The sequence below is a fragment of the Lygodium microphyllum genome, chromosome 14, assembly GCF_053477565.2.
Source record: "Lygodium microphyllum isolate KBCC chromosome 14, Lygodium_microphyllum_v1.1.10, whole genome shotgun sequence".
In the NCBI taxonomy this organism is placed as follows: Eukaryota; Viridiplantae; Streptophyta; class Polypodiopsida; order Schizaeales; family Lygodiaceae; genus Lygodium; species Lygodium microphyllum.
In genome coordinates, this window is record NC_141148.1 from 32753555 (window position 1) to 33041912 (window position 288358).

General features: G+C 42.0%; 2 protein-coding genes and 1 pseudogene across 9 annotated transcripts; all 3 read left to right on the forward strand.

Moving 5' to 3' along the window:
- The first annotated feature begins 88029 nt into the window (after positions 1-88029).
- Positions 88030-201301, forward strand: LOC148025472 (cytochrome c oxidase assembly factor HCC1-like). Of its 6 annotated transcripts, XM_087692615.1 has the most exons (10): positions 88036-88280; positions 99186-99283; positions 99397-99494; positions 99768-99937; positions 137917-138093; positions 165678-165765; positions 192417-192641; positions 192898-192987; positions 193592-193724; positions 193807-201294. In XM_087692615.1, exons 4-10 carry the CDS (start codon positions 99773-99775, stop codon positions 193913-193915), a joined length of 987 nt encoding a protein of 328 aa, XP_087548741.1. In that variant the 5' UTR covers positions 88036-88280; positions 99186-99283; positions 99397-99494; positions 99768-99772; the 3' UTR covers positions 193916-201294. The 6 variants fall into 6 exon arrangements, with proteins under 6 accessions (XP_087548746.1, XP_087548743.1, XP_087548744.1 ...); XM_087692617.1 differs by lacking the exon at positions 99186-99283 and having other exon boundaries at positions 88033-88280; positions 192432-192641; positions 193807-201296; XM_087692614.1 differs by lacking the exon at positions 99186-99283.
- Positions 174723-174814, forward strand: LOC148025473 (U6 spliceosomal RNA; annotated as a pseudogene).
- Positions 201302-238503: 37202 nt separating the features above from the next.
- LOC148025474 (ultraviolet-B receptor UVR8-like) lies at positions 238504-270536 on the forward strand. 3 transcript variants are annotated; one of them, XM_087692622.1, is made up of 7 exons: positions 238504-238789; positions 256956-257048; positions 267949-268107; positions 268212-268391; positions 268526-268657; positions 268906-269190; positions 269382-270536. In XM_087692622.1, the coding sequence occupies exons 1-7, from the start codon at positions 238591-238593 to the stop codon at positions 269543-269545; spliced, it is 1212 nt and encodes a 403-aa protein (XP_087548748.1). In that variant the 5' UTR covers positions 238504-238590; the 3' UTR covers positions 269546-270536. The 3 variants fall into 3 exon arrangements, with proteins under 3 accessions (XP_087548748.1, XP_087548747.1, XP_087548749.1); XM_087692621.1 differs by having other exon boundaries at positions 256956-257111; positions 269382-270535; XM_087692623.1 differs by lacking the exon at positions 256956-257048.
- Positions 270537-288358: the final 17822 nt, after the last annotated feature.

The window sequence follows — 288358 nt, forward strand, 5'->3', positions numbered from 1 at the left end:
GTTGGACACCCCAAAAGTCAGGCTGTGCCCAAATACAATGTCCAATAATGAAATATTTAAACTGAGTGCCTGTGCGCATACAAAATAATAAATATTTGTCAAGCGCTTCAATAAATAGCGCGCCTAGATAAATATTAGCGCCATGCCTTTAATGATAATGCGTGCGCCCATCAAAAATGATAATTTCTTCTAGGTAATTTGAATATATGCTATCGCCCAGTGCTTCCCAACGCCACCACTACTTGCTCTACACATCAACTGAAGCATTCACAATCGTTAAAAAATAATTAAATTAAATTAAAAAAAGTGAATACCTAGCAGTCTTCAGCTACAAAATAATAAAATAGGTTGGAACTTCGTCCTAACCTTAATTTAATACGAGTGTACTCTAAACTCATAAACGTCCATTAATTTAAATATGTACTTTGTGGAATAAGCCCCTCTGAAATCACCCACGTGCACATTAAATTAACTTGACATGTGAAAAGGACAAGCATCCCCATTAATTTCTCGCACAAGGAATCCACCTTATGTATGAGCCCCGGCAAATAAATATATTTTTACAAAATCCACTGCAAAACCTCACAGAGGCCACTGTGGAATAAAAAAACCTCACGGAATCCACCATGGAATATGCCTCCTGGCATCATATCCCCGAGGTGGGATAACAATTGTCCCCAATTGCTATTAGCTCAATGTGGAGCAAGCAGTGAGGGGGCAAGCACTTAGGTCGCGGGCGTGCATCTATTGAGCCTCTTCAATAGGATAATTTTTAAAATTAACCAAATATCTAGAGTATCTACGGCCAGTTCTAGTAGTCATAAAGTCAGTATCTAAAATCGTTTTAGGATCAAGGATTTCAGTTTCTTCTTCTAACAAAGGAGGGTTTTCATAGACAGGGTGAATAGGTAATTGGCCTCTAAAAGGTTGTAGTAAATTGATATGAAAAGTATTGTGAATTTTTCTGTGTTGGGGTAGTTCTAATTTAAATGCATTGTCATTGATTTTGTGAATGATTTTGAAAGGTCCATAAAATCTATGTGCTAATTTAACAATAGGGTGTTTCTCAACACTTTGCAATCTTCTCTTTTCAATGCGTAACCAAACATAATCATCAACTTTGAAACTCATGGCTTTTCTTCTCTTATTAGCTTGTTTAGTGTATGATTGCTGGGCTTTCGCAATCATATCTTTAACTTTAGAAAAAATAGTAGTATACGTATTGGCAATATCATCAGTAGCTTTAACTTTGTTTGACAATGATGTAACAGGTGTATGCAATCTAGATCCATAAATGATTTCAAAAGGTGCTTTATGTGTAGATGTAGGTGGTGTATTATTATATGTAAATTGAAATAAATGCAAGTGTGTATCCCACGTTTGTGGTTTTGAAATTGTGTATACATGTAAAATATCTAATATTGTACTATTCGTAGCTTCTATTTGCCCATTGGTTTCAAGATGAAATGCAAATGAGAAATCAACCTTAGTACCTAAATTAGCAAACAAAGTAGTACAAAAATTGTTATAGAATCTAGAATCATGATCAGAAATAATAACTTTTGGCAAACCATGGTTAGTGAAAACAGTCTCAAAAAATAATTGTGCAGCTTGAGATGCAAGTAAAGTTTTATTGCATTGTAGAAAATATGTGTGTTTGCTAAATCGATTTACAATAGTCTAAATCATATCATGATTAGCTTGTATGTTAGGCAAACCAGTTATAAAATCCATTGAAATATGTTCCCATGGTCGTTCAGGAATTGGTAAATGCATTAACAAACTGTATTGCTTACCATGGTGTCTCTTAAACTCGTTTACAAATTAAACATTCAGAAACAAAGTTAGAAACATCAAATTCCATTTGTGGCCAGTAAAAATCTTCAATTAATGTTCTTAAAGTAGAAATAATACCTCTATGGCCTTGATATGGGGGACAATGAATTTTGTGCAACAACACAAATGATCTAAATGGAACATTGACACACAATCTTTTCTCATAAAACATAAGTCCATCAGAACAAGATAAAGAATCAATTGGAATCCAGTTATTAGCAACTAATTTATTCTAATCAGCTTGAAAACTGGGGACTTGGTCATAGATATCTTTCATAGGGGTAAGGGAATCAAAAGATAGAACGGAAATATTATGGATATTTAGTCTTCTACTTAAGGCATCTGCAAAGTTTGCAACTAGAATAGGCTATTGGATGCGAATCTTGCATAAGGACAGCTCCTATTCCTGATCCGTTGGCATCAGTGATGACTATTAGAAAGAATGGTCGATTAAAGTCAAGTAATTGCAAAACAGGTGCATGTGTTAAATCATGTTTCAATAAATCAAAAGACTTTTGTTGATTATCAAACCAATGATATACAACATCTTTCTTTAATAAATTCGTTAAAGGTAATGCAAGCAATGAAAAATTTATCACAAATTTTTTGTAAAAGCTAGCAATACCTAAGAAAGAACGTAACTTATGCACATTTTTAGGAATTGGCGAATTCAAAATTGATTCTATCTTTTTAGGATCAACTTGAATACCATCAGATGAGACAATATGTCCTAAGTATTCAATGTGGGTTTGGAAAAATTCACTCTTTTTAGGGTAGCATATAATTGATTCTCTTTCAACCATTTGAAAACCAAAGATAGATGTTCATAATGCTCGTTCTCATTTTTACTGAAAACCAATATGTCATCAAAGAAAACAATTACACAATGTTGATATTTCAAAAATATTCAATTCATCATACGACTAAATATAGTTGGTGCATTAGTCAAACCAAAAGGCATAACAAGGGATTCATAATGACCAAACTGAGTTCTAAATGCAGTTTTGAAAATGTCAGGTGTATTCAATCGTACTTGATGATATTCAGATTTAAGATTTATCTTGCTAAAAATAGTGGCTCCTTGTAGTTTATCCATGAGATCATCTACCTTGGGGATCGAATATCTATTCTTGACAGTGATCTTGTTTAGGGCACGATAATCAATGCATATCCTATAGGTATTATTTTTCTTCTTGACTAATAGAATAGGTGCACCAAAAGGAGAACTACTGGGCCTAATGAGTCCTCGAATTAACAATTCTTCAACTTGGGCTTGGATTACTTTATGTTCAATTTGATTGTGCCTATAAGGTGCTTTACATGGTGGTTGAGAACCAAGGATTAAATCTATTTTATGATATTTGGGTCGTGTAGGTGGTAAACCAGGGGGTAAATCAGCAACAAAATGATCTTGAAATTGTAAAAGAAATTGTGCGTGCCCAGGATGCATCTGATTTTCCTTAGCTTCAATTTCATTTACCCATACTAAATATGATTTGCTACCTTTCTCAATGCATATTTAGCCTGTGTGTGACTAAGCAATGGAAAATTATCTAAGGTGTGTGTTCCATGTAATGTGATTTGTTTTCCATTAGAATAATTTTTCATTGAATGTGTGGAATAATCTATATCGAGATTATATTTGTGACGCCAAGGCATTCCTAAAATGATATCACTAGCTTGCAAAGGCACAACCAAGAAATTTTTACGCTCAACATAATCACCAATTTTAGTTTCTAAATCATGAACTTCTTGTGTACCATTGTATCTAGTGCCTAAGAATGTAGCTTTTATGTGATAATGAGTTGGAATAGTATGTAAGTTCAATTCTTTGACCAATTTTGCATAAATAAAATAATGTGCTCCCATCATCATGCAAAATAATCTTTTTGTGACCATGCATAAGACATTTCATTGTTAATAATGAATGAGAATTTGGCATACTTGGTAAAGTATCTAAAGCACACCAAAATCATCATCATATTCCGTGAAATCTGGCATATCTTGATGGTCTTTGTTTTCAGTCTCGTCTTCAGTCGCTCCCAAGTAGTTGATTTGAACAGTTGGTTTCTTGGATTGACAGTTCACTGCTAAGTGTCCAGGTCGTTGACACTTGTAGCAAACTATAGGCTTGGCTTTGGAAACATTATTGGTGATGGCTTGAAGTTTGGGTATGTTGGGATTTGGTTGAAGAGATGGTTTAGGATTTGAATTTATGTTTGATGGTAAAGCATGGGGTCGTGTCCAGGATTTACAAAAAGAAGAAGGAACAAAGCGATTTTGATTGAATCTTTGAAAGTTAGAATTGAATTGCTTTGTATCGAAGTTACCATTAGTTGGAAATTATTGTGGTCACTTTTCTCGTCCACGAATTTTGTCTTTAGCATCATGGGTCAAAGAAATCGCATCCTCCAAAGTCTTTGGCTTGAACATGTTCACTTCCACATAGAAGTGACCAAGCAAACCGAATATATACTTGCGCTTGTGGATCGCCTCATGAACATCTTCTAGCATTCAAAGTTGTAGTAAGGCATTCGGAAAACGCTTAGCGTATTGCGAAATAGGCTCATGATCTCTTTGTTGCAGAAGATCCCACTGCTTGATTGCTTTTTCATGGAATTGAGGTGAAAGAAAATTCTGCAAAATTTTCTTTTGAAAGGCCTCCCAAGGAGTAGGACAATCAATACTCTTACAAACAACAGTCCACCATAACAATGCTTTGTCCACTAAATGGTTAGTGACACATTTGAGTTTATCTTTCTCAGCATACTGCTCTTCATGGAAATAATCATCAAACTGATTGATAAAAGTGAGAACAGTTTTGCTATCATGTAGCCCATTAAAAGTAGGAAATTTGAAATTTCTTTTACTTATCTTGGCTTCTTTCCTCAGAGATTGGGCATCGAGTGTCACGTCGATCGTACGTCGTATAACATCTTTGGGTTGCGCTCTATCTTGATCAACAGTGGATTGTTGAAGAATAGCCAGTTGAGCTTGCAAAGTTTGATGTGCACTTCGTTCCTCGTGAAGTTGCATCATGATTAGGTCCAATTTTTGCTCCATCGTTGGTTTCGGTAAATCACCTTCAGCCATAAAATATTCCATGGTTTGATCGGACATCTTGTAAAATCTCAAACAACCTCACATACTCGAAATATTTTTTGAGGGATGAGCATAGTTCAAGTTTGGGTTTACAAGGCTTGCTTTTTTTTTTATATGGCTTTTTGCAATCTTGTTTCTTTTGAAGGTACAGTAATTGATGACGGTCTTCTTCCAAGCATATACGTCTTGTGTATAGTCTATGTATGATAATCTGCTTGCTGAAAATTGTCTCTATCAAGGTGCAGGTATGAATAGGGGCTTGTTGGAATTGCAAAACCAGTTCCGGAGAAGCTCAGTGTGAACACCCGATAGGAAGGGAATTTAAAGATTGAAATCTTTAAGCTTTAGAAAGCTTAATGAGCTTAAGCTTTATTAAAAGCTTAATCAAATCATTTTGGCAATGCTCAGGACAAGAAGATGTTGACGCCAGATTCGGTGCCATTGAGAACATACTCCTGCCGCACTGATGTTTAAATTGGAGAGCTTAAGCTTTGTAAAGCTTAAAATCTAATCTTAATGAAGTTTTCTTTTTTGCCTTCTCTGTATCTTTTGAAAAAAAACATCTTGACACAAGAGCTTGGGAAGTGGTCCTCCATCGCCAGAGAGTGGTCCTTCGCACTCCAACAGCACAGCAGGGGGTTCTTCACTGCTAGGAACACGTTGGTGTTGACGGTTCATTGCGAGATTGCCTCTACAACCCGTTCATTCCAAGAGCTTCGCCTTTGCACGAAATGGTAAGCGATTGGAAGCCCTTGATCTCAACTTTGCTCTAATACCACTCGTGCCCAAATCGGATACTGGATGCATGTGTAGCGAGCGCTAGAAGGTTCTCAAGAACAAAAGAACTCTACTAAAGCTCATAAAACAAGAAGAAAGATTTGCACGACATGAAGAAAAGAGACCAATTGCGTACAATCTCCCCCCATGCCTTGTGTCAGCGCTCCACAAGGCATGTATTTATAAATTTATTAATCTCCAAGCTTAAAAATAGCCCAATTTTACAATTACCATACTTTGGCTTTTGTGTTTGCTTTTGTCCAAATAAAGAATAAAGCGGTTGGGCACCCCAAAAGTCAGATTGTGCCCAAATACAATGTCCAATAATGAAATATTTAAATTGAGCACTTATACACATACAAAATAATAAATATTTATCAAGCGCTTCAATAAATAAGTGTGCCTAGATAAATATTAGTGCCATACCTTTAATGATAAGGTGCGCACCCATCAAAAATGATAATTTCTTCTAGGTAATTTGAATACACGCTATCGCTCAGTGCTTCCCAACGCCGCCACCACCTGCTCTATACATCAACTGAAGCATTCGTTAGAAAATAATAAAATTAAATCGACAAAAGTGAATACCTAGCAATCTTCATCTACAAAATAATAAAATAGGTTGGAACTCTGTCCTAACCTTAATTTAATACAAGTGCACTCTAAACTCATAAACTTCCATTAATTTAAATATGTATTTTGCAGAATCACCTGATATGGAATCACCCATGTGCACATTAAATTAACATGACGCCTGAAAAAAACAAGCGTCCCTGTCAACTTCTCGTACAAGGAATCCACCTTATGTACGAGCCTCGACAAATAAATATAGTTTTACAGAATCCATCGCAAAACCTCACGGAATCCGTCGTGGAATAAAAAAACCTCACGAAATCCACAGTGGAATATGCCTCCTCGCATCACCCTCGCTCATGTCCATTCCCATCAGCACAAAATTTTTTATCCCCGCCCATGTTAGTGCGCGAGACTGGGGGGATATGGTTATTTCTTTTAATGACAATTAAAAACAAGAAAAAAAAATTCCTACCAACAAAAAAAGTTTGACATGTTTTTGAAAATTTTGATTTACATATTAACTGAAAATATCAATAAAAATATAAATATATCGCAAAAACCTAAAAAAATATTTTAAAAATATAAAATAGTAAAAAAAGCCTTAAATTTTAAAAAACTCCAGCAAAATCTCATGATTATTTCACACACACACACACACACACACACACATACACACACACACAACCAAACACATCCAAATAAAGTTTAAAAATCTTCTAAAAAACCAATTTAAATTAAAAAAATACATGTGGTGTTTTGGTATTTTTTCTTATGTCAAAAAAATTTCAGCTAGCTGAAGTGTATTTTGAATTCAATCATGGTTGTGCTCCTTTCTCATCCTATTAGTTTATTTTTATATGCATTCAGATACACTTGCATTTACACCCTCTTGAGGTACCCTGTTCCTTTCATTATTTCTTTTTTGCACCAAACATCACAACTAATTGTTAAAATGAACCAGTTGACCACATGTTTTACATGCATCCATGCTATATACACATATAATTTAATAAAATGAACCAGTCGTTCACGTGGCACATGCTTCGTGCGCTAAAACATAGAGTTTTCAAGAACAATATCTATAAAATATTTAAGCCTTGTGAAACTTAATAATTTTTAATTAATGGATAAAATGAAATGTCATTTTCTTGCTAAGGTTTATCATTTAATAAAACTCATCCATTATTAATTAATTATTAAAATTTATACTCAAATTAAAATTTTCATTCCTCTCACATTGCACAATCCCCCTTCTAAATGAAGCGCTATATGGGGTGAGTGACGTGCTTGCTAGTCTCAGTCTCCCTGTTGACCATCTTAGTTAGATGTGGTTTGGTTACCAATGTGTTGTGGTTTGGTTTAGCCCAATTTTCATTGGTCATGTTGATTTCAGCCAGGGTAGAGTGTGTATTATTATTTTTTGCATGTCCCTTTTGGATTCTCCTTCACATTCCCTCGAATGCTAGACATGATACTATCTCCAAGGATAGTGGATATTGGATACCTACATGTTTGCATATCATGAAGCTTTTGGTCACATAAGTGAAAAGGTCATGCCAGAAATTTTCAAGATGTGGATTGCTTGGGTTGGTCAGTCGGTCATGTCTTTGGTGGGGAGTGGAGTGTTTGTGATATCTTTTTGTGATCATCATATACTTCTCAAATAACGGAAGGCACCACAAACTCGAATCCCACAAGTGTGTCATATCATGATACTTTCAATAAAGTTGATGTCACTTCTTTGCATCGCCCAATTGGCAACTTAGATAAGTATGCTAGATTCATATGTATCCAATTGTTTGTACTCTGATGAAGAAAAGGCCAAGATGGCCAAGATACCTTATGCATCCGCAGTAGGCAGTTTGATGTGTACCATGATGATAGCGACTCGTCTTGACATAGCATTTGCAGTGGGAGTTGTGGCATGCTATATGGCTACACCTAGTAGACGACAAAGCCACTTGTCTTGACATAGCATTTACAGTGGGAGTTGTGGCATGCTATATGGCTACACCTAGTAGACGGCATTGGGATGTCGTTAAGGGTATCATATGGTACCTGAAGGGCAAAGCAACTATGTGCATATGTTATGGTGGCCAAGATACACTAACTCTAATTATGTAGGACATGTAGATAGTAGGAAGTCCACCTCTGGCTATGTCTTCACCTTTGATGAAGGTATGTTTCTTGAATATCCAGGGTGTAGAAATGCACAGCCCTCTCTACTACAGAGGCAAAGTATGTTGCAGCCAATGAGGTTTGCAAGGAGGCTCTTTAGTTAGGCTGCCGTCTAGTGGCAAACCTTGGCATTACTGATGAGGTCTCTACATTGCATTTAGATTCTATGAGTGCCATTCAATTGGGATCGAGAATCTGGTCTTTCATGCGAAGACAAAGCACATTCAGGTACATTACCACTTTATATGAGAGGTCATTGAGAACAAGTCCACTGAGCTTTTCAAGATATCAATTAACCAAAATCCTATAGATCTGCTCACTAAAAGCCACTCAGTGGAGCGTTTTACCTTCCTTAGAAAGTCAATGGGCATTGAATGAGATGACATATTTTCTCAACCTATTGCATTTATGTACATTTGTACTTTATCACTTTTTTTCTTATTATCTCCTCACTTGGGACACATTCACCTTTAAGTGGGAGGTTGTTGGGCGTAAAGGCACATGTGCCCAGCCACCCGTGTATTAGTTTACATTGACAATACCCGACCACCTGTATACTGCAAGTGGCAGGTGCCCATCACTATCACTTTATTCTTTATTATTTTAGTGACATTTGAATAAAGGGAAGGCCTGTTGAACATTGTGACTGTTGGAGTTCCCATATTCTCTCTCTCTCTCTCTCTCTCTCTCTCTCTCTCTCTCTCTCTCTCTCTCTCTCTCTCTCTCTCTCTCTCTCTCTCTCTCTCTCTCTCTCTCTCTCTCTCTCTCTCTCTCTCTCTCTCTCTCTCTCTCTCTCTCTCTCTCTCTCTCTCTCTCTCATAACTCTTGCTTCTACTCCGTGCTTCCACTTCAAGGCTTAGTCTCTTTAACTAATTGACTTCACCTTTTCATAGAATGGGGTTATTAGAGCCTTCAACCTTCCTTTTTCCACCAACACATCCAACATACACATTCCTTCATTGCATCCTTAGCATTGGGTTCTTGAAACTAGTACAAATAATATTTTTAATAGTTCAATTAAATATCTCGTAAATCATCCAATGCAATATGTAAATCTAACATCATCATTGATTTTTGAACTACAATGTTATATACATGTAAGATTACCTTTGCAAATTCATCACATGGAAATCTAGGTACATATGATTATGCCTCTTGTACATGATCACATACCACTATGAAAGTGAAGTTATCATGGTCTATTTCTAAGCCAATTAGTTTGATTAAGATCTCAAAACTCCTAATATCTATCATTAAGCTTGGCAAACCAATCAAGCAATCTATAATGCTTGCACCCTTCTCATTATTCTAGTGTGTAAAACTATTTGATCCTAGCTATTGTGATAGTCCATTAAGGATAGCATGGTTATGTGCACTCCATGATGCTAGTAGGTATGTTGATTTGTTAAACTCACCCCATATAATACAAGCTCTTAGAACATCTCATCACCCATCACATAGAAAGCAAATTGTATATTCCCTATGTGAGTGTTGAATAGTAAGACATCCTTAATGCTTGTCAATCTCGAAGTGTCCTCATAAAATGGATGCATACATGGACATCTCTCTAATGATGAATCTAGAGCATGTCATCAAGGGAAAGTAATATACTACAATATAAATATCCTTAGTTCTATTTGTGCACACTCTAATCCACATGTATCTCACTTCCACATCTCTATGCACCACATCTAGCATTCCTTCTCTAAATGGAACAGATATACCACCTAATTCCCTCATCCCTCTAGCCCTCTTGGATTGACGTGGATGTGTACTTTTCTATATGTATCCACTTACATCAAAGTAAGTTGCTGCCCACGCATTGGAATATCTATATATCCATAATAATATCTAATTCCTTAAGAGTATTTTCAAAGTACTATGCATCAAGTCTCAAAGCTAATGTTGCTAGGTGGCACCTACACGAGGGGATAAGCACCTTCAATGGTTCTCCCTTTTGTACATGTTGACAAGATGAGTGCCTTGTATGGTTCTCCATTAGCATGGGACACGTTCCTAAGAGTGAATTACTTTTCCTCTTGGTTGAAAAGTTAATGGGGATGCTTATCCTTTCTTGACATGAGACTTGTAGGTGTGAACACAGGTGAAGCCACATGTGGGTGATGCCATAATATTCATATCTCAAGTGCTAACGTCTACGTGATTTTATTATTTAATAAAATTCTAATAATTATTTTATTTATTATGACTAGCTACATTTATTTAATTAATTATTTTTCTAACATGATTTTTTTTTGTAGTTGATGTGTAGAGTAAGATGAATTGGATGCACGCAGCAAGCACAACTTATTTCATAGACTTCTTCGTTGAATTATTTAAATAGATGCACCGTAGTTTATTCTAAGACGTTTGTACATCCTCTTTGAAAATATTTATTAATACTTGAGATTCTAGAAGATATATTGAAGATATTTTAGAAATATTTTATGTCACTTAACGGTTGTGAGTTGTGCAACTAATTGCAACTATCTATTCAGTTAACTTAAACTCTTTTATCAAAAGAGTGATTGTAAAAGGGCTTGTCTTTGAGCAAGCAAGATTCATTTTAATATTATAAATACGGCATGGAGAAGATGCCCACTCCATGTACATGGAGAAATCACATCCAATAGTATGTCACTCAAATTTTATTTACTCTTCTGTAAGTCTATTTTGAGTTTTATGAGTTGTGCTTTCAATTTTATTTTAAAAAAAGAGTGAGGGAGAGCTTCTTTTGCTCGCTATATGCAAGTCTCGCATCCAATCAATGCCATATTCTTGTCCTTTAAAGTCAAGTTTTTTTAATAAGGATTAAAACATTTCTTAATCTTTGCCTACTTAATCAACTTCAGTCTCTCCTACACCAAGTCGCTTACAAACTACTCATATCAATCCAAATCACCGTCATTGACTTCTGATTTTTAAGAGGGAATTTCTGCATAGTCGCTTTGAGACTATGAAACTTCATTAAAATACCATCAAAAACTTCAAACTTTCTTACCTATTTCATCTCATCGTTTGTCAAGAAGTCGCTCTTTATTTTGGTGCCTATACACTAAAATTTTATTTCCACAAACAAAGCATTTCTACAAGACATCTTTATTATTCAAATATCTTCTTCAAGCCATCTGTAGCAATCATCATATCTCATGAAGAACTGTCCATACTACAAATTTTGATTCTACATCACTGCTTCTGAACCAACCATTGAGCAACGCATGGATTTATTGGCCATGCAACTAGAAGAAGAGCGCCAACATCGAGTCCAATCGGAGCAAGAGTTACAATCTCTCAAGTGTCCATTTGTGGTTCGCACCATCAATGCTACCTTTGAAGCACAATTCATCCACAAAGAAACAAAGATAAGTAAATGTACCTTTAAATTTAATACTTATGATGGTATTAAAGATGGTCGTATGGTTCTCTCTTGGCTAAGTTAATTTGACTCATATTTTGATAATGAAAGTTATGTTGAAAATGATAAAATCAAGTGTGCTTCACATTATTTTATCGACAAAGCTTATTTATGGTGGGATGTCACATGCAAAAGCACTAATCGTCCTCTTACATGGGAAGCATTCCATAAGAAGGTTCTATCGTCCTCTCACTAATATTTTTTTGCCCAATTCGAGCTTTGCATGCAACAACAATGGAATGTCTTTATGCTGCGAGAGCCAGAGACCATTCCTCAATACACCAAAAGATTGTGGAGTTCTTTGCTGCAACTTCAAACGGTCGATGAACCTTCAGTTGTTGAATCTACTTTTAAAAGAAAATATGTGTCTAACCTTCTTTTATTTTTCCAAGCTGAAGTCAACACGTTTAAATCCAACACCTTGGACAAGGCTATCTCTTCCGTGCATGGCACCGAAAAAAAACAAACTAAAGATCAGTGACAACTTCCAACTTCCATGATAAATAATATGGATAATAAAAACTCTTGTTTGTTTCCAACTTTCAATTTGGAAAGAATCATCCTAATCGCCGACCATGGATGAGAAATTTTTATAATAATGTAAGCAAGCCTACTTCAAATTCTAGTCCCAAGATTTCTCATCTGCCTTCTAATCTACCTAAGTCATCTGAACCTGAAAATGTTAATCCAAGTGTCTCAAATACCAATTATAAGAAAGTAATTTGTTATAAATGTAATTTATCTCGCCATATTATGAGTCGTCTTATGGTCAACACTCGTGATTGGAAAAAGCATGTTGCACATTTAAATTATTATCTTAAAGCTGATGAAGTAATTGAAGACCTTGAAGCGATGTCTGATTTTGATAAAGCCACGCTTATGGGAGAAACTCTAATGGCATTGATAAACTTGCTAGTAAAATTTTTATCCATGATTTATTGAAAATGAGATGTAAATTTTATAATAATAAAATGACTATTTTGCATGATGATGGCAATACGCATGACGTTGTTTTGAAAAGGGTAGTCAAAAAATTTCATATTAAAACTGTTCTGTCCACTTATAAAATTTAGGATGCATTTTTAGGGCAACGATATAATAGAACTAAAGAAGTACATGGATTAGAAATTTGCATTGGACCTTATAGAGAAAATGAAAATTTTTAGTAGCATCGTTATAACCTGTCCATGTAATTTTAGGTATGCCTTGGTGACATCAATTTAATCCTAGTATTGATTATGACATGCATTTGATGCATAATCAACATGAATGATTTCATTTTTTTCTTGAAGGACTAATAGACACCGAGTTATACCCATTAATTAGCCATACTCAGATGAAGCGTGCCATTCGAAACAATCTAAAGCTTTTCTCGTATTAATTAATGAAGTCGAAGCTACCAAGTCTAAGTTAACCATAAGACAATAAATTTTTATTAATAAATTTTTTGATTGCTTTTCTTTTGATACTTTCCTCTTCAAATTCCTTCATCATGACCCGAGGATCATCAGATTGACCTTCTACCTTGTAGTCAACCTCCCTGTAAAGGTCCCTATCGCCATAGTCAAGTAGAACAAAAAAAAATCCAAAAAAATATTGAAGAATTATTAAATAGAAAGTCAATCTGACCTAGCAATTCACCTTTTGGAGCTTTCATTCTTTTAGTAAGGAAAAAGAATCAAACATATCGTATGTGCATAGACTATAGAACTCTAAATAAAATTACTATTAAAAATCGATATCTAATTCATTGTGTGGATGATGTGTTAAACAAATTGCAAGGTGCTACTATGTTTAGCAAAATTGAACTTAAGTCCAGCTATCATCAAGTCCGCATGGCTACACCTAACATTCATAAAACTGCCTTTAGGACCCAATTTAGCCATTAGGAATTTCTAATAATGCCCTTCAATCTTACTAATGCACTTGCCACTTTTAGTAGAATGATAAATCAAATATTTCTAAATTTTCAACATTATGTGATTGTCTTTTTCAATTATATCTTTGTTTTTAGTAAAACTGAAAGAGAACATGAACATCATTTATCTTTAGGCTTTAGTTTACTAAAATAAAATCATCTTTTTGCTAACCCAAAAAAAGAGTATCTTATTTCAAATAGAAATTGAATATTTAGGTCATATTGTGTCTGCTAAAGGAATTCAAGTTGGCCCATGCAAAATTGAGGCTATTAATATAGGGGCTATACCCAAAAATGTGCATGAAGTCCACTCATTTTTAAGTCTAGCTAGTTTTTATCGTAAATTTGTTAGAAACTTTTTATTACTTGCTCTGCCATTAACTTTGTTATTAAAGACAGATTTTTTATTTCGTAGGGGTGACAACCAACAACGATCCTTTGATTTATTAAAGCATGCATTAACTCATGCACCTATTTCATAACTCCCTAATTCCTATAGACCATTCTTTCTAGTCATTTCTACGGGTGCTAGTGGTTCTAACATTGGTGCTATATTGATGCAAGATAATCATTCAATTGCATACTTTAGTTGTAAATTGAGACCTTCTAAACTTTAGTACCTATAACAATGAGCTTTTAGGTGTAATACATGCATTACAAATATGGAAACATTATTTAATAGTCTTAAATTTTATGATTAAGATAGATCAATAAAGTATCAAGCACCTTCTTTCTCAACCAAAAATTTTTGTAAGCATATTCAATATGGGCATCTTTCACTTATTCTTTCCATTCTTTAATCCAATATCATCCTGGTAAAGAAAATTTTGTAGCTAATGCATCAAGTCATAGATCGTCTGTAAATAAAAATTTTGTGCTTTCTACATCTTCATTAGATGATATGATAAATACTTATTTGCATGACTACGATTTTCATGATGCTTGGTTGAATTTGTCTCAAAAAATATGGATTCCTATTAATAATCTTTATGTCTCTGATGGATTCCTCTTTTATGAGAAACGTTTGTGTGTTACTCAATCCTTTTGTCATTTTGTTCTCCAAAAAGTTTATGATCCACCTTATATGGGTCATCGCGGCATTCTACTCTTCATAATTTGCAATTAGATTTTTATTAGCCTCACGTGAATTAAGATGTTTCTACCTTTATTTCTAAATGTCTTGTTTGCCAACTAATTAAAAGACATCATGGTAAGTAGCATGGTTTATTAATGCCTTTACTTATTCCTAGCTCACCTTGGGAACAAATCTCAATGGGCTTTATTACTAGTTTGCCAATGACTTCTTCGCAAAATAATATGCTTTTAACTATTATCAATAGATTTAGTAGGCAAGCATATTTTATTCCATGTAAGAAACCATTAACTGCTTCACAAGCTGCTAATCTTTTTCTTAAACATATCTTTGTACATCATGGTTTGCCAAACATTATTGTATTTGATCGTGATCCCCATTTTTGCAATAAATTTTGGATAACTCTATTCTCTAACTATCTCTTCACCCAGCACATGTGATCAACATTTACATCTTTTACAATTTGCCTATAACAATAAACCTCACTCTGCCACCAACAAAGCACCTTTTGAAATTATCTATGGTTGCAAAATGCCAACACCAACCTTTTATTTAAGTCAGAAAGTGTCTTCTACTACTAATGATTGGATCCATACTCATTTGACTATTTTTGAACAAGTTGAACAATTGATTGCTAAGGTCCAATAATCCTATATTAAGCAAGCTGATAAGAAATACCAAGCTATGTGTTTTAAAGAAGGTGATAATGTTTGGTTGCAAAATATGAATTGCATAGTGTTGAGAAGAATCCTAATGTTAAACCTGCACCTTGATTTTATGGACCATTCAAAATTCTTCATTGTATCAATGCTAATGCTTTTAGATTAGAATTGTCTACACATTGGAAAAGTCATAATACCTTTTATATTAATCTTCTCGGTCCATTTGAAGGATCATTACTTGCCCATCCTATGTATAATTCTCTAGCATTGCTTGACAATTATCGTAAACTTTTAATTTATGAATATATTATCGATACTAATTATATGACCACCCGCGCTAGCAATACTTATCCTCGCTATCTTATAAAATTCACTACAAGGAAACTAGGCCATAGCGACGCCGATTAGCGATGATAAATAGCGGTGTCGCTATTAGCGTTGCAAATGCGACACTAATAGCGATGCCCCACAAAGAAAAAAAAGCGGGCCGAAACCCAAGCGCGTTTCATTTCGCGCATTCGTGAAAGTTTGTGTGAGAGAGAGAGAGAGAGAGAGAGAGAGAGAGAGAGAGAGAGAGAGAGAGAGAGAGAGAGAGAGAGAGAGAGAGAGAGAGAGAGAGAGAGAGAGTTTTGCATAGAGAGTGAGAGAGGGAGAGGAAGAAGGCTTCTCATCGTCGTTGCCGCTGCCGCCACCATCGTTCGCAAAGAAGAGGAGGAGCCGCCGTCGCGAAGAGGAGCCGCCAAACCCTCCTTCAAATCTTTACGGTGAGTCCATTCTCTCTCTCTTTTACTTGTTTAGGGTTTAATTTGTGTATATTGAGAGAGGGAGAGGAAATGAGAGAGAAAGAGAGGGAGAGGGAGAGGGAGGGGGAGGAAATGAGAGAGGGAGAGGGAGGGAGAGTGAATTCTCTCTCTCTCTTACTTTTTTTAAATATAATTTGTGTATATTGAGAGAGGGAGAGGAAATGAGAGAGAAAGTGAGGGAGAGGGAGAGGGAGGAAATGGGAGAGGGAGAGGGAGGGGGAGGACATGAGAGAGGGAGAGACAGAGAAAGAGAGGGAGAGGGAGAGGGAGAGGGAGAGGGAGAGGGAGAGGGAGGAAATGGAAGAGGGAGGGGGATGAAATGAGAGAACGAGAGGGAGGAAGAGTGCATTCTCTCTCTCTCTTACTTTTTTTTGTATAATTTGTGTATATTGAGAGAGGGAGAGGAAATGAGAGAGAAAGAGAGGGAGAGGGAGGAAATGGGAGAGGGAGGGGGAGGAAATGAGAGAGGGAGAGGGAGGGAGAGAGAGAAAGAGAGGGAGAGGAAGAGGGGGAGGAAATGGTAAAGGAAGAGGGAGGGAGAGAGAAAGAGAGGGGGAGGGAGAGGGAGGGAGAGAAAATGAGAGAGGGAGAGGGAGAGGGAGACATTGAACATAATAGGGAAATGAGAGAGGGAGAGGAAATGAGAGAGGGAGAGGAAATGAGAGAGAGAGAGGGAGAGGGAGGGTGACAGCAACCCTCCCGGGCAGAAAATGAACATGAAACCAAGGTAGAAGCGTGCAAAATCTATGCATATGGCTGAGCCATTAATCTCAAAACTGAAAAGAAACCATAAATCTTCCACTTAATAATGAACCGATTCGTTATCTTCGTCATCTTCATCCATAGCTTCAACCATTATACAAGAACAAAAGGGAAAAGAAGAATTTATGCACAAAAGACAGAGGAGAGAGAAGAGAGAAGAGAGAATAACTTTTTGCACCACCAAAAAAAGGAGAATATGCAATTGGACAAGAGAGGGAAGGGAAAGAGGCACATAACCACTCGTGCACTCCACCCCACCTCTTCCCCAAAAAACACACCCCTTCGTATTTTTATTATTTCTTTGAAACTTTGATACATTTGATATTATAAGACCTTTGGCCTTTAATTTTGAGTATTCCTACCCTTCACAAATGCATGCATGTAACACTTTTGTGTATACCATTTATTTATGATAGATGTGGATGTGGATGTGGCCCCCTCATATCTTTATCTCTTTTTGGTGATTTTGTAACAATGTAGTATTATTCTCTTGACAAAAATTAAAAATATGATGCATGCTTGGATTCTTTTGTGCCTTGTTTTTATGCTTCTTTTGGGTGTCATCATATTCCTCCCACACTGAAATGTGAAGTGTCCTCGCGAACCTTGTCAAAGAAGAACCACTATCTAACACAAAACACTTCCAAAATTGTTAGTAGAACAACTTCGATCACTAGGCCTAGCCATGGTAGGGTATGGGACTCCAAATCCACGACCACCAGAGTAAAGAAACTCCTGCCTCCACTATACTCCCACATTGAAAAACTTGTATAGTCTCCAAAAGATAGGGTTTGATTTTCACCAAGGGATCACAAGAACAACTTTCTCCATCCCAATAGGGAAAAGAAATTATGATTTCCTTCATCATGTTGCTCCAAAGGGCACCCTTAAATTTTTATGCAGGATATGTTGCTATGGTAATTGTTTTAAGCCTCATTTCAAAGGTCAATGTGGATGCATTATGTGTCCACAAAGATTAAGAATGAGGGGAAAAGCAAGAGGGGGAATAGACAATCATTAATGTGGGTAAGGAGGTGGATAGAAAACTTTGTTGAGTAGGTGAGGCCAATGAGGGAATCATGTAGCAAAGAGGTTGGACTCTAGGGCCTAGAAAAAACCATTTTTATTGTATGTTCTTAATGTTTTTGTGTTTTTTAGATGTTAATATCATAATTTAAATTATTTTTTTTTTAAATTTGTTCGAAGGAAAACTTATCTGTTGTTTGTAATATCAATTGCCACATGAGATAAAGTAAGGGGAATAAAAAATGAAGGGAATGCAATTGGTAGAGGAGGATAAGAGTAGGGGGAGGAAAGTAGGTGAATGAAAGGGGCAAATGAGGGATGGGCATACCCATCTTTTACTTCGGTAGTTTTCCACTTGGACATTGAAGTGAAGGGGTGTAGGTGGGCTTAGGGTCTTGAAAGAAAGGGGTATAGAGGTAGATAGAGGGAGGAGAGAGAAATGCCCTGTTGCATGGCGCCTCGATCCTATGGTCGAAAGGGGTTCTTTGGATCATCTTCTCCTCTTACAAGTATATGTTCGCCTACTCGCTTGCTCTTTCTTCCCTTTTTAGGGGGCCCTTCCCTTCACCTACTACACCTTGTACCCTCGCTCTCTCATCCTCTGTGCTATCCCTTGCAAGTAATAGAGGAGGGTATGACTTCAATCGGCCTTTCTTTTGCTGCTCCCAACCAAACTGTCAAGAAGGGAGACCTCTATGTAACAACATTGTTGTGGATGCGTAGCATAATACACTTCTCTTCGTCTTTTTCTGCTTCGCCTTATTCTCTTGTTCACAATTAGAGTCATCAATATGTCTTCCCTGATTGGCATTGATTCGTCCACTGTTTCTATCATTTGATGATTATCTTCTTCTTCTATTTTTATTCCTATGTAGAGGATAGGCCATGCGTGACCCACTCTTGATGTCATCATCATGAGGTTGTTACTGCTCTTATATCTTCTCTTGATCTTCTTCTTTGTTCTCTTATTTCTTCTTCCCTGTGCTTTTGCTTCTTCTTCTTCTTCTACTGCTGCTGCTGGTAATTTGATGGAAAGCACTGATATAGGCAGTGATAGTGAATGCAAGGATGGGTATATATTCTTGTATGACCTCTCTCGTGTCTTCAATCATGACATTGTGTCCAACTTCTTCGCTCTGAATCCATGGGTAAACGCGTGCCCTTCTATGGCCAACGGTGGCTTAGGGGAGTCTTTGGGGGAAGTGTGTTCTTTTGTTCTTCCGCTCATGGCCTTTATCCTACCAGGTTGCTGTGCATCCTGTGAGGGAATGGCATCGTGGTAGTCCTGGAAGATGGTGCTGGAGGCCGCATCACTTTGTCTTTGTTTCTCTCTCAGTCTCTCTTGAGGAGAAACGGCGCGCCAATGACACAGTTGCAATGACGGACATAAGAGAGTCTCATTAGAGAGTCTAAGAGAGAAAGAGAGAGAAAGGGAGAGGGAGAGATAGAGGGAGAGAGCAGTAGCCTAGTGCCTGGATGCTTGGTTTTTCATTTGCAAGGCACGAACATAAGGATGCAGACGTCGACAATGGCGATGGTGGCGCCGATCCAATCCCAAAGGTCGAGCCAGTCACCGTCGAGGGCCCAGCCCCAAAAGAGGGAGAGTAGGATGAAGAAGCTGCCATAGGCAACGTAGGTGCGCCTAAAGTTCTGCCTCTGTTTGGTGATGATGCCGTAGGCGACCAACACCAACGCCCCTAGCACGAAGAACACCTAGATGCCATTCTCCCTCCACCATTTCCAGATCATCCAACCCCCTGTGATCTCACAGATGCCTGTGGCCACAAATAGGAACATCGACAGCAGGGCATCCAAAGATGTGTACTCCATCTCTGTCTGTCTCTCCCTCCCTTTCGGTGTCTCGAAACAAACACACACACACTCTGTCTCTCTCTTGCAGAAACGTCTCTAATCTGTGTTTTTGGTACACAGTCTCTTCTTCCACGATTGCCTCTCTATGTCTTCTGTTCTTCTATCCCCGAATTGTCGTGCTCCTGGCGTTGGGAACGCTCCTGGGAAGAACCGTAGGACTTGCCAAAGTGGGCAATGAAGTATTTGAAGAGCAACTCAATGTAGCTAGCAGTGGCATGGGAGTACTTTACGGGGAAACCTGATGATCCTGGGGGAAGGAGGAGCCCTAACTAGGCTTAGACTGGTGGTCCGAGACATGCACACAGAGAGACAGCCCTTCTCTTTCTTCTTCTTTTGGCATTGCCGCCTTCCTTCCCATTCTGGCATCCCCTCAGAGCAGGGGGCACAACATTACTTGAGTACATGTGTCTCACACTGGACGGTCCGCCTCTCACCTAGCAACAAGGATTCTTTGCTTCTTAGCTCTGCTGCTGCTGATATGCAGAGAATTTAATGGCTGCTTACAAGGTCCATGTGTGTTGCCATGGTGCTTCTAGCAAGAATTTGTTAGCGTGAATAGACAATTTTAGCTCCTAGACTCCCAAGACACAATCGAAGGCAACACTTGTTGACTCCCATTGTTGGCCGACTCATGGAGAGTTGAGAATCCTCGGCTTTCACTCAGGTCGGTATTCTATCACCCCCCAGTTCTTTCAGTGCAATCTTGCAAAGGGGCATGGCTGCACTATCCGAAAGCTTGGCTTCGCCATCCTCTCCTCCAGGACTTCATTCCCCTTCTCCCATGTGGCCAATCGCTACTGCTTCTGCTGCCGTAGGCGAACCCCTCTTTTCTTTTCCTGTGTTTCTTCTTTTACTCCTCTTGACATTTTGTTGTTGTTACCGTGTTTCCGCAGCACAGAGGAGCGAAAAATGGAAAAAATGGAAATAGCAAAAAAGACGCAGGATAAAACCCAAAAAAGGCGCCCTGACCAGGAGCCAGTCCTTGAAAAATTCAAATGTTCGGGCACGACCCTTAGGAAGCTTTGGTGTCGGCCCGAGGCAACAAAAGAATTAAAATGAGGAAGCGCCCCCCGAATCTTTGTAAAAGAGTGCCAGGCTTGCTCCTGTGCAAAGTGTACGCATTATTTGGGAATAGGATAAATTAGAATGGTGGGAAATGGGAAAAAGGGCCTAGGCTACGGCCGGCCATGTAAAAGAGGGAAAAGGGGATGACCACCCAAAAAGGATTTAGGGCTTTGTATATAAAGTTGAAAAGTGAATGAGAAGCTCATTCTTTGGTGTGTGGCAAAAAGAGTCTTCTTCTCCCCTTCTTGCTTGTGTGTGTGCTCTTGAGAGAGGGAGTGTGAGAGTGTGAGGGAGTGAGTGTGTGTGAGAGTGAGGGATCAAGAGGATGAAGCTCTTCACCATCTCCTCTCCTCTTCTTCTCTTCTCTTCTCTTTTCTTCTCTTGCGTGCGCGGCTATGGAGGATGGAGGAGGCTTGAGGATGCTTGAGCTAGCATCAAGAATCGTGGAGCTACCGGAGTGCAAGAGAGAGGAGGGTACTTCATCGAGCATCAAGGTAAGCTCACTACACTTGTAGGATCGACGGCGCGTTGGCTAGGTGAGAGATAGCCATTAGAGCTCGCTTGGAACACTTGAAACAATAAGCGGTCCGTGGGTCTTGGCAGTTGAGTGAAAGCTCCCACATTTTGGTTCCATTGCCGGGACCAACGGATTCAAGCTTGAGCACTTGCGCGCCTCACATCGAGTATCGAAGTAGGGTACTCATCCCCGAAACGGAGCTTGAGATAGGTAGGAAGTTGGGTGTTTTTAATCTTCAAAACAAGTAAGTGTTTTGGGATATTTTGGTTGGTTGATGATTGGAAAGCATGGAGGATCTATTTCAGCTTTTTGCCTTCAATTTTCGTTGCATTTAGCGTAGGTTAGAGTTAGGAAATCGAATCGGAAAAGGGTAGGGTTTACTGTTTCAAAACATGGCAAAACAAGGAAAAAATCGTGCAAAGTGCGCAAAATGCTCGCTAATGAGGCCTAAGATCGACAAGAGAGTGATTGGGGGCGTCAACGCCACATTTGGAAAGGCATATAAGAGCCAGGAGGCCAAAAGAGAGCTCATTTGTGCCATTTCAGAGAGAGAGAGAGAGAGAGAGAGAGAGAGAGAGAGAGAGAGAGAGAGAGAGAGAGCTAGAGAGCCCTAGCCTGTGTGATTTGATCGCATCACCAATGCACTTACTGACCCGATCAGGTATATGAATCCCTTCCTCTATCCCCCTAGATAGGATCTGGAGGGTTGTGCTTGGTATGATTGTGTAAATCCCAAGAATCGAGCGAGATCGACATTGTGCTGTTTCCGTCGCGCCGCGTTCGGCCCGTCCGAGCGGTCGCTTCTGGGCCGAGTCCCAGAATCGGCCCTCGGCCCCTTACCATTCGGCCACTCGGCCCGAAACCCTAGTCGGCCCTCGAACTGTCCGAGGCAACTATCCGAGTCAACCCACTCGGCCGTCCGAATCAAAGCTCTTTGCCACGTGGCACATCCGCCATTCGGCCCGTCCAAGCGACCCGCCTGAGTCCCAAATTCGGAACTCGGCCACACCCGGGATTCGGCCCTCGGCCAAGCGCCGTTCGGCCCGTCCGAATTACCCTGTCCGAATCTTCCATTTTGCCCGTCCGAATAAAGACCGTCCGAGTAAAATCCGGAGATTCGGCCCTTGACCCCGCGCCTCAGCCCGTCCAAGTGACCCACTCGGACCCTGTAATTTGGACCAATTGGTTCGAGTGCAACTTTTTGTCAAATCTGTCAGAAATTTGACCCGACCTGGCAATTACGCATTAGCGCAACTTGTCGAAACCCTTCGGGTGCTCAGAACTTGATTTTGCCACACGTGATAAGAGAAATTGTAGTACACAGCTGCTTAGTGGGTAGCAGTAGACAGTTGAGGGACCCAAGGACTCGGATGCGAGCCGCTGAACCATAAAACCTGATCGATCGAAAGCGAACAAGGCAATGTACAAGGAAACCCTAAACCCTGACTAAACGGCCAGAAAGTGGACCTACAAGCCTATCAGGCCCAAAATGAGCGAGAGTGAGTAAGACGCCGGGAAATTGCTTGCGGCACTCACATTGAATTTCCGCACTTGAAGTACACTTAAGAAAGCTGAAAGTCTGATTGGGCACAAGTGCACGAGAAACAACATACTCACCGAGTGACCATAAATTGAGGCTTGTATTCAATAATCAAAGGAACTCACTCAGATAAATCGCTTAAGGAACCCACTAGTAGAAGAAGACCCCAAGACTTAGATAGGTTCCTGAGTGCCCTATTAGTAGGACCTGGAGAAGACACGAAGACACGGAAAGCAACAAGATAGAGGATTGGACGCTGCCGGGAGCTGCTTGGATTTATTGACAACCTCATGGAGTTGGAAGCAGAAACAATGTCGGAATCAAGAGGCGAATAAGGAGAGGACCAATTAGACTTCGGAGAATTTCCAACCTCAGTCCAGGAGCTGGTCCACAACTACGATCTACTCACTAAGCCCGTGATCCAGGGCAGACCTGTAGAGGAAGTGGTAGCTAACCTGGAAGAAGAGAGAAGAGCTATCAAGAGAGCGTTGGAAGGCATAATTGCCTACAACCATGAGCAAAGGGCTAGAAGGCTATAGCAAGACGTAGATATGTACGAGGCTAGATGAGTAACCTAGCTGGAGCGGCCAAATCTGGACCGAATGTAGAGCGGGAACGGGCAACAGAGGCTGACATGACATTGAGAGAACTGGTAGCAAAGCGACTCTTGGACAACACGTCCATTGAACAGAGCGCTACTGCCCTAGCCACCGCACTACTATCAGGATTGGGAGTCACGCAAGGGGCTAAGGGGCAGGCTAGAATCCCCATAGTAGCAAAACAACTAGCTAGATACGAACCTAGCAGTGACCCATATAGCTTCATGGAGCAGTTCGAGCAAATATGTGAGGCAAATGGTCTTACTAACCCTGCACAGTGAGCTCAAGCTTTCGGCCTGTGCTTAGGCGATAAGGGGAGGACCTGGTATTCTAGTATGGATGACGCAGAACGTGCGAACTTTGCTCGCCTTAAGGGCCTATTCATCAAGAGGTTTTCGGAGGCTGGGTATTCGGATAACCTCATCGTTAGGTTGATGGATATCAGTCAAAGGGAGAAGGAGGACGTTAGGGATTACGTCACTCAGGTGCATAGCCTCTACAAGAGAATCCCTGCCAATGAGTGACCTACCGAGAGGGCAGTGTCTACAGTGTTCATGAATGGGATTCAGAGTGAGGAGCTCTACAAGGCTTTGGCCAGTAACTCCACCTTGCAACGAGACGTGCTAGCTAGAGTTTTCGAGTAGGCAATACGAGTAGATGATCAACTCAGGGAACGCAGCATGAGGACTACCAACCGAGAAAGTGCAAGCCAGAGGGACCTTGAGAGATCAACCACTTCGGGGGAAAAAGCAACTGCTAGTGTGCAGGATAAGGGAAAGAGTGTAGACCATGACCAAGGGATGGCAGAGATGAGAATGGAGATTGCACGATTGCAAGAGCTCATGAGGAAGCCTGTGAGATTTCATGTACAATGTATATACTGCGGCGGCAATCACCTCCCAGTCGAGTGCCAAGACCCTAGATCTCGGCCGTGCTCAAATTGGGGTAGATTCGGGCATGATGCAGTGCATTGCAGAATGCCGAGGAGATTCCCATATGCACAGTACTACAACCCTCCATACTTAGGTAATAGGCCACCCAACTTCTTTGGGAGGGGAGCCCAGTTAGCTCTTCCAGCACCGACTGACTCAAGACCTGCTGTGCCTAGGCTGGAGATGAACCCAACTGGTATACCCAGGCCACCAAGGCCTTTTGTAACCCACCCACCTAGCGATGCTCCTGTTCACTTTGCGGAGGAGCCTAATGAGGAAGAAACATATGTCAACCCTTACATATCCTATGACGAGTAGGGCAACCCAGTCCTGATGGACTATCGACCAGTGCCAATGATGGCTTTAGGAAGAGGAAGAGGTAGAGGCTTTGGAGGGCCCAGCCAGGATCCAGTCACATGCTAAACTTGCGGCCACCCAGGCCACATTTCATCACGCTGCCCAGAATGAGAACAAGCTAACAAGGACAAAGTGGACCTCTGATGCGCACAGAGTGTGGAATCACGCATTTGTTTCCTGACTGTTCTAGGCGAAAGCCATCAACCAGCTCTGCCGACATGCCATTAGTGCCTTTGGGGCTCTTTGGAGTGGAAACCTTTGGTAGTGAGGATATGCCCATCCCACTACATGCTATGACGCGAGCTCAAACAAAGCAGGCATGCATCTCCTTGCCAGGGTCAAGTAACCTTGACGCAACCTCAATAGGAAAGAAAAGCCAGAGGAGACGGAAAAAGAGAACCGAGGCAAAGATAACTCTTAAAAACGAGGAAGCAACTACATTAGTAATGGGAAAGAAGGTCACAGACGCAGAGGCGGAGACCTCAACTCCTAAGACAACCGAGCTAGGGAGTGCCAAGGTAGGGGAATATCCCCACCCCAAACGGCAGCTCGAGGCTATAGCTAAGGTCAAGGAGTGGGTCAAGGACGCTCAAAAGCACCTCAAGGATTCTGAACCCATATTAGAAGATCCTATTGATGATTTCTCCAGCGTGAGCACACCAATCTCACCTTCAAAACCACAAGCTACGAGCATACCTGCACCACTGGGAGCAACTCAACAGCAAGGCCAGGGGGAAACTTGCCAGGGCAAACATAACGCATGGCCTAGAAATGCTAGCCTCAGGGGAAGACGAGAGCCCAGTGGCCTCCTCACAACCTTGTTGTCTACTCCAGTAACTCTAAGATCTGCCTAGGCAAAATCATTCCTTGTGGCAGGAGTTAAAAGACTTGATGGAGGGACACATAGGACTTGCGGGTGCTGATCCGAAAGATCATAATGCAGTTACACAGATCCCAAGTCTAACTCTACACTCAAATCCTAAGCCTTTGCACATCAATGCTTTTTGGGAAGGCACTGAAATGCTCGCAGTTTTGCCCGTCCTAGCCTTAGGAGATATGACGCGAAAAGGAATTGTAGACACAGGCGCAGGTGTTAGCGTACTAAACCATGCAGTCTTAGAGGCATGGGGAAACCCTCCTGTAGAGACTGCCAGGTTTAACGTCATGTTAGCAAATGGAATGAAGGTAAGACCATTCGGGGTCTTAAAGAATTGGCCAGTAAAGATCGCCGGTGTGCAATTTTCGGTAAACTTCATTGTCATGAAGGGAGTGGATTATGACATACTATTAGGCCGACCTTGGATGAGGAATGCGTGTGTCATTGAGGACTTGGGCAATGGCTTGATTTTCCTAGGGAACAGAACTAGTGCAGTAAGGGTAGAGATGGACACTTGGAAGACGACCTCTGTTGACCTAGATTCCATCTCAGCTATACTGAAAGGCGGTACTCAAATGACCAAACCCTATGGATCACTCACTAAATATATTCCTTGCCCTGAGGATGAGAGGGATTGGATGCACGTTTTGGCAACCATTGACCTACCATTCTCGGACGAGGAAGAACTATATCGGTTGGTAGCTAAAGCTGCAACCATGCCAATTGAGGAGCCAATTGTGCCACTCTGCATGATGGCAAAAAGCTCACTCAGCCCAGGCAAACCAGCCTCATTCCATATCCCCAACAACAAACTAGAGCTTCAGAAAATTGTAGAGTATCTGACCAATAAACTGGAAGGCAACTCGGTTGCTAACTTAAAACCTCTACATGATCTATTAGCTAAATCAGAATGGAAATGGACCAAGGTCCACCACCTGAATTTGTTATATAACTGGGCTTTAGTTACTGATGACATGGAGACTGGAGAGGAAAGCTTGGGTGATGATGAGCAGTCAGAAGGATAGGACTCTGATGATGAGGAGTATGAGGACTGTTGCTCTACGGGAGAGGAGAGTGAAGAAGAGATAGATACAATGGAGTATGACACGGAAGGAAAAACGATAGAACAAATCAGGGCATACTCGAGGCCTAGGAAAGGAAGGACCAATCAGAACAAAAAAGGAGTCATGCGAATGGAGTTTAACTCAGAGTTGGAAGTCAGCACTGAGAGTGATCCCGAGATACCGCAACCTTCTAAGGTCAAATGCACCAAGGGAGACTTGCCAGTCCACCTGAGGCGTAGGAGGCTAAAAGAGGAGGCCAGGAAGCAAGCAAGGGACTCAGAAGCAGAAAGGCAAAAGAAACCGCAGGATCTACCCAAACGGTTTACAAAATTTAAAAAGGGTGACAGAGTGGTGATTATGCTAGGTGCGAAAAGACAAGGCCAAACTAGTGAACCAATCGAGGGACCCGCCAAAGTCAAGGAAGTTAACTTGGCTGGGGAAGGTGAAAAGCCAAGACCGGTGTTCATTGCAGATGACTTGACGGAGGATGAGGAGACCAAACTCATTGCGCTCTTGCAAGAGTACATTGACGTGTTTGCATGAACTTAAGGGAGTCGACCCTAGGGTTGTGACTCATAATATCCCAGTGGTCCCTGATGCAGTGCCAACGAAACAATGACCTTACGCCATGAATCCCAAACACGCCCATGTAGTAAAAGAGGAGATTGATAAACTCATGAGGGCAGGATTCATATATGAGATCGAGCACACGGACTGGGTATCACCTAAAATCCGAGTGTGCGTGAACTACAGGAAAGTGAATGCCGCTACGAAGAGGGATAACTATCCTGTACCTTACACCAAGCACATGCTTGAGAGGGTAGCAGGTAAAGAAGCCTACAGTTTTCTAGATGGTTTCTCGGGCTATAATCAAGTGCAAGTGCACCCCGACAACAGGCACAAGACTGCCTTTGCCACAGAATGGGGTGTATTCGCCTACATTGTCATGCCTTTTGGGCTAATGAATGCACCTGCAACTTTTCAACGCCTAATGTGCACTATCTTTAAGGACATGCTAGGCGCGAACTGGAAGTGTTTGTAGACGACTTATACTTACACTCTAGTTGGGCCGAACACTTAGAGAAATTGAGAGCTGTCTTTGAAAGGTGTAGGTTGTACCACCTCTCATTGAACCCCTTAAAGTGCCAGTTCTGGGTGAAACACGGATGCATCTTAGGGGACGTAGTGTCAAGGAATGGCATTGCCACTGACTTTCCCAAAGTCAGAGTCATTGTTGACTTATTGCCACCCGATAACTACAAGGGAGTTCAATGCTTCTTAGGACACACTGGATATTATCGACGCTTTGTACTAAATTACGCACTAATTACTAGACATTGTACAAGCTGTTGATAGTGTTCGAGTGGACGGAGGAATGCCAGTGCGCATATGAGGCGTTGAAAAAGGCTCTTACGACTACACCAATCTTACAAGCCCCAGACTGGAACATAATGTTTCATGTACACATAGACGCCTCTAAGTTTGCTATTGGAGCTGTGCTATGCCAGCCTGGTGAACATAACTTAGATTACCCGGTGAGTTTTGCCAACAGGCAGCTCACAGAGACCGAGATGAACTATTACACGACAGAAAGGGAGGGGTTGGCCATGGTATTTGCGGTAAAGAAATTTAGGCATTACCTATTGGCCACTCCCTTTGTCTTCTTTGTTGACCATCAAGCCTTACTATATCTTGTGAACAAGCCTTGCGCTACAGGACGCATAGCTAGATGGTTACTCCTTCTACTGGAGTTTGACTTCTCTGTGGTTGTACGCAAAGGAAAGCAGCATTACATGGCTGACCACGTGTCCTGCATACCCACAGGAGAAGCCGCTGGACAAGGCATACCTGACGATTTACCGGATGCTCATCTCTTTAACCTGTCTAGTGAGAGAGAATTATTTAAAGCTGATCTGATGCCGTATTGGGCCAATGACATAGTGCAAGTGCTAGAAAAGGGACTACTTGAGCGACCCATTGAGAAGGCCAGGCTGAGAAGATTTATCTTGAAAATTCAGCCATACCAACTGATAGCCGGCCAACTCTACAGGTTGGGACAAGACGATTTATTGCGCAAATGCGTATGTGAGCACGAGATGCACGATGCATTGAAAGAAGCACATGGCGGAATCACTAGAGGACACTTTAGCGGGGACACAATAGCCCAAAAGGTGCTACAATCCCAACTATGGTGGTCCACCCTTTTTCGCGATGCAACTAAATTCGTAAAGCACTGTGATGAGTGCCAAAGGACCAAAGTGCCGGTGCAAAAAGACAAGATGGAGTTGACCCCAGTCATAGCCCGACAACCCTTTGAAAAATGGGGCATCGATTTTATTGGACCTATCAGTCCTGCGGCACAATATTCCCAAGCTCGCTACATCATAGTGGCAATCGATTATCTAACGAAGTGGGCAGAGGCACGAGCCACGAGGAAGAATGATGCTAGAACCACTGCAAAGTTCTTGTGGGATCAGGTCATTTCACGGTTTGGCTGTCCAATCGAACTTGTAAGCGACCAAGGCACGCACTTCATTAATGAGGTGATTTCCCACTTGCTCTCTACCTTCCTAATAATTCATCAGAAGTCCTCTCCCTATTACCCTAAGGCTAATGGCCAAGCCGAATCCACAAATAAAATCTTAGTCAACGTGCTTACAAAGGTCGTGTCTACTTCAAGAAGTGACTGGGACAACAAGCTAATGGCGGCCTTGTGGGCCTATCGCACAGCTTATAAAACGGCTGTAGGACAGATGCCTTTTAGGCTGACGTACGGAACTGAAGCCATTTTACCCTTAGAATTCTTCATCCCTAGCTTAAGGCTAGCAGTCCAGGAGTGTTGGGAGGGAAGAGAGGCTTGGACCAATCGCTTAGTGAAGCTAGAGCACCTAACGGAGACTCGACTCCTCGCCACTCACTCTCTGATTTGTGAGAAGGATCGATGAAAGATGTGGTTTGACAAGCATGTCAAACAACGAGACTTTGAACAAGGGACCTTGTTCTGCTATACTCTGTAAAAGGACATAAATAGAAGATGAAGTTTCGGGGGCTAGGGCCTTTCAGAGTACGCATGATTGGTAGAATAGGGAATGTTGAGTTGGAGACACTTGAAGGTGAAGGAATAGGCTTTTTTAACGGCAGCCGCATAAAGAAGTATTATCCTCCTTCCCATCCATTACATGAGCCACCCATGCTAGAACCCCCAATGAACGTCTGCATGGCTACTATAACCGACCTTACAGATCAGGACGAAGAAGTAGTGGCACCGGCGTATCTACGAATCACAGTCGCAGCAGGAGCGATGTATTCTTTCGATGACTTGATTGATGAAGGGGCCGACTACAACATCTTGACGCATGACCATTGGACATGCATTGGTCATCCGAAACTATAGCCCACTAATGCCAAACTCACCCCGTTTGGGGGTACTGCTTATTCACTCCTAGGGAAGTGCAAGGTAGTCGTTTCCATTGAGTCTGAAAGTTTACCAGCTTTCTTCCATGTGTTGCCTGACACTAAAGGAGTCAGTAATGTGTCACTATTGGGTCGCACTTTCAAGAAGCAAACGAACTGTAATGTGGATTACAACCTAAACCGCATTCATCTTGCTATCGGCAATATGCGTATAGTGACGAATTTCAGCAAGGGCTGTCATGATTCCTCCACCATTACGAAGCCACTGGTAGAAACCCCTACGACCATGCTCCAGCCCAAGTCTAAACAGAAGAAAACTATGGCCTCGTGCCAGGCTCTCAACCCGAGGCCTAAACCCACCAAGAGTGCTCACAAGGCCAAGGAGTCCAAGCTTATATGGGTGCCAAAATGGTAAAGACCACATCCGGGTAGACCACCCAAACGTGATCCTAAATGCCAAAATCATCAGTCGTCACGGCCTAAGAGGCAGTCTAGACACTATCGACGTAGACACACAACCACGCCATGATGGATCCCCAAAGATCTCTTGCGAGCACAAGGATACTACAACGGCAACCCCTGGATTTGGGTGCCTAAAAATGGCCAGTTAAAAAGCTCATCTACAAGCAATCTCACCCCAGTGAGGGAGGCTTGCACACGTGGTGCCCAGGGCATAGTCAGCAAACCATCGCCAGCTATGGCTAGTAAGCCCCAGCTCATCTATCGACCAAAGCAAATGCCACAAGCCTTAAACTTACCTAATCTAGAGAACTTAAAAACCCTATGACTGCTCACTCAGAACCCAGCATAACTCCCATGCCCCCAGAGCTTCCTACAGCACCTCAAAGTGCTTCGAAGTGCAAAGCCCAACCTGTGACACCAATGATGGAGTCACCACTATCCAGTCCAGTTGCACCATCCCCACCAGTAGGTCTTAAACCTTCCTACGCAATACGACCTTTCCTCTCCTTGGCTAAGGACCTCGCCGCGACTTCTGGGGATGACTTAATAACCTGCATCAAGATGTTGGACGAAACTTTCACTACATTTGCTAGAAGTTATGAGAGGCTAGACCTAGGCCTTCTTGACAAAACACTTGCTTCGGATGTTCGTGCATTACCATGCACTTGGGAAGAATACGAACTTATGACCTCTAAATTTCCCAAAACTACTGTTGAACTGATAGCAAACGACGAAATCTCAAAGGAGCAAGTTGCCCTCAGAAGACTAATCACTTCATATCGTAAACCTCCTCATTCTGTTCCTGAACATGAGTTGCAAAAGCTCACGCAGATGGCAAGCTTGCCTTCCATGTTCTTGCAGTAGTGGTTTGCTCTGAGAATCCAATGGGAGAAAAAAGGTTGCCGGATAATGACCAATGCTGAGCAATGCAGGGCAATTAAAACCATCGAATATGACCCTACTTATGTGGCACCTATCTCGTTTATGGTTTTGGCCATCACCCGCAATCAGCATTTAGACGACCATGTGCTCGCTCACCCCTACATTGACCAATTCCTCACGGAAGAGGAATTACATGTTGCCAGCCGCCTTAATACTGGAGATCTCTTTCACGATGTCTTGACCTACATCTCCCAAGTCTCCATCCAACCGTCTGCTCTTGATTGTCACACTCAACTGGAATACAATCCAAAATTCTACACGTGGCTTCTTCACACGTAACTCCTACCCCAACAGGTCCAAATCCCCTCACCTTTTAACCCCCAATCCTAGGAAGGATTCTTTTCTAAGCCGACGGGGAGGGGGTATGTGGGTATGTGGTGAAGGTGAAAAGAATTAGATAGGAAATGAATAAAAAGGGGGTACAGTAAAGTAAAGGTAGTGAAAAGCATAAGCATATAGTATGGAAAAAATGGCTTCCTAAAGGAAATGAATAAAAAGGGGAAATGTGGCGAAGGTGAAAAGAATCAGATAGGAAATGAATAAAAAGGGGGTACAGTAAAGTAAAGGTAGTGAAAAGCATAAGCATATAGTATGGAAAAAATGGCTTCCTAAAAAATTCATTCAAGAGTTTTTATTCTCACATAAACAGCAAAGTGATATGTGGAAAATGCTAACGAAAGTTACGAATTATGGCAGAAGCAGAAAATGTCGCAGCAAGATCACGCCCATCGACTCCCATTCACAGACGAGGAAAGGGATCAGTATCGCATCCATCTAGAGAACCGCGCCTTCGGCCAGCTCAAGTTCCGAACCATCCACAACATCGAAGCCATGGTGGCCAAGGAGGAAGCAACCAGGAGGGTAGTGGAATAGTGCAACCTTACAAAGTATATTGAAAAATTCTCGCAGGAGCCGGATCACTTAAAATGCGTAGAATTCCTCAGAACATACAACCCGAACCAAGAAGGTGGCATTGTAACAGTGGGCCGAGGAGAGGGTGCAAAGCAGGTGCAAGTCCGGTTGGATCCAGCCTTGGTGGAAAAGGCTTTGGGATTGGCACCAAGGACAGAAAGGAGACAAAAAATGGATGTTTATGCCTTGCTAAAAATGAAGAAGGAAGAGGTGCTCACGAACGACGACATAAGCATCCAGGACATCCCTGACACAGAAGCCAGGTTGCAGGCCAAGTTAGTGCACGTGCTCTTCTCCAGCCAACGTTACAATTCTTTAATGCATCGAATTAGTGTGCCAGTGCTGGAGAATGTAGCAGCCCACACCCTAGACGAGGTGGATTGGAATGGGTACGTGCAGAAGATGATTGATCAAGCGGCCAAGGCGCTAGCCCTGGGAAGTGCACCAACAGGAGAAGAATCTCCGGTTTTTAAGGTTACGGAAAGGAAGAAAGCCTCCTCCAAGGCCTCTTTCATCGGATACGGAGGAGTCTTGACTGCACTCATTCAGGAGGCAATAAAGGAAGCACAGGAGGCACAGGAGGGAGAAGGAGAAATGCCAGAGAGGTCGTCTCCTCGCCAGGACAAAGACAAGTCCATCGACAGAATGGAAACAGAAGAAGAAGGGGAGGGGCAGACTAGCAAAAAGACAATTAGGACAACGAAGAAGAAGGCAATGCAGAGGAAGAAGAAGAATGACGAAGGCAGGAAGAAGGAAAAGGAAGACTTGGAAAGGGCGAAGAAGGAATCCCTGAGAGAAGCAAAGAAGAGAGAGAGAACAAAGAGACAGGAGGAGGAGAGGGAAAAAGAGGAGTTACAGAAAGCAAAGGAGATGTCAAAACAAGAAGCTGAAGAGGAGAAAAGGAGGGAAAGAGAACAGAAAGGAAAAAGAAGGAGGAGTAGAAAAAAAGAGAGGAGGAAAGGAAGAGAAAAGCGGATGAGGAAGAGGAGGAGCTACGAAGAAAGGAGGAAGAGGACCTCGCGGAGGCCACCCACCGGTCCATTGAACAACAATGCCGAGCAGATGAACTAAGGAACCTGAGCCCGCGCAGAGAAGAGGGGCCAAGGTCTAGCACACAGGTGCTAAAGTTCGTGCCACCTCCAGTCCGTGAAGGCAAGGGCAAGGCACTGCTCCATCCGATCCCTACCCTCTTAGTGCCTTCCACGGAACTCACCACCATCACCCCCAGCATCCCGACTAGCGCAGATATGTTAAACTTTGTGGCGTGGATGCAGTATTTTATCAACAAGGAGATGGGCCAGGGGCAGAGTACGGAGACTACGGCCATAGGACAGAAGAGGCCAGCCACGGATGCAGAGTCCAGGCAAGAGCCCAAAAAGCAAAAAGTCGAAGCCTCAACCTCGCTCATTCACACAACGATGACGCCATTGGCTAATTACGACGAATACGTCGCCGAGCTGCTCTCCCAATTGGAGAGAGCGAACGAGGAACGCAAGATAGCCGTGGCTGAGTTGGCAGCCGAGAAGGAAATAGTGGCCGCCTTCCAGTTGGACAAGACAAGAATGATAGCCTTGCAGCAGCGCGAGATTGCATATCTGAGACAAGAACTGAAGGCTAGGGATGAGAGGGAGGAACACTGGAGGCATCTGCTCGAAAAAAAGACTTAAGAGTTAGTAAACATGCAAAGAGAGCACAAGCTCTTAATAGTGCAGTACTAGGAGCTTGCTGCGCAATCTGCTCAGATTGATGCACTCGTGACGGAGCTGAATGCTAGGGACGAAGAAAGAAAACGAGGCATGGAGGAGCAGCAGGAGGAACTCAAGCGCCTAACAGATCAGCTGACCTCTAAAAGAGGAGAACAAGAGAGGCTAGTCAGGGAACTAGAGGATTATGAGTAGAAAATCATGATGCTGACCTTAAGACAGGGAGAGGGCTTGGAAGTAATGAACAAAAGGGCAGAGGAGTGGGCTGCGCACAATGAAAAGAGGGTGAAGACACTGGCGCGGCGCCTTGCTCTGACAGAAAAGGAGAAAATCATCGCGGAGAGCAAGGCAGAGGCAGCCCAAGTGGCCTTCAACACTCAACAGAAGGCCTTCCTCAACACTATCCTGGACGCCACGCACACAGCGTAAGGAGAGCCACTGGAGGCAATGCAAAGAAAGCTCGGCATGGCAAGAAGAGCCCTACACGCTGGACTACAGATGCCACCATCACCTACGAAGGTTAGGCTGAGTTTGGATGAACAACGAAAATACCTAATGCTGGCCGGCCTAACCCCCCGAGAGATAGACACCCTCGGATTCGAGGAAGAAGCAGCACACGCAGAACGACAGGGGGAAGAAGCTGAGCTAGAAATTGATGTGAATCAATTCAGGGAAGACGTAGTCCCACAACCCCCCTCGCCGCAGGCCCAAGACCCGCCACAAGAAGACCCAGATCTACAGAAAGAAAAGCCATCTCTAAAGAAAGATGCAAAAAGCTGGTGGAGGAGGCCAAATAGAAACTGAGAGCCAAGCCAGCCGTGCTACTGTCCGCACCTCTCCCTCCATGCCCAGATGATCTTCCCGCAGGATTCCACGCAGAACTGGTGGTGTGGGAGGTACAGGAACTAGGAAAGGATCCATTCCCCTTCAATTTCCTCCTACCCAACAGCCTGCGGAGGGTCCTGCCTCTCAAAGTGATGGTGGACGAGGTGATCGCGGTCGGTGGCTGGTTGGGGAAAAAATGGCTGGAAGAGCGGGAAAAGACCCCAACCTCTTGGGGCACAGAAGCGGCCGACTACTGGCAATATAAGGTTTTTGAAATCCCCCACACTGTACAAAACTACAAGAGCCAACCCCTGTGGAGGAGGCGAGTATGCGACATAAGCATGCTCGCCTAGATGGCGTTTTGTAATACCCTGCCATTCGAGCGGAACGACCCTACCTACATGGCATACCCTCGAAGGGTAGGGGTAGATTTTGATGCCACCCTCCACGGGCGGTATGACTTTCCCATTATTTATAACTCCACTATAGTATCCTTTGAGCACGCTCTTCTTTTTACTGCAGAAAGCCTAGATGAGTCTATGATGCGCTTCCTTGCGGACTTCTCCTCATGTCCTAACCCCACTTTTATAACCACTTGTAACTATCTTAGGTTACTTAGGCTACTTCTTAAGCAGGACCCGACTCTACAAGAGCGCGGCCTGCCTCCCCTATTCTTTGACCCTAACGCTATAGATAACTGTGCCATGGCTTGTCTCATGATGAGGGCTAGTCTCCTTCCCTCTTTTTGCCTAGCCCTCCTAGAAGACATGACCGACATCCAATTTACTAGATGCAACCACCCCTTCCTCTCCACCACCTCCCTTCATGTATACATGAATCTGAAAGATTACATGCAAAGTCGCCAGTTTTTGAGCAAGTCTATCTGACCCCCTTCTCCTCCTCATTCCAATCAAGACAATTAGGCCTATGTATCATTTCAAAAAAGAAGAAGAAGAAGAAGAAGAAGAAGAAGAAGAAGAAGACGAAGAAGCACCACAATCATTGCACCTAGGGTTCTCCCTAGCCCCCTCCCCCACTTCACGCTTAGGGCACATCAAGGGCAGGACTTTCAGACCTGTCACCCTAAGACTCGCACCGCACCTCCACCGAAGCACGAATTGGGTCCTCAAGTGTGGGACGTTACCAAGGGCTTACCCAAGGTTAGACCCATCTCCCAGTTCCACTGCCACGAGCACCACACACTACACGGCGAGCAGACACACCCCTTAGGGAGTGCACAACTTTTCTTGCAGGTTATGTTCGACTCTCAAGAAATGGCTACCTGCAGAAGAAGATCACCCATGGCACCCTTTAATGGCCCAAGCTTCTTTTCATGCGCCGGCCTCCAACCATCTGCCTGCTGATGGCCACCATGATCGAACCAAGTCAAGGTAGAACTGCCATTGGCATAGATCTTGGAACCTCATCGTCCAAAGATCCATGCCCAATGCCTCAAGATCCACGGATCGCTTATTGATTCCACAAGCTTGAAGACCTTCAACTCAAAACTGAAGACTTTCAACTCAAAGACAAGGATCTTCAATCAAAGCCACGGGTTTTCAAGACAAACAGCGTTCGAGGGGTTTCTCCAAAATAAATCCCTCCAATACCACCCTCCTAAGGGATTGCTTATTGCTTCAAGCGTTTCTGATACTCAAAAGACGACCGGCTACATAAGGGGCGCCACAACAGTGTGAAAGATACCGAGTCTCTTCATGGAGCCTAAAGCATGCCGGAATCTTTCCTGGTCATCGTCCCCAACCTCCATCACCTATCATTCCCCCAACCACCCACCTACCTATTCCACCCAGCAGCCGACCTAACTAGCCACTCCGTCCCACCGCAGTGCCATGGGATTGGCACTTGGCTAGGAGGGGGGTAATGTTACTGTGTTTCCGCAGCACAGAGGAGCGGAAAATGGAAAAAATGGAAATAGCAAAAAAGGCGCAGGATAAAAGCAGAAAAAGGCAACTTGACCGGGAGCCAGTCCCTGAAAAATTCAAATGTTCGGGCACGACCCTCAGGAAGCTTTGGTGTCGACCCGAGGCAACAAAAGAATTAAAATGCGGAAGTGCCCCCCGAATCTTTGTAAAAGAGCGCCAGGCTCGCTCCTGTGCAAAGTGTATGCATTAGTTGGGAATAGGATAAATTAGAATGGTGGGAAATGGGAAAAAGGGCCTAGGCTATGGCCGGCCATGTAAAAGAGGGAAAAGGGGATGACCGCCCAAAAAGGATTTAGGGCTTTGTATATAAAGTTGAAAAGTGAATGAGATGTGTGTGCTCTTGAGAGAGGGAGTGTGAGTGTGAGGGAGTGTGTGTGTGTGAGAGTGAGGGATCAAGAGGGTGAAACTCTTCACCATCTCCTCTCCTCTTCTTCTCTTCTCTTCTCTTTTCTTCTCTTGCGCGCGCGTCTATGGAGGATGGAGCTTGGAGATGGAGGAGGCTTGAGGATGCTTGAGCTAGCATCAAGAATCGTGGAGCTACCGGAGTGCAAGAGAGAGGAGGGTACTCGATCGAGAATCAAGGTAAGCTCACTACACTTGTAGGATCAACGGCGCATCGGTTAGGTGAGAGATAGCCATTAGAGCTCGCTTGGAACGCTTGAAACAATAAGCAGTCCGTGGGTCTTGGCAGTTGAGCGAAAGCTCCCACAGTTGTCTGCTGGCTTCCTTATCGCTACTCTTCTTCTTCTTGGTCTTCTGGCTTGACATTTGTTGCAGGTGCAATTCATATTTGCATCTCTCTCTTAAAGTAATAATATGTAGCAACGCAGCCTAGTAGGGCCTGCTTCAAACTTCTACTCTTTCTACTGAGCATTTTCTTTTTGATTCTGAATGCTTCTTCTTCTTTAGCAGACATGGCCAAAAGAAAGGAGGATCTTCGATATTAAGGATGCCATGAGCTTGATGGCACATACTTGATCTTGTGCTACTATGGTTGCTTCTTTATTTCCTAATTCTCCTTCAATGCCTTTACAAGCCCTACTTCTCTCTCTCTTTCTCTCTACCACTGTCATTTCTTCTTCTCCTTCACATTCCAACTCAGATTTGAGATCAGCTTGTTTCCCCGACTGCGCACCAAAATGACAGCAACCCTCCCATGGCAAAAAATGAACATGAAACCAAGGTAAAAACGTGCAAAATGATAGCAACCCTCCCACGACAGAAAATGAACATGAAACCAAGGTAGAAGGGTGCAAAATCTATGCACATGGCTGAGCCATTAATCTCAAAACTGAAAAGAAACCATAAATCTTCCACTTAATAATGAACCGATTTGTTATCTTCATCATCTTCATCCATAGCTTCAACCATTATACAAGAACAAAAGGGAAAAGAAGAATTTCTGCACAAAAGACACATGAGAGAGAAGAGAGAATAACTTTTTGCACCACCAAAAAAAGGAGAATATGCAATTGGACAAGAGAGGGAAGGGAAAGAGGCATATAACCACTCGTGCACTCCACCCCACCTCTTCCCCAAAAAGCACACCCCTTCGTATTTTTATTATTTCTTTGAAACTTTGATACATTTGATATTATAAGACCTTTGGCCTTTAATTTTGAGTATTCATACCCTTCACAAATGCATGCACGTAACACTTTTGTGTATACCATTTATTTATGATAGATGTGGATGTGGTCCCCTCATATCTCTATCTCTTTTTGGTGATTTTGTAACATTGTAGTATTATTCTCTTGACAAAAAATAAAAATATGATGCATGCTTGGATTCTTTTGTGCCTTGTTTTATGCTTCTTTTGGGTGTCATCAGAGGGAGACATTAAACATAATAGGAAAATGAGAGAGAGGGAGAGGGAGAGGGAGAAAATGGGAGAGGGAGAGGGAGAGGGAGGAAATGAGAGAGGGAGAGGGAGGGAGAGAGAGAGAGAGAGGGAGAGGGGGAGGAAATGGGAAAGGAAGAGGGAGGGAGAGGGAGAGGGAGGGAGAGAGAAAGAGAGGGGGAGGGAGAGGGAGGGAGAAGAAATGAGAGAAGGAGAGGAAGAGAGCAAAAGGAAATGAGAGAGGGAGAGGAGAGAGAAAAAATGAGAGAATGAGAGGAGAGAGAAAAAGATAGAAAAGAGAGGGAGGGAGAGGGAGAGGGAGAGGGAGGGAGAGAGAAAGAGAGGGTGAGGGAGAGGGAGGGAGAAGAAATGAGAGAAGGAGACCAAGAGAGCAAAAGGAAATGAGAGAGGGAGAGGAGAGAGAAAAAGAAAGAAAAGATGTTAAACATAATAGGAAAAGAGAGAAAGAGAGGGTGTGGGTGAGGGTGAGGGTGATGGAGGGAGAGGAAATGAGAGAGGGAGAGGAAGAGAGAAAATGAAATGAGAGAGGGAGAGGAGAGAGAAAAAGAAATGAGAGAGAGAGGAGAGAGAAAAAGAGAGAAAAATCATTAAACCTAATACGGAAAGAGAGAAAAAGAGGGTCAGGGTGAGGGAGGGAGAGGAAATGAGAGAGGGAGAGAAAGAGAGAAAAGGAAATGAGAGAGGGAGAGGAGAGAGAAAAAGAGAAAAAAAATAAACCTAATAGAGAAAGAGAGGGTCAGGGTGAGGGAGGGAGAGGAAATGAAGGGAGGGAGAGGAAATGAGAGAGGGAGAGAAAGAGAGAAAAGGAAATGAGAGAGGGAGAGGAGAGAGAAAGAGAGAGAGAGAGATGAGAGAGAAAAAGAGAGAAAAATCATTAAACCTAACAGGGAAAGAGAGAAAGAGAGGGTGAGGGTGAGGGAGGGAGAGGAAATGAGAGAGGGAGAGAAAGAGAGAAAAGTAAATAGGACCTTACAATAAGCTCATCCTAGGCTCATAGGGGTTAGGCCGATCCTCAACAAACCTAAGGGATATATGGCTAGAGAGTCCTAGTATACTTGTGCCTCCTAGCATAATGTTCTTCTTGCAAAGAGACCTCTCATACATGGGGCTTGTCCTAGCCTCCACCACGCAAGTATACAATGAAGGCAATCAACCTATCAGTATGAAAAACATTCATTTTTCATAACGTAAATCCAAAAATAACTTTGGATATTCCATAAAAATCGATCTCTTCTTAAAAAGACAAATACAAAAAACTAAAACAGCATCATTCATATGCTTGGCAAAACTAAAACAACATCACCACAAGATCTCTTCGGAAACTCATCTTCAACTATTAATTTTAATTAATAAACATAATATAAAATCACTTGCAAGGAAGGACACTCTTTTATCATTAACCCTTTTTCTTCCTTAGAATAGTCTTAGGAACAAATTTATGCTCTAACAAGCTAGAGATCATGCTTTGGTATTTGTGGAGATCCCAATCTCATGCCCTCATAGAGATTGTAGTGTGCAATAGTGTGGAGAGAAGGTGGGTGAGTTGTAAATGGTAAAGGAGAATTCTATTGATGATGGAGAGAAGATGAGGTGAATCGCCAATTCTATTCTTAGTGAGTGCAACCTACCCATAGTATGGCATCCATGACCAATTGAAATCAATAAGACTTTGAAATCCTACCTCGAGTATTATAACTATTGTTTTGTGGTGGATTTTCCTGCCATAATTCAATGTCAATTTGTGCTTGTGTTTTCCAGGGTGTGTTGACTATGGGTGTCAAATGCTCTAGTCGGATCTCTCTCTTTCTCCTCTCTCTTCTCTCAACTCTTGTCTCTCTCTTTATCTCTATATAAGTAGTCGTAGTCATAGTCGTGGTCGTGGTCGTGGTCGTGGTCATAGTCGTGGTCGTGGTCATAGTCGTGATCATGGTCGTGGTCGTAGTCGTGGTCATGGTCGTATTTGTAGTCGTAGTCGTGGTCGTGGGTCATGGTCGTGGTCATCGTAGTCGTAGTTGTGGTCGTGGCTGTGGTTGTAGTCATAGTCGTAGTCATGGTCGTAGTCATAGTCATAGTCGTAGTCGTAGTCGTATTCGTATTCGTAGTCGTAGTCGTAGTCGTAGTCATAGTCGTAGTCGTAGTCATGGTCGTGGTGGTCGTGGTCGTGGTGGTCATGGTCGTGGTCGTGGTCGTAGTCATAGTCATGGTCGTGGTTGTGGTCGTAGTTGTCGTAGTCATAGTCATGGTCGTAGTTGTTGTCATGGTCATGGTGGTCGTGGTCATGGTTGTGGTCGTGGTCATAGTCGTAGTCGTGGTCGTGGTCATAGTCGTAATGTAGAAAAAGAGAGAGAGATGGAAGGAGAGGATAACAATCTAAGAAAAAAAAAGAATGATAACAAAAACAAATTGTTTGTCGTAAAATAGACAAAATGGAAAACGATGAAGGTCCTGTTGTTCAAGATCGTGAGGCGTATCTTAATCAGCGTGTCCCATGTCCTTGCTCTCAATGCAAGCTAGCAATTAGACAAAAAATGTCGATTGTCTATAGAACACGTACGACGATTTGGTGAGTTTCAATCTGAGATCATTGATCAGGTGATTGCGGATTTTGAGCAAATGGTAAGAAAAGTTAATATCAATCATGCATTGTACTCGCAAGCTAATTGAATACCATATACAATAAGATTGGGTCTGGCTAGCAAATTTTCTATCCAGGGAGGTGATGTCTCGTCCCAAGGAGGAGTACACCCTTTGCGGCCAATTAGAAGAGTTTGTGGGCATGTGATGGATGGAGTGCATGAGCTAATCCACCACTTGCAAGGCCAATCTATACCGTCAATGCTAGAGGAGACATGTAGCCTTCCACACATACCTACAATCTTGGAGCCTGAGATGGAGGCAATGATCGATGCATTAATTCCCATGGATGTCGAGACTTCTGATCTGCTTAGAGAGGAAGCATCCATACCATTATATGATGGGTGTCGAGTATCTCGCCTGAAGACACAGCTTGCACTCTTAAGTGTGCAAGCAAAATACGAGTGGAGCGATGCGAGTGTGACTGACTTGTTCAGGTACCTTATACATACGCTTCGTTGATTTTTTTTCGGCACTATTATTAAAAACATTTGTGCTTTTTCAAGGTGTTTTATGATTTTTTCAGGTTATTAAAACATCATATATTACCACATGCAAATACCATGCCTGAGTCTCGTGATGATGCACGACATGTTTTACGAAAGCTTGGCATGGACTACAACAACATCCATGCATGTATCAACGATTGCATACTGTTTCGAGGAGAATATAAGACTATGGAGACATGTCCAAAGTGTGGTGCTCATAGGTATCGACAAGACTTGAAAGGGCAAACCATCCCTCAAAAAGATCTCAGATACTTTTCGCTTATCCCCTACATAAACCATATGTTTCGTAAGTCGCATGGCGAGCTTGACAACGTGGCATGCGCAGAATAGGTCCACGGATGGAGTTCAATGAATATCAGCGGATTTACGCGCATGGAGCCACATTGACTCTACCTTCCCAGGCTTTGCCCGAGAGCCAAGGAATCTTTGGCTCGGTCTTGCAATGGATGGCGTGAACCCATTCGGTCTGCACTCAACTTCTTACAGTGTGTGGCTTATAGTCCTTGTCAACTACAATATCCCTCCATGGCTTTCTACGAAGAAAGGATATCTCATCCTTAGCTTACTCGTCCCCAATCACTACAAAGTCAAAAATATGGACGTGTATCTTCATCCATTAGTCGATGAGCTTAAGATTTTGTAGAGGAGGGGGTCACCGTGCAAGATATGAGCAAGCGCGATGGTCGGCGGTCTGCCAATATTCGAGCCATTCTCATGTGGATGATGCATGACTTTCCGAGATTCGGAGAGTGCTCAGGTGAATAGGCCTCCATTCTCATTGGTAATATCTATATTTTATCTCGTTCAAGCTTGTATTCACTGGGTCGTGGTGTTGGAACAAGTCTGGTTACCTCAGGTTATCATGCATGTCCATTGTGCAGGCCACAGTTAGACTCCTGAAGGAACCATGAAGAAGATGGTATATCAAGAACACGCCACTTTCTTGCTAGAGGATCATGAACTCAGGGAAGGTTTTCTTGGACGACCTCCAACATGTATGAACGCCGCAAGCTGGTATGAGCTGAAAATGGTCCACGCGGAGTCACATCGAAACAAAATGCGGTGGTTCTCAGTTTTCTACGAATTGCCATATTGGACCCACTTACAGGTCAACCACTTGTTGGATCCCATGTATATTTTTAAGAATGTGGACAGCTTGCTATGGGACCACATCACAAGAAAGAGAGACACTATAGGGGCACGAATGGATTTGAAGGAGGTAGGTAAGATGGAGGCACTTTGGCCGTAGTTGAGTGCTGATGGTTGCATGCAGCAACCTCGCGCTCCTTGGGTTTTGTCCACTAAAGAAGAGTGCATTGTGAAGCAAGTAGTCAAGTCTATCCACACTCCGACGGGTATGATGCGTTCTCTCAGGTCGGCATTTTCTAAAGATAACCAATTATCAGGGCTAAAATCCCATGACTGGCATAAGATATGTCAAGTTTGTACTACGAATGGATTGTAATTGGCATGAGCATTTTGCTATTTGGAGTGTAGCCATTATTCATAATGCTTTCTCATTTGTAGCAGTTTGTACTACTGATCGCGATCGCAGGATGTCTTACTCCAGAAATACGCGGGACCATTTATAGGTTGTCGACTTTGGTGCAATGGATCTCACAGAAGGAGATTAAGACATCCTCTATTGAATCCGCGAGGTGGGGAGCATTGGAGACGGTCTATCTCTTTGTGAAATACCTGCCCACTAGCATGCTCATGATACAAATCCACCTTCTTGTGCATCTTGTAGATGAAGTGGAGATTGCTGGACCTATCCATACGCGATGGATGTTCTTCTTAGAGCACTTCATGAAAACCCTGAAAGGCTTTGTGTGACAATGAGCTCGGCCAGAAGGTAGCATGGCTGAACGTTGGTTGGTGTCTGAGGCACTAGTGCATATTTCACAATGGCTACCAATGGTGGATCCAGACAACAAAATGCTATGGTCGCACTGAAGGACGATGATAGACTGACTGGAGATGTGGTGGTTGGAAATGGGGTAGAAAATAGAATGGATGCTACAATGGAGGAGAAAGTGAATCACTTTTGTATGTTGCACCATGTCTCTATGGAGACGTGGCTCGCCAAGTACCAGATCGCTAGGCAAGATTGAGAGAAAGCGCAATCTGAATTCTGACGTAGTACACATCATCGACCGATTCGATATCCCGAGGGCATGGAGGAGATGCCATGGTTCATGTCAACGTGATGGTTGCATGGAGCTTTGACCACAGCATCTCGCGAAGGGGTAGAGGTCTCAATGGAGGAGTGGGAATTCTTGAGGGGATGTAGTCCAAAGGTGATGAGGTGTTTAGGATTTGTCGTATCTATATTTTATATGCAACATCTAATTTGAGTGTTTCAATGTACAGTACAAAATATATAGTGCAGCGTGGTCGTGCGGACGGCATTTTCGCATGGAGCATATCGACAAAATGCGCTTCACAATGGACTGTGGTATCATGGCAAGGTTCGAGCAAGAGAGCCGGCGACGAGCAACGGATCCAAACACGGTTATAGATGAGATAGAGTATTTTGGAAACTTGCAAAGTATTGTTACAGTGGATTACCGTAGCTTCTCCATGATACTATTCGATGTGCAGTGGTTCAAAGTGGTACTTGAAGGAGTTGGAGCAACAATTCGATGAGGTCCATCTGGATTTCTCGAAATAGATTTTGAAAAAAAATGGACAGATTTGCGCGGCACCTTTGTGTTGCCGGCCCATTGTGAACAGGTGCATGGACTCATTTGTTTGTTAATTGTATTACGACATGGTACATGTCACAATAGTTTAAACTCTCTTGTACGTGTTTGTGAACATATAATCTTCTATCCAAACCCCCGACAACCTCGATGGTGGTATGCTATACCTTCAGCTCCCCGAAGTGTGAGAGTATATGATCAAAGCGATGTTCCGAGCATAGATGAAGACAATATGCAAATAGAGGGGTCGATATTGCAAGGGGTGGAGGCCACCGAAAGCTTGGAGCTAGCATCGGCTAACAATGATGGAAATACAGGGGTTCAAGAATTCTTTGAGAACGAGGTGGACTCGTCCTTTTGTGATGAGATGTCTATCGACCTTCCAGTGTATGCAGAGTTGTGTCAGGAGATTGACATGGGACCATAGGATACTTCATACTTGGAGCATCCACTTACTCAATTCGTTGACCAATCACTTATAAGGGTACATAAGATATGCATTTTAAGTGAGATCTTTATTTTAGAATTTATATTACTGTGCTTTATTTGATTTAAATTGATTATTCTAACATCATTTTTTGTCTGTGCAGGTGACATTTTTAGGATGAGTCGAGGGATGAGCAATGAGGAGTTGTAGGATATCTTTACGCGCATGTCTCCAGACCAGATGGCGAGATTTAGAGACATGGCAGACTAGGAGCTGTCTCGGACATCGTCAGGCCGCTCTGCTAGATCTATTTCAACGTGATTGGATGCTTCAACTTCGAGTAGACGAGGTCGATGCTCCAGACTTGGGCCAAAGGGAGGGAGTGCGCTTCAGGGTCAAGGGGATGCTACAAAGATACAGATGCAATGAGCCTGTGATCGACACGGGATACAAATGCGACTCCTCGCTCTCGTAGCAGTTCCAGGGAGCGTGGCTAAGGCTCAAGTGGATGCTGTGGAGGCACGGACGTGGTGTCTCTGTCTCATTGTTCAGTTGGAGTTACGTCACCTCCAGGATTTGTCACACTTGTGGGGACATCTACTCTAGTTACTCTGGCTTTTGCTCAGCCATCTGCAAGTGGCACCCCTATGGGTGCCACTCCGATAGATATTACCCCGGTCGGTACACCAGATGCACAGGGGTCTCCTGGATATGCCCAGGAGCGTGGACACAAATGGGAGAGGACCCATCTTAGGCATACCCCAGGGGGATATGCATATCTAGTCAATGATAGGTCAGGAGCCATCATCATGAATGATGAGGGGAGGAGGGTGATGGCTCACATGAGAGAGTTGTGCCAACAAGTTTTTCGGCACAACATCTTAGATCATTGGAAGAACATACTGGAGGGGAGCAAGGACTACATAATAGCATCCTTACATGAGGAGTTTCTGGTTCCAGCCTCAGTAGATAGTTCTACGAGCTGGATGATGGATTGCATGCGTGCATATATGTCACACAGACGATCGAACGCACGCAAGGCACTCAAGAGTGGGGCTGCAAAGCCCGAGTTGTTAGACGCGGACGACTGGTGCCGACTGAGGGAGGAGGCTACAGATTCTCTAGGACGTTGGAGTCAGCAGCGCGAGACGGCGAGGGCACGACTCGAGGCTGGAGTGGTCCATCATCTTGGGAGTGGCGGCCACATAACATATTTGGAGGACTTTGTAAGTTTTTCTTTTGTTTTGCTTGTTTATTTTTTTGCAATATCTTTTGTACTGACAATCATATTTCTAACAGTTAGTATTTTGTTTTCTTTGCAGCACTCCATTACAAATCACAATCCGATCGGCCTTGAGACTCGATATGCAGAGAGGCACAGTCTCATTGCATTGATCGATTGATTGTATAGACGCGGCGGCCCTGTAAGTCACTTATCTTTCTTGTCCATAGTTACCATGTTTAATTAGAATGCATTATTGTATGGTGGACTGATGTGTTGTTGTTTCTTTTTTTGCAGAGTCCGTTCGATGCTCCTTTGCGACGGGACGAGCTTTCGGATGGCGAGGATATGTAGCTCACCCTTGGATCCCTGGAGCTCACATCCCTTTCTTTTTTGGTCGCCCGATCTGTGGACATTTTCTATGTATTAGTGATATCTTGTCATGATTGTACCAATCGCTTTCATTATGCGATCATGTATTTATTTCATGTATCAGTGTTATGATTTTAGTATACTTTGTTTTTGTTTGCACGAGCATTGTACATAGTGCAGAAACTATTTTGTATGGCCCAAATAAAGCACACAGTACTATATGTGGCAGCCCTGCCACAAATTTTTTTCTTTTTCCCTATTATCGTTGCTATTAGCGTCGCAAATTTACTGCTTACGTCGTTGTTGGCGTCGTTATTATCGTCGCAGATCGTCGGTATCATGCAACGCTGATACCGACGCCAATAACGATGCTGATATCGATGCTAATACTGACTGTTCTATGGCATCGCCAATAACGACGCTTTTTACGACAACGGGGGCAAATTTTGTTATTTACATTTTCGCCGCTTTTAATGTCGGTATAAGGCCTACATCTTGTAGTGATTTCAAAATCACTCTGTTGAGGAAGCTCAATGGATGACTGCACGTGCTTTGCATGGTTCTCCACATTTATTCACTCCACATCCAATCAATAGCAATTGAGGACAATTGCTATCCCACCCCAAGAGTTTGTTGCCAGGTAGCACCTACACGAGGGGATGAGCGCCTTCAATGGTTCTCCCTTGTGTGCACATTGATAGGATGAGTGCCTTGAATGGTTCTCCATTGGCATGGAGCATGTTTCTAAGGGTGAATTACTTTTCATCTTGGGCGGAAGGTTGATAGGGACGCCTATTCTTTTCCGATGTGAGACTTGCAGGTGTGAACAAAAGTGAAGCCATACGTGGATCATGCCACAATATTCATATCTCAAGTGCTAATATCTACAAGATTTTATTATTTAATAAAATTTTAATGATAATTTTATTTATTATGGCTAGTTACATTTATTCAATTAATTATTTTTAACATGATTTTTTGACTTTTTGGCATTTGATGTGTAGAGCAAGATCAATTGGATACATATGGCAAGCACAATTTATTCCATAAACTTCTTCGTTGAATTATTTAAATAGATGCACCACCATTTATTCTAAGGCATCCATACATCCTCCTTGTAAATATTTGTAAGAAGCTGGGAAGAATAAGAATTTAGTGTCTGAATAATATTGATGATATGCCATGTCACACTAACATTGGTATAAAAGGAGAGGACATGTGATTTTTCCTATCTTTTTGACATAATAATACAATACTATCCTTCTCTCACCTTGCTCACAACTTCAATGGCTTCTTTCTCTTTCATCCCTTTCTTTCTCCTATTCTAGTCTTTTTCTCTCCTCGTCACTCTATTTCTCTCTCTTCTGCAATCTTCTCTCTCCTCTTTCTCTCTCTCCAGTCCACTTTTTGACAAGTGGTATCATGAGCCGCTTCTCCCACTAGTTGTTCTATTTCCATGGATGCTTGGATAGGTTCTAAGAGCCCTAATACACTCCGTATGAAGGGTAACATTCATGGAAAGACTGTGTTCATTCTAATAGGGATAGTGGCAATACCCATAGTTTTGTGAATAAGTCCATTATGGACAAGCTGAATTGTCTTCCCACTGATTCACAACATTCCATATGAGTTCAAGTGGCCAATGGTGAAGAAGAAATCAACACACAAATATGCCCACAGGTTTCTTTACATCTATCTGAAAAATTTGAAGCAAAAGTGAACATGATTACCTTGGAAATGGGACCTATAGATATTGTACTCGGTTGTGATTGGTTGATGACATTAGGCAAAATCATTATGGATTTCTAACATCTATATATGGAGTTTATCTTCAATTGGACATCTCATCCATTTATAGGAAATTCCTAGTAGATCAGATTTTCAGCTTATCACCATTTCAACAACTCAAAAGGGAGTACAAGAGGCATTTATATATATTTGTTTTACATTTGAATAAAGAGATGGAAGATCGGCCCAATAATTCAACAAGTCATCCAGCCTTGATAGCTCTTCTTGAGGAGTATAAGGATTTATTTGAGGTGCCTACTTCATTACCACCCAAGAGAGTAGTAGATCACCCTATTGATTTGGAGCCCAACTCAAAGCCAATCAATAAGCCACCTTACAGATTGTCTAAGTATGAGCGAGAGGAAGTAGCCAAGCAAATCAAGGAACTCCTTGAGATGGGATTTATTGAATCAAGTTCTTCACCTTATCCATCTCCAATTTTGTTAGTAAAAAAGAAAGATGGATCTTTCAGGATGTGCATTGACTACATGGATCTTAATAAGATCACAGTGAAGAACATGTATCCAATACCCAGGATTGATGATTTACTTGATGAGCTCAAGGGGGCTCAATTCTTTACGAAGATTCATTTGAGGTCAGGGTATCATCAGATCCGCATACGAGAGGGTGATGAAATCAAGATTGCTTTTAGGACTGATCGAGGGCTCTATCGTTTCTTAGCGATCACATTTGGGCTTGCAAATGATCTAGCTACCTTCTAGAGCCTCACGAATAAGATTTTGCAGCCTTTCCTCTTTCAGTTTATCTTAGTCTTCTTTGATGACATTCTAATTTACAGTAAGACCCTACATGATCACTTATCACACGTGAGGAAGGTTTTTGATGTATTGAGGCATCACAAGCTTTTTGCCAAGGAGAAGAAATGTTCTTTCATGTAGACTGAAGTGGAATACATGGGACATATTGTCAATGAAAAAGGGATACATGGTGACCTTAAGAAGGTGCAATGTATAAAATATTGGCCAACACCTACTACTACTACTTCTCTTAGAGGATTTCTTGGTATGTCTTCATTCTACTGCCGACTCATCAAGTATTATTGGCCAACACCTACTACTACTACTTCTCTTAGAGGATTTCTTGGTCTATCTTCATTCTACTGCCGATTCATCAAGTATTATGCGGCTATTGCAACTCCTTTGACTGACAGATGGACCAATGTATAAAATATTGGCCAACACCTACTACTACTACTTCTCTTAGAGGATTTCTTGGTCTATCTTCATTCTACTGCCGATTCATCAAGTATTATGCGGCTATTGCAACTCCTTTGACTGACAGATTGAAGAAGGAAGCTTTCTTTTGGGATGCTCTTGCAGATAGTATCTTCAACCAGTTAAAGGAACTCCTTACTTCTGTTCCTATTCTAGTATGCCCAGATTTCTTGAAAGAATTTGCCATACAGTGTGATGCCAGTGACCGTGGCATTGGGGCTGTTTTGTCATAGGAGCATGGAGTGATTGCCTTTGAAAGTTGTAAGCTTACAAATAAAGAAAAGGCCATGAATGTTTATGACCAAGAGATGTTGGCTATCTTACATGCAATTAAAAAATGGCACCATTATTTGTATGGCAGATGATTCAGAATCTAGAGTGATCACAAGGTTCTTAAGTATTTCCTTACTCAGTCCAATCTTACTCCTAAGTAGCATAGGTGGGTAGCTACACTGCAGAATTATGATTTTGACATCACTCATATGAGGGGTAAAGACAATATAGTAGCTGATTCTCTTTCTCGTATGTGGGCTTGCAAAGTTTCAGCAATGACTAAGCTACATAATGATTGGATTGAAGAACTACAGGAGGCTTATCTTTTGGATGAAGAGCTTAGCCATATTTTTCAAAAATTGCAACAAGGTCTCATGGAAGATAACTCGCATTATAAACTTAAAAATGGCCTTATTTGGTTAAATGGCGAGATTGTCATTCCTTCTGCCTCTTCTTTTATACATAAAATTATGGAGGAACTACATTCTTCGCCTTTAGCTGGACACCTTGGAGTTTTCAAGACCTATGATAGAATCAACAAAATATTCTATTGGAAAGGGCTATGGAAAGATGTTAAGGACTTTGTCATGAAGTGTATGCCTTGTTAGCAAAATAAGGACATCACACATAAGCCAGTGGTCTGTTTTGCAGCCATTACCCATTCCTACATGTAAATGGACTCACATTACCATGGATTTTATTACTGGCTTGCCTACTACCAAAAAGGGATGGAATAGTATATATATAGTGGTGGAAAGACTCACCAAGGCAGCCCATTTCATTCCAACCAAGACCCAATTTACTGCTTCTCAAGTGTCCAGTCAATTCATGGAGAAAATTTTTAGACTACATGGATTACCGCAGGTGATTGTTCATGATAGAGACTCAAAGTTCATGAGTAACTTTTGCAGGCAGTATTCATATCCATGTGCACTAAATTGGCTCCTTCTACGGCTTATCATCCACAAACTGATGGACAAATAGAAAGGGTAAATAAATGGTTGGAGACTTATCTTCGCCATTTCTACTATGACATCCAAAATTCATGGGGCTTGGCTGAGTTTGCCTACAACAACTTTACTCATGCTAGCATTGGAGTTTCGCCCTTTGAGGCTATGTATGGCTATAAGGTGCCCTTACCCACAGTCATTGTGGGAGCTTTCGCTCAACCGCCAAGACCCTCGGACCACTTATTGTTTCAAGCGTTCCAAGCCGAGCACTAATGGCTACCTCTCACATAGTCGACGCGCCATCCATATCTACGGGTGTAGTGAGATTACCTCCATGCCGATCGAGTTACCTCCTCTCCCGTGCACTCCGGTAGCTCCACGATCCAAGTGCAAGCTTCAAGCAAGCTCCATCCTCAAGCTCCACGCTCCAAGCTCCATCGCCACAAGCAAGAGAAGAGAAGAGAAGAGAAGAGAAGAGAAGAGAAGAGAATAAGAGAGGAGAAGATGGAGAGCTTCTCCTCCCCGGTCCCTCACCCTCACACACTCACTCCCTCACACTCCCACACTCCCTCTCTCAAGCACAAGCTCAAGCAAGCAAGAAGAAGAAGAAGAAGAAGAAGAAGAAGAAGAAGAAGAAGAAGAAGAGGAGACCCACTTTTAGCCACACACAAGAATGAGCTTCTCATTCACTTTGGATGCCTGTGGTTGCCGTGGAGGAATGTTGGTGATGGTGTGGAGGAAGGTCCTTGGGGGCACATTGGTGGCCTAGGTGGCTGGTGGAAGGGTTGTTGGAGTTAGTGGTAGGGCTGTTCTTTGTTGGGGATTGCACTGTTGGCCAGCACAAGTATTGGTTTGTTGGGGATTTTGCACATGATGATTCTTTGCGGGCTTGCAGGATGATAAAGGATAAGAATTCAGAGTTGGGTGTCGATGAAGAGCGAACGACACTTTCATTGGAGTCTTCAATACCTACAATTGAAAACCTCTCATAGGTGGTCTCTCCCTAGGGGTAGTGCTTGTCTTCTCTATCGTGCACAAGACATAGTTCAATTAGTTTGGGAGACATGTCAAACTCTAAGCAAGCTGAGAGTATTGTCCTGCACTTAAGAATCCAAATTTTGTATATATTTCAGTGCAGATATTATGTGAGTGCTCGTGCATACTTAGATATTACGTAGTTAGAAGACTGCGGCTGGTTTCTCGTAACAATGTGTGGCTGAAGCAAAGTTGTCCATGTTGAGGAGAAGTACACGTGAAGGTGTATGAGACATCCTTTGCATTGTGACTGCACGACATAGCATAATTAAACACAGGGACACCGCACTTTCGGTACCTGGGAGCTATTGGACTTTTTTTATGAGGACGGTGTACTTTTCATGGCCATTCGTGCGGTGCTTACCACAATTGATTGCAATGGTATTAAGGCAGAGTGCAAGAGGGAATCGTGCGAATGGGTCAGGGTGACAGGTCTAACCATAGGCGAGACAAGCTCCCTAGGTATGTCATGCCCTTGATATGCCCTGAACAACTGTGGGTGATGCTAAAGGGCTAGGGGACTAGGGATGGAGCCAGCCGACCAAGGTCACTAGATGTACCTAATTTGAGGACCCCTAGGTACTGTGCTGTGAGCGTGGGTGCTTCTTATCTTTTCATTCTTTTCTTTTTTTTTTTCCTTTTCGATTTTCTTTTTTGTTTCTTTTTCTTGTGCTTTTTTTCTTTCTTTCTTTCTTTCTCTACTATTTTCTCCTCTCTCTTTTTTTTTGGACTTGCCTGAGTACAACCATTGCAATATGTTGAGGCTATCAATGGGTTGGGAAATGTCAGGCTTTGAAGGCTCATGAAATGGATATTATAGTGATGATTGTGCCCTAGCCTCATTGTTAGAGAAGCAGTTGAGATGGGGAGATACACTTGAGATATTGCAAACCTCTTTGCATCACGCAATGTCGGTACAATTGAGGTAACAACTGCCGTGAGCCAACTGTAGAGCTTGACCCAGAAAGAGAGCGTAGCCCATGACTATGCTTTGGACCATGCGATGTGGGCAGTCGGCAAGGGTGATTTTTGTTTTCGGCAACATGGCTTTGTCACAGCTCTTTGTGGGGTCGGTGGTCGTGCGGTGACTTGGGCATTGAACACTTTCGCACAAAGACCTGTATCATCCTGTATCCACTTGTCACTTCATGAGATTACATGCACGATATGTGCCGCAACTATAATAAACCAGTGCAACTCAAGGAGACATCACTTATCTAAATTCCATGGTGTTAGCTTAGATACTTATCACCTGCACTTGATTAACTTTTTATTTTGCTAAAGATGTGAAATATATTAAATACAAATATGAAAAGTTTGTACAATTGGGGAACATGTCAGCACTTAACCCTTTAAAGACAAAAAGTCATGGCCAGGTAGCATTTGATAAGCCTTTTATACAACATGGGGCTACTCTATTTGTACGAGGCGGAGTGAGTCTGGGTGGTCGGGCGACTGAGGCTGTGCTGGTGAGGGGATCCTGTGAGGCTGGGTGAGGAAAATGTCGGCTGGGACTCGGATGGTGTAGTCCCTGATCGCAACTATTTCCATAATGCTTTTAAATAATGTGTCAAATTCCTGCTTGTCTCGAGCTGCCCTCTCCTCTTTTGAGCACCTGGTGCCCGAGCGTCTGGTGGGAGCCTGCACGCCCGGTGTTGCCATGCCCCATGTGATCCCTTAAACTTCTATTCCCCTGACCTAGGGAATTTTTGGCCTACGTCCGGGGCGGTGTTGCTTGGGGCCTCATTTCTTTGCATACCTTCTAAGGATAGGTACGTAGCATTAGGGACCTGCAAAATGCGAACCAAGGATTAGGCCTTGAGGCAGGATAAAACTATTCGCATGGAAGGGATTATACAGTGGGTTATCAAGCGCATATGATGAGGAGGGGAGAGGTGAGGCATGCAGTGTTTGTTACAGAGGGATGGCCCCCATGATGATGTCTGTTTCACCTCTAGCCATTAGCAGGTCTTGGCTTATGCTAAGTTGCGCGGATTGGTTGTCATGGAGTGGAGCAGGGCTCATCCCTAGAAAGATAGACCAAAAAAGGGGAAAGGTGTATAGAAAGGGACAGTACCCCGTCTACACCATTAGAGTTGTTGGTCAAGGCTTCCTATGGCGGCAATGAGGGTTGCATGCCCTTCACTTGGAGGTGGGAATGGTCACACGACTTCTAAATGTATGATGAGAGAATGACCTGAGGAGCTTAGCCTGTCAAACCCAACTCTTCTCCCTGCGCTTGACTATCATTGCTTGTGTGTGTTGATATTGTCTATACAGGGTCACAAAAATCATTTTTTATTTATATACAATATTTACGAATCCATGTCACTTCACGAGGATAAAAACCAATTGTAGAACTCAGGATTGTACTGGAGTGTGGCACATGCATCCAGTACTCGTGGTAACCTTCTTAATAACATCAGGTATTTTGCAACATCAAGTATCATGGTACCTTGTTCGAGTCTACTTGCAACATGTAGTTCCTCCTCAGTGAGAACCTTATCAGCCAAAGAGTTCTCTTGGCTAGTTCCAGCTAAGTCCATACCCCGAATGGCAGTCAGCACTCGAAGGGAAGTTGGTGCCACATAGATTGGGTCTCTTTGAGACCGCTATTTGGCCAATTGCTCCTCTGAGGCTGTCATAATCTGGGCTCCTAGCTCGGCCATTGCAACGCGGCTTTCAAACCAACATTTTTCAAATTGACTTCGACCCTCTGATTGTCGCTTTAGTTGCTCTATCTCTAAGAGATTTGGTTGGCAGAGCACATCATTGAATGTTACAGTTAAGCGTAGTTCGTCGGCTTCCTCGTCAGAGGTAAGTCGCATGCATTCATGCAGGAGCCTGTCATAGTGCTCGTTAAGATGTTCTTGCTCTTCCCAAGATAGGGAAAATGGCAAGTATTCCCCGAGATGCTCCTTAGGGAATGCGCCCATGTCTGCAAGGACGTAGACACGTGCGAACACCTTGAGCTTAGCATCCAACTCTGTTAAGCATTCTGCGACACTTCTATGTTCAATGAGGGCTTGCTCGGTTGCTATCTCATGCAAGGTTCTAGGAGTTTGCCTAGGCTTTAGCATAGCTGGGGGCTCAAGCCTAGATGAGCAAGATTGGTCAACGCTAGGATTGCTTATGCTCTCGGGGATTGTGTGTTTTTCTTGAGGTTTTGCTGCTATTTTGTCATGGTTCTCCTCGGATGTGGCTGGTATAGATTTGTCACCCTGTTGTGATAGTGTTGTATCCACTCTTGATTGGTCAATGTGAGTTCTGTTGTCAATGGATTGAGTGTTGCAAGCAACCATTGATGGCAACCGCTGCTTTGATTTTTCAGAGCACATGGATATGTCTGAGGTTTCACCGCTATTAAGAGAGACATCAATGGGTTCATTGGTGGATGGTCTTGATGCTTTATTCTTCAGCTCTTCGACACTCTTGGATTCAATCTTCTTAGGGTCTACAACCACTTGCAACTGCCGCTGTTGTTTTCTTTCTTTTCTCTTCTTTCTCTTAGGCAATTGAGGTATATCCCTTGAAGTCTCGGGACCTTGAACTAGGTCTTGGCTGGGCCTCAGCATTCTCTTTCTCTAGTGTGTCCTCATGGGGCATAGCCGTGGCTTGCTAAATAGCCTCGCTAGGTTGTGAGGGTACGACTGCCTCTCTTTTTGGAGAGTCTAGCTCTTTAGCCAATTCCCTTCTGTTCAACTCCTCCAGCCTAGGCTTTGAGCACTTTGGAAGTGCTGGAGTTGTCAAGGATACTGGTTGTGGCACCTCCTCCACAGGTGAACTGCTAAGAACACGTTCCGCAAGGGGTGTTGACACAGTCAGGGGTTGTGACTGCTGGGATCCCTGATTGGAAGTAGTAGCGGCTAGTCCAGTGGGCTGGCCACTCTTGGTGGATTGCGGTGTCAAGTCCCTAGGGTGGTCAGAAGTGATCATGTCTTTTGTTGCCCTTTGAGCATTCACTTGTGTAGATCGGAGCTAGCCACGGTAGATTGCACAGGCATATCCTTAGGTTGAGAGCTAAGGGTAGTGTCATGTCCCACCTCTTGGACATTTGGAAGCTTAAATGGAGATAGAGATTGGGATTGAACAGCCACATTTGATGATTGTTGTTGTGCTTCCTGTGTCCGTTTAGGGAAAGAGGGTGTAGGAGACTTGGGACTCCTAAGTGGCTCCGACATTGGTTGGAAGATTTGCTCGTGGTTATCATATGATTTTACCATTTGCTTTGTTGAGCATTTAACCTTGCCATGGGCAATGTTATGCCTATGATGCCTGTTATCCTCTTGGGGAATCAAAGGCTCCTTGGGCACTAGTGGCTTTTGCATATCCTCAACGATTCCATCTGATATCTACTTGTCAAGCACTCTAGGCTGAGGATCTACTCTCCGATTGGTCCCGTTTGGTTTCTTGATTTCGACCGTGAGGGGCTCAGTCACTCCAATGCTTTTAACTCGAGACTTGGTTTTTCATTTAGATTTCCTCCTACGCTTCTTTGCTCTTGATACGATCTGGCCTTCAATCAACAAAGGAGGTTTAGCAAGGGGTTTTGGCACCCAAATCCATCAGTTACCTACGTAATACCCTTGAGCACGTAGCAACACTTTTGATATCCATCACGTCGCTGTGCTGACCCTCCATCAATGCCTTCGTCTATAAGGCTTGGGCTTCTTTTGGGGTCTTCTACGATATTTGTAAGTCCAAAGCCTGTCCTTGGCATTATCTCATGACCTTCTTGTTTCAGCCATGGCCTCACTCACTGGTTCTCGTTGTTCGACCTGTGCTTGTATCAACTCTTCAAACAAGTCCTTGCCCTCGTTAGTAGGCTTGACTGTTATGTCAGCACCTTCATTGCCTTTCCCTCGAGGTTCGATGAGGTCACCCTTGCTAAAGGTTGTGACTATCCTCACACCCGGTAGTATCAAGTGTGTCCTCTGTGCTACATAGTCGGCCTCACACTTGGTCGCCCTTTTGAACGGTCTTTCTAGGAGGGTTTCCTTACCGTAATTAGCACTATTTTGAGGTACATGAAATAGGATAGGCAAGCTTTTAGTTTTAATTGTCGCAAGGATTTTGCACTTCCCTATGAGTGCTTGTGGGTGTCCCCCGTAAGGGCTAAAAGTGGCATTAGTCGATGTGAGCTCTGGTTGGCCTAGTAGGGTCCATGATTCATAGGTCAATATATTAAAATCTGCTCCTTCATCAATTAGAGCATTGATAGTATGCTCTCTCTTTGAGGTGAGTTTGACCCTAAGATAAGCAGGTGGTACTATGTCTTCGTCTTCCGGATCTTGGCTTGTAAATTTAAGCCTTCTGGCAAATGCCCTTGAGTCCCCAACTGCACGACCAGATGTGGATTCTCCATTGATGTCTTGGATCGTCAGTGCAGTGCTATTCAAGGAGCATCTATCATCAGGACTGTCATATCTAGTCATTCTCGCTGTTGTAGCTTGATGTTGTTGCTTTCCGCTTTTACTAGATGCAGTCCAAATGCAACACGTATGTGTTTTTGCAGGGTGGCCTTTTTGCCCTTGCTGGCTAGATTGGCCCATTGAGGTTCTAGGGTCTGTGTTTGTGTATGGGCTTTTGGTTGCTCTTTTGCAAGTGAGAATCCATGCTCATTAGAGCCATTACTACACTAGGATCTAATTTGGAGGACCTATCACGGCGTGCGTTTTCTCTCCAACCTACTTGGGGGAGGTGCGGAGGGGACAGAGCCTCCTCTACGGGGGTCCGGAGGGCAGTCCCCCCCGGCCCGCAGAGCCATTACTGTAAACACCATGCGCGATTTGAAGTACCGTTTATAGCCAAATTTTGAACTACTTGCTCTAAGTTTCAGCCCAGTGATCAATCTATGATATGGTTTCGGCTCTATATGGTCTCTCGGTCAATTTCAGGGGATATAGGTTAAAATTTTTAAAAATCTAATTTCGGCCCAACGGGTCCGAATTGCAAGGGCCGAATGTAACTGGTCCGAATGTCAAATTCGGCCAGTCCGAATTTGGGTGTTTGAGGGCCGAGTCTAGTGGGCCGAGGCCAAATTTCGAAGTTGGTCCGAATGATCAATTCGAACGGGCCAAGCAGTGGGTATCCGAGTTGAGTGGGCTGAGTCAAGTGGTCCGAGTGGTAGTGGGTCGAGGGTCGAATGACCGACCGGTCTGAGGGCCAATTCTGGGACTCGACCCGGAATCGCCATCACTCAGACACACTGAGCACGGTGCGTTTTTTCACCAGACTGCGTTGGAGGCCTTCTCCCTAGTCAAGCAGCTCCAAATCCAACCTACTCATGTAGGGGAAGGTGTAGAATTACCTGGGCTGGCCAAATAACTCCCGGATGGCTAGATCGAAGCGGATCTATGCGACGAAGCTTTCTCCCTCTCTCCTGCTCTCCTGAAACCATGCAATGCACAATGTGGCCTATCTTGCCACTCCTGGCCCCTTATCACCCTGCCCAAGCATGTACTCACCTTAGTCTTGCCTCCCTTACTAACATTTAACCCAAATTTTCATTTTTAGCTCTTCTTTTCCTTGTTTCAGCATGTTATACAGCAACAGAGAACCCTACTGTTTGCTCCAATGTTTTGCTCCTATCCTTCCTAAATGCAAGAAAAAATCATAAGAAAAATACCTATACTACTCCATCATACTTTCCCAAGTCCAAAACAACAAAAACCTACTTGCTAAGGAGATCGAATACCTCTTCAAACTCCCTCGCTTCCTACCTATCTACCTCAAGCACTGGTTCGGGGAAAACCCTACTCCAATGCTCTATTTGAAGCGTGCTAGCGCTCAAGACTTGAACCCGTTGGTCCCGGCAATGGAACCAAAATGTGGGAGCTTCGTTCAACCACCAAGACCCTCGGACCGCTTATTGTTTCAAGGGTTCCAAGCCGAGTACTAATGGCTACCTCTCACATAGCCGACGCGCCATCCATATCTACGGGTGTAGTGAGCTTACCTCCATGCCGATCGAGTTACCTCCTCTCCCGCGCACTCCGATAGCTCCACGATCCAAGTGCAAGCTTCAAGCAAGCTCCATCCTCAAGCTCCACACTCCAAGCTCCATCGCCGCAAGCAAGAGAAGAGAAGAGAAAAGAAGAGAATAAGAGAGGAGAAGATGAAGAGCTTCTCCTCCCCGGTCCCTCACCCTCACACTCTGACACTTCCTCTCTCAAGCACAAGCTCAAGAAAGCAAGAAGAAGAAGAAGAAGAAGAAGAAGAGGAGACCCACTTTTGGCCACACACAAGAATGAGCTTCTCATTTACTTTTCAACTTTATATACAAAACCCTAAATCCCTTTTAGGCGGTCATCCCCTTATCCCCTTTTTTACATGGCCGACCGTGGCCTAGGCCCTTTTTTCCATTGTCCTTCTATCTTCCTAGCTTCCTTTCCACCGCCCGTCTATATTTACAAATTGCACAGGTGAGAACCCGGCGCTCCTTAAATTAAATCACGATGTGCTTGCGCTCTTTTACAAAAGTATTGACTTGCGCTTTTCCTTGTGCGCCTTTTCCCTTATTTAGGACTTTTCTATGCTTCTCGTGTTTCTAGATTTTTATTGGCGCGCCTTCGTCTTCTGTTTCACTTTGCCTTGGCATTTGTCTTCTACTTTAGCTTTTCCAGATTTTCCACCTTATTCGTCTGACAGTTAACATCCATCTTTAATGAAAGAATCAACCCTCATGGGAAAGAAGCTCATCAATTGTATCAACAGGGTGATCATGTTGATACAATTGATGAGCTGCCACCTATTGATAAAGAAGATCTTATTCAGTACATCCCAGATGCTGTCATAGGTCAACGTGAGAAGAAGCTTCGATCTCATTCCATCATTGAATATTTGATCAAATGGAGAGGTTTACCACCTGAGGAAGCTTCTTGGAGATCTGATTTTATATTAGATGAGTTTCCTTTCCTAAGGGACACATTGGTGGTTGAAGCCTACTACCTATGGAGCTAGTTTTGGTACAAATAGGGACATGACAACACGTTGTTTTAGAATAGTTTTTATTGTGCATAATTTTCAAAATTAAGCCACTTAAATAGAATCAAAGTACTCTTCAAGAGCTACATTTTGACATGTGGCACACCTCATTTTGACGCTTCTACTAGAAGTTATGGCAGATTTGGTCCAGCAAGGTTTGTTTACATAGCAAGCTATCTACTTCATTCTGGGTTCATCAGTTGAAGACTTTATGGCTCCATATACTTTTGAAGCGTTCCTGATCATATATATAGCTGAGGCTTACTTTTGTTATTTCATTCTAGTCCATATGTCAGTCATCTTTTATTCATTTTTCCACTTGTAAAACTATAAAAAAACAAAGTAGTGCTCTATTCTATCCATCCTTTTCCAATCTTTATACGTTTGTTTTTTAGGGAAAAAACCTTTGGATGGGATAAATTGTAAGAAGTTGGGAAGAATAAGGATTTAGTGTGTGAATAATATTGATGATATGCCATGTCATACTAACATTGGTATAAAAGGAGAGGACATGTAATTTTTCCTATCTTTTTGACACAATAATACATTACTGTCCTTCTTCTCTCACCTTGCTCATAGCTTCAATGGCTTTTTTCTCTTTCATGTCTTTCTCTCTCCTATTCTAGTCTTTCTTTCTCCTCATCACTCTATTTCTCTCTTCTGTACTCTTTCTTCACTCTTTTGTAGTCTTCTCTCTCCTTTTTCTCTCTCTCCAATCCACGTCTTGACAATATTTATTATTAATACTTAAGATTCTAAGAGATATATTGAAGATTTTCTAAAAACATTTTATAGCTCTTAATAGTTGTGAGTTGTGCAACTGATTGCAACCATCTATTCAATTAACTCAAACTCTTTTATCAAAAGAGTGATTGTAAAGGGCCTATCTTTGGGCAAAGCAAGATTCATTTTAATATTATGAATATGGCATAGAGGAGATGCCCACTCCATATACAGAGGAAAATTGCACCCAATAGTGTGTCGCTCAATTTTGCTTAACTCTTCTTTAAGTCTATTTTAAGTTTTATGAGTCATGTTTTCAATTTTATAAAAAAGAGAGAGTGAGGGAGAGCTTCTTCTGCTCACTACGAGCAAGTCTCGCATCCGATCTATGCAATAACTTAGCTCCATTACACTTTTAAATTGTCATATGTAAGGTCTCATGGGCCACACAACATCATGTAGATGGGTGCTCCATTACTTGTCCATTGTGGTATACATCATAATTTTTTTATTTCCTTGCCTTAAGGATACCTTGTATGTATTCAATTGTGTGCAACTTGGGTGGGAGGAAGATCCTCATCCATAATAATTTTTCTCCTTCAAGTGCTTTCACATTATCCTTTACAGAATACCTCTAAGATGATGTGTGAGAAGTATGATTATTGAAAGCCATTGTGAAATGTGATCTTCATAGGGTCCTTCATGCATTCTTCTATCATTTCACCCAATATTGCAAAAAATCAAGGTTTTATATAAAATGAATTGTATATTTTCAAAAAAAAACCTTCAAAATTTAAAGAGCAAGTTTAAACCTTAAACTTCATAAAAGGCTTAGCCATTTTTAGCTCTAATTCTAGAAGCAAGTTTAGGAAGTACCAAAAATAGGAGAGGTTAAATATAGCAATGTAGGAGTCTAAAAGTAGAAAAGGTTAGTTAGTGTACCAAACATAATTTTTGGAAAGACTTCCAATTTTTCAAAACATTATTATGTTATATCAAGCATTGTATGACCACAACAATATGTAACTTTTTCATCTTTTATTTTTAGATATGAGGCTCTTATTATTTTGTAGAAATAAAGAGACCCAATCATGTCTCTATGTAGATTGTAAATTATCCCATAGGCCACATTAGAAGATTGTTAATGGATGGAAGGCTATAGACAATCTCTATTTACTTTCACCATTATGTCCGTAAAGGCCAAAGTGAACGCAAAAGGGATGAGGACCAATCCCAAGTCATATGAAAAAGGGTAGGAGGTTCCCAACTTAAGTGGAACACCCTAACCCTTATCATAAAGTATATCGTGTAAAAGTGAATACAAAGCTTATTCTTGTTTGTGCAAGGTTTTGAGTTTCTACTATTCTATCTTCTCACCTACTATCTTATGGCAACCATTGGTAGAGAGAGGGATGGGGTATGTGTACAATTGAGTGAGTGAGTGAGTTGATGGATTGAGTGAGGATGAAGCTCGTCTTTGGCTCTTACTTTGATCTCTTCCTCCTCTCTTATGACCATAGTTCAGAGGGTAAGAGTTCGAGTAAGATAGTGTGTGTGGGAAAGAGAGTGAGAGGCTAATCAGGAGAAGCTCTTCTCCATCCTCTTCCTCTCTATTTTCTTCTCTTGATTGGAGCCACTCATTATAGATGCAAAGGAGTGGTGGTGGTGGCTCAATGCATAGTGCATGAATTATGAGACCATTGACCTTTCTATGCTTTTGGACTACAATGCAGTGAAGGTAACTAGGTGAGTCTACTACAACTATTCATGAGTACAAGCCAACTAGGTGATTAGTTTCTTTGCTTATGAGTACACATGCACGAGACACCCACACACATGCAAAGAGAGAGAGAGAGAGAGGGAGAGAAGGAGAGAGAGTTAGAGAGAGAGAGAGAGAGAGAGAGAGAGAGAGGGAGAGAAGGAGAGAGAGTTAGAGAGAGAGAGAGAGAGAGAGAGAGAGAGAGGATTTGGAGAAAGAGTGCAAGCCATCTAGGTGAGAACTAGTTGAGTTGTAGGCATATCAAGCTCTTGAAACAATAGAGTCTCCATCCAAATGTCCCATTGTTGAGCTCAAAGAGCCTAATATTTTGGTTCATAACTAGAACAATGATGGAATTGATTTGCTTAAGATGCTTGTATTCTATTTGTGTGACAGAATAGACAGCATTATGTGCTCAACAAGAATCAAGCTCCCACTCTCACACACATTGCTCATTCAAAAACATGCATGGCTAGTTAGGAGAAGAGATTAGTGATGAGAAATCTCTATGCCTCACTTGCTCAGCCAATAATCTATCTTGCTCCACCCATGCCTAGCCCATGAGTACCAGCCTTCTAGCCTATAATTACATCATACTAAGCCTATGGGTCTACTAGTTTATAAGTCTCCCAACCTAAGAGTCTATTTAAAGATTATGAGCCTCTCATCCTATCAATCAACCTACTATTGAGCCAACTACTGAATCTTCAAGTGAGAGTAGGCTAAGAATGTGCCCAATTGTGAGGACCAAGTTTAATAATAGTTCTTAAGGACTTGAAATAAGTAACCTACTTGCCTAAGAGTTTGATTGAGCATTGTTGGGGGTTAAAGGCCACATGTGCCTAGAGTCACCTACATTTTCTTGTACTTACTGCCCACACACCTCTACACTACAAGTGGCAACTACCCCCGATATTGTCACTTTATCCCGATATTGTCACTTTATTCTTTATTCTTTACATGACAATACCATAAGAAAGGTAGGTCACATATTATGATTCTTGGAGTTCCCACATACTATCTTGCTCTATCTTGCTTGAACATCCATAGCTCTTGCTTCTATCTTTCTTTTGCTCTTACAATTAGTATTAGAGTGACATTCGATGTTTGTGGAAGCTCAATGCTTGGAGTGAGGAGTACAAGGAGTGAAGCTTTGTCATTAAGGTTGAGGATTTGTAACTTAACATCACTATCATGCTTTGGACATAACTTTTGCATACAATATTGAATTGAGGTGTTTTATAGCTCAAAATGAAGAGCGCGACAAGGACTAGAGATTTATCAATCAGATAGTTGATTCTCTGTAGTTTTTTATTCTCTATTTTACACAAAATAGAATAGTTCTAGTTTGGACAACAAGCTTCATAGTTAATGTTTATGTATTGAATGTTTACATGCTATTCAGGTACGTTACATGTTACATTAATGCTTGGAATTTTTGTTTATGCCTAGTATGCTTATGTTGAGCTCTAGATCTTGGATTTGAGCTTCGTTGGTTTCATTTAGGTAGTGATTATTTGCTCCAGTGATTTCTACCTACAAGCTTGAAGACTTATTGAAGGTATGTGTTTCTTGATGTATATATGATATACTTTGGGGACCCGAATGGTATGAGCTCTATGCATTGAGCTTTGTTTTGCTCTTGATCACTCTAAATTTTCTTCTAGTAGGAGTATTTGATATTTTCTTTGTAGAGCTTGGTTCATTTGAATTTGCAGAGGAGACTCTCTTATGCTTTCTTGGCTTATACATATAATGTCACTAAGGTTTATGATGATTGTGGGCTGATTTTCCTTTGATTTCGGTACCGTGTGTACTGCTTATTGTCAATGGATTATACATTGTGGTATGCATCTATGCACTCGATATCTTGGATGTTTTGATAGTCTTTAGTACTAGGTGGTCTACTACACTACTAGTTGCATTGTACATCGGTTGTTATCTAGATCTTCTTGGTAGTGGAAGCTTATCATTTTGCATGTTTGCCTACAATTACATGCTGATTTACTATAGTTTATGGATAGCCATGCTAAAAATCAGTTTTGAGCACTTCTTTTGAGAGCAGATGCTACACTCTATTTAGCTTACTTTTGGGGCTTACTTGCTGTTAGTATAGTAGTCCACACTCTTTCTATTTGGTAATCATAATGGAAAGTGCTTCAAATGCTTTCAATGACATTACCATCTTTAATTTAGAGAAGTTGGATGATGGCAACAATAACTTCTAGTATTGGAAGACTCATATTTGGCAAGTATTGGTGCAACACAACAAGTCAAGACATTGAAATTAGAGGGCATAAATCCAAAACTTTATGATACAAATGAATGAGAGCTTGATGATGTATGTAAAGCTACCATCATTTTGTCGTTGTCAAAGCGTGTATACTTCAACGTCATTGAGACTAAGGGTGGTGCTTATGCATTATGGAAAAAGGTTTGTGATCTCTATGATAGGCAAAGTTTTGCAACTCAATTGTATTGGATTAAGGAACTCACGAAGCTTTACATCATGAAAGAAGGGATATCTATGTATTCTCATTTAAATGACTTTCATTCCATTTTCAGTCACCTTACATCATGGGATCTTAGGTTTGAGGAGGATGTCAAGTCTCTTTTCTTGCTTATCACACTGCTTAAGTCTTGGGATACATTCCACATTGCCATGAATACAAACCCTCTCAAAGGTGGCTTTCAGCTCAAGGATGTAGAGGGTGATTTGCTTATTGAGAAAGTAAACAAGAAGAATGTTGATGCAACCCCCCCCCCCCCCATACTCCTCATGCATTCACAGTGAGAGGCATACAAGGTGGTAATAGGAATTATAATCGTGGTAAAGTCTCACAGCACAATTGCAAGTCTAAGTCTCGTGGGCAATCATGTAGTAAGTCCCACGGTCTTAAGTCCTCTCTTACTTATCATTATTGTGGGCAGTAGGATTACATAAGGCCACAATGCCATAAGATGCATACTGATAGACACAAAAAAGGCAAAGAGAAAGCATAAGATAATGCCAAATCTCACAATGATCGCAACATTGTTCCTAAGTCATGTGTTGACATAGAATAGATAAATGCCTTGGAGTACAACCTCAAATGATTACATACTTGTTGCTTCATCACTTGATGTCTAATCTACTAATGCTTAGTATCGGCTTCTTGATTCGGGGGGTTTCTATATTATCCTACATCATTTAGTGGTTTTATACATACTGTACTGTTATAGATTCAATCAGACAGTGTGATAATCATGTATGTGACATTATTTGCATAGGTGGTGTAAAATTGTAGTTTGGTATTGATGCTTCATTTGTGCTTCATGATGTATGTCATATCTCAACTTTGACCAAAAGCCTTATCTCACCCCAAAATGGTGTTGCTCAGCATATGAATAGGACTATTCAAGAAAGAATCCATAGTATGCCTAGTCAAACAAGATTAGGCAGTTACTACTATAGTTCATTTGATTAATATATTCCCATGCACTACTCTAAATGGTCAAGTTGCTGAGGAAGTATGCTCTCGTCGCAACCCTCTATCATATGCTCATTTGAGAATCCTTGGATGTGATGCTTTTTACCATATTCCCAAATATAAATGTAATAAGGTGGATCCAAAGTCCATCAAATGCATCTTTCTTAGATATGATGATGTAGGTGAGATGGGCTATCACCTTTGGGATCTACAAGCTTGAAGGGTTATCCATAGCCATGATATTTTGTTTCATAAAACGATAAGATACATAAGCAACCTAAGCAAGTAGTTGAGGTACATAGGGTGATCTTTCAAGAGGAGTCTCTTGTTATAGTAGTCTAGCCAATCCTCCCGATTAGATAGCCTACTGTCATTGATGATCATGTAGTAGCTTAGGATCCACCTATTGTGTAGGATCATGATGTTGGATAGAGATGATAAGGCATAAAAGCCCCACAACCAACCTTGAGATGCTTCACTAAAGCCTCATACCCTCCTAATCATTTTGAGCCCTTTATGCTTTATATCATAGTGATATATATTAGTGAGCCTCTCACTTATAAGGAGTCTGAACAAAGGTGATAGCCAGTCTTGGAAGAGGACCTTAAACTTTGAGTATGATTCACTCTAGAAAAACTATACATGGGATTTGGTTTCTTTTCCCGATGAGAAACATGCATTGCCATGCAAGTAGTTATATAAGTTGAAGAGTACTCCTAGTTGCCTTAAGCTAGTATATAAGGCTAAATTAGTTGCTAAGGATTTTAAGCAAGAGAAGAGAGTTGATATTGATGAGATTTTCTCTCATGTGGTCAAGATAACTACTACCCTATGCTTGGTATTGGCCTTCGTTGCATAAATGGATTTGGACTTATACTAGATGGATATGAAAACAAATTTTCTTCATGGGGACTTGGATGAGGATATCCATATGCAGTGACCTAAGGGCTTTGAGGAAAAGGGTAGAAAACACCTAGTAGGGCTTTGAGGAAAAGGGTAGGAAACACCTAGTGTGTAAGTTGAGGAAGAGTCTTTATGGACTTAAGTAGGCACCTAGAAAATGGTATCATAAGTTTGATGCCTCTAAAATTTCACAAGGTTACTCCTATAGTAATATGGATCCATGTCTTTATAGAACAAGGCCCTATGATGGTGGCCTTATCATTTTGATACTATATATTGATAACTTGTTGATTGTTGGAAGTGCTCATGATGAGCTGAATGCTTTGAAGACTCAACTCAAGAAGAGCTTTGAGATGAAGGACATGGGGTATGTCTCTCACATACCTGGTATATGCATTACAGGCAATTGCTCTAAAGGACTCCTCTACTTATCACAAAAGGAGTACATTCATAAAGTCCTTGAGAGGTCCCATATGTAGGGTGGTAATCCTATTGGCTATCCATTATCTTCTCATGTGAAGGTCAATTAAGTATATTGTCCCTAGTCAGATGATGAGAAGGCCAAGATGGCCAAGATCTCGTACGCATTCACTATGGGTAGTTTGATATGCCATGATAGCCACTAGACTTGGCATAGTATTTGCAATGGGAGTCGTGGCTTGTTTTATGGCAACACTTAGCAATATGTGGCATTGGAATTCTATGAAGGATACCTTAAGGGCACTATAATTATGTGCACTTGTTATGATGGCTAAGATATTAGAGTCCGGGGCTACACAGGCTCTGATTATGTAAGACATGTAGATAGTAGAGAGTTGACTTCTAGATATATCTTCACCTTTGTTGGAGATATTATTTCTTGGATATCGAAGGTGTAAAAGTGCATGGCCTTGTCAATTACCAAGGCTTAGTACATTGCAGCCACTAAGGCTTGCAAGGAGGCTCTATGGTTAGGCTATTTGGTGGTAGACCTTGGCATATTATGACTCCTACATTGCATTTGGACTCTATGAGTACCACCATGGCTCTTGCTTCTTTCTTGCTTCAACTCGTGCTTCCACTCCTGCTTCACCTTTCAAGCATTAATCTAATCAACCCATGATTTTGCTCCCTCATAAGTACCTAACCACCACGACTACTAGGAAAAGTTTCTATAACTTCATTTGGTTGTAGCTTTCATTTTCAAACTCCAAACAAGGTCGTTCTTATAGTCAAAATGATTGAATCAATACCAATAATCAAGTCTGCATGGGTAAAGTTGTAAAATTCCTTCACTTTCAAAATTGTTTCACTACTCTTAGTCATTGTAAGTATGCCTGCATATAGATAGGGTCGACCAAGTAGTGGAGTGCATATATCAAGCCAAGAGAGATCTTTGAAACAAACCTTGATATTGCAAATACACTTCTTAGGTCAAAACAAGCAAAGAATCAAGCTAAGGACCAAGAACAAGTGATGATCTAACTCTAGTAAGTAAAGAGGAGCCTAAAGTTCAAATTACATAAGAAAATTGTAGATTCAGTTGAGTCAACCAAGAGATGAGAACCTTAGAATCCAAGAAGCAAGAATGCTAACTAGTAATTGCTCTCAAGCTTGTAAAAATATCCAAAGCTTTTATTTGACATGATTTTAGATAAATCCAATTAATTTTGAGATTATTATTAGTCAAAGATATCCTCTTAGTCCTATTATACGAAATATACATTGCTACTTTTTTAATGTTGTAATTTGACCTATTTATACTTAGAGGGCACTTACCTAAACAAGGCTTGTAGAGGATAAAATGATTTGTAAGGTATATTTGTTACATATTTGATCCTTAACCATTCTTGAGATAATTTAACCCTAAGATGCCCATAGAATCAATGTTTACTTCAGTAATCACAATATTAGGTTTTTCCCATCTTTAAATATACTTGTACTTGAAATCAATTACCCTTTATTAATACATATTTTGTATAGCTTTTTACTAGCTACAACTCTTTAGCTATCACCTTTGACCAATTCTTGAACCATGAAAAGGTTAGATATATTCAAATGAAGTCCTTCCACCTTGAGCTAATGTAGACATTCCACCATGAATTAGACTTAGCTAATTTGTTATACTCCATCTACTTTTTACATATATATAGTGTATGACTAGTTAGCTTATTGCTTATAAATCTAGTACTAGGTGTTGAATCGAGCCTAGTAATTTATTAGATATTAAGTATACGTAATCTTTTTATTATTTTTTAAAAATTATGGCCTTAAAATATATATTGTATCTGATATAAATACCAAGAATTTTTACTAACATAGATTTGACGTTCAATTATGGTATATTCATTTCAATTATTATAACTTTTTTGAAATTTGATCTAGGGCTATCATCAATTTTAAATTTTAGATAGTTGATCAATATTGTGCACATCATATACTAAAAATAAGTTTTACTTTAGTTTTGTTCATACTATCATTTTTAGCATACATTGTCTTTTGTGGTCATCCTTAGACACTATTTCTCTATCTTTAAAGCTATATGATTACATTTTAGTACATCTCTCACATTTGAACACTAATGAATATATGTCTCATATTGCATTAGCATTAGTATAAGATTGTTTCTCACATTGTTTGTCCATTAGGCTAGCAAGCTTGAATCACCTTAATGTTACATATACTTATAATCAAACATGCATTTGCTCTTCAACACAAAATATGTAGCACTACATACATTTATGGATTAATATATAAATATTTTTTATTTAAAATTTATTAATATTTACAATTTCTTTGCATATTATATTAAGCTTACATGTGCATTTTATCTCGGGATTATTTATTTCATGTCTTCAAATTTTATCTTACTCTACGTCACTACGCCTTTACATGTATGCTACAAAGCTAGTACCATTGACATCATTCGTACTAGAGGATCTCGTTATACAATATCATTTACCTAATTTAACTCAAGTTTAGGACATGATTACTAAATCTTAGCAATCTTACACAACTCAAGTCAATAAAAAAAGAAAGGCTATGGAATTTAAAGAAGATGATTTACTATGGCTTCAAATTGATAAGAAAATACTTAAGTTTATTGAAAGGCATCGAAATATTAACTTAGCTTAAGATAATATGGACCTTTTTATCTTATACACAAAATTAATAACAGCATATTCCATTTGGGCATTCAACCTCATTAGCAAATCCATAATTCATTTTATATAAGCTCATTGAAACTCTTTGAAGAAACTGTCTATCATATCACTTGTGATTGATTGGCAGTTAGTGGAGGATGTTATAGGAATTTTAGTATCCAAAAGTTATCCTTGACCATGATAAAAGACTTTAACATGCACAAGTATTAAGTATCATAGATGTTTGATTAAGTATAAAAATCACTCTATTAAGGAATTCCAATAGTTTCAAAAGTAATCTCTTACTATGATTTATGATTGTTTGATATCTAGACACCACTCACAATTTATAAAATTGTGCATCAAAGACAAATTCGCAACATGAGGCCGTGTTTGGAAAATACATGAATCCTTATTTTCATAGTAGATGTATAAATTCATCGCTTGAGGTCCCATATTTATGTCCTTTGGTGTTTTATGCATGCGGTTTACATTTTTGGTTTTCTCAAGGTTTTTTAACTATAGATATGGCATATAAGGTAGCACTAGCATATGGATGATAACATGTGTTGTTTTGTTTGTTTTTAATGAGATGAGCACGATTACTTTGAATCTCTAGGCAATGTTATGGTATTTAATTTAGTTTATCTTTATAAATATAATAGGTTATACATTGAATTTATTTTATAAATACTATTATTTTTTAAAGTTCCTGCATAAGACTAACTTGTTGCACAAGTATCTGTATAGCAATGATCGCATAGTGCTAGGATATAGGGAAGGATTTAGTACATTTTGTGTTTTTAGTGAGCAAATTGTTGATTCTAAAGTAATGTAGATGTAATGATTTTTTACTAGTACAACATCTCTAGTGCGTATATTATTATCTTGTTGCCGTTGGTGCTTGATTTATTGTTCATGAGTTTGCTCATGCATGGGATTATTCATTATTGTTGTAGTCTTTATGTTATGGACATATGGTCAGATAATTATTATGGTACTTGGTTAGAGGTCTCATAAATAATTAGACACATGCCTAGCATGGGTCACATTATGCTAACCAAATTGGTAGACATTTAATGTGGATTGTGATTCTAGTGAGCAAACTTTTAGTAGTCGAAGTAATGTAAATAAAAGTATCTTTGTATTTACTAGTGGAGCACCTCTAGTGTGTGGATGATTATATTGGTGCCATTGGAGCGTGATTTATTGTTCCATTAGTGTGCTTATGTGTGGGATTATTCATTATCATTGTAACATTTATATTATGGCCCTATGGCAAAACAACTATTTTTATAGGATTAGAAACCTTCGAAATAATTGGATATGGCTTATCAATCATTAGCAAAAAGAAAGGAATGAAAGCAAAAAGCTCAAAAAGGGTACTTTTCATGATTTTTTGAGCATAAAAAGGAAAGAAGTACAATGCAATGAATGCATGCATGGTGTGGGTGCTCACTCATGCATGGGGGGAGATTGCACCCATTTCTCGCACTGCACTATTGTCTCTTTTGTCCCCTTGCTCTCTTGTGTTCTCTCAATGTTTTTCTTAAGTGCTATTAATGTATAGTAGGTTGGATAACATAAATGATGTACTTGGATTAATATGTCATACTAGTGTTCTCTCAATGTTTTTCTTAAGTGCTATTAATGTATAGTAGGTTGGATAACATAAATGATGTACTTGGATTAATATGTTATACTAGTGTAATGCTATCCCCAAAAGGATTCCAAGTTTAGCAAAGGTAAAGATACCTTGAACTTAGATATCCTTGATCCCTCGTATAGTGATGCATTAGCCACTTTCATTTAAGGTACCAACAAAAGGGTCAATATTGTGATCGAGGAGATAATCTATCATTGATCCGACTGTATCCATAAAAACTTGTCGCTCTAAGTGAGTATCTTACTCAACCTCTCCATTGGATGCTACCATGTGTGGTTGTCATCTTTTAATATTTTTGAATGGCTCCTTGCCTCTACTTGCTCGAGCATGTTGCCTTCAAATGTATCTCACTAGTTGAAATGCTTTAATTCTTAATGTGAGGTCATCCTATCGCACATTTTTATATAGTTATAATAATTAATTAAGTGCATGGAAATTCTAGTATTAAATTGTACTTGCATTATTGTGGTAACACAATTGCAAAGTTTTTGGGTAAGTTGCATGTTTCTCCTAAGAAAATTCCCTAAGATTTCTTAGAAAATAATGGAAAATCTAACTTTTTTTTTTAAATTGGTAAAAAAATCAACATATCTAATTTGAAAATGGATGAAATTTATTTTTTTAATAAAAAAATTCAATTGTACTTTGTAGAAATATCTTATTTCTACTCATTTATATTTTATATATGCATGCCTACCACATAAATTATTCTCTTAGATAGATTGGGAAGAGTCTACAAAACAATGTATCTTAGCTAAGCCCTTTTTCATAAATGAAGATTTATCTACATATTAAGAAGTTGTGCTAAATGAGTTTCTTAGGAACTTGAATATATTATATCATATATATATAGCTGGAAGAGTGCTATAATTCAAGCAACCCTAGTCATGGTTTTTTACAATAAAGGCAAGCATTATAATTATTATGGCCCCCCTTGTAGTATGAACTTAGGGTAACACATTTAATAAACAACACATATAGTACATGTGTTTAACCTTTGCATTTTCAAATCAAAATAATGCAACACTTCATGTTTGGGTCAATCGATATTATTAAGGCTCTATAGTTTTCTTCTCATTTTCATGTTTACAAGACTACAATACACACTAATAACCTTCTACATGAGTTACATAACACTACAAGGGAATGGGGGTATAGCGACGGTCATTTTCGACACAAAATAGCGGCATTGCTATTTGCATTGCTATCACTCAGAAAAAAAAAGTGATGAAAACCCAAGTGCGGCATTTTGCTGCAAAGAGTTTGAGAGAGAGCAAAAGAGATCGTGGCTTTGGGAGGGAGAGGGAGAGGAAGAGAGAATGAGAGAGAATGAGAGCTTCTCACTACCACCACCGCCATGTTCGCGAAGAAGAGGGAGAATTGCACAAAGGAGAAGGAGGGGACATCGCGAAAGAGAAGATGAAGAATCCATCCTCGGGCCTTTGCGATAAGTACATTGCCTCCTCTTGGTTTGTTCTTGTTCTTTCTTCTTTGTTTTGCTTGTTTTTCTTGAGAATGAAATACATTGAGGGAAAAAGAGAGGAAATGAGAGAGGGAGAAGAAGAGAGAGAGAGAAAGAATAAACATGAAAGATAACAAAGAAAGAGAGAAAGGGAAGGAGAGAGGAGAATGAGTGAGAAAACAACGAGGGGACGGAGATAAACAAAGAAAGGGGTAACAAAGAAAGGGAAAGAGAGAAAGAAAGAGAAGGGGAAGAGAACATGAAACAGAGAGTGAAGGGAAAGGCGGATAAAAGGGTGAAGTAAAGAGAAGAAGAATAGTGGACAAAAAAAGAGAGATAGAAAGGAAGGGAAAGAGGAGAATGGTGCACAGATCGGATACCGTAAGCGCGCGTAGTGAGCGTCAGAAGGTCCCCAAGAACAAAAGAACTATACTTTTTGCACACAAATCAATGTAGAAAGCTTGCACGACATGAACAAGAGACCAATTGGGTACAATCTCCTCCCATGCCTTGTGTGAGCGCTCCACAAAGTATGTATTTCATATATTAATCATTTTCAAGCTCAAATAATAGCCCAAATTATAAAATAGCACGCTTTTGGCTTTTGAGTTTGCTTTTGTGCCAAATAGAAATAAAGCTAATGGGCACCCAAGAAGTCAGGCGTACCCAATTACAATGTCCAAATACAAATATCTAAATCGTGCACCCATGCGCATACAAAAATAATAAATAAATATCAAACGCCTTGATAAATAGGCGCGACAAAATATAGGCGCCATGCCTAAGGTATACGCCCATCAAAATATTGACGATAAATTTGAATACATGCTATCCTCCAATGCTTTCACTGCCAGCGCTGCTATCTCTACACATCAACTGAAGCATTCACAATCGTTAGTAAAATAATACAATTAAACCGACAAAAGTGAATACCTAGCAGTCTTCAGCTATATAAATAAATTAATTGGTCAGAAATCAATCCTAACCTTAATTTATCACGAGTGCGCACTCTAAACTCATAAAATTTTATTAATTTAAATATGTATTTTACGGAATCACCCGCTATGGAATCACCCATGTACACACTAAATTAACAAAACGCCCGAAAAGGATAGGCGTCCCCATCAACTTCTCGCACAAAGAATCCACTTTGTGTATGAGCTCCGATAATAAAAGTTTACGGAATCTACCGTGGCACGGAATCCACGTGAAATATGCCTCCTGGCATCATACCCCCGGGGTGGGATAGCAATTGTCCTCAATTGCTATTAGCTCAATGTGGAGCTAATAGAGTGGGGAAAGCATTCAAGTCTCTAGCATGCATCCATTGGGCCTCTTCAATAGGATGGTTTTTAAACTTGACCAAATATCTAGAATATCTACAGCCAGTTCTAGTGGTCATAAAGTCAGTGTCTATAATAGTTTCAGGCTCAAGGATTTCAGTCTCATCATCTAGCAAAGGTGGGTTTTCATAGACATGGTGTACAGGTAATTGGCCTCTAAAAGGTCGTAATAAACTAATATGAAAGGTGTTGTGGATTTTCCAATGTGGTGGTAGTTCTAGTTTAAATGCATTGTCATTGATTTTGTGTATGATCTTGAATGGTCCATAGAATCTAGATGCTAATTTCACAACTGGGTGTTTATCTACACTTTGTAATCTACGCTTTTCTATTCGTAACCAAACATAGTCATCAACTTTAAAATTCATGGCTTGTCTTTTCTTATTTGCTTGCTTTGTATATAATTGCTGGGCTTTGGCAATCGTATCTTTAACTTCATCAAAGATAGTAGTGTGCATGTTAGCAATATCATCAGCAGTCTGAATTTTGTTTGATAATGATGCAACAGGTGTAGGCAATCTATAACTTCAAATGGTGCTTTCTTTGTAGCTGTATGTGGTGTATTGTTATATGCAAACTGAAGTAAATGTATATGTGTATCCCATGTGTGTGGTTTTGAAATAGTGTAAGCACGTAAAAGATCTAAAATAGTACTGTTAGTAGCTTCTGTTTGACCATTAGTTTCACGATGAAATGCAGATGAAAAATCAATCTTTGTTCCTAAGTTAGCAAACAAAGTAATCCAAAAATTATTACAAAATCTAGAATCACGATCAGAAGTAATTTTATTTAGGGCACGATAATCAATGCACATGTGATAAGTATTATTTTTCTTCTTTACTAATAAGACAGGTGCGCCAAATGGAGAACTACTAGGTCTAATTAATCCTCTGCTAAGCAATTCCTCTATTTGATTTTGAATTTCTTTGTGTTCAATTTGGTTATGCCTATATGGTGCTTTACATGGTGGTTGTGTACCAAGAATTAAATCTATTTTGTGATCTTCAGGACGTGAAGGTGGTAGTCCAAGTGGTAAATCATCAGCAAAACAATCTTTAAATTAAGCAAGAAATTGTGTATGCCTAAGATGCATTTGTGTTTCTTTAGCTTGAAGTTCATTTACCCATATTAAATAAGATTTGCTACTTTTACGTAATGCACGTTTAGCTTGAGTATGAGTAAGCAGTGGAAAATTATTAAAAACGTGCATACCATGCAATGTGATTTGTTTTCCTTGAAAATAAATTTTAATTGAATGCGTAAAATAATCTATGTCAGGGTTATACTGATGACGCCAAGGTATACCTAAGATAATATCACTAGACTGCAAAGGTACAACTAGGAAATTCTTTCGTTCAATGTATTCACCAATTTTAATTTCTAAGTTATGCACCTCTTGTGTTCCATTATATCTTGTGCCTAGGAATGCTGTTTTAATACAATAATGTGTAGAAACAGTTTGTAAATTCAATTCTTTTACTAACTTTGCAGAAATACAATCATGTATGCTACCATCATCATGCAAAATAATCTTTTCTTTACCATGCACTAAACATTTCATTGTCAACAAAGAATGTGGAGTTGGCATACCTGGCAAAGTATCCGAAGTAGTACCAATGTCGTCATCATCTTCCGTAAAGTCAAGCATTTCCTCACGTTCTTCATCTTCCATTGCGCCAAGATAATTGATATGGACAGGTGGCTTTTTGGATTGGCAATTGGCTGCTAGATGTCCAGGTTGATGGCATTTGTAACAAACTATAGGTTTGGCTTTAGATACATTGTTGGTAATGGCAGGAAGTCTAGGAATATTAGGATTTGGCTGTGAGGATGGCTTAGGGTTTGGATTGGTATTTGATAGCAAAGCAGGTGGTCGTGTCCAAGACTTACGGAATGAAGATGGAAGAAAACGACTTTGATTAAATCTTCGAAAATTTGAATTCAATTGCTTGGAACCATAGTTACCATTAGCTTGAAATTGTTGTGGACGCTTGTCTCTTCCTCGAATCTTGTCTTCAGTGTCATGAGCCAAGGAAATTGCATCTTCAAGGGTTGTTGGCTTGAACATATTGACTTCAGCATAATAATGTCCAAGTAAGCCAGACATAAACTTGCGTTTGTGAGTCGCTTCAGGTACATCTTCGAGCATGTGTAGTTGTAGTAGGGCATTCCAAAAACATTCAGTATATTGGGAAATAGGTTCACGATCTCTTTGCTGTAGAAGATCCCATTGCTTTATGGCTTTTTCATGGAATTGAGGAGGAAGGAAATTTTGCAAAAACTTCTTTTGGAAACTCTCCCAGGTAGTGGAACAATCAATGCTCTTGCGAACCACGGTCCACCATAGAGATGCTCGATCGACTAAATGGTTAGTGACACATTTAATTTTGTCTTTCTCAGCATATGTCTCTTCATAAAAGTAATCATCAAACTGACTGATAAATGCAAGTACAGTCTTTCCATCTCAAGATCCATTGAAAGTACGAAATTTGAAGTTTCTTTTACTTGTCTTTGTTTCTTTGCGGATGGATTGAGCTTTGAGCGTCGCATTGATGGTACGTCGTATAAGATCTTCAGGTTGCGGTTCATCTTTGTCGGTGGTAGATCGTTGCAGATTGGCCAATTGAACTTGCAAAGCTTGTCGGGCTCTTCGTTCTTCATCAAGCTGCATCATAATTAAATCCAATTTTTGTTCCATCGTTGGTTCGGGTAAATCACCTTCAGCCATTAAATCGTCCATATTTTGTTCCGTCATCCTGTAAAATCCAAAAGACCTCACACTCTCAAAATTTGATTAGCGGGATGAGCATAGCTCAAAGTCGGGTATACAAGGCTTATATATTTTGTTTGGCTTTTATGGTCTTTGTCTTCTGCGGTTGTGGTATTCGTTATCTTTGTAGAAGTTGTGTATAATCTTCGTATGACCTTCTGTGTTTGCTGAAACTGGTTCAGCAAGTTTGCAAAGAGGAACAGGGTCTTCCAGAGAGCAATAAACGAACTCTATGCTTCTGCGTATGAACAATCTTATGGGAATAGTTGAAGTAAGTCTGTGGTGACTTTATTAACCTTTGTGACTTGCAGAACTTGGAGGAGTAAGAGAACTTGGTGAACTTAATGGATTAAAAAGCTTAAGTAACTAAGCTTCAATCTGATTGTTGACGATTTGGGGGGGGGCATTTTTTGCAACGTTTGAATCGTCAAGATGCCGCGGCCACAGATTTGTTGAATTCGTTTTAAGTAAGCCTTTTAAAGCTTACTATTAAGGCTTGGTAAGCTTTTAAGTTAAAGCTTTTGAAAGTTGTGAGCTATAGAAGCTTATTGTTCTCTGTTTTTAAAAAAACGTATTGAAGAAGGAGATATACAAGTGGTCCTCTGCCTCCTTAGGCTGGTCCTTTGCGATCAGAGGATGCAGATAAAGGTTCTTGACCGCCAGGAATACACCCGTATCAACCGTTCGTGATGAAACTGACTATAGAGCTCGATCGTTCCAAGAGCTCCGCCTTCGCGCAAGATGGTAAGCGATTGGAAGCTCTCGATCTCAGCTTCGCTCTGATACCACTGGTGCATAGATCGGATGCTGTAAGCGCGCGTAGTGAGCGTCAGAAGGTCTCCAAGAACAAAAGAACTCTACTTTTTGCACACAAATCAATGTAGAAAGCTTGCACGACATGAACAAGAGACCAATTAGGTGCAATCTCCTCCCATGCCTTGTGTAAGCGCTCCACAAAGCATGCATTTCATATATTAATCATCTTCAAGCTCAAATAATAGCCCAAATTACAAAATAGCACGCTTTTGGCTTTTGAGTTTACTTTTGTGCCAAATAGAAATAAAGCTAATGGGCGCCCAAGAAGTCAGGCATACCCAATTACAATGTCCAAATACAAATATCTAAATCGTGCGCCCATATGCATACAAAAATAATAAATAAATATCAAACACCTTGATAAATAGGTGCGACAAAATATAGGTGCCATGCCTAAGGTATGCGCCCATCAAAATATTGACGATAAATTTGAATACACGCTATCCTCCAATGCTTTCCACTGCCACCGTTGCTATCTCTACACATCAACTGAAGCATTCACAATCGTTAGTAAAATAATACAATTAAATCGACAAAAGTGAATACCTAGCAGTCTTCAGCTACATAATCGTTAGTAAAATAATACAATTAAACCGACAAAAGTGAATACCTAGTAGTCTTCAGCATTCACAATCGTTAGTAAAATAATACAATTAAACCGGCAAAAGTGAATACCTAGCAGTCTTCAGCTACATAAATAAATTAATTGGTTAGAAATCAATCCTAACCTTAATTTATCAGGAGTGCGCACTCTAAACTCATAAACATTTATTAATTTAAATATGTATTTTGCGGAATCACCCGCTATGAAATCACCCATGTACACACTAAATTAACAAAACGCCTGAAAAGGATAGGCATCCCCATCAACTTCTCGCACAAAGAATCCACTTTGTGTATGAGGCCCGATAATAAAAGTTTACGGAATCCACCATGAAATATGCACCCTGGCATCAAAGAATGAGTGAGAAAACAATGAGGGGGCTGAAAAAAACAAAGAGAGGGGCAACAAAAAAAGAGAAAGAGAGAAAGAGAGAAAGAAAGAGAGGGGGAAGAAAACACAAAACTGAGAGTGAAGAGAGAGGTGGATAAAAGGGTGAAGTAAAGAGAATAATTATAGTGGAAAAAATAAAGATCTAGAAAGAGAATTGGAGAAGAAGAGACAAAAAGAGGGAGAAAAAGAGGGATAGAAAAAACAATAAATAGAGAGCAAGAGAAAGAGAGAGAAAAATAGAAACAATGAGAGAATTAGAGAGAACAAAATTATAGAAAGAGAATGGTAGAAAGGCATGAAGAGAGGCATGAAGAGGGGTGGAAAAAGAAAGCCTTTCAATGCCTTGTTTAGTGTGCTTTTAATTTTTGATCTTTGATTTTGATTTTAACGAGATGTGTCGAGTGCGAATGGAAAGGTAAAGAGAGAAGATGTGAGAGTGGGGAGGAAAGATGGGAGGATAAAGAAACATTTATAGAACTCGAGGGGGAGAGAAGCAAAGAACATTTATAGAACTAGAGAGAAGCAAAGAAGGATGAAGGGAGGCAAATAAAAAAAGAAAAAGAGAATGAAAACAAAAACCTATTGTCTGTCATAACGTAAACAAAATGAAAAACGATGATGGTCCTGATGTCCAAGATCGCGAGGCGTATCTTAATCAGCATGTCCTATGTCCTTGCTCTGAATGTAAGCTAGCAATTAGATGAAAGCATCGCTTATCTATAGAACACGTACGATGCTTCGACAAGTTCCAATCATAGATCATTGATCAGGCGATCTCGGACTTTGAGCGAACGGTAAGAAAAGTGTGTATCAATCATGCCTTACCTTCGCAAACTAATTGAATATCATATACAAAAACATTAGACATGGTCATAAAATTCATTCAAGGAGGTGACGTCTCATCCCAAGGAGGAATGCATCTATTGCAGCCAATTAGAAGAGTTCGTGGGCGTGCAATGGATAGAGTGCCTGAGGCAATCCACCACTTGAAAGACACAACTCAATCTATACCATCAATACCAGAGGAGACAGGTAGCCTTTCAGACCTTCCTCCAATCTTGGACACCTGAGACGGAGGTAATGATCGATGCATTGATACCCATGGATATCGAGGCATTTGATCCACTAAGAGAGGAAGCATCCATACCATTATATGATGGGTGTCAAGTATCTCGCCTGAAGACGCTACTTGCACTCCTAAGTGTGCAGGCAAAATATGGGTGGAGCAATGTGAGTGTGACCGAGTTGTTCAAGTACATTCTAGGTACACTCCGTTGATTTTTTTTTTGCACCATTATAAAAAAACACTCGTTCTTTTTCAAGGTATTTTATGATTTTTTTCAGATTGCTTAAAATATCATATATTACCACTTGGAAATACCATGCTCGAGTCTCGCGATGATGCGTGACATGTTTTATGAAAGCTTGGCATGGACTACAACAACATCTATGCATGTGTCAATGATTGCGTGATGTTTCAAGGAGAGTATGGAACTATGGAGGCATGTCCAGAGTGTGGTGCTCACAGGTATTGACATGACTTGCAAGGGCAAACCATCCCTCAGAAATTTCTTAGACACTTTTCACTTATCCCACGTATACGTCACATGTTTCGTACGTCGGGCATAGCGAGCTTAACAATGCAATGTGTGCAACATAGATCCATAGATGGAGTCCAATGAATATCAGAGGATTTATGCGTATGGAGCCACATTGACTCTACCTTTCCAGGCTTTGCATGAGAGCCAAGGAATCTTCGACTTGGTCTTGCTATGGCTGGCATGAACCCATTTGGTCTCCGCTCAACTTCTTACAGTGTGTGGCATGTAGTCCTTGTTAACTATAACATCTCCCTATGGCTTTCTACGAAGAAAGGACACTTGATCCTTAGCTTGCTCGTTCCTGGGCGCTACAAAGTCAAGAATATGGACATCTATCTATGTCCATTAGTTGATGAGCTTAGAGGGGGTCGCCGTGGAAGATATGAGCAAGTGCGATGGCCGCCAATATACGAGCCATTCTCATGTGGACCATGCATGACTTTTCCGGATTCGGGGAGTACTCAGGTAAGTAGGCTTTTGTTCTCGTTGGTGATATCTAACATAGCTCGTTCAAGTTTGTGTTGACTAAATAGGGATGCTGGGATAGGTTTGGTTACCTCATGTTATCATGCATGTCCATTGTGTGGGTGAGACTCTCAAAGATCACAAACCACGAAGAAGTTGGTATATCAAGGGCACGCGACTTTCTTGCTGGAGGGTCATCAACTGATGGAAGGTTTTCTTCGACAACCTCCATCATGAATGAATGCCCAAAGCTGGTACGAGTTGAAAATGGTCCACATGGAATCACATCCAAACAGAATGCAACAATTCTCGATTTTCTATGAGTTGCCGTATTGGACCCACTTATACAAATCAACCACTTGTTGGATCCCATGCATATTTTCAAGAATGTGAACAGCTTACTATAGGACCATATCAAAGGAAATAGAGACATTGCAAGGGTATGAATGGTTTTGAAGGAGGTAGGCAAGATAGAGACACTTTGGCCATAGTCGATTGACCACAGTCGAGCGCTGATGGTCGCTTGCAACTACCTCGCACTCCTTGGGTTCTATCCACTAAAGAAGAGCACATTGTGAAGCAAATTATTAGGTCCTATCCACACCCCGATATATATGATACGTTCCCTCAGATCCACTTTTTCTAAAGATGACCAACTATCAGGGCTAAAATCCCATGATTGGCATAAGATATGTCAGGTTTGTACTGGCCTCAATTGTAAGTGGCCTACGTATTTTGCTATTTAGTGTCTAGTCGGTGTTCATAATGCCTCTTCATTGTAGCAGTTTGTACTACCGATAGCGATTGCAGGATATCTCACTCTAGAAATATGCGAGGCGATTTACAGGTTGTCAAATTTAGTGCAATGGATCTCACAGAAGGAAATCAAGACATCCTCACTCTAGAAATATCCGGGGTGATTTACAGGTTGTCAAATTTAGTACAATGGATTATCTCACAGAAGGATATCAAGACATCCTCTATTAAATCCGCAAGACGGGGAGCAATGGAGACGACCTCTCTCTTTAAGAAGTACCTATCCCACCAGCATGCTCACAATACAAATCCACCTCCTAGTGCATTTTGTAGATGAAGTGGAGATTGCGGGACCCGTCTATATACTGGATGTTCTTCTCGGAGCGCTTCATCAAAACCTTGAAATGCTTCATGTGACAACGAGCTTGGCCAAAAGGTAGCATGGTTGAAGATTGGTTGATGTTGAAGGCATTAGTGCATATTTCACAGTGACTACCAACAATGGATTCAGACAACAGTATGCCTTTCTTGCTAAAGGACGATGATAGACTGATCGAAAATGTGGTGGTTGGAAATGGGGTAGAAAGAAGGATGGATGCTGCAATGGAGGAGAAAGTGAACCATTTTTGTATGTTGCACCATGCATCCATGGAGACGTGGCTCGCTAGGTACGAGCAAGCCAGGAAAGATTGGGAAGAAGCGCAATTGAAAATTTGACACAATACGTGCCACCAACTGATTCGATATCCTGAGGGCATGGAGGAGATGCTGCAGTTAATGTCTATGCGATGGTTACATGGAGCTTTGATCACAGCTTCTCGTCGCAAAGTGGTGGAAGTCTCTACTAAGAAGTGGGAATTCTTAAGGGGATGTAGTTCGAAGGTGACTGCATGTTTTATAAGCTATCGTATATATCTAGATTTTATATGTGACAACTAATCGAACCATTCAATGTGCAATACAAAATATATAGTGTGGCGTGGTCACATGAGCAACATTTTCACATCAAGCGCATTGACAAAATGCACTCCATAACAGATTGTGGTGTCATGGCAAAGTTCGAGCAAGAGAGTCGACGGCAAGCCACGGATCCAAACACCATTATAGATGAGATGGAGTATTTTGGGAACTGTCAAAGTGTTATCTTAGTGGATTATTGTAGCTTCTCCATAATCATATTCGATGTGCAATGGTTCAAAGTGGTATTGGAAGGAGCCGGGGCAACCGTGGTCCATCTGGATTTCTCGAAATAGATTCCGAGAAAAGGCGGACAGATCTACGCGATACGTTTGTCTTGCTGGCCCATCGTGAACATGTGCATGAATTGTTTTTGTAAACTTTTTTATGACACATAATAGTCACAAATGTTGAATCTCTCTTATATGTGATTTTGAACATGTAATTTTCTATCCAAACCTCCGACAACCTCGATAGTTGTATGTTGTGCCTTTAGCTCCTCGAAGTGCAAGAGTGTACAATGAAAGCAATGTTCCTAAGCAGGTGGAGGGGTTGATAGTGCCAAGGGTGGAGGTTGAAGATGGCTTGGAGTGTGTAGAGAAGGTAGATTTAGGTAACGATGATGGAAAGACAAAAGGCCAGAAATTCTTTGAGAATGAAGTGGGCTCATCCTTTTGTGGTGACCTATCTATCGACCTACTCGATTCGTTGATGAATTGCTTATAAGGGTACTCTAGAATATGCATTTTAAGCAACATTATTTTTTAAAGAGTTATATTACCGTGCTTTGCTTGAATCTTTATATTAATTATGCTAACATCATTTTCTATCTATGCATGTTACCTTTGAGGATATTTGGAGAGTAGGATGGGTTGAGGGATGAGCGACAATAAGTTGTAGGAGATATTCACACGTATGTCTCTAGATTAGATGGCCTAATTCAGAGATATAGTAGACCAGTTGTTGTCTTGGACACCATCAGGCCGTTCAGTTAGATCTACTTCAACACGCTCTGATGCTTCAGTTTGTAGTAGACGAGGTCGACACTCCAAACTGACAGAGGGAGTGGTTTTGGGGGGTGCTGTGGAGATGTGGATGATGTAAGCCTGCAATCAACTCGAGATACGGGTGCTACTCCTCGCTCTCATACAAATTCAAGAAAGGGTGGCTCATGTGTGTGTTGTGGAGGCACTGATGCAGTGTCTCCATCTCGTCATTCTGGTGGAGGCATGTCACCTGTAAGATTTGTCACACCTGTGGGAACATCTACTCCCCGTGGGTACACCAAATGTACAAGGGTCTCCTAGTTATGCCAAAGAGTGTTGTCGTAGATGGGAGAGGACACATTTTAGACATATCCCAGAGGGGTATGGATATCTCTGATGACAAGACATGAGCTGTGATCATGAATGATGAGGAGAGAAGGGTGATGTCTCGCATGAGAGAGTTGTGCCAACAAGTTTTTTGGCACAACGTCTTGGACCATTGGAAAAACATACTCGAGGGGAGCAATGACTATATAGTAGTATCCTTGTACGAGAAGTTTCTAGTACCTACCGCGACAGAGAGGTTTTCCATTGGGTGGATGAAGTGCATGCGTGTGTACATGTCATATAGACAATCAGACGCACGCAAGGCACTCAAGAGTGGCGTCTCAAAGCCCAAGTGGCTAGATGCAGATGACTGGCAGAGACTCAAGGAGAAGACTACCGATTCTCCAGGACATTGGTGAGGGCACGATTGGAGGCAGGGGTCATGCATCATCTTGGGAGTGGCGGCCATGTGACTTATCTGGAGGACTTTGTAAGTTTTTCTTTTATTTTTCTCGCTTTCTTATTTACAATATCGCTTCTACCAACAATCGTGTTTCTAACAGTTGTATTCTGTTTTCTTTGCAACACTTCATTACAAACCACGATCCCGCCGGCCTGGAGACTCAATATGTAGAGAGACACGATCTCACAACAGTGATCGATAGAGTGTATGCACGCAACGGCCTAGTAAGTCAATCATCTTTCTTGTCTATAGTTACTATTTTTAAAAAAATACATTATGTATGGTGGATTGATGTGTAGTTGTTCGTTTTGCAGAGTCCGTTCGATGCTCCTTTGTGTTGGGACAAGCTTTTAGATGGCGAGGATCTATAGCTCGCACTTGAATTCATGGAGTGCACTTCCTCTTCTTTTTTGGTCCTGTGATTTATGCAAACATCTTCTAAGTACTATGTTGTTATCATCCTTTGTATCTTGCCATAATTCCATGAGTTTTCAGCAGGGATCTTGTACTTATTCTATGTATTAGTCTCATGGGTTCAAGTACATTTTGCGCTCATCTTGACGACCATTGCACACCTAACATGTAATTCATTTGTAAAATATAAATACAACACATAATGCTATATGTACAGGGTAGCTTGTTGCCCTACCATAAGTTTTTTTTTTTCTTTGTAACCGTCGCTATTGGCATCGCAAATTTACTGCATGCGTCGCTATTGGCGTCACAAACTGTCGCTATATAAGTCAGTATTTGCATCGCAAAATCGACAAAAATTGTGACGTAAATACCGACGCATATAGCAATGGTTTTATGGAGATGCTGATACCAATGTATTTACCGATGACGGAGGCAATTTTTTAAATGAACATTTTCATCACTTTGAATGTCGATATGAGGCCTGTATCTTGTAGTGTAAGGTCCCATTTACAATGTTGACCTTGTTGCTTTTATGGTCATGTTAATTAGATTACAATTTTTGGGCATCCAAATAAAAACCTATAAGGCAAGTGTAAATGTCACAATTATTGTTTTTACTATATCTCAACCAAAAAGAGTGGATTAACTTGCTACATTGTGATGGTCAATACAACTATTTTGACCAAAATGATTAAGGCTCATTCTATCACTTTCTATCACATATAATACATTGTGATCCTGCATGCCCAAATTTTCTCCAATTGTGTTTATATTGCTTTGTGGATAAAACACATCAAAGTTGAATGGATTTGTAACCTTGAGTACAGTATACAAGCCAAAAAGATCACAAAATGTATGAACCAACATTGTTGCAATGTAGTAGATTAGAAACTAAAAAGCTCACCTTTTTGCACAATGTTTAAAAGGTTTGATGCATTGTATCAAAATGAAAAAACAAAAGCTACATTTTTGTTTTATTTTTATCAGTCTTGATGCATTGCATCAACATGAGGAGAAAATATCACAAATTTGTTAGGACTTAGAAAGGCAAGGAGTGAAACGAGAGTCTTTAAACATATTTTCATAGTGATTTGACACACCACATTGGAATGGGAGGAAAAGATTACAAAATTTTAGAGAGTTTGATGCAATGCATTGGATTGTGACATATAGGACTCGTAATTATGGCAGATAGGACACGACACAAATTCTTCTTGCTTATATCCAACAAAATGGGAAGGACATGGTATTCACATGGTAGAAGTCAAAATGGAAAGAAGGGCATAGAAAGCAAAGTGGTTTTGGGGTATAGCTTGTACATCAGGGAAGTTTGGAAAAATAGATTTGGTGAGGGTCATAAAATTAATAACTTGGCATAATCCTTTTCTTTACAAAAGATGTGAACTCTAAAAGATGTTCATATACACATTGAAATGGGAAGGATAGAGCAAAGTAGTTTTGGGTTATAGTTTGTATATGGAAGTTCGGGAAAAAAGATTTGACTAAGGTCATGATATTAATAATCTAATGCAATCCCTTTTTTAGGAAGAGGTGATCAATTGTAAAAGTTGCCTTACGAGATGCATTGGAGATTTGAATTTATGTGCCCATGTATACATCTATGCCCTCAAATGACTTGGGTTAGAACCCTTTTGCCAACCTACTCTAATTTATTTAAGCCATTGTATTTGAAGATATAAGCAACCTAGTCTAATCTATTTAAGCACTTGTATTTGAATATCACTACTGAACAAAGGACATACCAACAAAAATTTTGAATGGGTCAAGGAAAACATTTGCATAATCGCTATGTGTGCAAAAATATGCATCAATATAACCTCCATAAATTTCAACACTCATGTTAATGCAACCAAAACCCGAAACCTACTCTTCTCTGCTCACTCTTTGACACCACTTCAACAAGGTAAGGATACTAACTTCTCTCTTTTTTCCTTGAACTCGTACTTTAATCTTATTTCTTACTTTCTTTGTTAGAGTGTAAGTAGTTTCTTTCTTGCTTGCATTGGTAAATATATTTTGACGTGATTTAAAAAAAAATTAGTGGGGGACACACACACACACACACAAGAGAAAAGGAAGAAGAGAGAGAGAGAGAGAGAGAGAGAGAGAGAGAGAGAGAGAGAGAGAGAGAGAGAGAGAGAGAGAGAGAGAGTATGCTAGGTGTAGGATCAGCATACCCTATGCCAAGGGTTACCATAGTATACATGGCTAAGTATATGTTACACTAAGGCTTAAAGTAGTATATGTGCTATATGGTAGGCATACAATTATTGTATGGTTAGTCTAGACAAAGGGGCTAAGGATATGCTAGGCTAAGGTACACTAATAGTACGCTAACAGACACTTTTGTCAATCTTTTTAGTATTTAGTTTAAGATCATTATAAAGCCACATTTGTATTGCTTAGCATATTCCATGTGCACATACAAGCCCAACTCTCACCATATATCATCATTGGAGCAATTCTCCTTTGTGGAGATACATCTTGTTGGCCAAGTTTTGTAGGGACAGATGAAGAAAGGTCTTGACTTGGAGGGGTACATCCTCCCACTTCATGTACTACATGTACGTCTTCATAAGGGGATTCTACCCCACCGCATTCTCTTCTAGGAGAGCGAGCCTTGCGTGTACCTCTAAGGCAAACACAACATTCATAATATGTAAAATAGGCATTTTGTCTACTCTTTAGAGTCAAATAACTCGAACAATGGGATTTGAATTTGTATATGCAGTATCATGTCTGCATATTCTATCTTGTTGTTAGGCTTTAAGATATTTATCAAGAAAATATATGGTCTATGTATGATAGAATAGTAGACATGGACATATTTTTCCCCTAGATGAGATGCATCAGCATTATGCATGTGTACAATCTTTTGTAGAAGTCAAAATATGCATTAGAAAACATTGCTATTTAGCGATGATGTTTTTCATTGCTTATTCTGATGTATAACATGCTTATTCGGATGGCAGGGCCTGATTTTTCGAAACAAACTCGCATCTTATATTTCATTTGTATAGCCTTCATGTACTGACAGAGTTACTATGGTGCATCAGAAGTGAAGAGCAAGTCCTGCTGCAAACTTATTAGGTAAGGGCATGCTTTTCTAATGGTTGCTGTGCTCTTTCCTCTGTTTTTTTTTGTCTTTTTCCACAATCACTAGGAGCAGGCGGGGACACTAAATGTGGGAATGCTCAGTGTATAAGATGTTACATCCGGAAGCCTAGCCCATGATATGGGCCTAGCTCACAGCACAGGTTCTTCAAGGCATGGTGACAAGCTAGAAAAGTGAAGTATGTTTAGGACCCATAAGTACCCTAACGAGGGAAATGAAGAATTTGAGAATATGTTGTGCAGAGTAAAATCAGTCCGCTTTTGCTGTGGAAAAAAGCAGGGAAATCATTTGGGTCAAGTGTGGGTATCTTGGCAAACTGTTTGGGTGGTGCAGCCTTGTTGGATATAAAGATTCATATGATAGCCTTGCGGCTGGGTCTCTTGCAGTCTTTATGTGTACAACATCATCCTTCGAAAGACATTGCTAGGTCTTTTATTGAGGAGATTGGCATCTCACATGGCACGCTTCTCTGTTTGGCACCCTGTCTGGTGCTCCCTGATTTTAGAAAGGAAGCTAATTCCTTGCAAGCTGGGGTTTTGGCCATGTCCAAGTTGCTTAATTGGTCTGAGAAGCACATGGAGAGGGATAAGAACAATCACATGGTAAGATTGGATTTAAAGACTCTGCAGGATGCTGGCATTTTGGGTTAGTCTTTCCACCATGTTCGTCAGCACTTCTGGATGCCTTGAGGTTATAGGCTAATTTGGTACTTTGACTTTGGAGGACCAACAGAGGTGGGTTTTCCCTTTGCTTGCTTTTCAGCCTATCATCCATGTCATTGGATTGGGCTTCTTTGAAACTGGAGGATATTTTAAAGACGGTTAGCTTATTAGATTTATCATAAAATGATTGAGGATAAAAGATGGGTCACTAAGAAAATAAACAAAGTTTGGTTTATTTGTGACAATATAGAGCTAAGTGGTATGATTGGTTGCTTCAATTGTGGAAGTCCAAGCTTTCCTATTAGGGGAAAGTTGTCATATGGGGGCTTCTTATTGGTGGTCTTCCCACTAAGGATGTGCTATGTGGTTGCAAGATTCTCATGGTAGATGTATCTTTTCTATTACATGTGATGAAACCCTTGCTAATCTATTTATCTCTTGCCTGGTTTTGCGAGACAGATTTGGAAGTTTATTTTTGGAGTATGGACCTCTATGACATGTTAGCAGCGGCCACCCATTCTTGGTTTTGGGCAATATGCTGTCCATAGCCACGTTATAGTCCCATCATCCTTGTCTCATTCATTTTATGCGATGGACTGATTACTGCGCCCCAAGGAACAGGAAATAATGATGGGTAGTTCACTACCTTCGTAAAACATACAAGATAATCCCACACACTACTAGGACAACTGTCTAGGGATTCCTAGGAGTGTGTGTATAGCAATCATATGCAAAATATGCGGAGAGAAGTAGTATGATGTGTGAGCAAGCAAGATAAGCAAAGCCAACATGCAAGCATAGGGAAAAATTGCCTTGGGAGATTGCCATATGCAATGCCACGAGTATGGTGGATCAAGAGTTGACCACTCCAAGGGTGACTGGAAAGGGATAAATGTATACAGATGCATGTTTACATGAATAGAATGCCAAATCATAGGGTAATATAGAGGAAAATGCAAGTTCTTATACTTATGCAGAATGAGATATAACAATGCGACTTGGATAGTGCCTTCGCAGGGGAATTGTTTACTTGCCCAAGCGTCCTTTTACAACATGTCATCCTGATAGTGCAGATAAAGTTATAAATGTCCATAATGTATAATACAAAGTAAATAAATGTTCAAGAGTGAAAAACTATAAGCATAATCACTATCACTATCAAGAGAAGAAAACCGGTACCTCTCAAACTGGAAAGAAAAGTTAGAGGGAAGCAACCTCTCCCCATCAATTTGAAGAAGTAGAGAAGGGTGTAACTAAGCTGATCCGTGGTAGAACGTACTATAGAAATGGCTTGTTGACCGCCTCGGTCAAAGTATTTGCAAAATTGTCATTAGAAGGCACAAACTCTAGACAAATAGTGCATAGCTCAACTGGCTCTCTAGTAAAGTGAAAGTGAATCACCTAGTGTCATGTCCAATGTGTGATAATCGGATTTTTTGTAAGGGCAATGGTACTTTGATTGTCATAGTAGACAACTGTAGGAGCCTCACAAGGAAACTGAAGTACGGCCACAAGTTTCTCGGATAGATGGCATGAGCGGTACCATTGAAGAGAGCTGGATATTGTGCCTTGGTCATGGAAGCCGCCATTGTCTCCTGCTTATGGCTAGCCTAAGAGATGGGTGCCTTGCCTAAGGTGTAGAGATAGCTGCCATGGGAACGTTGGGTGTCAAGATCTCTCGCCTGTCAACATCGGTGTATCCCTACAAGCATAAATCATGACCATAATTTAGTCTATAATTATAGTTACAGCTTAAATATGTTAATACACAAAGAGAAGCAATCCAGACATTATAGGTTTATTAAAATACCGACTAAGCAAATTGATTGAGTATGCAAGAGCTGGCCTAGTATGTATCAACCGAAGTAGTTTTTCTACAACAGAGTGATAGGTGTGAGCATCAAAAGAATGACCCAAGGTATCTTTATGTAGATGGATAGTGGGATCAATAGATGTGGCCATAGAGCGTGTTTGATCATTATAATGCTATTCCACCAACTGTAAGGTTTCTTCACACTCAATGCCATGCTTTTGTGTGAAACCTTGTATTGCAAGGTGAGCCTTGTATTTATTTAAAGTACTGACAGTATTTAGCTTGGTTCTAAAAATCCACTTCGTCCTGATGACTTTAGCTTGTGACGAGAGCGATCTACCAAGGTCCAAGTCCCATTTTGGTTGATACTATCGAGTTCATTCTCCATGGCCTCATGCCACAAAACGTCCTGGAGAGCCTTTTGTCAACTATCTGACTCAGAATGTGCAATATAATCAGTTGTAAACAACGATACATATGAAGCTTGAGGGGCCAATCGACTAGACCTTCTAGGACTCTCCGGAGTGGATTTGGTGGAAGGATCCTTGAATCCCACATGGTCTATTGGTAGTAGTGAGGTAATGGGTCTCGTGGAGGGGGGTTGGGAGTTGAAGTGTTAGTAGGAAGGTTAGGAGCAGATAGTAGACTCGGCTCAAAAGGCACAATCTCATATGAGGTGAGGAGAGGTGAGGACACAAAGTCTGGTATTGAAGACTTCACGATGTCCCTCTAACAGAGGCAACATCCCTCCTAACAATCACCTTGTTGGTTCAAGGATCAAACAAATGGTAGGCATTTGCTTTGGAAGAACAATCCACAAAGATCAAGAGATCAGGTCGAGGGGTGAGCTTTACTATCTTGTCATCTAGAGTGTGGATATAAGCACAACTACGGAAGACTTTGAAGTGAGAAACAATAGGTTGAGAGTCAAAAAATGGCTTGTACAGAGTCTTTTTAGGAACTGCCACTGTTGGACATTGGTTAAGGATGTACATTGAAGTGTTAATAATCTCAATCCAAAGACGCTGAGGAAACTCTATTGTGAGCAGCAAAGAGCATGTCATATTCATGACTGGCTAGTTTCTACCTCTATGACTCCATTTTGTGCAAGGGAGTTGATAGAGGTGAGCTAATGTGCAATGCCTTACACTTGTAGAAACTCAAAGAACTTGTGGGAGGTAAACAGGCTACCAGAATCACTTCTCATAGTATCCACATGATGACCGGTTTGGTTATAAATGAGCAATATCCAAGCACTGAAATAAGTGAAGGCATTTGACTTGTGCTTGAGGAAGCACGTACCTAGAGAAATCATCCACTATAGAAAAGAAGTACAGTGTGCTATTCAAGGTGGTAGTGGATGTGGGATCACAAAGATCTTCATGAATGAGTCTAAGGGGACCCTCAATATGTGTGGTAGAATATTGAGCGAAGGACGTACGAGGCTACTTACCTAGTTGATATGATTTACACATCTCTTGAGATAGTTTTAGGCATGGAAGGCTCTTGACCATTTCTTGACGCAACAACTCATAAAGAGAGTTGTAGCCAAGATGTCCTAAGCGAAAATACCAAAGACGCTCATAGTCCATGGGCTCCTGTGTAGTGGCCAAGGCTTAGAAATGATGGAACTCCGAGTCATTGGTAGTCAGATCTGTAAGAGAATGGATCATGTGGTAAAGGCCATTAGGTTATGCCTTGCCTCGAGCAATCACTAAATCAATTTGGGAGTCTAGGACCTTGACTTTGGTCGTTGTGAAGAAAGTTGCTTGCCCCAACTGGCAAAGTTGCTGAACAGACAACAAGACAACAAGTTTACCCCAAGGTGGGAACATGATAGACATCATTCAACGAAGCCAGATTCGGACCTTGGTCAATGGCGAAATTGATGCGACCCTGGTTCTAAAGCTTGACCAAGGAGGTATTTCCAATGTGGACTCGCTTGATTGCAGGGGCTTAGGAAATGAAAATGTCCTCCATAGGAGTCATGTGATGAGTGGCTCGATTGCCCACAAGCCAAATAGATGTTGATGTGCTTTGTTGTGACGAGTGGGCCTTTGTAGTCACTCGTTGAGAGGCAACTTGTAGATGTGAATGAGACTCATATCTGATGTCTCTATGGAGACAATGTGGACCTCTGTAGACCAGTCAGATCAACCCTTTGGAGTTGAGTAGTTTGTTGACTATGATGGCTAACCAGTGGTAGTGTGGGTCTGGCCTTGCCATTCCCCCTGTTGGGGGTTGCTACCACTCTGCTTTCTTTGCTAGGGGTTATTCGATTGGGGTGCGGGGGTCTAATTCTTGGATTTTGGCTGCATGCCTCTTGCCTTAGATCGACACTTGTCGTCATAATGGCCAGCCTTTTGACAATGTTGACAATCCCTGTTCTTCTTAGGTACATCCGGCCATCTAGGTTTGAGAGTTGATTGTGTGGTTCCTTGGGATTCACTAGTCTTGTTTTGATTTTGATTTTGATTTTAATTTTGTTTACCCTTGCCTTGTTGCCCCTTGTGAGAAGATGCAACGAGAGCCCCCTCTATCAAGGACGTATTATGAAATTGATTGAACAATCGTGCATAATGCAACAATTGATACTCAAACTCATAAAATGTGGATATTTGAGGTTGTGAAATCACTTGCTTCACAAAATGGAAATATTTTCTTGGTAGCTTATTAAAGAACAAAGTAACCTAATTGTTAAAGGACTAAGGAGCCTCAGTAGTTGAGAACTCAGCGAGAAGACGTCAATACTCAGCCAACTTGACTTTCAAGTTATCCTTGTTTGTGATTTTAAACTTTTGGAGCTCATGATCCAAATTGATGTGAAGGTTTCTATCTTGAGCCGCATAGCAATCAGTCAAGTGTGCCTAACGCTTGGATGCTAAGTCGAAATGTTGAAGCTGAGAGTGAAACTCAGGCAATCAGCCTTGCATAAGCTTAACAATAGTGGAGGCGTTACAAGCCTTCCATGAGCGGATGACCTCGTTTGGACAAGTACGGGTTTAGGTTGGGGTTCTAACCCTTGCACTATTGGTGGTGGTGGATAAGGAGGGGTAATGATGGATAGGCAAAAAAAGGCTGTTGATGTCTAATGAGTGGCGATTGATCCGGAGGTATCAAAATTGACATAGGTCCATATGGTATTAAAGGTGGAGGTGGAGACATTGGGATATGATAGGCCTGTCCAAATGTCGGTTGGGACACAACATAATGACCGGATAGTCAACTAGGTAATGCCATAGAGGCATAGTGCAGCACCAAACGATCCACACTCGAGTATGTCTTGGATGCTCTCCTAGAGGAATAACTCGAAAGTGTGTGTGTGGGAGGTCGAGTCTTCGTCACAGGTACACCACTCGAAAACGGGTACATAGAGGTCCTAAAGGGTGTGTCTAAGTGTGCAGAACCTCACGATGTGGTGTGTGGTGGTAGCTGTGGTGCACTTAATGGAAGTAGAAAGAAAAATGTAGCAGAAGATGAGGGAGGAATGGGTGAAAGTCCATATGGATTAGTGATAGATATTGTTGTAGAAACATGGTTGGTTTCTTTCGTCCATTAAATACATTGGATGAAGATGCACCTACTCCAGATTGACCATGAGAAACAAAATTGTTTGAAGGAAAAGGAAGGGAAGGAATACTTACAAGTTCTTCTTTCAGCTTTTCACCTAGTTTTGAGTTCATAAAGAAATACATGTCTTTCTCATTACTTAGAAACTAAAGGCTATTTTGAAGAGTCCCTACTTGATGAGCATCCCCTGATGCAATAGAAAATACAGATTTAGTTGACGCGACAGGGTTCGTACGTGGCATTGGAGAAAAGTACTGTGGAAGTGGAGTGTAATCTGAGCCAAGTTACACTTGTGTATGGCTAGTCCGCGGTGGAGATTCCGAAGGTCCTTGCAAGATCATCAGTTCTATGCAGCAAATCTAAAGGAGATGACTCAAGCTTACCTTCAACCTCTTGTTGACCTCTATGCATAAGGATGAGATCCTACTTAGTGGTAGAAATTTAATATGGTCTGTGGACTTCATGGTAGTCTGATGGCTCTCGGTCCATGTTAGATTGGATAGTAGCAAGTTGGGAGGTCTACTCCTGATCGTTTCCGTCCATGTTTGGCGTGGAGATTGAAGCAGTGAAGTAAATGTGTCTAAGTTATCTGACCCTTCTATTGTTCGTGGTTCTACAAATAAGCTTTTTTATCAAAGGCCAAGGTTTCTTAGAGTATATCTAGCTCTGATACCATGTGAAGAAATGTTCCAAACACAGAAAACACAAAACCAAGTGTATGACAAAGCACAAACTAATAACAAAGAACAGAGTTAGGATTAGGGTAACTCAAAGACAGTGAACACAATGAATAATGAAGTGAATGACTATTGAGTATACAATGCTTATGCAACAAACACACTGTGCAATGAATATTGAACCTCAAACTCTCGTATCTTTGGGACCAAGGCAGAGGTTATGAGTTGAAGAGTGTCGTATTCCAAAATAGATTCCAAAATGTAGCAAGGCAGCCTCTGTGTGTTGAATAGGAGCAAATGCAACGAGAGACTGGATCTGATGCAAACAGGTAGTGAGGAGAGAGAAAGACTAAAAACGTAGGTACCTGAGGAGAGAAAAATTGAGCGATAGTTGGAGACTATAGGTGACTGTGCAGTGAATACCCTTAAAAAATTACTTGTCTGTCTCAATTGGATTAATTTCTCTACTTCTAACTTAGTCTTATATACACAAGACTTGTATCCCTTGCTACACAAAGATATTTACAGAAAGTTTGGGGCACCAAAATCAAGGTTTGGCATGTGGGACACAATCACCCTCTAGGATCACATTTTTTTGTAAAACAATAAAGTTTCTCCATTAATGAAGTATGTTTTGGGGTTGTTTAAATCATGTTAATGTATTTTTGGCTCAATAACATGCAGAGTTCGGTCTTGCCTGGGTTGGAGACTTGGGATGCACGCTATTCCATTCATGGTTTCATCATTCTATTAGTTTTGCTCTTCTACGAGCATGGAGACTTTTCCTCCCTAGGTGGATTGTGCAACATCTCTCTTGATGCTATCATGGTTTCATCATCCTATTAGTTTTGCTCTTCTACCAGCATGGAGGCTTTCCCTCCCTAGGTGGATAGTGCAACATCGCTCTTGATGCTATCATGGCGGTGACTTCTATCTTGTTTTTCCAGTTGGGATGCTTCCTCACATCATGATTCTCGGCACCACATGAAGACCGACATCTGGCTCCTCTTCCTCCTTTGGCACCGACATCCACGGTTGATAGTGGGTTGCTACCCTTCTTAGTATTCTCTAGGTTTCGACACTTGTGTTTAACATCGGTCTTTCCCCTCTTGTTGTATCTTCTCCTTTGCATTGCGTGATTTTATTATGTTTGTAAAGGGCCCTTGGACAAATGAACAATTTCCCCACAAGAGACATTGTCCAAGTGGCACCTATTGCACGAGCATTCTCAGCATGTAGCATTACTATGCATCTCATTGTGTAGAGCACCCTTGAGCGGATCCCGAGCTGTCTTCATTGAAAAATCTTACACCACACCACCACTCCTTCATCACTCCTTCCCTCGTCATCGATACCCTTGAGTGGATGGGTAGCTTGTTTGTATTGTGATGGGTTGGACCTAACCATCCCTTCTCATTCTTCTATATTGCACAGTTAGTTAATCGAGCGCCAATCATCTCTCCAAACACATTTATATTTATTTATTAAAAAAAAACTACACAGTTCATTATGGTTCCATTCGCCTTTGCAGGACTTGGTAGGCCCACTAGGTAGCTGATAAGCATCCTTTGTTAGATGTTGTGTCCTCTCTGGGGTGACTACTTGGAATCCCTTGGTAAGATATCCATTGCCTTTGTAGTCTTGGTAGGCCATTCGGGAGCCATCATGCACCCTTTGTCCAATGCCTTGACTGCTTTGCGGTGGGACGCCTTGTGTAAAACATGGGTTGGCCTTCCTTTCTAGCTCTGTTTTGGGCGTGAGAGGGGGTGTTGAGCTAAGAAAGGCATTCTAATGAAAAATGCAAAATCAGTACGCGGTTTAAGAGAGTTTCTGTGAAACCCTAATTTGGGAGGATCCATCCGCATCTATAAATAGACAGGCCGCCCCTATTTAGTCTTCATCCCTTCTATGCATGTTTTTCTTTTTCATGTGAACATCTTCGCCATCAGCCTGCCTCCACATGGCTGTCCAACCTTTGTGGTTGTTGTTACCACTCCATCTGCTGCTCCAACCCTTGGCGACTGCCCTTCCAGCTACTGCCGCTTGGTGCTTATTTCGTAGTTTCAGCCATTGCCGGCATCCTTTGTATCTCCACTACTGTTGCTAGGCATCCTACTGCTTCCGGTGATCTGTGTTTTGGTCTTTGCACCCTTCAACACACTCCGATTGGTGATTACAGCACTTGGGATCCATCTTCAGTGGACGTCACACTTCGACACTTCATTATTCTGCCCTAGCATTTTGTACATTCTTACATTCACTCATTGCATTGATTCATTCACTTCAGAGTTCTCCTTCTCTCTCTGTTTGTGTTTGTGTTTTTGCGCACGTCACTGTTTGTTTCTTTGTGTTTATGTCGTGGTCATACACTTTGTGTCTCCCCACTGCAAACCGTAGCTGTTTCTTCAGGGGGGGTCAATGCTCTTCCAACAAGTGTTACTGGGGAGAGTTTCCATCTTTCACATGACACAGAGGCATGATACATGTGGGTTTGGGTGGAGCTATCACTAGGATGATACACAAACATTGCACTATGCTACTTCCACCTGAAGGGGTCTAGATTCATTGGGGGAGGGGGGGACTAGGAGATGGATGAGAATAGGAGATAGTAGAGGAGAGGATGTCACAGTCACCATCACCCGGACCCAAGATTGTTAGTGCAAGATGTATTATTTTGAGAGGTCAGAGCTACTTCACCCACTGGACCTAGTAGAGATTGGGATGAGGAGGATGATGGAGGATCGGGGCTTGGACAATATGGGGTATGGATGACATTTGGTTGGTGGAAGCATGACACCACCTTGTTATCTATAATAGGTGGAGAAGTGGCCTTCATTAAGAGCATTGGCGTGCTTCCAGCCCTCGGGATCCAGCACGATGGACTGCATATCTGATAGGAGCAGACCACCTACCTTACCACATCAAGGTACACTTCTATGTTCACATGGCATTAGAGATCTCAAACATCTATACTTAATTTACAAGAACATAGCAAAGGGGTGATTTGACTCGTAGGGTAATGTGTGTTTAGATAGCAAACTTCTTTTGTAGCTTCAAGTTGACATCCTCAACTAAAAGTTCTTCAAGGGTGGAAATGAGACATTCTAGTCTAGGCTAGAAGTTATCAGCCTGTGGGTATGCTATGAGATTTAGACACCTTAAATTGTTGGCGTGTCATGTGTTTTGATAGATCTCACTCAGTTTTTGAGTTTGCTTTTGGCTTGGTGATTAGGACTCCCCACAGTGAATCCTTCTTGTACTTCAGCCTGTATGCAGTTCTGCACACTCCTGCACTCTGTGCTTACAAATTATACCTGTTTTCCAGTCCAGGAGAGGTCCTCAAATTAGCCACTATCAGTCTGTGAATCATGATTATCGATCTTTTGGAAATGGCTGTGTCTAATTGCCTGCCCTGGCCCTGAAATGCAAGGGTCCAAACAATGATCTATTGATTGGTAAAAAGTGGGTCGACCAGCCTCTAGTCAAGCTGCAATGTGGCAAGTTGTTTGACTGCCATCTCATCACTCACCGTGTCACCAAGTGTGCAATGCCTGCTGGTGCTTGACATTCCTGTGCGGATGGCACCTCACATATCACAAAAAGTGGTAGAATTGTTGGTGGCCAGGTCAAAAGATGGGCATGCCTAAAATTGAGGTGGACAATTCATTATATATAAAAACTTATTTTTGCCTTTGAATGCTGCAATTAGTTTTCTGCTTCAATTTTGCCCTATTTAGGAGAGTGCAGGAAATTTAAAATTCTTCTTCATCCATATATCTGGCACGTGAAAGCATGTCAGCAACTGGATTATCTCTACCTGCAATATGTTTCAAATCAGGATTTAAGGATTTAATATAGGCTATCCATCTTAGCATGGCTATGTCAGGAGTGGAACAGTTGGCGATCATGCCCAAGAGTGGAAGGCAATCTGTCTCAACTATAACATGTGCGCCCATGAAGTACTCCCTGTCACATTTTAATGCAGTTACTATTCCCCAAAGCTCTCTTTTAATTTGAGCATACCTTATGCTTACTAACCTAAGAGGATCAATAATGCAACCCTTTCCAAGTTACAATTTTTGTCCGTGTTGAATGCCACCAACCATTTTCCCCAGATATGTTGATGACATGACAGAAGATGGCTCCTTGTGCTGCTAGATAAATGGGCCGGGAAAGAAAGCAAACCATGCAGTATAATACTTGGTTCTACTGGAGAACTGCATCAAAATTGAATTGTTTTCTGATTCACTGATTAGGTTCTGTATCTTGACTGCTTCCAAGAACTAGTCTTTGTGTTATGACTTTTTGACTCCTGAAAGTAGTTGACTGTTCTTGGTGGCTTACAAATTCATGCATCTTTTCTTTACAGATTTCACTGCAAGGCATGCTCATAGATTTCACTGCAATGCTTATGAATGCACTACAACATGCACTGAAACTGCAAAAGATGTGCTGCTGTGTAAATATGTAAGATGTTGTGCTGCTTTGTCAATATTGCAATGTAAGTGTTTCTATATATATATATATACATATGTATATATATATACATATGTATATATATATATATGTGTGTGTGTGTGTGTGTGTGTATATATGTATACATATGTATATATATAATATATGTATACATATGTATATATACATATATGTATACATATGTATATATATACATATGTATAGAATGCTGCTCTAATCAAATACTAGTTTAAATTTTAATATACTCCTTGTCATATCTGGCAGCAAAGATGGCCAGCCTATGTAGTAGGCATCAACTCTCTGTCATTAAAAGGGCTTCTATTTCTATATACACAAGGTCTACACTCTTGAGAAGGCATTGCCCAGCAACATCAATGGAAGAAAAACTAAGAAATTGTTTTGACACGTCAGCTTCCAAGACAAATGTTTGTAAGGTGCTTTATTCTTACCCTTTCTGAGGTTTCCAAGCTGGTTTGCTGCTTTTTAACCTTGAGCACAATCAAGTGAGTTATATAGACAACCTTATTCACACTAGGCCTTTACACACACATAAAATGAGTTCACCTAACCGGGAGATTATGGGCCAATCGTATGGTCAATTGCAAGATCAGCAATCCCAAAAAAGAGCACGAGTAAGAGTGCTTGACCCAAAAAACCAAGGAGGAGAAGTTTCCAGGAAAACACAGTGCCAAGTATAAGTGTTCTAGGAAAGTTCATATATGACCACAAGCCCACATAGCATGCTGCATGATCTCTGTTTTTAAATTTCACTGAGGATAATTTGAAGAATCAGGTGTATTATTTCAAATTGGAGAAATCTTGCAGGACATGCACAGGGGCCATAAAAATACTTTATACTTGAAAGGTAGCTTGTGGTCAAGTTAGAGCAGAGAAATTTGCACCATTGCCTTTCTTTTATAAGACACAACAACTTTTAAAGCATATGCACAACCTATTTTCTTTAACACCCAGATAACATTCAGATGCCATGTGCTTAACTGTGTGCCGGGGCGAGTTGTCCTGTGTGTGTGGCTTACCTTGAATGTGTTACATGTCTATAAATGAGTATTCTTTTACATGCTTTCCATCTTTGCTTGAATAGAGTTCATCGATTCGTACGCACGAGTACTCTTTTATATCCTCTCACATGTATCTATATCAGTGCTCTAAAATATTTAGTTATCCTGGTAGAGTGTTTACAATTCACCCCCTCATTGTTTTTGAGTCTATCTCCATATACTTCTTTTTTGGGTAAAGTCATGCTATTGTATATTATAGATAGCTATCTTCTTGTTTTTCCAAGAAAATGATTTTCTATTAATAAGACCTCGGCAAAAAGCTTGAGTTAAAATACTAAGTACAAAGAACTTTATAAGAGTAATTGAGTACATCACAAACACAATGGTTGTTTGAACAACCGATCTGGTGGGCTGTAATGCCAAACTATATGAGGGGTGGTATGAGTCCCATGTCCACAGGAAAGCCTCTCTTCTCTTCCTCATCCTCTTAGAGTGGCCTTGCATCCTTTCCCATCTCCCTCGGAGAGTGTGAAGGTCTCTATCTAGATTCTTGATAGAGTCTCCATTGTGGAGACATTATGAGGGTCAATAACATGACTGCATCTTGTAGTCCCAATATACTAGGCTATGATTCTAGCAATCAAATCCCATTTACAGCAGTATCTTTGGATCCATTGCTCTTGTGAATAATTTGGGGTGGGGATCTTGCTCATATGCAGTCCAATGATGAGAAAAGAAGATCCCCCCTAAACATCCTCATAGTGACATGTTGGGCATCTATCTTTGACCCATGCTACAACCCCGTAGGTTGCCACCATGGTCTCTGCTGTGCTGTGAGATATCATCCTGAGGGTGCTCCTCCATACCTCATGGACTCTAGGGAAGTCCCATAGGCAATGTCTTTGTGTCTCCTCTGGCTCACTGCATCTCACAGATGCTAGTGGGTCTCTACTGTATACAAGCCGTGCACCAATTGCTAGGCTCTTGTGAGCTGCAAGCCATAGGAAGAGAGATCTTCCTAGGCCTAAAGCTATCATGTATCCTTCTCCAAAAATTATATAGAAACCCATTTGAGATTCCCTCTCTGTGTCAATGGGGGGTGCCTGTTGGTCGTGCTTTGATTTTGCTCACCTATATTCTTTTCCTAAGCCTAGTAGTGTTGAAACAAGCCTTCTTTCTCAGATAGGGTGGTAAATAACCTGATTTAACACTAATTACAACAAGCATAAAATTCACATAAATTGAAACTGTACACTTGACCACTTTAATCTTGGACAATGGACAGCCTGTTGGCTCCAAAACTGGCGTTCCTTGTAGTATTTCTTTAACTTTTATTGCAAATAGATGGAGTACAACTGAGATCCTTTGATCTCCTCTACTAATCCAAGTGCCTCTTGCTGTCAAAACTTACTAGCAAGTCTCCAAACCAATTTACCCCTTGGTTTGCTTGGAGACTGGCCTTTACCTTACTCCTTAAAAGACAAATTCAGCCCCGAATTTGATATTGGTTGATTGGCCTCTTGAATCTCTTTGAAATTTTATAATTTCAGCTCATGGAATTCAAGTCCTAGGCCCTCAATATTGAACATATAAGGTGGCTGTCAAAATCCTAATTTGTGTTGTAAATTAAGGTTTAGAGCAAAGATTGAAATCTCTTCCTTTGATGGCTCAAACTATTGGAAAATGCTGAGATAACTCGAGAGATGGCTAAGGGATGAGAGAAAATGCTTTAGAAAGAGAAATTTTAGAGTTTCATTGCGAGAAACATTGGAAAACTGCTGTTGCCCTACTCTAACAGTCATGGAAGTTGTCACCTACAACTTAGGACCGTCAGAAAGATTGCTGCCCCCTCCTATATACTATCATCTGTACCAAGAGGACCTTGGGTTGCTGTTATTTGCTCTTGGAGGGCTCCAAAATGCTATCACATGCTGTAAGATTTATCCCTAGTGGCTGTAAATCACATTAGTAGCCTCTCCTTGCTCTTTAACAAGCTTCTCTTACAAAATGGTTGGAATGGACTTTCTCTAGCCCCTAAAAACGTTTTTTTCACTTGCATGGGTAAGTTTTGCCAAGTGGCAGCCTTCTAATTCCATTTTTCAGCACTATCGAGCTTATTAAATCAAATTTTAAAATATTAATTTAAAAATTAGTTTAATAATTATTTAGTGCTTAAAGAATTAATTTCATCACTCAATAATTAAAGTGGTTCGGCCAATTTGTCTTCCAAGTATCCTTGAGTAATTATTGACTCTTAGACTAGTGTTAATTAATTAATTTTATTAATGCCTAGTCTCTAATGTCACCATTGACATTAAGCGCCAATAAATTGGTCTAGGTCCAAATCTGACACCGCGTACCACCTAGTAGGCTAGTACTTGTTAGGCATAACTTATTACAACTTTTTCCTTTGGCACTAACTGATATCTCGTCATCCTAGGTTCCACACTATGAAATAATTGACTTGCACCTCACATGTGCAAGTCACATTAGCACATTTGATTAACTTTTAATCAAATGCTAAGCATAACAATAAAATTTCACATTCTTGTGACAAGTGTAGTCAAAGGAGGCCATATCGTAGGGTCTATCAAGGAATATATATCTCCACATCTACTCTCTTTGATTCTATTGTATTCTCTAAAGAGGTCTCCTTTGATAAGCCCAATATCTTTATTGATTTAACAAATAGGTAGTTGGGTATGGGTCAATGTGACATTTCCTTTGGAAATGTGCCACTACTTTGATCTTGAAGATCTCATGAAACCAGCCTTTCTCATTGGATAGGGTGGTAAAACTTGATCAAGCATTTAATTACAACTATTAATAATTGAGTACAAACTGAAATGCACACATTATCTTTGCAATCTTGGATAATAGACACTTGGTTGGCCCCAAAACTGGCGCCCATTTCGGTATTCTTTAACTTTGATTGCTAATGGATAGTGTACAAGTTGAGATTCCACAATCTCCTTTGTTGATCCAAAAGCCTCTTGTTATACATACAATTAGCAGGCAATTTGGGCCAATTGTCCTTGATTTTCACCTAGGATTTGCATAAATGGAACTAACAATTGGCCAAATGTTACCTCAATTTACAATGGATGGGCTGGTATCTGAAATCCTTGTCAATTCTAGGAATTTCAGGTGCTGATTCCAATCTATGATGCCTTCTCTTCTTGGGACGGCTCTCAAGGTGGCTGTCAGACCTTGATTTCTACAGAAATTTAGGGTTTAAAGTAGAAATCTGCTGGGTTTGACCCACATTTACACTCACAGAGGAGTGTCAGTGATCCGTGGTAAGACACTGGGGCACTTTTTAGTCTCCTTATGAGAGGTTTTTTCCCCCTAGTTATATTCTCTTTTATTTTATATACTTATGTTACAAAATTTGGGCACTTATCGTGTTTTACACCTTTCGGGTGTGAACACACATTAACAACCCTAAGGTTTAAGGGTTGTACTTTGTACTTGTATTACACTCTTTGGTAATTGCATTGGGAGTCGTGTTGTCTTCACTCTCTCACTCTCTTCACTGTCAATTGTGTACTCTCAGTTGAGCTCTGATCTGTCCCATCTCGCATTCGGTATCAAAGCTAGGATTTAGCTCAGCTTCAGCTCCTCCTAGCCAGGTGCAGCTTAGATTCAGCTCAGGTTCAGTTTATCCTCTCTCCCTGTCCAGTTCTGCACCAGGCAACACCTCCCCATTTTTAAGATCAGCTCAGCTGCCCTTTGGCCAGCTGTCGCTTCCTCCAGCCCCGGTTGCAGGCTTCTCCAGCCCACCTGCTACTCCATCCGTGCCACCAGCAACAGGGCCAGTGCCACCAGCAGCAACACTAGCAGTCAGCGCGCTGCCTACAGTGCCTCCCTTGCCCTGGCCGCTTGCGCCAGTGCTGTTGACAACTGCTCCAGCCCACCTGTGCCACTAATGCCCTGGTTCTGTGTTGCCTGTAGCGCAGTCCCCTGTGTCCTCTGCTCTAGCTCATTTGCCTCTTGAGCGCTGCCTGGTTCCCCCACCACCTAATTGCCATTGCCACCAGCATCCTTGGCTCATATAGAAGGTAAGAGAGACGTTAAAAAAAATAAATTCAAAACTTTGAATTTCAGAGAGGGGCTTCTTGCCTGGGCAGTCTCGTGCCTCAGACTCAGTTTTGGCAGTGATTTCTTGGGCAGCGAGCCAAGAAATTTGGGGCTTTTTTGGTTTAGCGCAGGCATTGGCACATGTACTTCAGGTTGAGTCTGAAATAGACTGAAATTGTGCATTTTGGACAGCAAAATGTTGGGGCTTTTGCATTGATTGTATTGTTGAACACTGTTTGTGCATTGGACAATGTTGACAGAGTATGACACAGATTTGTCAATTACAGCCTGGTGCATGTTGTAATTTCTGGAAATTTTCAGATTTCCAGGTTGTTCCAGCTTTAGCTCTTGCTCTTGTGCTCTTTGAAATAGTGACATTTGCTATGGCCAATCAGGGACAGAGTGATGTATTCATATATCTATCCAAGGTGGATAGATTGGATGGCAATAACTGTTCTCTATGGTCTTTCATGATGAAGAATGTGTTGATTGTGAAAAATCTTTGGGATTATGTTAGTGGTAAGGAAGTCCGTCTTGGAGTTGTGGCTCTTGCAACACCTGCTACAGGAGGACGTGGTCAAAGGCCCACTCTAGCTCAGCCATTTCTCCAAAGATCAGTAGCACAAAAGGCTTGGGACACACGCGATGTTGAAGCATTGTCATTGATTGCATTGGCAGTTCAGTGGTCTATAATTCTGCACATACGGTTTGCAGCTTCTTCACATAAAGCATGGCTTACACTTGAGCAGATGTTTGCTGGAAAAAATGAGACACACATCTCTTTCTTGAAGAAAGAGCTTGAGAATGTGAAGATGGATGAAGGTGATTCCATGCAGGATCATCTTAATAAAATTCAGGACTTGTGTGAGCAGCTAATGAATGTAGATGAGTATTATTTGGATGCACAGTTGATCTCTACTACTTTGAATTCTTTGCCACTCTCTTATTTGACATTTCATATAGCCCTAAATCTCACCATGAGAATTTCTTCGCAGCAGCTTACTTTTCTTTAGTTGGTTAGTTTGCTCCTAGAAGGAGAGCAAACAAGAAAGAACAGTGGGGTGGATGTAATAGCCTCTGAACAGACTTTTATAGCGAGGTAGAAGGGCAAGGATAGCCAGTCTAAAAATGCTCCGCAGAGTTCTGGAAGTTCATGTACTTCACAGAGTAGCAAGAAATAGGGGGGGACACGCAAGCCAAGAAGAGCAAGCGCCACTATTGTAAGAAGCCAGGTCACTACATCACAGAATGTAAGAAGTGCATTGCCAAAGAGAAGAAGAAAGAGTCAGGGACATTTATTTCTGATGCACCTTCTATTGCCACAGAGTCCGTGTCTTTTGTAGTAGACCGTGACTGTTGTTTTTATACTTGCAGTTATGACTCTTCCTGGGCTAATAGAGCATTTAGCTCTATTGAGTATGCTAGCAATGGTTCTTTGACAGTGGTGCTTCTAAGCATATTACATCCCGCAGGGATTTATTTTTCTCTGTTATTACAGCTCCTGTTGGCAAGTTTGTGTAGTGTGCCAACAATGCATCTTACCTTGTTAGAGGTGTTGGGGAGATTGTCTTGATAGCCATTGATGGTTGTACTCTCCGTTTACAAGATGCATTTATATGTGCGAGGCATAAAGAAGAATTTGTTGTCCATTTCTTCTTTGGCAAAGTGTGGTATGCAGGTCACATTTGATGATGAAAAATGTATGGTCAGGGATAAAGGATTCTTGACTTTGGTTTTGATTGGCACATTATGTCATGGACTCTATGAGTTAGATGCCTACTCGATTGATCAATCAGTCTATTTGGCATCTACTTTTACTCTTGCTATGTCACAGGTAGAGTTATGGCATGCTCGCATGGGGTATGTCAATTATGGCAGTTTGATGCTTATGCAGCATACTCAGATGCTAGATGGCTTACCTCTCTTTGGAGAGACCTTCTGAGCATATTTGTGAAGGATGCGTTTTGGGAAAAATGCATCGATTCTCGTTTCCTCGTGACGTTGCTTTTAAGGCAGCTTGTCAAATTATAGATTGTGCATGCGGATGTATGTGGACCTATGCAGACCAAGTCATTGGGTGGCTGTTATTATTTCGTTACCTTCATTGATGACTTTACTCGTTTTTGTTGGGTCTACTCATCGCTGAAAAAGTTAGAGGTGTATGATGCATTTTGGGCTTTTGTTGCACCTGCTGAAAATCAATTTGATTGCAGGATTAAGACTCTGCGTTCAGACCGGGGGAGAGGGGAATACATGTCTTCCATGTTGAATAATTTTTAAAAGCAGAAAGATTTTGTCCATCAATATACTAGTGCATATACTCCACAGCAGAATGGGTTTGCAAAAAGGAAGAATCGGTCACTTATGGAGATGGCCAGATATATGCTGAAAGCTAAGAGTTTGCCACGTGGCTTTTGGATGGAAGCGGTTATGTGTGCTTGCCATGTTTTGAATAGGTGCCCCACCAAGGCATTGAAGAATGTTACGCCTTTTGAGGCTTGGAACAGTTGGAAACCTTTAGTTGGCCATTTTCGTACTTTTGGATGTCTTGCATATGCTCATATTCCCAAAGTACTAAGAAAGTGTCGGAGTGTGCAACGGAAGAAGAAACACGAACACAGAGGAAGAGAGAGAAAGTAGAAAATGAAGGAAGAAAATCTGCACTGACTGAGATGAATGCTGAATACAAAGGCGTGGACTGATCAGTCCTTGCACGCAGCCCAGAGTGTCAGTGAGGGCACTGGATCAGGCTGGAAACAATGGCAACACCAATGCCGGAATGGGAGAGGAGGGAGAGTGTACTGAGATTTGCATAACAGTGTGTGGGATTGATGGGGAGGGGGCTGCTATATATAGCCCCCCCAGCCTTCAAACTGGCCGACCTAGCCCAAAACTAGCCGACCTGGCCTAAACTAGCCGATTGCACAAAAAAAGAGACCTAAAATGGCCGACTGCCACCCGAGAAGGAAATGCACAACAAAAGCAGCAACACACAAACTGACAGAGCTCCTCTGTCTCTTGCCAGACTTTGACAAGAGCTCACAACCAGGAGATGACAGACTGACAATGAAATAGAGCAGGCTAACACCCCTTCTCAGATCCTGGGAGGGTCTGAAGACCTAACATTGGCATGTGATGAAGCAAAGAAGTGTGAGGCAAAGACTTCGTGAAGAGATCAACCGCATCGTTTGCCGTGGGATAGTAGGCCACCTCCAGCTCCGAATCCACAATCTGCTCTTGAACATAGTGATACTGAACCTCAATGTGCTTCGTGCGAGCATGAAACACCGGGTTCTTTGCCAGAGCAAGGGCACTCTGGTTGTCCACGCGCAACTCCGTAGGTCCTGTCTGGAAAAAACCAATTTCCGCCATCATATGACGGAGCCAAATTGCCTCCATAGCAGTCGAACATAAGGCCCGATACTCAGCCTCTGTAGAAGAAAGTGCTACAGTAGGCTGCTTCTTGCTGCTCCAAGAGACAGCATCGGATCCAAGGGTGAAAGCATAACCTGTAGTGGATCGTCATGAATCCACATCACCTGCCCAATCGGAATCACTCCAGCCAGAAAGAGTGGTCCCATCTCCATACATGATCCCATAGGATTGAGTCCTCTGCAAATACCGAAGGACACGCAAGGCTGCCTCCAGTGATCCTGAGTAGAAGTCTTCATGAAAGAAGACAACAAAGCCACCACAAAAAAGATTTCCGGCCGAGTGTGAATAAGCCAGATAAGTGAGCCAACAAGGCACCTATAACGGGTGGGATCAGAAAGGGGAACTCCAGCTGCCAAAAGCTTGGACTCAAGGTCCATGGGGCATGAAATAGGCCAACCCTTGGCCATACCAAATTCTGAAAGAAGCTCAGAAATGTACCTCTGCTGTGAGATAAAGATGCCGTGTGCCATCTGATAGATCTCCAGACCAAGAAAGAAGTGAAGGATCCCTAGATCCATCATGTCAAACTCCTGCCGTAGAATAGACCGAGTGTGCTCCACTTGCTGAGTGTCACTCCGTGTAATAATAAGATCATCCACATACAAGATCAGCAAAACACAAAGGTCACCCACAACCCTAAAGTAGAGGTTGGGGTCATGATCGAAGCGCTGAAAACCACTTTGTAGAAAGAAGCGGTCAAACCTTTGGTACCAAGCACGAGGAGCCTGCTTCAAGCCATAAAGGGCCTTCCACAGCCGGTAGACATGATCCTCCTTCCCCTACACAAGAAAACCTGGAGACTGTGAAACATAGATCTCCTCCTCAAAGATGCCATTCATAAAGGCTGACTTGACGTCCATCTAGTAAACAGGCCAACGGTGGTGAGCTGCAAGAGCCAAAAGAACTAGAATGGTGGACATCCGCGCTGTAGGAGCAAAAATCTCAAAGTAATCCAAACCCGCCCGCTGTGCAAAACCCTTGGCAACAAGCCTAGCTTTGTGCTTGTCCAAGGAGCAATTTGCAAGAGACTTGGTCTTAAAGACCCATTTCACACCTATCACCTTCCGTTTCTTGGGACGCGATACAAGGTGCCAAGTTTGATTTTGCTCGATGGAATCGAGCTCTGCCTGCATAGCCTGTCTCCAAACATCCTATGCAAGAGCCTCCTCAACAGTGGAAGGCTTGGAATCCTGAAGAATCTGTGACATAAGAGCATAGTTCACACAGAGTGAACTATCCCGCAGGGCCCGTAATTGGATTGATTTGCATGGACCTGTAGAAGAAGCAAGAAAGTGAGTAACACCTAAATCTTGCATAAGCCGGCGATATCACAAAGAAAGCCTGAGAGACTCCTGCTGCTGCGAGGGAGACCGAGTAGCCTCCGGAACGTGCAAAGCACCTGTCGGAGAAAGGGACTCTCCCTCACCAAGGGCAGGGAGATCCTCCTTATTTGAAGAAGGCTCCCCATCGGATGGCAGTGTAGCCCTAGAAGACTCCTGAGGGGAGGCTGAAGGGGTGGAAGTACTCGAAGAAGAAGGAGTCGCATCCACCAAAGGGTGAGGGGAAGCCGAAGTAGAGGGAACAGAAGGAGGAATAGGAGGGGGAGGAGCCGAAGAAGAAGGAGGGGTGCTAAGAGGCATCCTGGAAGGAAGAGTAGGAAAAGAATGTGGGGGAGGGTTCGTCGATGATAAAGAACCACCTGTAAGAGAACCATCAATCGGATTCTCGGAGGTTGAAGCCTCATCGAAGATCACATCCCTACTCACCTTAATCTTCCGAGTCGTCGGGTCGTAGAGCCGATATCCCTTCGTGGTCGTGCTATAGCCCACGAAGATAAGTTGTCTCGACTTATAGTCGAGCTTCGTCTGCCTCTTCTTCTTGTCCACATGGACAAAAGCATCACAGCCAAAGATGCGAAAGTGGGACACGGAAGGCTTCCTCCCAAAGAAAGCCTTATAAGGAGTCGTGTCTTGCAATGCCGAAGTCGGAGAGCGGTTGCGAATTTGTACTGCTGTAGCCACCGCCTCACCCCAAAGGGAACGAGGTAGACTCCTATGCTCCGGGCCATCTCCACCATGGTCCGATTCGCATGCTCCACCACACCATTCTCTGATGGTGTGTTCGGATGGGAATACTCTACCCGAATGCCGTGATCCCTGCAAAACTGAGAGAAAAGGTGAGAAGTGAACTCGCCACCGTACTTAAGACAAAAATCACTTTGTTTGGACACTCAAATCACCTTTTCAAGGACTTGGGACAAAAATCACCTTGTTTGGACAATCCAATCAAAATTTATTATAGTTTTTGTGACTGCTAATCACTATAGACAGATTTGTACTCAAGATGGCCAAGAACAAGAGAAAAAACCACACCTTGAAAATAATTAATGAGAATCTCAAGACCTACCAATTTGAGCCTAATGGATCTAATATTAGCTAAATCAACACTAAGAAGACGACGATTCATATGTCTCAAGGCTCTAATGGATACCAACAATTGTTGAAGGAGTTGAACAGAATGAATGAGGGAATCCTTAGGGTATAAATTTGTGTAATTGTTAGGAAATTCAAATATCAGCCCATTCATTGTAATTTGGGGCAGAATTTGGCCAGTTGATGGTTCCATTTGTGCAAGTCCTGGGTAAAAAATCAAGGGGCAATTGGCCCAAGTTGATTGCTGATTGTTGCTATAGCAAAGGGGCTTTTGGAACAGCAAAGGAGAATGTGAATCTTAGCTTATACTCATTCCATTAGTAATCAAGCTAAAGAAATACCGAAAGGGGCACTAGTTTTGGGGCCAACAAGGTGTCAAATGTCCAAGATTAATAAGGTACTTTGTGCAATTTAAGTTATGTTCATTTTAATTGCTGTAACTAAGTGCTTGATTAGGGAATTAGTAATTACCACCCTTTCCAAGAAGGAGGGTTGGTTTCAACCTCCTGAAAGGCATCTAGGTAAAGTTGCAATAACTGAGGATGGTCTGCCAAGTCATTCTCTTCCATCCATTTTGCATCCATTGGTGGATAATTTTGAAGCATCACCAAATATCTCGTGGAAACTTTACCTCTAGCCTTTCTTCCCTTATATGCCAAGATCTTTTTAGGTACCAAAATCTCATCTAGCTCCTTAATCTCAGGCTGAATTTCAGCAGACATATCCTCTAGCAAATCACCATGAAAAGGCCTCTACAAACTGATATGAAAGGCATTGTGAATCCGCCAATGTGGAGGTAATTTCGGTTGGTATGCCACATCGCATATCTTTTCCAACACCGAGAAGGGCCCATAGTATATCATACTTAACTTCAAATACAATCTCTCTCTTCCTTTCATCTTTTTTAGCCTCGCTTTTTCTAAACGCAACAATATATAGCCGTCCTCTACAAATTGCAAAGCATGTCTATGGTGATCAGCTGTCTTCTTTTGCTTTTCTTGTGATCTTTGAAGTGCATACTTTATCTTCGTATATGTTACATCTAAGTTTTCCACATAACAATTAGTCTCAAAGATCTTATCCTTAGTTTACAAGATAGGTGGTATCTTCTTGCCATCCTCAACCACCTCAAATGAAGCTTTGCCGGTGGAACTATGCATCGTATTTTTGTAAGCAAATCAACTAATAGCAAATGTGTCTTTTGGTTTGAAACATAGCACCCCAGAAGATGCAATACTGTGGTATTTGCTTCCTCAGATTGACCATCTATCTATGGATGGAAGGAGGGTGAGAATTTCAGCATGGTATCCATATTCTCAAACAGCCTCTTCCAAAATAAACTAGTTATCTGAGGGTCTTGATAATTGATGATCGACTTTGGTATACCATGATACTTAAAGATATGTTGTAGAAACAAGTATGCCAAATGATTAGCCTTTATTTTCTTCCTTAGCGGAATGAAAGGGTTTGTTTACTAAACATACAAATGATATAGGTGTCTTAGCAAGCTAAAAAATAAAGTCCGATGCAATGCGCTGCTAAGGTCTATTTGGAATAGGCAAAGGCTGCGACAAGCCCGCGACATCTTTTGCCTATCATGCTTTACCTTTTGATATACGATGCATGTCCTGACAAACTGCTCTATACCATGCCTCAAAGCTAACCAACAAAAGAAATGCTTCATTGTCTTGATTGTGGCATCAATACCTCTATGTCTTGCATACGGAGGAGTATGACTTTCAATGATAACTCTAGGCCTCAACTACTTTGTGACACATGATTGTCTATGCATCATCAGAAATCCATCTCTTAGCACAAAGTGCTCATGCCTTTGGCCATTGCACAACTAATCATAAACATTAGCAAAGTCCGAATCAACAATATATTTCTTTTTCATGGCATCCAACTCAGTGTGATAAGCCATGCCGATGGCTGGAATTTGTGGCTTATGTGATAGTACATCAGCCACAAAATTTTTTAAACCATCAAAATGTACAATTTGAAAATGAAACATAGAGAGAAAATTTGCCGGACTCATATGTGTTTCTCTGACAACTTTGTTTGTGTCAAAAAGTACCTCAAAGTTTAATGGTTTGTTTGCACCGTAAAATCAACCCCTAACAAATAATGTTTCCATGTAGACAGTGCATGAATCATAGCTACGAGCTCTTTCTCATAGACCTGCAAATTCATCTCTGCATTGTGGAGAATTCGACTCTTATAACCCATAGCACGGCCATCTTGTGTAAGAACAATCCCAATAGTGTTACCATATGCATCACATTGAACGATGAATGACTTCCTTAGATTGGGCAACACAAGCACAGGTTCTGAAGTTATCTTTTCCTTTAACTTTTGAAATGTTGAAATTTCCATTGCTGTCCATCTAAATGGCACATCCTTCTTTTGCAAAGCATGTAGTGGAGATGCAATTTCAGCAAACCTTTATACATACTTCCCTCTATACATACTTCTTATAGTAAGAACATAAATCCAAGAAGCTGCAGATCTCATGTACATTTCTCAAAGGTGGCCATGATCATAATGCTTCAAGCCTTTTAGGTAGTAGCTACCCTGGAAGTGATTGAGAGAAGCAATGAGTATACATTTTCAGAAATGACATGTGATCCTTCTCTAGCTTAGATCAAAGCTCCTTCCTAAGTTCCAAGTCATGATCTCTTGAAAAATCTAGTGGATGTTGGGTTGCCATGGTCCTTCATGTGTAGGTATCATAGTCTATAACCTCTCTATCAAAAGTTTCTTCTAGGGCTTGCTTGGAAGCAAACCCCCAACAATGGGCTTAGTCAACAAGGCTTTGCTTTGGCTATTTGGGTCTACAATTCCCAACCCCCTTCTAGGTCTAGGCAAATTCAATATTGTGGAGTTTGTAGTAGTCACATAGGAATTGCTGCAAAGATTTTCTAAAGAAACTAAAAGTATTGATAGTTAAATCACCAAAGGCCATATGATTACAAGGTTTTCAAAAGTGTCCATAACTCATCCAAGCAAAAAACTGCATGTATGTCCTTAAAGGAGTAGAAATAATATAAAATAGACAAAAGTTGAGCATATTGGAATTGTCTCAATTAGAGCCACATAATAAGCACAAATAGGAGTTGTGGTTCTTCTTCGAGGAAGGAGTACCACATGGAAAAACCCTAACCAAGCATCTCCTTAAGAAAAGACAGGATTTAAGAGGATTCAAATCCCAAGAGTGCATGGCCGAGGTAAACATAGTCCAAAATACTAGAAAGTGTTGCGAAGCTTCATCATTCTAAAAAGATCCATCATTCATTAGTGATAGATACATTTCGCAAGGAAGTTGTCAACTTAACTATAACCTTGTACAAGCTTTGCAAACAATTCTTCCTACATTTATAACTACAATTCCTTTCACTCTAATACCATGTGTAACGTGTCTATCTAACAAACCCTCGGCATCACAATTTTTTTTGGTAGTCTATCAAGGGATAAATCTAGGTGAGTCCATTTGGAACTCTCAAGGAATATCCAAACTTTGTGGCCTACTTGAGTCCACCCTTGTAGGAGGAAGCTCTATCTCATCCCCACAAGGATCGACATAAAAAGGGGTCCTAAAAGATTTCTAAGGTCTCTTTACAAGGATTCTAGCATCGACTGTGGGTTCAACTATTTGAATCGAGATGGACCCATGTTGTACTTGTTTCAAGGAGAGTGAGAATGCTTAGAAGGCGTATAGAGTCAGCTTGTTGGATTTGTTTTAGATGTACCGTTATCTTTTTCTAACTCATATTCAATCTAGTTGGAAAGAGTAACCATCAAAATTTCTATGGAAATGTCTAAAAATAATCTCCCAATGAGATGTTCTCCAATTTTCAAAGGAGGTTATGGACATATGGGTATACATTGTAGTGAGCATTTGAGACTTGGGCCATCTTTCTTGGAGAATTTCAACCAATAATGAAGCTTTTGTATCCAACATATGATAATTAATATCCAATATATTAAGGCCACCATGCATTTCAAGAGAGCTCAAGTTATCAATAGCTAATAGTGTAGTATTCCATTACACAATTGTTACTAGTAAAACGGTGTGAATTTTTGAAACAACTAAATTAATATGCAAACATTGTCAAACAAGTGTTTCCTTCGAAAAAATGTCAATTATTAGCATATTTGTATCTTACTATGTAGTGTAGCTAGTAAAATTCAATCTGTACAATTAAGATATAGAAAACGCAAAAAATTAAAGTGAGATGTTAACCTTAAAACTAAATCTATTGCATAGGTATGTTTGTCTTGAAAAATTAGTCATTCTATGATTTTATGTCACCTTAATACAATTGCACAGGAATAGGAAAAGTAGAGTGGGCAAAGAAAATCCTAATTTGCTTTTGTAGAAAATAGATAAGGGTGAAAAATAATTTGCCTTTTCCCCCATTGCAAGAAAAAAAGAAAAAAAAAAACCTTTTTAAATGTACCTCTTTAGGGAAAATCCCACATGTGATTTGAATTAGGTCAAATCCTTGGAGGTGGAAAGGATTCCAATGACGTGCTTCATTCACAACGACGACTTGATCGTTGTTGTTTGTTGGTAGATTGGACATCAAGCATTAAAAATAATTTGTGCCCAATTTGTTGACATCTTTTTTTCCTTCTCCCAAAAATCTTATGTTGCTTTCTCTTTTAAGTTTATATTTAGATAAGCTCTTACTCATATACTCTAGATCCTATTTTTTCGGGAGACCATATGGTGGCGTCTAGATAACTAGATAATGTTGGAACGAGCCAAAAAAATTCAAGCACACTCCTATAACCTTGCTCTACTTTGTGCAATAGCAAATCAGCGTTTGGAGATTGTTCCCTTTTGTGCACACAAAAGACATCCTAAAGACTAGGTTTTATGGTGTCCAAGCAACATAGAGAAATTGTGTGCAAACTCGTCATCAATGAACTTGTAGTTAAACTTGAGCATAACATGAGGCTGAAGCACAACCCAAGGAAGCCATGGAAGCTTCACAACCCAAAATAGTGGTGGTTATGCTTTCTAATCAAGGTTGCAATAATTCCACGTGACAATGATTAGTCTAATGAGAATAATTAGGTTGGGGTAAATCATGGTTAAATTCATTTTTATTTGATTTCACTTTTAAATTCACGAGTCTCTCACTTAAAACTCTTGTGGCTCCAAAATTCCCCCCCCCCCCCCCCCCCCCCCCATCAACACACACCACCCCACCCCTCCCCCCCTCCCCCCCCCCTCTCCCCCCCTCAACACACACCGCGCCCCCCCCCCCCCCCCCCCCCCCCCCCCCCCCCGACATGACACGACGCGACGTGCCCCCCTCCCCTTAACACACACATCCACCCACCATGACGCCCCCACCCCCCCCAACACACACCACAACTTTTAAAGATTGTATCATTCGAGAGTTAACTTAAATAAAATCGAAGAGATCCTGAAACTAACTTTAGATATTACTTTGCTTTTTAAGAATGAAAAATGAGATTTAAAAGCATGGGTAGATCCATGCATGGCATTGTCATTTACTAATTAATGTTTTTTGATTGTGGTGCAACTTTTTTTTTTTGGATTTAATTATATTGAGGTTAACTTACCCTAAATTTGTGCTTATGATAGCCGGATGGAAAAGAGGATGTACTGGTAAAGATTGTTGCGATCCCCAAGTATCTTGTAGGATGTTGAGAAAATTCACCTTGTGCGTGAGGGTTTTACACTCTTGTAAGAGTGCGAGGTACTAAGTTTTGTTTGATTGCTCGAGTAGTCGATAAGGTAAAGGACCAAGTAGTAAGTGCCCCATGATGTAGGACAGCTCCAGAGGTGCAAGGACGCTTTGTGGAGCTTTCAGCTCATAAATTCCATGTGACCATGGAAGGAGTGCAATTACTTATGTCCTAACCTTGCGGGTTAGAAGGTTCTATCCTAGGCAAGAGAGTTTTGACCATTGTTATGGAAATGATGGTTTTGAAATAATTTTTTTGGATTAATATATTATTATTATTATTTGAAGTGTTTGTTTATGTGCTTAAATGTTGTGTTAATGAACCTTGTGCAACGGATTAATAAAAGGAAACCATTTTCATACGTTCTCAGAGTGTAGTAGTATGCCTTGCTTGATTAGATAACTAAACCAAATCCGTAGAGGAAAGTGGGAGGGGTCAGGACAAGGATAATCTTGAGTGGACACGGTCCATAGGATAGCTCGACCGTATTGCTAATAGTAGGAAATGGACCACTATACTAAGGTGTTGATGGGGTTAAGGGGTCAAGAGATAGCCCACATTAGGACACAAGGGTATATGGACCAAAGTGTCAAAGAATAAGTAGTCAGTGTGAATAGACTCACTAATAGTTAGGGTCTAAAAATAGTCCATGGATCTACCTAAATATACTGATGCGGTCCTAAAACAGGCTATCGTCTTGAGTGGTTGGGAGGTTAACCAAGCTTTTCCTAAGTTCTGTGCTTGTTGAAGGCCCTCATGATAAAAAGGATTGTCCAAAACTCAAAGGAAATGAGCTTGATAAAAACAAGAACAAAGGAAAAGCAATGCACATGGTGCATATGCTTCCTTTGGAAGATTGTTCTAAATATTCAACTGTACAAGTTAGCCATCAAAATGATGAGTATGAGTGTTGCTTGACTGCTGCACCATGGCAGCCCATGTTTGGGCCCCACGAATTGGTCCAAATGCATGGTATGATCAATGGATGACGAGCCCATATTCTCGTTTATGATGAATCAACTCACAACTTCATTAACTATATGTTGGTTAAGAAGCTATATCTGCCCCAAGTCCCTAGTACTTTTACTTATGTTTGTCTCTCTCATGAATGGGGATGACAAGCATGTGTGGGATACAAAAGTTTGTGATGTTCCATTGGAAGTGCAAGGGCATACCATGAAAATAAAATTTCAAGTTATGAACATGAGTAGGGCAGATTTGGCATTGGGCCAAGAATGGTTGTACAATTTGGGTGACTCATTAAAATGTAGTTATCAGTATAACACTTGCATTTGAGGACCATGGTGTGCATGTTTTGTTACAGAGTGAGGAGAATGTTCTGCCATCCCCTCTTATAGAAGATACCTATTTTTTAAATGTATTGTCTTCCTTTATTTCTTCGCACAAGTCTTAGTCTTCTCTTAATGATGTTGTGGATTTATTTACTAGAATCCAATGATAAATTAACTGCATGCCCTCTCTCTTGAAAAGAAAATTTCTCATTGCAACATTCTCTTCCAAATTCTTCTTCTCATTCTCTATCACATGTACATGATAACATGCGCCAAGTGCTTAATGAATATGATGTATTTCCTCCAGATTTGCCTTGAGGTTTACCCCCTCAACGTAATGTAACACATAGTATTGATGATTTACCAAGAAGTATACCTATTAGTCGGCCACCTTATCGACTTAGTGCTAGTGAAGTGGAGAAGTGACTAATTGATTATCTCCAATGGGGATTTATTCGACCTAGCTCTTCTCCATGGGCTTTGCCAATATTATTGGTGAAAAAAAGGACGAGTTCATGTTTATGTGTATAGACTACTGTGGTCTAAATGCAATTACCATTAAAAATAATTATCTGCTTCCTCGAGTGGATGAGGTGTTTGATCAACTCAAAGAAGCACGATACTTTACAAAGATTGACTTGAGGTTAGGATGCCATTAAGTGCGTATACGTATGGAGGATGTATCAAAAAGTGCATTTCGAATGTCTTTTGGACATTATGAGTTTGTGGTTATGCTCTTTGGTCTAACTAATGCTCTTGCCATATTCATGACACTTATGGATAGTGTCTTACGTCCATATCTCGAAATTTTTTTGTTGTTTTCCCTGATGATATTCTTATTTATAGTCGTACTAAAGAAGAACATTGGAAACATCTTTGCTTAGTCTTTGAGTTTCTTAGGCAACACAAACTTTATGCTAAGGAAACTAAATGTAAAATTTTAAAGACAAAAGTTCACTATCTTGGCCATATCATATTTGACAAATGTATTAGAATGGATCTAGAAAAGGTGAAAACTATCTTACGATGGCCTCATCCTACAAATTTAGAGGAGTTACAAATTTTCTTTGGTTTGGCAGGATTTTATCGTAAGTTTATCAAAGATTATGCTAAGATAGCTGTTCTTATGGCAAATCAATTGAAAGCTCAAGGTTGCACTTTCTCTTGGGGTGAGGAACAACGCCGCTTTGATCAACTTAAAGTAGCTATTGCTACTGCTCCAATCTTAGCTATAGTGGATCTACACAAATTTTTTATGGTGGAAATTGATGCTAGTGCCACAGCCATTGGAGCCGTCCTCCTCCAAGAGGGTCGACCTGTGGCTTTTGATAGTAAAAAGCTAGATAAGACTTAGCAGAATTATTCAACTTATGAATATGAGCTCTATGCAATTGTTTGTGCTTTGAAAAACTGGCGACATTATTTGTATGAAGCTTCATTTGAGGTAGTCTTTGATCAAGAGAGTATCAAATGGTTTACTACCCAAAAAGATTTGAAAGGAAGAAAGGCTTGATGGGCTAAATTTCTTCAAGAGTTTGATTGCACACTATGGTATCGCAAGGGTTGATATAATGTTGTAGCTGATGCTCTAAGTCGAATACATAAGATTGACACTCTCATTTATAATATTGAAGAGTGATATATTAGAATCTCTACGAGGAGAATGTGAGCATGATCAATCTTATGAAAATGTATGGAATGTGGTTAAAAGAAGGGATCCCTCACCAACTCATGTACAAGCTATGAATTCCACATAGGGCTTCTCTCTTACCAGTGATGAGCTCAATTGATGGAAGAACTTTACCATTGATGATGGGTACTTGCTTCACAAAGGTCGAATATGTGTACCCTTGGACTTAAGACACGTGATGCCAAAGTCTTTATGAGTGTTATGATAGTCCTAGTGCAGGTCATCTTGGGATACGAAAGACCTATGCCCATGTATGTGTTAAGGATCATTCCCTAAACTGGCAGGCAGCATGCAGGCAGCACTCCGGCAGGTGCCACGTGGCAGCAGTCGGACTGCAGCAGCTGTCGGACTGCATGAGTCCGCTGCATTTAATGCAGCCAACCTGATTAATTATTGGCATTATTTACAGCCTATAAATAGGCTGAGTTTCCAGCAGTCTTTGTACATTGTTTCTGACAGATTTCAGCCTGCTGACTGCGGATATTGCTCTCAAGGCTGATGGAGATTGAGATCCTTGAGGTGGAGACATACACATATATTTTCTCTGCACTTGTGTATAATTCTGCATCCTTATACAACATTCTTCATTGCAGATTTTCTGCATTTCACTATCTCTTTCTCGCTCTCTCTTCTCTCTTTGTTCACTCTTTGTCACGGTCATTCACTTTCGCATTGCTTCACTCTAACATGGTATCAGAGCATTGAAGGACTGACCTAGGGTGGACCTATTTGAAGAGGAGTTTTTAGTGCGACACAAGGCAGAGTTTTCAGCGTTTAAGTGCGAGCAGGTGGGTTGTGCATCAGAACAAGGCTGAGGCGAGTGTGGGCATGCGAGAAAAGAGAAGATTTGCTGAAGTTGCTGCTGTTTTTGCTGTTAGAGAAGCAAGACGGCTGCGTTTTTGGCCTTCAGGTGCAGATTTCACTTTTTCATCTCCTCCGGCGGGTGAAGAAGGAACGGGACAAGCGAACCTCAGCCCTAGCAAGCTGTATTTACACAGTCAGAGGGGGCTGCTTTTTGTGTTTTGTATAGGCATTGTAGGTGAAGATGTCTTTTGAGGCCGAGATAGAGTTTCAGGCGATCATGGACTAGAAGGTGCTTGTCCTACCGGCTCGTCCTTCAGATCAAAAGCTGGATGGTGAGAACTACCACATCTGGCGGGTCATGGTGCTTGCCATATTGGAGTCCTATGATTTGGTGGAGCTTGTTACAAAGGCTATCAATTGTTCTTCTTTGCGAGACGAGTCTAGACTCTCTTCCAGTGAGAAGGCGGAGTTGGCAAAGGCTCAGGCACATTGGGATAAACTCAATGCTCGCATTCGCTTGTTTTTATTTCTCTCATGTACTATAGCTGCTATCTCTCATATAGAGTATGTGACGGTGGCTAGGGAGATATGGCTGGAGTTTGATCAAATATATAATCGGATGACTGTCATGAAGCGAGTTTCTTTGGAAGTGCAAATGAGGACTAAAAGTGTCAATAAGCCATCATTCATGTGGGAGCATATTAACAAATGTAGGTTCAAAACACAGGGAAGGTGATCACTTTTGAAGACATGGCGATAACTCTTATTTCTCAGTTACCGCCTCGCTTCAGTGGTTTTTATTCCGCCTTGATTGCTTCAAGGCGGTTGCTTCAAGGCGGTCTGAGACTCTTTAGTGGGAAGAGTTGGTTCCTACGGTCTTGGACCAAGAGGAGCAATTGAAAGGGACCAATGCTTCGAAATCTGAAGCTTTGGTTGGTCAATCCTCTCAGAAGAAGGGGAAGGACTAAGAAAAGAAGAAGGAAGACAAATCTAAGAAGGGCAAAGGAGTCTACTTGTCACATTTGTGGCAAAACAGGTTACTGGAAGAAGGATTGCCCTGTTAAGGAAAAGAAGGTGAAGGAGAAGAAGGAGAAATCTTCAAAGGATTTTGGAGCGGTGGCTGCTTCCTCATCAGCTACTTTCCTTCATTTGGAGGTGGTTCAGGATTCGACCCTGCCGGCTTATGATGTTGTGTTGACGGCCCCATTTACTTGGGAGTGGATTGTTGACAGTGGTGCCTCTAGGCACACGACTCCTTCTTTAGCAGGTATTACTTGTTTGCGGCCTTCCCATGGTCAGATTCTTATTACAGATAGTTCCGTCTATTCCTATTCAGGGATGGGGCAACATGCATCTTATTCCAGATAGGCGTAGTGTGTCAGAGTGCAGCGGTGCGGAAGCGTAGGACTGAGAGAGAGAGAACGCAGAGAGAAGAGAGAGAAAGAGACAGTGGAAGATGAGGATCTGCTGTATAAAGTGTGCTGAATACAAAGATATGCAGATATATACACGGGCGCAGTGCGTTGGACTGCGTGTCTCCACCTCGACGATGCAACCTGCTGTTCACCTCGAAGTCCGCTGCAGTCTGCACTGTCTTCTGTCTGAAATCTGTGAACAGCGACGGAATCTGCGCGTGTCACCGGTCTGTAATCTGCGACCGAGCAGAGAAGTGTGGGAGACTGCTGGAGATGTCAGCTATTTATAGCCAGAATCTGGACAAAAACAGGGCGCAAAAAAATATCCTGTCGGCTGCATTAAATGCAGCCGATTGACTGCACTGGTCGGACTGCCACGTGCCAGTCCGACTGTGCAGTCCGACTGCCTGTCCGACTGCACACTTGCCACTGTACTGGCTGTACTTGCCCTGCTGCCCCTGATCAGGCTGTGATCTCTAACACCCCCTCTCAGAGCCTGGGCAGGGTAAAAGCCTGAGGGATCTGGAATGTCTCCGAAGTAGAGCCTGGGGAAGTGCCTTCGTAAACAAATCCGCAAGATTGTCCTCCGTCTTGCAGTACTCCACAGTGATGGTCTCATCCAGAAGCTTCTCTCTGATGGAGTGGTACTGGATCTCTATGTGCTTCGTCCGGGCATGAAAAACAGGATTCCGTGCCTAGGCAATGCAACTCTCATTGTCACATTGCAGCAAAGTAGGATGAGTCTGGGGGACACCCAAGCTCCTCCAATAATCTCCGAAGCCACACAGCCTCACAGGTGGTGGAAGACGCGGCCCGATACTCCGCCTCAGTAGACAAAAGGGCTACCGTGGGCTGCTTCTTGCTACTCCATGAGATAACACCTGCACCCAAGGTAAAACAGTAACCTGTAGTAGACCGCCTGTGGTCCACATCACCGGCCCAATCCGAGTCGCTCCAACCTGCAAGTACAAGATCTAAACCATCTGTCCCTGCGGGGTAATGAATCCCTAAATTAGACGTCCCCCTCAAATACCGAAGTATCCTCTAAGCAGCCTGCCAATGCACTGTCTTAGGTTCACTCATGAACCCTGCCAAGAGTCCAACAACAAAACAAAGATCAACCCTAGTGTTGAGAAGCCAAATCAAGGATCCAATCAACTGACGATAGCGGGAAGCATCCGCCAAAGGAGAAGCTGAATGGGAAGTGGCCTTCTAGTTCGGATCCATAGGAGTAGAAAGGGCCCGACAATCCTCCATCGCAAAAGACACCAAGAGCTCCTGTACATATCTCTGTTGAGAGATGAAGATCCCTCTCTGAGACTGATAAATCTCATGGCCCAAAAAGAAATGGAGTAGACCCAAGTCCGTCATCTCGAACGTCCGATGTAAAGCTGACTTCGTCTCTTGGACCTGCTGTGCATCATCACCTGTGACAATCAAATCATCAACATATAAGACAAAAAGCACACAACCATCCTCAGAAGTGTAAACATAAAGCTGCGGATCGGCCTTGGAACGCCGATATCCCAACTGAGACTGGAGGAACGAATCAATCTTCTCGTTCCATGCACGCGGAGCCTGCTTGAGGCCATACAAGGTCTTCTTCAACCTGTAGACTTTCCCATCTGAAGATCCAAAGCCAGGAGGCTGCTTAACATAGATCTCCTCCTTCAAATCACCATTGAGGAAGGCCGACTTCACATCCAATTGGTAAACAGGCCATCTCCTATGGCTAGCCAAAGCAAGAACAGCTCTAATGGTCGCCATACGAGCTGTGGGGGCAAAAGTATCATGACAGTCAATCCCTGGGCGCTGTGCAAAACCTTTAGCAACAAGGCGAGCCTTGTGCTTATCCAAAGAACCATCGCTAAGGTATTTGGTCTTGAAGACCCACTTGACGCCAATCACCTTCTTATTCAAGGGGTGGGATACGAGTGACCAAGTGCCATTCCTCTCAATAGCCTCCAACTCGGCTTCCATAGCTTTCTTCCATGGTGCGGACTGTAAAGCCTCCTTCACGGAGGTGGGCTCTCGATCCTGTATAACACGGGTCAGTAAACAATAGTTAGAGCAAACAAGCTCCGTAGAATGTGCCTGGTGCCTACGTGACCGCCGCGGACCATCCTGCGGTCCCCACTCCTCAGGAACCCCCTCGATCCCTGAATCACGGAGTGTGTCACGGGCCCAGCGAGGAGGAGGCCGAACCTCCCCGCGTCTCTCACCATCAGCAGAAGACACTGGAATATCCACCGGTGGTAACTCCTCAGGGGTGACCGGTGGAACGGTAGACTCTGTGTCAGAAACAAAATCATAATCAAAAGGCACGGGCTCTAGTGGAACTGTAGAAGGAGCCCAACTCTCCCCTGGATCTCCAAGAACGGGATGCTCCTCACCCGTTGATATGGCTGGAACCTCCACAAACCGCACATCGCGGCTAGTGTACACATCCCGCTTGACGGGATCTTACAATCGATAGCCTTGGGACTGGGAGCTGTAGCCAACAAATACTTGTCTTCGGGAAGCTGCTTTAAATTTATTACGGTGAGCCTTGGGAATGTGAACATAGGCATCACACCCAAAGACCCTAAAGTAAGAAACATCTGGCTTCGTCCCAAAGTAAGCCTCAAACAGGGTCATCCCTTCCACGGCCGAAGTAGGGGACCGATTAAGGATGTGGACTGCAGTAGCCACAGCCTCGGTCCACAGAACCTGAGGGGTCTGTCGGTCCTCCATCATGGTGCGCGCCATCTCGATCACACTGCGGTTTTTCCGTTCAAGAATGCCATTTTCTTGAGGAGTGTTGGTATTGGCAAACTCCTGGTGAATTCCTTTATCTGCACAAAACCGAGCAAACTCATTAGAAACAAATTCACCGCCCTTGTCCGATTGCAAGGTCTTCAACTTCCGGCCCGATCGGTTCTCTTCAAAGAGAAGCCAATCCTTGAAGTGTGAGAAAGCTTCTGACTTTAATGCCAAAAAATAGGCCCATGTCATCCTGCTGTAGTCATCTACGATCAGCATGAAGTATGAGCTCCCATGCAAGGACTCATTCCTCATAGGGCCACATAGATCCGTAGATACAAGCTCCATCGGTGAAGTAGACCGCCGCGAAGCTGTGTGGGGAATGGCATCCCTATGCTGCTTCCCCCGAATGCAGGAGACACATGGCTGCTGGCTCACCACTATATCCGGCAACCCTCGAACAAGCTGTCCATGTGAAGCTCTCTCAAGATAATCCTAGTTCAGGTGACCAAACCGAGCATGCCATAACTCTGACTGTGACTGAGAGGTAAGAAGAAGAGTAGAGAGGGCGGTGGAAGACTTCAATTTATAAATGCCGTTCTCCTCATATCCGGATGATAGAACCTTCCTCGATCCACGATCAAGGACTCGCACCGTAGTATTGTCAGACTCCACCAAAAGGCCAAGGGAGCAAATCTTATGAACTGACAGGAGATGGTACCCTAAGCCTGGTACATGCAAAACCTCTGAGGTATGGGTACCACCTCGTCCATCTGGAATAAGCTGCATCTTACCCCAACGTGCAATAGATACTGAAGAGCTATCTCCAATGAGAATCTGCCCATGCGAGGGTCGCAATTGGGCAACACTATCTGATGAAGGAGTCATGTGCCGCGAGGCACCACTATCAACGATCCACTCTCGAGCCTGGGGAGCCGTCATCGCAGCATCAAAAGCATTCGGTGAAGCGTCCTCAATGATAGCTAGATGAAGAAATGCAGCTGATGACGGTGCAGCCACCGCTCCAGAATCCTTGGTGTCCTTCTTGTTGGTGTCCTTCTTGTCTTTGTCAGGGCAATCCTTCTTCCAATGGCCAGTCTTTCCACAAATATGACATGCGGATTCTTTGTCCTTGTCCTTCTCCTTGTCCTTCTTGGACTTGTTATCCCCCTTCTTTTTCTTTTGGTCCTTCCCCTTCTTCTGAGAGGCTTGACCTGTTAGCGCCTCCGACTTGGAAGCATTCTGTCCCTTTAACTGTTCCTCTTGGTCCAAGGCCATAGGAACCAACTCTTTCCACCGAAGAGTAGACTCTCGCCCCGAAGCAATAAGGGCAGAGTAAAATGTACCGAATCGTGGCGGCAACTGGGACAATAGTGTGATCGCCATGTCTTCGGAGAAAATCGGCTTCCCCGTATTCTAAACGTGCATCTGAAGCTGCCTTAGCTTGTTAATGTGCTCGCCAGCGAAGAAGACTTGTTTACGGACAAGGTCCGCATCTGTACCTCCAAAGAAACCCGCTTCATAAGGGTCATCCGATTGTACATCTGATCAAGCTCTAGCCATATCTCCCGAGCCACCGTCAAGTGCTCGATGTGAGCGATCACGGCTGTAGTACATGATAGAAAAAGAAAGGAACAAATCCTGGCTTTCAGTTTGTCCCAATGAGACTGAGCCTTGGCCAACTCCGCACGAGCATCGGAAGAGAGTTTGGACTCATCTCTTACCGAGGGCCGGTCGATCTCCTCCTGTACCAGCTCCGCCAAATCATAGGACTCAAGGATGGCCAACATCATGACGTGCCAAATGCGGTAGTTGTCGCCGTCGAGCTTCTGATCTGCAGGAAGAGCCGGTGAGACAGGCACCTTCCGGTCCATAATCGATTGGAACTCCAAGTCAATCTCTGTAGATATCTTCACCTGTAATGCCTTCACAAATGCAAAAGCAACCCCCTTTGACTGTGAAAACTCAGCCTGCTAAGGCTCTTCCGCATCCTGAACCTTCTTCACCCGCCGGAGGCGATGAAAAAGTAAAACCTGCACTTGTAGGCTGAAAACTCAAACTTCCTCCGCGTCAAACAGCAGTAAACAGCAGCAAATCCACCACCTGGACTCTTTTCCTGTGCGCCCACACTCGCTTCAGCCTTGTTCCAAGGCGCAGCCCTCCTGTCTGCCCTTAAACGCAAAAAACGCAAATTTGTGTCGCGATAGAAACTCCTCTTCAGGTTGATTCTACGCTCAGTCAGCCCTCTAACACTGCTCTGATACCATGTCAGAGTGCAGCGGTGCGGAAGCGTAGGACAGAGAGAGAGAGAACGCAGAGAGAAGAGAGAGAAAGAGACAGTGGAAGATGAGGATCTGCTGTATAAAGTGTGCTGAATACAAAGATATGCAGATATATACACGGGCGCAGTGCGTTGGACTGCGTGTCTCCACCTCGACGATGCAACCTGCTGTTCACCTCGAAGTCCGCTGCAGTCTGCACTGTCTTCTGTCTGAAATCTGTGAACAGCGACGGAATCTGCGCGTGTCACCGGTCTGTAATTTGCGACCGAGCAGAGAAGTGTGGGAGACTGCTGGAGATGTCAGCTATTTATAGCCAGAATCTGGACAAAAACAGGGCGCAAAAAAATATCCTGTCGGCTGCATTAAATGCAGCCGACTGACTGCACTGGTCGGACTGCCACGTGGCAGTCCGACTGCCTGTCCGACTGCACACCTGCCACTGTACTGGCTGTACCTGCCCTGCTGCCCCTGATCAGCCTGTGATCTCTAACATAGTGGTGCCCATGCATCTGAGGTACTTTATGTGCCGGCTCTAGGGTATCATCCTACCGATGAGGATGGAATCCCTTTGAGGGAGTTTGTATTTCATGCTCATTGTAGATGATTGCAACAGGATGACATGGGCCTACTTCTTGAAGCTGAAGTTAGAGGCTCTCTCCAACTTCAAGGATTGGTTGTTTTTTGAGAAGAACTAATCGAGGCGGAAGCTAAAGTCCTTACGATTGGATAAGGGCAGAGAATTTGTTTCTAATGAGTTTACTCGGTCTTGTGCAGATCGTGGCATACACCAGGAGTTTGTCAATATAAACACCCCTTAGGAGAATGGCATTTTGGAGTAGAAGAATCGCAGTGTGATTGAGATGGCCTGTACCATGATGGAGCATCGTCAGACATCTTAGTGTCTATGGGCTGAGGCTGTGGCTACTTCAGTTCACATTCTTAATCGTTCTCCTACTTCCGTTGTTGTTGGTATGACACTTTTTGAGGCGTACTTTGGATCAAATCCCGATGTGTCTTATTTCAGGGTTTTTGGGTGTGATGCTTATGTTCACATCTTGAAGACACATCGTGAAAAATTTGAGGTGGCTTCCAGAAGATAGGTGTTTGTGGGCTATAGCTCGCAATCTCAAGGCTACCGATTATATGATCTTGTTAAGTGGGATGTCTACACGAGCCGTGATGTTCGGTTCATGGAGGTTCCAACCCCACAGGGGAGTGAGGATCACCTTGTACTTGGAGATCCCGGTGATAGCTGGACTCCAGTGACTGTTCCTCTTGAGCGTGTGTCTCTTGAGGAATCTTCTTCGAATGAGGAGCCTACTTCTCAGCCATTGGATTCACTGATTGGTCCTCCGTTGGTGACGATGGACCTTTCAAAAACTTCAGCAGAGGGAGAGCGCCGAGGCAAGATTCGGCCTTCTCCTCGTTGGGCCCGTGACACGCTCCGAGATTTAGGATTCGAGGGGGTCTCTGAGGAGTGGCAACCGTAGGATGGACCGCGAAGGTCACGGCGGCACAAGGCTCCATACTATGGAGCTTGTTTGCTCTAACTACTATTTGATGTCCCGTGTTATGCATGATAGAGAGCTTACATTAGTGAAGGAGGCTTTACAGTCAGATCATTGGCGGAAAGCGATGGAAGCCGAGCTGGAGGCTGTTGAGCGGAATGGGACTTGGTACCTTATGCCTCATCCCTCTCATAAGAAGGTGATTGGTGTCAAATGGGTCTTCAAGGCCAAGTACCATAGTGATGGCTCTTTGGACAAGCACAAGGCTCGCCTTGTAGCTAAGGTTTTGCACAGCACCTAGGTGTAGATTTCCATGATACCTTTGCCCCTACTGCTCGTATGGCGACTATTCGTGTTGTTCTTGCCTTGGCTGGTCATAGGAGATGGCTTGTCTTTCAGTTGGATGTGAAGTTGGCCTTCTTGAATGATGATTTGAAGGAGGAGATCTATGTAGAGCAGCCTCTTGGCTTTGGTTTCTTAGATGGGAAGGTTTATAGGTTGAAGAAGGCTTTGTATGGCCTAAAGCAGGCTCCATGTGCTTGGAACAAGAAGATTGATTCGTTTCTCTAGGCCAAGTTGGGATATCGCCACTCTAGGGCCGCGATCTGCAGCTTTATGTGCACACTTCCAAGGGTGGTCGTGTGTTGTTTGTTTTGTACGTTGATGACTTGATTGTTACAGGTGATCATGCCTAGAAGGTTGAAGAGACGAAGGTAGCCCTACATCAGAAGTTTGAGATGACGGATTTAGGACTTCTCCATTTCTTTTTGGGCCACGAGATTTATCAGTCTTAGAGGGGAATTTTCATCTCTCAAGAGAGATATGTATAGGAGCTCTTAGTGACTTTTGAGATGGAGAATTGTCGGTTCATTTCTACTCTTATCTGAATTGGAAGGCCACTTCACACGCAGATTTTCCTTTGGTGGATGCTACCTGCTACTGTCAGCTGATTGGATCATTGATTTGGCTCCTAAACACATGGGTTGATCTATGTTTTGCTGTAGGTCTTTTGGCTGGGTTCATGGGTGCACCTCAATAGGTGCATTGGCAGGCTGCTCAGAGGATACTTCGGTTTTTGAGGGGGACCTCTGACCTCGGGCTTTCCTATGCAGCAGGTACAGGTGCTTTTGATCTTGTTCTTGCAGGTTGGAGTGATTCGGATTGAGCTAGCGACGTGGACCAATGGTGGTCTACTACATGTTATTGTTTTACCTTGGGTGCTGGTGCTATCTCTTGGTGTAGCAAGAAGCAGCCCACGGTAGCCCTCTCTTCGATTGAGGTAGAGTATCATGCTATGTGAGAGTTGCATTGCCTTGGCCTGAAATCCCGTATTCCATGCTCGAACGAAGCACATTGAGATCCAGTGCCACTTCATCAGGGAGAAGCTTTTGGATGAGATCATCGATGTGGAATATTGTAAGACCGAAGACAATCTTGCAGATTTGTTTATGAAGGCACTTCCCTAGGCTTTACTTCACCGACATTCTAGATCCCTTCGTCTGCTGCCTTGTCTAGGATCTGAGAGGGGATGTTAAGGATCATTCCTTAGACTGGCAGGCAGCATGCAAGCGGCACTGTGGCAAGTGCAGGCAGGTGCCATGTGGCAGTAGTTGGATTGCAGTAGCAGTCAGACTGCATCAGCCGACCTGATTAATTATTGGCATTATTTACAGCCTATAAATAGGTTGAGTTTCCAGCAGTCTTTGTACATTGTCTTTGACAGATTTCAGCCTGCTGACTGCGGAGATTGCTCTCGGGGCCGACGGAGATTGAGATCCTCGAGGTGGAGACATACATAGATATTTTTCTCTGCACCCGTGTATAATTCTGCATCTTTATACAACATTCTTCAATGAAGATTTTCTGCGTTTCACTGTCTCTTTCTCTCTCTCTCTTCTCTCTCTGCTCACTCTTTATCACGGTCATTCGCTTTCGCATTGCTTCACTTTGACAGTACATAGACACTTTTCTTGGTCTAGAATGTACAAGGATATAAAGAAATATGTTCTTCAATGCTGAAAGTGTTAAGTGAACAAGGCCGAGTGTGTGAAGGTCTACCACTGTCCAAATGGCACCATGACCACGATTCGTGGAGAATATTTATTGGCTCTATGAATTGCCAGCCAATATCATAACCAATCACGATCAAAAGTTTAATAGCCATTTTTGGAGAGTTGTATTCAAAAGGTTAGATACAATGCTTAATCTAAGTAGTATGGATCACCCTCAAACAGATGGGCAAAATGAGTAGGTGAACCAAGTTCTAGAAGATATGCTATGAGCATATGTAAGCAAAAAACAATCTAATGGAAGATTATTTTGTTGGGTTTTACTCACGCCTATGCTCACAGAGGAGTGTCGGTGATCTTCAGTAGGACATTGGGCCACTTTTTACTCTCCGTATGAGAGGTTTTATTCCCTTTCTTTTATGTGCCTATGTTACACAATTTTGGGCACTTATTGTGTTTCATACACTTCGGGTGGGAACACCCTCTTATAACCCTAAGGTTTAAGAGTTGTACTTTGTACTTGCACCTTACACTTTAGATTATTGCATTGGGTGACGTGCTCTCACAATCTACACTGTCTCCTCCACTCTGAGTTGAGCTTCAATCCCTTGTTCTCACAGTTGGTATCAGAGCTGTGTTTAGCTCAGTCCTCTCTCTCTGCTGTAGCCTTAACCTGGTCAACTGCTTGCTAGCACCACCAACTGATGCGTGCATTAGAAGTCGTCACTTCAGAAGGAGTCGCCCTACTCCAGGAGTCCACGTCAGCTGCCCTACACCCCCCTGCACGAGAGTTGCTGTGCTCGTTTGCACGAGAGTTGCTGCACCCGCCTACACCAGAGTCTCCCCCCTATCCCTGCAACCTGTAGTCTGCGCTAGTGAGCCAGCACCTGCCCGTCAACCATCTGCGCAGCTCCACAAGTTGCGCCACCCTGCAGCCTGTGCCCTGCGCTTCGTCCAGCTTGTGTGCCTGCTTGCTCTCCTGGGCACGACTGCTCTCCTAAGACCTGGGTGTTGCCTGTAAGCTGCGCCTATTTGCCCATGTTGACCTCCAGTCTCCAGCGCGTCACCAGCAAAGCCCTCCACATTGACCTCTAGTTGCTGCCTGTTAGCTCAGAATCGGAGGTACAAGTTTTTTTAATTTTTTAATTCAGATTCACTTCTGGGGAAGGGGATTTTGCCCGGGCAGGCACTATTAGGTTCAATACATGTCTCAGACACTATTACTGCAGAGATTTCTTGGCATGTCAGTTAGGAAATTTGGGGCTTTTAGGTATCGAGCAGACATTGGTACATGTAGTACAGCTCCAATCTGAAATATTTTGAGCATTTTAGGACAAGATATTTTGGGGCTTTTGCTTTTGCAGTGTTGCTGAGCATTTATTGCACCTTGGATTGTGTGCATTTCAGACAGTTTTGACGATGTGCACTTCAATTCGCTAATTACAACAAATTACTTGTTGTAATTTTTAGAAATTCTGAGATTTCTAGGTTGGTCCAGCTTGGGACATTGCTCTTTGATCAGCATTGTTTATCATGGCAAATTAGGGAGGTGATGTATTTACTTATGTATCCAAGGAGGATAGGTTAGATGGTAACAACTATTCACTCTGGTCCTTCATGATGAAGAATGTGCTGATAGCGAATAATCTTTGGGATTATGTCAGCGGTGAAGAAGTTAGGCCTGGAGTAGTGGCTCTAGCTACTCCACCTCAAGGAGGACATGGACAACGGGCAACTCAGCCTGTTCAACCTGCTCCAACTTAGCCACTTCCCTAGAGATCAGCAGCACAAAAGGCATGGGACACGGGATACATAGGCTTTGTTGCTGATTAGATTGGCAGTTTAGCGGTTTATTATTCCTCACATTCAGCTTGCAGCTTCTTCAGAGAAGCTTGGGTAACCTTGGAGCAGATGTTTGTTGGAAAGAATGAGACCTGCATCTCTTTCTTGAAGAAAGAGCTTGAGACAGTGAAGATGTATGAGGGTGATTCTATGCAGGATTACCTAAATAAAATTCAAGACTTGCGTGAGCAGCTTATGAATGTTGATGAGTACTACTCAGATGCATAGTTGATATCTACTACCTTAAATTCATTGTCACTCTCGTACTTGGCCTTTCATATGGCCTTTAGTTGGTCAATTTGCTCTTAGAGGAGGAGTAGACACGAAAGAAGAATGGTGTGGATGTAATAGCCTCTAAGCAGGCTTTTATGGCATGATAGAAGGGCAAGGGCAACCAAGCAAAGAATGCTCTGCAGAGCTTTGGGACTTTAGGCACTTCATAGGGCAATAAGAAACAAGGAGGTACGCAAATCAAGAAGGGTAAATGCCACTATTGCAAATAGCCAAACCACTATATCACTGAGAGTAGAAAGTGCATAGCCAAGGAGGAGTTAGGGATGTCTGTTTTTGATGCACCTTCCACCCGCTATGGAGTTAGTGTCCTTTGTTGTTGTTGCAGACAGGGACTTTTTATATATGCAATTATGACTCTTCTTGGGTTGATAGAGCATTTAGCTCGACTGAGGATGCAGGCACATGGTTTTTTGACAGTGGTGCATCTAGGCATAGCACATCTCGTAGAGCTTTGTTTACTTCTGTTGTTGTTGTAGCCTCAGTTTGGCAGGTTTGTACAGTGTGCCAACAATAATGGATCATACCTTGTTAGAGGTATTGGGGAGATTGTGCTGACAACCATTGATGGCTCTATTCTTTGCTTATAGGATGCCTTGTTTGTGTGAGATATAAAGAAGAATTTGTTATCTATTTCTTCTTTGGCACGGTGTGGTTTGCAGGTGACCTTTGATGATGACAAATGCATGGTGAGAGATAAGGAGCACATGACTTTGGTTTTGACTGGCACTCTATGTCATGGGTTATATGAGTTGGATGCTCTTTAATATGAGTTGGATGCTCTTTCAGTTGATGAGTCAGCCTATTTAGCGTCCACTCTTACTCTTGCTATGTTACAGGTGGAGTTATGGCATGCTCGCATGGGGCATGTAAACTATAGTAGCTTGATGCTTTTGCAGCGTACACAAATGCTTGATGGATTACCTCTCTTGGAGAGACCTCCCGAGCACTTATGCGAGGGATGTATTTTGGGGAAAATGCATCGGTTTTCATTTCCTCATAATGTTGCTTTTAGAGCCACTGCCAGGTCACAGATTGTGCACTGAGATATGCAGACAAAGTCATTGGGTGGCTGTTACTATTTCATCACTTTTATTGATGACTTTACTCGCTTTTGTTGGGTCTACTCTTTAGTGAAAAAGTTTGCAGTGTATGATGTATTTTTGGCTTTTCTAGCACTTGTTGAAAGCCAATCTGGCTATAGGCTGAAGACTCTCCGTTCGGACCGAGGGGGGGAATACACATCATCTATGTTGAACTCTTTTTGGAAGTAGAAGGGCATTGTTCATTAGTACACTACTGCTTATACTTTACAGCAGAATGGGGTTGTAGAGAGGAAGAATCAGTCACTCATGGAGATGGCCAGATGTATGCTGAAAGCAAAGAGCTTGCCACATAGTTTTTGGATGGAAGCAGTTACGTGTGCTTGCCATGTCTTGAATAGATGCCCCACCAAAGCATTAAAGAATATCACTCCTTGTGAGGCTTGGAATAGCCGGAAACCTTTTGTTGGGCATTTTTGTACTTTTGGGTATCTTGCATATACACACATTCCCAAGGTACTTGGGAAAAAGTTGGATAACAAGGCTGTCAAAATGCATTTTTGTGGGGTACAGCAGTGAGAGCAAAGGATATAGATTATATCATCCTGCCTCTAAAAGGTATTTGTCAGTAGGGGTGTGGTTTCGATGAAAAATCAGAATTATCCCTTGCTGGTTTTGACACATATCAGGCTGCCAGTGATGTATTTGAAGGGCTGTTGCCCATTTCATTTGGTGATACAGTTGGAGTTTCAGCAAGTGAACTTAATGTTCAGCCAACTGCTCCATTGGATAGTGCAGTAAATCAGCCCATAGCTGATCTGAATATTCAACAAGGTGCTGAGTCTGAAATTCAGCAAGAGCTTGTACACAATCAGGAGACTAGACAAATGCCTAGATGATATTTACAGACTATGAAAGATAGTCATTTGGATGCTCCTATAACTGGTCGTATTGGAAGGCAAGCTCGTATGCATGATGGTGCACATACCATGGAGTTTGTTATGGCAGCAGATACAATTTATGATGAGGAGCCTAAATGTTTTGAGGATACACAACATAGTGTGCATTGGATGGCAGCAATGCAAGCTGAGTTTGATTCCATCATTAAGAATCAAACATGGGATTTAGTGTCTTTGCCTATTGGAAAGAAAGCCATTGGAACAAAATGGGTCTATAAGCTGAGAAGGAATGTAGATTGATCCATTGACAAATATAAAGCCAGGCTTGTAGCCAAGGGCTATGCACAGAAGAAAGGCATCGACTATGAGAAGACATTTGCTCCTATCTCCTACTTCCTGCATGACTACCATTAGGTCTATGGTTGCTTTGGCTTCCCATTATGGATGGACTGTGCATCAACTAGATATAAAGACTGCATTTTTACATGGGGAACTTCATAAAGAAGTGTATGTATAGTAGCCCATTAGTTTTGCAGTTGAGGGATCTGAACACTTGGTCTATAAGCTGAAAAAGGCTTTATATGGCTTGAAACAAGCTCCTCGAGCTTGGTATGCAAAGATTGATGCCTTTTTACTCAGCCAAGGGTTCATAAACAGCTCATCAGAGTCTACCCTTTACGTATGTAAAGAGGGGGGGTCCTTGCTGATTATTTGTCTATATGTTGATGACCTTTTGCTTACAGGGACACATGCCGATCAGATTTCAGCATTCAAACAAAATTTTCGGCAAACTTTTGAGAGGGGGATCCTTGCTGATTATTTATCTATATGTTGATGATCTTTTGCTCATAGGGATACATGCTAATCAGATTTCAGCATTCAAACAAAATTTACAACAAACTTTTGAGATGTCAGATTTGGGGTCTTTGCACTATTATTTGGGGATTCAGTTCATTCATGATACTAGAGGCATTGGTTTATTACAGTCGAGATACATTGGTAAACTTCTTGACAGGTTTGGCTTATAGGATTGCAAGCCAGTCTGTACACCAATGGAACTTGGACTGAAGTTGCCATTGCATGATGATAGTGACTTGTTTGATATCTACATATATGCTCCAATAGTTGGATGCCTTATCTACCTATGCAACACTAGGTTGGATATACAGTTTGCAGTTTCAGCCGTGAGTAGATATATGTATCAGCCATGCATGTCACATTGGCAAGCTCTCAAGCGTGTTTTTCGTTACTTGCAGGGTACTAGGACTCTTGGATTGCTTTATGCCAAGGGGGACCATTGCACTTATGTGCTTACAGTGATTCTGATTGGGCTGATGATTATGATTCTTGTTACTCCACTAGTGGCAATTGTTTCTTTCTTGGCTTAGCAAGAAACAATTCACTAATGCCACATCGTCATATGAAGCTGAATATAGGGCAACTTTCACTACCATAGTTGAATGCGTATGGCTTAGGTGCTTGCTAGCTGATTTGGATGTATCTGTTACGGAGCCTACTCCTTTGTTCATTGACAGTCAGAGTGCCATTGCAGTGGCACGAAACCCAATGTTTTATGCACGCACGAAACATATTGAGATCCATTATCTGGATATGGTGATGTAGGTAAGATTGGCCATCGCCTTTGGGATCTGTAGGCCCGAAAGGTTATCCATAGCCATAATATTATATTTCATGAAGGGAGGATGCATAAGTAGCCTAAGCAAGTAGTTGAGGTACACAGGGTGGTCTCTCAACAAGAGCCTCCTGTTACCGTACAGCTAGCTCCAATGAGATAGCCTGTTTTGCAGTTGATGATATATTGGTCCATGATCCACTTGTTGTGCAAGATCATGCTATTAGATAGAGAGGACATGCCGTACAGGCCCCACAACTAGCTTTGAGGCACTCTGCTAGAGCTTCATGTCCTCTTGATTGCTATGATTCCTCTATAGATTATGTCATGGTGATAGACTTTGTTGAGCCACTTACCTATGAAGGCTATGCATAATGGTGATTCTCATTCTTGGGAGAGGACTATGCAGTCTGAGTTTGATTCACTGCAGAATAACCGTACATGGGATTTAGTTTTCTTGCTTGATGGGAAATATGCATTGCCATGTAAGTGAATATACAGGCTGAAGAGTACCCCTAGTCATCCTAAGCTAGCATATAAAGCTAGATTGGTTGCAAAGGAGTTTAAGTAGGAGCATAGTGTTGACTTTGATGAAGTCTTTTCTTTTGTGGTTAAGATGACTACCCTATGCTTGGTCTTGGCCTTGGTTGCTCAATTGTATCTAGATCCTTATTAGATGGATGTTAAGATGGCTCTCTTACATGGATACTTGCATGATGAGATTTATATATAGCAACCTAAGGGCTTTGCTAAGAAAGGAAAGGGATACCTAGTGCGCAAATTGAAGAAGAATCTTTATGGGCTTAAGCAAGCACCTAGGGAATGGTAACATAAGTTTGATGCTTTTATGCATTCACAAGGGTATTATGGATTCATGTTTATATGTGAAGAAGGCCCATGATGGTAGTCTTATTATCTTGGTGCTTTATGTTGATGATATACTTATAGTTGGGAGTGCTCATGGTGAGTTGGATGCTTTAAAGACTCAGCTCAAGAAGACCTTTGAGGCGAAGGACATGGGATAGGCCTCACACGTACTTGGTATGTGCATTATGTACAATTGCTCCAAGGGACTTCTCTAGTTGTCCCAGAAGGAGTACATACCCAGAGTACTTGAGGGATTCCATATGCAGGATGGTAAGCCTATCGGTTGTCTTTTACCTTCTCATGTGAAGGTTAGTTAGGCCGATTGTCTGCAGTCAGATGATGAGAGGGTCGAGATGGCCAAGGTTCTGTATGCATTTGTAGTGGGTAGTTTGATATATGCCATGATAACCACTTGTCCAAAAATAGCATTTGCAATGGGAGTTGTGGCACGTTATATGGCTAGACTTGGCAGGCGACATTGGGACGCCATGAACGGTGTTACAAGATACTTGAAAGACACAACACGAGTTGTAGGCTCTACCTTTCATTGGGATCACTATTCAGTGTACTAGTCACCATGAGTTGCTATGTAGATGTGTATGGTTTGTACCCAGGCTTTGAAACTATACATTTGTGAGGTTATTGACATGTATGGAATACATGGAATGTATGTTTTGATGTGATGTACATTTGCAAGGCATGCATGGAATACATGGACGGCATGCAATGTATATTTGCAGATCATCCAAAAGAAGTACAATTGCATAAGTTACACGTGGCTTGAAGCTGATGTATGCTTTACATGACTATCATGTGGTACATCATTTCTAGGAGGTGTTGTTTATGCTCAGTTTACACGTTACAATGCCTTGGTGGTTAGAACAGTGTTGGATTTTGGCATGTGGATGCATCATTTATGGTTTTGATAGTGGTTATGATTCATGTGTGTGGATTGTAACTGGTTTAGGTGGCTGGAATTGCACTTTGTGAAAGTCTGGTGTAGTGATCTTGATCAAGAGCTGACCTGGGGATGGTCCTGTTGGCCAAATTTTCAATTTAATGAAAGTTACATTAAACCTCAGGGAATTAAACATATGGTCTAGGCCATGTTGTGCACTTCTTATGCAATGTCTATCATGCCCATCATTTCCAAAGTCAAACTCAGGAGTACCAAAATTATGATCTAATTAAAGAGATGAGAATAAATTCACATGGGGGTTACACTTACGATCTTCAGCTGACATAACATCCATTCATGTAATACATCAAAGAATCCAATGGTGTTTGATGAAGGGATAGTTGGAAGCATAGTAAGTTTTACCGAATCATGATGCTCAAATCTGTGCTCCAAAAAGGCTTTTACATTGTTGAATCTAAGCATGCTTGTACCACTTGCTATGATGCAGGGAAAATATAATGCAAGTGATGTTGTCAGCTTCAGTTCCAGATTGCAGACTTCGGTTAGATATTTGACATCAACTGCTAGTAATGATTCTGAAAAAAGTAAAGTTGATATTGCAACAGATCAAAGAGCTGATGGTGCTGAAGAAACTCAAATACCACCACATCCTAAACCAAAGAATGTAAGAGGGATGAACGGGACAGTTTAACATTACTAAATACTAAACTTCTTTTATACATTTATGGCTTGCATAGTTGGAAGAATAACCTGTTAATACAAACAGGGCTTTTATCTGTTTGTGTAACATTAAAGCTGAAGTAACACAGACATTCTTTTTCCCTGTCCGGGCTGGAATATGATATATCTTCATTAGAGTGTAAGCAATCACACTGACTTTCTTTCCCTACATTCCTCTGTAAATAATTCTGTTTAATATATCAGATTACCAAATCTTAGTTCTCTTGTTCATGCCCTTCTTATGCCTCAGAAGTGAAATAAAGCTCCATTGTTTAAGATCTCTTACTTTGGCATCAGACTGTTCTGCATAACTTCTTTCAGTACTTTTAACTGGAGGAAGTTTCCTCCTTGTGTTTACACAATACCCTCACTGGCTCATACATGTTCCTTTCCTGGTTATCCTCATCTCTTGTTTCCATAGAGCATCCCTCATCAGTTCCTCTTTTGGTGCCTTCTTTCCTGCTGCAATTGTGTGGAGTCCTGGCTTTCTAGCAAGGTGAACATGCCCTTTGTGAAGTCCGTTGCAGCTTTGCAGAGCCCTGGCCTCCACAAATTCACACATGGCTATGCTGCAAATCTGTAATTGTATATCTGCTTTTCCAAAAGCTGCTCTGGATTAAGCTGGAAACCTACATTGGTGCATTTAATGCTTAACACTGAGTGTATACAAGGTCCAAGGACTTGAAGAAAAGGTCCGGAAGCTTAGGTAAATAGGTGGCCTTGGCCTTGATAACAATGTTATAGTTTTCTATATGCTCTTAAAGTAGGATAAGTGTCAATGCTCTTGAAGAAAAGGTCCGGAAGCTTAGGTAAATAGGTGGCCTTGGCCTTGATAACGATGTTATAGTTTTCTATATGCTCTTAAAGTAGGATAAGTGTCAATGCTAAGGCATTTACTGCTGGATGGAGTCAAGCACTGGGATGAACTGGTGGGATGCTGTGATGTCAAGTCCCACCTGGAACCCAAGGTACCTGACTGAATGACCCCTGTTCGCCCATCTAAAATCCAAGTGGATGGCCCACTTGGTGCTAGAATTTGGGTCTGTAAGGAAACTGACTTCTGCTAGTTGATTTCATACCTATTACTATGCAGAACATCTCTAATGCCACTGTGCCAGTCTCACTCACTCAAGCATCACCTCATCATCCTCAACATAGAGGGTCATGTCATTTGCATACTCCGAGTCGAACAAGTTTGTTTCAGCCGCACTGGTAGCCTGAGGCCTACAGTACTCACTCTTGAGTGAAGAAAAGAAGACATTACCTTTGCAAAGAGTAAGAAGAGATAAGGAGCTAGGGGGCAGCCTTGTTGAACAGACTGCTCCAATCAAAACTCTACCCGTTCCCACCCCCTATGATCACTCTATTGGTTGCCAATCTACATGGTGGAAGGACATCGCTAATCCACTATTGATGGAAGCCTATTTGTGCCATCGTGCCCTCCAGGATGTCTCAATCAACCTTGTCATAGGCCTTCTTGAAGTCCAAGAGGAATGTTGCCACTTGATGGGCGCAGTGCTGGGCCCAATTTGTGGCCTCGAAGAAGGTGAATACATTGTCTAGGATACTCCTATCTTGGATGAAACCTGTGTGTGTTTGATGAATGATATTTGGGAGAATGGGGGGGAGTCAGCTGCCAATCATCTTTGTCAATGGCTTATAGGCTATTGACAACAAGGTGATTAGTCACCACTGCCCTAGGCAGTCCCCCCCCTTGGGGAGGCCTACTAACATGTTGATTGGCACTAGTAGCCCTTTGGGGAGGTGCAAGGTCCTTCACCTCCTTTTAGTAGGCGAAGAAGTAAGCCCTAGATATAGTGTCATCTCTTGGGCATTTCTTCTTGTCTTGTGACTAGAAAGTATGGAAGAGCTCATCCTCAATGAAAAGGGAAAGGCTTGACCATTGCATCTTATCTATTACTAGGGATGGGATGGAGTCCCACACCTATTGCTTGTACTAGATCACACGAGCTGAGACCATCTCTTATTGAAAAGGCTGATTGTAGAAGTTAGTAGCAAGACCCAACCCATCACCTCCTTAGGAAATGATCAACCCTCTTCTACTGGTCACGTAAGTTGTGAATTTGGTCCCTCGAGGTGCAAGGCTAGTGCACTTGGAAGAACTTACTTCACATAGTGTCCCCTCTCCATACCCAGAAAGTAGTTGAGGTGCGGAAAGATAATTTTGTAATCTTGTTCTTGAGGCTTGTGAGAGCCATCCATACTCGAAACGCTTGGGTGTGGAGGGTATGATTGCCAGGTGCCTCCTAGAGCGATCTTTGAATGGTTGCTAGATCTTGTCATAGGGCCCTCTCCTCTTGCTAGCATTGCTATGGAGCCTAGAGAGTTGCATCTTGACAAACCCTGTTTGCCTCTCCCAAGGCCTCTACTATTTCCAAGCTCCTTAGCAATCCCTCCATCCTGTGCCCACTCCTTGGTCTAGGGCTGTTTGATCTGTCTCCTCACCTCCTCATGCTTGTAGGTCGAATTCATGATCCAACATGAGTGGGGATCGAGGCCCAAGGGCCTAATTAGGTATGTCAAGAGAGAGGAGAACTGGAGCATGATTTCAATGTGGTCCTTGCTAGTTGTCTCACCTTCCTCTCCCATGTGGAGCTCGCTCCTCCACATAGAACCTATCCAATTGCTCTAGGAGGATGCCACCCAACCGCCTGTTCTCCCATAAGAAGTCTAGAGAGCCATCTTGCCTACTGAATGCCGGGTCCTTGCAAGCATCAAGGGTTCCATTGGTGAAGATGAGGCCTCCCAAGCTTCTTGCTCCTCATCTACTATGCCTTGGAAGTCCATCCCTCTACTCTCTCGATCCTTTAGGGTCTCCAAGTTGTTGAAGTCACCTTCAACAATGTAGGAGTCCACCTCTGGCAATCCAACCATGATCTCCAAGTAGAAGTTAGTGCGTACATGAACCTCTATGGGTGCATAAACATTGAGGATCCCAATGGACGATCCCCCAATGTCTAGTCTAACCCACAAGGCTCTACCCTACAACAATTGTTCCATGGTTGCGGACATAGGATAGTAGGCTTAGGCCAATCGAGATATGTACTCCACCCAAAGTAACTCCTTTACACTTAAATTTGGAGATAGCTAACACTTGATTGGCCCCAGAAATGGTGCTCCCTTGCCATATTTCTTTGACTTGTATCTTGCTAACACTATAGTACACTGTGGTTGTCCAATGTATAATCTTCCAATCTCTCTACCATTTCAGGAACTATGGGCTCTCATAAATGACCAGCAGCATCAAATCTCAAGTTGCCCCTTGAATCGAAGTATAATTGGGCACGGATTGGGCCAAAAAACACTTGCATGTGGATCCACCAAATTGTAGAAATTGCTAGGGTTGCAATGTATTAAATGAATGTAAGAGTGTATAAAATGCTCAAGGGCAGAGCGGTGAGTGCTGCAATGTGACGTCCATTGAACATGGATCTTGAGTGCTGTAACCACCAATTGGAGTGTGTCGGAGGGTGTTGAAGACCAAGACATAGATCACTAGAAGTTGTAGGATGCCTAGAGATAGCAATGGAGATGTATGAGGATGCTGGCGATGGCTGTTTGGGGCACCAAACACAGTAGTGGAAGAAACTCCATGCAGCAGGCAGCAACTGGAAGGGTAGTTGCCAAGGGTTGGAGCAATAGTCAAAGTCGTGGTAGCAGTCACAAAGATTGGATAGCCACGTGGAGAAAGGTTGATGGGAAAGATCTTCACGTGAATGTGAAAAACTTGCATAGAAGGGATGAAGATTGAATGGGGATAGCTTGTCTATCTATAGATGTGGATGGACCCTCCCAAATTAAGGTTTGAGGGAAACTCTCTTGAACCGCGCACCAATTTTGCATTTAACATTAAATAAGCATGTTTTGGGGTTGTTTAAGAGGCTTATGTGGATGGAATGCATTTCTTAGCTCAATAGCCTCTCTCAGGCCCAAAAGAGGGGTAGAAAGAAAGGCCAATCCATGTTTACCCAAGGCATCCGACCCCAAAGCAGCCAAGGCATTGGACAAAGGGTGCATGATGGTTGCTCAATGGCCTATCAAGACTACAGAGGCGATAGATATCTTACTAAGGAAGTCCAAGTAGTCACCCTAGAGAGGATAGGGCACCAGACAAAGGTTGCTTGTCGGCTGTTCACTAGCCTACCAAGTCTTGCAAAGGTGGATGCAATTGCAATGAACTGTGTTGTTTTTGTTTTTGTTTGTGTTTTTCTTTTTGGTTTATTTATATAAAGGTGTTTGGAGAGATGGTTAGTGGTCGATTAAGTAGCTGCATGATATGGAAGAATGAGAAGGGATGGTTACGTCAAACCCATTTCAAAACAGACAAGCTATCTATCCACTCGAGGGTATTGATGACGAGGGAAGGGGTGATGGAGTGGTGGTGTGGTGTAAGAACCTCCAGTGGAGACAACTCAGGATCTGTTGAGGGGTGCTCTGCACAATGAGATGCAAAGGATGCTACATGCTAAGAATGCTACATGCTAAGAATGCTCATATAGCAGGTGCCACTTGGACAATGTTTGTTGTTGGAAAATTGTTTACTTGCTCAAACACTTGTTACAAAGATGATGAAATCATACAATGCAAAGGAGAAGGTATAATAGGAGGGGAAGGCCGGTGTCAAAGACAAGTGCCGAAACTTAGAGAATACCAAGAAGGGTAGCAACCCTCTCTCAACCATGGATGTCAATGTTGAAGGAGGAAGAGGAGCTAGATATTGGTCTTTGTGTGGTGCTAAGAATGATGATGTGAGGAAGCATTCCAACTGGAAGAACAAGATAAAAGTCACCACCATGATAGTATAAAGAGAGATATTGCACCATCTGCCTTGGGAGGGGAAGCCTCCATGCTGGTAGAAGAGCAAAAGTCCTAGGATGATGAAACCCTGAATGGGACGGTGCGTATCCCAAGTCTCCAGCCCAAGTAGGATCGATGCAAATCTGCATGTTGGCCCTACACTGAAAACAAAACCTTGCAAAAGAGAGGAATATTTGCAAGTACAGAGGTCAATAGTGAGATGTTCCAAGAAACAAAATAAAATGGAAGTGAAAAGCTAACTGAATAAACAATGCAATGATGCAAATGTATATATGTGTGTGAGTAAAGGTAGTGGAAGACTTAAGCATGAAAATCTAAGGACAAAATCCTATGGGCTTGACTCAATAGCGTAAAGACCTAAGAGTGTGAAGATGGAGCAAATCTAAGAATATGGCCACCATCACATATGCCCACTAGCAGGGCTTTGCCAATGAAATGCTTCATGAGGTGGTAAGGTTGTCCTAGATGGAGTGAATGTGAAGTAGATGCGTAAAGTGCAATCAGACCAATACTAGTAGATCAATTAGTTAATCGTTCAGGAGTAGTGAAAGATATAGATTGTTGAGGCTGCCCGTGTGCCAATGTCCATTAACCACTGAGGCAGATGGCGCAGCAGTGGGAGACGTAGCCCCATTGGACTAGCTAGTCGGACCGAAGGTAGTTGCAATAGTCTGCTATGGTTTTCTAGGTGGAAGACCTTGGGCCTTGGTATGACACTCCTCATCCATATGGCCGGACCTTTGATAGTGTGTGCAAAACTTATTTTTCTTAGGGAGTTCATGCCAAATGGGTTTTGTTTCTTTGGTTCCGTTTGAGGAAGAAGTGTCACCCTTAGATTGGCTTACCTTTGCATCTTGTGAGTTCTTGCTATTGTTGGTTTCCCCTCTCGAAGAAGAGGCAACCAACCCTCTTTGCTTAGATTAAGGCTATGGGGAGGCTTTTTTGTGGATTTAATCGCGTAGGCTTGCGTAATGCAAGAATTGACACTCAAACTCATAGAAGGTCAGTAATCTAAATAGTGAGTTAATGTGTTGGATAAAATGGAAGTATTTGTCGGGCAACCTGTTCAAGAAAAATGTGACGTAATCGTCATCATCTTGACTTCCAGGAGCCAATAATGGCAAACTCGGCGAGTAACCACGGATATTCGGCCAACTTGACTTTCAGATCATCCCTTAATGGAAACTCTTGAAGCTCAAAATTAAGATTGATAGGTCAAGTGTGATCTCATGCCACATAGTGGTCAATGAGATGACTCCAACATTGAGATGTGAGGGGAAAATATTGTAGTTGAGAGTGGAGTTGAGGAAGCAACTCCTCCATTAACTCAATATCGGTTGTGGCATTGTACATTTTCCATTGATGGATGAGATCAAGGTGAGCTAATTGAGGGTCCGATATGGGCTCTAGACCAATGACGAGGTTCCAAAGTCCCTGAGATTTAGGCACTTGTTGCATGAAGTTCGACCAAGTGGTGAAATTTGAGCTGTTAAAACGAGTCTTATCCGTGAAGGTATTCTTGGCCATTGCAATAGGAGTGGTAGTGCTAGGAGATGGATAAGGTGTGTAATAGGGGTAGGGTGGATAGGGTGGGGGAGTGGAGTATACTTTAGAAGTAATCCTAGAGTGCCCACCATGCATATGAGAAGTGTGCATAGTGGATCCAAATGTAAGCATGGGCTAATTAGGTATGGGCATGGTAACCGTAGGAGGAGCTAATTGTGGAGGGATAGGGACATGTAGAGCAGAGAATGGGAATCCTTGCGTAGGAGTGACTTCAGGAATGTGAGATGACACACCATAAGGAGAGGATGGAAATCCCTACATTTGAGAGATCAAAGGAGGTGCAAGAGCGGGGGTAGTAAGGGAAATGCCCATCATAGCTGTCCCAGTGGGAAATGATGTGCTCATTGACGGAAAGATGAAGAGAATTGTAGTAAAGGGTGGAATACCTTGTAACAAGGCCCCATGGTGCAAAGAGGCTTGAGGGTAAGTGGAGGGTAGAGTGTTAAAGGGTCGCATGCCCCTTAACGATGTATTGTGATGTGAAGGGGTAGGAAAGTGTGAGTATGGAATGGAGAATGAGAATGTGCTAGGAGCGAAAATAAAGGTTCCAACTCTAAGTGTGGAGGATGCAAATGTGGAGTGTAATCCAAGGGTTTGGAATGAAGAAGCGAGGAAATTGAGGTGTGGGCTAGAAGAGGTGGGTGGGATGGGAAGGATTTGAGAGGAGTGTTTTACATGCGCAAATGAAACAGAAGATGTAGATGTACCTGATGAAGGATGCATGCTTTGAGAGCCTCCTCTATTTACGTTTATATATAGGAAATCATTTGGATCCTGCACAACAAGAGGAGAAACAAGAGAGGGTTTTGATTCGTATGGCTCGAAGGGGTTGTACGAACGTAACATCGAGCTTGGTTGAAATGAAGAAGATGGGTTGCTAGTTGTCCCAAATGTTGTATGTCCTCCATGATCGGAGAGGTGGCCAGCCTTACCAATCAGTCTAGATGGTGTAGCAAGAATGGTAGGAGGTGTGTAAGATCGACTATATGTGATGCGCAAGCACTCTTCAAACTCCTCCTATGTCATGAGAATGAAATCTGGAATAGGAGAAAACAAAGATAGTGAAGGTGAAGGTGAGGTATTGTCTTCTTCGTCAAGTCCATAATGCTTGCTGAAGGCCTTAGTGATGGAGAAACCTGATAAAACATCATGGGGTCCTGAGAAGAAGGTGACTCAGACATTGTGATTTTGTTACGAGTCGTTCGTGTGCCTTGCACAAAAACCAGTACTCCATAATATCCGTAGGATACTCTTTACAAGAGTACCGGCTTTGATACCATGTCAAGAAACTGCTAGGGTTTGCATGAAGGGGAGAGAGTGCGCAATGGAGTTCGAGATAGAGGCACGAGCAAGAAAGTTGAGAGTTAGAGAGAGTGAACGTAGAGATAGGTGTACCAGATTGTGATGGTACACAAAGAATGAAAGAATGTATTTATATGTTAGGGTATAATAAGGGTGTGTTCACACCCGTATGACTATATACACGGAGACGAAGGGACTTTACACCCAACAAGCTCCCACTTAAAGGCCCAAAGTGGTACCTTTAAGCTAACCAACTCCCACTGAACGAATGCAATGCTCATGCTGAGCCTTTGCAAGACAGTGAGAACATCTGCAAGGTTATCTTGGGTTTTGACCTTAGTTTGTGTGACAAGAGCATCATCCAAGACCTGTCGAATGAAGTGGTACTGAACATCTATGTGTTTGGTACGTGCATGGAACATGGCATTCGCAAGGTTATCCTGGGTTTTGACCTTAGTTTGTGTGACAAGAGCATCATCCAAGACCTGTCGAATGAAGTGGTACTAAACATCTATGTGTTTGGTACATGCATGGAACATGGCATTCTTAGCTAGACATAGTGCACTCTGGCTATCACAACCAAGCATTGGAATACGTGAAGAAAGACCAAAATTCTTGACCAGATGGCCAAGCCAAATAGCTTCCTTAGAAGCTTATGTGGCTGAAATATATTCAGCTTGTGTAGTACTCAGTGCCACAATTTTTTGCAATCTTGAACACCAAGAGATAGCCCCACCAGCCAAAGTAAAAACATACCCACTTGTAGATTTCCTAGTGTCAAGATCTCCTACCATGTCAAAATAAAAAAATCCCTGCAACTCTAGTGTACCCTTTCCATAGCATATACACTTTTCTTGTGTACCTTTCAAGTACCTGAAGATACATTTCATTGCTTCCCAGTGTGGCTTGCCAGGGTTAGACATGAATCTACTAACAACTCCCATTGCATGAGCAATGTCAGGGCGAGTTGCAACCATGGCATACATCAAAGATCCACAAGTTGATGCATAAGGTATACCCTTCATGGCACTAGCAGCTGCATCATCCTTAGGGCAATCAGCTTTGTTAAGCTTTGTATGTGGCCGTAAAGGCATACCAAGAGGCTCAGCATCAACCATATTAAACCTGTCAAACAAGTACTTTGCTAATGTACTTGTCCTATGAGAGAAACAACAAATGTTGCCCTCTATCTCTTTTAATGCACATGCTCAAAATGTGTTCAGCTGCCCCCAAATCTTTCATGGAGAAGGCTGAACTCAGCTGCCTTTTAAGAGCATTCAAAGTACTCTTATGCTGTGCTGCAATTAGGATGTCATCCACATATAAAACCAGCAAAATAAGGCTTCCATCATTAGCCTTTTTAGTGTATAAGCAGTGATTTGCATGACTGCGTTTAAATCCATGGCTGAGCATAAAGGTATCAAATTTTTTCTACCATTGTCTAGGGGCTTGTTTCAGCCCATATAAGCTGGGTTTCAACTTACAAACCAAATGCTCTTTTCCTGGAATAGCAAATCCTTCTGGCTGCTTCATGTACAACTCTTCATCTAAGTCACCATGAAAAAAAGCAATCTTCACATCCATCTGATCCAACTCTAAATCCAAGGATGCAGTGAGAGCAAACAAAACATGGAGCGTAGTCATCTTCACCACTGGTGAAAAGACCTCCCCGAAGTCTATGCATTCCTTTTGTGTATAGCCCTTAGCAACCAGCCATGCCTTGTACTTGGGCTTCCCATCAATACATTTCACTTTGTAAACCCATTTATTAGGAATAGCTTTCCTATCCTTGGGCAAAGGTACAAGCTCCCATGTGTTATTTGCATATAGAGACTTCATCTCTTCTTGCATAGCAAGCTCCCACTTTCTCTTGTTTTCACATGACTGTGCCTCTTTAAATGTCTGAGGCTCACCCTCATCAGCCAACGAAATGCAATCCAAAGATGGCTGAAACCTCTGTGGCTGCCTTTTGACACGTGTAGACCTTCTTACCCAATGATCTGTATTATCAGGTAGTGGGCCTACATCCTGAGGAATATGCACACCATCACCAGGTGGCTGATTTTCAGCATTTTCTTGCTGCTGTAATCTGTCTTCAGCATGTTCTTATTACTGTCCTATTTCATCCTGTGCATCTACGTGTTGTCGATGATCTTCTCGCTGTAGCACAGTAGGTTGCTGCTCATTTTCAGCATCAAAAGGGATAGAACTTGCAGCTAATGGCTGCTGAATGGCTGGCTGTTCATGCTGAAATATGACCTCTTTTTGTCAAGATCACCATGTGTAGCATTTTTCAGCAACTTTGCCTCATTAAATACTACGTCTCAGCTGCGTACTATCTTTCTGCCTTGAGGAAGCCAAACTCTATAACCCATTTCTCCCTCATCTCCATATCCCATGAAGATGCCCTTGATGGATTTCATGTCTAGTTTGGTCCTTTGTTCTACAAGTACATGCACAAAGGCATCACAACCAAAGACATGCAAATGGTCATATGAAGCAGCTTTGTTAGACCAAACCTCTTCAGGAATGCCATTTTCCCATACACGATTGGGAGAGTGATTGCATACATGAACTGCAGTTTTAAGAGTCTCTCCCCAAAAGTGTTGCGAGAGATTAGCGGTGGATAGCATGCGTCTGACTCTCTCACAAAGTGTGCGATTATATCTTTCAGCCACGCCATTTGATGTAGGATTATAAGGGGCTGTCAACTCCCTCTTAATGCCATGCATCTCACAAAACTTGTTAAATTCATTTGAGACATACTCACCCCCATTATCTGTTCTTATGGCTTTCAACTTAAGCCCTTTCTGTGTGGTAACAAAAGCATGAAACTTTTTAAAAGCATCCAACACTTCCTTTTTGCTCTTAAGTACATACACCCATGACTTTCTATTGAAATCATCAATGAAAGTAACAAAGTATGGTGCACCTCCATACGAATTAACAGGCATAGTGCTAACATCAGACTATACTAAGTCAAGAGCATTAGACTTCTTAACGACACCAGAGTAATAAGGAGACTTCACATGTTTTCCATATAAACAATCATTACAAAATTCGAGACTAGAGCCTTTTACATCAAATCTCCCTAAAGAGAAGAGAACCTGAAGGCTTTTCTGGCTCATATGACCAAGTCTTTTGTGCTAAAGCTCCATCTGTGAATGGGCTTCAGCCATAGCCAAGAACTTGCCAGGTAATGCTTTACAATGCAAGTAATATAAAGTCCCTCTTTTGCTACCTTTAACAATCAACATGCGCTTATGGACCTTTCAAGATCCACCACCAAAGGTAGTAAAATACCCTCTAGCATCAAGTTGCCCAATTGATAGTAGACTTTTCTTTATGCCAGGTACAAATCTGACATCCTGCAAAATCAACTCTTGGCCATTTTCAAGGGCCAAGTGAATGTTGCCAACACCCTCTATCTCACATGCATAGTTATTACCCAAGTAAACCTTGCCTAGGCAGGTTGTAGTGTATTCAGAAAATGACTCCAAAGAGGGGGTAACATGAAAAGAGGCACCACTGTCCACTATCCATGATTGTGACAGCCCATCATGAGCTGAAAGTAAAGCATCAATTACATCCTTTTTGGTGATGTGCATATCACCTGCTGCTACCATAACGTTTACATCAATGCATGAGGCTGCAACAAGTACCTCTTCAGTGTGAGGAAGCTCTTCAATAACCACACTAGATGCAACATTTGCGTTTGCAACTTCTTTTGAGGAAGAGCTGTCATCATCTTTCTTATCATCCTTCTTTTTCTTACCCTGCTGTTTCTTTCTTTCTTGCTCTTTCTTGAAGTACTGACAATTGGGCCTTTTATACCCTTTACGTCCACACTGATAGCATGTGACATCCTGCTGTTTGGCATTGCTTTTGCTTCTGCTTTTGCCTTTACTGGGTGCATTGCCCCTCTTTTTAGAGTCCAGACCTACCTCTCACATGGTAAGCTGAGCCATTGCTTTCACACTAGACTTTCTTCTGATTTCTTCATTAAGAATTGAACCTCTAACAACATCAAAGGTCAAAGCGGAGTTGTTGCTAAGTGACACAACCAAAGATTCCTAGCTATCAGGCAAAGTCATCAACAAGAAAATAGCTTTCAATTTATTGTCGAAAGCTGCCAAACCAGAGTCCTGCAATTGACTCAAAACCCCTGTGAAAGCACTCAAATGCTTAGATAATGGCTTAGACTCATCCAACTCCATGTTCACAAGTTTACGCATAAGATGCACTTGATTCACAGGAGTTGTATTTTCATAAGTGTCCTTAAGCTTTTTCCATATAGCATAACCTATATCAAGATGCTTGATGTCTGTACATACATCTTCAGACACTGTCATCTTAATGTATGCAATGGCCTTCTTGTTAAATCTATTCCAATCCACATCTGTCATAGCTGCAAGCTTAGTCTCCAAGAGAGCATCTTCACAGTCCTTGAGAAAGAAAATGCCTTGCATCCTATCCTTCCACAAGTCAAAGCCAGTGCCATCAAACCTCTTGATTTCAAAGAGGGATTTAGTGTCATTGCTGCTAGAAACATTTGCAGCCATTTTTCAGCAATACACCAGAAATTCAATGCTGCAATTTATGATAGCAAAAATGAGCTGAATATTCAGCTGATTTCAGCCCAAATTTTCAGCAAATAATAGCAAGATTCGGTCCAAGTACATATACAGCAGTAGAATGAATGGCTTTCAGCAGTATGACTGCAATTTCAGCATACATTAAATGCATACATCACTGCCAGGTAACTCCCACTTCAGCAATATCACCAAAAATACATTTGCAACAATCCCAAATCTGCAAATGATCACTAAGACTACTGTAACATGAATAATCAGCAATACATCAACTCAATGGGAGCTGCCCAACATGTGTACTGCATACATATGTGCTCGTATCAACTTTTGATACACAAAACACCAAGAAATCTCTGCAATTTCTCCAAAATCGCACAAGTGGGAGATAAAAATGCTCAAATCACTTTGCTTATGGCAACAAGATTGCTTCAGCAATATTCCCAAAGTGCATTTCATGCATTAACTTTGCCAAAATCCATAGATTTCAGTAAAAACCCCAAAAATTTTACTATCAAATCTGTCCCAATTGCATTAATACATGTTCCCAAGAGCATAAAATTGGCAAATTTCGCTAAAACCCCAAAATTTCTGGGTCCAAGTGTGTACGAATGTCCCAATTTTGTGAAATTTTGCGAAATTTCACCAATACAGCAAAAGCCCCAATTTTTATGGGTCCAATGTTGAGAAATTTTACTCAAATGAGCAAAGTTTCACTAAATTTGGCGAAATTCCCAATTTAAACGCACATAATGTCTACAACTTTTGACTTGAAAATCACTGACAGACATAAACAAGGTCAAATCTGGGAAAAGCCCCAAATTTCGGGCTCGATTTTGCACATAATTTACAACTGTGCTTTCACGCGTGAATCCCTGGTAAAAAGAAAGGGTAATTTTGAAATTGAAGTTTTTTTTTTAAAATTCCTTACGTAAATGACGAGGAGGGAGGGTCCGTTGACCTCGTGTGATTGACGTGACGCTAGTCGCTGGTTCGTGGCCTAGTCGCGTAACTGATGCGACGCATGTCGTTGGTTCCCCCCGCTGGACCCATCCTGTTGCAACCGTTGCCTGCACGCTGGCAATTGGTCAGCTAGTCTCGACTTGTCTGCGTATCGCTTGGACTGAGGGCCCGACTGTCCTCTTGTTAACCTGCTGTCGCCCAGCTCTTGTCACGTCTTTTGCTTGCGGTTAGCCGGTCTGATCTTGGGAAGTGTGCACAACCTGGCAGCTCTGATACTAGTTTGAAGGGGAGAGAGTGCGCAATGCAGTGCGAGATAGAGGCACGAGCAGCAAAGTTGAGAGTTAGAGAGAGTGAACGCAGAGATAGGTGTACCGGATTGTGATGGTACACAAAGAATGAAAGAATGTATTTATATGTTAGGGTACAATAAGGGTGTGTTCACACCTGTATGACTATACACATGGAGACGAAGGGACTTTACACCCAACATTGCACTGAGGAAACATAGAGTGTATGACCATGATAGAAACACAAAAACACAGACATTGACGTGTAAAACTCAAACTCCAAATGCAAAACACAAAACACAAAACTCAAAAATGCAAAAACACAAATACAAACAGAGAGAGAAGAAGAATTGTGAAGTGAATGAATCAATGCACCAAATGAATGTAAGACTGTATAGAATGCTCAAGGGCAGAGCGGTAAGTGTCGAAGTGTGACGTCCACCAAAGACAGATTGTTAATGTTGTAACCACTAGTTGGAGTGTGTCGGAGGGTGTAGAAGACTAAAACACATATCATCGGAAGCAGTAGGATGCTTGGCAATAGGAGTGGAGATGCACAAGGATGCCAACGATCGTTGAAATTGCCAAATGCAGTGGAGAAAGTGTTGACTGGGGCTGGCGATGGCTGTTTGGGGCCAAATGCAGCAATGGGAGAAGCGACGGGAAATGGGTGGCGGATGGAAGGGTAGCCGCCAGGGGCTAGAGCAGGAGACAGAGTGGTGGCAGTAGTAACAAAGGTTGGACAGCCACATGGAGGAAGGTTGATGGTGAAGATCTTCACGTGATGGTGAAAAACTTGCATAGAAGGGATGAAGACTAAATGGGGGCAGCGTGTCTATTTATAGATGTGGATGGACCCTCCCAAATCAGAGTTTCACAAAAACTCTCTTGAACCGTGCACTGATTTTGTATTTTGTTAAATTAGCATGTTTTGGGCCTATTTAAGAAGCCAATCAGCATGCAATGCATTTCTTAGCTGAACATGCTCCACTATGGCATGGTATGAAGGAGGATACTAAGATGTGGAAACTTTGCACTCTCGGTGGCTTTGGAGATAGACTATAGCTAACACTCCATTGGCTCCAAAACTGGTGCCCCCTTGCCATATTTCTTTAACTTGTATTCCACAAACTCTATAGTACAGCAATGCTATCCAATGTACAATCTTCCAATCTCTCTACAATTTTGGGAACTATGGGCTGCCACAAATGACCAGCCGCATCAAAGCTCGAATTCCCCCTTGAATCCAAGTACAATGGGGCACAAACTGGGCCAGAAACACTTGCATGCGGGTCCACCAAACTGTAGAAGGGCAAACCACTTTAGACATGCTGTAATTTTTAGGAGTTAAAACTAACTCTTTGATTCCCAATCCTCAATCTATGCGCATACTTCATAAGGTGACTGAAAAGCCCTAATTACAGCAGCAATTAGGTTTATTGAAAGCAAAGAAAATTGATTGAGGAGAAAGAAAATCAGCAAGAGAGAATCTTTCAAACAGTAACAGTGATGGTGATTCTGTATCAACAGTTGTGAAAAAGGGGTAAAAATCTAGTGTGGCTAGCAAGGCCTCCTTTTCTACCACCACCTCTCACTGAGGTGGAGAAGAAAATTGCTGTCCCTCTCGTTGTGCATGCACGATTTGCTGTGACCTCCCTCAAAATTCATGTAGCAGCACACAAAATACACATAACAGCAGGTGCCATGGCTGGAATGACCCTCTCTGTGTCTCAGCCAGCCCCCAATGGCATCAGGCAGCCTTATATGACATGTTTTCTCCCCTGCTGACAAGTGACACACTTGCTAATCCATACATATTCTCTAGAAAATGAATTTCTACCAATATTTAATTGTGAAAATTAAATAACGGTCCTGTCCATAAACTGGCCACTAAGCATTAAATGATTAATTTTTCTCTAGCCCAATGACACCAAAAGTCATTTCCAAGGGCATTAACATCTCACTATTTTTCCTATCTGACTTTTGGAGGAGATTGGAAGATATTTTTAGATTATTAGTGCATAGGGTGTGATTTATAAAATTATGGCTGGCTGAATTATCTACTAGGATTCTAACTTTGTAAGCTCCAACAAATCCATGCACCCTTACCGACTCGTCGTCCAAAAGTAGGCTCTTCCCACATGGATGTTGACATGCCGCACTTATGTGCATTGTCTATATCCAAATCCTCTTAAGTCTTACACTTTCTATGATCTCTGATTTCCAAGATTTGTGCAATGTGGATATATTTATCCTTCTTGCCATTGAAAACATAGTTTTTCCTCTTTGCCTTATCATAATTTTCTTGACTTAATTTAGGCCCTAAACTTTTCTTTTTAATTAAAGGTGGTTTGCTATCATTAGTGAAAGGCAATTTTTTTAAATACTTTCCCCATGGGTCTAGATGTGCTCTATTCCATAAATTTGGAGCTTATCTTGGTGGGATTGGTGAATGCATCCACGCATGTATTATCTTCATAATCTAATTGCATCCTCAAGGATCTTAGGTGCACTCCCCTTTCCTTCCCTTGTGCAAGATTTATTCAACTCCCCAACAAAATCTCGTCTTTTGAAAGTCATCAATCCTTCTAGTTTAAGGATAGTTTCGCAGTATTCAGGGATATATGTCAACAAAAGTCTATCCCTTTGCATGACCTTATTTCAATTCTCCTAATTTCTTTCCATTTCAATTTTTGGAAGAAAAATTTTCAGAAATACTGATTCAAATTGAAGACCTTATCTATGCTTTTGGCCATAAAGACAAAGTGGCCTCAACACACTTGATATTCAAGTGGTGTGTTCTTTATTTTATGCAAATCTTTCTACTTTTGAAGAAAGGTGACTAGTGCATCACTATTCTTGCCCTTCTCTTCACCATTAAATTTGGTAGGTTTCATCTATTTGAGCACAGGATTATCTGATAATCTTGACTGTTGAGATTGTTTAGACAGACCCTTTGATGAAATGAATATTGGATCTTGACTACTACCACCCATGTCTTTTGACATAGTTGGTGTGCTGGACCATACTAGTGTGGATCTTATATCTTGAATATCTAGTTGTTTTCATTTTTCCTTTTCAGCACTTTCAAAATGAGTCGGTTGTGATTTCATGGTATCCAATGTTCCCATGAAAACCCGCATGTGCATTTCCATGATATCGACATGAACCATGAGCAATTCAAATAGTTTGTGCATAGCAAGGTGGTTGTCTCAATGTTCCTCAACCCCTTAAATATCTATCTTTGGATTAGTCATAGGATGATCCTTTGTAATCTGTTTATGCCCTTCATCTTTTTGAATTGTTATGTTTGATTCAGTGGGATTTTAAAAGGAAGATAACTGATTGCTAAAGTATACTAATGGAGTCACAAAATCACACAATGAATTCACCTAAGTACACTTCCTCGATGGTACTTGTGGAGGATTTTACTTCAGCTGCCGTCAAAACACTTCTTTTTAAAATGTGTCCACTTCCAAAACTGATAGCTGAAGACAATTGGTTGCATCTGACTTTTGAATAGTCGAAGAAGTGTGACTTGCTTCTTTTTTAGTACCCAAAATCAGCAAATTCAGGCTTGAAGTAACTGCTGTCTTGTATTTTTACAGATGAAAATAACCAAGCTGGTCAATTTTGATCACACAATTGATCATTTTGTTGACAAAATGATGGTGCTGGAATTGCCCAAATTGTTAGAATTTGCCAATTCTATGGATAGTGCCCAATGTTTTGGTTTCCTCCATTTTGAACGTTTGGTATCAGAGTAGCTTCTATGTGCAGATTTTGAACACTTGGTATTAGAGTAGCTTCTATGTGCGGATTTGAACAGCCATTGTCAGCCGTTGCCGCTCTGCCAAGCTCCTACTGCTGCAGCCAGCCGATGTTCACCTCTAGGAAGAGAAGTTGCTGTTTTGGAGGTGGTGCGGTGGCTGTTTTCAGCCTGCATGCAGTCTCGTACACAGTCTTGCATGCAACCATACACACACAGTCTCTCTCAGCCTTGTTCGTAATGTTCTCAACCCTGCCCACATTTCCGTTGCATTGCTCACTATTTTCTCAATCCTGCCCACCATTTTCTGCAGATTTGAGAAAAAACGCAAAAATCCTAATTTTTCAAGTTTGGGTATTTTAAATTTTTTTTGCAATTTCTCATCTGTCTTGGTCGTCTCATACTTAGTTTCAAGGAAATTTTCAATTTCTCACATTTTTTGCCAAGGAATTTGGGGATTTTCAGCTAGCCTTCCCAATTTCTAAAATTTCTTGAAATTTCTTTGAGGAAAGTTGGGGCTTTTGCCCGATTCAAGTTTCCCTACGTGAATCTTTGCCAAAATTGTCAAACTACACAATTTCTTCAACATTGGTGCAAGAAATATGGGGCTTTTCAGTTTTTTAGCTCCAGCACCCATCACAAGGTAGATTCCAGCTGATGATTATTGTTGGCACGCATCCAGAGGCGCCATCAGTTTTTTAGCTCCAGCACCCATCACGAGGTAGATTCCAGTGACTTGCAACTACTAAGAGGTCTTGCACCTCAGACACCTTAGTGTTGCTCAAGTACTTTTCTTGATAGCATTGTTAGCAAGAAGGGCCATCATTCCGCATATTCAATCTTGCAAGGCCTCAAAATCAGTATGGGATATACTTGAGCGTATGCTTGTTGCCCACAATGAGGCAAGGATCTCCTATCTTTGCAGAGAGTTGGCAAATGTGAATATGCACGAGGGTGATAGCATGATAGAACACCTTACTCATATACAAGATTTGCATGAGCAACTGCACAATGTTGATGAGATTACTCAGGATGCTGAATTGGTGAACATCACACTGAACTCTCTTCCAGAGTCATATCTTGGTTTTGACACCTCTTTGATGTCATTTGGGGGGGGGGAAGCGGGAGGTAGAAGCCTCTTACTTTTGTGTAGTTGAAAGGCCTCTTGTTACAATAGGAGCAAACTCGGAAGAATGTTGCATTTTATTCATGTGATGTGGCTATGCTTTCCAAGTTTAAAGGCAAGGGTAAAGCTAAACAAAATGTAGAAAATTAACAAAAGGGTGATGCTAGACAGCCATTAAACAAGGTAGTCAAAGGCTCAGATAAGTGACTATATTGATTCTTCTATGGCCGATTTCGCATTTAATGCAGTTGAAACGCAGCAAACATGGTATTTTAATTGTGGTGCTTCAAAGCACATCACTTCCAGAAGTATTTGTTTACTTCTTTGCATTCAGTCCCTATTGGGAAGCATGTCACATATGCGAATAGTAGTAGTTATGATGTTTTTGGCATTGGGACAATCACTATTATTGGTGCAGATATTTCAGACATCATGCTTCTAGATGTATTGTTTGTACCTGGCATTACAAAGAACTTGTTGTCTATTTTTGCCTTCAATAACCATGGCTTTCAGGTCATCTTTAAGGATGATAAATGTATTGTTAGAGATAGAGAGATGGACTATGCACTCAGGCTGTTCGGCACCCTGTAGAAGGGTTTATTCTTGTTAGACACTTATGACAGACAGTCTCATGATGCTCTAGTAGTCACTAGTCTTGCGTTCGCTATGCAGAATGTGGGGCTTTGGCATGCCCACCATGGACATATGAGTTTTGGGAGTTTGATGACCCTTTAGAGGTGTCATATGGTAGATGCATTGCCTCCAGTGGAGACCCCACCTTCTCATGCATGCGAGGAATATATTTTGGGCAAAATGCACAGGTTTGCCTAAAAGAATGGTGCAGTGTGTGCTGCTTGAAAAATGTAGCTTACTTTGATGTTTGTGGTCCCATGAGGACACGTGCATTTAGGGGCCATCTTTACTTTGTTATGTTCATTGATGACTACTCTCGATATACATAGGTGTATGGGTTGAAGGCAAAATCTGATGTATTCATGCATTTTAAACATCTTGTGGCAAAGCTTGAGATTGAAATTGGTTTAAAAGTGCTGACACTTTGCATAGATGGAGAGGGCGAGTACATGTCTCTTGCATTTGAGACATTTGTTGGATCGTGGCACTATGCATCAAGCCACTGCTAGAATGACTTCTAAGCAAAATGGAGTTGCTGAAAGGAAGAATTGCACTCTCATGGAAATGACTTGTATGTTAAAAAGCAAGCGGCTACCACATATATTTTGGTTAGAAGGGCTTCAGTGTGCCAATCATGTATTCAATCGTGCACCTACAAAGGCTTTGAAGACGATCACACAATTTGAAGCTTGGCATGGAAAAATACCCAAAGTTGACTACTTTGCAGTGTTTGGATGCATAGCCTACGTACATGTTCAGAAAGGGCTTCGTAGGAAGCTTGATGATAAGGTTGTAAAACACATTTTGATTGGATATAGTTCGGAAAGCAAAGGCTATCGCATTATTGGTCATATTTGTTGAAAACATAGCATTTTCTCACAACCAGTTTCAAACGCTAGCCATACATGACATTGGTGATGTTTTTGAAGGCCTTTCACCCTTTTCTTTGGATTCGTGCCTGCTTGTATTGGCAGGACAGATCTATTACAGCAAGGTGTTGCTACTCCATATTCTCTCGAACAGTAAGGTATTGATGAGGCTTGCCACTTGTAGTGGAGACAACGGTTTAATATGAAAGGTCTACCGTAAATGCAGTAAAAATAGTCGAGATGGCTGTTACAAATTCTCTAGGAGAGTAAAATGGATGCTCCATTACCTTAGTGCACTAGCATGTGTTGATGAGCTCATTGTTGGATGATGATAAGCCTACTTTCTTGGATGAAGCTTAGCAAGGTTACATTGGACACAAGCCATGCAAAAGGAGTTAAGACTCCATCGCCACTAATTCTATATGGGATATTGTGGATGTACCACTTGGCAAGAAGGCCATTGGCACTAAGTGGGTTTTCAAACTCAAACATAAAGCTGATGGTACAATTGATAGATTCAAGGCATGGTTGGTCGCAAAAGGCTATGTGTAGAAGAAAGGCATAGATTATGAGGAAACTTTTGCTCCTACATTCCGTATGAGTACGGTGAGATGTTTGATTGCAATGGTTGCACATTGTGACTGGAAAGTACATCAGTTGGATATTAAGACAACATTCTTGAATGGGGATTTGCATGAGAATGTTTTTGTGTCACGACCTCGAGGGTTTGTGATTAAAGAAAAAGAGCACATGGTATGCAAGGTGTATAAAGCTCTTTATGGTCTTAAATAGGCTCCTTGTGCATGGTACTCAAAATTTGATGCATATTCGAGCAATGAAAAGTTCAAAAAAAGTCTGATTGCTCCCACTCTATGCAGTAAGAATGAAGGGAGAGACTTGTTGATTATCATTCTTTATGTGGATGACATATTGCTCACTAGACCTACAAAGGAAAAATTACATATTTTAAAGCTGAATTAAAACATGCATTTGCTATGTCAGATATGGGTTGTCTATACTATTATTTGGGTTTTAGTTCACCCAAAGTCAACATGGTATTATCATGTTAGAGTCACAATATGTGGATAAGCTGTTACATAGGTTTAATATGTAAGATTGTAAACCTATGTGCACTCCTATGGAGCAAGGCTTATAGCTATCTATGCATGAAGGTGAAGAGATATCTGATGTTGCAATTTACAGCCAAGGTTGTCTTATTCAGCTTTGCAACATGTGCCTTGACATTCAATATACAATATCTCAAGTGAGTAGGTATATGCATAGTCCACGGACCAAACATTGGCAAGCTGTTAAGCGGATCATCAGATATTTGCAAGGTACTAAATCACATGCATTATTATTTCTAGGGGGAGAGACTTGCATCTACATGCTTATAGTGATTCAAATTGGGCTGGTGATATAGATACTAGCCAGTCTACTAGTGGACACTGTTTCTTTTTGGGCCATTCATGCATTTCATGGCTAAGCAAGAAACAGCCTACAGTGGCTACCTCGTCACGTGAGGCGGAGTACATGGCAGCCTTCACCGCAACAGCGGAATGTGTATGGCTACATAGATTGTTGGTTGATCTACAGATTTCTTTGGAGGGTCCTACACCCATTCTATCTGACAGTCAGAGTGCTGTTGTAGTGGCACAGAATCTTATGTTTCATGCTCACACGAAACACATTGAGGTACATTACCATTATGTCAGAGAGAGATGCTATGCAGGAGAGATCAATTTGATGTATGTCCCTACATAGGAGAATATTGCAGACATTTTCACCAAAGCACTTTCTCGTGAGAAGTTGAGGCTTTTCAAAAGTCCTTGGACTTGCTACCCTTTGGTGATTGATCTTCTTGTACTTCTACCACATTGGCACTATAGGGGGTATTAGAATTTGCCAATTCTATGGCAATGCCCAATGTTTTAGTTAGTTGGTTTGTAGTGTGAACACAACTACATTAATAAGTTGTGTCACCACTTCTAGAGTTAGTTCTAGAGTTAAATTAACTCTAGTTGAGTTAGGGATAGGTCTAACTTACTTAAGACCTGTTGTTCTTTCATTCTATTATTTTAGCGCTTGCATCTTTTGAGTGTGGAACTGCTGCCTACTCTTGCTCATTGTCTTGTGTTCATACACACTCTCTCTTCCTCCATTTCCAACACAAATCTGCCTTGACCACCTACTTGAAGGTGATCAAATCTCTAACATTATCATGACTTAGTTTTCGTTATCAAACTAGTGATATATCTATTCTTAGTAGTGGAGCTGTGAGTATTTGTCAATACAAAAAACTATTACCACACAATCACTCTCTTCTCACTCTCTCTTCCTTGAGGATCAAGGAAATCTCCTTGAAGTTTTCACATAGCAAAGCTGAATCTGCCATGGTATACACAATATAATGGAAGATTAGGATATGGTCTAGTAATGGGCAAATACAATAGATCTGACCAATATTTTGTTTCTCATAACGCGTACATTGATCAAGGCATTCTTTCTCAACTTTTAGTATGTTTGTGTCTGCAAATCTCTTTGTACAGGTGGTGGGACAAGAAAGGCACAGCACAAAATGCATGTAAAATGCTGGAGTCTATGTGGTAGACCTATATAATAGCAACTACTTTTTCTTTTGCAACTTCACTCACTTCTCACACTCTCTCCCTTATGGATCAAGGAAATCTCCTCAAAGTTTTCACATAACAAATCTGTGCCATTGTATGCACAATATATAACTGAAGATTAGGATATGGCATAGTAATAGGGAAATACAGAGGAGTTTTTCAATGTATCTAAGGCTTCATTTTTCTTTGAAGACCTTTGTACAAGTGGTGGAACAAGAAGGGCATAGCACAAAAATGGATGTAAAAGGCTGAAGTCCATGTGGCAGACCTATATGTAATAGCAGCTACTTCTTTTTCTTTTGCAACATCGAGGAGTATGATTCCTACATGTCGGCTACAAGTTAATGCAGCAAAAATCATGGGTTTACCTAAGACAATAGAAAGATCAATACCATTGTATGCTGCAGCATGCAGAAGTGAATTGTATTGACCTTTAGTGATAGAGCCCAAATTGCCCTTCGAAGTGCATTATAAGATGCAACAAGTGTCTAACTCATGAAGCAACACAAGCACTGAAAATTTGATCTCATGCAGTGATCTATCTACTACATCATTCATTACTTCCTCTACTTGGACATACTTAATGTTTGAATCTATATGTTAAAGTTAATTTTTGGCTTAACAATGTTCTCGGAAGATTAACCTAGTTCTCTTTTAGGTACATCCTACAATCATATTAGGATAAAACGAATACTTCTTAGCAAAACGAGTAGGTTGATACCTGCTCTTTATGATGTATGTGTGGCTCACTACATGGAACTATGAAAGTGCTACAAGTTAGTGCAGCAAAAATCATGGGTTTACCTAAGACAATAAAAAGATCAATACATGTTTAACTTAATTTTTGGCTTAACAATGCTTTTGTAAGATTAATCTAGATCTCTTTTAGGTACATCCTACAATCATATTGGGGAAAACGAATACATCTTAGCAAAAGGAGTAGGTCTATACTTGTGTTTTATGATATAAGTGTGGCTTACTACATGGAACTATGAAAGTATAATAGAACAAGTTGATCTGTTTTTTTTTTTGTGAAGATGCTTAAATTAAATAAATCAACATATTTACATCAAGCCTCCTGGCTAGCCATAAAAAACCAAACAATTCAGAAGTCAAGACAAAGAGCTACCAAAACTTAGCATACAAACAGTATGCTAATGGCACAATAGGAGTAGAGTGAACAATATCCAGCCAAGGAGTAGCCACATGAGGGAGGACTAGGTCCACTGAAACCATGGAAGAGATCTACCATAATAGTAATCCTCAAACACGGGCTACATGATCACCAATACTTGAGGCCGAGTAAAAAATGAAGGCATTAGAGGTGTGCCAAATGTGCTAGAGGGCTATGCATTTGAGAAAATGGAAGAGGCAAAGATAATCTGATTGCAAAGTGGATGAAGAGGGCATGTTGCCCAGGATCCAAGAATGGATGGGTGTTTGCTATTGAGTCAGGGAGGTCCACACACGAGAAACAAAGCTCTAAACTTGGCTCACTAGAGGCTAGGAAATGAAGACATGAATCTGTCTCTCATCATATGTAGTACAAAAGATACATATACTGTGTGAGATCTTACTTGCACGTAGCACATCCCTAGTGGAAAGACCTCCGATATAAGCAGTCTCCATATAAAAAAAATATAAATATAAAAACTTTCCCTTTTAAGGAATCTTGGACCGCCACAATTAAAGAAATCTATTCTAGCACTTCGGTCTGCTATCCCAAGCACGCCAAACTTGATTCGCTTTCTCAATCACCCATCTCTTCCTGTACCATTTTATGGTAGATCTAGCCAACCTTTTTTGAAAGTCATTAGGTTTCACAAACATCTAGTCTTGCCAAGGGGAAGCATGTTGAAAAACAAGCAATGGATTATATCGCTGAAGCTGCTCTTGCAAGGTTGACCAAATGTGGCTATTGCCTCTAGGCACCCAATATTGGCGTATGTAACAGAAAGAATAAAGACGGGATTGCTAAGGAATGACATCATCATTCATAGTTTGCAGCCCCAATCAAGCCATTTGATTAAATTTCTCTTGCCATAAATCTTTATCTTATTTGACCAATCAAGCAACCTAGAATTGGCCAGTACTTCGGCTTGTAACGAATTAGCCCCCTTTCAGAGATTAGGAGGATGCCAAATTGTAAAATGAAGAATCTCTTGCCAAAAGGCTATCAAATGGGCTAGGAGAAATGATTGTGAAGTTTTAAGAGGCCGTGTAGAATTTAGTACGTGCCACCAAGATACTTGGATAACTGTGTGACCATGGGAGTTACTAGTCTCCTCGATAAAATTTTTTGTAATATTAATCCAAGGATGACTTTGCACACATAGGGCTTGCAAAAGTGCCATTCTCGAAGCTATTATACGAAGATTGATATCCAAGACAGCAACTCCCCCCAACCATTTTATAGTAACATGGTGCCAAGATATCCACACTGACCCAAATGATTGCCTTTCTTTTTCCATAACATAAAGCGAATGGAGTGTACCAATTCTAAGAGGGATTTTTTGATCCAAGGAAGCAAGGGTAAAAAAATGGGAGGGTTGTCATGAGGACATGCATTTTTGAAATCACTTAACATGTGGATTAATTTTTAATCGCATGGTTAAGTAAATGTTGCACATGTGAGGTGTAACTGGGGTTAGAGTAAATTTACGAGCATGGCACCTGAGGAAATCACGGGATGTCAAAGGCAAAAGTTGCTATAAGTTATGCCACACAAGTACTTGGTGGTATCTAGTGCTAGTTGTTGGCCTAGGTCATTCATTTGGCCATAAGTGTTAGTTGGTGATATTAGAGAAGTGGCGTTTAATTGTACCTAATGCCAATTTGATGGTCCAAGATGGCATAGAGACACTCGAGAATGGAAGTTGCCTAGTCAATTTCATTATTGGCTAGTCAGATTATTTTTCAGGATAATGAAATAATTATTAGATTAATTTTCAGTATTTAAAGATTGAAAATTAATATTTAATTATGGATAATGTTAAAAAAGCCATTTGGGAAGGCTGCCACTTGTCAAAAATGCCCATGCAAGACTGAAAACGTCTTTAGAGGCTGGAAAGAGGCATTTTAGTGTATTCAACTTGCAAAAGAGAGAGAGGAGATGTTGCTGGTTTGATTTGCAGCCATTGGAGGGCCTTCTGAGGCAGCCAAGGGTAGGAGAAGACCAATCAATAGTAGGTGATTGAGTCTACAGGCTGTTGAGACAGAGCAGCAGCAGTAAATGACTAATTTTCTTCAGTTCTTTGCATCTACAAGCTGTTGAGATAGGGCAGAACAGTAAATGACAAATTTTCTTTAGTTCCTCACGAAGAAAGTTGAATTTTCTCTCCTCAGTATTCTCTCTCATCTCCTAGTCTTGCTACAACCTTGCTTCGAAGATTACAACATTGAGATCACTAGAGGCTGAGAAATTTCAGATATCTATGTTGTAAACCCTAATTTGTAGCAGATATTAGGGTTTAGCAGGAGCTTTGAAAAGTGTGCTAGAAAGACTTGGATTGAATAGGAATGAAGCTGTTTTTAGTCAAATTCAACTGGAGGGACTAACAAATCAATAAATTTGGGGCATTTTCCATCTCTATCAAATTGGGTGAAGGCCAATTGACTACCCGAATCAAGGGGTAAACAAGATTGAAGACTTGCTGGTCATTTGGGACAGAAAGGGAGTTGGAATACCGAAAGGGATTGGAAGAATCCCATTGTATATCAACTTTTTCTTCAATTAAGTTAAATAAATACCGAAACGAGTGTCATTTTTGGGACGAACAGGGTGTCCATTGTCCAAGATTGTAAGTTAATTTGCATTTCTCAGTTTTGTAATAAATGTTAGTGCTGTAACTAAGTTGTAATTAGGGAATTACCACCCATCCATGGAAGGAAGGCTAGTTTCATGGTTCCATTGCCGGGACCCAGTCACAATGACGTGCAAACTAATCCATTGCTTAATATGGTAATCACAAACCACTTTGTCCAACATCTTGATTGTCCTTACTGAACCACTACCTGAATTGCTAGTATGCTTCTGTAATGTGCCTCCTGGTGTGTCCCATTCCACCAGTACAGGTGCTACTTGCTGATTTTTGGAAGTTTGTATATTGAATCACAAAAAGCACTTAATGTGCTAAAGCAGGTGCCTACAGTTGGTATTATAATTTAATAGATTTCTAAGCATGGGTTTAGGAAGGTGGAAACCACATACTGCTCAGAAACGCATGACCAAAAAAAATTCATTTGCATATATCTGCAATGTTATCTAACTTGAATTGCTATCTTCCTCATAGACTTAGCCCATGGGTGGATAGGCTTGGCATACCAACAGGCCTGTCTATGCAGGATCACCAAAATGAACATCATTTTTTGTATTTCAAATTTTTGTCCTCTTCTCAGCATTATCTCAATTTATAGTTTATAGTTTCTGGAGCTTTAGGATGCAATGTTGCATAAGGGTGTTTTGTAGCAAAGAGCCCGAACTATGAAGGATGAAGTAGAAGTGGGGCTGCACTCTCTTGTTTCAGTTCTTTCTTGCATGTGTAAGGAGTAATAACTAGGCCTTTTCCTTACAGAATTTATTTATGGTTATCTGAGATCTCTCTATCTCTTTTGAGCTATCAAGGTTTCACTTCTAATACTTATTGGAGATCAACATGGATACATTGTTTTTGGACTTATAGTTATCTCACTATTTTCCTGGAGCTATCAAGGTTTTCACTTCCTGGAGATCCACATGCATTCATGATTTTAGGCATTGTGGGTTTATGCCATTTGAGATTCAGAATGATATAATTAAGAAATGTGAGCATGCCCTTCTTTAGTGTGATTGCGTTTACATTCATGAATGTATAGTGTTGGATAATTCTTGAATTGTGATATGTTTGGTCGTAACCTCTGCATGGAAGAAAGTTGCATTTCGCTTCTCTTACACTTTCAAGTTCAAAACCTTACAGCCTGTATCCTGGCTAAGTTTAGCACTTTTGATGATGACTGGAGGGGGACTACTATTCTTTTATGACAAGGAGAAGCGGCGGATTGAAGGTAGGGCTCCTAACTGAAAATTCTCTATTCATGAAAAAAAAGTTTTGCATTATGTATCCTAGTTGCTACCAAAACATTTTGCTGGATGAAGCTGAGTGCAAATCTCTTGAGCACATTATCTAAAGTTCTACTCAAATTTTGTTCTGATGTGTCACTTATGATTGGTATTCTTCTTAAAACTATCAGTTCTCCCTGAAGATAGACTGGCATATTTGTATCGAGTATGGGATGAGCTATCCTCTAAATTTTATTTCAATTTAGGATTACCCTGATTAATCTGTTTGTAATCTATATTTCTGAACTAGTAATTGAATGAAAAAAGGGTGGCATGTAAATCGGTTAAAAACTTAGTCCCGGTTTCTCAACTTTATCTTGTTCATTGAATCATAAAAGTGCTTTTCCCCTTTATTCAATGCCATAAGAACAGTCAAATGACTAAGTTGCTTACTAAGTTAACATGGGATGATATCTTTTTGTCCAAATTTGCAAGGAGCCAGTATGAAGAATAGTCAAATGACTAAGTCATTTACTAAGTTAACATGCGATGATATCTTTTAGTCCAAATTTGCAGGGAGCTGGTATGAACAGCAGTGGTGGATCTCAAGGGGACAACCAATGCTGACACCAAGCATGACAACAACCAGCATGCAGTAGTTTGTTTGTTTGCATGTGTGTTTCAGACTGTGTCCTAAAGGCTACATTTTTGCAGTCCCCAGCAAGGCATGTGTGTTTCAGACTGTGTCCTAAAGGCTACATTTTTGCAGTCCCCAGCAAGGGGCCATGGGGGAGAGCTTCCAGCCATGCATTTTGAATCACCAGCCAGGAAAGGCACCCGATAGTTTTCCCAGTTCCTAACCCTGCATTTTTGGTTCAGTCCAGCTGTCCGACAGTGACATGGATGTATTTGAGTTGCCTAGAGTTGGGAATAGCTGGCCCTTCCTCAAGCATTGCCTGAATTTGTGCCACTTAACTCCTAAACCTTAGACTGGTTTCCACCAGTTTGATTTTGTAGTTTTGGATTGGAAACTGATTTCATTTGACCCTGAGATTTCTAAAGACTTTCTGAGGTTGAAGGTGAACTTACATAAATTCTAGTTTAGCAGGCAGTGGATGTATTTTTATTCCAAGATAAGAGACATTTAATAATAATCGCCTCAGTTAAAAGAGATGAAGACGAAATATAATACGAGCCTTTTATAGGACCAAGTATCAGTGCAAGGTAACAATAGGTAGTCCAACACAAGGGCTGTTTGAAAAGCCAATTAGGAGGTCTATTTTGCCAAATCATATTGGTCTAGATGGACGAAAGGGCTAGAGTCTCACGTCTCAAGGATAGCTCATCTCCATGCACTTGGAGTCCTATAGTCTTTCCCGTCTCTTGTGGAGCATATGGCTGATCTCTATCCAGATCTTAGTGATGGTCTCTGCTGTAGATATGTCCAGCAGCTCCAGCTTGATCGCATCTCCCATCGATATGGACCAAGCAATAAAACTAGCAATCAGCTCCCATATGTGATAATTTTTCTTAATTCACTCTGTTTGGAAATTATGCTCGGCTGCCCTCCTGGAAAGACTTATTCCCTTGAATTCATTTGGTCTGATTTAGACGGTTCAAGGGATTCATGAGCTAAGATGCCCTAGACCCGCCGCCCTAGCAAACAATCATCTCACATAGAGTACAGAGAGGCTTGGGGATCATAGAACCAGAGCATTAGAGTCAGGCCTTACTTGGCAGGTTGGTGGGGACTTATACATTGTAGATTGATGCTGCAACTCCTCTAGATGTGGGAGGGCTGCACCTTGGACGAGCTGGAGTGGATCTAGAAGAGTAGTGTTGGACAGCCTCAGATCTCTTCAGTCCCACAAGACCCAATGGGTTTCTTGTTTTGCACACAGGGATGGCAGACACATTCTTATGTAGCATGATGTTGATTGGGACTCCTGTTTGCAACTAGGATTGAGTAGAGTAGTTCATCACGAAGCTTTTCGTTTGCACCTTTTGGAAGTAACTCTAAGATAGCTGACAACAGGTCACCTTTTTTTAGTTGGTGGCTCATGGGGGTCTTTTAGTTGGTAGTTGGATGGCACGAATACAAAAAGCTTTTGGCGAATGCTGCCCATGACAGTGCATGGGGACTCTCAAGCATTCCCTATGGCAGCCTAGCTGGTGTGGAGGACTTGCAAGATTGGTGGTAGACGAAGGGCAGAGAGGTTTGTTGGCCCTTCCCAATCTTCCTTCTAGGAGGACCTGCGTTCTATTGATTAGAGGGAAGACTTGGAAGCTAGATTCTTGCATTACTAAACATTTATAAGTGGAGACTGTGGATGTGGGGGGGGTTGTACCTTAGATAAGTCTGAGTGGGATCTAGGAGTGTATTGTTGGCTGAACTCTTCAGTCTTATAGAGTCAATGAGTTTCTTGTCTTACACTACATGGAACAGCAGACACATTCCGACGCAAGCTGACATTGATAGAATTCACACCCGCAACGAGCCTACCTCCAATAGACCATGTGTACATGTGGCATATTTGCATTTCTTGCAGATGGAATATATGATTCGTCTAGTCCAGTCGGACTCGTATAACAAGATTGAAGACCCATGTGGTTTGTATTGAAATATGATTTAACTATTAAAGGAAAAGCTAACAATGGACCTTGAAAAGGTTTCTCCCTATCCCTATCTCTAGCTCTACCTTTCACACAATGCTAAACCTCATGAAACCTTCACATTGCATACCTCTCACCTTGAGAAAGCCACAAATAGAACTAATGCCTACTAATGGTTGTAGATATTGTGGCAAGATCCAAACAAGTAGTGTGACAAGGCTTCTTATCAACTTGTCAAAGTTGGGCAAAGAATGCTAACCATACCTTAAATCCTTGAGATCATTAATAAGTATTCCCCCATTTCAAAGACAACCAACAATCTCTACACAAGCATTGTTGAAGCTCAAGAGTGACATGATCTCGCTTGCTACTATGGAATAGTTTGAGTCCCTTTTTAGTTGGCAATTGCAACCATTGCCAACATTGGATCCAAGAGACAAGCTATGCTTGTCGAGGCCAAGGGAAATGTTTTGTTAGGGAGTGACAAATGAATGTGAAGGTAGAGATTACACACACCATCATTGAGTGCAATCTCCCCTTTTAAATTCTTAGTGTGAATAGATGTTGAAGAGTGATGAAAGTCATAGCCATGTTGGATTTATGTAGGGGGTGGCACAAAGTCACTTACAATGACATGCACACAAAAAAGCTAGATGAGGAGAGAAAAAGGGTCAACAAGTGCCTTGAGCTTGTGCATGTTAGTTGGGTGAAGTGTGTCTATCACTTTACCTAGTCTTTCTAGTGATTTTTTAAAAGCAACCTTGCAAAATTTTAAAACATATCTATGTAATGTAGGTAAAACACCCTCTTAAAGATAATTATTGATGAAATGTGGGGGTGGAAACAAAGCCTTAGAAATGTAGGGTAATAAATATTAGTAGTCATGATTGTCATGCTTTGTTAACTCCTGCTTGTGAATCGACGAGGATTTTACGAGCTTTGACACGTCTGTCATTTGTTTTGATGGAGGAGGTAGCTTGCTCTAGAGCAGCTATTTCATTGCCTTTTTGTGCATTTCCTCCTTTAGTCAGGCTTTTATGTGTATTTCTTGAGCAACTTCTGCATTTTCCAGTTTGCCATCACCTGCTGGACATTGTCCATCCGTATCATGATTTTTTCATGCCTTGTAGTGCCATGTCAGCATATTGCGACTGCATTAAATGCAGTCAGCCCACATTTTGGGACCATTGGTGCAGGTCGGCCAGCATTTAGGGATTTAGTCTATTTATAGGCCATAGTTGGCTGGTCATCATCGTCTTCTTGTCTTCCACCTAGTAGGTGCATGCTCCAACTTCGGCATTTTCCTTTGTCCCCAGTGTTGTCTTCATCATCAACCTGATCTGGTGCCCTCATTGATGCTGCGGATTGGGTGCAGGGACTGATCAGAGTCTTCTTCTTGTATTCAGCATTCTTTCCTTGTTTAGTGCAGATTCCTTTTCTTCTTTTCTTGTAGAGTTGCTCTCTTTCTCTATCTCTATGTTATTGTTCCTTCTTCCATTGCACACTCTCACATGGTATCATCGCCAAATGAGAGAACATAAGCTATGTGGAGCTGAGGTGACCATCCAAGATTTGAGGCAACCATCCTAGACTACTCCGGACACCACACACATAAGCATTTTGCTGCCACGCAGCAAGTGCTCCTGGAGGCGGCCTATTTTCTTCCATTGTTCCTTGTGTTTTGCTGTCTGCTACTGTCTACAACAAACATAACCTTCTGTGGAGCAGGCGAGTGACCAGATCATCAGGCGACAGGTTTTTGCATCATTGTTTTCAGTAAATGCAGCATTTTGTGTGTAGGTGACAGTTGTTTTCGTCCAAACAGATCATCTACATCAAATCCTTCGTGATCATGTAGCTGCTTTCCACTGATCGAGGGATTGTCTAGTCCAATTGCAATTGTTGTGTGTGATTCTTTTGCAAATTGTTGAAGATGTCTTATCAGCGGTTCAATGGTTTTGATGATTCAAAGAAGGAGCATTCTCATCACTTCTCCGACAGGCAGTGAGATTATCGCAAAGACTATCGCAAAGAGTGCATGGAGGTACCACTCCAAAATGATTGTGACGAAAGACAAAGGTCACCTAGCTCGTTTGTATGGGATCCCTCTCCTCTACATTCAGAGGTCACCTAGCCCGTTTCTACGGGACCCCTCTCCTTTGCATTCTCTCCATGTTTCATGGAAGGCTTGTTCTATTGCCCTCAAAATGCCACCTATGGCACCCTCTATACAATTTCCCATACTCCCTTCTTTTCCCAAAGAAGACTAGCTAGACGGTTCAAACTATTCACTTTGGTCATGCAAGGTGGAGTGTGTCCTTGATACCTTCGATCTTTAGGAGTTTGTTACCCACCCTACTCCTCGTCCAATAGCGAATCCCAAAGTGGGATCATCAATGGATCATGCAGTCCTATGGGATTGACTCAACTCTATAGCTTGATCTTTTGTCTTTATGAGCTTATAAGATTTTGTCCTAGTGCATGTTTACAGGTTGCAACAAGCAATAGAAGTGTGGACAACGCTTGCTTCTTTGTACTATCAAAAGACACTTGCACGTCGGATTACTCTCGAGAAGAAATTATGGATACTCACCATTGATGACTCTTCCATGATGAAGCAACATATCACCAAGTTGGAGGATATGAGGGATGAGCTTGCATCCCTTGGCAAGATGATATCTTCAGAGGATATTTCCATGATTTTGCACCTTGTTGGCCCCAAAACTAGCAACCCTTTCGGTATTTCTTTAACTTCAATTGCTAATGGATTGATTACAAGCCAAGATCCCACAATCTCCTTGGCTAATCCAAACGCCCCTTGCTGGTCCAACAAGTAGCAAACAAATTGGGTCAAATGCCCCTTGAATTTCATCCAAGAATTGCTCTAAATTGGATCCCAACTGGCCAAATGCTGCCCCAAATTCACAATGGATGGCTAGGCACTTGAAATCCTTCACAATTCACAAATTTCAGGTGCTGATTTCAGTGTACGATGCCTTCTTTTGATGGCATGGGTTTACAGCAGAAATCCCTTTGCTGTCCACCAAATATAATTGAGATATGAGGAGAACGGCTTGAGATCTCTCGAGAATGGGCTGGAATAGGTGAGAGAATGCCAGAGAGAGAATCACCTAAATTTTCACGCAGGAAATGTTTGAAATCTGATTGCTGCGCGCCTATTGCCCGAAGGGTAATAAATACTATTGCCAGCCCCTAGCTGTTGTTGCTTGCACTTGGGAGGGCTGGAACTGCTGTCGCTTGCTCTTGAATGGTCTTCTCTTACACTTCGTTGCTCCAAAAGGTCCTCCCATGGCTGCAAATAAGACTAGCAATATCTCCTTCTTCTCTTTTACAAGCTAAATGCAATGAATGGCTCAAACTAGGCCCAAAAACGTTTTTTCTAAGTTGCATGGGTAATTGTGCCAAGCAGTAGCCTTCTAAACCCATTTTCCAGTATCATCCGGCCATTAAATTAATTCTCAGAATTAAATAATTTTGAAAATTAATTTCAGCCCTTTGGACCTTAACCAAAATTAAATGTGTCCATCCATAATTAAATTGGTTAGGCCATTTGCAACCTAGAGTGGTTCCCAACCTTTGTTGACCCTTAGAGTGCCATTAATTAATTAATTAATGCTAGTCCCTTGTGTCACTACAAACACTTATCGGTCAAACAACTGTCCTAGGGTCAAAACTGACACCAATTGACTACCAAAACTGAGTTGGCATAACTTATCACAACTTTTTCCTTTGATACTCATTGCATTCTCAAGGTCCTTGGCCTGTTACCATGAAATAACTGCCATGTGCAACACATACTAAAAAACCTTGCACATTTGATTGATAACTTAATCAAATGTTATCGGCAAGATTAAAGCATCCCAAAATTTCACGTCTTGTGATACCCCTAATGTTTCAGAGGGGGTTTTCTAGGATCATGAGGAGCTTTTTCATTAGCATTCTACATCAACAGACTTCATGGACATTGGCATTATTCTTGCCACATCAAGATTCATTTCTTCTTTTGGCCTTTAGCCACATCCAAGTGGGAGGATATGAGAGGGGGTCTTAGCAATCATGATTATCATGCTTTGTCATCTTCTGCCTGTTAGCCTCAGTCTAAGTTAGACAAGGACTTTCGGAGCTTTGACATGTTTGTTGTTTGTTTTGACAGAGGAGGTAGCTCACTCTAGAACAGCCATTTCATCTCCTTTTTGTGCATTTTCTCCTTTAGTCGGGTTTTGTGCATACTTCCTGAGCAATTTCTGCATTTTTTAGTTTGCTGTCACCTGTCAGACATTGTCCATCCTTGTTAGGATTTTTTCTTGCCCTATAATGCCACATCAGCAGATTAGAAAAGAGGGATGGTATGAGCTATACCAGTCCACTCCTCTGCTATAGCCAGCAGCTTGTCCACTTGGTGGCTGCAGCTCTAGTGGCTGAAATTGATGGAAGTGAGAAGCATTGTAGTTATGGTTCCTCCCCCTCTCACAAGTTTGATTAGTGGCCTACTTGGCCTGAATTTGTTGCCCACAAAAAGTATATGCCAAGAGGACAGATAAGAATGTTGGTGGAGCCTTTCTTCTTTAAAGCACTTGATCCATCAGAGAGAATGATGCATCCATACTTGACCCAATTGGCATGCATGGGCTTGAGAGGCTTGTTGATTCTTTCCCTCTTCTCATCTATCTTTTTGGTGCACATATCCCTCATTGCAAGTGACTCATGCCACCCTTGGTATGGTCCCACCACAACTACATCCTTCTCTATTGATCTACTCTAAAAGAATATGGGAGGAGAGATTGCACTCAATGATGATCCATACAATCTCTATCTTGGCAATCCTTTGCATCTCCCTAACAAATAACAATGGATTTGGCGCATGGCTCATCTCTTGGGCTTCTTGGTAGTGGACAATCAAGGTGGTTGAAGTGAGATGCTAGAGATTGAGAGCTTGAAGTGCCTGAAACAAGTGTGAGGAGTTCTCTTTAAAAAAGACTAATGAGCCCTAAAAGTAAGACATTATAAAAAGGCCAAAAAAAAGGTCACAAATTGGACAAGAAGACACCTTTTCAAACTCTAGTTTTATTCTTTTTTCTAAGCAAATGGCAAATTATTTCTAGTCGAAACCATATGGATCTTGTATGGATTATGTAGGTCCAAGTGGTTTGAACAAATCATGTGGCAAAAGTAGTGGAGAACCATTTCAAACTGTGTACGACATGGTGGTACCCACCTCTTTCTAGTGGTATTGAGGGCAGTAGAGTGGAAGCCCACCACTTTAGAGTTTCTCCAGCACTAAAAGTGGTGTGTTGTAGTGGTGCTCTTCTAAATGTGGAGTGGTCAAGCACCACTTTTAAGTGGTTAAACACTTCAAAGAATTGTAAACTGCTTTTGTTTGAAGTATGTTGTTTTAAGTCCCAACATTAGGTATAGGCCTTAAAATTACATGTACACTTTTTGCATTAGATGTATGTCCAAGATTAATTAGTTTGATTAGTATTATACTAGTATTGGATAGTGCTAATCGAACACAATCGGTTGAAACTAGTTTTTAGAAGCCCAAAGGCTAGTAGACTATATTTTAGCAAACACTTTTAGTTTAAGAGTAAATTTAGTAAGAAAAATCCACACATAATTGAAGCTAGAGTTCTCATGCACCACACATGACACCTATTGGCCCTACTCACTGGACCAAACTTAAAGCTTAGGGCTTGCTTTATAACTCAAGTGTCCTAAGTGAGTTCCTTACTAGGCAAAACTTTCAACGTAACTCAATTCTAAAGTGCAAATTGTCATGGGGATGTGAAATTTTTGAGATGCTTTGCTCTTGCTAGTAACATTTGATTAGTTTAATAATCAAATGTGCAAGGTTGTAAGGCACATGTGATGCACATGGCAGTTATTTTATGGTAATGGGCCAAGGACCTTGAGGAAGCAATTGGCGTCAAAGACAAAAATTGTGACAAGTTATGCTAGCTGGTTTTGGATATCAGTTGGTATCAGTTTGGCCCTAGGGCAATTAATTAGCCATCAATTGTTAGTGGTGACACTAGCGACTAGGCATTAATTAATTAATTAATGCTAGTCGAAGGGTCAATCAAGGCAGGGACCACTTGGGGTTGCAAATGGCCTAGTCAATCAATTGTGGATAGACACATTTAATTTTGGGTAGGGTCAGAAGGGTTGAAATTAATTTTCAAAATTAATTAAATTAATTAATTGGCTAGAAATTGTTGGAAAATGGGATTAGAAGTATGCCAACTTGTCAAAAATGCCCATGCAATGGGGGAGAAGGCTGTTTGGGGGCTGGAGAGACTCATTTGGTGTATGGAGGTGAGAGAGAGAGGTCTCTTCGGAGACATCTGATAAAATTGGAACGATACAGAGAAGATTAGCATGGCCCCTGCGCAAGGATGACACGCACAAATATATATATATAGAGAGAGAGAGAGAGAGAATGGCGCCGCCTGCTTGTGCCGCCCTGCCAAAGGTCGTCTGACCTGTCGGCCCTGCTCGTCAATCCAGGTCGTCTCGCCCCCTCCTGCCCCGCCTTTGCACTCTGACTCTTCCTGCGCCCATCTGGCCCGTCGTGTGACCGGTCGTCGGTCGTCTGACCTGTCAGCCCTGCCCGTCAGTCCTGGTCGACTCGCCTCCTCTTGCCCCGCCTTTGCACTCCAACTCTTCCTGTGCCCGTCTAGCCCGTTTGGCTTGTCGCCTGACCCGTCCCGCTGCCGAGCACCCGCACCTACCTTGCCTGCTGCCGCGCCCTACTGTCATGCGCTTGACCTGCGACGTCCATTTGGGCTGCAACTTCATCTTCGGCTCCTGCTCGCTACGCATCCGCCCTGTGGGTCAGGGCTCCTGACGTCACTGACAAAACCTATGCTCTATGACCGTTGCCTGCTCCCTGCCGCCATCTACCAGCATCTGCACCTATGCAGTTAGGGTTGCGCCCAGCCCCACGCGTTTCGCCCTCCTGCATCTGTACGGTTAGGGTTGCGCCCAGCCCTACGCGTTCTCTAGCGACAGTGCGAGAGCAAGAAAGTGAGAAACCGAGAGAGAGGACAGTAGCATGGTTGGGCTGGATATGGCTTTTATCGACCAGACGGTAGCAGCCCTTGGTCCGGATTTTGATATAGAGGAACCGGAGGATATGGTTCCTTGCACAAAGGAGATGCCTTCTGGTTCTGACTTTCCGCCTGCAGGCAAACACTCCAAGCATACTTTCAACGAGACAATGGGTCCCCAGGAACGTTCCTATGCGCAGGTTGCCTCTGATTCTGTGGATTCCCAGGAGATTAACCGGGAGCATTTGCTGGAGTTTGCCAATACTCTGCTTGGTGATTATGTCCAGCATAATCATGAAGCTTTTTCTGACTCGGAAACTGAAGAAGTTCTGGAAGCCACGGTGGACTTGAAAACTGTCTTGCGCTCTTTTTCGGTGTTTTATGACCGTGCGGTTATACTCTTCTTCACTGGGAGGATCCCGGTGCTTTCCCATATTCGCCAGTGGCTGCATCATTTACTACAAGGGGAGTGTGTTGAGGAGATCTTTGTTGGGCCCCAAGGCTTCTATGAGGTGCTGTTGAAATCGGAGAAGCATCGGACTGAGCTACTGTCCAAACTGCCATTGTTCTTTGATCGTCGTTTGGTCCATGTAGTGCCATGGCGCCCTATGGCAGACTTTCAGCGCCTGCTTCAATGTGAATGCCCGGTGTGGGTTGAAGTGGAAAATTGTCCGGCTGTCTATTGGCCATTGTTAAAGGATGCCATGGCCGTTGTGGGAACGGTGCTAGTTCCCCCAAGCCTAAGAGCCATGAATCGAAACCGTTTGTGTATGTTATGAGACATTGCCAGGAAAAGGCCTGCGTGGCTGCGCCTTAATTGCTCTGGCATGCATCCTTTGCACTTTCGCTTGAAATGGGGCAACTTTGCAGGACACTGCTTTTCGTGTGGAAAATTGGGGCATTTTATGGCCGAATGCCCAGAGAGGCAACCGTCTTCAGATGATGCGCATGTTGTGCTGCCTATGGATGACATGGTGTTCGATGCTCCGTCACAGGAGGCCACCCAGCCACCTAATGTTTTGGATAAAGGTAAACAACAGGTCCTGGGTTTGGATTCCCGTAGCAATGACTGGCTAGAGGCACGTCCCAAAAAAGGTAAAAAGTTGGATGCTGGCCTAGCGGATTTTGAGCCTAATGTTTCACAGGATTCCATGCGCACGTATATGCGCAGGAAAGAAATGTTCTCTTCACAGCATGCTGCGCGTACTATGGCTCCTTCTGCTCCCCATAATCAGTCTACGAGGAAAGTATATACAAAAGGTCCAAAGGGCCCACTTGCTAAGTTGGCGTTTGATACTAGAGGTAATGTGATTACACCTTGGGATCGTCGTTATCCCCGTTCCACTCCCAAGGCAGTGGATATTCCATCTACCTCTAAAGTGGGCCGTCAGAATTCTTTTGCAGTGTTAGCTGATTTTCTAGATGAAGGTGTCCTTGACATTCTAGCGGAAAAGGTTAAATCGAGGCAAGCAGTGCCTCGTTCCTGATTCTCTTTTTGAAGTTATATGAAGATAGCCACATGGAATGTGCGAGGCATTTGTTCTCGCCATAAGCAACATGCCATGTGGACTGTCTTGCATGAGAATCAGTGGGATGTATTGTGTGCAGTTGAGCACAAGAGTCACGGTGAAGCAGGAAAAGTGGTGGATTGCCATGGGTTTCGCTTGTTTTATGCAGGGACACATGGTATGCACTATTCTGGCGTGCTTATGATTGTCCATGAGAAATACTAGCCTGTTCTTATTAAAAATGATGTACAGGGCCGCTTTGTGGTCATTGAAGTTTTATTTGAAGGAGAGATCTTATGGTTGCTGGGCCTCTATGCTCCGAATGACCCTTCATCCCGACGGGATCTTTGGAAGACTTTGTAGGGTTCTGTGTCACTTGGCAGAAGGGGTTTTTTGATGGGGGATTTCAATATGTGTGTTGACTCTTCTCAGTCCACTTCAGGGCATTCGGTGATGGATGCTCCGGAAAGTCGGGTGTGGAATGCCTTTGCTCTTGAGGTACTTAAGCAAGATCTCTGGTCTTGGCTCCACCCTTCTTCTACAGGGTTTACTTTTCATTCCTCACAATATGCAACTACATGGTCGCGGTTGGACCGAATGTACATCATGCAGGATGATGATTTTCTTCTTGAGATGCTGGAAATGAAAGTCTTGCAGCAATATGCCTTGTCGGACCATTTCCCTCTCCAGCTTGAGATACTTACACAACCCATTGCACCTTTTATGCAGTTGCTAGATAGACTCCCTTTACGTTTCAACTCGTCTTATTTGAAGCATCCAATCTTTCAGGGCTATATGCAACAATTGATTGAGAGATTTTTATTGGACTTCGCCACTCAGGGCTCGGCTTCCTTTGCACGACTGCTCTCTAATGTGCAACAGGTTGCTCGGCAGTATGGAATCCATCATGCCTCTATTTGTCGGCGGCGTCGACACGCAGCGGAGGACTTACTGGCGTTGGTTCGTTCGCTGTTGGTGGACACCCCAGATGATGAATTTCTGCTGTCACTGGCGATGCGTTTGGCTGATCTTATTAAAGAATTTCAGTTGAAATTGTATCAGCAGGCCAAACTGCACAACTTGACTGACAATTTGCACGATAGTGCTTGTCAGACTCATAAGTTCTTTCGTGCCTTGCATGTTTCTCCTGCTCGAGAAAATATGACTAGACTCCAGAATTCAGAAGGTCGCATGGTCACACTGATCCACAGACCATTGTCAATATGTGCAGGAATTATTTTCTAGATCTTCTTGGTTCTTCTCCATCGCCTTTTGACCAGGTCACGCATGCACGCTTAGTCTTCTATGATCTGGTCCGCCATCAGGTTCCACTTGATATGCAAGCTATTTTGGAGGCAGATATTTGTGAGGAGGAGGTTATGGATGTTGTGTTACACCTGCCTAAGGATAAAAGCCCTGGTTGGGACAGTCTCACCAATGAATTCTTTGAGAGCTCGGCTATCCAACTGGTGAAGCCATTGGTGGCTATGTTTCAACAGGTTTGGGAAATAGGGGTCATGCCTTCATCGTGGAAAGAAGGCCTTATCAAACTGCTTCCAAAGGTTCCTTCGCCGTCGATGTTGCAACATTGGAGACCAATTTCTTTGATGGGTTCGATGTATAAAATCTTTTCCAAAGTGCTGGTGAATCGGCTCCACAAGCACCTTTCAACTATTATGCATCCTCTTCAATATGGTTTCATTAAGGGCCGCAACATTCTACATAATATCTTAAATGTGCAATGGCTATTGACTATGCAAGGCACTCTAGTCACGAAGTGGTATTGATTCAATTGGATCTGGAAAAGGCTTTTGACTATTTAGACTAGTCTTTCATTGCAGAACTTATGTTTGCTATGGGTTTTGGGACTCGGATGTCCCGATTGATCTACACCATTAGTGCTGCGGCTTCTTCGCTCGTTACGCTCAATGGTGGGGTTACAGAGCCATTTGTCCTTGCACGCTCGGTGAGACAGGGTTGCCCTTTGAGTCCGCTCTTCTTTGCCCTGGCGACCCACCCGGTTCTTTTAATGTTATCTTCAATGGCAGCTTCTACTCAGTTGGCCGGATTGTCTCTTCCTTTGGGACAGCACTTCATTAGCCAGTCTTTGGCTGATGATAGCTTTATGATTTTGCGTGCAGACAAGGACAACATTCGCAAGGCATTAGATGTTTGGACGCTCTTTGGTCATGCTTCTGGTCTTCGCATCAATGCCTTCAAATCAGCCATTCTCAGTTGCACGGAGTCTGATTTACAGTCATTGGGCTGGCAGGGTCAGGTTGTTCCTCGTGGCTCCATTGTCAAGCATCTTGGATACCCGTTGGTGTTGATATTCGGCCAAAGCAATTACTGGAGTGGATTTCACAGAAATTGGCAGCCAAGTTTATGTATTGGAAGTCGCAAGCGTGGCCCTTCCATGTTCGCCTCAAAGTGGCTCAAACAATTATGCTGCCAATGCTCACCTATTTCTTGCCATTGCTGCCGTGGACTCCTACTACTTTGAAGGCTCTCACTCGCCCCATCCGTTTCATGTTATGGAAGAAGGATTCATTGCACGCAGGTATTTCGTGGATTTCGTGGTCACATACATGTACCCCCAAACGCCTGGGTGGTGGAGCTATTTTGGATGCCGAAACTCATGCTGGCACTTCGTTGGTCTTTGTTTCACGCTATGTGTGTGGATCATCACCCGTGGGCCATTATAGCCCGTTATTTTCTTGAGGACAGCGGGCTTTGGCATGGTAATACACAACTTCAGAGCTCTTGGTGGCATGTCCTTAATGCAGACTCTCGGTTTTCCAGTCCGTCCTCCTCTCTGTTACTGCATTTGGTCGGCTCCTGGAAAGTGGTGCTCCAAAAGGCGCGTTGGCATCCAGTGGAGGACCGCTTGCATACTAACTCCTTTCAACTAGAATTGTTGGCAGTCTCGAGATTACTTTCATGGGAAGACAAACATGAGCTCAAACCAAAATTTAACCACATGGCCCGTTTGGGTGTGACTTCAGTTGCGGATGCCACCCTTGCCAGTCGTAATGTCTTCGCATCGTTTCGTACGGCCAGGAGACTTTTCAGAATCCCGCATGGATACCTTGATTTATGGGAACAGCTTTTGTTAGTGCTTCAGAGCAGGCAACCCTTTCCTGCCCTTGCTGTGGATCGTCCTTGGCAGGACTGGGACCTTGCAGGCTGGTTGAGTCTGGAAAAGGCCTCTACTAATCAGGTGTATCATCTTCTGATTAAAGATCATCAATGGCTGGGTGTTAAAGCTAATACTGTATGGGGATTGCGGAAATCTCAGTCATGGTGGAAGGCAACTGTGATGGAGGGCTGGTTGAATAAGACACCTTTCACATGTAAGGTCTTTCTTTGGCGGGTGATGATTGGTGGTCTTCCTCTTGCCTCGGCCCTTTCCAAGCGTCGAATCTCGAACGGCAATTGTTTCTTCTGCACCACTACTGTGGAATCGGCCCGGCATCGATTCATTTCTTGCCCGCTCGCTAAGAATATCTGGTCGCTCTTGTCACAGGTTTGGCGCGCGGTGGTGGGGTCCTCACTAACCCCTTTCGATTGGGTTTTTGGATGCCCAAAATACCCCACACCGCCACAGTTGCATATGAAGATCTTATTCCACTTTTTTAGATACTAGGGATGCTAACACAATTGGACCACTTGGAATGCCTTTCTTTTTTATTCGGCCTCTAATGTACCGAGACACATTGCCAGGCTTAAAGGCCTCTTGCATTGGCAGATAGATCTCATTCAGCACTCGGACTTGCTCCCTCGGGAGGACTTACTTCCCTGGCATATGGCAATTTCCTCTGGGTCTTTGCCATGACCTGTGTAACTTTCTTGTGGCTCCGAACTAGGATTTTACACATGTTGGCTTAGAGCCCTCGTGTATCTTGTAATCATGTAAACTTGTACCTTTTTTTCGTAATTAATACAATTACCTTTTACGAAAAAAAAAGAGAGAGAAGGGAGAGTGTTGGTCTAATTTTCTGCCATTGGAGGACCTTCTGGGGCAGTGAACTGCAGCAAGAGACCAAGCTGGAGCAAGCAACAGCAGATTTGATACTTCATGGAGAAGGTGACAGCAGCTAGGGGCTGGCGACAACATTTAATGCACTCCCTGGTAGTAGACAACAACATTTGGGGCTGATTCAGGTGGGCAATAGTCATTTCTAGGATTTTCCAACATGGAAAATTAGGAATTTCTCTCTCTTCATCACTCTCTCACTTAGCCAATTGAAGGTGTTCTCAATCAGATTTGGTGGACAGCAATGTGATTTCTGTTGTAAACCCTAATTCTCTGTAGAAATTAGGGTTTACTAGCCACCTTGGACCCATGCCAGCAAATAAAGGCATTGTATCAGTAGCTGAAATTCAAGGAATTTTCAGGGATTTTAGACGCCACTCCATCCCATTTGATTTGGGTATCATTTGGCTAGTCAAATCTTGGGTGAAAAAAGGGGCAACTTGCCTGAATAGCATGTTAATCGGTTGTGACAACAAGGGGTTTTTGGATCAGCAGAGGAGACTGTGAAATTTGAGATGTACTCCATCCAATAGCAATACAAATCAAAGAAATACCACAAGGGACACTAGTTTTGGAGACAACAAGGTATCCAATGTCCAAGATTATTATGGTAATGTGTGCATTTCAGTTTATATTCATTTCTTAATTGTTGTAATTAAGTGCTTGATTAGGTTTTACCACCCTCTCTAAGAAGGAAGGAAGGTTTCACAAGCCTTCAATTTAATGAAAGTTTCGCATTGTACCTTATTACTTGTTAAATCAGAGATGGTAGCTATCAGCTCAGCACATAGAGTGTAGACAGTAGAGAGAGTAAGAGTGTAGACACACCTTGACACTTGATTAGGATTAGATTCAAAGTGTGTAAGACAAAGTAAAAAATACAACCCTTAGACTTTAGGGTTATGTAAGTGCATTAAGGTGCGTTCACACACGAAAGTGTGTAATGTGTGATGAGTGACCAAATTATGTAACATAAATACACAAGGCGTAATATGACTGGGGAAAAAAGTCTCTCTGTATCTTATTACGGATCACTGACACCCTATATGAGTGTAGACATGAGTAAAACCCAACAAACCCCCCTGGAGTGAAATTTGATTAGCATACAAGGATCATCCATATCAAAGGAGATCAAATTTAAAGCCTTGCAAAATGCTTCAAATTTGTCGTAAGGAAGAGCTTTGGTGAAGATGTCTATCACATTGTTGTTGGTAGGACAATAGACAAGGCTGATATCCCTTGCATGTAGCATCTCTCTTACAAAGTGATAATGTATCTCTATGTGTTTCGTGTGTGTATGAAACATTGGGTTCCGTGCTTCTGCAATGCCATTGTGACTGTTGGTAAACAAAGGAGTAGGCTCCATGACAAATACATCAAGATTAGCCAATAAATGTCTCAACCATGCACATTCAACTATAGTAGTAAAAGTTGCCTTGTATTCAACTTCACAAGACAATGTGACAATAGTGGATTGTTTCTTGCTAAGCCAAGAAATGTAAGAAGAGCCAAGAAAGAAACAATTTTCACTTATAGAGTGATGAGAATCAAAATCTCTAGTCCAATCGGAATCACTATAAGCATGTAACTGCAGCGCGCCCCCCCCCCCCCCCCCTGGCATAACGCCATCCAAGAGTCCTAGTGCCCTGCAAGTAATGGAAAACACACTTCACAGCTTGCCAATGTGACATCTATGGACTGTGCATGTATCTGCTTAGGGTTGAAACTGTAAACTGAATATCTGGCCTTGTGTTACATAAATAAATGAGGCATCCAACTATTGGAGCATATGTATGAATGTCATACATGTCACTGTCATCATGCAAAGACAACTTTAGTCTAGTCTCCATTGGTGTGCTTATTGGCTTGCAATCTTGGAAGCGAAATCTCTCGAGTTTACGAATATGTCTAGATTGTGACAATCCAATGCCTCTAGTATCATGAATAAATTGAATGCCCAAATAGTAAAACAAAGGCCCCAAGTCTGACATTTCAAAAGTTTACTGCAAATTTTTCTTAAATACTGAAATCTGATCAGCATGTGTCCTTGTGAGCAGAAAGCCATCCACATAAAGATAAATGACTAGCAAGGATCCCCCCTCTTTGCATACATAAAGAGTAGACTCTGATGGGCTGTTAATGAACCCTTGGTTGAGTAAAAAAGCATCAATTTTGGCATACCAAGCTTGTGGAGCTTGCTTCAAATCATACAAAGCCTTTTTCAGCTTGCATTCCAAGTGTTCGGATCCTTCAATTGCAAAACCCATGGGCTGCTGAACATACATTTCTTCTTGAAGTTCCCCATGTAAGAATGTAGTTTCAATGTCAAGTTGGGGCACAATCCAACCATAATGGGCAGCCAATGCAACCATACACTTGATAGTAGTCATACGGAATGTAGGAGCAAACGTCTACTCATAACTATTGCCTTTATTTTGTGCATAGCCTTTTGCCACTAGCTTGGCCTTGTACTTATCAATGGATCCATCCGCTTTTTGTTCCAGCTTATAGACCCATTTAGTATCAATGGCTTGCTTTCCAACAAGCAATGTAACTAAATCCCATGTTTGATTCTTCATGATAGAATCAAATTCAGCTTGCATTGCTACCATCCAATGCACGCTTTATTGTGCATCCTCAAAAGAATTAGGCTCATCATCATCAAGTGTGATTGTTGCCATAACTAACTCCATAGTATTAGCATGATCATGCAAACGTGCTTGCCTTCGAGTACAACCAACAAGAGGAGCATCCAAATGACTGTCTTGTAGAGTGTGCAAGTACCATCTAGGTATTTGTCTAGCCTCCTGATTATGTACATACTCTTGATGAACCTCAAGTTTAGCATCTTGCTGAATATTCAGATCAGCTATAGGCTAAATGTTTGCATTGTATAATGGAGCAGCTGGTTTGAACATTTTGTTCATTTAATGAAGCTCCAGCTGTGTCACCAAAAGAAATAGATAGCAACCCTTCAAACACATCATTTGCAGCCTAATATGTGTCATAACCAGCAAGAGATAACTTTGATTTTTCATCAAAAATCACATCTCTACTAACAAAAACTTTCTTGGAAACAAGATTGTAGTGTGTACCTTTTGCTTTCACTACTATACCCCACAAATATGCACTTGATAGCCTTATTGTCCAACTTCTTTCTCAATACTTTGGAAATGTGAGCATATGCAAGACACCCAAAAGTGCGGAAGTGACCAATTGAAGGTTTACGGCTGTTCCAAGCCTCAAAATGCGTTATATTTTTCAATGCCTTAGTAGGGCACCTATTCAAAACATGACAAGTACATATAATTGCTTCCATCCAAAGTCCATGTGGTAATTTTTTAGCTTTTAGCATATATTTGGCCATCTCCATGAGTGATCAATTCTTCCTTTCTACAAACCCATTCTATTGTGGAGTATATGCAATAGTATACCAATGTGCAATGCCTTTTTGCTTCAAAAATTTATTTAGCAAGGAAGACATGTATTCCCCCCCAGTCCGAACGAAGAGTCTTGATTTGATAGCCAGATTGATTTTTCAAAAGTGTAGTAAAAGCCAAAAATGCATCGTACACTTCTAACTTTTTCATCAATGAATAGATCCAACAAAAATGAGTAAAGTCATCAATGAAGGTGACAAAATAATGACATCCACCCAATGACTTTGTCTGCATGGGTCCACACACATCTGAATGCACAATTTGCAACCTGGCTGTAGCTCTAAAAGCAACATCACAAGGAAAAGAAAATCGATGCATTTTTCCCAAAATGCATCCCTCACAAATGTGCTCAGGAGATCTCTCCAAGAGAGGTAAGCCTTGCAACATTGGAGTATGCTGCATAAGCATCAAACTGCCATAGTTTACATGCCCCATACGAGCATGCCACAACTTTGCCTATGACATAGTAGGAGTAATAGTAGATGCGAAGTAAAGTGATTGGTCAATCGAGTGAGCATCTAACTCATAAATTCCACGACATAATGTGGCAGTAAGTACCAAAGTTAAAAATTTCTTATTCTTCACGATGCATTTGTCATCATCAAATGTGACTTGCATTCCACACTTTGCTAAAGAAGAAATTGACAACAAATTCTTCTTTATCCTTGCCATATATAATGCATCTTGCAAACAGAGAGTAGAGCCATCAATGGCTTTCAAGACAATCTCTCCAACACCTCTAACAGGATAAGATGTATCATTGGCACATTGCACTGATTTGCCAACAAGAGCTACAACAACAGAGGTAAACAATTCCCTACGGAATGTAATGTGCTTAGAAGCACCATTGTCAAATAACCAAGTGCTAGCATCCTCTGTAGAGATGAATGCTCTATCTGTCCAAGAAGAATCCTAATTGCAAGTATAAAAACAGTAGTCACGGTCAACGACGAACAACTCGGACTCTATAGCAATAGCAATAGAAGGTGCATTTGAAGCTGACATCCAGGTCTCCTTTCTCTCCTTGGCAATTTGCTTCTTGCATTCTGTGATGTGATGACCTAGGTTTTTTACAATAATGGCACTTTCCCTTTTTGGCTTGTGTGTCCCCTTGCTTCTTGTTGTTCTGTGAAGTTCCTAAACTTCCAAAACTCTATGGAGCATTCTTGAACTGACTGACTTTGCCCTTCTATCTTGCCATAAAAGCCTATTCAGAGGCTACAACATCCACCCCACTATTCTTTCTTGTTTGCTCTTCTTCCAGCAACAAACTAACCAATTAAAGAAAGCTAAGTGGCTGCAGAGAAATTCACATTGTGAGATTCAATGTTGTATAAAAGGCCAAATAAGAAGGTGGCAAAGAATTCAAAGTAGTAGAGATCATCTTAGCATCAAAATAGTACTCATCTACATTCATTAACTGCTCGCGCAAGTCCTGAATTTTATTAAGATGATCTTGCATAGCATCACCTTCTTCCATCTTCACATTTTCAAGCTCGCTCTTTAAGAAAGAAATGTGAGTATCATTTTTTCCAACAAACATATGTTCAAGTGTAAGCCATGCTACTCGTGAAGAGCTGCAGACCAAATATGCAGGATTATAGACTACTAAACTGCCAATGCTATAAGTGACGATGCTTGGGCATCCCTAGTGTCCCAAGCCTTCTATGCAGTTGTTCTTTGGGGTGGTGGCTGAATTGGAGCTTGCCTTTGACCGTGACTTCCTTGTGGAGTAGCAGGAGCCATATCTCAGGAACAAACTTCTTCTCCTCTAACGTTATCCCAAAGATTTTTTACAAGTACATTCTTCATCATAAAGGACCATAGAGAATACTTATTGTGGTCTAATCTATCCTCTTTAGATACATAAGTGAAGACATCACTCTATCCTTGATTGGCCATGATGAATGTCACTCTTCCAAAATGCACAAGAGCAATAACCAAAGCTGGCTTAAATTGGAAATCTGCAAATTTCCAGAAATTACAGCAAATGCCAAGTTGTAATTAAGTAAACTATGTCACACTTGACCACTACTGTCCCAATGTGCTGAAATTTTGCAGATTTCAGCATGTAGCATGCTGTCCAATGCAATAACAGTGCTCAGTAGCACTAAAACACAAAAGCCTCAAAATTTGACCGTCCAATGTTCACAATTTCAGTCAATTTCAGACTGAAACCTCAGTACATATGCCAATATTTGCCAAACATGCAAAAGCCCCAAATTTTCTGACCCAAATTCCAACAAATTTCTGCAATTTTTGCACAAAGGCACATGCTGTAGCAGAAATAGATATTTCCTTGTAGAAGCCCCTTGCTGTAGCTTTGATTTTTTGAATAAAATGATAAGATATACCTGTGACAGCCCAAGACAAGCCTAAGATGAGCTGAGCTCGAGCTGTGGTTGCCGGAAGTGCAGGTGGGATTACCTGGGCTGGTGGCGGAGCTGTCAGTGCCCAAGCAGGCTTGGTGGAGCAGTTCAGAACCAGGCAGCAGATCTGGCAGAGCTGGCGGTGACTGGTACAGCTGTCGGCAACTGGAGGAGGAGCTGTCAGTGACTGCTGGAGATAGTCAGGTGGCGCTGGCAGGGCTGACAACAGGCAGGGGCGGGAGCAACCGGTGAGGCAGGCAGCGCAGCCTGTAGGCGACAGTTTTGGGGGCGGTGGCGAATCTGGACAGACAGCTGGTGCAAGCATTGCAGAGCAGCCACTTAGCTAGGCTAGCAAGCCTGGCATAGAGCTGCTGGATGGGCTCTGGCTGCTACTGCAGCTGGCATCGGAGCTGCCTGGTAGAACCTGGTGCTCTGATACCAAATGTTAAATCAGAGATGGCAGCTATCAACTCAGCACACAAAGTAGACAGTAGAGAGAGTAAGAGTGTAGACATAGCTTGACACTTGATTAGATTCAAGGTGTATAAGACAAAGTACAAAAGTACAACTCCTAGACTTTAGGGTTTTGCAAGTGCCTTAAGGTTCATTCACACACGAAAGTGTGTAATGTGTGATAAGTGACTGAATTGTGTAACATGAATACACAAACAAGGAGTAATATGACTAGGGGGAAAAACCTCTCTTACAAAGAGTAAAAACTGCCCTAGCCACAGTGTCCTTCTGTGGATCACTAACACTCCTATGTGAGCGTAGCCATGAGTAAAACCCAACATTACTTTGTCGTGCTCTTGTACCACATACCCTATACACTTAATCCATTGCATGCCCGTTGTCAAATCCATCACTATTGATGCAAGGGTCACCATGCCAAGAGCTAGCAGTACCAGAATAAAGTTCTTTTGAATTAAAAATCTTCATGAAGCTTAATTGATCATTAAGTTGATTACTCATTCTTGTAACAAGACTTGACAACTGTGGGTAGACCATCGTAATGTAGAAAGAGAGTTCAACACGGTAGAGATAGAGAGCTTAGATCATGGATGAGGTAGAGCCATATAGACAATCATGGAAGCAATGTAAACAGCTTTGGGAGAGCTCATCCTTTGCATGCCAAAAGCCAAGATCCTTGGTTGTTGGTAGAATTTGGTACATGCATTGTGTCCTCAAGTTCTTCGAATGAGATATCGTTCTAGAGGCCACACTGCAACATTAGGCCGTGAGTTGATTTTTTGAAAAGATGTGCATTGGAATTTCAAAGGTCCTTTTGCAAAGCATGAACAGTCTAGGACCTAGACTTTTTGTCTACGATAGTAACCAACACCTTTTTTAGGGGCGAGGTAGAGGTAAGCACAGCACTTTGAGAGGGGTTCCTCTTGCTTGCAGCCCTACAGAGAGAGGAGAGATGACCAGACTACAAATGGGTGATTCAGAGGATAGAGAGGAGAGACGAACAGGGTAGAAATGAGTGATTCTGAAGATGAAGATAGGAAGAACAGAGTTTGAACTTTGAGGTCGTGAAGGAAGCAGGGTCAGAATACAGTTTTCATATTAGAGCTTCCTTTTTCCACATTGCAGGTCCCATATGTGTCCAAAGAGGGTGTTAGATGACTTGAGAAGAGTTAGGGCAGCATTGCTGAGATGGTCCAGCTGGTTGGAGAGATGGCTACTGACTAGCATTTTTCCCTCTTGCACACAATGAGCCATTGGTAGGGGTACGAGGCCAAAGAGGTGGTTTGTTGAAGCTGTTAAGAAGACTGCTAGGGTTTGCACTGAGGACACACAGAGTGTACGACCATGATAGAAACACAAAGACACAGACACAGACACAGAGGGCAAAACTCAAAACCTAAATGCAAAACTCAAAACTCAAACACAAAAGCTCAAATACAAACAGAAGAAGGGAGAGAGAGAACACAACTCTGAAGTGAATGAATGTTGTAAATGAATGTAAGAGTGTACAGTGTGCTCAAGGGCAGAACAATGTCGGAGTGTGACGTCCACCGAAGACGGATCCCAAGTCTGTGACCACCAGTCGGAGTGAAGGAGTGCTGAATAGTGAATGGCAGCAGGCTGGTCACCAAAACGCAGCAGTCTGGAGGCTGGAAACTAGTAAACGGAGCAGTGTAGCACCGATCGGGGGCTGGAAACTGTGCACAGTGTGCTGTAAACAGCAGGCTGAAATAGTGTCTAAGAGTGTTGGGGCCTGCAATGCTGAAAACGCAGGCTGGCTGACCTTGGAGATGATGGACAGTAGGCTGAACAGCAGTCTGGGACAGTTTGGAGCAGTCGCCAGCAATTGAGAGCTATCGCCTAGAGCAATGGACAGGCTAAAGATGATGTGGCTGCAATCGATGATGATTGGACAACAGATGGAGGGGCTGTAGGCTAGAAACTGGGTGCCAACAGCAACAAAGAGTGTGTGGGCTGGTGTAACCTGCAAACAAGGATAATTATTGAATGGGGGCAGCCTGTCTATTTATAGATGTAGAAGGGCGTCCCAAAAATTAGGTTTTCCACTGAACTCTCTCGAACTGCTCCCCATTTTAGGTTTTCCATTGAACTCTCTCGAACTGCTCCCCGTTTTAGAGTTTTACTCTAAAAGAGCATTTTTAGTGTGTTTTGGGGCTGTTTAAGAGGCTAATCAGCAAGTAATGCATATTTTAGCTCAACAAAAGCATGTGTAGAGTGGTCATAGAGAATATGGAAGCTTCTTGTCCCTTTACAGAGATTTCTTGCGTGCGTGTGGTTTTCTAGTGATGAGTTTATTTATGTATAGATTGAATGAATGGTTGTTTATTTATGTACGTAAAGAATGGGTGCTATATTATGGATTTTCTCAGCTTGAGGAATCAGCCAATCATAGAAGTCTGGATTATATTGGATGTTGGCATACACATCTAGTATGTGCAGGGCACCAGCAAAGGGTGAGAAATAGACTATACAGTAGATATGATGTCTTGCTGAAAGGAAAGCTTTTCCAGGCTTATTGGCAGATTATCAGGAGGATTTTGGTGGAATTTGGTGCATTTTCAGGAGATCATTGCTATAGGGAGAGATGCTGGAGAGACTGTCTGAAGGGCTGATCCACCTCACTCCAAAGGCAATAGGATAGATTGACACCCAGGATGTTAGGCCTTATCCACACCAGTCCAATTGATGTTCAAGAGAGGAGTATCTTGGGCAATATTTTTACTATTTAGAAAGTCACAGCTTCACCAGATTCTAGAAAGAGGACTTTATTGTTTTGCTTCTCCATTTGAGCCATAGCTTAAATAGATGGAGGTGTGAACAGTTTTAGGGCCTTTGTTTCACCCACGGAGGTTTTGACTGGCTGCTGGTGCCATTGTCAACTAGCACAAATCCCATGAATATGAAGCCAATTGCATTTCACTTCAGTTGTGGGTGTTTCCCAGCTAGTTTCTGTTGCCCTAATCAACTAGCACATATGGTACAATTTCTTGGGTTTGTCACTGTCCTCAACCAACATGGAAGCTCTCACACATGGAACTCAGTGATGTATGTTGGCTGTTGTGTCAGGACATGCATTTTCCTCAGAGAAGCAATTTGAACCGGTTTAGGGTTGTTCATATACACACTCCACTGCTACTGAGCATTAGCTGAAGCTTTTACACTGGAATACAGGTAAGCTTGTCCTAGTTGGGCAGGCAATGGTAACCTCAATCTTATTGTGGGTGCAACCCAACAGGGTGAAAAGATGTTGTACTTTCACAGTACCTGATGATGGCAGATTGACCAGACAGCAAATTGACCTTGGTCGTTGACAGGAAAATGGCAGACTGATCAGACAAGAAATTGGCCTTTGGGCCTCTGATTAGGTTGTTCTATCCATAGGATCAAGGTGGTCTGCACAGCACTAGAACTGACACATAGATCCTCATCTGCACTCCTGAAGGATGGATGGAGAATATGGACTTACTAAGGAAACAAGTACAGACATTGGATTTGGATCGAGGAGAGTGGTTCTGGCCAGAATTCCTAAAATGACTTCTAGACATCTCCTTTTTGATTAACCACCAAATTAGGGAGGAGCATGCAGATGAGTGGGTTTGAGCCACTCTAGCTGCTAGCAGCTGCCTCCCATGGTATAGACATGGACTCACTTCCCAAATACGTTTGGAGGTGGTTGGATGAGAATTTCAAGCCTTGAAGATCTCCCTGTTTTTATGGCTTCTGGCCTATAGAACCCTTGCAATAGGCACCTGGCTATCCTTGGCAAGATCCCCATCCATTGCTCAAGATGCAACATTGCAGAGCTGACACAAAGGCATTGTGTATGGGACTGCCCTTATGCATGCAGCACAGGAGATACAGAGCAGAGCCTTGAGATTGATTTTTGGTGGCAGCAAAGTAGAGATGATAGTGACGAGGGGCACCATAGGTTGGTTCACAGACAGATCCTGCTTGTAACTGGGATACGGAGGGGAGTATTTCCTATTACCTTACAAAAGGGAAGATGAGGGTGATTGAGGCGCCTGACTTTTCTGAGAGAGTGGACAGCAGAACTTTGTCATGGATGGGAGATGATGTTGGTAGTATTGTTTCATTTGACAGCTAGATTGCCAGACCAGCAGACACCTAAGCCTGGAGATTATCCCATACATGGATCAAGATCATTCCATACTCTGAGACGTAGATGAGGGAGATTACAGCGAAGAGTTGGATTGCTCATAAAAGAGGTACACTTTCCTATTATTTGGGATGCAGGCATCTTCTTCTAATGAAGGCCTATATGATCTGACATTGACATTATAGCTCGCCAGACTGGCTTTCCATTTAGCCCATTTTACAGGAAATCCCTCAGCCTTCCCCTCTACTCTTTTTTACAAAATCAATGATGCATTATTAATCTTAGTTGTTCCCCTGGGGTGTCATGGAGAGAATTCATTTTCTTGGGAAAGATACCAGTCATGTACAACAAACAAAAACAAAAGGAGATACCTGATCAAAACTTTTCTAAGCCACCTGGTCAAAACTTTTTTATCCCAGCTAATTATATAGACTACCTGTGGAAACCTAAACATCCCGGTTGGTGTACACACAAGGATGGAACAGTGTAAGCCTTAAGGACTTACAAAATTGAAGAATGAATGTTTGGCTGCCTTCTTAAAGCTCAAAATGCCCCTGTTAATTTGGCCAGAGCCAACTCCTGCTGCTGCTGGCTCATCCTACTGCCATGCTGACACAGGCTACCGTGTAGTCATCCTCACAGACATCTTGGATTTAACAAATTGCCTCTAAACACATTTGTAGCCACAAGACTCAGAATATGAGTTTAGCTGTCCTCGTGCCGACCATGAACAATACTAGCTAGCAACTTATAACTTTTCGAGCCTATGTCAAGGAAGGTTTTCACGCGATAGACGGATTTTATGATTGCCTATGCTTGTAGGTGGTTGTTCAACATTTGAAGATAGTCAGATTGTATGATTGTCTATGCTTGTAGAAGAGTTCTTCAGAAGGTAGCTTCAAGATCTGAGAGCTATATTTTTTCATTATTCAGTCTCTTAGACATTTACTGGGAATATTCAAATGCTATTGCAGAATCTGAGTTGAAACATAGACTAAAATGTTTGAACAGCTGCTCGACAGGTAGCTCGACAAGGATATACAGAATCTAAGCCAAGCACTGGGGTTGGAAATACAACTATAGGAGGTCCATTTAAGCTCACCAATCATACAGGAAAAGAAGTTACTGAACAGGATTTTAAGGGCAATTGGAACCTGCTTTACTTTGGGTTCACACACTGTCCAGATATCTGCCCAGATGAGTTGCAGAAAATGGTGAAGGCTGTAGACATTGTTGGTAATCTTCACTCCTTCGGAAATTTTAAGAAAAGGAAGAAAATGGAATGCAGCATTAGCCTTTATGGCATTTATAGAAGTTGGATGCGAGCACATCTGTAACAGTTTTTGCTGATGGGCCCAAAAATCATGAGTACACGTCTTGTCTGGGATCAATGTTCTAGTTGGCCCTAGTGGTGTCAGTTTCAGTGAGACCAATCAGTTGTATGTGTCACTTACATGCTTTGTCAGGATAACCATAATCTTTGTATATGCAGAGAAAAAAGAAGGCATTGTTATCACACCAGTCTTTATATCTGTTGATCCAGAGCGAGATCATGTTGAACAGCTCCGGGAGTACGTAAAAGGTCTGTCTATTCTCTGAAGGGTTTCCCTTGTGAGTAAAAATGGGTTGTTTGGATTACTGTGTTAAAGGGAAAGTCCATTCTGTTTGATTTTTTCCAGTTCTAAAGTGCCTTTTTTTTGCCTGGTGGAAGTAGTAAGATAATATACTGTTTTTTCTTTAAAGAGAGAAAAGTAGTTTTATATTCTTTTTACTGGGAAGCTTAACCCACTTCAGAGTTTTGACATAGTGTCTAGATGCCTAGTAAGAGAAGAGTGGTTATACATGCTTTTTACTGGGAAGCTTAACCCGCTTCAGAGTTTTAACATAGTGTCTAGATGCCAAAAAGCCTAGTAAGAGAGCATCTAATTTTACTATATCCAAAAAGGACAGTGTGTCCATTTGTGCTCTCAGAAGCTAATGTCTTTCGTATGAAAGAATGATAAAACCCATAGCTAGAGACACTTAACATTAAAATTTGGAATTGGCTAAGATATTTTAATATTTGGCATATCTGGATAAGTAGGAATAAAAAGCTGTCAGTAATGTTAAGAATCTATAGCAATGGGTTTTATCACTCTTTCATTCACACACGATCCATACCATGACTGTTGCTGCTTCTGTTGCAGAATTTCACCCTCGCCTCGTGGGCCTGACTGGTGCAGTCAATGACATTCGACAAGTAGCTCGAGCTTATCGAATTTATTTCATGAAGACTGAAGATGAAGGATCCGACTATCTTGTTGATCATTCGATCGTAATGTAATCCTCTCTTCTGTCGATGTTTGAAAAGCTTGAGTTATGGGTTGCAGCTGATGCATTGTTGGTTATGTCGTTCCTGCAGGTATTTGATGGATCCAAAGATGGAGTTTGTAAAATTTTATGGTAAGAATTACAGTGACAGTGAGCTGGCTGATGGGATTATCGAACAGATAAGGAACCATAAATCGTGAGAAGAGAAGAGAGAGTGAGAGACACAGACACACACACAGAGAGAGAGAGAGAGAGAGAGAGAGAGAGAGAGATCTTCTTTTTAGCTAGGGTTAGAAGCCAGTATTAGACCACTTTTGATCACACTACAAGTAGCAGTTTCCTTGGGGGATTTTTGATTCATAGTTCCATAAAAATTTTGGTCCCTTAGGTAGGTTCAACCAATCAAGGCAAAATTTTTAGAGGTAGATTCGATCAATCAAGGCAAAATTTTTAGTTCCAATATCAAACATGCTTGACTAAAAACACATTACAAAAATTGTCCAAGACATAATCTTCGATTGGCTCGTTTGCTCTAAATATGATGTTCAATGATTTCAAAAGTAGTCATCCCATGAGTGTCAATGGGTGGTGCCTTCTTACTAGTGGCTCATTTGCTCTAAAGATGACATTCAAGTGATTTGGAACATAGTCACCCCACTAGTGTTAGTGGGGGGTGCCTTCCTACTAGCATAGTCATGTTGTTCAGAATGTTGCTTCCAAGTCATGGTGCAAAGCCAAAATGTGCTTAAAAGATGAAACCGTGCTTTGTAAGTATGTGCAATCATAGGCAAATATTTGGGCTTTATTTTAATCGGTTGAATAACACAACAGTGAGAGCTCTCTCTCTCTCTCTCTCTCTCTCTCTCTCTTTCGTAAAAGGTAATTGTATTAATTACGAAAAAGGTACAAGTTTGCATAATTACAAGATACACGATGGCTCTACCCCATCGTGTGTACACGCTAACTTTCTACAAGAACCAGACAACTAAAGAGTTACAAAGTCATGGCAAAGACACAGAGGAAATTGCCATATGCCATGGACGTAAGTCCTCCCGAGGGAGCATGTCAGAGTGCCGGAGAAGATCTATCTGCCAATACAAGAGACCTTTAAGCCGAGCAATATGCCGCTGAACATCATAGGCGGAATAAAAAAGAAAAGCATTCCGAATGGTCCAGTTATGCCAACAGCCCCAATATCGAAGAAAGTGAAACAGGATCTTCATGTGTGGCTGTGTCGGTGCGGGATATTTGGGCCGCACAAAAACCCAATCAAAGGGGCGTAGCGAGAGGCCAACCACCGCTCGCCAAACGGCTAACAGGAATGACCAGATTTTCTGAGCGAGGGGGCAAGAAATAGAACGATGACGGGCGGATTCCACAGTGGTGGTGCAAAAGAAATAGTTGCCGTTGGAGATTCGACGCTTGGAAAGAGTTGAAGCAAGCGAAAGACTACCAATCATCACCCTCCAAAGAAAGACCTTGAAGGGTGTCTTGTTCAACCAGCCCTCCATCACAGTTATCCTCCACCATGACCGGGTTTTATGCAATCCCCATAGAGTATTAGCTTTAGTAACCAGCCATTGATGATCTTTAATTAAAAGATGGTACATCTAGTTAGCTGAAGCATTTTCTAAATTCAGTCGGCCTGCAAAGTCCCAGTCCTGCCAGGGACGATCCGTAGCAAGGGCAAGAAAGGGCTGTCTACTTTGGAGCACCCTCAAAAGCTGTTCCCATAAATACTTGTATCCACAAGGGATCCTGAAATGCCTCCTGGCTGTACGAAATGATATCAACATATTGCGACTAGCAAGGGTGGCATCGCTACCGAAGTTAAGCCAAAATGTGCCATGCGGTTGAATTTTGGTCGAACCTCATGTTTACCTTCCCACGAAATTAACCGCGAGACTGCCAACAATTCCAGCTGAAAAGAATTAGTAGTTAAGCGATCCTCCGCCGCTGGATGCTACTGAGCCTTCCAGAGGACCAGTCGCCAGGAACACACCAAATGGGCAAGCAGAGATGAAGAAGAACTGGAGAACCGCGAATCTGCATTAAGAACATGCCACCAAGAACTCCGGATTTGAGTATTGCTATGCAGAAGCGTGTGATCCTCAAGAAAATAATGGGCTATAACAACCCATGGATGATGCTCCAAGCACATGGCGCGAAAAAGAGACCAACGGAGTGCCAACATATGAGTTTGGGCATCTAAAATAGCCCCTCCACCCATGCGTTTGGGGGTACACGCATGCAACCAAGAAATTCAGGAAATGCCTGCATGCAAAGAATCCTTCTTCCATAACATGAAATGAATAGACTGAGTAAGAGCATTGAGTGTAGTAGTAGTCCAGGGCAGCAAGGGCAAGAAATATGTGAGCATTGGCAACATAATTGTCTGGGGGCCTGAGACTTCTAATACAGAAACTTAGCCGCAAGTTTCTATGAAATCCACTGTAGTAACTGCTTTGGGGAAACATCAACACCCAAAGGGTACCCAAGATGCCTAACAATGAAGCCACGGGGAACAACCATTCCCTGCCAGTCCAGTGACTGCAAATCCAACTCCGTGCAGCTGAGAATGGCTGATTTCAAAGCATTGATACGAATACCGGAAGCCAGACCAAAGAGAGCCCAAACATCTAAAGCTTTGCGAAGGTTATCCTTGTCTGCACGTAGAATCATAAAGGTGTCATAAGCCAAGGATTGACTAATGAAGTGTTGTCCAGAGAAAAGCGACAATCCAGCCAACTGAGTAGAAGCTGCCATGTGAGATAACATCGAAAGAACAGGATGAATCACAAGGGCAAAGAAAAGAGGACTCAAAGGGCACCCTTGTCTGACTGAGCGGGCAAGGACAATTGGCTTGGTAACGCCTCCATTCAGCATAACTCGCGAAGACGTTGCAGCACTGATAGTGTAGATCAGACGAGACATTCGAGCACCAAAGCCCATAGAAGACATGAGTTCTGCAATGAAAGACCAGTCCAAATAATCAAAAGCCTTTTCCAGGTCCAGTTGAACCAGTACGACCTCCTGATTAGAATGCCTTGCATAATCAATCGCCAATTGCGCATTCAATACATTGTGCAAAATGTTTCTGCCCTTAATGAAACCATATTGGAGAGGATGCACAATGGCAGGAAGATGCTTATGGAGCCGGTTCGCCATTACTTTGGAAAATATTTTATACATAGAACCCATCAAAGAAATTGGGCGCCACTGTTTCAACATAGACGGCGAAGGAACTTTTGGAAGCAGTTTTATAAGACCTTTCCATGAGGAAGGCATGATCCCCGTTTCCCACACCTGCTGAAACAAAGGCGTCAATGGTTTCGCGAGCTGGGTGGCAAAAATCTCAAAGAACTCATTGGTGAGACCATCCCAGCCAGGACTTTTATACTTGGGCAAGTATAACAGAACATCCATAACCTCCGCCTCACAAATATTTGCCTCCAGAATAGATTTCATGTCCTGCCGAACTTGATTGCGGACCAGATCATAAAAGACTGAACGAGCATGAACCATTTGGCCTAAAGGAGCAGAAGTGGAACCAAGAAGGTCGAGGAAATAATTCCAACACATATTCACAATAGTCTGCAGATCAAGGATCATTTGACCATCTGCATCCTGGAGTCTAGTCATATTCTCTCGAGCAGGAGAGGCATGGAGAGCTCGAGAGAACTTATGAGTCTGACAAGCACTATCTTGCAAAGTCTCCGTCATATGTTGCAATTTGACCTACTGATAAGATTTCAACTGAAACTCTTTAATAAGATCAGCCAGGCGCATTGCCAGAGACAGCAGAAATACATCATCTGGAGTGTCCACCAGCAAAGAACGAACCAAAGCCAGCAGGTCCTCCGCTGCTTGTCAACGCCACCGACAAAGAGAGGCATGATGGATTCCATACTGCCGAGCAACCCGCTGCACATTAGAGAGCAATCTTTCAAACGAAGCAGTGCCCTGGGAGGAGAAGTCCGATAAGAATCTATCAATCAATTGCTGCATATAGCCTTGAAAGATTGCATGCTTCAAATAAGAGGAGTTGAAACGCAAAGGGAGTCTATCCAGAAATTGCTTGAAAGGTGCAATGGGTTGCGCAAGTAGCTCAAGCTGGAGAGGGAAATGGTCCGACAAGGCATATTGTTGCAACACTTTCATTTCGAGCATCTCAGGAAGGAAATCATCATTCTGCATGATATATATGCGGTCTAACCGTGACCATGTTGTCGCATACTAGGCAGAATGGAAAGTAAACCCTGTAGAAGAAGGATGCAACCACGACCAGAGATCTTGCTTAAGAACGGCAAGAGCCAACTCCTGCCACATATGACTTTCTGGCGCATCCATTACCGAATGCTCTGATGTGGACTGTGACGGATCCACATACATATTGAAATCCCCCATCAAAAAACCCCGTCTGCCAAGGGAGAAGCAAGTCTGCAAAGTATACCAAAGCTCCCGGCGAGATAAAGGATCATTGGGAGCATAGAGGCCAAGTAACCATAAGATCTCTCCTTCGAATAAAACTTCAATCACCATAAGGCGACCATGTACATCATTCTTAATAAGAATTGGCTGGTATTTTTCATGCACAATCATAAGCACCCCAGAATACTGCCTGGCATGTGTCCCTGCATAGAACAAACGAAAGCCATGGCAATCCACAACTTTTCCTGCTTCACCGTGACTCTTGTGCTCAACAGCACACAAGACATCCCACTGATTCTCATGCAATATAGTCCACATGGCATGTTGCTTGTGGCGCGAACAAATTCCTCACATATTCCACGTGGCTATCTTCATGTGTATTCAAAAGAAAATTAGGTACGAGGCACAGCTTGCCTCGATTTGACCTTTTCTGTGAGAATGTCTAGGACTCCCTCATCCAAAAAATCAGCTAAGACGGCAAAGGAGTTCTGGCGACCAGATTTGGAGGTAGATAGCATATCCGCTATCTTGGGGATGGAACGAGGATAACGACGATCCCATGGGGTAATGGCATTACCTCTATTATCAAAAGCCAGCTTAGCAGGTGGACCCTTCGGACCATCCGAATACACTCTCCTAGGTGGCTGTTGACGAGGAGCAGAGGAAACCATAGCAAGAGCAGAGTCCTCTAAATACAACATTTCTTTCTTGCGCATATAGGTGCGCATGGAATCTGGTGAGGCAGTAGGCACAGAATCCACCATGCCAGCAACAGGCCTCTTGCCTTTTTTCGCACGTACATCTACCCAGTCATTACCACGGGAATCCAAACCCAAGACCTGTTGTTTACCTTTATCCAAAACTTTAGGTGGCTGGGTGTCATCCTGCGACGGAGCATCACACACCATGTCTTCCATGGGCAGCGCAACATGCTCAGCATCTGAAGTGTGATGCTTCTGTGGGCATTCCGCCATAAAATGCCCCAATTTTCCATACGAAAAGCAATGGCCTGCAAAGTTGCCCCATTTCAAACGAAAATGTAAAGGATGCATGCCAGAGCAATTAATACGTAACCAAGCAGGCCTTTTCCTAGCAGTGTCCCATAGCATGCACAGATGGTTGCGATTCATGGCCCGTAGGCTGGGGGGGGACCAGAACAGTGCCCACAGCGGCCATGGCGTCCTTCAACAATGGCCAATAAACAGCCGGGCAGTTTTCCACTTCAACCCACACAGGGCATTCACGTTGCAACAGGCGCTGAAAATCTGCCATTGGGCGCCAATTGCACAACATGGACCAAACGGCGATCAATGAACAATGGCAGTTTAGACAGGAGAGCAGCACAGTGCGTCTCAAATTTCAACAGCACCTCAAAAAAACCTCGGGGCCCAACAAAAATCTCTTCAACACATTCCCCTTGTAGCAGGCTGTGCAGCCATTGGCGAATACGGGAAAGCAGTGGAATCCGACCAGTGAAGAAGAGGATCACAGCACGTTCATAAAACACTGAAAAGGAGCGCAAAACATGTTTCGGGTCCACAGCGGCTTCCAGAACATCTTCCGTTTGCAGAGTCAGAAAAGACTTCCTGATTGTGTTGAATATAATCGCCAAGCAGAGTGTTGGCAAACTCCAGCAAATGCTCCCAGTCAACATCCTGAGAGTCCACCGAATCAGAAGCAACCTGAGCATAGGAACGATCCTGATGATCCATTGTCTCAGCCGAAGTATGCTTGGTGCGTTTGCCCGCAGGTTGGAAGTCAGGAGCAGGGGCAGCTCTTCTGTGCACAGAACCATATCCTCTGGTTCCTCGGTATCAGAGTCCGGACCAAGGGCTGCCACCGTTTGGTCTATAAAAGCCAGATCCAGGCCAGCCATATTGTATCAGTACGTATGCCGGTCAGAGGCCGAGTGAAGAGGTTACGGGAGGCAAATACACGCAGGCCTCTTTCTTGTTCACCCTCTCTCTCTCTCTCTCTCTCTCTCTCTCTCTCTCTCTCTCTCCCCCCCCCCTATATAGGGGCGCTGTCCAGGGGCGGATTCTACAATCACAGCCGATGAAACCTGAGCTTTACCTGTCCGCCTCATTCATGACGTGTCCCAAGAGCGTGTGCGGCAGGGTACAACCCTAACAGTGCAGGGCCAGGAGGGTGGAACACAGGGCAGGCCGTCGACGGCAAAGCGGGACAGTCGGGGGCGCAGGGCAGGGGCCAAGCGTCGGCAGAAACCGTAACGCACAAGGCAAACGGGCGAGACGCAGGCGAGACACAGGCGCAGAGCCGACGGGGCTGTAGAGGCAAGCAGGCGACGGGGCGTCAAAGGCAGCCGCAGGCGACAGGGCTTCAGAGCCTGCCGCCGCAGACGACGGGCCAGAAGGGCGCCGAGGAGCAGAACGCGCGAAACGACGACGAGGCAGAAGGACGAGAACGCGCGAAACGATGACGAGGTGGAAGGATGACAGCCGGGACCCCAGCCGCCACAACGACAGACGAGCGACGGCCTATGCTGTCTGCACGCAGGGGGAACCGGGCAGCGGATGACACTGAATCTGCACAGGCAGCAGGTCACGAGCGGGCGCCATCGACTCTCTCTCCATCTCTCAGCGTCATGAGCTCTCTTTTTTTTTCCTCTCTCTCTCTCTCTCTCTCTCTCTCTCTCTCTCTCTCTCTCTCTCTCATATCAACCAAAGTAAGAGTTCAATGCCTAATGCAAACTCATAAATATAAAGCTAACTTGTAAACTCTCTAATCATAGGTAAGGACACCTAAGGGATAACATCATATCACATCCCTATGATTAGATTCCTCATTTAAAACGTTTTGCATATCTTTTGAAATGGTGCATGTCACTAGTAGAATTCACAACTATGATCCAAGTTTAGATACTTTAGTAGACTTTTGGTGTCTATGTTGTCCTTTGGGGAGTGAGGTGTTTTACAATGGATTAGATGCACCCTAAACCCATGGTATACATTGTCTTGGGTTGTTGAGGAGTTGTAATGAATGTATATCCCACCCATTGTGCATTGGAGTGATCACTTGTTTCAAACCAACTTTAAAGGGGATGACTAGAATGGTGTGCATTTGACCTGCAAGCTAACATATATATAATTAGAAGTTTTTCTTAAGAATCATTTTCTTTTTTTATTTTTATATATATGCTCTTTAAATCAAGTATAAGGAAAAAAATCTGATTTAGATATTTGCAACCTTGATTAAATATTTTTATAAACATAAGCCATGGAACTATTACCAAAGTATGTTTCTTTCACATTTCAAAATTGCCAATATATCCCTACTTTTTGACAATTGAGACTTGTCAAATGTTTAAAAAAGCTAAAATTGGTTACCTTATGTTTGGTCAAACTCCCTTTTATTTTGTCAAAATTCCAAAATGTGCTTGATGTTTTACCAAAGTTCATGAGCCCCTTATAAGTTTTTATAACAAACTTGATACATCTTGTTTTTAGAGTTTTAATGAACATCTTGTGTTTTATACACATGGAAATATAGAATGATCATAAAGTCACGCATACAAATAAACTAAAATGTAGAATACTAGTTTCATTGCATGTTCAGTTGATTTCAATTAACTTGGAATCAGTAGTCAAAGTTTAAACAAGCAAGGCAAAGCATTATCTAAGTATGACCTTATAGGCCATGCTAATGAAAGGGACATGAAAGAGTTCTATGTACCCCTTATGCCAATTATGTGTTTATAAGATCATTGTGCCTTAGATTTTTCATCTCTAATTTGGAAGTTACTAAATATTAGTTTCTCTTACAAAAAGACTAGTAAGAAAAAGTTTTTTGAATTTTAATTAGGCTAGTGACAAGCATAAGATGAGAAAACAAACTAGGTTTTAATAGAAATGTAAAAATCAAATGAGATATTAGACAAGTGAACTAGGTCAACTTAGTTACATAAACATAAATAGCTTGAAAAACTTACGACACATTCATCTTGCATTTGGAACTCACTAAGCAAGAAATTGTCAAAATTAAACACTAGCCAGAAAGCAATAAATTGAAAGAGTTTAAAAATAAGTGATGAGAGTTGGAGGTATGCTTTTTGAAATTCTTAGCTCAAAGGGGATAAAAATCAACTCAATATAGGATCGTCCTAAAGCTAGAAAAGGCATTATACCTTGGGGAATGCATTAGGCACACCCCACTCTATACACTCTTCATGTGAATTTGAAGTTGCTTCTTTTCCCTCTTAGAATGAGGTAACACTATGGTGGAAGGTCAGAGAGTATCAAATTCCTCTTCCTCAAAATCTTCTTTCTTGTCACAATCTTCTCTCTCTTGATCTAAAATGGCCACTCGACTTGGCATCTAATCTATAAACACACACACACACACACACACACTCTCTCTCTCTCTCTCTCTCTCTCTCTCTCTCTCTCTCTCTCTCTCTCTCTCTCTCTCTCTCTCTCTCTCTCTCTCTCTCTCTCTCTCTCTCTCTCTCTCTCTCTCTCTATGTATCAAGGCTTTGTAATCAATACACATGCATAAAGAGCTATATTTCTTATTGACTAAGAAGACGGAAGATGCATAAGGAGAAGAACCCGATTCAATAAAACGTGTCTTAAGTAACTCCTTGACTTACTTTGCAGTCTCTTCACATTCACACTTAAAGAGTCTATAAGGTGGCTTGTTCATTGGCTTGGAATGGGGCTCTAAATCAAGTGGGTGATCCACTTGCCTCTTAGGGGAAAGGGTTATATGCATTTGAAATAAATCACTATACTCCTCAAGTAAAGCTTACAAGGTTGAATCCTTAGATACTTTGGAGGGATAATCTGAATTTTTCTTATTCAAGTGTAAAGCAAAGATCTGTGAGCATTTCTTAAACTCCCATTTGAGTTGCTTTGTTGTAATTAGCTAAAAATCAACATTATCATAAACTCCCTTTAAATATATGAGTTGTCCATGCATCATAAACTTCATGTAGAGCTTAGAGAAGTCCATAGTAATTTTTCCCAATTGTTTCAGCCAATCACAACCCAAGGCAACATCAATGGGGTCTATATCTAATGCGATTAGGTCAACCAATGCCACATAATCTCTAGCCAAGCCTAGGGTGGACATTGGAGTATACATATGTGCTAATTGCTTCCTTGTCATTTGCCACTTAAACTTTTAGGGGGTATTGTAATTCCGTAGGGGTGCATTTCAACTAGTCAATGGTTGATTTATTGACAAAACTATTGAGTACTACCACTATCCACAATGATAAATACATACTTTCCATTAGTACTGCCTTGAATGCGTAGGGTGTTGATGCTTCTAGAACCAATCCAAGCATCCAAGGAGATGGAGTAAAGTGAGGTGGTAGTCAGGTAGAATGTCCAATCAAGAGCATGGGATGAGCAATTGCTTGGGTCAAAGGTAAACTTGTCCTTTGGGTCATAGAATTGCTCTTGGTTCACATCCTCACCATTCTCTTCATTTTCAATAGGTAATTATTCCTCCTCATTGTGTCAATCTTCCATTACATAGATGTTATGAACTTTGACCTTGGCTATCTTGTAAGGGCATTTAGAGCCATGGTCGGCTATGTACTTGATGCCACATTTAAAGCATAGGCCTTTTTCTTTCAATACCTTCACAACATCCGTGAAAATGAACCTTGGGTCACTTGAACCATTCAAGGGCGATGCAGTATGGTGTTGATTTGCAGCATATTTACTCTCACCATTAGAGCGAAGTGCTGTCTCAAAGTGCCCTATTTCCTTTCAGTATGTAAGTGGTATTTTAGGGCTACTATTAGGCATGGAATGGCCTCTAAAACCACCCCATATGGGGCTGATCTCAATGGGATGAGGGGGTTCTGTCCATAACCTTGTTGAAAACTCTCATTCTTATGGTACTTTCTTGCATATCTTTTAGCCAATTCAATTACATCAAATAGTGTAGTCGACTTTTGAGCCATGATATTCGTTGACCAAGAAAAGCTCCAACCCATAGCTATACTTATGCAATTTGGCATTGTCACTAATTCTCTCCACATACATGATCAAGTTCATAAGCTAATTTGTGTACTTGAAGGGGAGCTACGGAGCTCTACCCCGAGACCTACGGACCGCTTATTGATCAAGCGTTTCAAGCCGAGCGGCTGTGGCTACCTCTCACATAGCCGACTCGCAATGCCTACCTTACGGGTGTAGTGAGCTTACCTTGATGCTCGATCAAGTTTCCTCCTCTCTCTTGCACTCCGGTAGCTCCACGATTCTTACGGCAAGCTCAAGCAACCTCAAGCCCTCTCCGTCAAGCTCCATCCTCCATAGCCGCGCAAGAAAAGAGAAGAGAAGAGAAGAAGAGAATATGAAGAGAGAAGATAAGAAGCTTCTTCTCCACGATCCCTCACTCTCACACACTCACTCCCTCACTCCCTTACACTCCCTCAATCCCTCACTCAAGCACAAGCAAAAAGGCAAGAAACAAGAGAAGAAGAAGAAGAAGCTTTGGCCACACACAAGAATGATCTTCTCATTCACTTTTGAACTTTATATGCATGCCCTACTTTTTGGGTAGTCATCCCCACTTTTTACATGGCCGACCATTAGTCGAGGCCCTCTTTTCCTATTTTCCACCGTTCTAACTTATCCCATTCCCAACTAGTGCATACAATTTGCATAACAATGAGCCTTGCACTCTTTTACAAGGATTCGGGAGCACTTTCACAATTAATGGTGTGCTTTTACTCTTTTCTTTTCTCGAGGCAGCATATTTGCTCTTACCATTAGAGCGAAGTGCTGTCTCAAAGTGTCCTATTTCCTTTCAACATATAAGTGGTATTTTAGGGCTACTATTAGACATGGAATGGCCTCTAAAACCACCCCATATGGGACTGACCTCAATGAGGTGAGGGGGTTCTATCCATAACCTTGTTGAAAACTCTCATTCTTATGGTACTTTCTTGCATATCTTTTAGCCAATTCAATTACATCAAATAGTGTAGTCGGCTTTTGAGCCATGATATTCGTTGACCAGGAAAAGTTCCAACCCATAGCTATACTTGTGCAATTTGGCATTGTCACTAATTCTCTCCACATACATGATCAAGTTCATAAGCTAATTTGTGTACTTGAAGGGGAGCTACGGAGCTCTACCCTGAGACCTACGGACCGCTTATTGATCAAGCGTTTCAAGCCCAATGGCCATGGCTACCTCTCACATAACCGACGCGCAATGCCTACCTTACGGGTGTAGTGAGCTTACCTTGATGCTCGATCGAGTTCCCTCCTCTCTCTTGCACTCCGATAGCTCCATGATCCTTGTGGCAAGCTCAAGCAACCTCAAGCCCTCTCCGTCAAGCTCCATCCTCCATAGCCGCGCGAGAAAAGAGAAGAGAAGAGAAGAAGAGAATATGAAGAGAGAAGATGGGGAGCTTCTTCTCCACGATCCCTCACTCTCACACACTCACTCCCTCACTCCCTCACACTCCTTCAATCCCTCACTCAAGCACAAGCAAGAAGGCAAGAAACAAGAGAAGAAGAATAAGAAGCTTTGGCCACACACAAGAATAATATTCTCATTCACTTTTGAACTTTATATACATGCCCTACTTTTTGGGCGATCATCCCCACTTTTTACATGGCCGGCCATTAGCCTAGGCCCTCTTTTCCTATTTCCCACCATTTTAACTTATCCCATTCCCAAGTAGTGCATACAATTTGCACAGGAGTGAGCTTGGCACTCTTTTACGAGGATTCGAGAGCGCTTATACAATTAATGGTGCGCTTTTACTCTTTTCTTTTCTTGAGGCGACATTGAGACCTTCTGGAGAGTTTGTCATTCAAACTTTTCACGGTCTGACTTCCATCTGGGGCGTCTTTTCCTCCCTTTGTCATATGCCCTTTCGGTTATCTCCTTTTTCCATTTTCCCGCTCCTCTGCTCCATTTTCCTGCTCCTCTATGCTGTGGTAAACATTAACCCCCTTCTAGCTAAGTGCCAATCCCATGGCGTTGCGGTGGGGAGTAGTGGGGTAGTTGGGGTTGTTGCTAAGTGGCACTGGTGGGTAGATGACCACAATCAAAAGGTGCTGTTGTGAATGAGAGGTGATGGAGTTTTTTAATGATGACCGAGAGAGATTCTTGCGTGATTTAGACTTCATGAAGATACTCGACATTTCTCACACAGTTGTAGCTCCCATTCTGTTAGGCTGATAAAGATTTTGCATGGGCATCTCTAATCATGTTCATTGCCAGCTGGCTGTTGAGAACCATGTAGCTATGCATCCTGTGCTGATCCGAAAGCACTTAATCAATAAGCAATCCGCAGGTCTAGGGGTTTGAATATACATTTGGAGAATATGAGGTTCCAAAATCTATACCAATGGTGGGTCCATCACTGAGTTTTCCTTCTACTTGATTTGGTTCAGTCATGGTAGCTATCAACAAGCAGATGGTCAGCTACATCAAGCATGTTGGTCCATCCAACCATCGGAGTATGCAAAAGCTCGTGAAGCAGCTGTAGTGGTGTCCTGTCCGACTCATGGAAAAATTCTTGGTCATTAGCGGATGTCGTGGATGGTCTTCTTTAGCTGGGTAGCCATTCGCTGAGTCACGATCATAGCTTGCAAGAGAAAGTTGTGCACTTCTTAAGGGGCATGTCTATCTCACAGTGTGGTGTAAGTGCATGTGTAGTGGAACTGGGAGATGGGTCTAACCTTGGGTAAGCCCTTGGTAATGTCCCACACTTGAGGACCCAGTTCGTGTGTTGTTGGAGGTGCAGTGCAAAACTTAGGGTGACAGGTCTGAAAGTCCTACCCTTGATATGCCCTAAGCGTGAAGTGGGGGAGGGGCTAGGTGTAAACCCTAGGTGTAGTGAGTAAAGTGAGCCCTCGTGTTTTTTTATTTTCTCTTTTTCTTTTTCTTCTCTTTTTTTTTTTTTTTGAAGAATTGCATACAAGGAAGATGTCTTGGCTAATGCCTATCACCTTCAGTTGGATTACGAGGCGGTCGCAAGCATTGGGATAGGAATGCGTGACTTTGTAGATATTCTTTAATACCGGCCCGGGCCTTCAGAGGTGTGGATGACAAGAAAGGATGATTGCACCTCATGAAGTGGGTATCACTCATATCCTCTAAGATTTCTAGGCAAAAGGAGGGAAGCAGGGTTGCCCTCATCATTAGTCTAGTCATGGCTCTACTATCTATCCCTAGGTTGATGTCAAAAAAAAGAGTGGAGGGAGGTGGGCTTCCTCAGTTGTGGGTCTCTGCATTAGTAGGAACTTGATAAGCCTAAGATAATTACAGGTAGTTAAAAAGGCTGAATCTGGGCAAGAAGAAAAATCTGCGAGGAAGCAGTTGATAGATGGGAGGAGATCCTCTAACCTAAAGACTAGGCATTCCTCGAGGCTCCGGGCATTAATATTATATATCTTAGGAAAGTCAAAATCCCCATGAATATTTCAATCATAGTCAACTCCATGCCTATGGGGGTAGGGCATGTAGATGGGGTCGTTGCGTTCTTTAGGAAGCGAGCTGCAGAAGGTGGTCCAGGCGTCAAAATTGGTATCCCAAATCCTCCTCCGCCATTTCAGCTGTGCCTCATAGCCTTGGACAGTTTTGGGAACCCTATTTACCTTGTCTTGCCAGTAGTCTTCAGACTCTTACCTCCATCTGGTTATTATGAGGCTTCTTTCCTCTATCCACCTGTTTGCAAGATCATTAGCCAGATCCTTGATCTTGGCTAGAATACCTAGAGGCAAAGCACGGTCCAGAGAGCGTGGATAAGCAAATGAAAGTTCAAACGACCTCGTCTGGAACTCCTGTTGATGCCATATGACCAATTCCTGAGGCCAATCGATAGGATGGGGATCCCCCCGAAGTGGCACAGGCTCTTCAGGGAATTGTCTTGGCAATGATCGTGCTCTGCGTTGGGCTTCCTCTGCTAGTTCTTGTCTTCTTCTTCTGGCTACCACAATGCGCTCGGGCATATGGGCATCTTTGGGCTCTTCAGGCGAGAGATCTGGGAGAGGCGGACTAGACATTCTTTGTTGCTCTTCTTCAGCATCCTGCTCAAAGTCCAGACCCTCTCCGACATTCTGCTCGACAACTGATGGAACCGCTTGTGGTAGTGATGGTGGCTGCTCATGCTCTTCAAACCCAAGTTCCTTAAGCTCAACAGTGGAGAGACCGGCACGATATAGGTAGTGAAATTGCTGCTCTTTTGTGATTCATGTGCTTGTTGGAAGCTCCCGTTCTTGAAGGCCATACTTTAGTGCTCAGGTCAATTCTAGCTTCCTTCTTACCTTCTCCATTGAATCATTGCCCTCCGCCTGGGCGACGTGTAGTACTGTGCTGAGGAAGGCTTGCCTTTGTGTGTTGGCACATACATCAGTAGCTTCTGCCCTAGACTTCGCAAGCACTCTCTCGCACTCAGCCATCACCAAGCATTTTGTTAAATCCCTAACTCTTTCAAAATTATTTATTTCCCACTCACTGGCTCACTCATCCATCTTCTTTCTTCCCTCCTCCAGCTCACTTGCCAAGGTTGTCACAACCTGTTGCTGCTCATTCGTTAAGAACCAGAGTTGGTTCCTTTTCCTAGATTTTCGAGCCAGCTGTTCTTCAGCAATTTCTTTTGTCTGATTTGCAATGCTGAATCTTTTTTCTGCCTCAGCAAATAGCTCTGACTTTTCTTGCACAAGCTGCTCGTGACTTTGGATCTCTGCGAAGTGCAATCTTCTTTGGGTGAAGGCCATGGCCAAGAGGGCCTCTATGTCTCCCTTAGTAATCTTCAATGCATCTTGCAGTCGTTGTGCCTCATTCTGCACCCTTTGTGCTTCTGCTGGCGAGAACTCCCGGCCTTTCCTGTTCAAGGAACTCTGTTTTCCTCTCCAATCTGTATTGTTCTTCAAGTTCATACCATAGCCGGAAAGCTATGGCATCTTCTTGTTGCTCACTTGGCTCGCCCTCCTGAGCTTCTATCTGTCTATACATTTCCAGTTCGGCAGTTCTTTGTTGCAAGTCAACATACTACTGCACTAGTAACTTCAAGCTTCGTTGTTCTGCCACCAGGTTTTGCTCTTCATCTTCCAGCCTTTGTCTTAAGCGGCTCTCATTATCCTGGGCTTCCTTGGTCTTTGCTTCCAGCTGATCTTGTAGAGTTTTCACTTCCCTTCTTCGGTCGGCTCCTTGCTTTGAAACTTCCAGCCTTAAGGCTGTCGAAGTTTCCTTTTCTTTCTCTAACTCCACCAGGGCTATCTTATTTTGCCTTGTCCAATTGTGCTAGAAGCTCACCCACATAAGCGTCATAGTCGGCACCAGATGGCATGGAAGTAGGGGCTGTAGTGGTTGATGCCTCTAGCTTCTGTCGTTTTGGATCTTGCCTAGACTCGGCATATGCGGCAGCGTGCCTTTTTGCTCCGGCTTCTGGTACAATTTTAGCCACTTTACTAACAAGTAGCTACATCATGTTCATCAATTGGGTCGTGTCTAGAGAGGGCGTGGGTTGGTGGTGGTTGTGGTTGTGGGGTCGGTTGGTACTAGCACAAAGGAGGAAGGTAGGGGGCGCATCAGGGACTTGCCCTTGCCTACAACTACTGGGGTCGTTTCCACCCGGCCACTTGCTTCAGCTTCATGGCGGGGACTCAAAGGATCGATCTCTCCTCCCCCATGGGTTTCTTCGACAGATCTATGAGTGGCCTCTGCCAACTCAACAAGTTCTTTCATTCTTAGTTCTTCGGCTTCCTCCTCTGCCCTTCTTTGCCTCTCTTCTTCTACCCTCTTTGATTCTTCTCTAATTTTTTTGAGTTCTTCCTCTTCTTTTTTCCTTCGTTCCTCCTCCACCCTTCTTGACTCTCTTTGAGCCCTCTTCATCTCGGCTCGCTCTTCTTTGCTCAGTCTTTCTTTCTTCTCCTTCTGGCTCTTGTCACTCTTCTTTTGCTCCCGTGGTTTAGCTGCTTGAGTAGGTAGTACCTCCGGCTCTCCTTTGTCGCTCATTGTCCTTTCACTCAAGCCTTCTTCCTCATGGTGAGGTGAGCTTTGATGCACCGCTTGCTCTTCATTTACACCAACATCCTTGATAGCCTCATGGATGATTGCCGTTCAGGACACCGCCATATCTGATTGTGGAGGCTTTCGAGGCAGGTTTTTTCCTTGCGGATCGTGCAGTAGAAGCAGGAGACTCCCCACTAGCTGGTGCTACGGCTGGAGCCAAGAGCGTGGCTAAACTCTTGATAGTTTTCTGCACAAAACCGTTCCAATCCAACTCCTCTGGAACTCCTGCACCGATGCTCTTTAGTAATGGCACCCCAATTCTGTTCATTAAGGCGTTGTATCTCTGTCTTGAGAAAAGGGCGTGGACCATTTTAGCTTGCATCTTTGTTGCGGGGTCTGGAATATCAGCCAAACTGATTCCATCCACTGTGTGCACGTCATCTTTTTTGACTCCCATCATGGTATATACATCTCTTCTTGGGCGCCTCTCCTTCTTGGACACAAGCCCCGGGGCTTTCTCGATAATAGCTGCATTAAGGGGCACTTTTACCCTTCTTTCCTGGTCACCAGTCCTTACTGTGACCGTGCCACAGCTCCTACCTTCATCAAAGCTCTTTAAAAAGTCAGCGCACATGCTGTAATCTATAGCCTGTCCGACCTTTTCCACATACTTTCAGAGGTTGCATTTATCCACCAACTCCTTCACTGCCGGCTCTTCCAGGATGGCATCGTCTAAATTCAGGGTATGTTTGAACATGAACTAGCTAAATCTACGTGTCTCAACACTGATCCCATACTTTGTCAACTCCTCTTCAGTGAATGGAAGTTTACACCCCTTTTCTTGTCCTGCCATGGTAGGTGCCTATCATTACACCATGTCAACATTGGCGTTATGAATTGACTCATCAGTAACAAAAACCCAAGAAAGAATGCGTGTGACAATTTGCCATACTGCTTCAGAGGTATGAAACTTAGAAATAATTCAAAAGCAACATCTATTTCCTCCTTGTATTCTTTCCTATTTAAATTCAGTTGATCATTTTCATCCATCACTACACCTTGCTACATCACTTGGCTCTCACTTTGCTTCCCCCCCCCCCCCCCTCCTTAAGTTTTAAAGGAATCCTTCCTAGGATTAGCAAGGGAAGAAGAAGGACTCACATGGACTATTGAGATATCGAGCTCCACTCGTGATATGCCAGGGTGACCGTTGTGCATTTATATCACCGACTTGTCAAATGCAGATGCGGTTGGTACACCGCCCATGAATAATAGCTAGATGACATCTATCCTTATCTACTCTAGTTCATGGCTCAGTTAGTATGCCACCTTAGTTAGTTGAGTTTGGTTTGAGACCCATATATAGGGTTCTTCTATTTCTTTGTATGAGAGTTCTTTTTGGCTTACACAACTAAAAAGAGGAAAATTGTTTTTCAACCTCCACCCTTGTGTGTATTCCCCCATTGTGCAAGTAAGAAAGCTACAAGTGAGACTCCTTCCTTCTCTCCCACAATCTTGACATGGCATCAGAGCTTTGTTCGTGGTAAGGAGCTCAAGAAAGCAAGCCAAGTTCGCGGTGTTCTGGTAAGAGGACCAGTGTTGCTTTCATTCTTCCGTTTTTGGGAGCAAGTCTCTGCAGGTAGCACAGCCGGAAAGGGCAAGAGTGCATTGTCTCAGGTTGAGACGCCCTTCGCGGTGAAGCAAGAGGGTAGTATATGCGGCAGGACAAGGCTTTAGCCCTTGGTGACCCTGTTTTTTTTATTTGAGGCCATTTCGGGGCTTGTTTTGGAGGCGGAAGTTTTCTACACGCACTCAGGAAAAGGCCCAGTTTTATGCTGTGCGACCACTGTTCTACAGGTCGGTGAAAAGTTACTGTAGAAATTGCATCGTATGCCTGTACGCAAAGACATTGGGAGTTACAGAATCATCCTTGTTGCCTGTTGATGCAAAATCGTCACTAGGAAGTGACTGTGTGGTCAAATACCACTTTCGTCAGTTTTGCAGATTTGCCCTTGTGAGGCTGAAGTTGTGTTCTTTGCAGTGATAGAATTCTTTGCAGTGTTCTGTAATGGCGTCTGATTCTCTTTCACAGATTGTCACTGAAAAGCTTGACAAGAACAACTTCCAAGCATGGAAGTTTAGAATGACGAATTTCCTTATGGGAAAAGGATATTGGAAATTTGTTGCAAGAAATGAAGAAGAACCAGTTCTTCCTGATGTTCCCAATCAACAGCAAATGCAGGCATTTAAAGCATGGCATGAGAGAGCCAGGAAAGTTATGTACTGGCTGTCTATCAGCATTTCAGACTCTATGATTGTGCATATTCAAGATGCAAGTACGCCAAAGGAGGCAAGGGATACTTTGTCAAAAATGTATAGCACAAATACGCAAGCCAGGAAAATGCAGCTCAAGCAAGAGTTTCATAATGTGCAAAGAGAAAATATGAGCATCAATGACTACCACATGAAGGTGAAGAAGATTGCAGATGCACTTGCTTCCATTGGGTCGCTAGTGGAAGATCATGATTTAGTTTCTATGACCTTGAATGGTCTAGAAAAGGATTATGCACAGTTCCGAACATCCATTTCCGTCCGTGAAAGATTTCCTGATTTTGAGGAGTTGATTGCTCTTCTAATTTCTGAGGAGCAGAGAAATGGTGGTGCATCTTCTTCAGGAGGAACTTCAAAAGAAGTTGTCTTCTACTCAAATGCTAGAAGAGGTAGAGGCAGAGGTAGAGGAGGCCGATCTGGAGGCCGCGGTAGAAATCATAATATGCAGCAGAAAACCAATTCTATGGAGAATGTCGTGGTAACTCTAGAGGCAAGGGGAGCCAAAGAGGTCGTGGTGGATGGCAAAGAGGCCAAAATGCAAACAGCAATGTTGAATGCTACTACTATGGTAAAATGGGTCATATGGCTAAAGACTGCTATAAAAAGCAGAATGACATCATGAATGGAAAATTGCAACAAGGAAATTGTGCATCTTCTAGTAGACAGGGTGATGACAGAAATGAGCATTTGTTTATGGTGCAGCACATGAACAATTCTGTGACAAGTGTAGAAGGAAGCAACGATGTATGGTATGTTGACTCAGGTGCATCAAACCACATGATAGGTCATGCAGAATGGATGGAGGATGCAAGAAAAATGGAAAAACCAGGATTTGTGGAGACTGGTGATGATACTGCACATCCTATTGTGCAGATTGGAAAAATTCATTTGTCCATGCAGGATGGGAAAAAGAAATACCTGTCAGATGTATTTCATGTCCCGAATATCACCAAGAATCTGGTTTCTGTTGGTCAAATGGTTGAGCAGGGCTTACAGGTCAGATTTAATCCTCATGGATGCTTTGTTGAGGATATGAAAAATAAAGGTCGCTTGATAGTAAAAGGAAAGAAGAAGGGCAGAATGTTTACATTGGATGCAGACATGCCTGAATTGAGTGTAGCAATGTTTGCACATGGGATCGGTGTAGTTGTAGATATTGATATCTGGCATAAACGCATTGGTCATGTTAATGTACAACGACTTAAATCAATGCAGGCCCAAAATATTGTTGCAGGATTGCCTAAATTCAAGGTTGCAGAAATGCATAAGGTATGTGAAGCCTGTCAGTTTGGAAAACATGCAAGGAAACCATTTCCTAGACATGTTCAAGAGAGTAAGAAGCCATTGGAATTAATCCACTCTGATGTGTGGACTACTAAAGCTGCATCTCTTGGAGGCTGTCATTATTTTATCACTTTTATTGATGACTATAGCAGAAAAGTTTTGGTGTATTTTATGAAAAAGAAAAGTGAAGTTTTTGGGCATTTTAAAACTCTTAAAGCTATGGTTGAAAAAGAAACAGGCCTACAAATAAAATGCCTAAGGTCAGATGGAGGGGAAGAGTACCTCTCAAATGAGTTTGCAAGATTCTTGCAGGAGCATGGCATAAAGCAGCAATATTCATGTAGTCATACCCCACAACAAAATGGAATTGCAGAAAGAAAAAACAGGCATATTGGAGAGGTATCTCGTGCCATGCTCAATGAAAAAGATCTACCAGATTTTTATTGGGTTGAGGCAGTTGCTACAGCAATCTACATAATGAACAGGACTCCCACTGCAGCAATACATGGGATGACTCCAGAGGAGAGGTATACTGGTAGGAAACTAGATATTTCTCATTTGAAAATTTTTTGTTGCATTGCCTATGTTCATGTGCCAGATGAGTTGAGATCCAAGTTGGATCCAAAAGCTGAGAAGTGCATCTTTATTGGTTACTCTCTGCAGCAAAAAGGGTATAGATGCTATAATCCTTCTACTCGTAAGTTTACAGTGAGCAGAGATGTTTTTTATGAGATGAGTAGCTGGTATAATCCAGTAAATGTGATTGATAATGTAGATGCACAAAATGGTAATGCTACACAGAATTCACAGCAGCAGTCACAAAATATTAGTGGACCTGGAGCGTCCTCTAGCAGTGGTTCACATTCTTCACCATGGACATGTAGATTGAGATCAGGAGAATCTTCTCAAAGCAATGCAGATAGTGGTATTCAGGTATCACGAAAAGGAAAAGAGAATGTAGATCAGCCCATGTTTGATGTGAATGCAGGTCACTCTTATGTGGATGGTGAATCCAGTGGCTCAGAACAGAGCATTGATGATGAGTTGGGTATTCCTTCTATTGTTACACCTGGAGTAAGGAAGACCAGGGATGTTTTGAGAACACCTGGGAGTGAACCTACTTTGCGCAGGTCTACCAAAGATAGGTATCCTATGGATAGGCTGAAATATGATAGATTTACAGCCATTCACTATGCCTATATGGTCAAAGTGATACAGGAACCAAAACCCACTTCTTTTGAGCAAGCCATGGAAAAAGAAAAATGGGAGAAAGCCATGGATGAAAAAATGGATGCCTTGGAAGCAAATGCTACATGGGAGTTGGTACCTTTGCCTAAAGGTAAGAATGCAATTGGCTGTAAGTGGGTTTATAAGGTGAAGCACAATGTAGATGGTTCTATGAACAGATACAAGGCAAGATTAGTAGTCAAGGGGTATGCACAAACATATGGCATTGATTATGAAGAAACATTCAGTCCGGTTGCAAGGATGGCAACCGTAAGAGCAGTCATTGCTATGGCTGTATTAGAGGAATGGTCTTTACATCAAATGGATATAAAGAATGCCTTCTTGCATGGTGATTTGCAAGAAGAGGTCTATATGAAGCAGCCACTAGATTATGTGCATGGTGTTCATCCTGAGTTTGTTTGCAGGTTGAAGAAAGCCTTGTATGGCTTGAAACAAGCACCTAGAGCATGGTCTGACAAGATAGGACAGTATCTTGTCACTATTGGCTTTCAGATTTTCAAGGCAGATTTCTCACTTTATGTGAGAAAAACAGAGAAAGGTATTATGCTACTTGTCATTTATGTTGATGATTTGATTATGACAGGTGACAGTGATGAAGATATCCTTCATGTGAAAATGCTATTGAAGCAAAAGTTTGAGATGAAGAATTTGGGAGAGCTGCATTATTTCTTGGGCATTGAGGTGATTAGATCGCCAAGTGGGATATGGCTCTTGCAGAGGCAGTATGGATTGGACATGCTGTCCAAATATGGGATGACAAGCTGTAAGCCTATTTCAGTTCCTTTGGAGCAGAATGTGAAGTTGAGCGCAGATGCAGGTGAGCTTCTCGAAGACCCTACTATGTATAGACGCATAGTAGGAAGTTTGATTTATATGACTATTACCAGGCCAGATTTGAGCTATGCTGTTGGATTGGTAAGTCAATTTATGCAGACTCCAAGGAAACCACATTTGGATGCGGCTAGACGCATACTCAGATATGTGAAGTCCACATTGCAGTATGGACTATTTTATGAGACTAGAGTTCAGATACAGTTGCATGGATACACTGATGATGATTGGGCTGGTAGTATTTCTGATAGACGATCTACCAATGGATGTGTTCTCTTTTGGGAGTGCTGCAGTCACTTGGAGCAGCAAGAAACAGCCTACAGTTGCCTTGTCGAGCGCAAAGGCTGAGTACAGGGGTGCAGCAATGGCTGCATGTGAGGTAGCTTGGTTGCATAAGCTACTTTATGATATGCATCAGCCTACAGATGGGCCAATTGTCATTTATTGTGACAACATGAGTAGTATATACTTCGCAAATAACCCAGTCTATCATGCTAGAACAAAGCACATTGAGGTGCATTATCACTATGTGCGAAAGAGAGTTTTACTAGGTCTTATTAATCTAGTTTATGTCAGCACAGAGGATCAGGTAGCTGACATATTCACGAAGGCATTGGGCGTAGAGAAGCTGCGCAAGTTCAGAGACCTGCTTGGTGTGCAGGAATTCGGATTGAGCTCGAGGGGGAGTGTTGAGATATCGAGCTCCACTCGTGATATGCCAGGGTGACCGTTGTACATTTATGTCACCGACTTGTCAGTTGTGCAGATGCGGTTGGTACACCGCCCATGAATAATAGCTAGATGACAGCTATCCTTATCTACTCTAATTCATGGCTCAGTTAGTATGCCACCTTAGTTAGTTGAGTTTGGTTTGAGACCCATATATAGGGTTCTTCTATTTCTTTGTATGAGAGTTCTTTTTTGCTTACACAACTAAGAAGAGGAAAATTGTTTTTCAGCCTCCACCCTTGTGTGTATTCCCCCATTGTGCAAGCAAGAAAGCTACAAGTGAGACTCCTTCCTTCTCTCCCACAATCTTGACATGGACTTTGTGGGGCGAGTTACTTGGCCAACAGCCAAGAATATATTCAAGTTGGGCATGACGATCAAGTTAACATGGTCGTATGGAAGCTTGGGTGATATAGGTCAAGGCATCATGAAAGATGTCCCCGGAGTTGAGGCGGCTAGCAACATGCAGTTCCTCTTCCGTAAGGAATTGGTCAATGCAAGGGTGGGCTAACACATGGTCATCTAAGCGTATGTTGCGTGTAATGGCCAAAACCCGAAACGAAAGAGGTGCCACATAAGTAGGGTCATGTTCAATTGTTTTGATTGCCCTTCTTTGCTCGGCATTGGTCATGATGCGACAGCCTTTTTTCTCCCATTGGAGTCGCAAGGCATACTACAGTTGTAAGAACGAAGAATCAAAGCTAGCAAACTGCGTGAGCTCCTCTAGTTCTTGTTCAGGTGTAGAGCAAGCAGGTTTGCAGTACGAGGTAATTAGTCTTTTGAGAATGGCTTGCTCCTTTGAGATTTCTCCATTAGCGATTGATTCGGTAGCAATTTCGGGGAATTTGACGGTCATAAATTCGTAGTCTTCCCAAGTGCATGGCAACACACGAACATTAGAAGCAAGGGGTTCATCGAGAAGTCATGGGTCAAGCCTCTCATAGCTCCTAGCGAATGTGGTGAAGGTCTCATCTAACACCTTGATGCATGTCACTACGTCATCTCCCGAGGTCTCAGCAAGATCCTTGGCCACTGAAAGGAAAGATCGTCTTTCATACAAAGGCCTAAGACTTGCTGATGGTGATGGTGAAATTGGGCTGGACATTGGTGACTCCATTGATGGCGTCACAGATGGGACTTTGCACTTAGAAGCACTTTGAGATGTTGCAGGGGGCTCCAGTGGCATAGAAGGTGTGCTGCATTCCATCTGAGATGGCATGGGGATGCTCAACTCCTCTGACTTGGATAATTCTGGGGCATCTAGCTTTAGACGATAAATGTATTGGGATTCATTAACCACAACCGGTGTTGGTCCAGCTTGCTTTGCAGCCTGGGCTCCGTATGTGCAAGCCTCTCTAGCTGGAGTGAGGTTGCTTAGAGTTGAGCCTCTTGAATGTCCACTCTTAGGCACCCATATCTAGGGGTTTCCCTCATAGTATCCTTGTGCTTGCAAGAGATTTTTGGGGATCCATTGTGGCATGGTCATGCGCCTACATTGATAGCGTCTGAGCTGCCTCTTAGGCTGTGACTAATAGTTTTTGTGTTTAGAAGCACGTTTCTACAGTTTACAAGGAGGTGGCCCTTGTCATTTTGGCACCCATATGAGTGTGGACTCCTTGGCCTTGTGAATGGCCTTAGTGGGCTTGGTTCTAGCAGTTTGAGCATGGGGTGAGATATCACAGCCCTTCTCCCTAGGCTTGGTCATAGGCGTGGTCATAGGGATCTCTATCGGTGGCTTTGCAATTGTAGAAGGATCAAGATAACCCTTGCTGAAAGTAGTCACTATGCACACATTACCTATAGCAAGATGGATGCGATCTAGATTATTGTCCACATTGCAATTCATTTGCTTTTTAAAAGTGCGACCTAGTAGTGACTTATTACTAGTCCCTTTAGTGTTTGGCAACACATAAAAGAAGACTGGGATACTTTCAGACTCGATAGAGACAGCCACTTTGCATTTTCCTAAGAGTGAGCCCCCAAATGGGCTGAGTTTAGCATTTGTGGGCTGTAATTTAGGTTGACCAATGCGTATCCAATGGTCATGCGTCAAGATATTATAGTCGGCACCTTCATCGATCAAGGTATCAAAAGAATACGTCCCTTCTGTAGTGACCGTGATTCGTAGGTAAGCGGATGCCACTGCTTCTTCATCTTGATCTGTTAGCTCGATAATAGTGGCCACATGGACGCTGACAGGGGCTTCAAGCATAGGTGGCTCGTGCAACGGATGGGAAGGAGGATGGTACTTTTTCATGCGACTGCCATTGAAAAAGCCAATTCCTTCACCTTCGAGCGTCTCCAGTTCAACATTGCATGTTCTACTAATTGTACGTACTTGGAAAGGTCCTAGTCCTCAAAATTTCATTTTCTGTTTGTGACCCTTCACAGAGTATAGTAGAATGAGGTTCCCCTAATCAAAGTTGCGATGTTTGACATGCTTGTCAAACCACATCTTTCTTCGTGCCTTCTCACAAATTAGAGCGTGGGTGGCTAAGAGTTGAGTCTCCGTGAGATGCTCTAACTCCACTAATCAGTTGGTCCAAGCCTCTCTTCCCTCCCAACGCTCCTGGGCTGCTATCCTTAAGCTAGGGACAAAGAACTCTAAGGGTAGAATGGCCTCCATTCCATAAGTCAACCTAAAGGGCGTCTGTCCCCGTCTTATAAGTTGTATGATAGGCCCACAAGGCCACCATTAATTTGTTATCCCAATCACTTCGTGATGTGGATACCACCTTTGTAAGCACGTTGACTAGGATTTTATTCATGGATTCTGCTTGGCCATTTGCTTGAGGATAGTAGGCGAGGACCTTCTATGAATGATTAGGAAGGTCGAGAGCAGGTGGAATATCACTTCATTAATGAAGTGTGTGCCCTGATCACTTACTAGTTCAATTGGACAACCAAAACGTGAAAGGACCTGCTCCCATAAGAACTTTGCAATGGTTCTAACGTCGTTCTTCCTAGTGGCTCTTGCCTCTGCCCACTTCGTCAGGTAATTAGCTACCACAATGATGTAGTGTGCCTGGGAGTACTGTGCCGCAGGACTAATAGGTCCAATGAAGTCAATGCCCCATTTTTCGAAGGGCTGTCGTGCTATTACAGGGGTCAACTCCATCTTATCCTTGCGCACAGGCACCTTAGTCCTTTGGCACTCATAGCAGTGTTTTACAAATTTAGCAGCATCACGGAATAGGGTGGGCCACCATAGTTGGGACTGTAGCACCTTACGGGCTGTTGTATCCACACTAAAGTGTCCTCCAGCTATTCCACCATGCGCTTCTCTCAATACATTGTGCATCTCGTGCTCACACACACATCTACGCAACAAACTGTCTTGTCCTAGCCTATAGAGTTGGCCGGCAATCAGTTGGTATGGCTGGATCTTTAAGATAAGTCTCCTTAGCCTGGCTTTCTCAATAGGTCTCTCAGGTAGACCGTTCTCTAGCACTTGAACTACATCATCAGCCCAATATGGCATCAAATCGGCTCTAAACAAGTCTCTTTCGCTAGACAGGCCAAAGAGATGAGCGTCCGGTAGGTCATCAAGTATGCCTTGTCCAACAGCTTCTCCTGTGGGTATGCGGGACATGTGATCAGTCATGTAGTTCTACTTTTCCTTACGTACAACCACAGAGAAATCGAATTCCAATAAGAGAAGTAACCATCTAGCTATGCGACCTGTAGCGCATGGCTTGTTCACGAGATAAAGCAAGGCTTGATGGTCAACAAAAAAGATGAAGGGGATGGCCAACAGATAATGCCTAAATTTCTTTACAACAAACACCATGGCTAACCCTTCCTTTTCTGTAGTGGAATAGTTCATCTCCGTTTCAGTGAGCTACCTGCTAGCAAAACTCACGAGGTAATCTAGGTTATGCTCACCAGGCTGGCATAGAACAGCTCCAATAGCAAACTTAGAGACATCTATGTATACATGAAACGTTATGCTCCAATCTGGGGCTCATAAGATTGGTACAGTGGTGAGAGTCTTCTTCAACTCTTCATATGCATGCTGGCATTCCTCAGTCCACTCGAATACGATCAGATGTACAATGGTCTACAATTAGTGCATAATTCAGTACAAAGCGTCGATAGTATCCTGTATGGCCTAAGAAACACTGAACGCCCTTGTAGTTAATGGGTGGTGGTAGGTCGATAGTGATCCTGACTTTTGAGAAGTCAGTGGCAATGCCATTCCTTGATACTACGTGCCCTAGGATACATCCATGCTTCACCCAGAACTGGCACTTTAAGGGGTTCAACGAGAGGTTGTATAACCGACACCGTTCAAAGACAGCTCTCAACTTTTCTAAGTGTTCGGCCCAACTAGAGTGTACGCATAAGTCGTCTACCTCTAGCTCGCGTCTAAGCATATCCTTAAAGATGGTGCACATTAATCGTTGAAAGGTTGCAGGCACATTCATTAGCCCAAAGGGCATAACTATGTAGAAGAATACACCCCACTCCGTGGCGAAGGCAATCTTGTGCATGTCGTCAGGGTGCACTTGCACTTGATTATAGCGAGAGAAGCCATCCAGGAAGCTGTAGGCTTCTTTGCATGCTACCCTCTCCAGCATGTGCTCAGTATACAGTAAGGGGTAGTTGTCCCTCTTCGTAGCGGCATTAAATTTCTTGTAATTCATGCACACTCGAATTTTACCATTCTTTTTCATAATGATCACTATAGGTGATACCCAATCCGTGTGCTCAATCTCATATATAAATTCTACCTTCAGGAGCTTATCGACTTCCTCCTTCACTGCATAGGCGTGTTTGGGATTCATAGGGTAAGGTCGCTGCTTTGTTGGCACCGCATCTAGAACCATTGGGATATTATGGGTCACAACCCTAGGATTGACTCCTTTAAGTTCCTCCAAGAACCAAGCAAACACGTCGACATACTCTCGTAGGAGAGCAACAAGTTTAGCCTCCTCATCCTTGGTCAAGTCGTCAGCAATGAACACAGGTCAAGGCTTCTCGCCTTCCCCTGCCAAGTTGACTTCCTTGACCTTGGCAGGTCCCTCAATTGGCTCACTGGTTTGCCCTTGTCTCTTTGCTCCTAGCAGAATCACCACTCTATCACCCTTCTTAAACTTTGTGAAGTGTTTGGGGAGATCCTACGGCTTATTTTGCCTCTCTACTTCTGAGTCCTTAGTTTGCTTCCTGGCCTCCTCCTTTAGCCATCTGCGCCTTAGGTGGCCTGGCAAGTCCCCTTTGGTGCATCTAACCTTAGAGGGTTGGGGTATTTTCGGGATCACTCTCCGTACTGACTTCTGACTTCGAGTTAAACTCACATCCCTCGCTTGAGGAAGGAGTTTCGCCAAGGGGTCGTAATTCAGTAGTGTATCTGTCTTAAGTACTGGAACTACCAATGGTTGTGCCACTCCTGTCTGCTCATAATCCATGGCTCCTATGTGCTCCAACCAGGATCTATTGCACTCCATTCCGCATGACTCCTCTTTCATTCTAGCCTGCCTTTCCCTTCTAGGCCTAGAGCCTGCCTTGATCTGTTCGATCGTTCTCCCTTCAGTGTCATATTCTATCGTGTCTAACTCTTCTTCACTCTCGTCTCCAATAGAGCGGTATTCCTCATACTCCTCATCATCAGAGTCTTGCCCCTTTGACTGCTCGTCATCCCCCAGGCTTTCCTCTCCAATATCCTTTTCGTCAGTGACTAAAGCCCAATTGTATAATAGGTTCAGATCGTGAATTTTGGTCCATTTTCACTCAGGCTTAGCCAAAAGATCACTTAGGGGATTTAGATTGGGAGCCATGTTGCCCTTCAATTTATTGGTCAGGTACTCTATGATCTCCTGAAGCTCAAGCTTGTTGGTGGGGATATGGAACGAGATTGGTTTCCCTGGGTTACGTGAGCTTCCTGCCATCATGCAGAGTGGCACGATGGGCTCCCTTGCTGGCATGCTTGGGGATTTAGCAGCTTGCCTATATAGCTCTTCCTCATCTGAGAACGGTAGGTCAATGGTTGCCAAGATGTGCATCCAATCCCACTCGTCCTCAGGGCAAGGGATGTACTTAGTCAATGACCCATAGGGTTTGCTTGCATGTGCATCACCTTTTAGCATGGTTGAGATAGCATCAAGGTCGGCTGGGGTAGTCTTCCAAGTATCCATCTCAACCCTTACCACTTCTATTCTATTCCCCAAGAAGATGAGATTGTTACCCCAATCTTCAATAACTTGAGCGTTCCTCATCCAGGGTCGGCCTAGCAGTATGTCGTAGTCCACTCCCTTCATGACAATGAAGTTCACGGAAAACTGCACCCCTGCAACCTTCACTGGCCAGTTCTTTAAGACCCCGAATGTCTAACCTTCATTCCGTTGGCCAATGTGACATTGAACCTAGCCGTTTCCACGGGTGGGTTTTCCCAGGCCTATAGAAATGCGTGGCTCAAAACACTGACACCGGCGCCTATGTCTACTATTCCTTTTCATGTTACATCCCCTAAGGCTAAGATAGGTAAGACTGCATGCATCTCAATGCCTTCCCAGAAAGCATTGACGTGCAGTGACCTTGGAACTGAGTGTAGCATTAGGCTTGGAATCTGCGTGAATGTGTCCTGCTCTTGCAAGTCAGCGGCAATGTGCTCCTCTTTTCCCTCCACCCAGTGCTTTAATTCTTGCCATAAGGAAGGGTACTACCGAAGTAGACCTCCTAGGCTCAAGGATCCTGACATTGCTTCCACTTCCAGCTCTAGAAGGTCGTCGATCAATTTGAGTAGCTCCGGCATCGCTCGATCCTCTATGTTGTCGCCTTCTGGATCTTCGTGTCCTCTTAAGGTCCTACTGATGGGGCTCTCAGGCACCCAACTATGTTTTGGTATCTTCTCCTAATAGTGGGTTCCTTGATGTTATTATATCTCCTGATGAGTCCTTGTTATTGAAAGTAGTTGTCAATCTTATTCACAAGTTGTGCTTCGTGCTTTCTAGTGCTCAGTGCGAAAACAAGCTTTTTCTTTTCTTGTAGTGCACCTTTGGTGATAAAATCAAAAGTGAGGTGCGGATGCAAGAAATGCTTAATGCAAACTCCCCTCTTCCCCTCACGTTCGTAGCATGATATGGCTCTAAGCGTAGGTTCTGGCTTATCTAAGGTCTTACTGAAAGTCCATGTTGCGTTCTCTATTTTGCTTCAGGGTTGGTTGGTTGGTTACCGAAAGTCAAGTCGAGTTCTAAATTCGGTCTACTCAGTGTCTAGCTGTTTGGGGTGAATCCTCGGTTATCCTGTCTGGTCTCTAGCTTCTAAGGGCTAAATTGGGTTTCCAGGGGGGTCAGAGATGTGAACAGGGTGGCCAGGATTGTCAATCAGATTCAAAAACCCTCTATTTTAAGTTCTAGTGAAGTGGTCATCGGACGGGCTAGTCCGATTTTGAGACTCGGACGGGGTGGTCTAATTATGGGACTCGAACAGGGTGGTCCGATTGTGAGAATTGGATAGTCCAATTTCTACTTTGGTCCAATTTCCCTAGTTGGACAGGGCTGGTCCGATTGTGGGACTCAAACAGGGTGGTCCAATTTTGACACTAGGTCCGATTGCTGGAATCGGATCGGACAGGACAGTCCGATTCTCGCAGTCGGACGGGTCCGATTCTCACAGTCGAATGGGGTGGTCCGATTTTAGCAGTCGGACCAGGTGGTCCGATTCTAGCAGTTGGACAGGGTGGTCCGATTCTCCCAGTCGGACGGTCCAATTCTAGAAATCGGGTGGTCCGATTCTAGGAATCGGACCGAGACAACTTGGTCCAACTGCGTAGACGAGAGCCCACGGGTTGCGCGCGATGACTCAAGCTCAGCGCGCCTACTCCATGGAATCATCCAGTGCCTTCCAGATAGGTGCAAAACACTATACAAGGAAATGCCATACATACCTAGAATCACTGTGGTGCTCGAATCGAACGGCACTCCAGAATTTATGCCCCTATTTCCCTGTTTCCAGCAGCACAGCAGAACCCTTTCTGTTTTCCTTCTTTTTCCTATCTTAGTCTTAACCTAATGCAACAAAAACCAAAAACAGAGATGGAGATGGATGGTCCTACTCTAATATTCAACAACAAATCAAAATACTCACTTGCTCCAAGGATTAAAACCTCCTAAATCTCCTAACTATCTCGAACACCGCTTCCGGTTGCAAACCCTACTTCTATGCTCGATTCGATGCACGTGGCGCTTGAGGCTCGATTCCATCGGTCCCGATAATGGAACCAAAATGAAGGGGAGCTACGGAGCTCTACCCCGAGACCTACGGACTGCTTATTGATCAAGCATTTCAAGTCGAGCGGCCATGGCTACCTCTCACATAGCCGACACGCAATGCCTACCTTATGGGTGTAGTGAGCTTACCTTGATGCTCGATTAAGTTCCCTCCTCTCTCTTGCACTCTGGTAGCTCCACGATCCTTGCGACAAGCTCAAGCAACCTCAAGCCCTCTCCATCAAGCTCCATCCTCCATAGCCGCGCGAGAAAAGAGAAGAGAAGAGAAGAAGAGAATATGAAGAGAGAAGATGGGGAGCTTCTTCTCCACGATCCCTCACTCTCACACACTCACTCCCTCACACTCCCTCAATCCCTCACTCAAGCACAAGCAAGAAGGCAAGAAACAAGAGAAGAAGAAGAAGAAGCTTTGGTCACACACAAGAATGATCTTCTCATTCACTTTTGAGCTTTATATACATGCCCTACTTTTGGGACGGTGGTCATCCCCACTTTTTACATGGCCGGCCATTAGCCTAGGCCCTCTTTTCCTATTTCCCACCATTCTAACTTATCACATTCCCAACTAGTGCATACAATTTGCACAGGAGTGAGCCTGGCACTCTTTTACAAGAATTCGGGAGCGCTTTCGCAATTAATGGTGCGCTTTTACTCTTTTCTTTTCTCGAGGTGACATTGAGACCTTCTAGAGAGGTCGTCATTCAAATTTTTTAGGGTGTGACTTCCATCCGGGGCGCCTTTTCCTTCCTTTGTCCTGTGCCCTTTCGGTTATCTCCTTTTTCCATTTTCCCGCTCCTCTGTGCTACGGTAAACAATACTCTCCTATAGTGAGATTACATTGGTCAAGAGTGTACCATCATCATACCACCTCTCTTTTTCCATGAGGGATACAAATACTTGAACCATATGCATTTTAATATCTTCCCAATGAATGAACTAATGATTCTTGATTGATATAGCATCACCATATGTAAAACTCATAAATTTGCAAACTTTGAACACTAAACTCTAGTATAAACACTTTGGGATTACCATTTTTAAAAATAAAAATAAAACACTATCTTCAAAAATATTTTAAAAATATGGTAGTCCCTATATTCATCTAACTTTGGAGTTCCACCGTCCTAGTTTTTGTGTACTCATGCATACCATGTGAACAGACCATTTGATTGGGCCCATAGTCATTTTCGCTAAGTTGTTTTTCTTGTGAAGGAAACATGATCTATTTTCATAATCTATACATCTATATCTATAGATATATTATACAAAGATTCTACCCAAGAGTGCTCTCTCTCTCTCTCTCTCTCTCTCTCTCTCTCTCTCTCTCTCTCTCTCTCTCTCTCTCTCTCTCTCTCTCAAAATGATGTTGCACCAAGCATGCAAATTAGCTGTGCAAGTAGTGTTTGATTTAGCATTCTAAGATTGCAAGCACATATATTGGAGAAGAAGAAGCTTGAGAGAGCACAATTAAAAGTGTATTGAGAGGTATCAATAGAGAAGATTTACATGCCCCAAATGTGAATAGGTATATATATATAAGGCTAGGGGGGAAAAACATCCTAAAGAGGAATAAAAGTGCCTTTGCAATCGTAAGTTGCTCACAAACATCACTACCAAAATATAGCAACAAATATCCTCTAGGAGTGATGCGGTGAACAAGAGCTAGCACTTATGTATAGGGAAGTGACATGCATAGAAGAGAGATATTTTGGCTATCTAGACAATCAAGGCAAAGATAGAACAAACAACAACCAAGAAGAGTGCTTCTAGAGTAGAACACATGGTTGTAACCACGATGAGCACACCACCTACTTCACAAATCTACCAGATTCCTCTTAAGTTTATGGATTGATAGGTTCCTTAAGAAGTTATTCTATGAAGGTTGTCAAACAAGTTTGATTTAATCATAAGCCTAGAAGCACTAAAATTATCTTGCAACAATAAGACTCCAAGATAAAATTAGAAGTATGAACCATAGTTAGCAAATATGTATTATTATCTTGACACGTCACTTTTGCAATTAGGAAAGCACATAAGAATCTCTTAAATTAGGTCCTCAAACTTGGATCACCTACTACCGAACATATTTGAGACTAATGTATCATCACACAAATATCTATGCTAATAGTGCCACATGAGAAACATGGCTTTTTGTGAATTGATACAATGTTGCCATTTTTTCATGTTTGCAAACTATAAGGGATTCTTCTCTACATGTGCATGTGCAACAAACATGCATGCACACATGTTCTAAGATATCCATGTGATTTTGGCATAAGACCTCACCTAACATACAAAGTTGCATTTGTGCTCGCACGTATGTATAAAAAATATATAATTGTTAAATAGGAGTAAGTGTTTGTACCCCCAATGGTGATGTGAAATAGCCCATGCTCACCAGGACATTAACAGCTATGCTTGCACACTCCTACCGAAGAAGAGTGGTGGACTCTATTTGAAGACTAAATGAAGACTTGTGCTATCATTGATGGTAATGCTTGCATATGAAAGCTATTTGAAAAATAAATGATATATTACTCTAGTATTTTGTTATTTGTTGGTCTTATATATGGACAACTTGAAACAAAATTTCAATATTTTACCTATCCTCTTCCAAATGCTTCCAAGTGTGCAGTGCATTCTGAAAATTAATGAGAGATGATGGTGTGTTGTTGATATCTTGCAAGAAGTAAGTTTTGGGTTTGGGGTATGGTTAATGGGGAAAGTGTTTAGAAAGAGAAACAAGGGGGAGAGAGAGAGAGAGGCAAAGGAAGGGGAGGGGAGGGGGGTTAAACACCATCAATTTACAATTTCTCTAACAACCCATGCTTGTGTGGGTCCTAGCGTGGAGCACTAATACCTATTATTTTGGAAAAATACCTCGAAAACTAGATGAGTGTGTGAGCAAGACAAGGGGGTGCTTGTAGGGGGAAGAAGGAAAACCTACTAATATGAGCCATGTGAAGTGAAGTTCACAAGCTACTCTATGAAGCTAGAAAGAATCCCCCTTGCTTGAAGCAGGCCCCTAACCTAAAGCATGCCCTATTTGATGACAATCAAAAGTCAACACAAAAGACAAACACAAACTACCTAGCCAACTTGTTTGACCTGATGCAAACTACTTTGACCATAAAAAACAAACAAAACTACTCTTCGCACCACCTTAGCTCTACCTGTCCATCAATTCTCATCAATAATTATGACAACTAATCTTCCTGCCTATCACCACCTCCCTCTCCTATCACCACCTCCCTCTCCTTTCATTCTACCTACTACTCCCACTCACCATCGATTTTCCCTTCCTTCTACCTATCCTACCAATCATACCTATACTAGCCACCAAGCAACCCACTTCTACCCTCTTTTACCCTGTTGTGCACCTCCTTATCCCACCCAACCACTTCCCCCCTCAATATAGGTGCTCTCTTCCATACAACCTCTTAATTTCTCTTCCTCTTTCATGATTTTGAGGTTTTCATTCCTTCCTTCCACATGGTTGGTCTTAACTTTCCATGGAGAGAATGCAAGAAACCTTATTTAGGCAAATGAATAAACAAGGACTATTATTTTATAAAGGGTAGGACCTAAAGTGATTTTACTAATGTTCATTTATTGAGGAACGAAAGAACATGCACCAAATGTGGAAGATACAAGCACAATGCAAATAGCTATAGAGACTTGATGTGTATGTATAAAAACCATCCCTATAAAACTAACCCTATCTAAATCAATATGATGCTAATCAATATCCTTGAAATGCACTAAGGATGTATAAAAGAGAAGAACCACTAGACCTATTAGCCCTGCCTAAGGAAGAACTAGCAAACCTTAGGCTAGAAATGAACCCATCAAGAATAGCTAGGCCATTCAATAGAATTGAAAGATGGACAAGGAAGTAACTCAAGAGACTATATGAATTTTCCAATGTAGGCACTATATGCATGTATTTGTAGAAGAAAATCTTGTGATTTAGAAGATATTGTGATGACTTTCCAATCATTGTCTTACCCACATCCATGTATAAAGCTTTACATGTTGCAATCAAGATTTTAAAAGGTTGATCCTTGATAAGATTCCAAGGGGGAATTTTTATAAGAGAAAAAAAGTAAAATCTCATGAGCAAACAAAAAATTAAGAACATGAAAAATCATTCTCAAACATTTCTCCTTGCCATTCATTGCTCATCCTTTGTAGTGCATAGAAAAAATAGCAAAGTTAGAATCATGAGGATGCCTTTACAGACACCTAGATGCCATTAGAATGGATTTGAGAAGAATTCTAATTAGGAGGAGAGGAATTCCACTTAGGAGTAAGTAAGAAGATTATATAATAATGCTAGAAATGCATATAGAAGGAAGGGACGAGCTAGTGGCCCTATAGAAGATATTGGTGACTATGGGGCTATGGGTATCACTACAAGAGATTAGACCTATAAGCACCCATATTGATGCATTTTTTGAACTATTTAAAAAAAAGCTTACAAGTGTGTCTAATTTTGTGTTAATATTTGCATTAGGAGACCCACGTTTAAATTTGCATTTGTGCAAAATAAACATAATTTCTTACACTTTTGTTGATATGCTTGCCTACGATTTTTATGGATACGTTTACATGATTATAAAAGCACAAGCTGGAGAGAGAGAGAGAGAGAGAGAGAGAAAGCAGGGAACTACTAGTTATAGAATTATGCTAAAGCCACAATTCTACAATTAGCAACTCTCTAGATTTCTTTTACCCTTCCTTGCATACACATTACACATTGTTTATACAAACTTAACCCACATTGTATTAAAATATACACACAATATCATTGCTTGACATAACAACATGTTGAAGGACAATAAAAGAGAGGAACAAAATTGTACTCTTATTTGCATTATTACTAGAATATGAGTTTACATAAAGGTCAAGTTTGGCTTCCATATAACATAATGAAAATTGTAGTTACTCAAGCTTGTCTTTGATTTTTAAGTACAAATTCTAGAAAATCCAAATAGATGTCGTATTGGTACACGTGAATCTTGCTCCTTGATAAGTGCTTGTTGCAGACAAGGATTTGGATCTCCACGTATCAATTTATGTGTGGTGTGTGGTGTGTGGAGTGAGAGCAATATTTTGCTCATTGTCATATGTCTCCAACTTCCCTTGCAATGCTTTGCTGAATAAGTGAGTCATTGCACCACGAAGACCTATGGCGCTTGCAACCATGTACATGATAATATGCACCTCCATATGTAAAACAAAACCAAACAAAATGAAATCAAGCATTAAAATTAAAGTAAAGAGATATTGATTAAAATTTGTAATCTATTATCAAATAAAACTATAGATTCTTGCATATTTAAGAAAGAGAAAACATATATCAAATTGTGAAAAGCCTTCTTCATTGTTATTCCCTTTGTTTCTCCTCTTTCATTGTTGCCCTTTGTGTGCCTACATACACAAATAAAATGACACTGTTAAAAGTTTGAGAAATAAAAAGTAGAGCTTAAAACTTTATGCAAACTCTATCAAAATCTATCTAGTTATATTTGAAGTTAACAAACATCTATACAACTTTCAACAACTTTGTTTTCATAGACATGGCGCATTAACAAATGTGTGTATGTTTGCATTTTACTTGCAACTTATCCACACTTTTACATGCTCTGTGACACTCTCCTTGTCTTCACAATATAGAGAGTTATTCTTACCCAAGGGTGATCTGCACTATATAGAGAGCTCTTTAAGAATAGAGGAGTGAAAACGAGCATTTGACTACATCTTTGCCAACTTTATGCATTTTCTCACACTCAGACATGTGGTTCTTGCTCCACGATCCTAGCAGAGACCTCTTTTAAGCTCATGCTTATCAAAAATAGATCAAACCAAGTATAACGATAAGACACAAAGAAAGTATAACATGTATTTGTGCATAGAGAGTTACATTTGGAATCTATAGCTTTAAATCTTCCATTACATGGACCAAGTTAGAAGTATTTTATTCTCAATTTTTTTCTTTTATTAAACTTAGTATTATTTTTATTTTTATTTATAAATATATATCCTCTCGTCTTAAATAATGGTGGCTAATTGAGTCGATTATTGATGTCATTGATGTTATGTATAGTTTGATTGGAGAAGAAATCTTGTCACAGTGATGGATTCTTGTGTGCAAAGGCTTCATAGAACTATATAGACCTTTCTTGTTGGTCATGTGATGGGAGGCACCACTATCCAAAGAGATGGGCAACAAAGAATTAGGGGTGTCGATGGGTGCACATGGCATGAAAAAGGGACCATCAAAGAGCAACTGTGTGCAATTTGATGTGCCTTTAGTTGGTCTCTTTTGTTACTCATGAGACCCACTCTATGCATGATGGTTATGCCTATGGGATGTATCTCAATCTGACATACTAATTCTTTGACAGTTCTTGGTGCTAGTCGCATATTCACTCTCACTGTTAGTTGGAGCTAATCCCTAACTGTTGCACCCTCAAGTTGAACTCGCCTTGTTTGAAACCAATATGTCTTGCCTTTTTAAAAAAATATAGGTGTGTTCTCCTTTTAAAAAATGAACTCACCTTCATGTGTATGGAGAAGAATAGGAGGTGAGGAGTCAAATATCCTCTTTCCATGAAACCTATCAACCATGACCTCTCACACGAGCTCATGGTCTTGTCATCTTGTGTCTCATCTATTATACACTGCTCTCTCAACCCTTCTCTTGCCTTGTTTCACTCAAAAGAGAGTTTCGAATCAAAACCAAAAGAAAGTCGGATATTTTATTTTAGTTTTCAGTGTCACTTTAAACTGCATGTTCATGGGACCATTTACATGTAGAGTAATTTGTGTGAAAATGTGCATTCTAAGTGCCTAGTTTTAAATTTCTATTCACAAAAATTTAAATGTGTAATGAATAAAGCATAGAGGAGAAAGGAGAATGAGTCGAAAAGAGAGAAATCGAGAAGGAAGAAGAAGAAGAAAGACTAGAAGAGGAGAGAGAAAGACAGAAAAGAGAGGAGAAAGAAGGAGGAAGCCATGAAAGCTAGAGATGAAGGTGAAGAGTATGTTCTTGATAATATTTGGATGCCGTAATCTGGGTCACTTACACCTTATATACCCTAGTCAGTGTGACTAGGGGTCTAACCCCTAGTTCCCATGTATCCTGCTCGTTACAATCTATCCCTACCCTGAAAGTTTTTAACCTAAAAAACAAAAGACAACTAGAGGGACTTGATAAAGGGGTTGGCTAAGAAGTGGGGTGCAAAGTACTATTCTGATCCACATTACAATGAAAATGGGTGGGTGAAGATTATGGACATCATGTTGTCTAGTACATGTGTGCTAAGATAAACCTACCTTTACTGTCGATAGGCTTCTCCAAATGAGGCATACTGCATGTCAAAATGGAGCTTATGATGTGTACTTTTAGTCCATATAGGAAGCATATGGCTATAACTTGGGCAAGTACAAAACTATTCTAAAATAGTGTGCAGTCAGCAGATAGGGTGTGGTCGAAAGGGGACATAGCTTGCTAGTCTTCAACCCATTGGGCATCTTGGAGGTGAGGAAATTCATCAACAATAGTGGCTGGGTACCAAGAGGCTTCTTCCAGGGGTAGGCCTTGCCATTTGATGAGGTATTTCTTAATGGATCAAGATCTTAAGTGTTTATCTCATGGCCCAATGATTGCCTCAGGGATATACCAAATGATACCTTCTTCATCTATGGGAGGAAACTCTTCCACATAGTCCACTGAGGTGCCAATGAAGGGCTTTAGCTAGCCGAGATGAAACACATTATGAATCTTGGTGGTAGTAGGGTGAAGCTCTAATCGGTAGGCTAAGTCACCAACTCTCTTGAGGATCCGATAGGGGCCATAGAAACAATGGGCCAACTTGTTTCTGATGCCTTCTTTGAGAGTGGAGTAATATAACTTAGGCACTTTTAAGAGGACTAGCTCTTCTTCTTGGAATTCCAAATGCCTTCTTTTCGCATCTGCATAGAGCTTCATGTGGGTTTGTGCCTTTTTAAGATTCACTTTGCATTACTAAAGGGTCTACATGTGATCCAACTCAACTTTACTCTAAGGGTTAATCTTATCATTGAACAAGGTTGTAGGGAGGGGGACCTTATACCCATATAATGCCTGAAAAGAGGAAACCCCAATGCTAGAGTGGGTGAAGTTGTTAAATGAAAATTCATCCAAGTGGAGCCACATATCTCAACTACATCATACATCATGGCAAAAGTATCATGGGTACGTCTCAAGCCATTTATTTACCCTTTTGGTTTGGCCATTTGTCTATGGGTGATATGCAGTGGATGGAGCAAGCTTGGTGCCCATAGATGTGAAAACTACTTGCCAAAAGTTGTTCATGAACTTGGCATCCCGATCATGCACTATGACTTGTGGTAATCCATGTAACTTGAAGACATACTCCATAAACTGAGTGGCCACCTAAGAGGCAGTGTATTGGGTCTTAGTGGGGATAAAGTGGAAACCTTGACGAGACAATTAACTACCATGTATATATTATTCCATCTTTTCTTAGTAACGAGGAGGCCCATGATGAAGTCCATGGTGATATGTGTCCATTTTCCTTCAAGGATAGGTTGGGGCTACAAGAGGCTAGTATGTCTAAGCTTGTTATCCTTGTTCTACTAGCATGGAATACATTTGGTCACAAAATCCTTGACATCCCTTTGTAAGCCTTTCCAATGAAAGCTCTTGGCAATCCTATCATATGTTTTGAAAACACCCAAGTGACTAGTAGTGGGGCAAGAATACATCTCTTCCATGATCTTCTGTGTGAAGGGAGAAGTGTGGAGGATGACAATCTTGCCATAGACCAAATATAAGGCCATGTTTGAGTTGATATTGGGAGTTTTTGGCCATTATCCCATGCTATAACTTCTGGAATATATAGTTGAAGTCCTCATCCAACAAATAAGCTTCGTGAAAGTCCTCAATCCAATCACTATGCAACTCTAAAATGGAGGGTATCCTACATGCCCACATCCGAGAGAGTGAATCAGTCAATGATGTTATATTTGCCCTAAGTGCGAGAGATGCCAAAATCATAGTTTTGCAAGGTTGCTACCCATCTCCTTTGCTTAGGAGTCGAAGTAAACTAAGTCTGGAAGCATCTATAAAATAAAGAGAGACCAAGGAAACCACGTAATGAAGTAGTGGCAAAAGGAGTGAGCCATTCCTTAACACATTGCACATTCTTGGGGTTAGCTTGTATGCCCTTTTTTCTAACAATGTGTCCCAAGTACTCCACCGATGTCTCCATGACGATACACTTACTTTCCTTAGCAAAGAGTTAATGCTCTTTGAAGATATTAAATACCCTTTTGGCATGTGCAAAGTGCTCCTCTTGTGACTTGCTATAAATGAGAATGTCATAAAAGAAAATGAGCACAAACTTGAATAAGAAGGGATATAGAACTTTATTCATGAGGGTCTAAAATGTGGTGGGGGTGTTAGTCAAACCAAAAGGCATGAGTAGAAAATGATAAAGTCCACAATCAATCCTAAAAGCTGTTTTGTGCTCATCACCCTCCCTCATACAAATTTGATGGTAGCCAAAGCGTAGATCAATCTTAGTAAAGAAGCATACCCCTTTGTAAGCATCCAACGAGATGGAGCAAAGTGAGGTGGTAGTCAGGTGGAATGTCCAATCAAAAACATGGGATGAGCAACCTCTTGGGTCAAAGGGAAACCTATCCTTTGGGTCATAGAACTTCTCTTGGTCGACATCCTCACCATGCTTTTCATTTTCAACAGGTAATTCTTCCTCCTCATTGTGCCAATCTTCCATTACATACATGCTATGAACTTTGACCTTGGCTATCTTGTAAGGGCATTTGGAGCCATGGTCGACTATGTACTTGTTGCCACATTTAAAGCATAGACCTTTTTTTTCCGTTCCTTCACAACATCCGCAAAAATGAACCTTGGGTCACTTGAACCATTCAAGGGAGATGCAGTGTGGTGTCGATTTGCAGCATATTTGCTCTCACCATTAGAGCCAAGTGCTGTCTCAAAGTGTCCTATTTTCTTTGAGCATGGAAGGGGGGGGGGGGTAAGTGGGTATTTTAGGGCTACTATTAGGCCTGGAATGGCCTCTAAAACCACCCCATATGGGGCTGACCTCCATGGGGTGAGGGGTTGTCCATAACCTTGATGTTTCCATATGAAGCATGAGGTGTACAAAGCCTTTTCCAATCTACACACTTTGTTTTCTTGGCCTTTCTCCACAAAATCAACCATGAGGCTAAAAAACACATACATGAATAATTGTCATATGGTAAGTGAGAGCAAATGTCTCATCAGAATTAATGCCCTTTTATTCAGCATAAGCCTTTGCCACGAGTCTAGCTTTGTAGTGATCAACACCACTATTTAACTTGCATTTTAACTTGTAAATCCACTTCGTATCAATGGCCTTTTTGCCCGGAGGCAAATCACATAAGAACCAAGTCCCATTTTTGACAGAAGCATCATACTCAAATTGCATAGCAACCATTCAATTTTCTAATTTTATGCCTCTTCAAAAGATATAGGCTCATCCTTATCACACAAACTAGAAACAACCAATGCATTAGATTGTGATGTATGTGAGGCACTATGAGAACCCAATGAGATTAACTAGCTAAGGGTGTATCCAACTTACTATCACACAATGTTTACACTAGCCATTTTGGCATAGTCCTAGACTACTCAATTGCTACTCTCTCATTAACAAGTGCATCGTTCATATTTGCATCAGAAATAGATTGATTTACTTTACTGTGAGAAACCTGTGCAAGGTTAAAAACTATCTCATTTGGCATTGAACACCACTAAAAAGAGGCAAAAAAAAGTCATACATATCTTGTGAATGAACATCTATCTCTTTTGCATATAAAAATAAAGGTTGAACAACATCTTTCACAAAATCAATATCATGGCTGACCAAGATATGCTTACTTTGTGAATAGTATGACTTATGACCTTTGCTTGTATTATTATACCTAGTAAAAATATATTTTATAGCCTTGTTATCCAACTTTTTGCATTGTTACACTGAAAACCAAAGCATAAGCTAAGAAACCAAAAATACGTAAAGTGAGCTAGAGATGGCTTTGTACCATGATAAGCCTTGTATGGAGTGATAGATTGCAAAGCCTTAGTGGAACACTTGTTAAGTGTGTAGGTTGCATATAAAACAACTTCAAGCTAGAAACTACATGGAAAAGCTTGACTCTTAATCATGCATCATGCCATCTTCATAAGTGATGTATTTTTCTTCTCAACTATACCATTTTGTTATGGTGTATATGGCATTATACATTGGTGTTTTATCCCATGTTCATCCAAATATGCATTAAACTCCTTGGACATATACTCTACCTCTCAATTAGTGTGTGAAGAGTGCCCACTTTACACTCTAATAAATTTCTAGCCATGCTAATAAACTACTTGAAGCACCAAAACACTTTGAACTCAAATTTTAAACCATATCCCCATTCATTCCTAGAGTATTCATCAATGAAAGTCACAAAGTATAGGTAGTTGCTAAAAGATATTGTTTGCATTGGACCAGAAACATCATCGTAGACAAGCTGTTGTTTGCAAAAAACTCTTATAGAACCATCTTTTGGAAATCAAACACACTGCATTTTACCTAATATATAGCCTTCACAAATTTGTTTTCCAAGTGCCTTAAGAGTAGGCAATGAAGACACCATATTAAAATTTTGCAAATGCAAGAATATGTATGCCAAAGTTTTGTATTTGAAAATGCATGTGAATCTGCAACATCACATGCCATGTGTTACACACATTTTTCATAGTTATTGAGTTTATATAGTCCATTGCAAAACTAATATCTACATCGTCTACAATAACACCTGTTTTTGTTACTTCTGTTGTACTTGTAGCCTCTAAAATACCACTAAGATGTCATTCAATTCCATGGGCAATGTTCCAAAGCTCATTTGAAATTAGTGCATGACACATCATATAAGCCCATAGCAGATAGTTGGTTCCATCCAACTTGTTCTCATATAGCCAACATAAGGAATACATTGTTATTTCTAGCCATGGCCTTAACACAAAAGTTACTTGTATATTGGAAAATATGCATAGAACCAACATGTGTTATGTGGAGGGCTCTTATATGTAGAAATGATTGGTGTAAAAAATTTAGAAAAAAGGATGAGATAGCATGTGTAGTACTTGTAGTAGTGCAAAAGAAGGCCGAAATAAATCCAGATTTAAAAAAACCTAATGATGCCAAGCCTTTGAATTGGCTCACTTATAGTATTCATTGACCTATGCTTGTCAAATCTTATCCCAATTTGAGGAAATCTATTGAAGGGTATCGATGACACTACCCAAGATGTTGAAGCCTGATCCGATACCATTTGTTGGATTTAAAGTTGTAAGAATGCAAATACATAGCTTGGAGAAGAAGAAGCTTAAGAGAGCACAACTCAAAGTGTATTGAGGGGTGTTAATAGAGAGGATTTACAAGACTAAGTATGCCCTAAACGTGAATAGACATATATACAAGTTCACACACATCATTATAGAAACATGGCAATAAGCAAGGCGTTTGGTGGCAACTTCTTCTTCTTCTCTCTATCGCTCTCTCTTTTTAGGTTGAGTTAATGGACATGCTACCTACCTAATTTGGTGCACAACATCCTCTTTATCACTCTTTAGAAAGAAAAACCCATATGCGACAATTTTCTATTTATCTAATGGATACTGGTGTTGGTGGAAATAACTCACATGTTTTATTAATTTGAGATATACATGAGTAGAATGTATTCAATGTAACATCTCACCTTACCACAAATCCTAGTGGCATATTTTCTTTTTCTAAATCAAACTACATGACATAAAAAATGTGTGATATGGAAAACTTGACATTCGAAAATAATGAGTTCTATGATCATATAAACCTATAGTGCTTGGCTACATTCTATGAAGAGTAGTGAGAGGATAGAGATAGAAGCTGATAGATGGAAAAGAGGGATTCACCTATATATAGATGTGTTACCATATGGGGAGATGGAGGGAGTCCAAAATGATGTCATGTAGAGACATATGATAGATGGAGGGAGTCTAAAACGATGTTGGTGTAGAGATAAATTGTGCTTATCACAAAGGGGATAAACATTAGCAAAAAGAAACTTTACTGGTGGCATTGATTTATTTGGACGTAGCCTAGTATTGAATTGATGATGTAGCCTAGGTAATGAATTGATGCTATTTAGGAAGTGAGTTGCATATGTGCAATAACGTCTTCAAGCTTCTCATAGCGAACTACAAGGATTGTGAGTAAATCCTAAAACAAAGCTACAATATATGTACACACATATTCCTTATTTGTGCAAACAAGGTACACATAGAGGAAAGCTTCGTTTGAAGGGAAGCACACGCATCATGTCCTACTCAACCTATTATCTAAGAGAGATGACACAATCTTCCTATTCAGCCCTGCCCCACAGAGATGTTTCAAAGGACTGTCCAATTATCTAGTAGTAAGAGAGACATCAAACTCTTATCCAAATATCCAATTATTAGATATATATATATATATATATATATGTAGGCCTTTTATTAACTATGTTTTCTTACTTTTGTAATTAAAAGTTTTTTATGAAATACGTGTTACTTGTATTAAAAGTAAAAGGTAATTAATTACTCAAAGGGGAGCACAGCCCATAAGCTGGATAAAGGGGCCCACATCCAAAGGAGAAGAAGCATTGGTAACTTGCAGACAATATGGCTGTATTTGTCACGTTTGATAATCAGATGGACTTGCTTCGTTAGGAATCTGGCATGAAAGCTCATATCGATGGAACGCGAGGAACAGCAGTGTGACGTCGAAGAGGCCCCCCGATCGGAGGGGCAGGCAGCATGGAGCTGGGGAGCAGGCACCCACGGCCAGCTTGGAACAGGGGCTTTCCGTGACGAGCTTCTGCCTCAGCCTGTCTTGTCCCTCCCCCCCGTTCGGAGCGTCGCTTGTGGAGGCTCCCATGCGGCTGCTGCATTAGGTATGCTTTGTTCTGTTTTATGAACGTCTAGAGCCATTTTGTGTAGGATCATGAGATGGTCTGTAATTGATTCAAGCGACTCCCGGGCCAATGACATTGCTTTTGACGTGTATCTTGAGAATTTGCTTTTATAAGCCAGTAAAATGTCAATAGCGAGGAAACTGGAAGTTTATACTTGTTGAATGGAGGGATATTCAGAGATAACACCTGACTAAGGAGAGATGAGATAGAAAATGATGATGGCTGGAGAGAGAAAACTGTGACAGTAGTATGATCATGACAGCAGAAAGGGGGAAAGAGGAGCTTCGCACAGGGGCAATGTTTATTGTTAAGCAGATTTTTCGAAACTGCTATTTGGGTTTAAGACTTCTCCATTTGAGCAAAAGTTTGCTCAACTACGCCTCATTGAGCCGGGGGAAAGGAGAAAAAATCGACCACATTTGTTTGTGTGCAAAGGGCTTCAAAGCACATGATAAAAAGCAAAAGTGGAGAGTTATTCCCTTCTTCTATGTATAGCCTTTGGCTACTAAATGTCTCTTGTACTTGTCTATAGTACCGTCAGCCTTGTGCTTTAGTTTATAGACACCTTTGGTTCCAAGGGCTTTCTTGCCAAGTGGCGACTCAACAAGATCCCAAGTATTGTTGGTGGCAATAGAATCCAATTCTTCTTGCACTGCATGCATCCAATTTATCTCTTGTTGGGTGTCTTCCAAGGAAATAGGCTCATCATCATCTAATAGTGAGCTCATAAATGCACATTGATCACAATAATCATCTACTTGTGAAAGATTAGCCAAATGAGTCCCCCTGCATGATGTGCTGCATGTCCAATAGCCCTTCTAGTGCACTTAGCAAGGGAGCATCCATTTTACTTTCCTAGAGAGTTTATAACAATCATCTTGGGACTGTTTTTGCTACATTTACAGCAACCCTTTCTTGCTATTAGTATGTTCCATTGCGGGAGGCAAAGCATAATCAAGTACTTGTTCCTCAAGCAAAAATGTCTCAAATGCACAAGGTATATACTCGCCCCCTCTATCTATGCATAGGGTTTGCACCTTCAAGTCTATTTTTGCTTCCAATTTTACACCAAGTGTTTGAAGTGCATAAATACATTAAATTTTGCCTTCAAACTATACACCCAAGTGTACCAAGAGTAGTCATCAATAAATGTAACAAAATACAAGTGACCAGAGAGTGATCTCGTTCACATAGGACCACACACGTCAGAGTGTATGAGTTGCAATTTTTGGACAACATGCATTGCATCATCCTTCTCAAAGGCAAACCTGTGCATTTTACCAAGGATGCAACCCTCATAAGCATGGGGAGGTGGAGTAAAGAATGGAAGGAGAAAATCTGCATTCAATTCGAAAAGAACACTAAATACAACGAGGGTTGATCAATCCCTACATGTAGCCCAAGGCGCCAATGAGGGTACTAGACCATGTTGATGACAGAAGGCAGTACCTTAAGATGGAGAAGAGTCCCTCTACTTTGGAGTGTGTTGAAACTGGCAAACATGAATTTGTGAATGATCAACCAACTAATTGGGCTTGCTATAAATAGCCCAATAATCCAAAAACTGGTCGATTTGATTAGTGGGATACAATAAATGCTAGCTGAATGATCATTGTGAACAAAATAATCAAGAAAATGCTAATCGCTATCATATATGTTGGTCACCCCATCTTAGCCAGTTTGAATGTAGTTCAGACCCATTGAAAAAGAAATGTACGAAGTTGAAAAATAACTAGGCAGTGTGAACACTCCTAAATTTGACTAAAAAAGAAATGCATGCTCTACAAAGAGCTGCCTCCTCCATCAAAACACATGATAGATTGAGTGTTAGAGATCCTAATATCCTTCTCTGATTCAGACTGAGGCTCATAGGCTGTTGATGATTGTGCCAGACACTCATGACTGCTAACATCCCCTTTGAGATCTTGAATGTGGCCAAAGGCCAAAGAAGATGGAATGGAGCCAAGGGTGATAGAGGAAGTGTCAATGTGGATGAAATTTGTCAATGAAAAAGCTTCTCACGTTCCTTGGAATCCCCACTCTAAAACACAAGGGGCTAGGAATCCATAGCCGCATCACTAATATCGCTCCCTTTGAAAAGAATGGGGGGCACAAGGTAACTACCATAGGAGATGGTGGGTGATGGGATGGAACGTGTGGGATAGATGGTGCACAATGGGGAACTCATGCATCAATAGAAAATTGCCTTGGAGGAGCCTGCACAAGGGAATAAAGGTCTTTGTGAAGACAAGACGTGCTAAAGAAGGCTTCTCCATCTCATTATGTGAAGGAAAGTGGACTTATATGTAACAATGGGTGTAGAAGTAGAAGAGGGATTAGATGTTTTAGTTTCATCCTTTACTCTTGGACGAAGGTGAGGGTATTTCTTTCCACACTTCTCCTTGGGACAAGTGCCCTTCCCACAGTGTGGGTATTTAGGCTTCTTTGAATCTGTGTTAGAGCCCGAGCAAGACTCCAAAGGTTTAATGTGCTTGTTATTCTTGTTCTTGGCCTTTTTGTCCTTGTTGCCCCTTTTTCTAAAGTTGCAATAAAAGCCTTAGTAAGATTGGATCCACTAGTAGCAATCTCCTTGAGTCACTCTTTGTGCTCCAAAACAAGTGAAGCTAGCTCTTTCTATAGAAGAGTCTCTTGAACTTTGGAGGTAAACAAGCTGGTATAGAAGACATCATACTTGGGAGATGGCAACTATGTAATGACAATCATTGCCATGTCCTTTGATGAAATTGTGTTGTCAAGGGATGCAAGCTCATCTTGCATATCCTTCTTGTTGTTGATGTGATCTTATATAGAAGGAGGGTCATCAACATAAATCATCCGAAGTTTCTTCTCTATGGTGATATGGTAGGGAAAGGTCTTTTGATGGTAGAGAGAAGAGAACTTTGTCACACCTTTGTTATGGTCCGAAGTCTGTGCACATGTATAAGGACAAAATCTTGTAGACTCACGAAAAGAGAGGATCGTGCTCTAGAATTAAACCAATCCCAAAGGGCAGCTTGGTCCATTGTAGAATCAATGTTGGGATCCTCCACTAGACGGGGGATTGGGGTCGTAACAAAGTCCTATAAGTCAAAGGTGTCAAGGATACAGTCCACTTTGCAACACCAAAGGGAGTAGTTTGGGGACAGAAGGAAGCACTATTGGCACCTTAATAGAGGAGCCATCATGGTTATGCGAGGACTTGTAGATTGTAGTACTAGCATTGTTAGGAACATGTAGAGAAGCAGGGAGAGGAGAACGGGGTGAAGGGCTGAGTGTGCAGTGGGAGTGCGAGTCAGAAGCGGAGCAGTAGTGTTGAGTATGAGAGTGTGAGAATTCCAAGATGAGTGTATGAGATTGTTCCAGTACACAAAGAATAAAATGTATTTATACATTAGGGTACAAATAAGGGTATGTTCACACCCGTGTTATTTTATATAGAGACGAAGGGACTTTACACCCAACAACCTCTCACTTAAAGGCTCGAAGTGATACCTTTAAGCCAACCAACTCCCACTAACTTTCTTCGTGTAAAGACACGGATCCATAGCACTCCGGCTGTAGTCCTGTGACTGCATAAAGGTATCAAACTTATGATACCACTCCCTAGGTGCTTCTTTCAAGCCATAAAGACTTTTCTTCAATTTGCACACTAGGTGCTCCCTGCCAGGTTCTGCAAAGCCCTTAGGCTGCTCCATATAAATCTCTGTCAGAGTGCAGCGGTGCGGAAGTGTAGGACTGAGAGAGAGAGAACGCAGAGAGAGAAGAGAGAGAAAGAGACAGTGGAAGATGAAGATCTGCTGTATAAAGTGTGCTGAATACAAAGATATGCAGATATATACACGGGCGCAGTGCGCTGGACTGCGTGTCTCCACCTCGACGATGCAACCTGCTGTTCACCTCGAAGTCCGCTGCAGTCTGCATTGTCTCCTGTCTGAAATCTGCGAACAGAGACGGAATCTGCGCGTGTCACCGGTCTGTAATCTGCGAGCAGAGAAGTGTAGGAGACTGCTGGAAAAATCGGCTATTTATAGCCAGAAATCTGGGCGAAAATAGGGCGCCAGAAAACAGCATTAAATGCAGCCGACTGCCTACACAGGTCGGACTACCACATGGCAGTCCGACTGTGCAGTCCGACTGCACTCCTGTCCGACTGCACTGGCTGCTTGGCTGTGATCTCTAACACCCCCTCTCAGAGCCTGGGCAGGGCAGAAGCCTTAGGGATCTGGAATGTCTCCGAAGTAGAGCCTGGGGAAGTGCCTTCGTAAACAAATCCGCAAGATTGTCCTCCGTCTTGCAGTACTCCACAGTGATGGTCTCATCCAGAAGCTTTTCTTTGATGAAGTGGTACTGGATCTCAATGTGCTTCATCCGGGCATGAAAAACAAGGTTTTGTGCCAAGGCAATGCAACTCTCATTGTCACATTGCAGCAAAGTAGGACGAGTCTGGGGGCACCCAAGCTCCTCCAATAATCCCCGAAGCCACACAGCCTCACATGTGGTGGAAGACGCGGCCCGATACTCCGCCTCAGTAGACGAAAGGGCTACCGTGGTCTGCTTCTTGCTACTCCATGAGATAACACCTGCACCCAAGGTAAAACAGTAACCTGTAGTAGACCGCCTGTGGTCCACATCACCGGCCCAATCCGAGTCGCTCCAACTTGTAAGTACAAGATCTGAACCATCTGTCCCTACGGGATAATGAATCCCTAAATCAGACATCCCCCTCAAATATCGAAGTATCCTCTGAGCAGCCTGCCAATGCACCGTCTTAGGTTCACTCATGAACCCTACCAAGAGCCCAACAGTAAAATAAAGATCAACCCGAGTGTTGAGAAGCCAAATCAAGGACCCAATCAACTGACGATAGCGGGAAGCATCCGCCATAGGAGAAGTTGAATGGGAAGTGGCCTTCCAGTTTGGATCCATAGGAGTAGAAAGGGTCCAACAATCCTCCATCTCAAAAGACACCAAGAGCTCCGGTACATATCTCTGTTGAGAGATGAAGATCCCCCTCTGAGACTGATAAATCTCATGGCCCAAAAAGAAATGGAGGAGACCCAAGTCCGTCATCTCCAACGTCCGATGTAAAGCTGACTTCGTCTCTTGGACCTGCTGTGCATCATCACTTGTGACAATCAAATCATCAACATATAACACAAAAAGCACACAACCATCCTCGGAAGTGTGAACATAAAGTTGCGGATCGGCCTTGGAACGCCGATATCCCAACTGAGACTGGAGGAACGAATCAATCTTCTCGTTCCATGCACGCGGAGCCTGCTTGAGGCCATACAAGGCCTTCTTCAACCTGTAGACTTTCCCATCTGAAGATCCAAAGCCAGGAGGCTACTCAAGATAGATCTCCTCCTTCAAATCACCATTGAGGAAGGCCGACTTCACATCCAACTGGTAAACAGGCCATCTCCTATGGCCAGCCAAGGCAAGAATAGCTCTAATGGTCGCCATACGAGCTGTGGGGGCAAAAGTATAATGACAATCAATCCCTGGGCGCTGTGCAAAACCTTTAGCAACAAGGCGAGCCTTGTGCTTATCCAAAGAACCATTGCTAAGGTATTTGGTCTTGAAGACCCACTTGACGCCAATCACCTTCTTATTCAGGGGGCGGGGCACGAGTGACCAAGTGCCATTCCTCTCAATAGCCTCTAACTCGGCTTCCATAGCTTTCTTCCATGGCGTGGATTGTAAAGCCTCCTTCACGGAGGTGGGCTCTCGATCCTACATAACACGGGTCATCAAACAATAGTTAGAGCAAACAAGCTCCGTAGAATGTGCCTGGTGCCGTCGTGACCGCCGCGGACCATCCTGCGGTCCCCACTCCTCACGAACCCCCTCGATCCTTGAATCACGGAGTGTGTCACGGGCCCATCGAGGAGGAGGCCGAACCTCCCCTCGTCTCTCTCCATCAGCAGAAGACTCAGGAATATCCACCGGTGGTAACTCCTCAGGGGTGACCGGTGGAACAGTAGACTCTGTGTCAGAAACAGAATCATAATCAAAAGGCACGGGCTCCAGTGGAACTGTAGCAGGAGCCCAGCTCTCCCCTGGATCTTCAAGAACGGGATGCTTCTCACCCGTTGATATAGCCAGAACCTCCACAAACTGCACATCGCGGCTAGTGTACACATCCCGCTTGATGGGATCATACAATCGATAGCCTTGGGACTGGGAGCTGTAGCCAACAAATACCTGTCTTCGGGAAGCTGCTTCAAATTTATCACAGTGAGCCTTGGAAATGTGAACATAGGCATCACACCCAAAGACCCTAAAGTAAGAAACATTTGGCTTGGTCCCAAAGTAAGCCTCAAACGGGGTCATCCCTTCAACGGCCGAAGTAGGGGATCGATTAAGGATGTGGACTGCAGTAGCCACAGCCTCGGCCCACAGAACCTGAGGGGTCTGTCAGTGCTCCATCATGGTGCGCGCCATCTCGATCACACTGCGGTTTTTCCGTTCAAGAATGCCATTTTCTTGAGGAGTGTTGGTATTGGCAAACTCCTGGTGAATACCTTTATCTGCACAAAACCGAGCAAACTCATTAGAAACAAATTCACCGCCCTTGTCGGATCGCAAGGTCTTCAACTTCCGGCCCGATCGGTTCTTCTCAAAGAGAAGCCAATCCTTGAAGTGTGAGAAAGCTTCTGACTTTAATGCCAAAAAATAGGCCCATGTCATCCTGCTGTAGTCATCTACGATTAGCATGAAGTACGAGCTCCCACGCAAGGACTCATTCCTCATAGGGCCACATAGATCCGTAGATACACTAGCTCCATCGGTGAAGTAGACCGCCGCGAAGCTATGTGGGGAATGGCATCTCTATGCCGCTTCCCCCGAATGCAGGAGACACATGGCTGCTGGCTCACCATTATATCCGGCAACCCTCGAACAAGCTGTCCACGTGACGCCCTCCGAAGATAATCATAGTTAAGGTGACCAAACCAAGCACGCCATAACTCTGACTGTGACTGAGAGGTAAAAAGAAGAGTAGAGAGGGCGGTGGAAAACTTTAATTTATAAATGCCGTTCTCCTCATATCCGGATGATAGAACCTTCCTCGACCCACGATCAAGGACTCGCACGGTAGTACTGTCAAACTCCACGAAAAGGCCAAGGGAGCAAATCTTATGATTGACAAGAGATGGTACCCTAAGCCTGGTACATGCAAAACCTCTGAGGTATGGATACCACCTCGTCCATCTGGAATAAGCTGCATCTTACCCCGACCTGCAATAGATACTGAAGAGCCATCTCCAATGAGAATCTGCCCACGCGAGGGTCGCAACTGGGCAACACCATCTGATGAAGGAGTCATGTGCTGGGAGGCACCACTATCAACAATCCACTCTTGAGCCTGGGGAGCCGTCATTGCAGCATTAGAAGCATAGCATTCGGTGAAGAGTCCTCAATGATAGCTAGATGAAGAAATGCAGCTGATGAGGGTGCAGCTGATGAGGGTGCAGCCACCGCTTCTGAGGATCCTTTGTGTCCTTCTTGTCTTTGTCAGGGCAATCCTTCTTCCAATGGCCAATCTTTCCACAAATATGACATGTGGATTCTTTGTCCTTGTCCTTGTCCTTGTCCTTCTTGGACTTGTTATCCCCCTTCTGCTTCTTTTGGTCCTTCCCCTTCTTCTGAGAGGCTTGACCTGTCAGCGCCTCCGACTTGGAAGCATTCTGTCCCTTTAACTGTTCCTCTTGGTCCAAGACCATAGGAAGCAACTCTTCCCACCAAAGAGTAGACTCTCGCCCCGAAGCAATAAGAGCAGAGTAAAATGTACCGAATCGTGGCGGCAACTGGGACAAAAGTGTGATCGCCATGTCTTCGGAGGAAATCGGCTTCCTCGCATTCTGAATCTGCATCTGAAGCTGCCTTAGCTTGTTAATATGCTCCCGCAGCGAAGAAGACTTGTTTACGGACAAGGTCCGCATCTGTATCTCCAAAGAAACCCGCTTCATAAGGGTCATCCGATTGTACATCTGATCAAGCTCCAGTCATATCTCCCGAGCCACCGTCAAGTGCTCGATGTGAGCGATCACGGCTGTAGTACATGATAGAAAAAGAAAGGAACGAATCCTGGCATTCAGTTTGTCCCAATGAGACTGAGCCTTGGCCAACTCCGCACGAGCATCGGAAGAGAGTTTGGACTCATCTCTTACCGAGGGCCGGTTGATATCCTCCTGTACAAGCTCTGCCAAATCATAGGACTCAAGGATGGCCAACATCATGACGTGCCAAATGCGGTAGTTGTCGCCGTCAAGCTTTTGATCCGGAGGAAGAGCTGGTAAGACAGGCACCTTCCGGTCCATAATTGACTGGAACTCCAAGTCAATCTCTGTAGACATTTTCACCTGTAATGCCTTTATAAACGCAAAAGCAGCCCCCTCTGACTGTGAAAACTCAGCTTGCTAAGGCTCTTCCGCGTCCTGAAACTTCTTCACCCGCCGGAGGCGATGAAAAAGCAAAACCTGCACTTGTAGGCTGAAAACTCAAACTTCCTCCGCGTCAAACAGCAGTAAACAGCAGCAAATCCACCACCTGGACTCCTTTCCTGCGCGCCCACACTCGTTTCAGCCTTGTTCCAAGGCGCAGCCCTCTTGTCTGCCCTCAAACGCTAAAAACGCAAATTTGTGTCGCGATAGAAACTCCTCTTCAGGTTGATTCTGCGCTCAGTCAGCCCTCTAACACTGCTCCGATACCATGTCAGAGTGCAGCGGTGCGGAAGCGTAGGACTGAGAGAGAGAGAACGCAAAGAGAGAGGAGAGAGAAAGAGACAGTGGAAGATGAAGATCTGCTGTATAAAGTGTGCTGAATACAAAGATATGCAGATATATACACGGGCGCAGTGCGCTGGACTGCGTGTCTCCACCTCGACGATGCAACTTGCTGTTCACCTCGAAGTCCGCTGCAGTCTGCACTGTCTCCTGTCTGAAATCTGCGAACAGAGACGGAATCTGCGCGTGTCACCGGTCTGTAATCTGCGAGCAGAGAAGTGTAGGAGACTGCTGGAAAAATCGGCTATTTATAGCCAGAAATCTGGGCGAAAATAGGGCGCCAGAAATCAGCCTGTCGGCTGCATTTGCCTGCACAGGTCGGATTGACGTGGTAGTCCGACTGCACTGGCTGCTTGGCTGTGATCTCTAATAATCTCATCATGCAAGTCCCCATGTAAGAAAGCCGTCTTGACATCCATCTGGTATAAATCCAAGTCAAGCTGAGCAACCAAAGCCAAGAATAAGCGCAGGGTGGTCATCTTAACCACAGGAGAAAAGACCTAATAAAGTTCACACCATGCTCCTGCTTAAAACCCTTTGCTACCAATCTAGCCTTGTATGCCGGCTTGGGGTGTCCAGGGGTACTTTTGAGCTTGTATACTCACTTGCATGGCAAAGCCTTCTTGCCCGTAGGCAAGGAAACCAAATCCCAAGTGTCATTCTTATGCAGGGAGTCTATCTCAGACTGCATAGTCCTCTTCCAGGAGTGACTGTCACCCCTGCGCATAGTCTCATTATAAGTGAAAGGCTCTTTTGCATCTGTAACCAAGACATAATGCATCGAGGGTTGAAATCTATCAGGTGGACGTCTGTCTCTAGTAGACCGTCTCACGGCAGGCTCAGCTGCCTGTCCAACACCCTGACCATGAGCATCTATTGCAGCTGTAGGCTATCCAACTGACTATGCGGGAGCTCTCGGCTCCTCCTAAAATATGACCCTGCGGATCTCAACAACTCTCTCAGGCTGCCGATGCATCTTGTCTTCATGGAAGACTACATCATGATTGCAGATGACTTTCTGCGCCTGCGGATCCCAGAGACGGTAACCCATCTCACCTGCATCCCCATAACCAAGGAAAATGCATTTGACACTCTTAGGATTCAGCTTACTTCTCTCGTCCCTGGGCACATGGCAAAATGCCTCACATCCAAAGACACGAAGATGCGCATAAGGGGGAGGTTTTCTAGTCCATACCTCCTTTGCAACTTGGAAATCCAAACCACTAGAAGGTAATCTGTTTATGACATGCATAGCTGTACTAATTGCCTCAGCCCAAAAGCTCTGTGGTAGGCCTGCATGGCTAAGCATACTACGTACACGCTCCCGGATGGTTCTATTCATCCGCTCAGCCAAACCATTCTGGGGGGGAGTGTAGGGGGCGGTCAACTGACGCTTAATACCCCTCTTATCACATAACTGCTCAAAAGCACGTGAGACATACTCACCCCTATTATCTGTCCTTAGGCATTTTAGCCTATACCCAGACTGGTTCTCAACTAATGCGAGCCATCTCTGAAACACAGCCAAGACATCAGATTTCAGCTTAATGGGATAAGCCCAAACTTTCCGTGAAAAATCATCTATGAACGTAACAAAATACTTTGCACCACCCATAGACTGACAAGGCATGGGTCCACAGACATCCGAATGTACCAATGCCAAGGGCTCACTCATGCGTGGCCTACCAGACTTCTTATGCGTAGACCTAGTCTGCTTGCCATAAAGACAATGCTCACATGAATTAAAACATGCATAATCAAGGGGCGGTAAGTATTGCAAACCAGAAAGCATTTTCATTCCCTTCAAAGACATATGGCCCAAAAGGGCATGCCAAAGAGATACATGTGGGATAGAATCCACAGACAAAACATGATCAAGGGAATAAGCTGATACAATCGAGGGGTAGAGATTGCCAGCCTTGGCACCTCTCGCAATCACAAGTCTACCACGAGTGATCTCCCATGCAAAGTCTCAAAAACATATATGATATCTTGCATCATCAAGCTGTCCAGCTGACATGAGACTGCGTGTCAAAGCAGGTACATGATGTACATCCTGTATACAAAATTGCTGCCAGAAGGAAACTGCAGCTTAACATCACCAATGTCCACAATATCAAGAGAGCTGTCATCACCCAAGCGCACAGAACCTGAAACAGTACGGTATGAATGAAACCACTCTCGGCAAGGTGTCATATGAAAGGACGCACCTGAGTCCAAGAGCTAACACTGTGCATACATAGAGTGTATCTCTGTCATTTGCGAAGCACTAGAAGAAGCTGCTAGGATATAATCATCATCATCAACATTCTCAGGCTGCATAACATTGATCTCTTCAATTTTAACACTGGACTTTGCAGGTACTATGCTACGATCAGAAGACTTATCCTGCACTTTGTCTTTCCCCTTATCTTTGCGCCTTTCATCGCACTCATGGCATTGTGGCCTAATATGGCCCTTTTTCCCACAATGGTGACAAGTAACATCTGCATTCTTGCCACGGGATTTGCTACGTGACTTCCCACGAGACTTGGACCGAGATTTCTGAGAATCCCGTCCACGGCCACTACCACTGCCATGCTTTCCATATCCATCATTCTTGCCTCTAACTGCCATAGCGTGAGACACACGAGAGGCATCCAAATTCTTACGGTTAACCTCTTTTTGCAGAAGAGCACTCTCAACATTAGATAATTTCAAGGTAGTAGTAGAGGCACATAATGCAGTGTGGAATACATCCCATGACTCATTAAGAGTACCAAGCAAGAAAAGAGGAGTGACATCCTCTGCAAAAGTGATGTCCTGTAAAGTCAAGTTCTTGAGTATAGCATGGAACTGGCTCAAGTGAGCAGACATAGTCACATTCTCCTTCATGCGCAGATCCATAAGCTGCTTCAACCAATACATCTGACTCGCTGGACTTTTTTTATCATAGAGATTTTTGATATTTTCCCACAACTGCCATGCACTCTGTTCTTCCTTAAATACATTGTAGTGAACCTGTTCTGTGAGAGACAATACAATGGTGGACTTGCATAACTCATCAAGCTTAAGTCATTCCTTATCTGGCATAGTTGCAGGCGGATGCCCGCTTAACCTCAAAGGTTTGATCTGCGATTTCTGCACCAACACGTGCCAAATCTGGCTCTTCCAATAAGAGCAATTCGTACCATCAAGCTTAGTGATGTAGCATGATCAGTGGACGAACTTGCCATAATGCAGGCTGGAAGACTGTAGACAGTTCAAAACTGCTTGCTGTTTACTGCAGAAAATGACCAAAAAATCACCAAAATCGAGGGAAAATGGCGAGGAAAGTGGAACCAAAGCTGCAAGTACTAGTGAAAGTACATCATTTCAGAGTGTTTCAGCATGAAAAATCCATGTCAGTCCATACATATATGCTTGCCGTAATAAATTTTAGATTTCAGTAAAAGAGAGCTAACAGTGCCAAAATCGGATCCCAAGGCAATCAGATACTGCCAAGACCAAAGCCGGCATCATGCGGGCATAGCATAAGCATATGACGGTCGATAAGCATGAATCCAACACCCAAATATGTCATACAAACATTTGCCAGTGAGTAGGTACACCCCCAGGCAACGGGGCAAAGTGTTCCTGTCACTACCAAAACTTGACACAAGTAGGTGTCAATTCACAAAGATACGGATCCAAAACTGAGACTTAGCTCATAAGCATATAGTGAACCAAGACATATGATGTATCATCCCAAAAGGTAAGAAGTCCCAAAGTCTCAAGTGTCTGTAATTGCTCGATAGCATGTAACGGCTCAATGCATAAAAGTACCACCTGCTTAATGTCTGATAAGCATTCAAGAATGCTCCCACTGGCACAAAAGCCGTATGTATGAGCTCAAGAGCTCAAGCCAAGGCAAGACACAATGCCAATGACATAAGTCTAAGACAATACATCAGTAGTACATCCCAAACATGTAGGCGGTAGAGCATCCGTATGTAGTATCCATAAGCATGTAAGACATCAAATACATCCCAATCCAAACTCTGACAAGCCAAGTAACATCCAAGACTACTCCAGATAATCCAAAATGCATCCAAGGTGGAGCTTCAATGAGCACTCAAGCTCAATGTATGCATAGGGTAATCAACCGTGACATGAGCATCAAGCCGTAAGCAACGGGTATGCATAAACCCAAGAAGCATCACTGTCAAAGCATATACCAATGCCAATAAGTGCGGGCTGAAATAAGCTCAAGCTTCCAAAAGCATCCGGATTCAATGACAAGCTCAAAGTCGTCCCTCGATGATCAATACATCATAGCATAACCCAAGACATATATCCGGAACCAATAGGCATATGTCAAAGCATAAAAGATAGCTTCAGCCCAAGAGTATTCAGCATGCATTTACTGTTATAAACTGTGTATTTCCAGCCCCAAAATCAGGCCAAAATCATAGCATTACATGTAGCTTCAATCCCCCAATCAATTGGGATGCAATAGGCATCAAACTGGTTATGTTGTTATGCCCAAAAAAGCATAGATATACAAATATATGCTGTCTCAGACCTGAAATCTGTTGCAAAAGATTTTGTCATCAGAATTTGGCAAATCCAACATCACCATCGCGTCCGGAGCGTGCCAAAACCCTAACTTAGACTCTTACCTTGCCTGTATCGGGTTTCGAATGCCCGAGATATGACAAAAAGAGTGATTTTTGGGCCAGATTTTGAAACAGGCGCAAAAAAAACATGAGCTGGCTGGGGGGGGTCTGCTGTCCCACGTGTCAACAATGGGGCCCAAAGGGGGCACAAATGAGGGCCAAAGAAGGCCTACACTAAGCCTCAGCAAGCCTTGATAGGCTAGAAGCAAGATCCAGGTGAAGGAAGCTCCAAGAGGTGTGAGCTAAGGCTGCTCACAACTTGTTTACAGCGTGTGAGACCTGAGAAATGAAGTAAACCCTGAAGAAAATGATTAAATACCTCTGATGTAATGCCCTGAAGGTGCCCAACAATGTCGGGAAGGTGCTCGGGAAGCCGGGGAACGACGGGAGCTCGAAGGAGTCGGATATGGCTGTTGGGAAAGAGACCCAATGCAAGTAGGGAGTTGATGGGATGCTGAGAATGCCACGAACCAAGCTCAAGAGTCGGAAAGGAAAGCTCTGATACCAGTTGAAAGGGAGGGACGGATTGAAGGTTGGACTCCAGAGCTATGGCAGGAGAGCAAGAGCAAGAAAGGGAGAGACTAGAAATGGGAACTCCAACAGTCACAATGTGTGACCGGGCCTTCCTTTATTCAAACTGTCACTAAAAGAATAAAGAATAAAGTGACGGTGACGGGCGCCCGCCACCTGCAGTGTGCAGTGGCGGTGACTGTCAGTGTAGTAATACACGGGCGGCTAGGCAGAGGCGTCTTTACCCCCAACACTGTTGTCCCTATCCATGATTAGGACAGCTCATCATGGGGTAAAAGCAAGGCATCGATCACTTCCTTTTTGGTGATGTGCATATCACTTGCTGCTGCCATAACATCTACATCATTGCATGAGGTTGCAACAAGTATCTCTTCAGTGTAAGGAAGTTCTTCAATGACCACACTAGATGCAACATTTGCCTTTGCAACTTCTTTTGAGGAGGAGCTGTCATCATCTTTCTTGTCATCCTTCTTTTTCTTTCCCTGCTGTTTCTTTCTTTCTTACTCTTTCTTGTAATACCGGCATTCGGGTTTTTTATGCCCTTTACGTCCACACTGATAGCAAGTAACATCTTGCTGTTTGCCCTTGCTTTTACTTTTACTTTTGTCTTTATTTATTGCATTACTCCTCTTTCTGGCCTACCTCTAAGATGATAGGCTGAACCATTGCTTTCTCCACTAGATTTTCTTATGATCTCCTCATTGAGGATGGAGTCTCTAACACCATCAAAGGTTAAAGCAGTGTTGTTGCTAATTGAAATAATCAAAGCCTCCCAACTATGAGGTAAAGTCATCAGCAAGAAAATAGCTTTCAGTTTATCATTGAAGGGCTGCAAACGAGAGTTTTGCATTGACTCAAAATCCCTATGAAAGCATTCAAATGCTCAGATGCTAGCTTAGACTCATCCAACTCCATATTCACAAGCTTGCACATGAGATGTACTTGATTCATTGGAGTTGTATTTTCATAAGTATCCATTAACTTATTCCATATAGCATAAGCCATATTAAGACGCTTAATGTTTGTAAGTACATCATCAGATACAACCATTTTAATGTATGCAATGGCCTTCTTGTTGAGTCTAACTCAATCCGCATCTATCATAGCTATAGGCTTAGTTTCCAAGAGAGCATCATCACAGTCCCTGAGAAACAAAATGCCTTGCATCCTGTCCTTCCATAGATCAAAGCCAGTGCTATCAAACCTCTTGATTTCAAGGAGAGATTTAGTGTCATTGTTGCTAGAAGCATTAGTTGCCATTTTTCAGCAATGCACCAAAAGACTAATGCTGTAATTTTTGACAACAAACAACAAGTGGAATATTCAACTAATTTCAGCCCAATTTTTCAGGAAACAAGAGCAAGATTTAGTGTCATTGTATTCTTGACAGTGCCCAAATATATGTACAGCAGTAGAAAAGATGACTTTTAGTAATCTATCTAAAATCTCAGCATACATTCCATGCATATATTACTGCAAGGTGACTCCCACTTCAGCAATATCACCAAAAAATACGTCTGCAACAAGCAAATGATCTCGAAGACTGCTACACCACGAATATTCAGCAATACATCAACTCAATAGGAGCTGCATGACATGTATACTGCATACATATTTGCTCAAATCAACTTTTGATACACAAAAACCACCCAAGAATTCTCTAGAATTTCTCCAAAATCTCACAACTGGGAGATAAAGGACTCAAAATTCAGTGCTTACATCACCAAGATTGCTTCAGCAATGTTCCCAAAATGCATTACACACATCAATTTTGCCAAAATCCACAAATTTCAGCAAAAGCCCCAATATTTCACTAACCAATTCCATTAAATTTTGCAAAAGCCCCAAATTTCTTGGGTCCAAATGTGCACTGGTGTTAGTAAATTCGGCTCAGTTGAGCAAAATTTTATAGATACATTTTTCCAAAGCCAATGTGCACAATGTTTGCGATTTTTGGGTCAAATGTCATTGTTGTGCATGAACAACATCAAAGTTGGGAAAAGGCCCAATTTTTTGCCATGAAATTGTTGAAAAGGCTTAAATGTGCTTCCACATGTGAATTGGGGCCTGTTTTAGTGTGCCAAGTCATAAAAAACTGTGAAACAAATTGTCGTGATGTGTCATGACTTGTAGGAGCTGTTATGAGCTATTCCTGCTGGTCAAAATGGACTGCCACCTGGTCATGTCAGTTGTTACCTGTTTGTCGCCTAGTCAAGGAGTTGTCGCTGAGCTGTCGCCTGCTGAAAACAGTGTCGCTTGCATACACGTGAGCTGTCGCTACCTATCAGGCTGTTGCTTGTATAGATTTAGGGTTTCGGACCTATCCCCTGTATGTTAGGTACACACATGTACCTGAATAAAGTGATGACCTGATGTTTCTTTGCGTAGACAAGTTGGAGTTGACCCGCATAGACTTTGGGAAGCGTGCACACCTTAGCCGTAGCTTTGATACTAGTTTGAAGGGATGAGTGCGTAGTGGGAGTGCGAGGCAAAAGTGGAGCAAGAGTGTTGAGTGTGAGAGTGTGAGAATTTCAAGATGAGTGTACCGGATTGTTCTGGTACACAAAGAATAAAATGTATTTATATATTAGGGTACAAATAAGGGTGTGTTCACACCCGTATTACTTTACATAGAGACGAAGGAACTTTACAACCAACACAGGGTTCCAATTTTCTTAATCTACCAAAGTGAGGACAAGGCTCTCAATATCGATTTTGTATCGCTCTTCGCAATGGGCTGATTGATGTGACCACTTATCGATGGAAGATTGAATGGTCTCCGCATCAGAGTCATCAAAAGCATTGAACCAATGGTTATGCATAACTCTTCAAAAGAACCTGCAATCACACTAGGAAATTTGCGTTTTGGTGTTGGGATACCCGAATAGAGGGTAAATCAGCTACAACCTGCAAAAGGAAGTTGTAGTTTTCCTGCACACTTCGTAGAAGACTCGAATAAGACAAAATTTGCATTCTTTGTGACAGATCTGCTCCAAATGGAAATTGAGTGTCATAGAACCTTGGAGTCCTAATCAGTTTGCTCTGATACCATGTGAGAATGCATGACAAAAGGGGAAACACAAACATGGAGAGAGAAGGGAAGTGAAAGATTGCAATGAAAGAAGAGAATGGAAGGAGAAAATCTGTAGTGAACTCCAAAAGAATGTTGAATACAAAGAGGACTGATCAGTCCCTGCATGCAGCCCAAGGTGTTAGTGAGGGCACCATGCTAGGTTGATGAAGGAAGGCAGCGCTGGAAGACGGAGAAGAGTCCCTGTATGTTAAAGTGTGCTGAGACCTGCAAGAATGAATATGTGAATGGTAAGTCAGCTAATTGGGCCTACTATAAATAGCCAAATAACCCGAGAGCTGGAAAATAACCAGCCAGTGTGAACACTCCTATATTCGACTGAGAAAGAAATGCATGCTCTAGAAAGAGTTGCCTCCTCTGTCAAAACACATGATAGACTGCGTGTCAGAGCTTAGGTATTGGTTTGCTGTTGTCAATTAGGGGTTTCAAGGTGATTTGACTAATGTACTAGTTTGTGATTTCTAGAAATGATATTTGAGCTGATAGTCATTAGCAAATACTACCCTGGAACCATTACCAGCTAAGCATTGGTATTTTGGACTCCAAGTAAAATAAAGAAATATCCCAAGGAGCGATTAATGTTTTGTGAGAGTGCACATTGGAAGATCACAAACACGGAGAGAGAGAGAGAGAGAGAGAGAGAGAGTCTGCACTGATCAGAAAATGAATGCTGAATACAAGGCTGTGTCAAGCAGTTAGTGAGGGTGCTGGGACGTGGTAGAGGGTGGCTAAAATTGGCAGGCTGGGATAAGGAGAATGGAGGCACTGAATTCTGGATAATGGCAGACTGAAAAGAAGGCAGCTATGAATAGAGAGGAAATACCAAACTAGCTGACCTCCCCAAAATAGGGCAAAAATACTGATCTGGCCGGCCTGACAGAAATGTTGCAATAAATACTGATTGACTGGCTGTGGCCTAGGATTGGCATGTGACACTGCACTAAATGCACCCAAAGGGTGGGATGTAGGTAGAAACTGAAAACATGGAGGAGGAAAATTTTTGTTAATAATTGTAATACTTGTTCATGATTTCTTAGTTTTTTAGTAATGATGCCCAATTGAGTGATAAGCTGACAGTATGTTTTTTCTTTGGTCAGTGGGAGGAGGAGTTGCTACTTGGGGAAATGGACAAACAGGGCAGCTTGGCCATGGAGATTACAAGAACTTGAGCAAACCAACAATCGTAAGAGGTTTGGAATATATTAAAATCCAAAGTGTATCTGCTGGTTGGGGCCACACTGCATTCATTTCAGGTTTATTGTCTTCTCTCTTTGAAATTTTTTTCTCTTTGCATGTGTGTGTCTTTAGGTAGGGTTTTGAAAGCTTTTATCCTGTAGTGTGTTGGTGGATTCTCATTCCAATTGGGAGTTTCTCCAAGAGAATAAAAAGTTATTAGAAGTGGTGTAGCAATGGAAGCATGGACAAGTGCTGAAATAAACTATTGAACACAAGACAAAAGAGAAAGAAAACAAAAGAACATTGCAAAGAAGAGAACTCAAAGATATACTCGGGAAATGGAAGCCACATACCAAACATGAGATAGTTGCACATAACAATGAGTCATTGGCATCGGCTCCTTTCTCCAATGGAAATTCCACTTGAAGAATGATGACTATATGTGTGGAGATGGAGGAGGAGGAGCCCAATAAATAGGCACAAAATATGCCATATATAGCAGCTTGTCGGCCAGCATAAAATGCCAATAACCACATGAAATGCCCCATAATAAAAATGCCTAAAATCCTAAAGAATGTGCCTAGCCCATCAAGCATGCACAGACTCACACATAAGCTAACAATCTTGCTAACACCCTCTCTTAGATCATGGGTGATTTGATACAATACAATGATACAATGATAATGACTCATCATACCACCGGAGTAGAACCATGGATACCCAAGTAGTGTGTGATTAAGCCACTACCAAGGTGCCTCGGAGAGAACTTGATGTCAATGTTGATTGTATCAGCTCTTGAAAATATAGAATAGTCATAACAGATCTTTGTGGCCATCAACAATGTCTTCTAGTAGCATACAAGACCATCCAGTCAAAAATGCCTTTGACTATATGTGACCATGGATTCCTTGCCCCGGCAAGACTGCCAAAGTGTCCCCTTATGTGAGCTCAAGACTAGGAGCCAATCCGGATCTCTGTCAAATAACTGCCTTATCATGAATTTGGATGTCAATCCCAGCTCCAAGGTTTGAATCTGCAATTCTAGTTAGCATAAATGTAGCATGATCTTGGGATGTTTTAATGCTTTCCCGGAATGAATATTGTACCTTGAACTCTTGTATCTCAAGGATCAGGGCAGGGGTAATGAGCTAGAGAGTGTGTCGTACTCTGAATGGATCTCGAATCGCAGCAAGGCAGCCTTTGGATGCCGAATACTAGCAAATGCAGCCAAGGAAGGCTAGATCTGATGCAAACGGCAGTACAGGAGAGAGAAATGCTAAAAACGTTGGTGAGGAGAGAGACTAAAAATGTAGGTGAGGAGAGAGAAAACAGTAAATGCAGGCTGCAGGAGAGAGAAGACAGCAGCGATAGGTTGAGAAAATGATGGTGACAGCTGGAGGAGAGAGAAAATCTACAGAGCGGCAGCCGGGGCCTGCAAACGCAGTAGTATGTTGATGTGGCAGACTGTACGATAGTTGGATGACAACAACAGTCGCTTGGTTGGAAACAGCAGCAAATTGATGATGGAGGGCTGGAAACAGGCGCTAGATGAGTGAAGTCTGCAATGGACAGCTTGGATTGCGATGTCCTCCGCGAACGGGGTGTGGGCAGCAAGCTAAAAACACCGGAAACCTTACAAAAACGAGATTAAGGTTGAATGGAGGGCAACATATCTATTTATAGAAAGTTTGGGCCCTCCCAAGTGGGTTTGTGCTTATGGGATATAGACACCCTCTAGGAATGTATTTCTTTTAAAATAAACAACGTTTCTTCCTTAATTAAGCATGCTTTGGGGCTGTTCAAGTGAAGCTAATGCATTTTTAGCTCAACAGTTGTCACTCCTTAGGAACTCCCTCACTTCCTACATTATGGAGTATATCACATGCCCAATGAGGAGGAGGTCGATACTCCCCTTGCTGCTCTGCCTTGCCGAAGTCTTTGTAACATCCATTGGTGCCATCTCAATAGGTGAATCTAGGGGTAAAGCAATATCTTTCACTGTGGCAATCTCCCCTTTCAATGTGGTTGGAGCCTCAAGGGGCATAGGTTCCAAAGGTTGTGGCTCAAGTGCCCAATTGTCACATGGATCTCCAAGTATGAGATGTGCAACACCCCCCTTTGCAGTTGGAAACTCCACAAACCGAACATCTTGACTTGCATATACCTCTTGTAAAATGGGATTATAAAGCTTGTATCCTTGGGACTACAAGCTATAGCGCACGAACACGTCTTTTGGAAGCCGGCTCAAACTTATCCCTTTGTTTCTTTGGGATATGAGAATAAACATCACACCCAAACACCTTGAAATATGAGACATCCGACTTTTGACCAAAATAAGTCTCAAAAGGTGTTATACCAACCACGGCCAATGTAGGTGATCGATGAAGGATATGGATGGGGGTGGCCATTGCTTCAGCCCATAAACATTGAGGTATGTGCTAATGCTCTATCATAGTTCATGCCATCTTGATAACACAAAGATTCTTCTGCTCCAATATGCCATTCTCTTGAGTTGTGTTTGTGTTGGCAAACTCTTGGTGAATGCAACGATCTACACAAAACTTGGCTAGCTCATTGGAGATAAACTCCCCTCCTTTGTCGGAACACAGGATCTTGAGTTTCTTGCTAGACTTGTTCTCCTCAAAGCTTTGCCAATCCTTAACATATGAGAATGCTTCTGACTTCAGCTTGAAGAAATAGACCCAAAGTTATCCTGTTAAAATCATCAATAATTAGCATATAGTATAAATTCTCCTTAAGAGACTTTGTTTGCATCGGTCTACATAAGTCCATTTGAACAACTCCAAGGTTTGCTTAGCTTTACGTGAAGCCTTTCTAGAAATTGCATCTCTATATTGCTTGCTATGAATGCAAGATAGACATGTTGGATGGCTCACTCCAATCTCTAGTAATCCATGCATAAATTGACCACGAGCTGCCATTTGAAGGTACTCGTAATTGAGGTGGCCAAAGCGAGCATGCCATAGCTCAGTTTGAGTTTGAGAAGAGAGAATAATAGAAGTAAGGGTAAGGAAGTCTGCATCTTGTAGACCCCATTCTCCTCATGACCTGCAAAAAGAACTTGTCAAGAATCTTCATCAAGAATTCGGAAGGAGTCCTTATCAAACTTGACCATGAGACCAAGAGCAAAAATCTTACTTACTGAAAGAATGTAATATCCCAAACTTGGTACATAGAGAACTTTTGATGTGTGGGCACCACCTCGCCTATCCTGAATCAACTGCATATCACCTTTGCCATTGATAGGGATCGAAGAGCTGTCACCTATGAGAATTCACCCATGCACTGAACGCATATGGGCAATACCATCTATAGAAGGAGTCATGTGGTGGAAAGCGCTATCCGCAATCCACTCATGGACTCACGAGGCTGGGTCAACATTGTTGCATTAGAGACCATCGGAGGAACATCCTCAATCACCTCCAAATGGAGGAAGGTGGCCGATGAAGGAACAGCCATCACTCTTGAGTCTCTTGTAGTTTTCTCCTTCTTCTTCTTGTTTGTGTCGGGGCAATCCTTTTTTCAATGACCTATCTTGCCATAGATGTGACAAGTAGACTCCCTGGCTTTATCTTGCTTGGTCTTCTCGTCCTTCTTCTTTGGGGAAGATTGTGTTTTCAACACCTCTGACTTTGGTGCATTCTGACCTTAGAGTTGTTTCTCCTAGTCCATGACCATTGGAATCAACTTCTCGCACTTAAGCGTATGTATCTTCCTGAAGCATTCTAGGCATAATAGAATGCACTGAATTGAGGTGGTAACTACGAAAGAAGAGTTATTACCATGTCCTTTGAGGTAATCACCTTCCTTGCGTTTTGGACCTGCATATGCAATTGTTGAAGCTTATTGACATGCTCGCACAGGGAAGTGGACTTAGATGGGTTCAACATTTGCATTTGTACCTCTAGGGACACTTGCTTTATCATGATTATCCAATTGTACAAATGGTCTAATTCCAACCATATCTCTCGAGCAACAATCAGATGCTTGATGTGAGCTATCATAGCTGAAGTGCAAGAGAGAAATAGGAAGGAGCAGATGTAGGCATTCAATTCTCCCCAATGTGCCTGTACCTTGGCCAACTCAGCTTTCTTATCAATAGAGAGCTTGGAGGTATCACGAGCTGTAGGACGGTCTATGCCTTGGTCATGAGCTCCGCCAAATCATAGGACTCCAAGATGGCTAGCATCATTACCTGCCAAATGCGGTGATTCTCCCCATTGAGCGTTTGATCGGAAGGAAGAGCTAGTAACATGGGACCTTACGGTCCATAATAGGGTGAAACTCCATGTCGATCTCGAAGACATTGTCACTCGAATAACCTGCACAAAAAAGGGTAGCTCTCTTTGACTTCAAAAGCACAGATTGCTAGGACTTCCTCCGCTCACCCCGAACTAGTTTCAATTATTGGAGGCAATGAAAACTCAAAATCTGCTTCAAAAGGCTGAAAACGCTGTGCAGCCTTTTCTCCTTCATGAACAGCAAAAACCTGCAAAAAACAACTTATTTGCTCCTTTCCCGCACTTCACCTCTCCACCTCAGTCATCGAACATTGAAAACACAAACTTCTGTTGCGCTGAAATCTCCTGTTCAGGTCTACCCACAATCAATCAGCCCTTCAACAGTGCTTTGATACCATCTCAAAGTGCAGCGAATGTGGAAGCATATGACCGGACTGAAAGAAAATGAACACAAGAGAAGAGGGACAGAGAAAAGAGACAATAGAATGCAAAAATCTGCAATAAATAAATGCTGAAATGAAGAAGGCATATGTGTACATGAGCTATTGAATGTGTCTCCGTGAGGCGATCTCTCTCTCCACCTGAAAACCAAGTGAGATGTGAGCGGGGCAGGCCAGCCTATAAATAGGCTGAAAAATTAGGGAATATCTGATCAGGTTGGCCAGTTAAAAACTGGCTGACTGCTGCATAAATGCAGTTGCTGAATACAATAATCATAATAATGCTGCAGAAAAAATATGGATTGCCATATGGCATCCTACATGGCTTGTCTGGCCTGCCTGACTGCCCGGAAATGCTGGAAATAACTTGGAGACTGCATAGAACTGACTGACCTGAAAATAGGAAATGCATAATTGTACCTGAGAGTACTAATTGTACAACAGTAAACAGCCAATGCTTGTCTAGGGGATGATCAAATCTCTAACAACATAGACCCACCACAAACTTGCATCATGCCATAGACCTTCCTCCCACCATAGTCCTAGCTACCACCAACTATTTTGTCCGCTCAACAAACTCTTACCTGCATGCCACTTGCTTGCCCACCTCCACAATTGCTTACTATTGTGTTGGCTAGTGGATCATTACTATGCCTATTTATGGACCAAACAACTGTCCGGCCACTATCTTGCCTTTGCTTGCTTGCCTTTGGTAGGCTGATTTGCTTTGCCCCCACGCAACCATAGCCACCCTATTTATGGACCAACAATTGTCCGGCCACTATCTTGCCTTTGCCTGCCTGGCTTGGTAGGCTGATTTGCTTTGCCCCCACGCAACCATAGCCCCCCTCCTCCTACCTTTGCCACCCTTGGTGCTCCCTTGCTCCATTTTGCATCCATGTTACACATATGGATGTGTCTTTAACTTCTTCATCCACCCTCGCTAGTTTTGTTAGGTTCCTTGCCCAACCTGCATCCATCTCCCCTAGTTCGGCACATCCCCCTCATGCACCACAATTGTTAGAGTAGAGCTTGTCACGAGTCATCTAGCTAGGCTCAGAGTCACATGGAGCTAGCGTGTTGCACAAGATTGTAATTGGTCCTCCAACACTATGAGGGGGATCTAGTAGTGCAACCCCTTGCACACATTCGGCTGAATCTCGATGCCTTTCCACCAATTCGCTTTGCTCCAAGCACAGAGCTGGTACTCAGGGATATAGTGACAGCCGTTGAGGCGTCTTCTTTGGCTTGTAGATTGGTTGGAGATTGCTCTCCCATTTGCGTTTTCAAGGGCTTCGTCTAGCTGGCTCTTATTGGCACCCTAGTTAGGGTTACACGAGTGTCATTTAGGGAAAGGGAGTGCTCTAGCTTGTAGCTAAGTGCACCCGAACAAATGGAGGGAACACTTGCCATCAGATCTTTAGTAGCACATTTCAATTGATGGATGGAGGGTTAGGACTATTTGTCACTTGGAGATGGCGTCGCCATTACCATCTCTTTTCTTGGCCTTGACGAGTACTTCACGCCATATCTTTCGGTGATTGGTAGCGCCTTCAGCCATGTCATACATAGAGATAGGACTTTTGTTGATACACAATTACTCATTTCTTTGACTTATTGTACCACAGAGTCTTTACACTTCCTTCCGTGAACCATCAGGATTCCCTTTGCCCATGGGGGTTTTCTCACCAAGCCCGTCACATATACATGATTCCTTGGCAAGTCCTTTCCATGTGGGATGATTGGACATCTTGTTGTAGAGTGCTCTAGGACTTGATAGCGTTAGACCTCCCTCAAGGATGAGAGAGGAGGTAGATCCAGGTTGCGGAGTGACAAAGCACCAAAGAGCACTATGCTAGACAGAGGAGGAGACAATGCCGATGACAGCAAGAGCCATAGATGAGGGACAGGAGAAGGAGCAGAGAGGCCTAGAGCTACAGAGATTGGTAGAAGAATGATTAGGGACCTTGGATTGATAGCTTGTGCAATGTGACCTCAGCCTCCCATGGCTTCCACAAGCACTCCCTTGATCACACAAGAGCCAGAGATCTCATAGCCCTTGATTGCAACAGCATTGTAGCCACCCAAGAGATGCAATAAGTTGTGGACGCACCACCATCTCCTAGACTTTTAGTTCGTTAGGTCGAGATCCCAGAGTTGATTTCATCTTAGGTACCTAACACACAATAGATTGGGGAAGGTGAGGAGTCCCAAGAGAGCGAGCAAGGGGTAGATGACTTAGATGCATACTACAAGGACTTACCCCCATTACACCTTGTAGTAGAGTTAGCAAAGAGGACACATGAGAGGGTGTATGCTAGGAGGTAGTAGAGATAGGCATGGGTTGTAGAGCCATGCCAGTCTGAGAGGCTAACACACACTCCATAAGGATATTCTCATAGATGTATGAGGATTTAGAGGACGACACTTCAGGTAGGGCCGGAGCCTCATGAGGTAAGATTTGCACATTAGGTGGAGGATAGTTGATTTTCTCATGTTGTAGAAGCACCATCTCTCAACATAGAGGATATCTCAATGTTAGGGAAAGTCATTGTGAAGCTAGAGTCACACTTACTGGGCAGTAGTCGTGGAATTGTAGAGATATAGATTGGAGTATGCATATGTGTTGGGGAATAGAGTAGCTAGTGACTTGGACGAGAGCCTATAAGAGATTTGTTCCTTCTTCAAGGAGGCGGCCATGAGGAAAAGACAAGGCATTCTAGAGAAGGAGAGTTCCATTGGAGCATCATTGGCTAGCCTACAATGGGAGGAGAAGAGATGGCCATGGTGTAGATAGATAGTTGAGAGGATGCACATTGCTAGAGCAAAGATCGATGCTGTGAAGGAAGCCAGATTAGAGCACAAGTCTCACACAAGTGCTTCGTTTTGGATTGAGTTTGTTGATAGGGTTAATAGAGACATTTTTGCATTACAGGGCCAAAACATTGTAGATGGGGTTTGGAGTCTCAAGAGAGCGATGGATCCATTGCACACGGCCCTTCGTAGGCGAGATGGGTTGCTTTAGAGCTACAAAGCTTTGCTAGGGTCCACTACTAGGCTCATGGGCTATGCGAGGGATAGAGAGACAATATGATAGTACCAAGAGAATGATTACATATGAGATATCTAATGGCCCATTTTATTGAGGAGCTGGAGAAGGCACTTTTGGCATTGCCCTTAGGCAAGTGTCCAATAGAAGATGGATTGGATGAGTCATTTTTGAGCTTTTGGGATCTTATCACTGTATGCCGCTTTTAAGGTTTCTAGGAGTTTATGGCATTAAGGAGTTTATGTTGGAGAGACTTTGCGAGGGGTTGATTTACCTCATTTCCAAGGGAAGTGGAGACACACTAGAGATCACACAGCGGAGACCAATCACTTTGCTTGGAACTACCTATGAGATCTTAGCAAAGGCAAATAGTCTTAGATTAGCCACATAGATGTTAGATATTATACACCCCACCCGCATAGGTTTTGTCTGAGGGTATAGCATCTTTGACATCATCTTTACTTTCTTGGAATCCACTACTTTGCCTTGATACGAAAATTGAGACCTTATTGTGCTTCTCTACTTTTAGAAGACATATGACCACATGGATTGGTTCTTGGAGGGCAAGATGTTGAGAATGGAACTGCCAGAGCAATCAATCAAGGGAATAGCGGCTCTTTACTCAGCACACGGGCAGCTTACGAGACTGGTGGGGCGAGAGGAGACAGATTCAGCATTCAGAGAGTAGTTAGATAGGGCTGTCCAATAGCTGCATTCTTGTTTTTATTTATAGTAGAGGTCACAAGCTCCTTGAGGATTTCAAGTGTGTCCCCGTGGGACCGTAATAAGATATCTTGGATGCCATGTGGGGATTGACATTACCTCATAGCATTAGTTGACACCTCTCCTCTTGAGCATTGGACAAAAGCTTCTTTATTGGAGCTCAACGAAACTCTCACTAATCAGGAGAGTAGTGGTCACCAATTGGGCTCTTCTTGTGATCATTTGATACAGTACTCTCTATTGGGCATTTTGTAGGTCATGCATCACTCAGATGAAGCGCCTTATTAGGAATTTTATTTGGTTTGGAGGAGACAAGATTGACTAGAGCGAAGGTGGCTTGGGATGTCATCATATAATATAGATCTAGAGGAATCATAGACCTAGATAGTCAAAGCAAAGCCTTGTTGGCTAAGCTCATTATTAGAGGTTTGCGTCCAAGCGAGGAGCCTTGGAAGAAACTTTTGATAGGGAGGTTATAGGCTATGACACCTACACATGGAGTGTTGGCCCATGCGTGGAGCAATTGTGCAATTAATTTAATGAAAAACGAATGAGAATGAAAGAATTAATCAATGCACAGTCATACTCAATCATGAATGAGAAGTAGTATATTAATGAGTGAGAGAGAGTACAACACTCAAGGTGATCACACTGAATAATGCCACACTTATGTGCTAACGAGGCACAAAGTGTCTTTAAATAATAAAAAGTGAAACCCTAATGGCTTAACTGTCATAGGAAACCTTAAAATAAACCCTAACCCTAGTGTCACTTAGTGCCTAGGACACTAGTGGCAACAACTGCATTTAATGACAATTTAATTGCTTGGGGAGCCTAGATCATGGATCAAAGGGCATCAACGGGTAGCCCACGAGATGGCCAACATGGGGGACTATGGCAGCCCAACATCCACAAGATTTTTCAAGAGATCAAGATCAAAAACTTAGGTAGTAGCTTGGAGATTAGATTCTTGGTTGTCATTATCAAAGCATGGAGATATATATCATGGGGCTTTACTAGCTACCCCTCACTACAACCAAAGAGAAGAGGAGGCAACCTCTTCTCTTCAATCACTCTTTGAGATCAATGTCAGGCCACACTCTTGGATAGAGGACATACTTATCATGGGGGAGATCCTCGCAACTGGTTGCTATGTTAGTGTGAGATTGGTTTGCATTTCAGGAGCTATTGCAAGAGACTCAGAGACAGAGACTATAGGGTCTCAGGGGAGCTAGAGTTATGATTGAGGCCATGATGGAGGGAGTTCCACCATATTGGTCGACAGGTACATGCACTATTGGTCTCTTCCCTAGAGGGGACATTCTTCTAGTAGTCATTGTGACTAGCCAAGATAGAACATTTACTTTTATGGTTGATGAGAATGGTCACCTCGAGCGAGAGGAACTTGACCATAAAACACTCATTGGATGCTTCAGACAGAGGATTAGATTGAGACCTAGCCATCTATCTTGTAGATGGATGGAGATAATGGGCTTATGAAAGGATACAGTGGGGTCCATGAGAGTGACTGTGGAGGGAACTGTTCCTTGATAGACAATGTGGCATGACCTTCTTTGGGGGAGAGTACAGATGAGCATGATCAGAGCGCAACTAGCAATCACTGCCATTGGCATAGAAAGAAGAATCTTAGTTGAATTTTTATATGACTTTTGGAGGAGGCTACTTGATAGCTTTAGGCCTTCCTATGGATTGTAGCTCATAGGAGCTTAGTGGTAACTGGTTGGCATGTGGCTTGGATATGGCAGGGACCTAGTGGCATGCTTGAAATGATTGTCTAGAAAAATATTCCACACGGATAAGAGGAAACCACCTTGTAAAATAGAACCCCTGTTTTTGTTGAGATGAGGATATCTTTAATTTTTAAGGGGAGAAGCATGTAATGTATACATTACATCATACATGCACTAAAGCTTGGGCCATGTAAGTTTTGAAATTATTGAAATAAGTCTGAAATAAGGCAATGTACTCCATTGAACTCTCAGAATATTTAAATGCAATTACTTGAGATTGTTTGGACATGACTGCCTTTGCTAGGATAGAACCCAACCCGACACAGTTTTAGGGGAATGTAATGTGACTATGCTATGGCTAAGGGGCTGTTGCATAGCTTCCCCTTGTTTCATACTCTCCGAGCGCAATGTTGGTTAGTATTGTCCCTGATTGGTTGCGGAGTGACGCCTTGAATGGGTGTTAGATGGCCGATTTAGAGTGACCCTCTTGATGTTCCCCTTGTGGGGTAGTGCTAGAACTTGAATGACCAACTAAGACCGTTCTAGCAAGGATGAAGGCATCATCTGAGACTGTTTGGATGTGTGGCTTTTAAAGGAGATGATGGGAGTTCTGAAATTGTGCTACAAAAATTTAAAAATCATATACTGCTGGTTTTGCTTAGGTTCTGTATGATTTATGTGTTGAACAGATGATTATACACTTTACACATGTGGTAGTGGAGGGTTTGGACAGCTTGGCCACGGAAACTGTGAGTCCCTTAATGTTCCAAGAAAAGTGGAGTCACTCTGTTCTCTGAGTGTTTCTCTTGCGGCTTGTGGTATGCGACACACATTGGTTTTAATTAGATGTAAGTTTTTCTTTCTGGTACTCTCTTAGCTCGTATACAAGTTTTACCAAAATGTGTATCTTTACAAGATGTGCAGCTTTCTTAAAATCTAATATGCTTGACAGCAGGACATCCAGCAGTGTACGCATTTGGGTCATACAGGCGTGGACAGTTAGGCATTGATTTGTCTATATTGACCTTACAGAAGGCAAAAGGATGCTGCATTCCACAAAATGTTGTGACCCTGAATGAGCATAGGATAGCTTCCATTTATGCCAATGGTGACCACAGTGCAGCTTTAAGTGGTAAATGAATGTTTATTGGCAGTGTTCCAATGAACTTATTGTATTATACATTAATCTCCCCTTAACCTCATATTCACAAGTAGTCCTGGAATTCAAGATATGTAGTAACTTGGGTGGAAATACCTGATGTGCAGACTCTGGTGTTCTTTATTTGTGGGGACGGAGTTTCAATGGCCTTCAAGACATAACACTTCCGTCAATGGTGTCAAATGAAGTTAAATTATGTCAGGTGGCACTCGGCTGGAATCATGTGCTGGCAGTAACAAGTCTCTTTCTTTCTCTTTCACTGTCTGTCTGTCTCTTTCTCTTGTGTGTGTGCATGTGTGTGTTAGCACACTAGCTCAGCACCAAAATTGTCCTCTTTCTTCTTTCCTGACTCTTGATCCATATTAGGATGCACTTTCTAACCGGAAGAAGACGCACCTCACTATTCAGGTTAAAGGATGATTTTTTCAAAAAGTCAAGCTTTCTTGCATTGGAGAGGAATTGATTACATGTTTTGTTTTGCCTTCAGTTAGTGGAGAACTGCTTACAGATGGATGCACATGGGATAGATCTGTGAACAATATTGTGAATCAAGAGACTTCAAACAAGGAACCTGCAGCTTCTTCTACCAGTGAAAGCCCATGGCACCATAGCCATGCAGAGTCTTTGAGAAATACAGGCCAAATGCAAGAGAGAGATAAGGCTGCAGGAAGTTGTGGACAATCTTCATTACACCTTCACTTATATGAGCCTCTGCCTGGATACACAGTTTGCTGGGTGGCTGCTGGATCAGAACATTCAGCAGTTGTAATGGGTAAGAGCTATTTACTTACGGATACTAACTGTTTCTAGTTTTTCTTGGAGCTGATATGTTCATTACACTAGAAGGTGACAGTTATTTCGGTGAGTGTAGCCCTCAGTTATGAGTACAGTTTCATTGTTTGAGGACAATAAAAAGGGGAAATATGCAATTTGCCTCTGATAAAACACATGTATTCTTTGTAGATGATGGAACTGTTATGACATGGGGGTGGGGTGAGCATGGGCAGCTGGGATTGGGATCTACTGATGATCAAAGCCTACCTCAAAGAGTTTCAATTTCACCATGCCATTGCAATTTCAAGGTATTTTGTGGAAGCGGCTTCACATTTGGATGCTCAGTGCATTGATATATAAATTTGATCATTTATGAAACCATTGTCACAATAGCAATCAGATGACACCAGTGCATTCACAAGGTAGGAGTTGGCAGTGTGTTTGTAACATTTGTAAATGGATCTTGTTCTTCCAATGAGACTGTCAACAAATATGAACTGCATAATGTCTAAGAGCAAGGAAAGAATGCAAAGGATGCAAAGACAAGCCACATGAAATGGCATTGATGGATTTCAGGTCTAGACAAAACTGTTTTGTAGTTCTATTTGGGGACATGGGGGTTTCACTTTTCAATAACAGGATGTATTACAGAGTGACTTAGGGTTGAATAAATGATTTTCTCAAGCAAGCTGCATGTGGGGTTTCCACAGACACAACTGAAGCACCCCATAAGTCTGTTCTATTGGATCCAAGGTTGGAAATGTAAATGTGTACAGACTCTGCTATGCTTGATGGCTCTTTGAATTCTTGTGCCCAACACAGCAGTTGCCATTCGTGAAGAGTAGGCTTGAAAAAGGTCACGTGAATGTCCGCTTCTCCCACAAAAGGCAAGAGTTTTTTCAACATAAGATCATGGTGTCTGAATAACAAATTCTCTCATGGTTCCCCTTTTTGCCCTTAAAAGGGAAGCCCTCTTGCCATTTCGCTAGCCATATACATGAAGCCTTCACGAATTTGTTTTATCACATGGTAAAGGTAAATGTTCAAACAAAGTAATTTTCATTGTTCTTGAGGCTTGTCACACATGATCTGTATATTTTTGAGATGAGGTATAGAAGACCCTTCTATCGTCTTTAGACAACAAATGAAGAACTTTGAAGTTTTTGAGTAAGCCAAGGGGATGTCACCTCCCTAGGGAATACTTTGTAATTGCTGTGGGACTTTACAATTTTTCTCTATCACTGATTTCACAGTCGTTGGATGTAATTATGGCTACCTATGGGTTGGACTCGTTGATTTATCAATCCCAAATTTTTTCTCTATCACCGATTTCACAGCTGTTGGATGTAATTGTGGCTACCTATGGGTTTGGCTTGTTGATTTATCAATCCCAGATTTTTTTCATAGAGATTTTTGAAATATATACAAAGACCAGATAAAAGATTGTTTGGCATGTTTGGACTTTCTACAATAAAAGAATGGTATGAACACAAATGTAAGTATGAACTCGTTTTATACAAATCATCGAGTGCTAATTGTTATGAATTCAATGTGATGGGCTTGGTTTGCTACTTGTAGCTATTTTCTATTTGTGTGAATGCCTGTTGACCTTGTTTGCAAGTTGTAGATGTGTTGGTACAAGTAGGCTTGCCTTCAGCATGTCACAATGATAATGAAGATTGAGCCGTCAAACACTTCATAAAGGCACCACAGAGTGAGCTGCAATATCTCACACCAAGTGTACCAGGAGCACTAGTCACAACTGGCCATCTTAAGGGTTATATAAAGCATCGCGTGAAGATGTTAAAGTTGAGAAAATAATTTACAATACCTTGTGAAGAAAATGTGCTGGAAAATTTTGTTGGTGGGATCAATAGAAAAGATGATGGAATGGAATTATGCTTTGGTAGTTGACAAAAATTGTAACAAAAGATGCATTTTGTGTCGAGCAATTTTTGGATTAAGTTGTCAAACCTTGGGCCATGCTTCTTTAGGTGCATAGTTCAAACCTATTGCCATCTAAAAGTTGGTGATTGAGATAGCGAGTCTACAGTTGATAACTTGTAATCCATCCATACTATAGTATACATATGTGAAGCTTGCCAGTCATTGCTAGCTTGTGACTTCCAATTTTTGCTTTTAACTTTCCATGCATGTTGAATTTGCTAGTTAATGTAGACTTGATAGCTTAGAATTGATTCAAATTGGAGGATATGTTTGCAATGCATGGAGAGCTTGTAGCCTCCAATTTATGCTTTTGTCTTTCATTACAAGTGCAACTAGCAATTGATTTTGTCAAAACCTATGATACTTGTCACTATGTTTATAAATGTAGCTCTTAACGGTTTAACTTCAAAGAGCACTCACCAAAAACTACACGATGTGGAAAACACATGACGAGTATAACATTGTAAAACTTAGGAACTTCATAAGTGATGACATTTTGTAAAATAAGAGTAATTGGATCTATCTTGATGTTGATTGTCAAATGCAACAAGATGTTTGTATGATTGTATGAATTATTAACCAAAATTTTTGAAATAGGTTGCAAATGCATTGTTTGGGTTAATGTGGCAAATGCCAATAAAAAAGGGGGCCATATAAAAACTATCAACAATATCCATCAAGCTTAGGCATTAGGCCATAATATGGAGATGGTGATGTCTCCGATTTCAACTAGTAATTGTCAATGCCCTTAGTGAATATGACAGAGTAGTTGAAAATTTCAAGACCATGGCATCGGTTGTGGACAACATCATAAAAACATCAGCAATGAGATGCTACCTAAATATTTTAGGGATGACCTTGTAGTTGGGTGGGTTGATCAATATCTTTCTTTGGCTAACTCTTTTATCAATGCATTCTTTTATGCATTTCTTCTTTGTCCTCTCGTGTAGGCTTTTGTAATGTCTTGTGTACTACTCGCATCCATGTTCTTGTGGTAGTTTTGAGCATCATCTCTAGCATTTCTCCTCCTTTCCTCATATCACCACACTGTTAACACTATTCTTTCTGGGTTTGAAAGAAACATGCTTTTGTCAATCCATGTAGGCATTATTGCCACATAATTTAAGCATGAGGAAAACAAACCATGAATGTAGAAATTTCAATGAAAGGTTAACTTTTTCCTCCAACAACTACAAGTTAGAATCTAAGTTGGATGAAGCATCATCCATCAAGTGCATATTAATCACATCCTTTTTTGGTCCATCATCCATTGCAAATACTTTCATGATAGCTTCTTATAGGTTTCCTAGAACGTAAGATTCAAGTCAAATTCCAACACATTTATTGGATAGCATACATAATCATAACACCCCTTGGAGCTTTGATGAATGAAGGGGACCAATATTTCAAGGAAATGAACATTGCATAAACCATGGATGTTGTTGTTGTTCCTAGGCATACTTGGTTATGCTTTGAAAGTAATGGAAAGAAGATTACTCAATATGACATCTACGGAATAAAGGAATAGTTGTCATTCCCACGAATGGTACCTTATCAATGTTCAATATAGTCTACATAGGAGCCACAAACTGCAAAGTGTTAGTTCTTCAATTACATGCTTTACCAACCATGAAACATTGTGAAATAATTAATGTCATACTCCAAGATACTTATTATGAAATCTCCCTCAAGCACTAGTGCTAGATTCTACGAAGCAATGAATCCGTAAGGCACAACTAGGAAGAGTCATCACAAAGTAAACATGCCGTCATGCATTTCAACCTCAAACACCACTTCCCACAACTACTCGTGTGATTGGTTAAACTAGTAAGTGTGAATGCTACACCAAGAAGAAGAAGTCCACATTGGTGGAGACCCCATGGGCCCCTTCATGACTTTTGGGTTGCATTCTACCATACCAATCCTCTAATTGATGTAAAAGAAGTATTTGTTGAGAAATCACATTCCACCTTTGATGTGCTTGCCTAATAACTTACACACCCTTGCACATACAACTACTTTTGCATGGACAATTACGCAAACAATGCTAAACATGCACGATCATTCTCAAGTAGTACATTATGCCAAATATGAAAGAGCTGCTTTTAGATGCTTGCTTCCTATAACTTACTCCAAGACTTGTACTTCATGAGATGTTCCCAAAGTATGAACATGAATTATTTCAAATATAGACAATCCATCAATGTATTTGATCAGGCAACGAGTTGGGAAGTGACTGAGAATGAAGCCTATTAGCCTATATAACACCCTCAAGAGCTTCCAAGGCTCCTCTCCTTGGTGTATATAGTCCTCCCCTTCATGAGCATGTATACCTTTGTGCAAGATCCTTGGAAGAACTTGTGTGTTTCCATGGCTTGTGGATAGAGTATGCACAAAGAGAGAGTAGGATTTAAGACATTTTATAGAGATAAGTAAAAAGAAAGAATGCCCTAGATGGTGATATTGGATGTTTACAATAATTGGTAGAGGCCTTAGGTGGTTGCAAGTGGGTTTACATGGTAAGACATACCTTAGGAGGAAGCATAAATGATACATTGACTTGGCCATGACAATTTTAGACCCCCAACTTTTGTGTGCACATTTTTAAAATCCTTGTACGGAATGAAGTAGGTGTCTAAATGGTGGCTAAACAAGATTGATATCTCATCACATTGGAAGTTCATGCTTCACATGTTTGATCATGCTTTGCATATGGGAAAAATTTGGATTCATAATCATCGCTATTGATGATTTGGTTGTTACAAGTAAATAACCATGAGAGTAATGATGTTCAAGTTACCTTATGAGTGTGACATAATAGGAGGTTACTTATCATCATCAATGTTATGATTTGATCATTTTAAAGTGAATAACCATGAGAGAGATGATATCCAAATGATTCTTAAGAGTGAGATGGTGAGGTGCATTACTTTCTAGGCATTGTAAGAGATAATTTTAGGAGTTGGCCTATTATATAAGGGAATATGGTTGATATGTTGTCAAGGTGTTGATGCTAACACCATAGATGCACCATTGGAATAAAATAGAAGTTCAACATTGCTGTAGGAAATTTTTGAAGACCCTAATATGTACAATCAAAGAGCACGAAGGTGGAATTCTATGATTATGAATATACAATATTTGAGCTATGATGTTGTGCACCTAGTAAGTTACTTTATTTAGATTTGAAACACATTCAATGAGAAATATTTCAAGATTTGTGAGCACTTCGCATTGGGGATCTTCCTAAGAGGCTAGAAGACAAATACACAAATGCTAATTGAGTTGGGAGAATGCTAGTGGATTCATGTTCTTAGTTGGGCATGGTGTTGTCCCATAGAGGGTAGCAAAAGAAACATTCAAGTCCTTTATTTAGTGAAACATTAGATATAGAGGTGCTAATATGGTTGCATGTGAAGTGGAGTTGTATAGACAAATGGGACTTATTTTATCTCATCGTCATTGAAGTCAAAATTTTCAAACCTAGCTTTTTTAGTCTTGAAGCCCATTCCTTTGGGAGTTAAAAACAACGAGTGTATGATGCCCATTTGATTCCCACCAAATAAATGTCCTTCACTCTAAACATAGAATAGAACCCTCCATGAGCTTATGAGAATAAGGGATAGTTAAGAGGGACCCCTTGCATAACCATAACTTCCCACAACATGGATGAAAGCAAGCACAAATCCGAATAGTTGGGCATTTAAAATGCACATTAGGAAAACATGCAGGTTACAAATGATGGAACATCAAAAATACCACAATCAAAGTTAGAATCTTGTGAAACACAACCTTTACATCTAATATGATGCCACAATGATGCAATGTAAAAGTAGAGAAACATAGTTCATGACCATGGAGACAAAACCTAAAACATGAAATGATAAAATAAAATAATACAATATAAAAAAAGCATAATCATCTAATTTGCAACATGGTGAGATATAATAGTGAAGAGGAGCAACTATGGTAGCATCCATCCATACCAAGGATACCAACTCCTATGTGCAAAATCTCCTACACAATGAGATGCCAATGCATATATGTGGAGCTTGGGTTAAGTATATATAAGAAAAACTTAAGTGAGTTCTTTGTATAGACCGACTAGTGTTATAGATATGAGGTGTCAACAATAAACTCTAACACAGGGGTACATGATCTATATAGGAGAAACTCAAATAATTGTCCTACAATGACCAATGAGTGTGAACATATACGAGGGGTCAACAAAACCTTTGATACAACATACATGATCTCAAATCTCTATGATTACCCTTGATCCTTCTCTCAAATTTTGACTTTCATCTTCTCATCAACTTGAGCTTCTATATTCACTCACTTTGGTAGATGCCATTTGAAGTTGATCTCTGGTATAACTGATGTTATTTTGCTAGCAATTTAGAAGATAAAACTTGTGATGGGATACATCATGTAGGGTCCCATCAAGACAATACTCAATATGTGATTCAATGGGAATTCTATTGATGTTTTAGATGAAAATTGACTATATGACTGACTTCAAGTTAGAAAACTTACTCACACTTTGCTAGCTAGAAAACTTACTAGAACTTTGTGAGCTAGTTGACTATAGATTAAATTTGGAATTTATAAAGGTTGGTGCATGCTAGTAAAAAAAGACATTAGTGATGGAAGAAAAATAACATTAAGAATGAATGAGAATATGGCAGAAAAAAGGTGAAAATGAGCACACGTATAACACAGAATAATAGATGAGATTGATTGCAAAAAATTAAGCATACAATTGATAATTGACTAAGACTATCCCCCCATGTGTTCGTATGAACATGTGTGAACGATGTTGATAGAGGAAAATAAGTGTAGGAGTGAGCATTGTGATGAGGGTGGCATGGCATGTCTATATATAATGCAAGAGGTTAGTCAATTCTAGACATGTGGTTTGTTATCCACATGGTCCAATCAACTTATACCTTCACTTGTGTAGTTCAAACTATACCATTCAACTAAAGCTATTAACTCTTTCACGATTTCAATGGTTAAGTCCATAAATATTGTCTTTCAATAATTTTCTCAACAAGGGTAGATCCCTTGCTAAAGTAGGAACCTCCTAGTGTCCAATACCATTGTGGCTTCTCCTTAATTGGAGGCCTTATGAAATTTGGAAATTAGAGTATAGGTAGGGAAAAGAGAGGCATGCATTTGAGTTACACGCAACAAGGGGTGCAATGAGATTATTAAATAAAGGTTAATATTAGAGAATTTCTCAAAACTGAGTTGCTTGTTTGGGTAATGGATTTTACTTATAATGAGTGGGTGGCATTCATAAATGCGGGCCATGTGGCATTCATGAACGATGGGTTGTGTGGCCTACATAGTTACATACATGCAAAGAAGTGTGAGGAACTATCTCCCATTTGAGCATGAGTGTGAGGCTATATGTTTTAGGGTTAGGGTTTGGAGGAGTATAATTGTCTTTTATTTTGTGGTTAAGGATTAGTGATGGAGATGACATCCTCTTTTAGCACCCTTTTGTGCTCTCTCTCTCTCTCTCTCTCTCTCTCTCTCTCTCTGTCTCTCTCTCTCGATATGTATGCATGCATGTATGTATGTATGTATGTATGTATGTATGTATGTATGTATGTATGTATGTATGTATCCTTGACAAGTCCACAAAGGTAAGGCTATCCTTTCTCTTCTCTTTTCATCACAAGGTGCTTGGGTATGGCAAATAGGATTGAGGGTTCGAGACGTGTTGCAAGCTCCTCTATGTGTGACTTCTTAGGGTGCAATTGATAGGTGTGTCTCTACAACTATGATTGATAAGCTTCCTTGTTGTAGAGGATATTGGGATGTCTTTGAATCCTTTTTGGCTTTTTCGAAGCTAGAGTTGGTGGTGCATAGGTAGCAATGGTTCAAAGGAATCATAGAGGTTGAGGGAAAGTTTGACGTGGTCTTTTGGCTATTGACAAGGCGACGATGAGGTCCTTTTCAACTTGATTAAAGACCTAGATTTAAGCTCTCCTCATAATGTCAACCTTTTTCTAAGCACTTTTTAAATCCCATATATCCTTACAAAAGAGAGATAAAATCATACTTTGGCAATCATGACACTTTTGTAGGACTACCAACACATTAAGGATTCAATGTCTTTTATAAAGGAAAAGAAAAAAGACACGCTTACTTTTAAATACAGTAAATTCAACAATATTTTTCCTCATGTAGCTACTATTCTCGATACATTAGAGAACCCCCTTTTGTGTTGATCTAAAAATACCCTTGGTTCTAAACATGAGCTCTTAGGTCCAAAGAGTTCGTATTGTACTCCTTGGAGCTTAGTTTTTGGTATGGTATATTTAGCTTTTGAGTTCAACAACATGAGCTACAACAATTTCATGTTGAGAGGCAAGAAAGGCATTGAAAGGATCTAAACTACTACCATCATTTCTAAAAGCCTATGCTATAGGTGGATGCACAATTTATTGGCCATAATCTATGATTTTGTTGAGCCCATCCACTACACTTCTAGGTTGCTGGGATACCTTGCATTATTCTCATGTATAAGTGGAGTAGAAGCATTGGGAGATTCCTTCCCATTGATGTCCTCCTCATCCTCCTCAAGTAGATATGTTGTCAACACAAAGATTGCTAGTATAGTATCACCCTCAATGAGCTCAAATGACCCCCACCAAGACAAGTGCCAGACTACCATGTGAGGTGGAGATATAAGATCCCAACTCTTATTTACCACTTTCTTATGTTTGTGCCCCTTCTACATGTCATAGAGCATCTAGAGAGGTACCCATCCCAAATCAAAGCCATCAAATAAAGTATATATGAGGATGTATAGTGACCATGAACTTCCACAACAGTGGTTGTTGAGGATCTAGTAGTGCAACAACATGTTCAAGGCCAAAGGCATTTGAAAACATTTTATAGATGGTATCTCCATGGCCAACAAAGAAACTTGCATTAATTCGTGCATTTCTATATTACTAAAAATTCACTTTACAAGCACAATATGTCAAAATCAATGAGATGGACCACTGTTTACTATGACTTCACAATTTGTAGAATCTGTAAAGCTACACATTTTCCACTGGTAACACTACTCTTGGCTCAAGTCCATAATTCTCTACCATCTAGATTAACCTTTAAAGGAAAAGTTGAAAGGTGCATTTTCCATCATTAATGTGATCTTTGGCTAGTTTGAGAAAGTACCTACATTTTAATTTTAATAAAATATGAGCTAATTAATGTCAATACATAAATTTTCTCTATTGAATTTCTTGATATATATGTTCCTTAATGCACATTGCAACCCATCACATCCCTTGAACATATGTGCAAATGTTACAATTTGGCTAAACCAACTTAAGTGGACATCTTTTTAGCCCATGCTTTGGCTTCATAAATGGCATTGTGTATGTTTGTAGAAATCTTCAATGTACATATATGCAAGTTGTCAAGACAACATTTCACTAATTCACACATCCAAGTTTTGGTAGAGGGATGCATTCAAGTGCGCTAGATTTATAAGTGCCCTTGGTGAACATGTACTTTGAGCCATAAAAAAGTTAAACTATCTACAAGTTATTTTGAAGCATTTCCCTCAAATATGTACAAGTTATTTAGAAAATCTTTCCTCAAATATCTACAAGTTATTTAGACATATTTCCCTCAAAATGTACATTACTAATGTTCCAATGGAAGATCTTGAATTGACCCCAACCAAGCTCTCTACATTTTGCCACTTTATGTTACTAACAAATACTCCATTGCAATCAACGGGAAATAAATTCCATGAATTTTGATTGTGAATCTTGGTAGAAGAAGGTAGTTGCAATCTAAATGCCAAGTCACCAACTTGCTTGAGAATTTTATATGGCCTATAGTAGTAGCGTGCCAATTTATTACTTGAGCCATCCTCTAGAGTATCATATATGGACTTGGGTACTCTCAAAAGCACTAACTCTCCTTCTTGAAACTCCATGGGTCTCCTTCTTTCATTTGTATAAAGTTTCATCTATTCCTATGCTTTCCTAAGATTCACTTTACACTGATGATATAGGGTATGCATTCTTGCCACTTCTTTCTTTTCTTGAGGGTTGATCTTTTCATTGAACATGACTGTTGAAAGGGGCACCTTGTAACCATATAGAGCCTCAAAAGGGGAAACTCCAAAACTCTCATGTGTGGTATTATTATAAGCAAACTTAGCCAAATGAAGGTAAGTATCCCATGCATGCTGCACATCATGGCAATAGTAGTGGTGAAGATAAGCCATTTATTAACCTGATCTATTTAGCCATCATTTTAGAGATGATATACTATGGATGGAGACAACTTAGTCCCCATAGAACTAAAATTTTCTTGCCAAAAGTTACTCATGAAATTAGAGTCATGATCATGTACAATGACTTGAAATAATCTATGCAATTTGAACACATCTTCCATGAATTGGCTTACCACTTGAGATGTTGAAAATTGAGTCTTTGTAGGAATGAAGTGAGATGATTTTGTTAATCTATCCACCGCCACATAGATACTATTCCACCTCTTCTTGGTTGTAGGTAAGCCATTAATGAAGTCCATAGTGATGTGTATCCATTTATCTTTAGGGATAGGTAATAGCTACAATAGACCTTTTGGCTGATAATGCTATCTTTGTTTTGTTGACATGGGATAAATTGTTACACAAAGTCTTTCACGTCTCTCCATAATCCTTTATAATGAAAGCTTTTAGAAGCTTTATCATATGTTTTGAAAACTTCTAAGTGACCAACTATAGGTAAAGAATGCATTTCCTCCATGATCTTTTTCTTGAATGTATAGAGAACAATAATGTTGCCACATAACCATATGAGATTATTCTTATGTTGAAAATTGGAAATTCTCTCCATCAATCCATGTTGTAAGTTCTGAAAGATATGGCTGATTTCTTCATCCAAAAGATAAGCCTTCTGTAACTCTTCAACACAATCGTTATGAAGTTCAGTCATCATGGAAGACACTTTACATGCCTACATTCTTGAGAGAGAATCAAACACAATGTTATCTTTGCCCCTAGTGTGAGTAATATCAAAATCATAATTCTATATAGAGTAGCGGAGTAAGACTAGACTATGACAGAAAGTACCTAGGAACTGTATGGTTACTCTTTACTCTGAATTGGCTACCATAAAGATAATGACATCATTTTTTAATTGCATGAAGGATAGCCAATATTTCATGGTCATATGCATTTATTTCCATCTCCTTATCACTCCACTTGCATCTTTCAAAAGCAATATCTCTATGCTCTTGAAGTAGGACTGCACTTATGCTCTGTCCATTAGCATCACACTAAATAGTAAATTCCTTAGAGAAATCACGATAGACTAAAATAGAGGCTAAAGTAAGAAATTCCTTCAAGTGAATAAAGTTACAATTAGCTATGGTATCCCAAAAGAAAGTTTCCTTCTCTAACCTATTTGTTCAAGGTGCTATAAGAGTCACATAGTGCCTAATAAATCTTCAATAGAAAGAATATAAACTAAGAAAACCATGAAGGGAAGTGGTATTGGTAGGTATTGACCAATCTCTAAGACACTTCACTTTCTTTGGGTTATCATTAATACTTTCTTCACTCGCAATGTATCCCAAGTGCTCCACTTCAGTTTGGATAAATACCTTTTTCATTCACAATGTATCCTAAGTGCTCCACTTTCCTTGGATCTGCCTTAATGCTTTATTCACTAAAATTTATCCCAAGCACTCCACTTCACTTTGGATAAATGTGCATCTGGTCTCCTTAGCAAGTATTTTATACTCTCTTAAAATATAAAACACCTTGCTTATGTGAAACAAATGATTCTCAAATGATTGGTTGTAGATGATGTGATAGAAGGGAACTTGCATGTATCACTTTATATGTTTGCACTCTAAGGATGATAAGTTATTGGGAATCACATCTTCTTTTGCAAAGCATCCAAAGGGTGTTGTTTTTGTTTGTTGAATTTTTCCTTTTTGAGAAAAGGCTGATTTTATTGAATATTGGTGTTTAGATTAAGGTTTTGGGAAATTAATATTTTTCTAGCTATTGTTGATAAGCTGATTGTTTAGTTGCGTTTGTACAAAAGTTCTTGTGTCCTCATGGGTGGATTTATAGTTATGTTGTTGGGAGCTCACGCTCGACCGCCAAGACCCATGGATCTCTTATTGTTCAAGTGTTTCAAGCCGAGCACTAATGGCTACCTCTCACATAGCCGACGTGCTATTCCTCTCTACGAGTGTAGTGAGCTTACCTCGATGCCCGATTGAGTACCCTCCTCCTTCAAGCACATCGGTAGCTCTAGGATTTGTGATGCGAGCTTAAGCAACCTCAAGCCTCCACCTTCAAGCTCCATCGTCCATAGCCATGTGCAAGACAAGAGAAGAGAAGAGAAAAGAAGAGAAGAAGAGAGTAGATGGTGGAGAGCTTCTTCTCCTTGATCCCTCACCCTCCCACACTCACTCCCTCACACTCTCACACTCCCTCTCTCAAGTACACACAAGCAAGCAAGAAGGAAAGAAGACGAGAAGAAGAGGAGTCCACTTTGCCACACACCAAAGAATGAGCTTCTCATTCACTTTTTGAGTTTATATACAAAGCCCTTATCCCTTTGGGTACCCATCCCCTTTTTTACATGGCAAGGTCCTCTTTTCCCATTCCCTTCTAGTTGCCCTTTCTCTTTACCTATGCCCGTTTACCCTTTACGATTTGCACAGGAGGGAGCCTAGCGTTCTTTTACAAAATTTTTATGGGCAACTTGCATTTAACAATGCGCTTTTTCCTTTGACTTATCTTTTGAGGTCGCCCTTGCACTTTTGGCCATTTCCCTTCCTGCTTCTTCCTTAATGTCTGCATTTGGAGTTTTCTTAGACTTCTTTTTCTCCATCTCGAACTGGGGTTAACATTACCCCCCTCCTAGATGAGTGCCAGTCCCATGGCACTTTTGTGTTTGTGTTGATGAGGGTTCAATGATCTGAGGGGTGGTTGGTGAGTTGATGATGATGGGGCATTGCCAGGATTAGCCGTTGGAGAGAAGCTGATCAAAATGTTGAGATGGTGGAGGCCGAGAATGGTTGAAGTGGATGACAGGGCCTCCGAAGTTGGTGGTTTACCGCCTTTGTTTGTATCTGAAAAGAAAAGAAGTGTGCTACCTAGGGGCAGTGTCTACCTTTCTGCATGGTGCATTGTACTCGTGCTAGTGCAACTGGGAGTTGTGGGTTGAGGCGGCCGAGCCTGCAGTGTTGTCCCTCACTTGACGATCCAATTCGTGCATCATTGTAGGTGTGGCGCATGGCTTAGGGAGACATGTCTGGAAGTCCTGCCCTTGAGGTGCCCCAAGCATGAAGTGGGGGATGGGGCTAGGTAAAAAATCCTAGGTACAGTGATTGTGGCACTCAAATAATTTCAGGGACTTGGTATTTTCATTTTCTTTCATTTTCTTTCTTTTCTTCTTTTCTTTTCTTTTTCTTTTATTTCCTTTTTCTTTTTCTTTGTCTCCCTTTAGAAAAAAAAAAGATAAACACAATCGACATTATAGATATGTGGGTGCTTTTAGGTTGTACCCAGGTGCTCTTCTGATGATGCATCACGGGGTGGCCTAAGGGATTTGCTAAAAAAGGCACGGCTTTACATGTAGCTCTTGAGATTAGCCCTGATGTTTAGAGGTGCGGTTGACAAAAAAGGGTGTCCACACCTTGTAAACTAGCTATCATTCATGTCTTTGAGTACCTTCATACAAAAAGAGGGTAACAACATATCCCTCATCATTAGTTGGGCCATGGCACAACTACCTATTCTTAGGTTGAGATTTAAAAAAAGTGGAGGTAGGTGGCCGATTTTTGTTTTAGTAGAAACCTAATGGTCCTAAGATAATTACAAGTTGTGATGAAAACAGAGTCTGGATAGGATGAGAAATCCTCGAGGAAGCACGTGATTGAAGGAAATATGTCTCTTGTCTTGAAGGTTAGGTACTCCTCAGGATTCTTTGCATTGGCATTGTAGATCTTGGCAAAGTCATACCTACCTTGCTCCTCCCTATTGTAATCCACTTCGTGCCTACGAGGGTAGGGCATGTAGATAGGATCTTTCCTTTCTTTAGGGAGTGTGCCGCAGAATGTCATCCATGCATCAAGGTTTGTATCCTAGATCTTTCTCCTCCACTTGGGCTGTGCTTCATAGCCTTGGACCATCTTGGGAATCTGGTACACCTTGTCTTGCTAGTAGTCTTGGATCTCCCACCTCCATCAAGTGATAACTATGCTCCACTCCATGACCCATCGATTCGCCAAGTTGTTGGCCATTCGAATTATGCTGTCCACTACTTCCACTAGTAGGACTCGGTCCAAGGCCCGTGGATAGAGGAATGATAGCTCAAAGGGCCGGGTTTGGAGTTCTCCTTCCTCCCAAATACTCAATTCCTGAGGCTAGTTGTTGATAGGATAATAAGCCTCGCGTTGTGGCAGGGCTCTCTAGGACGCTGTTGGGGTTGCGCTCTAGCTCTCTGTTGCACCTGCTCCACCAACTCCCATCTTATTCTCTTAGCTACAATGATGCACTTGGGTACTTGGCTGCCTTTTGGATCTTCCTAGGGTACATTTGGCAGAAGTGGGCTAAGCTCTTGGGCCTGTTGCTCTTCTCCTAGCTCTTGCTCGAAGTTCGGCCCTTCCTCTGGTGGTTGCTCTTGTGGGGTAGGAGCTAGGGGTGGATGCGGTTGCTTCTGCTCTTCAAAACCTAGCTCCTTTGGTCATTAATGGAGAGGCCGGCTTGCCTCAAATATTGGCATTGTTAGGCTGGTGCCAGTTGGGAGAGCATGCTCTTGCAAGCCGTACTTCAGGGCTCTGGTGGTCAATTCTAACTTCCTTCTCGTCCTCTCCACAGAATCCTTGCTCTCCACTTGCATTACATTAAGTAATGTGCTTAAGAAGGCTTGCCGTTGCGCCTCTCTTAACTTGCTTTTGCGGCTTTGGTTCTAGCCTCTGCCAACACCCGCTCACATTCTGCTATGGCTAAGTTGGCAAGTTCTCGCACTTGTTAGAAGTTGTGCTCTTCCCACTGTTTGGTTTTCTCTTTCAATTCCTCCTTGCCCTTCTCCATGCTTTGAGACAACATCATTACCACTTGCTATTGTTCATTCCATACTTCTAGCATATGTGTTTTTTCCTTGTTTCAGTGGCTCAACTGCTCCTCTGCTATCTTCTGGGCTTGTTGCACCATGGAGAGTTGCATGGAAGTTTTTGATAGCCTTTTGGACAGATATTCGTTCTTCTGGTGTGGGCTTCCTGGTTTCCTTTCTACCGTTGTCTTTAAGATTTGACCATGGTTTTTATCTCCTCCACCTCTTGTTCTAGGTTCTTTAGCTCCTCCTATAGCCCTTGGGTTGCTTCCTTCTCTTTCTCCAAGCATTTGATTTCCCTTTTCAGTCTTGTGTTCCTCCAACTCTAGGGTAGTCCTCTTTTTCAAGTCTTCTATTTCTTTTTGATATCTTTGTGTCCTCTCTTCTGTTGCAGTCTCTAGCTCCTCCATAGCCTCCAGGATGTTTTTCATATTCCCTTACAACTCTTCACTCAACTTTTCTAGCTCCTCATTAAGTTGCTGCATGCTTACGAGGTTCTATTCCTCCTTAGCCCACCTTGCTTCTCACTTTTCTTCTTCCCCTTCCTTTGCTTCGAGCTGCTCTTTTAGCACTCAGATTTCTCATTGATGCTTTTTTTGCGTAGCGGGTTGCTTTCAACCTGAGTGCTATTGAGGCTTCTCTTTCAATCTCCAGCTTGGCTATTGTCGCTCTCTTCTCCTCCTTGGACTTTTCTAGCTATGCTAGGAGCTCATTGATATACTCATCGTATGTTGTGGCCATGGGTGTCATGGGGGATGCTGTAGTCGTGGAGGCCTCTAGCTTTTGCCTCTTGGTATCCTACCTTGAATCTATGTTGAGGCTACGACCTTCTTTTAGCTCCTGCAGTGGGGATCCTTGCACCTGAATCAGGAACTATCTCTTGCACCTTTGTTACCAAAAACTGCATCATGGACATTAACTTGCTAGTGTCCATGGCAGTTGTAGTTTCTTGGGTAGTCGAGGTGGTCGTGGTGTGGGATGTGAAGATTGATGGGAGGGGGTGCATTAGGGCCTTGCCCTTGCCTGATACTATTGGGACTGCTTCAATTTCTGAGGTCCTAGCACTGCTGCTTGGCTCTCCTTCCCTCTAGTAGCTCATGGTGGCTAGCTCTTCCATACCCAAAGTCTCCTCCACTGACTTGTGCATGGCCTCGAGTATGTCTTCATCTTCCTTTATCCTCAACTCTTCCACCTCTTGCTCTGGTTTTCTTTTTCTCTCTTCTTTGGCCCTCTTGGACTCTCTTTGGGCCCTCTTTAGCTCGGCCCATTCCTCCTTTGTCATTGTTTCTTCTATTTCCTTCTGTGGCTTTGATGGGGTTCTCTTCTTTGGTGCCTTGGGCTCTCTCTGGCCAGACTGTGTCTCTTGCTCTTCCCTATCATTTATAGTCCTCTCACCTGGATTGCTCTTGCTCGAGGTGCGGCAATTGATTAGGGGTCTCCCCTACTTCCTCTTCACCTCCTTCTGTGTCCTTAAGGGCCTCCTAGATGATGGTTGTTAGTACTCCACCGAACCTGATGGTGGATGCCTTGGAGGAGGACTTTTTCTGAGATGATCTTGCTGTGGAGGCCATGGACTCCCCTCCTACTGCTGCTATGCCTGTGGTCAAGGCTTTTGGCAAGCTTTTGATGGTCTTTCGCATGAAGGCGTTCCAGTCCACCTCATCTAGAGATCTACTTGGAATGCTTTCCAACAATGGTGCCCCGATTCTATTCATAAGGGCATTGTATCTTTAAATAGAGAAGAGGGTATAAACCATCTTTGACTGCAGTTTGATTTCAGGATTTGGGATGTCCACCAACCTTATCTCCTCCATTGTGCACAAGATAGCCTTTCTTATCCCCAGCATGCTATACACATCCCTCTTTGGGAGTCTCTCTGTCCTACTAGCCAAACCTAGGGCCTTCTCCACCATTGAAGGGCTCAATTCCACCTCTACTTGGTGGGCTTCTTTCCCTTTTCTTATCTTCACCATGCCATAGTTTCTTTCAGTATTGAAACTCCTCAAAAATTTTTCCCACTTACTGTAATCGGACCTTCTCTAAGTACTTTTGTAGGCTGCACTAGTCCAGGAGTTGTTTTATGGGCAGCTCTTCCATGATGGCGTCTTCTAGGTTTAGGGTGTGTTTGAATGTGAACTGGCTATAATCCCTCGTTTCTACCATCAAGCCATACTTTTCTTGCTATTCCTTTGTTAATGGGAGCTTGCCACCTTTATCTTACCCTACCATTTTAGGTTCTTGTAATATATCATGGCCTACCATTAGTTTTCTTGAGTGAGCTTCCATGAAGAGGTAGATAAAACATACATGAAAGCTTCTTGAGAATGTGAAATGCCTAAGTATAGAGTTAAATTTTTGCTTCAAGCAATCCACACGATTCAAAAGTATCCATGATAATTTTTCCCACATTCTAAGTCTTGCTATTCCAACATTGATTGATGCTTAAGGCATGGCATGTTTGTTTTCTTCTTTTCTAGTTTTCTTTTTATGCTTGTTTCCTTTCCACCTCCCACATTCTAAGTCTTGCCAATTCAAGATTGATTGATGCTTAAGGCATGCTTGTTTTCTTCTTTTTGAGTTTTCTTTTCATGCTTGTTTCCTTTCCACCTTATCCCCTCCTTCCCTTGAGAATGATTTGAATCCTTCCTAGGATTGGAGAGCAAAGGGCTAAGGGCATTTAAGCGCCTTTGGGTAGGACATGACCTTGTAGAAGCCATGCATAGAATTGTAAATTATATTTCAAGTGACCATGGTGGTCCATATCGTGAAGTCTGGTGCCTAGGTGTTTAATATAGGTTAGGACATCAGTTATAAGATCACCAGAGTTGATCCTACTAGCAATATGTAGCTCTTCTTCAATAAGGACTTGATCTAGGTAAGGGTGGTTCATGAAGTGTCATCCTACAATTCCGTCGTGCACCTCAACTAGTACGTTATGCATCTCATGTTCACACACGCACCTTGGCAACAAATCGTCTTGCCCTAGCCTATATAGTTTGCCTTCCATTAATTGATAGGGTTGGATTTTGAGAATGAACTACCTCAGTCGGGCCTTCCCTATGGGTCGATTAGATAATCCATGCTCCAACACTTGGACTATGTTGTTTGCCTAGTATAGCATCAAGTCGGCTCTAAACAGATCTCTTTCGCTAGATAGGGCGAATAGGTGTGTGCCTGGTAGTTCGTTTCCAATGCCTTGTCCAGTGGCTTCTCCTATGGGTATGCAGGACATGTGATCAACCATATAGTGTTGTTTTTCCTTGCGCACGACAACGGAGAAGTCAAATTCGAGAAGCAGAAGTAACCATCATGCTATGTGTCCTAAGTACAGGGTTTGTAGGCTTGATGGTCAACAAAGAAAATAAAGGGGATAGCTAGAAGATAATGCCAAAATTTCTTTACGGCAAACACCATGGATAACCCCTCTCTTTCGGTTGTGGAGTAGTTCATTTCTATATTTGTGAGTTATCTGCTAGCAAAGCTCATTGGATAGTCTAGATTGTGGTCACCAGGCGGCTGGCACAACACAGCTCCCACTACAAATTTCAAAGCATCAATATGAACATGAAAGGTTATGTTCTAGTTTGGGGCTCTTAAGATTGGTGTGGTGGTTAGAGCCTTCTTCAATTCCTTGTATGCGTGTTGGCATTCCTCGGTCCACTCGAATATTATCAGTAGCTTGTACAGTGGTCTAGCAATTAATGCATAGTTTAGCACAAACCGTTGATAGTACCTTGTATGGCCTAGGAAGCACTGAACTCCCTTGTAATTGATTGGGGATGGAAGATCAACAATAACCCTGACTTTTGAGAAGTTTGTGGCAATGCCATTCTTGGACACCATGTGCCCTAGGATGCATCCATGTTTACCCAGAACTGGCACTTTAAGGGGCTCAATGAGAGGCGATATAGTGTGCACCACTCAAAGACTACTCGAAGTTGGTTTAAGTGTTCCTTCTAGTTGGAGTGAACACACAAGTCATCAAACGAAGACCTATAACTCTTTCCTAAGCATGTCTTTGAATATTGCACACATGAGTCTCTGAAAAGTAGTAAGCGCATTAGTCAACCTGAAAGGCATGACTATGTAGCAAAAGAC

Coding starts and splice junctions, on each gene's coding strand:
- LOC148025472 (XM_087692616.1), top strand. CDS start 99,773: ATGGCCAGCCTATGTAGTAGGCATCAACTCTCTGTCATTAAAAGGGCT. Junction 165,766..192,416: donor GGAGAAGCGGCGGATTGAAG/GTAGGGCTCCTA, acceptor ATGTTTGAACAG/CTGCTCGACAGGTAGCTCGA. Junction 192,988..193,591: donor GCTCCGGGAGTACGTAAAAG/GTCTGTCTATTC, acceptor CTTCTGTTGCAG/AATTTCACCCTCGCCTCGTG.
- LOC148025474 (XM_087692621.1), top strand. CDS start 238,591: ATGGAACGCGAGGAACAGCAGTGTGACGTCGAAGAGGCCCCCCGATCG. Junction 238,790..256,955: donor CCATGCGGCTGCTGCATTAG/GTATGCTTTGTT, acceptor TTCTTTGGTCAG/TGGGAGGAGGAGTTGCTACT. Junction 269,191..269,381: donor ACATTCAGCAGTTGTAATGG/GTAAGAGCTATT, acceptor TATTCTTTGTAG/ATGATGGAACTGTTATGACA.